This window comes from Macaca fascicularis, chromosome 12 (genome assembly GCF_037993035.2).
Source record: "Macaca fascicularis isolate 582-1 chromosome 12, T2T-MFA8v1.1".
NCBI classification, from domain to species: Eukaryota; Metazoa; Chordata; class Mammalia; order Primates; family Cercopithecidae; genus Macaca; species Macaca fascicularis.
In genome coordinates this window covers 70,599,804-70,888,161 of record NC_088386.1, presented here as the reverse complement: position 1 = coordinate 70,888,161, position 288,358 = coordinate 70,599,804, and the positions used below count along the sequence as shown (strand labels likewise).

The 288,358-nt window shown below is 38.1% G+C and overlaps 2 protein-coding genes, 2 long non-coding RNA genes, 1 other non-coding gene and 1 pseudogene across 18 annotated transcripts; 2 read left to right on the top strand and 4 right to left on the bottom strand.

Annotated features, from left to right (window-relative positions):
• Positions 1-137,483: 137,483 nt before the first annotated feature.
• Positions 137,484-137,590, bottom strand: LOC123568104 (U6 spliceosomal RNA). Its single transcript, XR_006691332.1, has one exon. It is a non-coding gene; the product is annotated as a U6 spliceosomal RNA (small nuclear RNA).
• Positions 137,591-140,216: 2,626 nt separating this feature from the next.
• Positions 140,217-147,257, bottom strand: LOC107126913 (uncharacterized). Its single transcript, XR_006691076.2, has 3 exons — positions 147,140-147,257; positions 146,298-146,501; positions 140,217-141,304 (listed from the first exon to the last, which is right to left on the bottom strand). It is a non-coding gene; the product is annotated as an uncharacterized lncRNA (long non-coding RNA).
• On the bottom strand, positions 143,731-144,374 carry LOC141408191 (small ribosomal subunit protein uS8-like; annotated as a pseudogene).
• Positions 147,254-152,588, top strand: ATP5MC3 (ATP synthase membrane subunit c locus 3). 3 transcript variants are annotated; one of them, XM_045367290.3, is made up of 5 exons: positions 147,254-147,363; positions 147,553-147,664; positions 148,860-148,937; positions 149,620-149,813; positions 150,467-152,588. In XM_045367290.3, the coding sequence occupies exons 2-5, from the start codon at positions 147,626-147,628 to the stop codon at positions 150,579-150,581; spliced, it is 426 nt and encodes a 141-aa protein (XP_045223225.1). In that variant the 5' UTR covers positions 147,254-147,363; positions 147,553-147,625; the 3' UTR covers positions 150,582-152,588. The 3 variants fall into 3 exon arrangements, with proteins under 3 accessions (XP_045223225.1, XP_065381744.1, XP_065381745.1); XM_065525672.2 differs by having other exon boundaries at positions 147,536-147,664; XM_065525673.2 differs by lacking the exon at positions 148,860-148,937.
• Positions 152,589-159,461: 6,873 nt separating this feature from the next.
• ATF2 (activating transcription factor 2) lies at positions 159,462-251,106 on the top strand. Of its 12 annotated transcripts, none has more exons than XR_010579929.2 (15): positions 159,462-159,612; positions 174,913-175,023; positions 188,898-188,972; positions 195,684-195,753; positions 204,390-204,486; positions 207,556-207,674; positions 207,805-207,933; positions 211,005-211,183; positions 211,761-211,875; positions 214,243-214,329; positions 227,417-227,566; positions 231,742-231,948; positions 232,394-232,467; positions 243,145-243,250; positions 248,510-251,106. XR_010579929.2 is itself a non-coding variant. In XM_045367289.3 (15 exons), exons 3-15 carry the CDS (start codon positions 188,941-188,943, stop codon positions 248,514-248,516), a joined length of 1,386 nt encoding a protein of 461 aa, XP_045223224.1. In that variant the 5' UTR covers positions 159,462-159,612; positions 174,913-175,023; positions 188,898-188,940; the 3' UTR covers positions 248,517-251,106. The 12 variants fall into 12 exon arrangements, 10 of the variants coding, with proteins under 10 accessions (XP_045223224.1, XP_073865592.1, XP_045223223.1 ...); XM_045367289.3 differs by lacking the exon at positions 232,394-232,467 and adding an exon at positions 248,258-248,345; XM_074009488.1 differs by lacking the exons at positions 159,462-159,612; positions 232,394-232,467 and adding exons at positions 159,752-159,841; positions 248,258-248,345.
• Positions 251,107-255,127: 4,021 nt separating this feature from the next.
• Positions 255,128-258,245, bottom strand: LOC135966555 (uncharacterized). Its single transcript, XR_010579931.2, has 2 exons — positions 258,124-258,245; positions 255,128-255,157 (listed from the first exon to the last, which is right to left on the bottom strand). It is a non-coding gene; the product is annotated as an uncharacterized lncRNA (long non-coding RNA).
• Positions 258,246-288,358: the final 30,113 nt, after the last annotated feature.

Genomic DNA, 288,358 nt, shown 5'->3' with positions numbered 1-288,358 from the left:
TCTGACAAGAATGGATATAGAAAAGAAAATGACAATAAAATACTATCTCATTTCACAACTGCAAAGAAAAGTACACAAAGGTCTTGGCATTACCATGTAAATACCATAATATAGAAAAGGTGTCACAAAAGATGATTGCAGAGTTCATCCTAATGTGAATTCAAGAATATACTACTGTCATAAACTGACCCAATCCTTCTCTGACCATGTCTAAATGTATTCACCAATATCTGTAACAGACTTGTCAAGAATATGGCTTGCATTGCGTAAGTGAGAGAGAAGCCAAATTTATGGCTGGAGGTCAGATGAAGATTTGGGAGATAAGTCTCAAGAGATTTGTGTGTATATGTGTGTGTGTGCATGTGTGTGTGTGAGAGAGAGAGAGAGAGAGATACAGATGCTTCTCAACCTACGATAGGGTTATGTCCCAGTAAACCCATCGTAATTTGAAAATGTCCTAAGTTGAAAATATATTTAATACATCTAACCTACCAAACACCCTAGCTTAGTGTAGCTCACCTTAAACGCACTCAGAACACTTGTATCAGACTACGGTTGGGCAAAATCATCTGGCAACGCAGTCCTCTATAGAGTATCAGTTCTTTACTCTCAGGATCACGTAGCTGACTGGGAGCTGTGGCTTGCTGTCACTGTCCAGCATCTTGAGTGTTGTACCTCTTATCACCAGCCTAGGAAAAGATCAAAATTCAAAGTACACTTTCAATTGAATGTGTACCATTATAAGTTGAAGAATCATAAGTCTAGGAACATATATACTTGTTTGTACAATGTAAATCCTGTCTTCACTCTTTCCTATGAAACCCTCAGTAAAATCTACATTGTTCACAAATGCTTTTGTGCAAATAGATTTTTTATGATAAATTTAAAGGAGTGGCAGGAGGAGGTCATCATGGAGGTTGCCCTTGGGGTCAGCTAACATATGGGTCACTTTACTTTGGATGAGTTGAAGGTCCTGCTTAGTGCCAGTCAAACCAGTGTTGACAAAGCCCCACTGTTGCTATGTGATGCAAACACTTTCATCACCGACTTTCACCATTGATGTAGCCAGCCACGGTAACATGTTCAGTGATGCTATGCAAGAACTATCAAACTTACCAACTCTCACTGCTAGCCACCTCTAGGGTACCCTCAGACTACTTTCCTTGAACCTGGGGCCTCCTGGGTTCCATTCTTGCCCTTCTGCACTCAAGAATAACTGACGCATTATTATCTCCAGAGCACAGTCTTTCTGAGCAGCTCTGCAGGCATTTTGTTAAATAATACTGCTTAATCATTTGAAACTAATTCTCTCATCACCTTTTTTAGAAAATTTCAAGACCAAATATCACTTACTCTCCTATACAATGCTTCTGGGATTTCAACAAATTTCTACCTCTTTTCAGGTAAATTCTAAGAGTTCATGTCATTCATCTGAACTGAATTAAGTCCCTGCTGTTATAAGTGGACTGGTCTAGTGTAAAGGTCAGGATTTAATACAACAAACAGAAACTGCTCTAAGTTTTTCAACCTGTAAGAGATTTAACATAGGGAATTGGTTTCTCTTAAACAATGGAAAGTCTCAAGGGTGAAAGTCAGGAGGCCACCAATACACTGTGTTACAAAGTTCTAACATCATCATCATCACCTTACAGTACTCAAAATAATTTACAAATTAACTGGCAGCTTAAAATGTTTTTCCATGATAAGATTTCTCAATTATAAGGGAAGAGATATCGTATATATGATAAACATTTCAGGCAGAAGCGTGGAACACATTTGGAGTAGATAGGCTTGCAGAGCCTAGGACCGGTAAAGAGGAATGTCTAGATGTCTGGAGGTCTAGTCTTAAACAATGAAAGTCTATTCAATGTTAGAAAAAGAGAGAGCAAGCTCCTGGAGGACAGAGGTTTTGCCTTTTTCTTGATTCTGTCTCTAGTACTTGGTAGAGCACCTGACATAATAGGAATTCTACAAATAGGAATTCTATAAATTTTTAAGTGAAAAAATGAGTGAGTAAACATGGCAGGAAGCTGCTTGGCTCTTTGTCTCTCTGCCATCTCATCACATCCACACATTAGTTTGAGGGACATAATGTTTTCTTCATCAGTTAACACAAAACCCACATTTGGCCCTTAGATTAGTCTCTGTGATTTTGAGTGAGTATCTTCCCCACTAAGCGTTAGCACCCTCATTAGCAGACAGGCCAGGGTCAGAGACTCTCAACATCTATGACTAAAATGATATTAAAATTGTTTTTTCACAAGCAATGGTGAAAGGATATCCTAGTCAATAAGTGGTGCTGGGATAACTGGCTAGCCATATGCAGAAGATTAAAACTGGACCCCTTCCTTACATCATACACAAAAATTAACTCAAGATGGATTAAAGACTTAAATGTGAAACTCAAAACTACAAAAATCCTGGAAAACAACCTAGGCAATACCATTCAGGACACAGGCACTGTCCATAATGAAGATGAGAAAAGCAATTGCAACCAAAGCAAAAATTGACAAATAGGATCAAATTAAACTAAAGAGCTTCTGCACAGCAAAATAAACTATCATCAGAGTAAATAGACAACCTACAGAACGAAAGAACATTTCTGCAAATGATGCATCTGACAAAGGTCTAATATCCAGCATCTATAAGGAACTTAAACAAATTTACAATTAAAACAAAAAACAAACAACCCCATAAAAAAGTGGGAAAAGGACATGAACAGACACTTTTCAAAAGAAGACATACATGTGACCAACAAATATATGAAAAAAAGCTCAATATCACTGATCATGAGAGTAATGCAAATCAAAACCACAATGAGATATCATCTCACACCAGTCAGAATGGCTATTACTAAAAAGTCAAAAAATAGCAGACACTGGTGAGGTTGTGGGAAAAAAGGAACACTTATACACTGTTGGTAAGAGTGTAAATTAGTTCAACCATTGTGGAAGACAGTGTGGCTATTCCTCAAAGACCTAAGACAGAAATACTATTCAACCCAGAAATCCCATTACTGGGTATATACCCAAAGGCATATAAATCATTCTGTTATAAAGACAGATGTAGTGTACGTTCATTACATCATTATTCACAATAGCAAAGGCATGGAATCAACTTAAATGCCCATCAATGATAGACTGAATAAAGATAGTGTGGCACATATATTCCATGGAATGCTATGCAGCCAAAGAAAGCATGAGATCCTTTGAAGGGACTTGGATGGAGCTGCAGGCCATTATCCTTAACAAACTAAAACAGGAACAAAAAAACAAATACCACATGTTCTCACTTATAAGTGAGAGTTAAATGATGAAAACACATGGATACACAGAGGAGAGCAGCACACACTGGGGCCTATCTGAGGATGGAGGATGGGAGGAGGGAGAGTCTCAGGAAAAATAACTAATGGGTACTAGGCTTAATACCTGGGTGATGAAATAATCTGTACAACAAACCTCCGTGACACAACTTTACCTATGTAACAAACCTGCACGGATACCCCCGAACTTAAAAGGTTTTAAAAAAATTTTTTTTCACATTTTTTTATTTGGAGGATGTTCGTACTTTGTTTGGTTTTACCTAGTTGATTGCTCTAGTAAACCCTGTTTCTTTGAGGCACAAATATAGCGTTTTTGAGATAGCTTATGTTTCTAAGATATTTCTCACTTGTGTTAACATTAACCATGTTATAGGAATTGCCTGAGGCACCCTGCCCATGTACAAGTTATCTTTCAGGAAAATTTTGCCAAAATGGGCATCAGAGCAGACAAGGAAAGACAGCCTGAATTACAAGCAATTTTTTAAAAGTGGGGTATAAAGTGCCTCACAGACAAAGTACTGTAACTGGTATTATGGACCAGAAATAGCAATTATAAAAAAGTGAGAGGCAAAGTATATTCTGTGCTCATAAACATACTGCTGATACAGATGAAAAATCTAAAACCTGAGCTTTTCAGAGTAAATTGCAGTCTTTGAAAAGACAGATCAAATTTGGGAAACTATTAAAACCTAGATTGAAATATCTCTCTTCTATCATCAATTTTGTCACAAGTAATAAAAATCCTCAAGCATCTTTAACTAGAAGTAAATAATCCATTCTCGAGTAGTGGAAATACTGACACGCAAACCAATGCTATTAAAGATTGGACTAAAGAAAGTCCTTAGCTCAAAATATACAGGCATAGTAAAACCAAAAGAATAAAGGCTGTATCTTCATAATTACTTTCTTTCTGAGCCAGAAATAATTTGTGACTACTGGCTAATCTAATATATTGCATTTGGATAGTTGTGATATCATCTAAACTTTCAAATACTGCCCATTAAATTACACAACAAACATAAATATAACAGCTAAGCAGAGTTCTTACCTTCGTAATTTAAGATTTATCTCAGAAGTTATTGCTGAATTGTGGCAAAATTTAGTTGAGAATAGGAATGTTAAGTCAAAGAAGAAAATATCATTCTTTTAGTGGGAGGTATAAGAATTTTTTTCAGGGAGGGAGCCACTTTTGTTGTGAAAATTCCTAGTTGGGTATGAACCTGAAGCAGCAATGCTCACCAAATTTTCTATGGCTTCCCTGTATTTCCAAGCCCTTTAAGGTTAGTGGAGTTATGTCGGGCATCTTCTGGCCAATGAGCTATAAGAAGTGAAACCAGGTGTCACTTTGACATAGAAGCATAGAGGAACATTTGATGTGTTGAAATGGTGGAGCCCCTGTCAGCCTGGTTCCCTGAGTGGCTCTTTGGAGCAGAGACCCTTAATGACCCATACTGAACATCTATCAAGAGTAGGAAATAAAATTTTGTTGTGATAGCCTCTAGGATTTTAGAGTTAATTTGTTATGAAACATTCATCACACCTATTCTGACTAATACAGATTAGAAGATCAGATCCTGAAAAGTCTGGGTACTCAAAAAATTGATCTATGTGAAGAACGTGGTCTTAGTATAAAAAGGAAAAGAAATGTAAAGAGAAGAATAGGCACAAAATGAAGGGAGGCTGTGAGTTATACAAAGGTATCCTCATCCTATAACTTCCAGATCTTAAGTAAATGCTACAAAAACACAAATGCTTGGTGTCAGTGGATTATCAGTGAAGCAGCTAATCTTTGCATGAGGGTGATACAGGAAGAGATTGGAAACAGCATAGCTGCTCTCAGAAGTAGCACCAAAACAGCATTGGGAAGTAGCAGAAATCGTAGGCAAGCTTAAGAGATCTTCATCCCATAAAACAGAGGTTTGAAGTCCCCATGTGTCAATTTCAGGGTTAAGGAAGCCTAAGCTTTGTTGTTTTGTCTCAGCTATTGGACCACTTCTAACTACAGGAAGAAGTTTTTTATTCAAAAAAAATTTTTTTTCCTTGAATCAATAAAATCCAGTAGTTTATGATCATAGAATCTCAGGATCTCAGGGTTAGAAAGACCATTAAAAGTCACCTATTCTACCTCTTCCTACCCCCACTTTCTAGGATAATCCCAACAGGTAGCTTTTGATCTCTGCTTGGACATGTCCAGGGCAGGATATTCACTCTCTCTCAAAGGAGCATTTTCGATCTCTGCAGAGCTTTGATAGTCTGTAAATTCTCCCTCACATTGAACAGAAGTCTTTCTCCCTATAATTTTTAGTGGCCCACGTTCTACCTCTTGAGGCATATAAAACAAGTCTAATCCCTCTTCCACAAAATGGCCTTCAAATACTTGAAGGCAGCAACAATCATGTCCTCCTTTCTCTGTAAGTTATTTTTGGAAAAGCATTACTCATATTTTTATCACCACGACTGGGTGTGGTCTGTCCCCTTTTCTTCTACTAATTACTCTGCCCTTCGCAAATGAGTTAGATGGCGGGGAAGGGGAATAAGAGGGAATACAGATCATGTTAATATCAACCAAAGACCTAATTAAGCAAGATTTCTTGTCTGTTCATTACCTCTTCATGAATCTCACCTCAAGGGACCCATTAAGTGGGTGAGAACCAGAGTTGCCTTTTGAGTAGCTCAAGTAAGGGCTGCCCTCATGGTATCATTCGAGACTATACCAGACAGGGCCGTCTGCCTTAAAATGCCAAACTCAACACAAAACATTTGGCTATTATTTCTTTGGATAATTGGGGATTTTCTGATGCACCTCCACAATAACAGTTATGGGTTTTTGTTGTTGTTGTTGTTGTTGTTTTGGGTTTTTTTGAGACAGAGTCTCTCTCTTGTCTCCCAGGTGGGAGTGCAATGGCATCATCTTGGCTCACTGCAACCTCAGCCTCCTGGGTTTAAGTGATTCTTCTGCCTCAACCTCCTGAGTAGCTGGAATTACAGGTGCATGCCACCACATCTGGCAAATTTTTGTATTTTTATTAGAGACAGGGTTTCACCATGTTGGCCAGGCTGGTCTTGAACTCCTGACCTCAGGTGATCCACCTGCCTCGGCCTCCCAAAGTGCTGGGATTACAGGCATGAACCACTGCACTCAGCCATAATAAAAATTATGAGACAACAGTTCTCTGACTGCAGCCCATTCACCAAGATAAGACGATCCATTCTCATCTGCTAACAACACTGCAGAGTCAAAGTCAAAACTGGTATTACTGACCAGCTATCTTTGAACGACCGTGAAATTAGGAAACATTTCTCCTCCATACCGTTCTAGCCTCATTTTTAACACCAGCCCCCAATATGTTATGTTCCCCATGTCTTACCAAGATTGCAAACAATTTCCAGATTTATTTTCAGTCCCTGATTTCTACCACTCAGACTGAGCTGGAGGCAGTCTAAGAAACACACTTCCTGCTGACCCTCCTGCTCCGAATTCTAGGCGTGTCTTTGGTCCAAATTTGGGCTCCTCTTCCTCCCTCACGCAAACGAACTCTTAAAGATTAGTCCACTAAGTCTTCTAGAGATGCCTACACAAGTCTGAATTCTAGGGTAAAAGTGGCTGAGGTTTAAGTTGAGAGTCAGGATGGCAGATTCCTGGCTCTTAAAGGTTTTTAATTTGAAGAAGATGAAATGCATGAATCATACTAGGGTAGAAAGAGTTCACAATAGGTGTTTTGGTGACAAAACACTTGTCCTACATAGCCCAAGGATAAATGCCAATACATATTTAGAATGGAGCAGGGAAATTGAAAATAAATTTGAACCCCCCTAATGTAAGGCTTCTGTTTCATATCCTGGCTCTTACCAACCGAGTGACATTGAGCAAGTTATTTAACCTTTCTGAGCCTTCATTTTCTCACCCAAAAATGGAGATAATATCAATATTGTCTCTATCGCTCCCAACCCCCTTACTGTTTATTAAGAATTACATGAGATAAAATATACAACTAGCACAGTGCCTGGTACAAAATAAGGAGTCAGCTGTTACTATTAGCTCTTCTTCCCCCACCAGCTCAGCTCCTCTCCTCTTCCTTATTCAGGAAATACAGAAATATGTGGATTCACCGTAGAAGCTGGACCCACCTCCTCAGATGCAGCAGATGGACTGACCCACTCTGTAATGGCCCAGGATGGGGCAGGTGTTCTCCTGCAGGGTGACTGAGAATGTGAGCCTCAGAATGAAATGTAAGAACATCAGGCTCCATGAGGACTGCCTGCAGCCACAAACTGCAGGTCAGTTTTCACAGGTGCTCGTAGGAAGAGAGAGGGGTTTGCGATTTTTTTTTCACCCAGATGGAAACATGCACTCTTAAAAAAAAAAAAAAAAAAAAAAAGGGTGCCTGTGCACGTAGTGCATCTCTTTGTCTTTTTATTCAAGAAAGCCAGTACCTTTTACTAAATGATGACAAAATAATAAAAATATCCAACAGTGGAGGAAGATGCAGCATCAGCTTGGCGTGGTATAACACGAAACAATATATCCTTAGATAAGAAGCACTTGATCTAAATGTATATAGAAGCCAATAAATAAGTATCCAATATGGAAAAGAGACGAGGTAAAAGTTTTAAGCCATATCTTCCTTATTTGCCATTTTCCCCAGTGTACCTGAAAAAAGGGAAGAATTTTTTTTTTTTTTAGTAAGTAAAGCCAGGGTTCCGCCTAGCCCCTCCACCCCGAAGCATCTTGCTAGGGAACAGCAAGGCATTAATTCAGAGGGGAGGCTGCCACCTACTGGGCCACCAATAACATCCTTCAACATTTTTTGTTGGCCTTTCCCGGTCTCCCCTTAACAATCTCGATTCGACCTGAAGCTACTTTGTTAGTGACAGTGACAACAGCATAGCCCAAGGTACTACTATATAGAAACTTAAAAGCAGTGGCATAAATTAATCATACGACAACGTCTTACAAACTTTGCAGCAACAAATTTTTTCTTTCAGCCACAGAGACCCAAATTCAAATGGAAAAAGAAACCTTTCTCTGAATTTCTCTGTTGTTTTCTGAGGACAAAGTGCTTTAATAGTCGGTAAGTGCTGCTAATTGCTCCCCAGACAGCCCTAATCTAGCCATTTCCTCCCTGCCTTTTACTCCATAAATCCTTCAGAAAACTAATATATTGGTTAGCATTACCCAGAAGTACCCACTGGATTCGATTGGTTTACATGTTATAAATAGTTTCGCTACATCCACCCATTTGAAAGAGCCTATTTCTTTTTTTGATAAATCTTTTATTATTGATGCTCAAAATAACTTCAGGCTTATCGTTATACTGCCAAGATCAACCACCAAATGATCTTTCTTTTCTTTGTCTTTCATTTTTGTTTTTAGAACCAACTGCCTGTACTCAATGGCAACCATAAAATATGAAATCTCTACCTCCAACCAGTTGTATGCCTTTGGACAGTTCATTATGCCTTGGATTTTTTGTTTATGAAACAGGAATAAGAAACCTGCCTTATAGCAGACTTATAATAATAATAGTGGCTATACTTAATAAGTGTGCATGTCACTGCTCTATCATGATAAAGCACTTTCTCTTCTTCCAAATCCTCCAACAACCCTGTCTATGAGGCAGGCATCAATCACCCTATAGAAGAAATTAGAGATTAACCTAAGGTCAACCAAGGAGTTGGATTCACACTAGGAAACTCCATTCAGTGCCAGGGCTATTTCTACTGCCTCCTGCTGTTGCTTTTGAGCAATAGATGGAGTTATATATATAAATGCATTCAATAAAGATACAACTACATGCAAATTCACATTTCATAAAGAATAAATACTACCGTTTGAAATGATAACTTGGAATAACTGGCCTCCAATGAATACTCAGTACTGTGAGATTTGGAAATATTTGCCTGTACAAGCAGGCAAGCAAGACTGACAAATAGGTAGGTAGGTAGATGGATAGATAGATAGACAGATAGAGAGGTGATAGATAGATGGATGGATGGATGGATAGATAGATAGATAGATAGATAGATAGATAGATAGATAGATAAAAGAGCTCTTCTTTTCTGGTTCTTTTTCATTTCAGGCTTTTTCCCCCTGCCTGTTTGCAGATTGCTTAATTACTTCATTGGGCTTTGGAACTCATACATTACAGATACATGATCATCCAAGTCATTACCTGCATACTTTCCCATTAAGAATAATGATAGCTCTTATCATCACTGCCCACGTACTTATGTCCTGCAGGCCTGGGCACACTGAAGTAATCATCTTTCGAAAATGATCTTGATGGGCAAGTGTTGTGTGTACAATCAGCAATAAGCAAGATGAGGTGGGAAGATTTCCATCTCTTCCATTATTGAGCGGCTCAAAAATCACATTCCCATTATTTCATCACAGTGCCATGCAGGACACTAAGATGGTTTATGTTCTCCTGGAAAGCGGGTTAGTGCTCAGTGTGGAGATGAGACCCATGGGATGCTGGATTGTATCAGTCTCTCCATGGATTATCTTTCCAAGCACGCACACATCACCCATTTCCCGGCTCAATTTCATTGTCTACAAAATGGGATTTATAAGATACTTTAAAAATGTCTGATCATCAAATATGAGGTGGAACAGTCTTACAGATGGCAGCATAGCGTTTTGTTTGTTTGTTTGTTTGTTTGTTTTTGTTTTTGTTTTTTTGAGATGGAGTCTCACCGTGTTGTCTAGACTGGAGTGCAGTGGCGTGATCTTGGCTTACTGCAGCCTCTGCCTCCTGGGTTCAAGTGATTCTCCTGCCTCAGTCTCCCAAGTAGCTGGGATTACAGGCATCTGCCACCACATACAGCTAATTTTTTGTAGTTTTAGTAGAAATGGGGTTTCACCATGTTGACCAGGCTGGTCTTGAACTCCTGACCTCAGGTGATCCACCCGCCTTGGTCTCCCAAAGTGCTGGGATTACAAGCTTGACCCACTGCGCCTGGCCAGGATAGCTTTTTATACTGATGAAGAGTCCACACTCTGGGATTCTGGCTTCTCCACTTCACCAACTCTATAACCTTGGGCATGTTACTTGACCTCTTGAAGCCTCAGTTTCCACATCTGTAAAGAAGAGGTAGTTAATAGTCCATTCCCATAAGAGATTCAGTGAGATCTTCCTTGTAAGGCACTTTGTCTAGTGCCTGGTACAGATGATTGTCCAGCCAACATTAGCTAATATTATTATTATCAAGATGAAACTGAAAGACTCTAGGGCTGTTCAACAGAGCTCAGGCAACACATCTAAATTAAAAACATTAACTGTCTGCCCGATAATCATTGAAAGCCATTGTGAAGGGGTCACATGTTCTTTTAATCAGTGAATCATGAATGAGTTCAATTTCAAAGGTAAAAGACAAGCTAGCAGATGTTTGAAAAAATATTAGAGTATACCCAAGAAAAAAGTATTTCAATAACTGGTTAGTGAATAATCTCCAACTGGTTATAATTAATTATTCTTAAGTTTAAAAAAGTTTTTGTTTTATTTCCACACAGACAAAAAGCATTCACTGTTAAATTTTTTAGCTTTTAAATAAGCAGTTAAGAGTTTCCAAAAAGCCATTAAAATTGCCCATTTCCAACTAGAAAGAAGGCTTAATATTTGTTGTGAGTCATTCTGCTAGCTTTCATCCAGGTTCTCTCTTACAACAACTTCCATATATAACAAATAATGATTTTGTATACACATTCTTCCCTTATACTGCTTTTCGCTAAGCCATATCTAGTAAATACCTTTCTATATCAGTTGATATTCCTTGTCATCTTCTTAATGGCTACATATAGCCATTAATATATAATGTAATTTAACCAAGTTTTTATTGTTGATTATTTAGGTTTGTTCCCAAATGGTTGTCATGAATATCCATGTAGCTCTTTGGATAAATTTCTAAAAGTGAGTTTCCTAGATCAATAAGAGTACACTTTTTCCCCACAATTGATTTTTAAACCCCATATTTTTAATTGGTTTGTACACGTAGACACGTCCTCATCTTAACTAGAATTTGGTGTCCCCACTGGAATAACGTGTGTGCTTCTTCTGTGACAGACTGTCTTTGAAGCAGGTTCTACTGGTGCTACTTGGCCAAGCTGCAAGTAGCAAATGGCCAAGGGCTCTGAACACAGTGTCTACCTGGGCCTCAGTAGACTAAACATGTCACATTTGTAACCTTCTTGGCTGTGCTCCCCATAGCTGGGGGCAGCATAAGCTAGCCACTCTACCCAACTGAATATAATTATTTAAGGGTCTGAGTTGCTTGACTTTCCGGGATACATTTAGTGTCATTGATTTGACAGACTGTGTTCAAAATGGTTTAGAAAATTCAACCATTCTTTTTTCTTTTTTTTTACATGGAGTTTCGCTCTTATTGCCCAGGTTGGAGCAACACCGCAATCTTAGCTCACAGCAACCTCTGCTTCCCGGGTTCAAGAGATTCTCCTGCCTCGGCCTCCCGAGAAGCTGGGATTACAGGCACGCGCCACCATGCCCAGCTAATTTTGTATTTTTAGTAGAGACAGGGTTTCTCCATGTTGTTCAGGCTGGTCTCGAACTCCCAACCTCAGGTAATCCGCCTGCCTCAGCCTCCCAAAGTGCTGGGATTACAGGCGTGAGCCACAGCGCCCAGCCTCAACCATTCTTTTAGAAAGTTATTTGAAATATAAGCTTGTTTATACTCTGTAGAATATCTCCAGAAGGATATGCAAGCAACTGGGGACAGGATTTGCCTCTGACTAGGGGAAGAGAGAATAACAGAAGTGGGTGAAAGACTTACTTTTCACTGTATTCTTTTGCACTGTTTTAATTTCTTACATGTACAGGTTTAATTTCTTACCTTATTCAAAAGGGAAATTATTAAGCAAGAAAGATTAAGCCCAAAAGAAACAATGCATGCATGTAGATGTTTTCTCATTGTCAACTACTGGATTAGTAAAACATAAGCAATAGTAAAGCAATTGAACAACTTTACCAAAAGGGTATGGTCTGGTAGTGAAGAATGAAAGCTCTGGAAGTCAGACAGTCTGCCAGGGTCCATAATGCAGGTCTGTTACTTACCAGTTATGTGATCTTGGATAATTACTAAACCACTCTGTATATCAGTTTCCTCATGGGACTAATAATGGTACCTACTTCATAGTTAATTGTATTAAATGAGTGAATAGTGGTGATTCTAAATTTGCAAATTGCTGCAAGTCTTTGTGAGAATATGTGACTCAAACTACTTCACATCAATATGGCCTATGAATAGATTTTTAAAGTCATTATATTTGGGGGGTTTAGTTTTATGTTTTGTGTGTGTGTGTGTGTGACTCTGTTTCTTTTTTGAGCATACAGGTACAGTGGTTAAACACATGGCAAAAGAAAACCTGCAGTATCCATTCAATTTGATTATGTCTTAAAGAACTATATTTTTGAGAAAGGTGTTTTGAAATCAGTATTTGCCTAAGGAAACCATTCACAAGATAAGAGGGCATTAAATATTCTGGAAAACATTCTAATCCCATTCACTCTGAATAATGTGCTCAGTCACTGGAAATGTATTGCTGGCAAAGCAGGTGATACGGTGACAGGGACAAGTAGACTCTGCTGTCACACAAGCCTAGATACATTCTTTTGCCCAACACTTTACTGAACATGATAAACAGAGTGCTGTTATGCCTGTTTTATGGGTGACCCCTGCTTCCCTATTTCAATATGGCTCTTCCCAAGCTGCCAAATCATCAGAATGGCATCTTCACTACAAGGTTTTAGGTTCAAGCCATCTCAAACTCAGGTAAACAAATTTAAAGGATGAAAATACAGAAGACTTCTAACATTCATGAGGACTCTATTCTGGAGCCTTCATAGATTCAGCACTGTGTCTCTCCCACAATAGGTATCCAGTAAGCGTTGATTGAGTGAGTCCTCAAATTCATCATGTGGATATTACATAGTATTTCCCCACAAATGCAGGCCGATCTCAAATGCCCTGGATATGCCACACCTTCAGGCATCACAAGGCTGTTTTGTTTGGTGCAGAGTCCTTCCCCCACTGCTTATTTGGTTGCCATAGATGATTCAGACAGAGCAAAGGGTAAGACTTATGTCCAAACAATAAAGTCTACTTAGAAAACATTTTCCTTTTATAAACATAGTTTATGTTAAGCTTAGAATTCTGACTCTCAGGACACCCTATAATAACAGCTTTAAAAACAAAATGAATATTTGTTTGCTTCATATTACTAAATTATTCAAAATCCAAAAAGTTTGAAAAAGTGGGCTCCATGATGAATGATCTGATAGACGATCTAAAACCAGAGACAAATGTCTGTCCTGCCTTCCTTGGATGACATGAACAGTGTCCAGTTTGTCTGGGCAGGACAGAAGGAAGCGATGATCAACATTGTCCTGTGCACCACAGTGTTCGGTAGTCCTCTGTGGAATACACATTTTCTTTGAACAGTGATATAACTGCATGACATAACTTTGAAGAAAGAAAATTTAGAATGTGTGTTTTTCTGTGGGTTTGTGTTTTTTTTGTTTGTTTGTTGTTTTTTTGTTTTTTTTAGAAGGAGTCTCACTGTCACCAGGCTGGAGTGCAGCAGTACAATCTCGGCTCACTGCAAACTCCGCCTCCCGGGTTCAAGCAATTCTCCTGCCTCATCCTCCCGAGTAGCTGGGATTACAGGCACACGCCACCACACCTGGCTAAATTTTGCATTTTTTAGTAGAGACGGGATTTCACCATGTTGGCCAGGATACTCTCAATCTCTTGACCTCGTGATCCGCCCGCCTCAGCCTCCCAAAGTGCTGGGATTACAAATGTAAGCCACCATGCCTGGCCTAGAATGTTTTATAAATGTTTTGAGCAAAGATTGAAATAACTATATTTAAACCACCTAAATTAGAATTTACCAAGACACCAGATCCAGATATTTTAAGAGCAATGTTGTGGTGAAACACTTAGACACTGAGGGATGGGATAATGTGATTTTCTTGTCAGTGGTCACAAGCTATATGGCATTACATTGTTAAATTTCCCCCAGAGACAGGGAACAGCTAAGTTCCTGGAATACAATCTGTCTTGTTAATATTAAAACTGATGGTCATGGCTCTTTGGGGCTTGTAGATATTTTAATTATAGTATATTTGCTTTATAATTTTAACTGAGGTTATTTTATAAACATTTTTAACATATTATTAATAGGTCGAAGAAAGAAATTTATTTAAGTGAGCAGATGGGAAATAAATCTTCATTGTCTCCTTGGTCTGCTAGTTTACATTTAAAACATCACGTGTTTTCTGAAAAGCTTTTGGAGGCATATACTCTCGTTATTGTCCTGCAGTAAGTCATCACTTAGTCCGAAACACACAATATATCTGTCTTACCCACTAACTGGTGTCCTATTCCAATTCCCACAAATTAACTCAAAATATGTTACTTTTACACAAACAAAGCATTATTTTAACATTCTTATGCTTTAAATCTCCAACTAATATTTTTCTTTCACCAATATTTATTAAAAAGCTGTTATATACCCAATGCTGTGTTACTCAATGATATTTTTTAGTTTCCCAAATATATCTGAAACTTCTAATATAAAAATTCTCAAAACTGAGAATTTGTAAGAAGAGCCTCAGGGTCAGAGGGTAAAAATATGAGACTGTGGACTTTCATCCCAGCTATGCCAACAATCCATAGTATGGGACAGAAGCCATTGCATATCTCTGTGCCTCTGTTTCTCCACCTGCAAGAGAGTAGTAAGTAATTTTATTTGACCTGATTTCAACTGTTAGAAGAAACAGCTAATAAAAATTTTGCAAAGCATCATGAATATTGAAAAGTGCATGATCATCATGATTAATAATAATGCATATAGCTCAAATATTGAAATGACTGTCTGGCATCATTCCAAATCAAGAAATACAAGCTCTGGTCTTGCATAGTAATGAAGAGAAGCAGTGTGAGATACTCTTATTGTACTCATTTGAATGAACATAGTGATGAATATCTTTAATTATGGACTGTATTCTGTAACATTGCGTGTGTGTGTGTGTGTGTGTGTGTGTGTGTGTGTGTGTGTGTTTTAAACTAAACGTATTGCAGTCTTCTCAATAATACTTCAGGAGTTCAAACGGAACCATTCCCAAACCAGGCAGACATGTATACGTCTGTACCTAACCTTGGAATGAACGTTCATTTTGATAGAGAATGTGAACAGGTAGGAGTCCTCAGTTAAAGAAAGCAGGCTCTGATTTCACAGATCTCCAAGTCTGTCATCTTCACGTTACCCGACTGTCTGGCACCTAATGAGAAAAACAAATTGCTTTTACTTTCTACATAAGACATTTGCATTTATAATTTTGGGGGTCTCGTAAAAGGTATATAAAGCATCCACTCAAACCATTCTACCTGCATTTTTCACCTAAAAAGGTCTTTATGAAACCTTACAGTAAATTTAGTAACCTTCTTCAATAAACATGAGCTTTTATGAGTGTGACATACCTAAATAGACTCAATGGTCTGGGAATAAAATCTGCATCAGTAATATTTTCAGTGCCGTAATATCCCACATATTTTTAAAAAGCCACTTACAGAGCAGACCACTGCACAAGGAAAAAACATCAGTCTCCAAGTTTAAGAAAGCAACTGTTCAGTGAACACCTGGGTGACTCATTAAGTTAAATGTGAAATGTCCTGATGTATACAACATCGAGCTTCATAATATTCAAACATTAGCATCTGTCATTTTCTTCCACTTTCAGCAAATGCACATTAGAGAAATAACTTTAGAAATGGCCTTCAGTAATCATTCACACTGGGTTTTTTCAGGAAAGGGACCTTCACATGAGACAGTTCCCCACTTCAATCACCTCCACAGGGAACTTCTGCTTGGGTGAACCTGCTGACATGAGTCCTGCTGCTCTGGGTATCTCATAGCTTCCTTCACCAGTTAAGCTACCAAATTAGCCATGAGACTGGGACCCTCATTTCTCCCATTGCTGGTATGTATCAGTGAGGAAGACAGGAAAATGCTAGTGACTTTTTTATAGCTGCTATATAACAAGAGAATGAAATGTCAAAAGCCTGGAAACTCCATATTTCTTAGTCCCATCAAAGCTCATCTAGCTCCTGCTGGTCCTGGGACTTGCATTCACCTTCAACTTTGCCTTGCTAGCAAGTGGCAATTTAAAATTCAACAACTCAAAGCAGCCCAATAAGTGAAAACATCCTGATTATGGACTCAGTACTTATCAAACATCTACTTGTGCTAAAGGCTTGAGCAAGCATTCAGAGTGGCCAACCCTTACACCGTGAGGTAGCTCACTTCCCACAATTAGACATACCCTTGAGAAGTTGCAAGTAAATTGCTTCCTTGATACCTAGTTCATATTTATAACACACCAAGGGAGTGTGTTTTAGAACATGCTGAATTTTTTATACATTTTTAGAATTCTTAAAATTATTACCTTTTAAATCAAGCTTTGCTTGCTTAAGGTAGACTAGATAGGGGGACAGAGATAAATTAAACACAAACAAAACCACAAATTCTCATTTAAGGTTTTATTTCTATCCTCTCTCATCCCCTCGTAATTTTTTAGCAGAATTTCTAGCCAGAACCAAGTGGAGGAAAGTTGTCCAACAGTGAAAAGAGTTCTGTTTCCTCTTTTAGTTCAAACTTTATTTTTCAAATCATTACATTATAAAGACCAGAAGCAGCAAGATTGTAAGGAAAACAGCTGGGGATAAACATGAGACCTCAGAAGGAGATGGCCCACCTATGCCTTGGGTCTTCTACTACCCTTATCTAGATCCTCTCATTGTCTTCAATTCTCTGCAGCTTGGGACACAAGACCACACAGAAGCTGAAGAGGAGCCTCTGCTTCCATACTCATTTCTTCTCTAGACAACCTCAGCCTAGAAGCAGCAGAATTGCCCAGTCAATCTGTCCTTCCAGCTTAGGCTCCCCATTCTCATACCCAACCTCTTCCTCTGCTCTTTTCTGCCATCTGGGTGGACCTAAGGGGCTCTGAGGCAGGAAGGCCTTCTGCATTTTGGAGAACCCTGCGGTCAGATGCTCAGACAAAGCAGAGTTAGGTGCTTCTAGAATGCCCAGCCCTCGCCTTAAAATCTTCCTGCCTGCCTGCCCTTGGGACTGTTGCCAAAGAGCAGTAAGTGGTCCAAAGGCTGACAAAGAAAACAGAATAGATGGAAAAGTACTCTTCTTAATCAGCAAAATAGATCATTGTCCCTAAATAGACAAGAATTGGCAAGTCAGTATTTAAACTTGGTTTTAAAACTTGTTTATAGAGCTTTCAGACATGCCTGCTGCCTACAGGGAAGTGGGAGCGCATTTGTCAGAATCCTTGCCAACAAGACCAGGGGCCTATCTTAGTGCCAAAGAGCCCCTTATGACCATAAAACGTTTTCCCAAGGCCTACATAGCTGTGCCTACTGAATGTTCTATTCCCAAGAATCAATGAAGCCTACTGCTCCAAATTAGTGCATTTTAAAATGACCAAATAAAATGAATAAGGTGATGATACAGAGAAAAGAAAACATTTAAAGATAATGAGCACAGAGCACAGAGCTTCATTCTATACAGGAGGGGAAAAGGTCAGTAAATTTAGCACACACATAATGGTCCTCGCAAATCATCTCCTAATTAAACCTCATCCAGCCAAAATGTACTGGTTTAACCTTTTCATTCTGTGCTTCTCACCATATTTATGAACCACTGCCTCTCAGCAGAAATGGAAAATGTGCCCATTCTGGAAGCCTTGGAGCTAGGTGTGCTTCTAGATTCGTTCCCGCAGGACAGGAAGAGACGGTGCCTGGAGCTGTGCTGGCAAAAATTCGGAGTCTGACGGTAAACTCAGAAACCATAATTTAAACACTTCAGGCTGATGTCTACATTTTCAGTGCCAGAGTTACACGTACTTAGAGGCAAAAGGTTTTGGGGGGTTAGTTTGGTTTGGTTTTGAAATAACAGTAATATAATTGATCCCTTCTAAAACAGTAGAGCTGACCTCAATAAGAAACAGGTCTCACTTGGATCCTGTCCAAGAGAGTGTGATTGGTGATTTATGAAAAAACCTTGTCCAAAGGCAATTTAATTATAAGATAATCCCTAGGCATGGGGATACTGAGTATAAAGAACACTTGAGAAGGTGCTAGGGCAGAAATTCCAAAAGAATATTTCCAAATACATAGTTTCTCAGGAACCGTATGTTGATAACCAACTTAGGGCTTTGATTTGGAAAAACCACAGGGAAGTGCATTACGTGCACTTCTTAAACCTACTGAATACTGTCGTTTTGAACCCCTATGACACTGTACCAGCCCTACTCTGAACAAAGAGCACAGAAAATGCATTAGTAGTCTGAGCTTTCACGTAACCTCCTCCATAATTTCAGGTCCACTCCAGCCACTGTGCAGCCTTCTACCCAGAAGTGTCAGTCACTTTGATCACCATCACATGAAGAGTCAGAGAACTTTGGCAGAGCTAGGATGAGGTGTGCGGGGAGTGAGAAGGATGGGTAAGACGGCAACCAGTTTTAATTACTCTAGTGTCTGCCTGAGTAAATACAATAGATAACATCTACTAAATGCTTTCTGTGTGCCAGACACACTTTTATATACTTTATAGTTATTAAACCATTTAGCCTTCATGACACTCCTATGAGGTAGGTATTATTGCTATACTTCTCTGTACCGACAGAGAGATTAAATTATTTCCCTAAGGTCACATAGCTAGGAAGAGGGGGAGCCACCAGATTGTGAATATCTCAAGGACACAGTGATATTTTATTCAACTCTATATTCTTTTTTTAATTTAATTTTATTTTATTTTAAGTTCCGGGATACATGTGCAGGATGTGCAAGTTTGTTACATAGGTAAATGTGTGCCATGGTGGTTTGCGCACCTATCAACCCATCACCTAGGTATTAAGCCCCGCATGCATTAGCTATTTATCCTAATGCTCTCCCTCTCCTCACTCCACTGACAAGATCCAGTGTGTGTGTTGTTCTCCTACCATGTGTCCTTGTGTTCTCATCATTCAGCTCCCACTTATAAGAACATGCAGTGTTTGGTTTTCTGTTCTGTGTTAGTTTGCTGAGGATAATGGCTTTGAGCTCCATCCATGTCCCTACAAAGGACATGATCTAATTCCTTTTAATGGCTGCATAGTGTGCTGTGGGGAACATGTACCAGATTTTCTTTATCCAGTCTATCATTGATGGGCATTTGGGTTGATTCCATGCCTTTGCTATAGTGAATAGTGCTGCAATGAACATATGCATCCATGTATCTTTATAACAGAGTGATTTATATTCCTTTGCGTATATACCCAATAATGGGATTGCTGGGTCAAATAGTATTTCTCGTTCTAGGTCTTTGAGGAATCACCACACTTTCTTCCAAAATGGTTGAACTAATTTACACTCCCATCAACAGTGTAAAAGTGTTCCTATTTCTTCACTGCCTCACCAGCATCTGTTGTTTCTTGACTTTATAATAATTGCCATTCTGATTGATGTGAGATGGTATCTGATTGTCATTTTGTTTTGCATTTCTCTAATGATCAGTGATGTTGAACTTTTTTTCATATGTTTCTTGGCCACATTAATGTCTTCTTTTGAGAAGTGTCTGTTCATGTCCTTTACCCACTTTCAAATGGGTTTGTTTGTTTTTTGTAAATTTGTTCAAATTCCTTGTAGATTCTGGATATTAGACCTTTGTCAGATGGATAGATTATAAACATTTTCTCCCATTCTGTAGGCTGTCTGTTCGCTCTGGTGATAGTTTATTTTGCTGTGCAGAAGCTCTTTAGTTTAATTAGATCCCATTTGTCAATTTTTGCTTTTGTTGCAATTGCTTTTGACATTTTCATCATGAAATCTTTGCCCATGCCTATGTTCTGAATGGTATTGCCTAGATTTTCTTCTAGGGTTTTTATAGTTTTAATCTATCTTGAATTAATTTTTGCGTAAGGTGTAAGGAAAGGGTCCAGTTTTAATTTTCTGCATATGGCTAGCCAGTTTTCCCAATACCATTTATTAAATAGGGAATCCTTTCCTCATTGCTTGTTTTTGTCAAGTTTGTTGATCAGATGATTATAGATGTGCAGTCTTATTTCTGAGTTCTCTATTCTGTTCCATTGGTCTACGTGTCTGTTTTGGTATCTGTGCCATGCTGTTTTGGTTACTGTAGCCTTGTACTGTAGTCAGGTAGCGTTATGCCTCCAGCTTTGTTTTTATTGCTTAGGATTGTCTTGGCAATATGGGCTCTTTTTTGGTTCCATATTAATTTTAAAGTACTTTTTTCTAATTCTGTGAAGAATGTCAATAGCAGTTTAATGGGAAAAGCATTGAATCTTTAAATTACTTTGGGCAATATGGCCATTTTCACAATATTGATTCTTCCTATCCATGAGCATGGAATGTTTTTCCATTTGTCTGTGTTTTTGTCCATTTGTCTGTGTCTTCTCTGATTGTCTTGAGCATGGTTTCTAGTTCTCCTCGAAGTTCTCCTCGAAGAGGTCCTTCACTTCCCTTGTTAGCTATATTCCTAGGTATTTTTATTCTCTTTGTAGCAATTGTGAATGGGATTGTAGCAATTGTGAATTCATGATTTGGCTCTCTGCTTGTCTCTTGTTGGTGTATAGGAATGCTTGTGATTTTTGCAAATTGATTTTGTATCCTGAGAATTTGCTGAAGTTGCTAATCAGCTTAAGAAGCTTTTGGGCTGAAACAATGGGGTTTTCTGGATACAGGATCATGTCATCTGCAAACAGAGACAGTTTGACTTCCTCTCTTCCTTTTTGAATACACTTTATTTACTTCTCTTGCCTAATTGCCCTGGCCAGAACTTGCAATACTGTGGTGAATAGGAGTGGTGAGAGAAGGCATCCTTGTCTTGTACCAGTTTTCAACGGAAATGCTTTCAGCGTTTGCCCATTCAGTATGATATTGGCTGTGAGTTTGCCATAAATGGCTCTTATTATTTTGAGGTGCATTCCATAAATACCTAGTTTATTGAGAGTTTTTAACATGAAGCGATATTGAATTTTATTGAAGGCTTTTTCTGCATCTATTGAGATAATCATGTGGTTTTTGTCTTTAGTTCTGTTTATGTGATGAATTACATTTATTGATTTGTGTATGTTGAACCAGCCTTGCATCCCTAGAGTAAAGCCAACTTGATCATAGTAGATAAGCTTTTGGATATGCTGCTGGATTCGGTTTGCCAGTATTTTGTTGGGAATTTTTCCATTGATGTTCATCAGGGATATTGGTCTGAAGTTTTCTAATTTTCTTTTTTTTCTTTTCTTTTTTTTTTTTTTTTTTTTGTTTTTGAGACAAAGTCTTGCCCTGTCACTCAAGCTAGAATACAGTGGTGCAATCTTGGCTCACTCCAACCTCTGCCCTGTGGGTTCAAGTGATTCTTCTGTCTCAGCCTCCCAAGTAGCTGGGACTACAGGCATGCACCACCATGCCCAGCTAATTTTTGTATTTTTAGTAAGGACATCTGTTGGCCAGGCTGGTCTCAAACTCCTGACGTCAAGTGATCCACCCACCTTGACCTCCCAAAGTGCTGGGATTATAGGCGTGAGCCACCAAGCCCCACCTAAGTTTTCATTTTTTGTTGTATCTCTGCCAGATTTTGGTATCAGGATGATGCTGGCCTCATAAAATGCTCAACTCTATATTCTTACACCTAATACAGTGGTTCTCACCTGGGTAGCTTTTCAACTGGTTTCTTGAAAAGAATGAGGTTGAATTGCAGTTTAAGGAAGGTAGAGGAGAGTGCCTGAGACTGCAGAGGGAAAGGGGCACACTTGCACAGCGCTTTGTAAACAAGAATCATGGTTTCCTAATCCTGGTCAATAGCTAAGGTTTGTACCTTCATTGGACAGCCCTCTTCTGAGATATATAGCACATTGGGAGTGCACATAAGCCTCCATCTCCCCTTGATATTGTCCTTTCTCAAATGGTGACTGCTGATTACAAATAGTAAGCAGTGTTTCCTACTACTATGGATTACTTGAATTTAATTTCACAAACAATAGCACCTTGCCCTAAGGTGCTATTGTTTCTCCCTAGCCAGAGTTTGAAATACAAAGGAGGAATAATGGAGAGCTCCCACATCCCAGATGCTGATACTTGCCCAAGTGGGACCCTGAACTTGTTCAAACTGCACTGTCTACATCATTCTCCTGAAAAGGAATGAAAGGTTACACGTGGCAAACCTTGACAGTAGAGTAGTCATGCAGATTAACAAAAAGTTGGTAAAACAAAAAAAACAAGGGGGCCGGGCGCGGTGGCTCAAGCCTGTAATCCCAGCACTTTGGGAGGCCGAGACGGGCGGATCACGAGGTCAGGAGATCGAGACCATCCTGGCTAACCTGGTGAAACCCCGTTTTTACTAAAAAAAAAAATACAAAAAACTAGCCGGACAAGGTGGCGGGCGCCTGTAGTCCCAGCTACTCGGGAGGCTGAGGCAGGGGAATGGCGTGAACCCGGGAGGCGGAGCTTGCAGTGAGCTGAGATCCGGCCACTGCACTCCAGCCTGGGCGACAAAGCGAGACTCCGTCTCAAAAAAAAAAACAAAAAACAAAAAACAAAAAAAACAAAAAAAAAAAAACAAAAAAAAACAGGGTAAGAATTCAGAAGTGATCACAACCACCAATGTACCTGTTACTAGGGCTGAAGACTTGCCATGTGAACTCAACTTTCTATAATGTGAGAGGTGTTGGGACTTACATATTAACTTTCTGATCATACCAGTGGAAAAGAGAAGGAAAGCCTTTTATATCAGCACAAGGCTGTGGTCACAATTTGGAGAATTAGACCCAGTTATAGCAAATTGCTACAGGAGCAATACTGGGAACCATTACTGGGGAAGCACAGACTGCTGAATTCAAGAGGCCACTGAATTCTCACTTATTGGGAAGCTAATTTGGAAGGAGGAAGAGCAGCAAGGTTATAGCCTGTCCTCAGAGAACAAATCAGAGCATCAAAACTGAAATTAGAGACCCAGGTTCTGATTTGCAGGAGTTTCAGCCTCCTAGTGGTCAAACTGTCAAAAAGCAGGGTCCCAAGAGAAAGAGGTAACCACATTACACATATCTGGTTAAGACTACACCATAGAACACAACAGGGGCCGGCTGTGGAGACAAAACCCAAGGATGTGCCTTCAGTATAGGGTCAGCCCACACCTAGATGCGATGCTATGGTACCTAGCAGGGGCAGGCATACAGTAGAAGCAGAAGCACACAGGACTTCCCAGGACTGTGTGATGTGAAAACCTTAATTTGTGTTGAAGGCAAAGCATGTATGGTAGAACTTCTAGTACCCAATACCACTGTACAGCAACCAGGGACACTGCCCCAGCCCTCTGTGGACCACCAAGGATTTCTGCTGTTGAAGGAAACCCACTGCCTGCATGTAGGGATGGAGGAGGCCCAGTACATGGCACTAAGTCAGTGAAAAGAAGGTGACACCCTCTCCAAATACCTAGGTGATGAGCAGAACCAGGAAGGAACACCTCCCAAAAGACCTCAGACTAAAAAGTCCTGCCAAGTCCCTTAGAATAAAAAAAAATGCATGAGACACAGACGCCACAAATAAATCTCGAGTTCTGTGGTACAATGGGAAATAGATATTTGGTCTTTGTTGCTAGTTCCTAACACACAGGAAATGCTAAAATGCTTGGACTCGCCAAAGTGATGAGTGTCTTTTGTATCCTGGCCAAAGTGGTGAGTGTCATTTGTACCCTCCTAAAATGCTTGGACTCTCTTAAGTGATAAGTGTCTTTTGTATGCTCTCCAAAGTGATGACTGGTGGCTCAGGCCCCTAGGTGGCTTCAGGATGAGGGCTAGTCACTAGAAAGACCTAGGCATGATTCGAAGATTGGAACTTTCAGCCCACCACCTGATGTCTAGGGAGGGAAGAGGGGCTGAAGATTGAGTTAATCATCAACCATCAGTGATTTAATCAATAATGACAATATAATGATACCTTTATTTAAATATATATATATGGGGTTCAGAGAGTTTTCAGGTTGGCAAGCACATCAAGGTACTGGGAGAGCTGTATACCTGGAGGGGGCATGGAAGGTCCGACTTCCCACCCTCATCCCCCCGACCTTGCCCTATGCATCTCTTCCATTTCACTGTTCCTGAGTTGTATCCATTATAATAACTGGTAATAGGAAGTAAAGTGTTTTCCTGAGTTCTGTTGGTTGTTGAAGCTGAAGAGGGAGTCATGGGAACCCCCAGTTTATAACCAGCTGGCAAGAAGTACAGGAATCCCTAGACTTGAGATTGGCATCTGAAGTGAGGGGAAGTCTTGTGGGACTGAGTCCTTAAACTTGCACAGGCTGCTCTAATTCCATGTAGTTCGTTCAGAATTGAAATAAATGATGACACCTCATTGATGTCATCAGAGAATTAGAGAATAGCTGGGTGTGGAAACCCCCACACATTTGGTGTCAGAGGTGTTGTGGGTAAAAACAGCTCAGGTTCTGTTTTCTTCCATGTGCCTTAGACAGTTTGCACAGTAAATCAGCAAGAATGGAAGTATTTTTTTTCTCATGGGATAATGTAAAAGGTGGTGAAAATGTTCTCAATCACCCTGAGAACTCCTCTTCTGGGAGAGAGGCGCCTATTTCGTAAACTCCCTGATAAGGTTTCTTGGGGCAGAAGCTGCTGAGCTTCCCTTCCCCTGCCCTCCAGGCCTGTTCTGGAAACAGAGGAAGCATGGGTTGCTCAAGAGAGAAGGATGAGCCAGGAAGAAGGAAGAGTAGAGGCAATAGCAAGGTGGACAGCAGGAGGTAAACTTGCTGAAGTCACAAAATGCTTTGTGCATGTGGATTAATTGTCAACACACTGGGCTTCGTGTTTACATTGATGTGACAGTGGGACTGGAGCCCCAGATGCACACATATGCAAGAGCCAGAGACAGAAGGATAGAGCCAATAAGGGATGCCAGGAAAGTGCAATTTCTGAAACTCACAGAAATCCAGGGAGCATTTGTGAAGGGAAGATGGTGAAGCTGAGGATACATGAAGCTCCCTCAACCAGGGAGGCTTCATGTGTCCTGGGTGATCCAGGCCTTTGCTCCCCTCCTTCCTCCCTTGGATGATCTATGTGCCTCCTCTGCCTTCCCCCAGCCCTAGTGCTTGCCTTTCTTCACACTCCATCCTCCCATTGTCCATCTCTTTCCTTTGCCCTATTAATGCTAGTTCACAGACCTCATTTCCAAAGATTCCCCCTTTTCGTATGAAACCATTCATAGGCTCGTTCAGATTTCCTGCTCTCACTAGAGAGTTTCTTCATAGGCATTCAAACTGTGCATGAATAAAGTCACTTTTTCCTATTTCAGCCAGCTGACAAGATCACACACCACACAAATAACCTGATCTGCAATTCACAAACCTACACACATGGGATGTTTCTGCTTTACAGTTAGTACACATACTAAACAGAGTAATTTAAAATAAAGAATTGGATGGCTACATATTATAATTTGTCATTGTTAAAGAATGGAGGTGATTGGATAAGTAGACAGGACAAATGCATGCCAGATAATATCGACAGCATGTTGACTAATCAAACACCCAATCATCTTACCTGCCACAAGTGAGAATTTGGTTAAACATTTTGATGATGTTCAGAATAGCTTGTGGAGGGATTTGTTCCCAGGTAATTGGCAGGAACTGCAGCTCATTAAATCAGCTCTCATCTGACATGCCAAATGATACTCGCAGTTGATCCGTTAGATCATCAGCAAGCAATTGTTTATCTCTTCCATGAGCCAGGATGACAAACAAGCAATTTTAGCCAAAAGGGTTAAGGCCAGTGCCAATCATTATTCATACTGCAATTTAACTGATTCTCTGGCAATCAATACCATGAGTTCAAAATGCAATACAGCAGTTTCTTCCACATTGTGGGGCCCTTTATGTGAATATTCTGCCAGAATATAAACAAACAAAATACTAAATAAAGACAGGTCTCAAATGTAGTATTTATCATCTTATTTTTAGGGAGTGGGGAAATCAGTAAACCTAGACGCATTCGCACCGGGTTGTTGCTTAACAGAGCAGGTGTACTAAGAGAGCTCCTACCCAGATTATTGGGCTAAACCAGTAAGAAATCAAGGAAAGTGGTAGAAGAGAAATGATAGAGACTGATTTAATGCCTACACCAAGCTTATAAGCCTCATCATGAAGTCTGAGATAATGATGGGTAAAGCAACTCTAAATGGCTGCATTTTGCACTTCATTCCCGTGCACTTGAAATCAATGTCTTCACATGAGATTAGCCAAGGGAAGGATTTGGCACCATGGCAATGTCTTATTCAATTTTCCCATTGACACAGCTGGCCCTTGTCCAATAATAGATGCTATTTCCTTTTCTGACTGACCTTTTCTCATCTTGCCTAAGGCTCCTGACATTATGACAAGGGTGTATGTTGTTGGGACAGCATTTCTCTTCATTGTACAAATGACCAAGATACAAACAGTCACAGGGAAAACCACTACAAATAAGTATTTTAAATCTTAGAACCATAGCCCAGAAACTCAGTCATCACTATGCCACTTAGTGGGATAAGTACTAAGTGAAACAAAAGCACAAAGACTGATCCGCCTCAAGCCTTGATTTCTCTTTCACTGGAACGTGCAGTCTTATCTAGTTTGTAAATTATTTGGGTTTCTTGCTTCTTTCTCTTACCTTGACTATGGGAATTATGGTCTCTTGTCTACTTCACTGCTCATTTGCTTTGAGGAATACAAGAGGCAGAAATTCAAGTCAGTAACAGCTTCCTCACATGATGCCTCTGCTGATGAAATATTCAGAGGGAATGAGGATTGAAGTTATTACCTAACATGAGACTTTGGGGTCATTTCATTATTCCCATTTCTTGTGCTCTTTTTTTTTTTTTTTTTTTTTTTTTTTTTTTTTTTTTGGCCTTCTAACCAAGATCATTAAAATTTGGTCACAAATCTCCTTGATTAAGGGTCCTTCTTGTGAGATGTTCCAGTAATCACAGTAGTAATCAAAAGCCTTGTGGAAAAACAGGTATCTTAGGTCTTTAAAGCAATATATGTAATTAACATGGTCATAATATTTCCAATTTTTATTCCTGAATAAAATAATAAATACCATGCACAAAGCTTTCTCTCTGGAAGCTTGTTAGACACTCAGTGATGAACAGTAGACACCGAACTATGTGGTTGTAATGGGGCATGCTGTATAAAAACCATGGTGACTGGTCAGGTTGTGATAGGAGGAGGAGGCAAACAGGGTGAGACAGGGAAAGTAAGAATCACTCCATGTTTCTAACTAGAAACTAAGTATATGCAGCATCAAGGTGGTTTGAGATGGGTGAGTGAGATATGCTTAGCACATATTGAGGTTAAGATGCCAGTGGGGCTTTTAGGTGAAGTAATCAGTTAGATATTTGAGCCAAGAGTTTGGGAGAAAGGTAGGAGCTGGAGACGCAGACTTGGAAGCTGATAGCACATAGTTAGTGCTGGGGCCATTAGAAGTGAGTGAGAGCTTCCTGGGGTGTGTGTAAAGAAAGAGCAAGGCATGAGTTTCTGGGGTGTGTGTAAAGGAGTTTCCAGGGTGTATGGAAAGAAACAGCAAGGCAAAGAGCAGAACTCTGGGGGCAGGTTTAAGGAGCTAGCCAGGGAAAAGCAGTCATCCAAGGAGGCTGAAAACAGGACAGGAGAGAGTAGTTGGGGAAGCCACCAGGGACATCCGGAGCGGGTTCATAACCTTCTGGAAACGTTCAGGCCTCCCACCATTGATAAATGTGTATCGCTATGCAACATAATTAGGGTCCCGGGCATAGGTTGGGCGTGAATACCCCTGAGCTCAGACACTGGAGTGAGATATCTTTTGTCCAAGGACTCTGTTCATGGAAATGGTTTGAGGAGGTGATAAGAGGAGATCTTAGGAACACAGCAAATGAAAATCCAGGGAAAATATCTAATGAATAGTCATCTATAGATGTTAGACAGAGAGAGAAAATCAGGTATGAAGTAAAGGAGGCAGAATACAGGGAGTCTGGACAGGACAAGAGGATAAGAGACTAAACCTAGAATATAGCCCCAAGCCAATGAGAAGATAGGTTCTGGACGTCTCCTTTCAGTAAGTTACGTGGAATTTGGGTCATGGGAAGGAAGAGCCACGTAAAGCAAAGATGTAACCTCGATTCCTGATGCTTTACTTGCAGATATTATCTCTAGGCTTTACAACAACCCTAAAAAGTAAACACTCTCACCTATTCCCATTGTGGAGATGATAAAGTTGAGGCTCAGATAGGCTAAGTATTTGTACAGTAAGTAGCAGAGCCAAGATTCATATTCACATCATCTGTCTACCTTCAATACTGATGCACTTACCAAGCCGCCTATGGCTTCCTTAGAATACATTAATTCCCCTCAGCAGGAAGAACTCTGGGTAGACTGACAAAATCAAGTCTGCAAACCTGAAAAGCAGAGAATCACACCCTGGACTGCAATGACTCCAGCCAAACACTCTCTACAGGGCACAGTTACATAGCTATTCAGGACATCCCTTGACATCAAGCAAACACCAGTGGCCTTCTAGGTAAATCACCATGTTTTTCCTGATTACCACAAAGTGCATAAGTCCTGAGATAGAGCAACATATAAGTGATGTCAAATTCAGGAGTCTAATCTCATTTAAACGATTAACTTTAATTTGAGTCATAACATAGACTGTGTCTTTACCTCTATATGTGGCCAAGAAAGTATAAATCAATCAATATTATCTATTATAAACACTAGAAAATAAATCAAAAGAAATGCCAAATTAGCAGTGGGTAAATAATAATTATATTTCTGTATAGCTCTAATAACTTAAGGTGGAAAAAATAATCAGAGCTCATTGTAAAGTATACCAGCAAAAAATAAAAACAAAACTTTTGTCTTTCTTTGATATTTACTAACAACTATTTTGGGTGAAGTTCCTGGCTCTTAAATTGAAAAAAAAATAGGTCTGTTAGTTATTATAATTTTAAAAATTATGACGTTTAGAAATAATTCTGTAATCTTAAACCGCCAATGTTATATGTAATTACGATACACTAGAGCATTTTTCTTGATAGCCAGTAGGGAATCATTTAAGGTTTTTAAGAGGTGTAATGTAGAGATCAAAACTGATGGCTTAAGAATTTGAATCTTACAGTGGCATAATGTATAAATGAAAATGGAGAAAGAACTAGAGGTAAGAATACCAACTAGGAATTTAAGTGTAGGGATTTCTGGTCAAGAGGGTGGAGTAGCTCACACCAAACACCCCTCAGCTCCACCTCACAACCACTATCACTATGACCTCGAAAGGTGTAGCAAGAAAGAGATAAAAATAAGGAGAGAAAGTATTTAAAAGGCAGAATTACACTCAAGATCAAGACAAATATCTTGACAATGAGAATAGAAAGGGAATTAAATTCATGAGGTGGAAGGAAGACAACATTTCCCACAAGGGGAAGGGCATCAGAGATTGGATGGGGCTGCCCATCCCAGGAACAGAAGTTGAGGTTCTGGGATGAATGGGCAACATCCCCTCAGGGTAACAGCTCTAGGTTGCTCACATAACATTAAGACCTGGTTATGGGCTGGAGTCTGCAGGAGACAGCTACAAAATCACTAAAAGAAAGGCTGAGCTCAGGAAGAGAACAAATACAAACAAAATCAAATTTCCACTCAAAATGAGTTTGCAAATGAGAGTTACAAAGCACATAAAGAAAAATTCACCCAGTGAAAGGCAGTCAACAAACTCAAGGCACAAAAGAATTTACTTTTATTTTGGAAATTGAAACAATAGAGTAATTTTAAAAGAACATTTGTGAGATCCTCAGATATGTTTTCATTTAAAACAACAGTAGATTATAAAATAAAGCAGGCAGCTATGAATCAAGTGCAGGGATATTTTAAAAAAGATTCAGAAATCCTGGAAATGAATGTAATTGTTGCAATTTTATAAAACCCTTAAACAGATGGGTACATTTTAACTAGTCATAGTCAAAAAGAAAACTGGCACATTTGTACAGGAAAACAATTACAAAAATTGAGGTAAAGGTAACAAGTGTCCGAAGTAAGGTAATGGCAGCAGAAATGTATAAGCTAAAAAACATTTTAGAAGCATAGAAATAAGTAGGCTCTGCCACTGTTAGGCGGCATTCATTGAGATTTAATTCTATCTAAACCTTGCCAAAAGCCAACTGTGGCTATGGCCATTTGAAATTCTTCTATTTGTGGAGCCTCGTTAATGCCAAAAGAGGAACGAAAAGATGAGAATTAGACCTTCAGTCTGCCCATCAGCAGCCAACAAAAATAAAATGAACTTACAATGAAAATTCTTCATTATTTGTGTCTGTAGCAATAAGAAACCTTTATTTGAGGATCAAGGAAGTTCATTAGAACTCTCCATTATCTCGCTGTTTTCTGCTTAAGTCCACAAATAAATAGTTTTAACGTGAAATATTTATTATGTATTTCTACATTTAGTATACATTATATATTTATTACATATTTCCATGTTACTATATTATTCCCTCATATAAAATGTTTTAGGCCGGGCATGGTGACTCACGCCTGTAATCCCAGCATTTTGTGAGGCAGAGGCGGGTGGATCACGAGATCAGGAGATTGAAACCATCCTGGCCAACATAGTAAAATCCTGTCTCTACTAAAAATATAAAAATTAACTAGGTGTGGTGGTGCATGCCTATAATCCCAGCTACTTGGGAGGTTGAGGCAGGAGAATCGCTTGAACCCAGGAGGCGGAGATTGCAGTGAGGCGAGATCATGCCACTGCACTCCAGCCTGGTGACAGAGTGAGACTCCATCTCAAAAAAACAAAAATTAAAAAAAAGAAGTTTTAGAATATCCTCCTTTGTACCAGTAAAGTGATTATAAAATGATGAGTATTGGAGTATTGAGACTGTAAGAATTTTTTTTGAAAAGACAGAATTAAAATTTAGTTGAAAGGTTAACATGTGAAGTAAGAATGTGTAGAGAAAATGAAATTATTTATATTAAAACAAAGTTAAGAAATAAGTTAGAATTCCTTTAAAAAGAAATATTTTTCCAGCTCTACTACTAAAGATGTCCTGAGAGAAGCAGCAGCACCTTTGCTCAACTCTCAAGTTTTGAGGCAGGGAAAAATCAGAACAGATTTGCAACATCCCAGAGTACTCAGACTTTAGTCTCTAATACTGTTCTTTATTAGGAAGAATGAGAACTACTTGGAGGATAGATGATTCCATGTTTTGAGGCAGGGAAAAATCAAAACAGGCTTGGAACATCTCGAAGCTGCCAGTCAGTAATTCCGGATGTTCTCAAGGACATCGGATGTCCTGCTGAAAGGATAAAGGAGGACCATCCACTGAGGGGACAGTCTGGGACAAGGGCTGAGGGAGAAAGCAAGAGACCAAGCCTAAGGGGGCTCTCAGACTCTTACAGGGGACTATTCAGGTGAAGGCACCTTTCAACCCTCAGAAGAACTCATCAAAGCACCCCGTAACACCCACACAAGAGACCACCATTTGGACAGTTGGTCCGTCACAGAGAAGGAGCAACAGTGATAAGAAAGGGGTCAAATGTGGGATGTGATTCAATGGAAACAGCAAGTACATGTGACAAAGACACTTTGAACACCGGAGTTACAAGGACATGATTTTGTTCTCTTGTTCCTCCTTGCCCCTACACCAGAGGAATAAGAGCAAGAAAGAGACAAAGTGGTGTGTGACATAGCTAACCATGCAACACACACACACACACACACGTCACTCCAAGCTGTTTGAGTCCCAAGGCCAGTCTGTATGGACAGAAGAGGAATGTTTTAGATCAAATGAGATATTAAAGTTTTTAAATAAAAAGGACTAAGTTTTAACAACAAAAATGAGACTACTTTACCAATGATAATAAAGGTGACTGAAAAGGTTGAGAAACAGAGGCAGCCGTTATCAAGGCAGTTCCTATGCAGGAAATAGCAAGAGCCCATGACAGCAGTGGTTGCAGTACAGAGCTCTGTGATGGCAGTTTATAGCTGAATGAGTTCAAATTCCTCAATCACACCGCATAAATAAGATGTGTGATTCAAACACTAAGAAAGATAGTAGAGAGACTGCCCTCTCTACACACACACATAGAAGAAAAAAAAACCTTTGGGCCACACATAGAATACAATCTTTTAAAATATAGCCACTTCAGGCAGCTTTTTCTCTAATATGGCTATTCATGTCCTGTACTATTAGAGGCTGGCTTTTTATTGTGGCAACTGCAACTTACTATTAAAACATATCGTAGTATCTTCATCTTTACTTAAGATAATAAGCAGAAATTAAAGTGTAGACATATATATTTGGCTTGTGGAATATATTCTTAAAACTTCCAGCCATTTTCCTATATATGTGTGTCAGTATATTCCAACCTCCTACTCCTAACTCTGAAATTGTTAGGACCAATAAATTATCTTAGGATGTTGTCTTAGACATGTTCATTTCTACCCAGTGTTGTGCTGGGCCACTTTTCTTTTACGAAAACATAATCTGCAGTTCAATAACACACTTAGTCCAAACTATTAGAGTCCCAAGGCTAGTCTGTATGGAGGGAAGAGGAATGTTTTAGATCAAATGGGATGTTAAAGTTTTTAAATAAAAAGGACTAAGCTTTTTTTATTTAAAAACTCCTTCACATGTGCTCCTTAATAATAGAAGAATATGGATCACAGCATTCTAGCTCTGTTTTTAAAATGACATAATACATAACCATATAATATTACAAATAACACAATTTTTCACGTGTCACTTCCTTCCAAGACAGTTTGAGCTTTGACAAATTTTAATTGATGTAAGTTAATCTCATATGATTAATGTAGATTTGCTGTAAGAATTAAATGAATAATTAGAATTTCTCTACTAAATGCAGATTCACTTTGCAAGCTCTTTTGAAATATATTTTGAAATGCATACTGGCAGCAGGATAGATTTTTGAATCTTATAAATGCATTCTTTTAATTACAAGAAATTACCATGATTTTATATAGTCAATATATAATTAATAAATACACTTAAATTACTTTATTTCGGAAAAGTTTAATGCCTTGAGAGAAAAGGAGATAAGTGATTAGGCTGTGAGTTAGCAAGAAAATCTGAAAAAGAATGAAACCTCCTGAACCATGTGGCTCCCTCTACTTTTAACAGAATTTCTAGCAATCAAGTGCTTAGAGACTCTGGTTTGAGTTCTAAGTCCCCCATTTCCAACATGTGAACCTGAGTGAGCCAGGTTCTCATCTACCCCAGGCCTCAGTTTCCTCATCAGTCAAGTAGCCTATTTCATGACAATCCTGTAAGGATCAATAGACATCTGCAAGCCAGAATTATAAGAAATTATCATCACAATTATTGTATGTAATACGCTTCTACTCATTTTGTAGCTACCAGTTGCTGTATCAAGATATAGAAAGTTAAATTTGGATAATGATAGCCACTATTTATTAAACACTATGCATCAGATATTGTGCTAAATGCTTCACATATGCCATCTCATTCATTTTTTACAACAACACTAGTATTATCCCCATTCTGTAATTGAGGAATCCAAAATTCCATAAAGGAGTAACTTGTCCATAGTCACACAGCTGGTAACTGATGGAGCCGGGATTGAACTGGTATCTAGCTCCAGAGCTGATGCGCTAAACCACCTGGGTAGACTTTCTCCCCACTAACATTGATAAAATTATACAAGCCCTACTCATCACATGCAAACTCCCTAGTCATTATGAAGAACAAAATAGCCAGTGAATTCTAAACCTAGGAAGAAAACAATCTTTTCAGGTATGACCAATCCCCTTGCTCTGCTACCCTTCCTAGCAATGAGTGTAGTGTGTGGGAAGCAGTTACTATCCTACTAGCTAGACTCTAAGCTTCAAGAGGGCAGGATCTCACTGCCTACTTCACCACAGAGTCCTCCTGCAAGAATGCACTGCTTATTTGGTAAATAGTTCATGTTATCACCAAATTCCTAAAAAAAAATGTACTATTGAAGGAAAATTCTTGTCTGTCTAGTCTTTTGCATTACTAATAGAGGAAGTAAAATTTGGAAGAGGACAGAGACAGAACAACATTTACTGGGTCACTTGCTGGCTTAGGAGCTTTAGAATAGAGGCATCCCTGCAGCTCCTTAGTCCCAGAGGCCTGCATCTTACATGTGAAGACAACAGGGGTGAGAAATCAATGAAGGGCCTGTACCCCTGGGAGGCAGGGATATGAGCAAGAGAAGGAGGAATTGGAGAAACCATTTTTCTCCTTCATCCTATGTGACCGGCGCAGCAATAGACCCCGTGCCACTGGGCACACTGGGGAACAATCTTCATTGTAGAACCCAGATGCCAAAATGAAGAAGAAATAGAGCGTTTTCAGCAGCTGCATCTGGCTTTTTGGCAAGCTCTCCACACTTTGGTACTGATTCTCCCTGCATCTGCTCCTTAATCGTTTACTAGTTACCTGTGAACTGTTTTACTCACTTTGACCACACATTGCTTAGAACATGGAAAAAGGTGCCACTGTTATATCTATTTTCAAGCTGCTGCGAACCTTTCCAAAATTTTTGCAATCTACTCATCTGACAAAGGGCTAATATCCAGAACCTACAAAGAACTCAAACAAATTTACAAGAAAAAAACAAACAACCCCATCAAAAAGTGGGCAAAGGATATGAACAGACATTTCTCAAAAGAAGACATTCATACAGCCAACAGACACATGAAAAAATGCTCATCATCACTGGCCATCAGAGAAATGCAAATCAAAACCACAATGAGATACCATCTCACACCAGTTAGAATGGCAATCATTAAAAAGTCAGGAAACAACAGGTGCTGGAGAGGATGTGGAGAAATAGGAACACTTTTACACTGTTGGTGGGATTGTAAACTAGTTCAACCATTATGGAAAATAGTATGGCGATTCCTCAAGGATCTAGAACTAGATGTACCATATGACCCAGCCATCCCATTACTGGGTATATACCCAAAGGATTATAAATTATGCTGCTATAAAGACACATGCACACATATGTTTATTGCAGCACTATTCACAATAGCAAAGACTTGGAATCAACCCAAATGTCCATCAGTGACAGATTGGATTAAGAAAATGTGGCACATATACACCATGGAATACTATGCAGCCATAAAAAAGGATGAGTTTGAGTCCTTTGTAGGGACTTGGATGCAGCTGGAATCCATCATTCTTAGCAAACTATCACAAGAACAGAAAACCACACACCGCATGTTCTCACTCATAGGTGGGAACTGAACAATGAGATCACTTGGACTCAGGAAGGGGAACATCACACACCGGGGCCTATCACGGGGAGGGGGGAGGGGGGAGGGATTGCATTGGGAGTTATACCTGATGTAAATGACGAGTTGATGGGTGCAGCACAGCAACATGGCACAAGTATACATATGTAACAAACCTGCACGTTATGCACATGTACCCTACAACTTAAAGTATAATAATAATAAATACATTTAAAAAAAAAAAAAAGAAATCAGTATCAAAAAACTTTCAGCTATAGGGGTAAAAAGAAAGAAAGAAAAAGAAATTCTCTATTCCGGACTCCCAGCAGCTAAGCACCCTGATCACATACACATATAATGATTTCGAAAATTGAGAGAAAACTCTGCCTTATCCTAAAGTAAGTGCTCTCTTTCTGTAAATGAGAATAGGGTTCAAAGGGTTAATCCAGTGGCCGTACAGTTAGGTAGGCCCTTAGGAAATTTAATCTACAAGGAGGATTTGTTAAAACTCTCACCTTTAGCAGGGCTTTTCTGCACATCAGAAAAGTGAGATACATTTCATGGCTTTCCCTCTACACATTTTTATGCTACACCTTTCAGCAAAAGCTTTTACAATGATATTAAACATTAACTCTGTATGGGTTAATCCCAAGACACAGCAGCAGCCTTAAGGTTAATAGTCCTTTTAATTAAAAGATAAGTCAGTTATTGAACACAGAAGCTAATCACAAAAGGATTACCACTGAAAATGAACATAGTCTGTGCAATTAGTCTGATAATTAAGACTTAAGTACTGGACAGAGATCAAAGTGCTTGTAATATGCAATAAAGTTCCCAGAGTTGTAAGGATATTCAAAATGTTAGCTTGTGCTTTATTGCACCTTCCATTTATCGTGTACCCATGATAGCAGCAAACACATTTCCCCGATGGATGTCAGCATGGATAACTGCAACAGCTGTTACTACATAAGCCTGGTGTTTCTCACAATATGATTACTCTGTCAACGACGGCTGTAAAAGGTGGCATCTGCATTCATCAAACAGAGTTATCAATAAATGTAAAACCATGCAACAATTAGAGATCTCAAAGGAAGAACAAATCTAACTGGAAAAAAAATGTCAACCACACTCTTTAATTACTAAAATTGTTAATCAATAAAATGCCTTCATAACTTTTAATTAAAATTTTATTTGAACTGGATGTTTGGAGAATCTGATTCTTTGTTTTCATTACCTTTAACAGTTGCATTACAAAATTCCTAGTGGCATCTGTGAGCAGCCATCCCCTGGGGGACACTTTCTATCTGTAATTGCATATTGTTACCTACAGAGGGTGTTAAGAATCCTTGTTAAAAATAAAGGAAATAGGAGACATCTCACAGTAGCCATTATTATGGAGCAAATTACTAGGTAGAGCAATCCAGAAGCTGTCAAGAAAGGTTAGCAAAAAGGAGTGTGAGGAAATCAACCATTCAGCAATTCATCATGGGCCAAAACTAGCTCTAAAATAAAACCAAGGAAAAAAGGTATTGGTTTTATGAACTCAAGGCATTGCCTTTGTTTATAGCAATGAATAAAGATTATAAGAGGATACTGATGAAGGATAAAAAGATGAAATGATAAAGGAAAAATCAATTGCTTTAATCACACTGATGCTCAGACAAGATATAATGAGAACAACTAGTTAGAATTCCAAAAGCTCAATGCTATATACATTATCTTTATCTTTAATTTGTGTTCATAGGGTCTGCGTAATTTATGCATCACCAGCCCCAGGAGTTGACTGGTAAATTCTCATACCTTCATCTCAGTCTCTTCAAGCTGAATACATGTATCACTGTTACTTTTTTTTTCTTTTTTAAGACAGACTCTTACTCTGTTGTCCAAGCTGGCATGCAATGGCATAATCTCAGCTCACTGCAATCTCCACCTCCCAGGTTTAAGTGATTCTCCTGCCTCAGCCTCCCGAGTAGTTGGGATTACAGATACACACCGCCATGCCTGGCTAATTTTTTTTTTTTAGTAGAGAAGAGGTGTTGCCATGTTAACCAGGCTGGTCTCAAACTCCTGACCTCAGGTGATCTGCCCACCTCAGCCTCCCAAAGTGCAGGCATTACAGGCATAAGCCACCATGCCTGACCACTGTTACATTTTTAAATGGTATCTTTTTGATTTGTAGAAAAACAAAATTGATCTCAAATTTCTTTCCTGAGTTTTCACTGGGATTTCATTTGACTATCAATTCCAACCGACATGAATAAACCAGGTTGACTGTTGCTTATTTCACTGCAGAAATAATTAGCAAGCTCTCCTTTCACATTTTTGAATGCTGATACATGTAGAATTTACTACTCAAAGATTCACTCTTAAGGGCTTTTCTTTCCTTAATCTCAGGTTGGTTTCCTGGATTCCCATATGCATAAGAACAATTGAGAACTATAGCCAACCAATCTATCCAGTTTCGTAGCAAAGGCCACCGATGGGGTGCAGAACACACAATCTCAAAATATGGTACCTTGTTATTTGAGAAAACAGTAGAAGCAGGATGGTCACTCTCGTCTTCTTCCCTAAAGTAGGCCCTCAATAAATTATCTCACCTTCTGAAGTAGGTCATAAGACAGTCATTTCAGAGACAACCTCCCTATACCTTAGGGAGGAAAAGAATGTCCCTTTGAAGAACTATGAAGACACAGGGAAACAGAAAAGAATCTGAGCAATCAGGCCTTGCTAAGTTCCCCAGTTTATTACCATTAGATCACACACCCTTTATCTTATCATACTTCTGCACAACTATCCACTTCTTCATCAAAATTAGCATAAAAATACACAGGTTTCCCTGTTTCTTTGGGTCTTCATTTCTGAAGGCTTTCATGTCACATGAAACTTATATTAATTACATTTATGTGCTTCTCTCTTGTTAATCTGTCTTTTGTTATAGAGGTCTCAGCCCTGAACCTTATAAGTGAGAGAAAGATAGCTCTTTTTCTCCCCTACACTATAATTCATAGCTCATAACAGATAGAATGTGCCCTCTATGCTTTCTTTTTTTTTTTTTTTTTTTTTCTTTTTTTTTGAGATGTAGTCTGGCTCTGTCGCCCAGGCTGGAGTGCAGTGGCGGGATCTCGGCTCACTGCAAGCTCCGCCTCCCAGGTTCACGCCATTCTCCTGCCTCAGCCTCCGAAGTAGCTGGGACTACAGGGCACCCACCACCACTCCCAGCTAATTTTTTGTGTGTTTTTAGTAGAAACGGGGTTTCACTGTGTTAGCCAGGATGGTCTCAATCTCTTGACCTCGTGATCCGCCCGCCTCGACCTCCCAAACTGCTGGGATTACAGTCGTGAGCCACCGCGCCCGGCTGCTTTCTTTCTCTCAAGAAAAGTTAAAGTACTCTCATCAGAGCATTACTTGGAAAATCAGCTAAAGAAGGCTATATTTCACCAAGTTTGCAGCTCAACTTTGCTTCAAGTCATTGGGAAACAATGGTTACACTTAACCTTGTTCATGAGATCAGGGTCATATCTTGGAGAAAGAAGAGGAAAATAATGGTACGTCATACCAAAATAATGCTTACCAGATGCCAAGCCCTATTCTAAGTGTTTTACAGATATTAACTAATTTAATCCTCACAAAAACCCCCAGGAAATAAATTGTTATCACACCAAGAAGTTAGGTAGCTTGCTCACATCACACAGCTGGTGGAGTTGGAACTATGAACCCAGGCCGTCTAGCTTCAGCGTCTATGCCACTAACCTCTTCTATACTGCTTTTGAGAAGATAGTATTTACTGAACATACTATTTTGTGTCAGGCTTGTGCTGAATGTTTTATTTCTGTTTGCATAACTCTGAAAGGTAGGTTTGACAGATGGGGAAACTGAGATGCAATGAAGGGATATGAACCTCCCCAAAGTCACACAGTAATGTAGTACCCAGAGTCAAATCTATGTCTAACGGACCCTACAATCCCCTATTACTTCACATATCATCAATGTAAGAAATAATTGTTGGATTTTTTTTCTCTCTCCTTTTTTTTTTTTTTTTTTTTTGGTTTTTGGTAGAGATGGGATTTTGCCATGTTGCCCAAGCTGGTGGTGAACTCCTGGGCTCAAATGATCCACTTACCTCAGCCTCCCAAAGTGCTGGGATTACGGGTGTCAGCCACCATGCCTGGCCAGAAATTATCACTGGATTTTGATTCCACTAGCATTCAATGATGAATGAAAAAGAAAAAACAAAAGATGAAAAAGGCAAAAGAGGAAGAGACCATGTCTATGTGCTACATAATTTCTCTCCTGGCAGGTTGAAGAGTAAATTGGGTTCAAGACAAAGAGAAGATTGGGCAAAGTTTTAAAAATTTCCCTAAGGGTAAGGGTGGTTATTAAATGGAGTTTGAATATTATAGAGTGAGTTTTCTAAGAGAAGGAGAAGACACTCTAAGAATGAGAGTTTTTGTCTGAAAGAGGATCTAAGATCTAAGAGGGCAGAAGGCAGGTAAATAACGAAAAATTTTACGTGGAGATGTTCCCAAGAACTCTGAGAGACGGTTGTGTTCTTATTCTCCTTCTCAGGCATGAATATTAGAGTTGTGATGTTCATGGTGAAACATTCTCCACTCTGCCAGGTTAGGGAAGCAAAATATACTCCAAGGAAGAAACAGGTTTGCAAATAAATGATTAAGCAATCTGGGATGGGAAATAATTCAGCAGGGGTAAGTAGAGGGGAGCTGCTAAAGTGGGGAAAATTGAGGTCTAATTTATCTTTGTAAAACCCAATACCATGCAAAATAGTTCACAGGCTCTAGTCGACATGTCTGGACTAATGGTGGACCTCTTTTCCTTCTATTTACTATCCTAGGAGATGGTAACTCCAACCTCTCAAAAACCAAGACTCAGTAACCACTGTCAACCTACCAATGATTGCACTTGCCAATCTTTGGCATTTAACATTTGTTTTTTTCCTGTTTTTCACCCCTGTTATTCTTAGAAGTCATTAGCTTTCTCCCATCATATAATCAACAGTGTAGAATGCTCAACAACTCTATTTACTTTATCAAAATGTAAATGTTTAATATCATAATAGGACCCATGATTTCTTCCCCATTACTTAACATGGCCTAGTGTGTCACAGACAGCAGTCAAAAACGTCAGTGGAAATGGTGCATATTTGTGAAAAATGCTTAGTATTTTGTTCATACCTATAAACAAAGCAGGGGTATGGCCAGTACAAGTAATTTTAACCACTTAATCTCATCCATTGAATATAAACGGCAGTCATATTTGAACATCAAAGAGATGTTTTAAACCTTAAATGATATGTAAAAAGCACTGTGGACCCCCGGGTGTTATTCAGTTTCTACATTTTGGGATGATTGAAAATGAACATGATTGAAATATGAAAGTCGTATTTTTTAAAACTTTCATTTTGCAAAGGTTAATTGACAAGCAGTTTCAGCAGAGGGAATGAGCTGAACGTAAGTTTCCAATTACCAGAACTGGGCCATAGACTTGGGAGAATGTATGAAATATATAAATCTTGAAATGCTAACAGAACTTCCATTTACTAGGTTGAGGAGTGAGCAGCATAGATTTGAAGACATTATGACTCTCTCTATAAAGCTATCTATATGAAGATAAAACATAATAAGTATCTTATATTTAATTTCAGAAAAAAATTCTTTAAAAATTTTCTTTAGGAACCATTAATGACCAATAAAATGAGACTGCATTTTTCATTAACAAAGTAGAAAAATTGCATGACTACAGCTGCATGGTTGTATGACTCTCTCTATATTCATATATAGACACACATATGTAAATTCACTCCCAAATAGATTAGCAAAATGCAAGTAGTATGGCAATCTGGAGGAGAGTCTATCTTGTTGCAATTTTTAAATTTCTCAATCTATCAGTTAAATGTGGATTCAGGGCACAGACTCATATTTCCTTGTCAAATAAATTATGTCTTACATCAAAGACCACACAGATTTCTACTTAACAAAACAGGAGAATGTCTGAATAGACCATAAATGTGAAATATGCAAGACAGCAAAATGAGACAGCCAATAAAATAAAAGATTTGTTAGTCAGCTAAAAACTATCTACTAAATGGTACTACTGACAATCAGAACTGTTGATTAAAGAAATATTCTTTTAAACTGATGCTAATTTTTTCCATGAGAAATGAGCTCTGGTGATAATGCAAAATGGTAACAAATTGCTATGCATAAAAAGTTTTAATTAGACAACAAAGACTAAGATAGTGCATATATCTTTTTTGCTTGACTATTGAAGCATCATGTACACATAATATAGTAGAAGAAAAGAGCAAGAAATGTGCTAGGTCTCTAAGAAATAAACCAGGTACCAAATTATTATATAGCTATAAATCCATGGGTCAATAATATTTTTTATATGAACTTGACATTTTTCCCTTCCCAGGTAATTTGTAGCAATTAATTCTTATTTGTAGATATGTTTTCTACTCTGCTATTTTCTTCCTCCAAATATGGCATTAAAATATACAGTTACCCCTGTCTAGCAGCCACTATTAAAGAAGTTATTTGGTTTAATGATTCTGGCAAATTAAATTGTTATCAGTCCTTAGATCAGTATTATCTTAACATGTAACACAATATAACAGATTATAAGATTTTAAAAAATACCTTCAATTCTTCTTTAAAACAGTTTCACTACGATACTGAGTTTCTTAAATAAGTCTGATTTCCAAAGGGTTTTGGAGGATTCAGCTTAATGGTTAAATGAGATAACACAGGGAAAGTGTTTAACACCGTGTCTAGCACTCAGAGTAGGAACTCTATATAATTGGGATGAGTTCTACAAATAGGCGGAGAAATGAGAGTCCTTTGTTGTCCAGGGCTTCATCATACACATACTGGTTTATTAGGGCTGCCATAACAAAATATCACAGGCTGGATAGTTTAAACAACAGAAACTTATTTTCTCACAATTCTGGAGGCTGGAAGTCTAAGATCAAGGGGCTGGCAGGGCTGGTTTCTCCTGGGCCTCTCTCCTAGGCTTGCAGGTGGCCACTATTATGCTGTGTCCTCACGTGGTCATTCCTCTGTGTGCACTGATGTCTAGTGCCTGTCTCCTCCTTAAAAGGATACCGGTCGTACTGGATTAGGACCCACCCTAATGGTCTCATTTTAACTTAATCACCCCTTTAAAGACTATCTCCAAATACAGTCACATTCTGAGGTCGTGAGGGTTAGAGCTCCAACACCGGAATTTGCGGAAAACACACAATTTAGCCCCTAACAACATAAGATCACAACAGGATACCTCCCAACATTTAAGGAGGATGTTGGGATCCCAAGTGTGCAGAAGTGGGAGTTACAGCCAGTCTGGAGTAGAAAACCTGATGTGGGTGGAGTCCCAGCACTCTCTCATGCTTTCTTCCTGTCCTAGTCCTGCTGGCCTTCTCTTCTGCACCAGCATCTTCACATCTTTGAGGTTTGTTTTGTTTTGTTTTGTTTCGTTTTGTTTTTGTACCAGCATCAAAGCATATTTGCCCTGAGTCAGCTGTTGATTTTCTTGAATTAATATTAGGTGAAAGTGAGTAAACAGCTTAGCACTCCAAAGAGGTGCTCGGTATCCCCACAGAGAACCTAGTTATCCAGAAAGAACCTCTGCTTAATGAAATGGGCAGGGAGAGGTGTAGCAGGTGGGTAGAGACATTTCCCAGTCATAGCTTAAACTGCCCACTCAGGACCCCTCACTGAGTAACAGCTTTGATCTTCCACACCCTCTTCCTCACTTTTGTTAGTGGCTCCGTGCCCTTGCAGAGTGGAGTGAAACCAAGTCATGGAGTGGGCTGGGGGTGACTATTCCAAAGAAGAATGGGGGCAACGGAGGAGGGGTGAGGAAGAGAAAGGGGCAAGGGGAGGGCAGACAATGCTCTATATTTAAAGAGACCTAAAGAGACTTAGAAAACCTGTCTCAGCATCAACAAAAGTGTTATTTTATCCACGTTTCATCCTGTGTTATAACTGTCATTTATGAAACTGTATTAATGTTCTCTTCAGGAAACAGTCATCTTTCCTTAACAGGATATTAGTGTTGGGAAAGACTGTCATCATGTGAAATCATCTCATTGGAATATGTAATTCACTATAGTACAAACCCTAAGGAAAGGGAGGAAGCAAACATCTCTTCCCTGTTTCCCTTCTCTGCAGGTTACAGGAAGAAAGGGGGTGTGAGTCTCAGAGTGTCTGTGTAATTTAAGCCCTGGCATAATGCCTAGTACAGTGCTCTGTGCTGTGTTCAATAAATAGATGTTGTCAACTGACAACACCGTTGTTGAGTAACATTTGTTTCTTCAGCAGCCAAATTCACCGTATCTGCGTAGTTCCATTATTCTTTGGGGCTCTCTCCTCCTTAAAATGATGGATTGCCAAGTAATAAAAATGCTTTCACCTTTATGTCCACCTATCTCACCCCCTTCAGTTCTTCTTTTATTGCCAGGCCCTGTGTTAGGTGACCCATCCACCCATCTCTCCTCGGCTTCCTGGTACCCAGCAGCTAATGGCCATTCTGGATTTTAAATATCGGAAGGTCTTTCATTATAATCATTGAGGTTTGTCGATTAAAGGAGGTGTGGATTGTGTTTTAATTGTTCAGAAACAACAGCATTCTGACTGGAAATAACCAAGAAAGTCTCCCCTGAGCCAAGGTGACCCAGCTGGGGAAAATTTAGAGGCCAAGTCCGCAATGAAATCAGGAAGCTAAGCAGTTGCACAGCTCAGCTGAGGGGCATCATCTTCTTTGCTTAACCCTGAGATAAGTCTCCAAAAGCAGAGACCTCAGATTGAAAAGGGTTATTCATTCTTTTAAAACACCTAGAAAATTAATGGTTTTGTCAAATAACATTTTTATCAAAAAAGGAGATGAAGGACTTTTCTAATCTCTGTATGTACCATCTCTTACTGTGGGGCTTTCTGTGGCCCACATTCGCCTTCATTTACAAATCAGAACCAAAAACACACGCAGCCACCTGGAGGAAAAGACACTCAAAGAATAATAAGTTAATGTTTTTCATCTCTGCATAATCGCAAAGTAGTGTGAATATTCTTCAGGATAGAACCAGAAAGATATTATGCATAAAGTTCATTGAAGGACTTTGTGGCTCAGGATGAAATCTAATCAATGAGATGTGACCTGTGCAAATTCAGTTTTCAAAGGGCAGCTGTGAAGTTTGGAACTATTAAATTAGAAATCTGAGTTCATAATTTTGTATTTTTCTCCTGCATTTTATAAATTTACTTTTTTTTTTTTTTTTTTTGAGATGGAGTTTCGCGCTTGTCACCCAGGTTGCAGTGCAATGGCACAATCTCTGCTCACTGCAACCTTCGCTTTCCGGGTTCAAGCGATTCTCCTGCCTCAGCCTCCTGAGTAGCTGGGATTACAGGCACCTGCCACCACACTCAGCTAATTTTTGTATTTTTAATAGAGATGGGGTTTCACCATGTTGACCAGACTGGTCTCAAAATCCTGGCCTCAGGAGATCCACCCGCCTTGGCCTCCCAAAGTGCTGGGATTTAAGGTGTGAGTCACTGCGCCTGACTGTGTCATTTACTTTTAAAGTCAGTTAACGTCAACTTTGTTCTTTAGGCTTTCTAGCTAAATATACCTGGTGCTTGAGTTCCTAGCAGACATTTTGAGTAAATAATAAAACCATTACCTTCATTATTCTTTTTTGAACTAAAGATCTAAGTAAAGTTCATTTGGGCCTATTCCCCAGCCCGCCCCAAAAAAAATCACTAGCCCTTACAAGGTGGTATAATAGAAGGAGCACTAGAGCAAGACCTAAGAGTCATCTTATTTATCAAAGTATTCTCAAGCTGATGCTTGGAAAGTCTTAGGATGTAAAATGTCTCAAAGTCAATAGGTTTTGAATATTTAGCAGTATTTAGTAACTCAATGTGCAAATCATTTCCAACACCAATGAGAAGAGTTCACAATTTAATTTAACTAAAAAGCAAAGTTATGTATGATCTCTTTATAGAAGGAAGTAGCATGTAAGTAAAATAATTGAATATGAATATTCTCCTTAGAAAATGCATTTTAATCTACTATAACAAAATAAGATTTGAATTGTTTCCCTTTACAAATATTTTACTAAGAAATATGAAATTTAAGCTTTCTATTTCCAATAATTTGTCTAAATACTTTTCAACACTACTTACAAAGAAAAAACACAAATATCCATCTTTTGTATGTGGTGAGTCCAATCGTTATATAGTACTTTGCCTTTATTTTTCAATGGAATAAAAAGAAATGATAAATGTCTAAATTCTGTAAAGTCCAAATCATTTCTTAATTTAAAATACACTGACTCAGAAACATAATCAAAGCTTTTATTCTACCCCCAAAAAGAAGCTAAATGGCTAATATTATGTTGTCATCGCAATTTTCTCTGATGAAGTGTTGAAGTGAGCTAAGCTACTATTCATGTGGCTTTATGTTAAAGTCCTCAGTAAACACGTATTTTTCACCTTGAAATGAATTACATTCCAAAGGATGGAGAAGAGATATATCTGTGTAAAGGCCGGGCATTTTTAGAGTCATGCGTTTCAGAGCTGGAGGTGCTGGGAGGAGGCGTCTCTCCTTCCTCAGAGCTTCATCAGCACCATGCTCACTCTTCTGTCAAAGCACACAGCACTCTGAAGCCTAGTGGTCTTTATTCTACTGCAAGGGGAGCTCCTTAAGGAGAGGGATTATGTCTTATTTCTTTTGTTATCCCAGGGTATAACTTGTCTTTTCAAATGTGTCTGATAGATTGTAGGTGAATAAATAGCTCACGGCCCAATCCAAAAGGGATGTTACAGTCAAGAAAAGAAAAGTCAGTAGAAGCCCAATGACTTTTGTTAAGTCATACAATTAGTTAGAAGCAGGATGAAAACCCAGATCTTTTGATTTTCATGCTGTGGAAATCTCAGTCGGCAAGTTAAACCTAGGTATTGAAAATGGGTTGAATATAGTGTATGGTTCATGATGACTGATTTATACACCTTTTTATGAAGGTGTGGTCCTAAAAATGGTAAATGTAATAAATTAACCATCCCAGTTCACAGAGGTATCTAGCATGAATGCCCAGTGATTCAGAGCACAGTGGATTCAAATTCCAGTTCAGACACCGGCTGCATGGCCTTGATAAGTTCTTCAGTGTAATCCTCAGACACTCCTCTGTAAAGCAGACACAATAATAGCTACCTCATAGGAGTTAAAAGAACAAGACAAAACAACACATGTAGAACACAAGCTCAGGGCCAGCCACATGGTCATCAGCACGACAGTTTAAACTGCTTTGTAGGGATTTGTTGAGTGAATGAAAAAAATAGATACAACTAAAAAGCATATTTAAAATACATATACATATGTATGTATATTTTAAAATATAATTTAATATGCACTCACATTCTTTTTTTAGCATTTACATATATACAGTATATATACACAGAAGGAAAAATTTTTGGATAAAAGGACAACAAAATATTAAAACATTAAGATGATTAAGTAGTGGAAGTTTGCTTTAATCTATGTTTGTATATAGTTTCTACAATAAGCATGAATAAGAATTTGTGTAAAATAGGTTTACATATTTATTTTTTAAAATAAATTTTGACTTTTATCCAAAATGAGATTTGGTTTAAATCTCATTTATTTGGGGGTAAAGTCTAAAATTACTTTCACGTGTGAGCTACTGACAATGCCAAAGTTATCAGAATTTTTCCCCAAAATGTTGCTGGGATTTTATTTTTAATTAATTTAGTTAATTTTTGCATTTATTTACTGGTTTTATTTAATATTTCCCATGCAACAGGAAGTGTTCCAAGTGCTTTATGAATATTAACTAAGAAAGAGTAATATCTTATTTTAGAGCAAAATAACTAAATATAGGAGTAAGACATACCTAGAGTTAAAAGAAGAAAGCATAGTCTAACTTTTGTCTTTTAAAACCAGACTAATGAAAAATACAGGGCAAATATAAAATTCCTGTGAATTATTTTATTCACATATACATCATAGCCAGCAAAATATTCTAGCTTACATACATTCTGCTAAGAAATGAGTCACTATTTTCTAAATAATTTAGACATGGTTTCATAAGGCATGATTTTACAAGGAAATCATCAAAAACTCTGTAAACTATATAACAGGCTCTTAACATACCATATTGTTTTCTCTCTAACCAAAACTGCCAATTGCTGTTGTCTCAGTGAAATTCAAGTACACAATTACAAATGTAATAATAAGATTGAGAAATCTTTCTCATTATCTCCCCATCATGTTCTTTTCTGCACACACAAGATCCCCACGAAGCCAGCAGGCAAGACTCCGTAGCTGTGGAGGTCACAAAGGGGGCACAGGAGTGGGTAAGACTCGAGCTGGTAGTCAATATGATATACTTCTGGAATCAGTATAATCACCTCGAATAACATGGGAACATCACCGTAATATATGATGGACTATCATTTTTCCTTGCTGTTCCTTGTGTGGCTGTGATGACCATAACTCAACAACAAATTTGTCATAGAACCTTCAAATAAGGGGGGGAATATCAGTGGGCTTGCATATGTCTGTTCTGGGAACATATGATTTTTTTCTAATATAAATCCAAAGATATTCACAACCATATTTGCTTCAGGTGTGGAAGTGGCTGCTCTTAAATATCAATGTTCCAAAGGGTAACCGCAACAAATTTGCCACTTCTGTCACTCAAACGTTGAACAATATAAAAAGAGCTGCAAGCTCTTAGAAAGAGGAAGAGTCACTACTAGTGTTCCTGAGCTGGGTGCTTCGGGAAAACCACCCTTACAAAGATCAGCGGCTACAGCTTAACCTGGGAGAAAGCAGTTGTTTTCCAACCTGCCCTAAAGTTCCTTCAGCACCAGAAGATGAGCTCATGTTCGAAGTCTGCAATCTAAGCATTTAGATCAATGAAACACTAGAGTCAGCTTCAGATGCCCTGATTCTCCCTTCTGACACACCTGTACTGACTTGTGCAATAGCTAATGGCTATTAGCTAAGTCAGACCTGTGCAATAGCTAATGGCCGCCCTGGTAATTATTTTCACACCAAGAAAGAAGAGAGCAGAGGATTATTAAATCTTCTTTCTCCTTCTAGGGATAAATCAAGGGGCTTTTCCAACTTCACGGCAAAAAGCAGAAGTTCTTAGGAAAATGTTATTCAATTTCTTTATAAATCTCCTATGCTGTATTAGTCTGTTTTCACACTGCTATAAAGAACTTCCCTGACTGGGTAGTTTATAAAGGAAAGAAGTTTAATTGACTCACCCTTCTGCATGGCTGGGGAAGCCTCAGGAAACTTACAATCGTGGCAGAAGGGGAAGCAGGCACCTTCTTTGCAAGGGGGCAGGAAAGAGAGAGAAAAGCCCTGGCAAAACTGCCATTTATAAAACCATCAGATCTCGTGAGAACTCACTCACTATCCCCAGAACAGCATAGGGGAAACCTCCCCCATGATTCAATCACTCCCTACCAGGTCCTTCCCTCGACCCATGGGGATATGGGGATTACAATTTGAGATGAGATTTGGGTGGGAACACAGCCAAACCGTATCATATGCACATGTTAGAAGATATATCAAAGTTTGAAGCCCCCTAAATCCAAAGAGGGGTAGGGCTCTATAAATAGAACAATAGCAATAAATAGGAAATGAAGCAGAAGTGATGTTAGGATTCACCACACCCAGTCCTCCAGCCCCCATCCCTTTACTGATAAAGAAACAAAGATCAGAAACTTATCCCAAGTCAGACAGTGCATTTCAGGCAGAGCCAGGTTTGGAACCCACAGCCGACTGCAGACTCTTGGCACAGTATTTTCCCAACTATAACAGGCTGCTTCACAGTAGAAAATGGGGAGCCATTGCAGGTTTTTGAGCAAAAGAATGGCATGATCGTCTTTGTGTTTCAGGAAGATCAATCTGGCAATCCCATATGTAAAATGGAATTTAAAAGATCAGCATTAGCACAACACATCATCAGTCCAGGGCCATGGAAACAGGAACTAAGGGGATAGAATGGAAGGGGCAAGATGCAAAAGATATTTCAAACCTGCTTGTTTGCAGGCTTTATGAAGGCAAAGCCAGTTGTATCCCCAGATCATAATATGGTGCCCAGTGCATAAAAGGCAGGCAGTCACCACTCACTAAATGGACATTTTAAAGAAGTAGAAAAAACAAGAATCAGTGACAGATTGGATAATAGGAAGGGAAAGTGTCAAAAATTACCTCAAAGTTTGTGAGTTACATGGATGACAGAATGTTGAAGAAATTGGTGGTTTGAGCACAAGGAAAAAAATGAAATATAGGAGGCCATCTAGAGTGGACCTGAAGAGGGCTTTCTGTAATGACCAATATAGAAGTGATCAGTGAAGCCACAGAACAAGTGAGAATGCCACCAAATTACAAAAATAGAAACAGGGCTGGAGACATCTGTGGAGTTAACATGTGCACCTGTAGAGTGTACCTGGGGGTCGTTTTAGACTCATAGTTCTCCGCACCTGAATGACTGAAGGAACCACGGAGTTGGCATTTGACAAAAATAAGGGGCAAAATTTCAAAACCAAGCTCAAAGTCAATGTGAAATTTTTAAGCAGAAAGACCCAAATGTATGCATACAGTAGCAGTCAGAAAATTTTCGCTTCCATGAACTTGTCCAGAATTTTACAACAGGAAACCTTAATAATAAGACAAAACAAAACATAAACCCTCATGATTTTCATTTTAACATCTGTATAAATTTTGAGTTTTGTGACAGAGAAATATTCTAATTTCAAAATACATACCAGGTATGGGGAGCATCGTAATCTTTTCAGGGACTAGGCCAGGTAGCAGACAAGCCCTGACATCCCAACCCCTGGAAGAGACAGCATTTGCATGCACCCTTTCTGCAGGATCCCTGGGGAGCAATCACCTGCCCACATCTGCTGCTGGCCACAGCAACCTCCTCAGGGGTATCCTGCTGCTTTTTGGCTCCTTCCATCCACCTGGTCAATCACATATGGGCCAGCACTTTGAAATGGAAATATAAAAGTATATTCTGTGGTTATTACTTAATGTTGTAGAATCCTAGAACCATAAAAATCAAGACTCATAGTCTATTAGAGTTAAATATGACCTTAGAGATGAGCTAGTTAAATCCCCTTGAGGGAACTGGGGGAAAAAATCTGACCTTACCTCCAAAGATAGAAGAAGGGCTAGGTTTTTAACTGAGGTTGTTGTTTTAGGATCTGTGGCTGGAAAGTGAGATTGAGAGTGGGTTTGCCCTCCTGCCATAGAATGTGCACTTGTGAAGAGAGCACAGGGTGGAGGGACTTGAGAACCACAGATACAAGAGCAAAGAGGATTGCAGACAGGAAGTGGGATCTGAAGAAGTGACAGAAGGTGACTGGACAATCAGCGGAGGTGTGTGAGGGTGGGGACGGTTCTTACAGACTGTTGGGGTTAGGAGTTTTTCTCCACAGTAACCTGGCCCTGCTGTGAATGAAGGCTATCCACTTCCCCTGAAGAGAGATTTCTCCAACATTCATGGCATTATGGTTCACTGTCATCGCTGGTGGAAATAAGAGTTTTTTAAATAAAGGGAAAAATACAATAAGATCACAAGTATTAGCTAAGCATGATGGAACTATGTTTTATTATAAAGAAGAATAACATTAATTTGCCAAAAGAAATTTAAACCCGTCAACTTGTATCGAGTATGTACAAAGACTTCTAGTTATCTTTCAATATTTTTTTTCTCTTTTCTCACTGGCCTCTCTACCTACCTTCATTGAAAAAAAAATTCATGCATTCATTTGTTCACGATTTACTCAGTAAATATGTATTGTTTGCCTAACATGTGTTGGACACTAGGTATACAATAGCTCACAAAATTGCGTGGAACTTTCAAAGAATAATTTTTATTTCCTGTAACAGATATTCAGCTAATTTCATCTTTTATTCTTTATTTTCCTGAAAACAATTCTGTTTTCATAGAACTCAGTTCCGTTAAGCTGAGACTATCTTTTTTTGGGAAAAGGAAAGTAAATAAAAGTCTCTCCATTGCAGTAAAACTGGCACTTCATGTGTATTTATCCTCAAAATAGGGAAGAATTTATCATCTGTTCCTTAGGAATATTCAGAAATAATTGGAAAATCACCTTCACTTATCTTTGCTTTTGACAGGAGTTTGTTTGTGATATCCTCATTTGCCCTGTTCAGTTTGTCTCAGATTTCAAAATCAAGTGCCTACGCTCTTAAGAGTAACTCTTCCCAACCTCTATCCGTGCCAACTTCTTTCAACACTTAACTAACCCGTGGATAGTGAGGTTGCATTAAATTATTCTCAACTTTATCTTTAATATGGTCAGCAGGCAGTATTTTCTGCAAAAGGCATTTACTCCTAACTGAAAGGAGAAGAAAGCTAACTCTAGCTTCCTGTGGGCCCTGTCCCTTGCGAATTCCAAGAGGGAGAAAAAGGCTAATTGCTAACAGTCCCGTGCATGTGTCACTTACAACTTACCACTGGATTCCTTCAGTCTAACACCCTTTCAGCAGTAGCATTTAGCACATTGAGACCAGACCGAGTTTTTTATTGCCTACTTCAATAAGATACAGGGTGAGTTTTAAAAAGGCGATCTTTAAGATTTATCTGTGTACTCTAGAAGAAGAGTTCAATAATTCCTTTAATCCATGTTGTCATCTCCCTTGGCCTTTTGCTCTACTTTAGTCTTTTAACATTACACCTTATTTTAATAGTAGTTATCAGAATCCATATACTGATTCAAACTAGCAAGACCTCTAGTATGAGCCTAGTATGAGTAAGGTATTGAACCAGGTACTCATATTATACTTAGTAATTATACCATATTTCACAGGCAAATAAACTGTTTTCACAACCATACTTTATCTACAATTTATCTTTAAAAGATCTCTGACAACAAATCAAAGGGGTTAATTGGATAAATTTTTCTTAAGAGGAAAGTTTAGTCTTATAACCTCCCTTAACACTTAGTTGAAGCAGTGGACATAAAAACTTGCAAACGTACCACAGAAATAATTTAAATTTAGTGAACAGGATCAGTAGAAGTAAAAGCCAGGCTTTAAATAGAATTTGTGCATCCAAAGTTTCTTCTGGAAACTTTACAACTATATTTATATTTATTGATTGATCAATGAATTGATCTGTCTGCCTATCTCATATCTATCTGTAAATGTCTGTAGATATATTCTTAAACACATTTAGTTCTTAATGTATTTAATTTTCCACTTCAAGGACCACTACATACAGACTCCATTTCTAGGATGTTTTGGATTAGAGCAACAGCATCCCCTTGAAATGTCACAAAATCTTCCATACCTATGATATCTCTAGATCACCACCAAAAGAGAGCTGAGCACTTCAACACTTGAAAACAGTAGAAATCATTCCCATCCTAGAAGTAAATAAACAGAATCATTTGTTCTTATTTCACAAACATATCCAAAAAAGGAACCTCTATGTATCATGTGGTTCATCCTGTATCTGAAATAATTGCCGTCTTTAGCATCAACCACTTCGTATAATTTTGCAGCTCAAAGGTTTCTTAGAAATCCACTCATCCATTGTTTCTGCAACTGCCTTCCAGAAAATATTCATGTAATTAAACATGTTAATAGGTGTTTAAGAGAACAATGTCTATGTTCAGATAAAAGTTGAAATTTTTTTCTGGGAACTTGTGGTGCACATTTTATCATGTAATAAGGCTGAGAAGATCTGCTGTTGAAAAAAAAAAACAAAGGGGCGTTTATATGTTACTCTCCAAATGTATTTGTACTTTTTATTATTTTATATAAAAATATTGTTTTGTACAAAAATATTGCATACTACTTGTATAATAAATGATGAAACAGACCTCAGAGAAAGTGAAGAAAGAGAAGAGACATGGGGAAAGATGTGATCAGTCCCAATGAGGAATGTAAATTTAAAAATTAAGAGATATGTCTGATGAGCATTTCTACCAAGTTTTATAATGTAAGGAGCTATGTATCTCTTCTTTGATGTCCTTAAGAATTACATTTCTTGTCAGGGCAAGAGAATGAAGAAAGGAAAGAAGGAGGAAAGGAGGGGTGAAGGGAGAGAGGAGCTAAGTTTGTCTAACCCCGTGCTTCCAAAATTTATTTGGCAGTAGAACGCTTTTTTTCAAAGAATATTTGTAAATACTAGAGATATGCTGGCAAATGCTTAACAACCAGCTCTTGGGAAAGGGAGGGGGCCTGGTTTGTAGCACTTGTCCATTTCCATGGTGTAAATAATCCCAACCATGGCCAGTAACAAACTGCCAATATGACATCACTGGCTCCCAAGCTTCTGGCTCCAGGCCACCACTGGCAGTGTTCCTTGGAGCAGAGTTTTAGAAATGTTGAGCTTGTGTATCTTACCCTTCTTCTCAGTCCTCACTCCTGTATACATATGTGCTTTAAAGATGAAAAAAACTAAGGCCCAAAGAGGTTATGTGACTGTTCAAACTACACAGCTACTCATCTTTACTGGTATCTAAGCTAATTTCTAAATTAAAAGGTGATCCCATACTATCTAAAGTAAAAATTCAGCTATATGAAAAAGCAGTATAGTACTGTAGAGTCAGTGATAAGGAAGGCCCTTACCTCATAAATATAAAATGCATATTGATGTCTTTAGCTGCTCTATTCCTCTGCCTGGAGTTAGCATAACTTGGATAATATATATGTATTACCAATATCTTTTAAGAGTAATAAGAAATTTGAGTCTATTTGTTCATAAATATTTTCAAATCCTTAATCAAAAGAGGTTACATAAGAATTTAAAATATTGTTATAAAGTCATTCAAGTCTTAAGATCTCTTGGATCTTTGTCTCACTCTCTCAGATTAGAGAGCACAACTTACTTAGAAAAAAGGGAAAGTTCACTCTTACTTATTTTACTATTTTCTTTGTTCGGACTTTTCCTTCTAGCCCATAATTTATCTTGTATGTTTTACTTGCCTTATCATATTTTCAAAAGATAAGGATTTGTCGAGGTCCATGCTTTTAAAACAGAATTGTTTTTTATGTGAATCTATACATATATATCAACAAATTTGTTTTTGTTTGTTCAATGTGATGCTACTTCCTTAGGTTCAAAGATGATAATATAAATTTGTTTATTGTTATCCTTTGTGGCAGAGAAGTGTCTGTGAGCACTTCCCTAAAAGGAATTGTCATATAAATCCCAGGCTCTTCCCTGTGGATTTTACTAATCTCAGACAAGTCCTTTAGTCTCTTATATCCTTGAATTTCTTATTCATAAAAAAGAATAGAATAATAGTAATCTATGTTTCATGGGGAAGTTGGTCTCGAATACATAGATTTTGAGAACTGATCATTAAGTTTGTGAATTTCACCCTAACTTTTGGCCATTTTACAACATGTTGACTCTTTCACCAAGAGTTTGGTGGGAAAAAGAGCGAGGGTTAAAATTTGTTTTCTTTAAATTATCTCTAGATTGAAATCATTCAGATTCTCCTGGCTTCTTGTTAAGAATGGAAGCCAAGAATTAGCAACAGTGGATAGTCAATAGACTTGTCTTTCCACTATAGTTATTTAATGAGCAGCATCAACAAAAGGACAGTTTTAAAAATAAGGACCTTACAAACTCAGTAAGTCACAGATACAAGATGAAAAGAAAGAAAGAAGCTTAAGAAAAGTAGGAAGACTTAAGATAAATGGAGCTCCCTGCTTGGCTGGGGCAGTTTCCTGGGCTGAACCACAGTTTCCATCTCAGGTATACAATAACTAACATTCATTCTGTAATGATGCCTATCTGATTTTTTAGATTCTAATGAAATTCTGCAAACTTCTGGCTTTTTAACTTGAAATTTACCTCTACCTCCAAGTTTCTCTGTGGTTACAAAGTGATTGGTTCCTTTGACAATGCATATGCATCATTCAAGAAGACAATTTCCTCATAGGTATCCTAAGCTCTGCTGGTAAATTCTAAACAAACAGGTAACTACAGGTCAAATGAGTGCTCCTACGATTGGAACCAGTGATCCTTATTCATTGCTCCATCCAAGTCTACTAAAGTCAGTTCATCAAGCAGTTTATGAGTGCAACTACTTTATAAAAGAGATTTTGCTAAAACTCCTGAAAATGGTGTTATATGAAAAAGAAGAAAATTGTAACTAATATTTAAATAGGACTTTGCTGTTTACCCAGTGTTTTCCCCATGTTATCTCACTTAATCCTCACAATAATGCCCATAAGGTGTATTATCCCAATTTTATGGATTACTAAGCTGAAGTTTTAAGAAGTTGACTTATTTAAATCAATAGAATACTGTCAGGGAAGACTTCGAGATTCAAATATCAAATTCTGTGCACCTTCCATACTGCATTAACTCTTAGAAATGGACTTGACTGGCCAGGCGCGGTGGCTCAAGCCTGTAATCCCAGCACTTTGGGAGGCCGAGACGGGCGGATCACGAGGTCAGGAGATCGAGACCATCCTGGCTAACACGGTGAAACCCCGTCTCTACTAAAAAAATACAAAAAAAAAAAAAAAAAAAAAAAACTAGCCGGGCGAGGTGGCGGGCGCCTGTAGTTCCAGCTACTCGGGAGGCTGAGGCAGGAGAATGGTCTAAACCCGGGAGGTGGAGCTTGCAGTGAGCTGAGATCCGGCCACTGCACCCCAGCCTGGGCGACAGAGCAAGACTCTGTCTCAAAAAAAAAAAAAAAGAAATGGACTTGACTTTTGCTCCTAATACTCAACTAATTACTGATACCAGCTAGTCCCCCAATCCTGAGGAACCAGCAAAGGTCAAGGAAATAGTTGCCTTTACATATTTGCAATAGGCCTTTGACATATAAATGCAATGGTAATAAGGCCCTATACCAAAGAGCCCTTCCTCTGTAATTGGACAATACAGGTGCAAATCCTGGCTGCAATGCTTACTTGGGCAAGCTACCTAACATCTTAGAATCTCGGTTTTCTTATCTGTACAATAGGAATAATGATAGCACTTGCCTTATAGCATTGTTGTGAGGATTAAATGGGGCTAAACACAAGAAGCACTTCGCACATAGCAAGCATTCAATAAATATTAGCTTTAAAAATATATAGATTTAGGTGGCTATATGGTCTCCTTTAGACTATATAGCCTATTCTTGACTAGGAGAATCAATCAGACTTAAAACTGTGTCCCTCCAGCTGAGGTAACCAATTAGATACATATGAAAATTCCATAGTCACTACCACCTCTGATACCAAAAATACGATTGGTAAATAGTATTAAACTATTTAAAAGTATACAGTAAAGATTGTATAGAAATAAAAATTAAAATATATATCGCATTCAGTACAAGAGATTTGAATTTAAACATGATCTCTAAGACTCCAGTCCAAAAATTTGATGACTCCATGATAACTTGGTACTTGTTATTGGTGTAATTAGTTTACCAAAGGCAGTTACTCAGTTTCATTATCTTGCCTTTTAATCTCTTAACAAAAATCTAGTCTAAAATTAAAATTAAAGGTATTCAACTCAAGACACACACAGAATGTTTACATAAGGCCCATCACTTGGGCCTTAACTGTTCACTCCTGTCTGCAGAAATCTAAAAGCCACCCAGGCCACCAACTTAATTATATCCAGGATGCGCACCAGAGGTGAAAAGCCTCCTAGAACTGTTTTTCAATCATCATCTCTCCAACTGAGCTGGACTAGTGACACTAAAACCAGCAATTAAAAGCCTCAAGTTTAGAAATACATTCAGTTTCCCAAGTCTCCAAACGGCAAAGGTTAAGTGAATTATGTGGAGATAATTCGCCAAAGTCCCAAGGGAGGGTCCTGCTAACTTCACATTGCTGGCTGTTTCAGTCTTATTTTTTTCTTCTCAACTGATATGCTTCTTGTCATGGTGCTGCCAATGCAACGGCAGGAAAATAAGAAAAGTTGCAGATGTGGAAAATAAAATCCCTTCAATGTGTTTTGCAAGGGGAAGTCATGCGATTAGCACATTCGGTGTTTCTGTAACACAGAAAGCTGTCTCCTCTAGCTATTTTCAAGAATAATTGTGAGTAAATTTACACTCACCTCATATTAAAAATATTTGAAATCTTTACTGTGTTGCTTTGCTACTTAAATTGGATGGCGACGCTGGGCATCTTACTGTGTGAGACTATAATGGGAGCCGCAACTCTCCTCCAGGCTGAATTAGAACCACCCATTACACCTCGAGTTGTGTGGTAACACCTCCACAGTGTTTCCAATTAACTTTGTAAGTTTTTAATCAGTGACAAATGCATCTTTGTAAATTCAATTTACCTTTTATTGCAGCGCTATAAACCGTCTTGCAGCATTCCGATACGTTGTGAACATTTTACTTGCTACTGACATAAGACAGCTGTTGGACCTACAACAAAGGCTAAGCTTTATGAGTTACCTGAATTAGGATGTAGGTGAAGTAATTAAACCCCAAAGAGAAAGAGGGGGAAAATAGATAGCCCTCCATGATCCACATACACCGATAGGTAGGCAAGGACTCCTGAAGCAACTCTGAAGCTGAAACATTCAAGATTAAAATCCCAGAAACTCCCTTCTGGTTTAAACTCACAATATGTTGAAAGAGGTAGATAAGTGAAAAGGCCAGGCACATTTTATTAATAAATCCATAGAGCTATTTGTTTTTCTTTTTAATCAGATTCAAATGCATCCTGTTAAAGACCATGGATGATTAGATCATAAATCTGCATGAGCTTGAAGATGATGAAGGAAATGCTTCTCTGTAAAGTGATCATCATGCTGCCAGTCCCATCATTTACACATGTTTACAGGTGCAAGGAAAAGGTTTAATTTCAAATTGCTTGCAAAAATCACTCAAAATAAAATATTACTTTATACGATCTCCAGAGAATACAGTAAATGAGCTAAATGTGCTACTTGAAAATGTATTTTTATTTTTGTTTCTGTCTTGGCTCCTAACATCTACAAAAAGAAAAATCTAAGTGGAAGGAGTAGTATAGGTGTTTGCCTCACTGGACTTACTCTAGGAGTCTAGCTTAGGTTTTGTTTTGTTTGCATGTTATTAATGATACTTTATTAACTCATTGCCCCTTATGGCATATTACTTACAATTATTAACTAATTATTAACTAATTGTAAGTAATATGGTCATAAGACATATCTTTTGTTACATATTTAATCAAAAGTCTGCATTTTATATAGGCAGCAAATTTATGGATGACATTTATGGTTTCTTCCTAAAATACTAAAGAATTCTTTTTGTCTTACTTTCAGATTTATCACCCAACCGTAAGACATTTGACATTCAAGTTGTAGATGTGAGTCTTGCTATTTTCACATGAAAAATATTGTAAATGTTATAATTTGTCAAGAGTTTTTAGACCCCAACATTAGCTAATTCATTTATTCATCAAGCATATTAAGTGTCTAATATCTGCCAGGGATAAATAGTGAATAAAAATGTAGCCCCTCTCCTGAAGATCAAAGATTATAAATACAAGAAAAAATTCCAGCCTGTATTTATATATTGCTTACTTCACACCTCTCTTTAGACTTTATATGGCTTTAAAAATCAGCCATAACCTAAAACTTTTTATTAAATCTATACATTGTTACCATTTCTAAACCATGGGATTGGCTTTCTTTGACCTTTTCTGAAGGGCCTACTCTTTGAATGCTGTTTTGATTCTTCTGTGTGTATCACAGATCCTTTTGATAGCTTATGAATTCTTTATAATACATACACAAACTAGTCAAAATACAGCTTTGATTTTCATAACCCTATTTTTCTCCATTCTTTATTACATGTATTAAAGAAATAAGAAAATGCTTGACAGGTTACTAGATAGCTACTTTAGGATGTAGGAATTAGAAATGAAAAGTACCCTTTTAAATTCCTATAAACTGGTCATCAGTTTCTCACCATTTCCTCTGGATGCTCAGAAAAATATGACCGGATGAAGGAGTGGAGTTTCAGCAGACGATATTGAGTTTATGTTCTTTATTCCACATTGTGCTGTTCAACCAGTGGAAGGAATACTCTGATGGCAGTCTTGTGACTTCCAGGACAAAGGGAATCAGTGCCCTGCCACAGCACAGAAATTAGATAGAGAGGCCTTTGAGAGGCTACTAAGCCTTCCCCACCTCTGTTCTCTGCATAACACTCACAAAAACAACGCAAGCACCTTGCCAAATGGATGGAGAGAGAGGTGGCCTCCCAGAACTCAGGCTTTCATAATTATTTCCCAGGATCTCATCTGACACCTCACCTCAATGTGACAGCAGAACATGCCTTAAAGATGGAGCAAATCAGAAGTGAGAATCAAAAGCTTTAGAGAAGTGCCTGCATATAGTGGCTAAGCTGTACACAGACACCACTTATTAAGAGCTTGAAATTTGCAGGCACTGAGTTCGTCACAAAAACCCCACGTGATGGATGAGAAAGCTGAGTCTCAGGGGTTTTCCTGGAGTTAACTTTGGAACTGGAATCCAAACCCATGTTGCCCAGCTCCAAAGCCTACCCTCTTAATCACTGCACAACTTTGCCTCTCAGATGCCAACAGGTCATGCTGTCTCTGAAGCCTAAATCCTTATTCTTTAAAACATAAAGCTTAAAATATATGGCTTGCCTCTTTAGTAACCAAGTTTACACCCCCAGAAACTCATCCTTATGTGAAAACTGAATCACTATTGTTATATTTCAATTCTATTTATTTTACTTTATGCTGCCCAGCTATGTTTGATAGAGACTATTCCCACCATTGTAACTATACATTGGAATTGAAGATCCTCTCTGAAATAGAAAAATCTGCCCTATCTTGATTGCAAAATGTATCTCTATTTTAGAAAAGTAGATGAATCCCTCCCCTCCCCTGATTGTTTCAATTTTAACCATCTTACAGCCAAAGCCACTTTACCACAATTTATGTTTAGCTTTTTTAATAAAAGTCTTCTAATAATGTCTCTTGCATAAGAAGGATTTTATAGTATTGTATGTGATATGTAAATTGTTTCCACTAAAACAAATCTAAAAGAAGGTTTGTACATATTCTGCATTATTTAGTGATATAGGACTCTAGCTCTTGAAGTAATTAATTAGGGATCATTGGGAATTATTATTTTGTATCCTGGTCAGGGAACATTTTAAAAATCAATGAATATTGGAGACTTCACTTTCTTCACACCCAAAAGGAAAAAAAAGATTAAAAACGAATTCCTTGGGTATTGTCCGGCATTCTCAGCACACTCACATCTGGTACTGTCTGCAAGAGCTCAATCAATAGAGAAGAGTAATGTAATAATTGCTACAACATTTTTTGCAATTCCTTGTTGTGGTGGCAACAGCATTTCAATAATATTCAGAGAGACTATTTATGGTGCTTAAGGTAAGAGGTTTCTACCATGTGCAGAATAACAAAATTCAGCAGATATTTAACCCTTAGTGTGAAGAACCTTCAGTGAAAGTAAAGAAGCAATTAAGCTTAAACTGAAGTCATCACATATTCTCTGTGTCAGGCAATGGTTACAGCAGGTTGAACCACAGGACATTTGAATAGGCAAAATAGTTTTTGATGACTATTAATTAATAGGGAGCCAGTTGAATAAAACATGGTGTATCCACACAGTTGAAGATTATGCAATTGTTAAAATGAACAAAAACTGAAGAAGCTCTCTGTGATATTAAAAATTCCAAGCTATTTTGTTGAGTAAACAAAGCAAAACACAGAATACTGTGTCTAAGAGGCTATCTTTTCTGTAAAAAGAGAAGAAAATTACAAATTTACATTTGTATTTACTTCTATATGCATAAGGAAACTCTGGAGACTATCCCATTCTCCATGACATGCTCATTTCACATTGTATTCCCGTATCAAAACATTTCATGTACCCTACAAATATATACACTTATTATGTACCCCAAGAAATTAAAGCTTAAAATAATAATAATAACTATATACAACTACAAAGTTTTTATCTGAGTGTATATGTGGTGGTTGGGGGCCCTGGAGTGGATGGATGACATGAACGAGCATAAGATGTTTTTATATATATATATATATATATAGTACACTTGTATATAATTGTTGAAACATATTAGTGTATTACTTATTTAATGAATTAAATTAAAAGTTGTTTAAGTAATGTATCTACTATCAGCAGGAACTAGTGAAACAAATACAGTAAATTCAGAGTGGAATACTACATGGCCGTTAAACAATAAGAAAGCTTTTTATGTATGGATACAGAAAGATATCTCAGATGTGTTATTGTGTTTAAAACAAAATCATAATAATGTCCTTCATGTGCTACCATCTTAGTGGAAGGAAGAGGACCATCACCGTTTGCTCGCACAGGACTCTCTCCGAAGGGCGGCTGCTTGTGCAGAGGGGAGCCGCTTTGTGGTCTGGCTTGGGAGTGGAAGGGAGACTTTTCACTGCCTCTTCTGCTTTATTCTTATCCACTTCGACATATTATCTTTTCATAAAAATAAAACTCAAGCACTTTTAGATCATTTTTAAAACAGTATTATAATTACTGGGGTTTTTTTCCTAGGGAAAGAAAAGAATGAATCAATAAATCGAACTCAGAATTAGAGAAAGGAAGAAAATCAAGCCCTCTTGAAGTTCAAGCTGTGTAAGTCAACCCTTAAATGAGCTCTAATTTATCAAACTATCTCATTTATCAAACTACTACTCCAACTGCAACTGCTAATATTTTTTATTTTTACTTCGCTCATTTGACTGCAATGTATTGCCATTAATTCAAACTTAGCTTAATAAAATTAACAGGATTTATTTCTTCCCAGATACCTAAACAACTGTCATGTTATCTTTCACCAGCTCCACCCTCCACTCCAGAAAGGAAAACTAAATGGATTGAGATTGAGTAATTTAAGTTTTACTTGATTCATTATTGGTTTCAAATAATTTATGCATTTTAAGCAGCTGCTTTTCTTCTCCTTATGTGTCACTCATGCAAATTAGCAAGACCTCAAAGAAACTAGCCTATAATAAACCAATTTTTAAACTAAGTATTTCACAGGGTTATCTTTCCCTGTGAAAGATTTTAACAGAGTAAAGCACCCACATTTCTACATTGTAATGGAAAGATTATGAGCTTAAACACATCTAGCACCTAATCTTGACTCTGCCACTTAGAAGCCACATGTCCTTGGACAAATCATTTAACCTCTTTGAGCCTCAGTTTTCCTTACCTGTAAAATGGGAATGGGAATATCTCTTCACAGGGCTGTCATGTGAATCATATAAAATATATTAAAGTGCTTAGTAGCATGCCTGATACTAGGATGACCAAAAATCCTGGTTTGTCTGAGACTCTCAGGTTTCATTTAGCGATACAAGTCCTAGGAAAACTCTCAGTCCCACACAAACCAAAACAGCTAGTCAATGTATCTGGTACACATGAAATATTCAATGGAATATTCAATGAAGTGATTTTCAAAGGGAAATTCTGAGTGCACAGACCAGGGAGAGCAGTAGTGTCCACAGAAAATTGCTTTTATTGCTTTTAGGGTGAAAGATACAAAAGGACACAAAAAATTCTGCACCTTTTAGGCAATGGAAGCACAAGATAAGCAGGGAAGAGTAACTTGTCTTTGGAGCCAGATGGCCCAAATTTTAGTTCTGGTTCTCTTGAACTGGAATGACCAACTCTCTGACTGGCCTCAGTGCCACTGGGCCTTGGTTTCATCATGGATAAATGAGAAGTTTAAACCTGCTCTTTCCTACTCTAAAATTCTATTTCAGGAATAAGATTCTCAAATAATGTGAGAAATTCTTCAACACCCCCAAAAGCAGATGAAAAAGATCAACATCCCTTTGTCTTGTCAGCCCCTCCAATACTGTGGGCATTGGGACATTATCTACTCTTTAAAAAACATGCCACTAAGTAGGAACAAGGTGAAGAAGACCCACCCGTGCCCTTTACTCACATAGCGCGGAGTCAGAGCATTTTTGCCAGCCAGAATCTGAAAAAGCTCTAGCAAGAAGTGGTTACCAGTTGGGCCTGAAGGTTGAGTAAAAAGTTAGCAGGCAACTGAGTAACTGAGGGTAGAGGCAACTGCCTGAAGGAAGGAGAACGCTAGTCATCTCGAATCCTACTGCACCAGGTTTGGCGAAAGCACATAAGAAGAAATATTCTGGAATGCTATTTTACAAGGGTCCATAGCAATATCATCAGGATTTCCAAGGGGGCAAGAACGTGGAGGTCTTGGAAAATGAGAAGAAAACAGATGAGAACCTGAAGTGGCAACAGAGTAGCAGGGGCGAGGAAAGTTTTCTATAGTGAAGAGGGGAGGTTTGAACGTGTTTGTAAATATATGAAAAATAGCAGCAGAAAGCAGAGTTAGAAAGGTACATTTCGAAGAGTAAGGAACTTTCTTCTTTCTAGACTTTAGTTACAGGAAGAAAAGAAAATTTCAGAGAAGCTGAAAATGGTGGAATTTGGGCTTGATGGTCTCAACAGAGTAAAATAACATGCAGTGCCTTCCTTTTAGCTAATTTCATTATCACCTCAGTTTGTTGAATTGTCTTCATGTTCATGTACTAAGGACAGCGGTGCTTAATTAACAGGATGGAATACTAACAATGTTTTGGTTGAGTGAAGGTTTGTTGGAGATTTCAAACAAATTCTACCTTGTTCCAACTCTGATTTTGAATTTTATAAAAAGTATATTAGTCTACTCTCCCTTCTTGGCAATGAAAGTGTAAACATAGACTTTTTTAAAAAAATAGCATGTATATGGATTTTTAAACAAAATGTATTTTAGGAAAAAAGCTTAATTATAGAAGACATGGAAAATAAAGACACATGTAAAGAGGAAATTTTTTCACATAGCCCACAACACAAACACTATTATTTTGGGGTCGATATTTCCTTCTAGTTTTTTTCTAGGCATTTTTTTTTTACAGTTATGGTAGTATGCAAATAATAAATGTCACAGTTGGCTTTTTTGTTTCACTTACTCATAGAAAACAGAAATTTTCTCAAATTAATATAACTTTTTATAAGACTTTGCCTACATGAAGCATTTTAATATCTGCATTCCATGATGAGGCAATACCATACATTATTTAGCCACATACCTATTTGGTCATTTGAGTTGTTTTTAATTTTTCACTATTATACATAATGCAGCAATGTGCAACACTGTGCACAAAAGGAGCTTTCTAGTTTATTTTGGGTCATTTTCTCAATTTTGATTTCCCATAAATGTAACTATTTTTAAAGAGATTTATTGAGTATTTTTCACTTACCACATAATTCACCCATTTTTAGGGTATAATTCGGTGTGTTTTTTGTATATTCACAGATACATGAAACCATCACCAAAGTCAATTTTGAAACATTTTATTATCCCCAAAGAAACCCAGTACTCTTTAGCTATCACTTCCCTACCCTTTTCTCAACATCCCCTTCCCACCATCCTTACCAATAGTCTGCATTCTGTCTCCATAGATTTCCCTGTTGTGGATGTTTTGTATTAATAGAATCATGTAATGTGTGGTCTTATGTAACTGACTTCTTTCACTTAGTATAATGTTTCCAAGGCTCATCCATGTTGTAGCCTTCAGTACTTCATTCCCTTTTATAGCCAAATAATATCCCACTGTAGGGATATATACTACATTTTGTTTACCCATTTGTCAGTTGATGGACATTTGGGTTGTTTCCACACATTACTATTATGAATAATGCTACTAGAAACATTTTGGAAGAAGTTTCTATGTGGACATACATTTTCATTTTTCTTGGGTATATATCTAGAAATGGAATTTCTAGGACATAGGACTAGAAATGGAATTTCTAGGACATAGGACTAGAAATGGAATTTTTACTTCAAAGAGTTCTTAGACACTGTAGTCTCCTGATATGTATCTCCAAATGCTCTTCAAAAGTGTTTTGAATTGAGTTTTAATTCTGATTGAAGACCTTGTTGTAAAAGCCTAGGATATTGCTGTACAAGGGAAACAAAATATGAGTCATATGTGTAATTTTTAATTTTCTAATAGCCTCATTTTTAAAAGTAACAAGAAACAGGTAAATTGATTTTAATAATATATTTTATTGAACCCAACATATCCAAAATGTTATCTTTTCAACCTGCAATTAATGTAACACTTTGTTTGTTTGTTTGTTTTGAGACAGAGTTTCGCTCTTGTTGCCCAGGCTGGAGTGCAGTGGCGCGATCTTGGCTCACTGCAACCTCTGCCTCCTGGTTCAAGCAATTCTCCTGCCTCAGCCTCCAAAGTAGCTGGGATTACAGTCATGTGCTACCATGCCCAGCTAATTTTTGTATTTTCAGTAGAGATGGGGTTTCACCATGTTGGCCAGGCTGGTCTCGAATTCCTGACCTCAGGTAATCCACCCACCTTGGCCTCCCAAAGTGCTGGGATTACAGGAGTGAGCCACCATGCCCGGCCAATATAATACTTTTTAATGAAATATTTTATATTCTATTTTATTCACATTCCATTTCTGAAATCTACTATGTATTTTACACCTAAGCATATCTCAATTTGAACTAATCACATTTCAAATGCTTTGTAGCCACATGTGGCTGATGGCTACTCTATTGGAGAGTGCAGATTTAGGAGTTTGGCTGACTATATTTGCTTTGGAAGATAGTGGAAAGTTACTTTTTAAAACATAGCCTCACAATTATTTCCCCTTATGTTTCTCTATTTAATAAAAAAATAAAGCATGAACAAAATTTAGCTAACTGAAGATTCCTCCTAAATAAAGAATGGTTAACTAAGTGCTTAGTGCTTTCATGCACTACTTTATATTTTTACCTGATGAACAACAATGTATAATGTGTCAAAAAAGAAAAAGTCAATTTTAAAATACCCACTCTTTTATTCGAGTTAACTTGGACAGACCCTGGAGCTGTTTTTGTTTCTTGAATCTACATAATTGTGCTGATGCTAAACACTAATGCTAACTTTCCCCAAATTGGTGAATAATTTTCTTTATTGGGTCTTTAATGGTAAAATAAACAGGAAAGAAGAAAAGGCAAGAAATAAATTTTACTGTGCTATGCTGGTGAAAACCATGTTTTCCAATTTATTCTTCACACAACAAAACCTATTTGATCTGATATCCCATATAATCCCAGGACACAACAATCCTTCTCTGTTGTATGGCAACTTCCTGCCATGCATAATTATTTTGCAAAAGCATATCAGGTCAGATATAGCAAAGAATGGGGGAAAGAGTCCATGGTGACCTCAGGCAGATTTTTTTACTACTACAAATCAGTTGGATAGTTATTACCACCTGGCGCTGCTAATGAGTCTAGTCGGGAAAACAAAGCTGCTAAGCATTCCACAGCAGACTGCACTGCAGTCCAGGACTGGGGGAGTCTTTTGGGGTCTGCTGAGCATCTGAAAATACCTTTTAAGGTGTTTTGGCTATCACAGAAATCAAAATTCTTAGTTTCTTATTTTTAAAATAAATATGTTGCTAAAAAGCATTATCTGTTGTTGATTCTTTTGTACTTCTGTAAACTAAATATTTTCCTGTGTTCATAAAATAATCCTAAAACCTTAAGTGTATCTTATGCATTAAAAATTTTTATCCTGGCTAACACGGTGAAACCCCGTCTCTACTAAAAAAATACAAAAAACTAGCCGGGCGAGGTGGCGGGCGCCTGTAGCCCCGGCTACTCGGGAGGCTGAGGCAGGAGAATGGCGTAAACCCGGGAGGTGGAGCTTGCAATGAGCTGAGATCCGGCCGCTGCACTCCAGTCTGGGTGACAGAGCGAGACTCCGTCTCGGAAAAAAAAAAAAAAAAAAAAAAAAAAAAAAAAAAAAATTATTCATAGTATTTTCAGATGAAGTAGACCATCTCTTCCAGGAAAATGTTTCCCTACTAATTCAAATTGCCTCTAAGCAACCTAAATAAAGAGACCATATAGTGCAGTCATTCAGAACGGGAAGTCAGATGTCAAGAGTTCTGGATTCAAATTTGAGCTCTACTACTTACCAGCCCTGTGACCTGAAGCAAGTTACTTTTCTGTGCAAGATCTCTCTACTGAAAATAGAAATAATGAGAGTTATTTTAAGGATCAAATTAGATAATGAATGTATAGTGCTTAGCAGAATGCCTGTCACTACTATTTTGTTGTGTCTTTTTGTTGTTTTATTACTTCCATCTCATGAATTTCAAGCCTTAACAGCATAGAGAATAGCTGTTCTATCCAAGGAATAGAAAATCATCAAGCACCAATTATTATGTTGCTCAGTTGCTATGTTGTATAAAAGGAAAGCACGGCTATCCCACAAGTTGTGAGAACTAGGGAAAAGAGAACTGGAGTGATGGGAAGAGCAAGTAGTAGGAAACATGAAAGTCACTTAATTATCAAGAAGATGTTTTACTAATATATCTGACATGTTGCTAATTAATTCAGTATATACTTATGCACACTATATGCAAAACACTGTGCTAGGTGCTAGAGTGTTCTGGAGTTACAAAGATCAGACGTGTTACCTGCCTTCAATAATCTTAAAGTCCAGCAGAGTGGTTGCCTTCACTATATCTGTACTACCTTGCCTCGTAGTCACTGACTTATCAGCCTTAGTCTATTGATTATGAGAAGGTATACTGTCATTCATATTTGTACCTCCGCACTTAACACAATACCTTGCTCCTAGTAAGTACCCAATAAATGTTTGTGGAAGTAAATTCCTTATCATGAAGGAGAGAATCAATCATTGTTGGATTTCTAACTATACTATGTAAGCTCCTAGAAGGCAAAGACATGTGCTTGTAAATTTCTTGATGCCAAGATAAAGCTGTTTTTGATATTAGATTAGCAGTTATGCCAATATTAAAATACTGCATCATTTGTTCTCACTGATAGGTGGGAACTGAATACTGAGATCGCTTGGACATAGGGCAGGGAATATCACACACTGGGGCCTTTCGGGGGGTGAGGAGCTGGGGGAGGGATAGCATTAGGAGAAATACCTAACATAAATGATGAAGTTGATGGGTGCAGCAAACCAACATGGCACATGTATACCTACGTATCAAACCAGCACGTCGTGTGCTTGTACCCTAGAACTTAAAGTGTGTGTGTGTGTGTGTGTGTATATAAAACCTGCATCGTTGTTAAAATGAGAGTTGCTACGCAATATCAAAATGCAGTTATTGCAGTCTCCATTTTCAATAGGCCTCTTTAGTCACAGGTGCGTAAAATATACATTTCATTGCACTGTGGTATCTAATTAAAGGAAATAAAGCAATGAAAATGTGCTCTCTGTAAACAGGCTCTTTCCTTGAGGTTTGGAAAACCCATTTTTTAATAAGATACTATAAAGAAGCTTTACATTGAGTCATAAATGCTGGAACTTCATGATTTATTTTTCATTCATATCATTTTAGTTTATTTCTTTATTAAAATACATTCTAAAATATAGACAATTATGTTTAAATTAGGAAAAACTGATTATACAATGTGTATGTTTTCCAATTCTCATGTGGATGTAATAGACAATTCATAATACTGTTGTAGTTTATTTGATAAAATTATGGTTTGAGGAGTGTATTCTTTCTGACGTTCTATGAAGTAGATTGTGTGTTGTTATATTACTGAACTTTGTTGGCTGTGGAAGTTTGCAGCTGAGGCTTTAATGGCAGAGTGGAGGCAGGCTATAGATACTCCTCCTCTACTGAAGCTGATTATAATTGGTAGGCTGGACTCAAATTATCTACAGCCTAATCCAAGCATGATGACTTTCCATTAATCTGTGATGGGGTTTTATTTCTTTATTATGAGCTAACTGTGTAAACACAAAAGAATTAGCAAAGCCATTTTGGCACGATTTAATTCTCAGGGCTCCCTCTGCTGGTAGTGAAAAATGACAAATTTACAGAGAGCTTAAGAATGAGGGCAATATCATTACCACAGTTTTGCCATTTATATTAGAGCTAAATTTATTGTTGGACACTTATGCAATAAAACCAATGTTTGGGTTTACAGCGAGCCAGTTTTCCCCTTAAAGATTAAGTGATATTTTTGTGGTTGAATTAATTAGTCTTTTCATCACGGAAAATTGAGCTATTTTGTATTTAAAATAAATATTTGCCAGAGTTACACACAGTAATTTATAACATCACTTATACAAATTATTACCAACAGCTTACATAAATAAAAATGGAACACTTAATAGAGACATAGTGAAGATTTAGTAGCTACCCAAACTACTTCATTCTCCTCTATAATTCCTATACAACAAATACCCCCACAGACCATCTGATAAAAAATTACTTTCTGAGACATAATTCTCATCTCAATGTAATATATATACTACATGAAAAATTGGGGCTGGGTGAGGTGGCTCACGACTGTAATCCTAGCAGGATTTGGGAGGCCAAGGTGGGCGGATCACTTGAGGTCAGGAGTTCGAGACCAGCCTGACGAACATAGCGAAACCCAGTCTCTACTAAAAACACAAAAATTAGCTGGGTGTGGTGGTAGGCACCTGTAATCCCAGTTACACAGGAAGCTGAGGCAGGAGAATCACTTGAACCTGGGAGGTGGAGGCTGCAGTGCCACTGCACTTTAGCCTGGGCAACAGAGCAAGACTCCACCTCAAAAAAAAAAGAAGAAGGAAAAGAAAAAAAATTGGAAAAATATTCAAAGCGGAATCTCTGATACTGCGTACTCACGTATATAAGTGCTCTTTTAACTTTGAAACATACTTTCACATTTATTATCATATTGTATCCTAACAACCCTAGAAATAGAGCAGAGACTATCAACCTAATTCGACAAATACAGAAACAGATCAGAGAGTTTCAGTGATTGTCCCCAAGTTATACATTAGTTAGTGGAAAAGAGCATTTCCTCCAACAAGGCTCATTAATTGACAACCATTTAACAAAAAGGCATCAAGAAAAATATTTAAATAAGCTTGTTTTTTATTGATGATGTTGTCTTGGATGGCTTCTCCATATTTATACTTCACAATACCCTGTTCTGACCAGCTCTCAATGAATCAAAATCGTCTGAGAGTTGTCGACAAATTTCAACAAAGGGTTCTGTCAATGAATGAGAGAAGGCATGAGGGAACTAGCCAGGTAGAGTTCTAGTCAGAATCTTGAGAGACCTCCATCTAGTATTCAGCTAAAATTGTGCAAATGTAGGCATTGTCCTCTTCTGAGACTTTTTGATCCAAACGGGACCACTCTATCATTGATTCACTAGGTAGGTGCTTAAAAGATGGGCTATTTTCTCAAAACTCCAAGTTTCAGGATCATTCAGGAAGTGATGAGAGTTCTGTTAGTGTATAGAACTATAACCTGGGTTCTAATTAGGTCAGCCTCAAGATAAAAACAAATGAATAATACAGTTCCCAGGAGTCACCCAGACTATAAGCAGAGAATCTTTTGAAACCAAATCACGAACTTAGTTTTTTTCCATGCATAAGCGCACAACCTTTTAGCAAAATTTAATGACAGAGTTGAGACCAAAGATTCTGGTCTAACAATCCTCAATGAAATCAGTTTGATGTTTTCAGTTCAGTGCATATCATGAAAGCACTCTGGCCAATTGATAGGATGTTCATGAGGAGGTAATATACAGATCCGCAGATTAAATTACTTTTCACCCCAAGAGATATTTATAGGGGCGATCTATCAAGGTTACAGGGAAGAGCAGTGACATGACGGTAAGAATGTTCAACCTAAGCTTATATGCTAGAACACAAAGACACCTGCAATTTTATCTTTGTTAACTATTACAATTGACAACTTTTCATTAAAAAATGTTTTGGTACAGAAATTAGTTCTAAAGATTTATATTTGTTTTTCAAATTGAATAAAAATGTAAAAATGCATCAATTTATTTTATTATAGGAAAGACACTACCTATATTTTAAAATATGATATATGAAATTACTGTTTCCATAGTTAAAAAGCCAATTTATTTTATTATAGAATATATGCTACCTACATCTTAGAGAATAAAGACCAGAAATATGAAATTATTATGTTTTTACAACTATAAAACCCATTCAATGACAAAAAAATTATTTTTCTGAATAGAAGCTTTGGCAAACATTTTGCCTCTATAAAGCCTTCCATGAGATCAACTCAATTTCGACTGCATTTCAGTGTTAGGTAGCACAGGTGGATGAAATTGTCATGTTCTACTCCACAAATTCTACTGCAATAACTCTTAATTGGAATGGAATCTGGCCCACCTGACCTTTAGACTTCACATTAATAAGCTGTGGTTATTTTCTAGATTTTTGTCAACAATTGAGCAAATAGACTTAACTATGTTTTCAAAAGCATAGTAATATTTTATTTGACTATATCTCATATTTCTGATTACTTCATTCTACAGACTACAACAACCAAGGAACCAGAAGAAAACTAAAAAGGCATCTAAAAAATAAGAATAAATCAGGTCAAAGCTCAACCACTTTATTTGTGAGAAAGTTCCTTGGTATCTCATTTATAGTCTATTTACTCTTATTTTTATATACGTTCCAACAAGCTTGGTTAACTGGAGAAAGGTATTGTAACAAGTGAGCATACTGGCATTAAGAACAGCATTTTATGTCTACCAGATGCAAATCAAATTACCACTCAGGTCCAGAGAAAGGGAGAATTGTAAAATTCTAAAACACACACATAAAAATCTACTCTTGTCTAGTCATAATATCAGAAAGCAAGATTAAAATGTATGCTTTATAATCTTTAGTGCTGAATAAACTGAAGAGTCCATATTGCATACTAACTCCACTAAGGAATATTTACTCAACCACTTGGCTCAGACCAGGCTGTCACAGATCCAGAGAGAGACCACCGAGGTTTACACTAGGAAGGGGAGAACACATCTCTTCCTCCTTGCCTGAATGCAAATGTAGCTTCAGAGGCCCAGAAGGGGCTCAGCAGAGAAAGAGAGAAGCCAGAGTTGGCAGCGAATGTAACTTGTATTCACTTATCCGAAGAGGCACACCTCTACAGGATCTCCATGGCAGGTTCCTCTGCTCTACTTGTACAGAGGCACAGGAAAGCGGTGTTTGCCACCCTTCTTGAGCAGCATTCAGCAAGGGTGGGAGTAAAGGAAGCATTCTCCTTTCGGTGTTGAAGTAGAGTCAAACAGGAGCAAGAAATGGACACTCAGGGGATATGCACTTTGTATTCTCCCAAAGAAATAAATCATGGTTTAAACAGAAAGCCAAATAAAATACATCCTGCTGATTGACCTTTCAATACTGAATTAAAGTCCCATTTTTCTCTCCATAAATATCTTCGTTTGATAAAGTCATAGTGCCTATCATACTTCCTGTGTTTCTTTGATTCTCTTCCAAAATGTTGAACACAGCAAAAATGGAAATATTTTACAAAGACAGTATCATGAGAGAAACTTCTAACTTTGAGTGGATGTCTTTGAGAATATTTAAGAAAACACTTGAAAATCTCTAGAAATTATTTAAAGAATCTCAAAGTGATCATTTGTAACAGGGTTCTCAACCTTCTTAATCACAAGGGGATTTTTCAAAGTTTGTAGAAAATGGAATTAAAATATAAAATTTAAAGACATAAACTTCATCTCTCAAAAAAACTCCATCAAGGTCAAGACACTTTTGTAAGTGACGATATTCGGCATTTTAGTCCACACCTAAAGAACTGACAGTTCTGAGAATTTAACCAAGTAGTATTTCTTTATTTCTTTACATTATTAAGTGAAGGAAATAAGTGCCCTTTACAGACTTTTTAAGATTAGAAAACAAAAAGTAATCAGAAATAGCCAAATCAGGACTGGAACATGGATATCTAATGATTTCCCCCTCAAAACTCTTGCTTGATGAGAGGAATTAGCAGGAGCATTGTCATGCTGGAGAAGGACTCTTTGGTGAAGATTTTTCTGGGCATTTTTCTGCTAAAGCTTTGGCTGCTTTTCTCAAAACACTCTTTAATACACAGATCTTATTGTTCTTTGGCCCTCTAGAAAGTCAACAAGCAAAATGCCCCAAAAAAACCGTTGCCATGACCTTTGCTCTTGACCAATTTGCTTTTGCTTTGACTGGACCACTTCCACCTCTTGGCAGCCATTCCTCTGATTGTGCTTTGTCTTCAGGATTGTGCTGGTAAAGCCATGTTCCATCTCCTGTTACAATTCTTCAAAGAAATGCTTTGGGATCTTGACCTCACTTATTTAAAATTTTCATTGAAAACTCTGCTCTTGCCCTTATCTGCACCTCTTATCTGGATGCAATGGCTTTGGCACCCATCAAGTGGAAAGTTTGCACAACTTAATTTTTCATTCAGAATTGTGTAAACTGAACCAATTAAGATGTCTATGATATTGGCTATTGTTCCTGCTGTTAATCATCAGTACTTTTTAATTAGGGCATGAACAAGCTTATTTTTTTCCTCAAAAATTGATGTGGATGGTCTGCCACTGTGGGACTCATCTTCAACATCATCATGTTCCCTTCTTAGAACTAGTTTTTCATTTGTAAATTGCTGATTTATTTGGGGAATTGTCCCCATACACTTTTCATAAAGCCTCAATGATTTCACCATTCTTCCACTAAAGCTTCACAATAAATTTGGCGTTAGTTCTTGCTTCAATTTTAGCAGAAGTCATGTTGCTCTGATAGAGGCTATTTTCAAACTGGTATCTTATCCTTCTTAATGCCTCAAACTAAATCCTGTTCAGGCATATTATAACAAGTCACTATGAGTTTATTTTGGTGCAAAAATTTTTTGAAATTCATGTATATTTCTTTCATAATATGCATTTTCTATGAACTTTTTAAAGTCCCCTTGTATGAGGATTCCTTGCTAGAGGTCTTTAAACTTTTAGTGTCTGTTGATTAGGAAGCAATATAATGATGAAAAGCTAGTACCAAGTTAATGATTAACTTAATTTTAGATTAACTTGCAGTTAATTAATCACAACATCTACATATATTTGGAAAACAGCAATATATGTATGTGGAAGACGGTATTTAAAACCTATTTTAAATCTATTCACAGATTAACCACAATAACTTCAAAGACTCCTAGAAACTAAGATCCATAGGTTGGAAACTACTTTAGAATAACTAAACTCATAAAAATAATAAGTAATTAAATCATCCGGCCATTTTGAATGTGTGCCAAATTAATGGCAGGAATCTGAAAACAGACCAAATTAAGTGTTCCCCTGCTTTTTTAAGATCAAGTATATTTTGAATACAAATAGTGTAAAGAACTGAAAACTAAATACTTGACTGGAATTGAGACAAAAGAGACTTCACATTTAACACAGGAAAGGATGTCATTAAAAATTAATCCTTGCCTAAAAAAATGGGGTTCCCCCCTCCCTTTTCTCTTTTATTCTGGACAAAAAGGAAAAGATAGGAACATATAGATGATAAGGTAGCAGAATCATGTGGTGACTAAGAGCCCAGTTTCCAGAGCCAGACAAAGTTGGGTTGGGTTTAAAACCAGGCCTCAACTAAACCAATATATAGGAAGGATCTTGACAAGTTTCTTCACACCTGAGTCTTTTTCAAATGTAAAACAAAAATATCTATATCCCTATTGTATTATTTTGTTCTCATGCTGCTGATAAAGGCCTACCAGAGACTGGGTAATTTATAAAGAAAATAGGTTTAATTGATTCACAGTTCCACATGGCTGTGGAGGCCTCACAATCATGGTGGAAGAGCAAGGGACATCTTACATGGTGGCAAGCAAGAAGAACTTGTTCAGGGGAACTCCCGTTTATAAAACCATCAGATATCATGAGACTTATTCACTATCATGAGAACAGCACAGGAAGGACCCACCCCTATGATTCAGTTATCTTCCACTGGGTCCCTCCCACAACACATGGGAATTCTGGGAGCTACAATTCAGTATGAGATTTGGGTGGGGACACAGCCAAACCATATCACTTATTTTATACACTTACTAATAGGAATATTTCTATTTCCGTTATAGACACTTGAAATAGTGAAATAATTTACAATTACTTCACTCAGAGACTACTTCAGAGAATGGTGATATAACCATCTACTTCAGAGAATGACGATAAGCACAGAGTGAAGTAATCGTAAATTGTAAATTGGTGTATAATAAGAGCTCAAAAAGTGGTGATCATTATTATTGTTAGGGAATTTTGTATGTAAATGGATACTCTAATGAGGTTTATGTTTAAAAAGCTAATATTTTTTGGTAAACATAGAGAAAGAACAAATTGCAGACAGACCTAAATGCCAGATCTTCAAAATGCAAAGTGTAGATAGGTAGGTATCCTTATCCTGTTTAAGTCAACTTCAAAAGATGAAAACAAAAGACAGAATTTTTGTCATTATTTATTTTATGCTTAGACTCTTTGCTGAGGCTGTAAGCACCAAATGGTCTCTGTACTCCCAGTAATATATATGACACTTATAGAAGCTAATGTAAGTCAAAAAAAATGCCTATAAACTTAACAGAGTGTCTGAGACAAGCATGGATTATGACAAAGACATAGTCTGGGGACCTTCCTATTGTTTTAGTGAAATGTATAGTCTTCATTTGTGAAAGAAAATCCCATTTCTACATTTAAATAGGCATTATGTATTCCACTACTAGGTTTAGAGATTGTATATTGTCAAAAAGGATCATATATGAACTCATATGCTGACATTGCACTTTTTCTTTAATAGAACATTAATTCCCTTCTACCTCCACTTAAAAAGAACAGTTGAAAAAACAGAAATCAAAAAATATGTTGTGCCTTTAAGTTAGAAAACCAAATTTCCACTTCTCACTCTTGTATAATGCTGAATATTACGCATTTCTTTTTCCTTGAAGATAAATAGGTATAAAGATCTATTTCTCCACTTTTGTATGGGGTGGGGAAGAAGGAATTGCAACTCAGAATTTCCTTTTTCTTGAAACATATTAAAATACTCAGGAGCCAAACATTTAGCTTCACTTGAAATAAGGATTGTAACACCAAGAAAGTGTCTTTGGCCCTTCAGGGATTTTTTTGAAGTCTGCAGAAAATCATGCTGATAGCACCTGAAGGATCAGGAGAGGATAGTTCAATTACAGTCGGGAAGGGCTGCAAAGAAGATCCGCACATAATTCTCACAGTGCTCATTACCTCTGGCTTTCTGCCTTAGCAACTGCCATGTACTATATCAAGCGTGTAAATGTTCTATGCAGAATGCTTTTTTGTCACAGCCTTTGGGCCCCTGGGGCACAGACAGGGCTAAGAGAAAGTTAGCATAAGACATTCGGGACCCAGTTTCCTAACTTTTCAAAGTGTTGAGGTTTTAATCATGAAACTTATGATGAATAAAAATATCAAGAAGTACAACATAACAAGTATTTAATAGTTGGTTAAATCAGATAACAGTCCTATGAGGGATGTAAACACTGTGGCCATCTTCATCTGGATTTGTTTGGTTGGTTCATTTTCAATATAAGGTGTAAGAACTCATCCTGAGTCATCCATCAAGTTTGGTCCAAATGTCCTAATCTCTCTCATTTGTTATACTGTCCTGAAGTCATATAAGGTCTGGGCTTTCTTCTTTCAAATTTTCAGTTTCTTGTTCAGTCTCTGATCATTCATAAGCCCATTCATCCATTCCACGTGTGTTTATTGAGCTCCTACTGTGTGTGAGGCACTAAGTATACATAAGTATGTACTCCCCGTGTGTAGGTTACAGTCTGTGGGAGATACCAATGATATACAAATAAATATGCAACTACAAGTGATTATACATGATCTGAAGGGAATGAGTAGGGAACACTGATGGTTAAATAGAGAAGGCCTCTCTGGGGTGACATTTAAGCCACAGTCTGCAAAATGAGAAACACTCAGAGCTTTCCAAGAAGGGGGAACAGAAATAAAGTGCTCTGGGATTCCTGGATATTCCCAGGACCCAGGGAAGCCAATGTGACTGCAGCAGAGCAGGTGACAGGCAGTGTGACTACAACGGCATTAGAGATGGGCTGGGGCCAGATCATACAGGCCCTTGTAAGATCGCATTAACTTGAGTTTTCTAAAGTGCAACGAGACGCCTTTGAAAGGTTTTAAGCAGGAAAGTGACATGGCTTTAAAAGACCTCTCTCTAACTGCTGTGTACTAAATGGACTGAAGTTGGTAACACTGAAATAGGGAAGGTGAAAAAGGAGGCATTTGCACTTAGCTGTGCTATTGAAGTAGTTCTCTTCAATTGACTTCAAGAAAATCTATAAATGCAGTGGGAAGGTAAATTCCAAGGCAAGGAGGCGCTGTGCTGCTAACCAAACTTTGTGTGGTATTTATAAGCTATATCCTACTACTTCATTTCTTTGAGCATCGATTTCTCTGAATAAACTTACCAATCTTGAAAAATTATATTGAGGATTATATGACAAAATTAATTAACATGAAACATCTAACACCATGGCTGGCACATAATAGGTGCTCAATAAACAATATTGTTATTATTTTCCATAAAGGTACTACTTTATGGAAAAGGTACTTCTCATGGCCTTAGAAATCTCCATTTTTTAGTGGTCAATATCTCTATTGAGAAACTTGTTAAAACAGAAATTACCCCCATCTAAGTGAGTTCCTATCTTCTTGCTTGCTTTTTCTTTTACATCTTGAAGTAGAGGCTGAGTTTTTAAAATAATCAATAGCCTACCAAATGTATGAAAATCAATCAAAGCCTTAAAAATTCAAAGTATGTTCAATATAATTCTATAGTAGTTTGTTTTATTTCTGGTTAACATGTAGGACACATTTTACATACCCATTTCTGTTTATATACAAATAAAGAAAAATATTTCAAATATGAATTATTATCACATTTAAATTGTTTCCAGTTTTAATCCATTGTTCACTAAATCTGAATTACATTGTATGAGTCAGTATTATCATGTAATAATAGCACATTTTATATTTTATATCATGAAATCATAAACTAAATATTAGGGACCAAGTTCAATTAATATTTTTACTTGCTAATGTTTATAAATAAGATATTGGTGTGCCCATATCAGTAAATGAGTATTTTTTTCAATAAAGAAAGGTAAACAATATTCTGACTAATATTCTCCAATTATTTTTCTTTATCTCATGTTTAGTTTTTAGCTACACAAACAAAAAGGAGTTTGGCCTGACTTCGGGGCGGGGGGAAAAGTAAAATTCTGGATTTGGGAATACTGGATTAGTAATAGTTTGCCGGGCATCCAAAGAGTGCTCCCAAAAGTACCGATGGCCCAATCATAAAAGAGTTTGAGGAGACTGCGGTTATGCAGGACCCTAACCTGACAGCATCCAACCTTTAGAGTTTTTCTCTGCATCTCTTACCCTCCACTGACCCACATGCAAAGACAAAGGCCAATTCATCATTGGGCAGATATATTTGAATCTAGGGCCAATTTTAGAACACTCTGTAAAGCTAAATGTTATTAGATTGATAGAATGCAACTCAGATCAAATAAAGATCCCACAAATATAGCTATATCCAGAAAAATCTGGATAAAATATTGTTAGTGACCAGCATACCTTTTTAGTAAAAAGCTGTGTTTCTAATATCTTGTGAATTAGTGTGTATCAGGTCAGCCACAGAATTTCCATTAAAAATGAACGCAAACAAAGTATGGAATCTACAAACACTGCAGAAAATAAACACAGCTTGGCTCAATCTTTCTTGGAAAATGAATTCAGAAAATGGGGCAAAGATACCAGTGATGCAAGTCTTCTGGCTGTCACCCTGGAAGAACACAGGGACTCTACCTTTTCCCTTCTCCATTGTCATATAGAGGCAGTTGGGGTTTCCAAGCTCTAAAATACAAGCCATAGGTACCACCTTCGTGAGCAGCAATGGGACTCTGTGAACTACAAGGAACAGAGGTCTAAGAAGTAAGGGTGGAGTCTGGGAGCAGTAGCTCACTCCTGTAATCCTAGCACGTTGGGAGGCCAAGGCAGGAGGAACATTTGAGCCCGAGGGTTCCAAGACCAGCCTGAGCAATATGGCAAGACCCAATCTTTACAAAAAATATAAAAATTAGCCATGTGTGGCTATACACATCTATAGTCCCAGCAACTTGGGAGGCTGGGGTAGGAGGGTAGCTTGAACCTGGGAGGTCAAGACTGCAGTGAGCCATGATCATAACACTGCATTCAAGCCTGGGCAACAGTGTGAGACCCTGTCTAAAAACAAAGAAACAAAAAAAAGAAGTAGAAGTCGGGGAAGGGAGCTGAGAAGCCCGGGAGGAGTTCTGGAATGTAGAGAGGTGAACTGTTGGATATTCAGGCCAGCCCTGGAGAAGCCAGAGAATGACGATGAATGTCCCGGTTGTGTCCCAGGCAGAGGCAAGAAAAGAATGAGGGCAGGAGTGGAATTTATCATTAATCAGAGAAAGGGAAGGGGGAAAGAGGAAAGAGTAAATACTTCAAGCCAACAACCCAGTGAGATGTGTCCACAGGTCCTGGGAGATGGGGAAGAGCTGATAACATATATAATACAATACTCAACACAACACAAACAGAAAAACTGGTGGCTTATCACAGTATTCACATTGGCTTTTAAAGAGATGTTCAATGCCCAGTTTTTATATCTCTCTGAGGCTGGAAGTGACATGAATTGGTTATCACTGTTAAATGTGATTTTCCAGATTAAAGTATGCTCATGAAGAAAATGAGGAAAAGTTTATATTTCTGCCACAGTTATATAAATTATTTTATGTGTGTTTAAGTTCTTTTTCTTTTTACACATTTAGGATGCAAACTATATGACAGAGTATCCAATACTGAAGATTGGGAGTTATCCCACGCCCCTTTCCTATCTTGACCTGCAGTATGTGTCTTAGCCTCTGGTAAAGTTTTGTTATGTGGGAAGCTCTCAATAAATAGCCATTGAGAAGACATAATAGTTCTTAAAATTAATACCTCCAGAAGAGTTCACAAGTGTAATAATCTTCCTATAATTGTCACCAACACATTCAAAGAACCAGAAACTTTGAATAATTAAGCTGGTCATGCCCATAACCACAGGGCCACTGATCCAGACCATGAAAGCAAGTGTATCATGAAAGAAAACCATTTTGCAAGGGAAAAATCTTCTTTTTTAAAGTTTTTAATGTACTTTTTATTTAGAACAGCTTTAGGTTCTGATAAGGTTTGGCTGTGTCCCCACCCAAATCTCATCTGGAATTCCCACAGGTTGTGGGAGGGACCCGGTGGGAGGTAACTGAATCATGGGGGTAGGTCTTTCTCATGTTCTTCTTGTAATAGTGAGTAAGTGTCACAAGATCTGATGGTTCTCTCTTTGCTTGCTGCCATCCATGTAGGACATGACTTGCTTCTCCTTGCCTTCCGCCATGATCGTGAGGCTTCCCTAGCCACGTGGAACTGTAAGTCCAATTAAACCTCTTTCTTTTGTAAATTGCCCAGTCTTGGATATGTCTTTATCAGCAGCATGAAAATGGGCTAGTACAGTAAATTGGTACCAATAGAGTGGGGTGCTGTGGAAAATGTACCCAAAAATGTGGAAGTGACTTTGGAACTGGGTAACAAGCAGAGGTTGGAGCAGTTTGGAGGGCTCAGAAGAAGATAGCAAAATGTGGGAAAGTTTGGAACTCCCTAGAGACTTGTTGAATGTCTTTGCCCAAAATGCTGATAATGATATGGACAATGAAATGCAGGCTGAGGTGATCTCAGATGGAGATAAGGAACTTGGGAACTGGAGCAAAGGTGACTCCTGTTACGTTTTAGCAAAGACACTGGTGGCATTTTGGCCCTGCCATAGGGATTTGTGAAACTTTGAACTTGAGAGAGATGATTTAGGGTATCTGGCAGAAGAAATTCCTAAGCAGCAAAGCATTCAATAAGTTAATTGGGTGCTGTTAAAGGCATTCAGTTTTATAAGGGAATCAGAGCATAAAAGTTTGAAAAATTTACAGCCTGACAATATGATAGAAAAGAAAATCCCATTTTCTGAGGAGAAATTCAAGCTGGCTGCAGAAATTTGCATAAGTAACGAGGAGCTGAATGTTAATCCCCAAGACAATGGAAAATGTCTCCAGGGCATGTCAGAGGTCTTCATGGCAGTCCCTCCCATCATAGGCCCAGAGGCCTAGGAGGAAAACCAGGCCCAGGTTCCCCATGCTGTGTGCAGCCGAGGGACTTGATGTCCTGCATCCCAGTCACTCCAGCCGTGGCTGAGCTCAAGCCATGGCTTCAGAGGATGCAATCCTCAAGACTTTGCAGCTTCCACATGGTATGGAGCCTGCAGGTACACAGAAGTCAAGAAGTGAGGTTTGGAAACCTCTGCCTACATTTCAGAATATGGATGGAAATGCCTAAATGCCCAGGCAGAAGTTTGCTATAGGAGCAGGGCCCTCACAGAGAACCTCTGCTAGGGCAGTGAAGAAGGGAAATGTGGGGTTGGAGCCCCGCCACAGAGTCCCTACTGAGGCACTGCCTAGTGGAGCTGTGAGAAGTGGGCCATCATCCTCCAGACCCCACAGTGGTAGATCCACCTACAGTTTGCACTGTTTGCCTGGAAAAGACAAAGACACTCAACGCCAGCCCATGAAAGCAGCCTGAAGGGGGGCTATACCCTGCAAAGCCATAGGGGCAGAGCTGCCCGAGACCCTGGGAACCTACCTCTTGCATCAGCGTAACCTGAATGTGAGACATGGAGTCAAAGGAGATCATTCTGGACCTTTAAGATTTGACTGCCCTGCTGGATTTGGGACTTGCATGGGGCCTGTAGCCCCTTGGTTTTGGCCAATGGCTCCCATTTGAAATAGCTATATTTATCCAATTCCTGTACCCCCATTGTATCTAGGAAGTAACTATCTTGCTTTAGATTTCACAGGCTCATAGCTGGAAGGGACTTGCCTTGTCTCAGATGAGACTTTTGACTGTGGACTTTTGAGTTAATGCTGAAATGAGTTAAGACTTTGGGGGACTGCTGGGCAGGCATGATTGGTTTTGAAATGTGAGGACATACGATTTGGAGGGGCCAGGGGTGGAATGATATGGTTTGGCTCTGTCCCCACCAGAATCTCATCTTGAATTCCCACATGTCATGGGAGGGACCCAGTGGGAGGTAATTGAATCATGGGGGCAGATCTTTCCCATGCTGTTCTCTTGATAGTGAGTAAGTCTCACAAGATCTGATAGTTAATATAAGGGGGAGTTTTCCTGCACAAGCTGTCTCTTTGCTTGCTACCATCCATGTAAGATGTGACTTGCTCCTCCTTGCCTTCCACCATGATTGTGAGCCTTCCCAGCCATGTGGAACTGTAAGTCCAATTAAACCTCTTTCTTCTGTAAATTGCCTAGTCTTTATCAGCAGCATGAAAATGGACTAATTCAGGCGCATAGCAAAATTGAGCAGAACTCTCAGTCATTGCTGGTGGGAAGGCAAAATGGCACAGCCACTTTGGAAGACAGCTTACAAAATTAAACATACTCTTGCCATACAATCCTTGATATTTACCCAAATGAATTGAAAACTTGTATCCACACAAAAACCTGCACATGGATGTTTACAGCAGATTTATTCATAATTGCCAAAACGTGGAAGCAACCAAGACATCCTTCTCTCAGTGTATGGATAATAAACTGTGATATGTCCAAACAATGGAATGAATATTAGTCAATGCTAAAAAGAAATGAACTATCAAGCCATGAAAAAACAGGCAGTAATTTTAAATGCATATTACTAAGTGAAACAAGCCAATCTGAAAGGCTACATACCATATGATTCCAACCATATGACATTCTGGAAAAGGCAAAACCATGGAGACAGTAAAAAGATCAGTGGTTCCCAGGGGTAAGAGGGATAGGAGGGATGAATAGGTAGAGCACAGAGGATTTTGAGGACAGTGAAACTACTCTGTATGAAGCTATAAAAGTGGATACACATCATTATACATTTGTCCAAACCTATAGAATATATCCCACCAAGAGTGAACCTTCATGTAAACTATGGACTTTGGGTGATAATGATGTGTCAGTGTAGGTCCGTTGATTGTAACAAATGCACCACTTTGGGCGGAGGGGGGATTTAATACCCTGCATGTGTCAGGGTAGGGATATATGGAAAATCTCTGCATCTTCCTTTCAATTTTGCTGAGAAAAGCTTTTCATAAGCAGTTTGCTCCGAGTGACTGTTTAATAATAGCTAACTTTGCTGCCTTCTTACTATATGTCAGGTAGTTATACACCTTGTCACATTTAATCCTGAACACAATCCTATAAAGTAGGTACTATCATTACCAGCCTCTCTGTTTCACAGAGGAGGAAATGAGGTTTGGAGAGATTGAGTAACTTACCAAAGGTCACTGTCATAATGGACAGAGCCCAGAATGTCATCATTATGCCATGCTCTCTCAGGCCACCAACTCAACTGAAGTCAGTGCTTTGTCACAGGGACGATGAAACTTATGGGCATGACTAGTAACTATGATGGGATAGGAAAGACTTAGACTGAAATTTTGTATGAAACTGTTTGTAAATAAGTTGTAAGATCACATAGACTGCCACCAAATGAGACATCTAGGGAATACCTTTGCCCAATTGATTCACTTAGCATCCACTGTCAGCGCATCGGGGAATCATTTTTTGTGTTGAGGTAATGTTTATCATGCTTTTCCTGTCAAAGAAAAAAAAACAGTTAAAAGTCATTTGGTGGCAAAATTTTAAATAGAATCTAATGGTTTATGCTCTGATTTAAAAAAAAAAAAAGTGTTCTTCATTATGCCTAAAATGAAGTGAAATATGACTTCTTCACTTTCTAGTGATTTATAGGTTGTACCCCACACTGTGGCCTCACAGGGCACGTACAAAGGGAAGGCTGAAATCATTAATAATGTAAAGGACGCCTGCATCTGGTTGATCCTCCCAGGTGAATCAAGCCAAAGCCTGATTTAACAGATGGACACTGCACTGTTTCCTGATGGTAAAATCACCAGATGTTCAGAGATTCCAGAAGTACAAAGGCAGAAGGAAATGCGTTAATGATGAGGTTTCTGGCATACCTTTGAATTATCTTAGTTTTTAACACTGCATTTTCTTGCACATTGGGTATATGTGCATGAATTTTGCCATTCCTTGAATTTTAATTAAAATAGAATTTTGCTCTAGAATGTTTTATTCTAAAAATAAGAAATAAGGGAAATGTTTTTATCTGCCATCATCAAACTATACTAAATATTATTCAAAGCTCGAAAACATTAGTTGTTTTATTTTCCATTGATTTTCATCTGAAAAAGCCCTTGAAGTAGTCTGGGCGAGGTATTCTTCCTTTTGTAGAGATGACTTGCCAGGTCCTGCGTGGTTCTGTTTCCCTGGTTGCACAGGGGAGACTTTGCCTCTGCTGCAGAGGGATCACAGCGAGTTTGCTCCGGCACTTTCCTAGGTGGTATATCTTATCTTTTTTTATTATTATACTTTAAGTTCTGGGATTCATGTACAGAACATGCAGGTTTGTTACATAGGTGTACACGTGCCATGGTGATCATCTGCACCCATCAACCCGTCATCTAGGTTTTAAGCCCTGCATGCATTAGGTATTTGTCCTAATGCTATCCCTCTCCTTGCCCCCCACCCCCCGACAGGCCCGGGTATGTGATGTTCCCCTCCCTGTGTCCATGTTTTTCATTGTTCAATTCCCACTTATGAGTGAGAACATGCGGTGTTTGGTTTTCTGTTCCTGTGTTAATTTGCTGAGAATGATGGTTTGCAGCTTCATCTGTGTCCCTGTAAAGGACATGAACTCATTCTTTTTTATGGCTGCATAGTATTCCAGATATATATTATCTTAACCCTCTGACCCTAAAGGGAAATTAGGTCCAGTCTCCTTCAAAAAGGGAAAAGTGTGGAGGTCATTATGTTGGGGACTCTGAATTAGGACTGTGGTCCCCGTAGAGCCACAGGAGGGAAGTTTTTCAATGGTGGGTGAGAGCTATAACTAAGACCTAGATTTGAATCTTGACACCAGCATTAGTAAACCATGTGACATTAGCCTCAGACAAATTACCTAACCTCTCTATATCTTGGTTCTTAGATTTCCTCTCTGTACAACAGGGATTATAATATATACCTCATAAGATAGCATTGATGATTAAATGAGACAATACATAGACACACACTTTGCATCTGGTTGAGAATAAATCCTTAAATAAGAAGAAATCACAGTGATAGAGAAACCACACATTGTTAATACTACGTGAATGAGTTCAGGTAATATATACTTCCTTCCTTCCTGACATTTCCATTTTGATACTCGGAATGGACTAGACTTAGTTTGATTGTTCCAAACTTGTCTTGATCACCTTAGTAATTAAAGTTTAGGGCCCTGGACTTTTTCAGGGTGGGAATCCTTATTTCAGAACCCAGAACAGGCTAAGTGGCCCACCCAACACAGCTATCCTGTCATGGTTCCTCTTTAGAAGTTCTGAAGGATGGCTTCTGAGTCCACCTGAATACAGAAATAAGCTACATTTTAAAAAATGAAAATAGCTTTCTCCAAGAATCTTTCATGTGTGCTTTTAACAGGGTGAAGCTGCCCTAAGGTTAAGCATTGTGCTATCAACTGATGGAAGACAGAGACGCACCCCTGCAAGAGTAAGGCCGCACTTCCCTTTTTCATATCCTCTCTCAAACTACCTGCTGGGTGACTGTTTAATTAGTGGGCAAACAGTGATTCCTAGAAATTATGGAGTCTTTAGTGTTCACAAGGATATAGTTCCTAATGTTTTTCCCAGCAGTATATACAACCACTTCCTACTTTTAAATAGTAGGCTAATCTGAATATTAACTACCTGCCAATTTCAACACACCTCTCCTATAAACATTTCCTTCCTGGGTAGGGAGGAAGCCCAAACGATGTGGTCCTGTGTAGTTCTTTAACTTTCTTTTTTATGATTGGTGCAGAGCATCTGATTATTTCCAGGTGTTTCAGATTTTCTCCTGGCCTCCTTGTTATTTTCCCCCTTTAAGCTCCTTTGGCAATGAATGTGACCATGAGGTCCAAAGCTATAAAGGATGTGTTCACCACTTCCCTCTTATGTCTGTCTCTTTATTTAACCACAAGTTCACTGTCTTTATCCATGTTAATTCCCTGAGGTATTCACACAGCATTTGTGTTGACTGCCTTAATTTTGATCTTCTCTAATCATTCCCTGCCAGATGGTAGTTAAAGTTTAATGGCCTCTGTAAAAATAGTTCCCTTTCTTCTTTCATCAGTCATGTGTCTTTACTTAGCTAACTGCTGGATGTTCAGAATGAACACAAAGTGACCACCAACAAAACAAATTCAACAAACACATTGGCTTAATACTTTTCATGGTAGTTAAAGATGTCTCCTGCCGTTATCCACTCAACCATTATCCTTACCTTTTATTGTCTTTCTTTTTCTGCTTTGTTAGTTTTCTTTTGTTTTTATCTTCCTTCTCAGGTTGTCTGATGGAAAGCCACAAGACTGAGGCCCGGCAGTATGCAACAATTAAAGTGTACGGACCAATCCATTTTTCCAACGGCATTTAAGTGCTAGATGACATTTGGCAAATCCCTAGAGATTTTCATACCACACCCATAAGATGGAGGTAAGCATCATTCTTTATCATTCAGATAAAGGAGCAGAGATAACTCACAGGAGGCCACACAAGAGGCTGGCATAGAAACTTGGCATTCTCAAAGTACAAAATAAAGAAGCAGATACATATGACAAACTCGTTGCTAAATGAATAGCATGCCCTCTGTGTCTTTAGTGCATCCTACTATCATCCCCGAGCTCACTAGTTCAGAAATAGCAATTAAATAATGATTATGTTGTATGCCATGTTACAGATGAGGTAATTGAGATGAGTCATATTATATGAACTCTTGCCAGGCCACATACATATCTCTAGAACTACCCTGTCACTTACATTTACATTCAGTTTAATTAAATATGTAAGGGCTATTTAAAAGAAAAATAAAACTAACCAAACAAAAGATTATCTGTATTTTTAAACTAAGCATTTTTAAAGCAAGCATCACTTTATATATACAAACATTACTTAAAATCTATAAAATACAGGACCCTTAACCAGGGTCAGAGAACTACAGCCTGAAGGCCAAATTCAGCCCACTGCCTTGTTTTGTAAATAAAGTTTTATTGGAACATATTCATGCTCATCCTTTTGCATATCATGTATGGCTGCCTTTACTTTATAATGGCATCATTGAGTAGTTTCAACACAGACTGTATGATCTACAAAACCTAAAACATTTACTATCTGTAAACTTTTTACAGAAAACGTTTGCCAACCTCTGCTCTAGGCCTTTGACTTATGGCATCACATGTTATTTCTATTTAAATAATTAATTTTTCTTTTCCTTTTTTTTTCTTGAGATGGAGTCTTGTTCTTGTCGCCCAGGCTGGAGTACAATGGGGCAATCTCTGCTCACTGCAACCTCCGCCTCCCGGCTTCAAGCGATTCTCCTGCCTCAGCCTCCCAAATAGCTAGGACTACAGGTGCCCGCCACCATGCCTGGCTAATTTTTGTATTTTTGGTAGTGATAGAGTTTCACCATGTTGGCCAGGCTGGTCTCAAACTCCTGACCTCAGGTTATCTGCCCGCCTCAGCCTCCCAAAGTGCTGGGATTACAGGTGCGAGCCACTGCACCCAGCCAATTTTTCTTATAATTCAGGAATGCTGTTTAGGTGTTGTTGGATATTGCTTTAAATGACATTGATTTGAAATAGCATTTCAAGTACAAAAGGATGATAAAATCATCTACAAAAATGCCATCCCAATTGTAATGACCATCTTGAAGAGTGAAGAAACTATAAATGTTCAAAAACTTCTTGATAATTTTGGAAGCAGCTGATGGTCACTGTACAGTCTATAGCTTGTAGTAATATAGAATGTGGGCAAGAGATATCCTAAATAACTATTAATCAAGGAATAAATATTAATATTTGGTCAGTTTTGTAGTTTGGGACAAGAACTATGATCTATCTGGGCTTTAGTTTCTTTATCTATAAATCAATACTATGTATTAAATAATTTCTCCCAGCTCTTCTAGTACTAATGTTCTATGGTCCATATTCTTCTACCCAGCCAAACTGCAAGCAGCCAGCCTCCTCCCCTACAAAAAAAAAAAAAAATTCTAGACTCTTATGGGCATATAGTTAGTCCCAATTTTTAAACAACCCCTGCAGAAAGTTTTTAATTCTGGACAATTTTGACCTGAATCTCAGGAGGGTGAGGGAGAGATAATACTCTGGAATGAAGATCATCAAGCAGTCTCATGCCAAATATCTCAGTTTAATGACTATAAAAATTGAAAACTTGTGCCTTTAAGAACATGAGGAAGTGTATTTGGACACAGGACAAATGAGGTATCAACTTTCCACAAAGATTTTGAGGGAGTAATTAAGAAATTTAACTGATGATTTAAATTATCTTTCTATATTAAAGCAATTACAGCCATATTGTGGAGGAGCATGCAAAAATCAGCATGAATTTTTAAAGTAAAATACAATCCTTCAAATTAATTTTGTCTATGAGCAAGGACATTTAGAGTTTACACCTGGAACCCTCTCTCACCTTGGCCTCTATGCAAAGGGCTGGTCACTGTTCTTGGTCACTAGGAAACTTCAAGGGAAAAGTTGGAGAGTCATTGCCTTAGAATATCAGTGAATTCTCAAATTCTACTACGAAAAATACCACTTCAACTTCAAGTCAGTACACTAGAATTTATAGTCAGACTTATTACTGTGTCCCAAAACTTCTTACTAGCTCTGAGTTTTTTCCTCTAATATGTGTGTAAGTGAACATTCAGAGTGATCCAAATTTATGATTTATCAGGGGTGTGTGTATCTTGTCCTTATGTTTCAATAAATTACTGTGGCTAGAATGTAAGCATCATATATCAACCAAATTATCTCGAAGTTCCTTTCCAAGCAAGGGAGGCAGTATGAGGAGCTGAGAGATGGGATAAGAAATAAACCAGGAGGTTCTGCCACTAACTCACAGTGTGAACCTAGTCAAGGACAACAACTTTGGGCCATGGTTTCTTTATCTATGGATGAAAGGTTTGAACTAGAGGCAGGCCCACATGTGTCACATGTGAAATGCTTACAAATTATAACTGCTATGAAAATGTTACCAGTATTGTCTTCCACTCACTATCCTATGATTATCCTCACTATCCTATTTACTGCTATGAAAATGTTACGAGTATTATCTTTTCTATTCACTCTCCCTCCACCCTATGTCTGGCAGTTGTGAAAATGTATCATACCTTATATTCTATAATAGGAGTGAAAAATACTATTGTTTTATACCTATTTCTTATCTCTTATTTTAGAAGAAGAATAATAAACACTGTGAACAAGGAAAGTATCAGAAGCTAATTTTGAACACAAAGTGAAAACAAAAAAAGAGAGATGTTTACATATCCAAAGGAGCTGCCATTAGACTGAACAATAATAAGGCTTGAGAAAAACAGGAGTTGATTTCTCTCTCAGATAGCAGTCACAGGTAGGGAGGCAGCTTCTGTTCCATGTAGCCATTCAGACTAAGGCTGGTGACAGCCCTCCCTCTTCCAGGTGTGATTGCCAAAATTACTTTAGTTGTTGCCATTCCAGCCTTAAGAGGGCAGAAGCCTGGAAGTCCAGGGCCAGGAAGTTGTGAGAGGCAAGTTGCTTACATCATTTCCACCTACCTTCCATTGACAAAAGTTTAGCCACACACACACATCTAGCTGCAATGAGGGCTGGGAAATGGGATGTTTTATCCCAACCAAATCTCCATTATTATGAAAGAAGAGAAGATAGATTTGGGTGGACAGATGATCCTTATAATCAATAGAATGAAAGGAGGCTGAAGAGGCAGGCTAGTCTGTTCCTCAATGTACAAGAGGATATATACATATGTATACATTTTTAATATTTCATATAAATTTTCATATATTATATATACATAAATTTCAATAATAATAAAACAAATTAGTGTGCACTCACCCCAACTTTAACAAATCTTAGACTTTATACAGTTGGAGACCTTCAATTCTCTCCCCTCCCTTAACAGAGGGAAACTCTCTCCTTTAGTGTGAGTCTTTCAATTCTATGTCATTTCAAATGTTACTACATTTTAAAATCAATAAACAACATAACGAATAACAATGTGTTTTCTTCGACTTTATGTAAAGTGATGTCACATCATATCATAACATAGATTGCTTTGTCCCCCGACCCATAATTTTCCCTCCATAAAAGCAGCTTGCTTTTTCCCTCCAAATGGTATTCATTAGATTTACCCACGTCAATAATACAAACTCAATTTCTTCATTTTGACTGCTTTCTCATATTTGTGTGTGAATATGACTTTTTCTGATTTTGTTTGTTTGTTTGTTTTTGTTTTTGTTTTTGAGACGGAGTCTCGCTCTGTCGCCCAGACTGGAGTGCAATGTCGCAATCTCGGCTCACCACAAGCTCCCCCTCCTGGGTTCACGCCATTCTGTTGCCTCAGCCTCCTGAGTAGCTGGGACTACAGGCGCCCGCCACCACGCTCAGCTAATTTTTTGTATTTTTAATAGAGACGGGGTTTCACCATGTTAGCCAGGATGGTCTCGATTTCCTGACCTCGTGATCCGTCTGCCTCGGCCTCCCAAAGTGCTGGGATTGCAGGCATGAGCCACTGTGCCCGGCCTGATTTTTTATGATTACAGATATTGCTACGATGAGCATCTTAGTGAATGTGGGCAAGCATTTTGCTAGGGTTGTGTTGTTCAGTAAAGTAGCCACTAACCACATGAGGCTACTTAAATTTAAATTCATTAAAATCAACTAAACTAATTAATTGAAATTAATTTAATAAAATTAAATTTTCAATTCCTCAATTACACTAGCTACATTTCTTTTCTTTCTTTTTTTTTTTTCTTTTTTTTTTTTTTTTTTTTTTGGTGAGACAGTGTTTCACTCTTGTCGCCAGGCAATGTGGTGCATGCCTGTAGTCCCAGTTACTCAGAAAGCTGAAGTGGGAGGATCGCTTTAGCCCAGAAGTTAGAGTCCAGCCTGGGCAATGTGATACCCCATCTCTCTCTCTCTCTCTTTCTTTCTTTTTTTTTTTTTTTTTTTTGCGACAGAGTTTCACTCTTGTCACCCCAGGCCAGAGTGTAATGGCACAGTCTCAGCTCACTGCAAACTCTGCCTCCCAGGTTCAAGTGATTCTCCTGCCTCGGCCTCCCAAGTAGCTCGGATTACAGGTGCCTGCCACCATGCCCAGCTAATTTTTTGTTTTTGTAGAGATGGGATTTTACTATTGTTGGCCAGACTGGTCTCGACCTCCTGACCTCAGGTGATCCACCCACCTCGGCCTCCCAAAGTGCTGGGATTATACGCGTGAGCCACCATGCTCAGCCCACTAGCCACATTTCAAGTGTTCGGTAGCCACATGTGGCTAGTGGCTAGCATAATGGATGGCAAAGCCATTATTATAGAAACTTCAACTGGGCAATGCTGCATAAAGTGTACATGCAGCTATGGAAATGCTGAGTTGTAGGGTATGCATATCCTCAAGTTTAATAGATACTGCCAAATTGCTTTTCATATCATCAAAATTCGTAAATATAAGCAAGAGAACACCATTATGGATCATTCAAACGAGAAAAATTCGTTTTTAAAGGATGTTGGATAGCTTACAGAATCTCAGGAAGTGCTTGAGAACCACCCAATATGACACCATGGAATTGACTAATGTGGATGCTGCACTCCTTATGGGTACAGTTCCTGCAACTTATATTTGAAATGACACATGCTGGGTGGTGGTATTGTTTCCTGTACTGTCATCATTGCTGCCTCCAGAAACTGTACCTAGGTGCCATCACTGCTGCCCCCTTCACTACAGGGGTTCTGCTGGGTTCCTACTTTTTAATACTATCTTCACACTTCATACAGTTTGGAGTTGGTGTATCTGTTTGGCAGACTGAGTAAAACACCTGCATCCCCTCTTTACGGAAGGCTTAGGAAGGCATGTGCCTGGCAATTTTTCATTGCTGGGAAATATGCAAATTTTCAGACTTACTACATATTACCCAGTCGGTTTCTAAAATAGACATAAAAATTTTAATTCCTACCACAACAAGGGACAGTTCCCATTTTTCTGCAGTTTCCAACATGTAGTACCATCTAGCATTTTAATGCTTGCCAAACTAATAGTTGTGTAAAGACGCCTCAATGCGGTTTTAATTTGTATTCTCCTGATTAACGTAAAGCTCAGCATCTTTTAATATTTTTATGATTACTAGAGCTTCTTCTTTTGTAAACTACCTATTCATATTCTTTGCCAAATTTTTAAATTGGGGTTTTGGCCTTTTTCTTATTGATATAAAAAAATTTAAAAAAATATACCTGATATTAATGTTTTAATTCTAGGCATTAAATATATCTCTTCCCAGGTGGTAGATTGTCTCTTCACTTTTAAAAAGTCTTATTATGCAAATCTTCAATCATATACAAAATAGAATAATATAATGAATCCCAACGTACCCATCACCCAGCTCATAGTCAATCTTGTTTCCTCTATATCACCACCCACATCCCCCCAAACTAGGTTACTTAGAGGAAAATTCTCTGACATCATGTCACTTCCTATGAATCTCTGAGGATAAGAACTCTGTAAAACCAAAACCATAATAGCATCATCAACCTAGTAATATGTAAAAAGACAGTGCCTTAGTATAATCAAATTATTCAACGTTCAATTTTTCGCAATTGCTTTATAAATGTTTTTATAATTTGTTTGAGTCCATATTCAAACTACCAATTACCATCAATGATCAACAATCAATATCCAATAAACACTACAACTGGTTGATATGTCTTTTAAGTACATTTTAATCTATAGGTTACCTCTTTATCTCTCTCTCTCTCTTCTTTATTTTTATTTTTATTTTTATTTTTATTTTTATTTTTATTTTTTTGAGATAGAGTTTCACTCTGTTTCCCAGGCTGGAGTGCAGTGGCATGATCTCGCTCACTGCAACCTCTGCCTCCCAGGTTGAAGCGGTTCTCCTGCCTCAGGCTCCTGAGTAGCTGGGATTACAGGTGCACACAACCACACCTGGCTAATTTTTGTATTTTTAGTAGAGACAGGGTTTCATCATGTTGGTCAGGCTGGTCTCAAATTCCTGACCTTGTGATCCGCCCGCCTTGGCCTCCCAAAGTGCTGGAATTACAGGTATGAGCCACCGCGTCCAGTCTTTATTTTTCATTTTTTGCAATGTTTTGTTATTGTTGATAAAGCCAGGTTTTTGTCCTGTGCCGTTTCTGAGGTTGGAATTTTGTTATTTGAATCTATGTGGTTGTTGTGTAGCATGTGGCTCTGTCCCCTGTATTTTCCATAAATTGGTACTTAAATTGAGATCCCTAAATAGATTGAACTTCAACTATTTTGGCAACATTACTTCATTGATAGTTTTGAGCCAGGCATGGTGGGCTTATACCTGTAAGCTCAACACTTCAAGATGCCGAGGCAGGAGGACCATTGACCCCAGGAGTTCAAGACTAGCCTAGGCAACACAGTGAGACCCCCATCTCTATAAAAAATAAAATAAAGTACTTCATTGATTATATAGTGTAAGGTCTATCAAGAGATACATAACTTCTACCTGGCTCTCCTTGTGAGATGCTAGCAGCTATTGATGATCATTGCCCAGTTCCATTCATTCATTAAGGCTTGCAGAATGGTGATATCCTAATGCTATCAGTCCATCTTCATTTGTTAGCTGGAATACTTCTATTAAAAAAAAAAAAAAAAAAAAAAACTTCTTCTATTGAGCTATTGGTACCCCAATGTACAAGTACCTCATATATTGGTACAAGTACAAGCACCAATATATGAATAAGAAACACAAAACAAATGCTCTTTTTCTTTTAACCATTTTCAATATCATAAATTGATTCCCTACAAGGGAGAACAGGTTGTGTGAGCTCTAAATATTGTTTCCTACTGAACAAACTAAGGATACTTAAATAAACAGCTATCTCCTAATCGGGAACAAGAAATATATGGAATAAGTCTACAACATCATAATTGAAAGTGACAAAGCTATAAAGACTGCTAGTGTTGCATCAACAGTGCGCAGGAGTCAGCTTGATTTTCCACTGACCAAAAAGGGTAGTTTGAACATTCGGAAGAATAATAATTAAAGGATTAAAATACAATTTATGTGTTTAAATTCACAAGTTCATAATGACATCAAACAAAAAATGTTTTATATTTCAAATGGTGTGTTCTTTTGTGTCCAGATGATTTTTTAACCTTAATATAGTCAGATTCACTAATATTTTCCTTTAAGTCTGTGCTTTATGTCTTGTTCAAGAAATTCTTCCTTACCCTGACGTCATAAAAATATTTTCCTAAAAAAGTTTTTAAATTGCCTTTCATACTTAATTCAAACTATTTTTATATATTATGTAACGTAGTTCTCAGTGTTTAATTGTAGTCCCAGAAAGAAAGATTAGAGAGAATCAAATAATAAATTTTTAGAAATAGTGGCTGGAAGTTTTCTGGAATTAAAGTGTAAATAAAAAGAAATTCATGCTTGGACGCATCATGTAAAAATGCAAAACAGCAAAGACAATGATCTTTAAACCAGTCAGAGAAAAAAGAGAGATTAAAAAGGAGTGGTAATTCAACTGATGGTAGATTTCTTAATATCAATAATAAAAGCCAGGAGCTAGTATTTATCTCAAATACAGAGAGAAGGAAAAAAACCTTCAATCTAGAATTGTGTACCTTTCAAAATTATCTTTCAAGAATGAAAGTGGAATATAAAAAGAGGTACTTTGGGAACAATAAAAATGACTCTATAAAATGCTAATCTGAGATAGGAGAAAGAATAGTGAGAAAATAAAATGGTAATGATGTATCCAATTACTATCGGTTTAAATAATAACGACAACAATAATAATGTCTAATTTATGAGTTTAGAAAAAGAAAAGGACAAAATTAAGATACGGGATAACAAGTCACGAAGGGAGGCGGTGTGATCCAAATTAAATCGTTAGAAAGACTTGTATTATTCAACACAAGATTAAGTTATTAGGAAACTGTAGACTTTGTTCAGTTAAATATGTATAATTAAACTTCTATAATAACCAATAAAAATAAATGGTATCATTCCAAAACAGCACAGGGGAAAACAGTGAACAAAAAAAGAAATATACATAAGGATAGACATACGAATTAAATAGAATAGAATTGAGAGTCCAGAGATACACTATTACATTTAAGGTCAATTGATTTTTGACAAGGTTGCCTAGACAATTCAATGGGGAAGAATAGTCTTTTCAAAAAATAGCTCTGGGACAACTGGATAGCCACAGGCAAAAGAATGTCGCTTCTCTTATACTGCATAAAAAATTAACTCCAAATGGATCATAGAGCTAAATGTAAGAGGTAAAACTATAAGACTCCTAGAAGAAAATATAAGATTCAATCTTTGTGACCTGGGGCTATATAAAGGCACAAACAACAAAAGACAAAAATAGATAAACTTCCTCAAAATTTACCGCTATAATGCTTCAAGGAAGAATACCAAGAAAGTGAAAAGACAACCTACGAAATGGGAAAAAATATTTACAAATCATTTATCTGATGTGTGACTTGTATTTAAAATCTATTTTAAAAAACTCTTATAATTAAAATCTATTTTAACAAACTCTTATAACCAGTAATAAAAAGATGTAAAGCCCACTCAATTTTTCTGTATATCTAAAACTCTTCAAAAAATAAAGTCTATTCATTTTTAAAAGACAAATAACTAAATTTTAAAATGGGCAAATGATCTGCATAGAAGTCTTTCCAAAGAAGATATACAAATGGCCAATAAGCAGCTGAAAGGATGTTCAACATCATTAGCCATTAGAGAACTGCAAATCAAAACCATAATAAGAAAGCCCTTTACACTCACTAGGATGACTATAATAAAAAGATAGATAATAATAAGTGTTTGCAGAGTTGTGTAGAAAAGCCTTCCAGCTTCCTCAAGCTGGAAGCCTCATACATTGCTGATAGAAATGCAAACTGGTACAGCCACTTTGGAAACAGCTTGGCAGTTCCTTAAAGACTAAACTGACTTGCTATATGAGCCTGCAATTCTGCTGCTAGGTATATATCCACAATAAATGAAAACATAAGTCTATGTAAAAACTTGTACACAGATGTTCACAGCAGCATATTCAGAATAGCCAGAAAGCGATACAAATCCAATTGTCTTTCATACAGTGAAATATTCAGCCATAAAAAGGAATGTAGTACAGTTACATGATTCATGATAGATGAATTCTGAAAACAGCATGCTAAATGAAAGATGCCAGTCATGGTAGACCACACGGTAATATGACTATATTTATATGCCATGTCAAGGATACAAAAATTGATGGAGCACAGTGGCTCACTCCTGTAATCCCAGAACTTTGGGATGCTGAGGCAGCTGCATCACTTCAGCCCAGGGGTTTGAAATCAGCCTGGGCAACATCGTGGAGCCCCATCTCTACAAAAAACTACAAAAATTAGCTGGGTGTGGTCTACTTGAGAGGCTGAGGTGGGAGGATCACTTGATCCTGGGAGGTAGAGGTTATAGGGCAACAGAGTGAGACAGGAAAGAAAGAGAGAGAGAGAGAGAGAAAGAAAGGAAAGAAAGAAAGAAAGAAAGAAAGAAAGAAAGAAAGAAAGAAAGAAAGAAAGAAAGAAAGAAAGAAAGAAAGAAAGAAAGAAAGAAAGAAAGAAAGAAAGAAAGAAAGAGAAAGAAAGAGAAAAGAAAAGAAAGAAGGAAGGAAGGAAGGAAGAAAGGAAGGAAGGAAGGAAGGAAAGGAAGGAAGGGAGAGAGAAGAGAAAGGAAGGAAAGAAAGAAGGAAAGAAAGGAAAAAAGAGAGGAAGGAAGGATGGATGGAAGGAAAGAAGGAAGGAAGGAAGGAAAGGGAAAAAAGAAAAAAAGCATAAATAAAAGTAAATTAGTGGCTTCCTAGGGCTGGGGTGGTTAGGGAGAAATAAAGAGTGACTACTAATAGATACAGCAGCTTTTTGGCAGGGTAGCGGGTGAAAATATTATAAGGTCGACTGTGGTTAATGACTTTGTTAATGTAGTAAAAATCATTGAACTGTACACTTTGAATCAGTGAATTGTATGGTATGCAAATGATATCCCAATAAAGCTGTTAAAAAATAAACAAAGAAAAAAGTAATAATATCAAAGAATGGTTGGAGCCAATGCTATCAGAGCTCTTTCTCAGCCTCTTTTCTCTGTTTTCCTCACACGTTCGATGCAGATCTTTCCCAACAAGTAAGTGATATACGGCTAGTCATGGCTTCCAGATTCCTATTCATCTAACTCCATGGCTAGAGAGCAAGGTGGCCTCTCTTTCCAGAATCAGTTTGAAATATCCCAGCAAAAAGCTCTGATTGGCCCTGCTAAAGTATTGTTCCTACCTTCAAGCCAATCACAGTGGCCAAAGACACGAAGAATTATGTTTGGTCAAGTTTTGACAGGTGGGGTAAGACAGGGAAAAGGCTTACCAGAAAATTGAGAAGCAAAGGAGGAGGAAGGGCGTGGGAGGGAAGAATTTTTCCACTTTAGGTATACAGTTTACCTATAGACTCATCCTTAAATAATAATTTGTTTCTAAATCGCAGCCAAGAATCTTATTCACTAGCCTGGCCAACGTGGCGAAACCCTATCTCTACTAAAAATACAAAAAATAGTTAGGCATGGTGGTGCGTGCCTGTAATCCCAGCTACTAGAGAGGCTGAGGCAGGAGAATCTCTTGAACCCGGGATGCAGAGGTTGCAGTGAGTGGAGATCATGCTACTTGCACTCCAGCCTGGGCGATGGAGAAAGACTCCATCTCAAAAAAAAAGAATCTCATTCAAAGGTTCCTATGCAAAAATTATTGAACCTGAATGATAGCAGCTTTCAGTTCATCAATCAATCTGCTGATGCCCAGCTTTAAATGAATCTGGCCAGCTACCTCTTGCACGAACTTATTATAACCCTTGTCTCCAAATGGGGACTATTCCTATGGAGTATTATAAGATACAAAAAGGTTACACAATTGCATGATTTTGTCTAATTTTATGATGACATGTGATTACTTCTTGGCAATGATCAAGTCCAGATTTCCTCTGATAAATTAATTTCCTTTTATATCATCCCTAATCACACTCTTCAGAGGCTCATGTGCTTCAGAATTTACCTGCATTAATTCACTTCAATTAAAAAATTGTTTTTTCTTCTTTAGCTTCACATTTATTGTGCTTCTTAAAGTCAGTTTTATCAAAAGAACTTCTAAAATTGCCAAAGTACAAGGATGAATGTCAGAATGTCAAGGGTTTTTAAATGAATTCTGACAAGACAGAAAAGGTCAAGGAGGATTTCTTCAACATGTTCAAATGCGGTCCTGATTATAAAGATTTTTACAAGGAGTATTTAGATTATTCCTTAAAATGACTGCAGTATTCTGCTATACTTGATGGATTAAATTTTGCCTGGACCAGCTTTCTCTCTAGGGCCCCCACCTTCTGTCTGGGTCACCATTCCTCATGCTTCTGTTCTTAGTTTAGATGTCATCTCTTTCAAGAAGTCTTTCCAGGTCCCCCAAGGTATAACTAGTTGCCCCTTCTGATGTCCTCTCCATACTCAGTGTTTACCCTTATTATAGCATTTACTACACTGCCTTGTAATTATCTGTTAATTTGTGCATCTCAGCTTCTCTCCACAATAAGATCAACTTCCTGGAAGCAAAGACTGAACCTAAACTAAAGCACTTCAGAGCCTAGTATAATGCCTACAAGTGTCTCACTGGCCTTTGTTAAATTGTGGGACATTCTTCAAGTAATTGCCCAGTGCTCCACAAAAGTGTCAGGGTTATGAAAGACTGAAAAACTGCCCGGTGCTCCACAAAAGTGTCAAGGTTATGAAAGACTGGAAAACTGCCTCTTCTTGGAGGAGATCAAGAAGTCATGACTCTGATCTTGTATAGGATCCTGGACCAGAAAAACAACATTAATGGAACAATTGGCAAGATTTGAATTAGGTCAGTAAGTTAGTTAATAGTATTGCATAAATATTAATTTCCTAGTGTTGTTCATTGTCCTGTGGTTTTATAAGATGTTAACATTTGGTGAGTTCGGTGAAGGGAATATGAGAACTATTTGATTTTTGTGATATTTTTATGAGCCAAAAATTACTTCAAAATGGAAAGTCAGAAAAATTTTAAATAGGAATAATTATGCGTATGTTGGCTTATAAATCAAAAGAAAGAGAGAGAGGAGGAGGGGAAGCAAGGTAGGAGGGAAGAAGGAATGAAACCAAAAAGCTAGCTGGTTTTGGAAGTATAGCTAGGGTGATAGAAGGGTAGATCTGAGAGCTTTTACAACTGCAGGTGCCTTGAATGCCATGTTATTACCACATTCGTAGCGGTCTAATTAGAAAATGCTGTTCATGACCACAACCTTGGGTACCACTTTCTCTGCTGTTTACTCTTGAGCTTTATTCCAATACTCTCAAATTATTCTGTTCAATTTTAACAAGTACTTACTGAGTGCTTGATAGGTGCAGGCAGAATGATGGACACCCAGGATAGATGCAAATGTGGTAAGACACATTCCTTGTTCACAGGGAGGAACACCATCCACAGAAGAAAGTCAAGCACAAAGAAAACAAAGAGTGTCCATACAGTGAAAAACATGCAACTGTTTTTACACAAGTACCAAATAAAGAGGCAATGCAGAAAAGTGCTGCTCTTCTGGGAGCACGAAAGCTTCACAGGAGGGTTAATGTGGAAGCTGAGTGTTGAGTAAGTGGGAATTTGCCAGGTAGACAAAATTGGGAGGAGCATTCCCAGCACAGCATGTATAAAGATCTGAGTTGGGAAACAGCAGAGTGAGATCAACACAGCTAAAATAATAAGTAACCACAGAAAAAAATGGACTCTTATTTGTAGTAGCTTTACTGTGATACAATTTACCTATCATAAAATTCAGTCATTTAGAGTGTACACTTCAGTGGGTTTTAGTATATTCACAGAGTTATACCACCATCATTCCTATCTAATTTTATAACAGTTTCATCACCCTCCCCACCCCCAAATGAAATCCCATACTGGTTAGCAGTCACTCTCCATCCCCCACCCCCAGCCTTAGGCAATCACGAATCTACTTCCTGCCTTCACGGATTTACCTATTCTGGACGTTTCATATTAAAGGAATCATACAGTCTATGATATTTTGTGACTGCATTCTTTCACTTAGTATAATATTTTCAAGGCTCATCCATGTAGTAGCATGAGTTAGTACTTCATTTCTTTTTATTGCTAAATTATATTCCATTGTATGGCTAAACCACATTTTGTTTGTCTACAACACATAGACTAATGAACATTTGGGTTGTTCTCACATTTTGCCTATTAACATTGTTATAAACAGACAGATACAATTTTTTATGTAGACATACATTTTCCTCTCCCTTGGATGTATACTTAGAATTGCTGGGTCATATGGTAATTCTATTATTGTTTTGTTTTGTTTTGTTTTGTTTTGTTTTTAAGAGATGGGGTATCATGTTGGGCACAGTGGCTCATGCCTATAGTCCCAGCACTTTGGCAGACTGAGAAAAGCGGATCACCTGAGGCCAGGAGTTAGAGACTAGCCTGGCCAACATGGAGAGACCCCGTTTCTAATAAAAATACAAAAATTAGCTGGTCATGGTGGTGGGTGCCTGTAATTCCAGCTACTCAGGAGGCTGAGGTAGGAGAATGGCTTGAACCCAGGAGGCGGAGGTTGCAGTGAGCCGAGATGGCGCAACTGCACTCCAACCTGGGTGACAGAGTGAAACTCTGTCTAAAAAAAAAAAAAAAAGAGAGAGAGAGAGAGAGATTGATGGGGTATCATGTTGTCCAGGCTGGACTCTAACTTCTGGGCTAAAGCGATCCTCCCACCTCAGCCTTCTGAGTAACTGGAACTACAGGCATGCACCACATCGTATGGTTATATTTACTTTTTGAGGAACTGTCAAACTGTTTTCCAAAGTGGCTGTACACTTTGGAATAACACTTGCTATTGTCTAGCTTTTTAATATTATAGCCACCATAGTGGGTATAAAGTGATGTATTCATTTGCTAGGGCTACTGTAACAAATTACCACAAACTAGGTGGCTTAAAGCAACATAAATTTATTCTCTCACAGTTCTGGGGCTAGAAGCCTGAAATCAAGGCACCATCAGGGTTATGCTTTCTCTGGAGACCCTAGGGGAAAAAGCTGTTCCATGGCTTTCCCTTATTTCTTGCGTTCCTAGTAATCCTAAGCATTTCTTTGCTTATTGATGCATGTCACTCCAATCTCTGACTCATCACATGACATTCTCCCCTGTGTGTCTTCTGCAGTCATATTGGATTAGGGCCCACCCTCATCCAGTATGACCTCATCTTGACTTGATTACCTCTGCAAAGACCCTATTTCTAAATAATGTCATATTCACAAGTACCAGGGGTGAGAAGGTCAACATATCTATTTGGGGGACACAATTCAACTCACAGCAAGAGGTGGTATCTCTTTGTGGTTTTGATTTCTATTTCCCTAATGGCTAATGACGTTGAGCATCTTTTCATGTGCTCATTCGTATATCTTCTTTGGAGAAATGTTTATTCAAATTTTTGTCCATTTTGTAATTAAGCTATTGTCTTTTTATTCTTCAGCTGTGAGTTCTTTACATATTCTGGGCTCTTATCAGATATATGACTTGCAAATATGTTCTTCCATTCTGTGGGCTGTCTTCGCTTTTTGATAGTGCCCTTTGAAACACAAGAGTTTTTCATCTTAATGAAGTTTGATTTACCTATTTTTTTCTTTTGTTACTTACACTTTTGTTGCTAAGTCTAAGAAACTGTTGACTAATTCAAGGCAATGATGATTTATGCCTATGTTTTCTTCTAAGAATTGTATAGTTTTATCTCTTATATTTGGGTCTTTGATCCTTTTTTAGTTAAATTTTGGCTATAATGTGAGGTATGGATCCAAATTCACTCTTTTGCGTATGAATATTCGGTTGTCCTAGCACCATTTGTTGAAATTAATGCCCATCTCCCATTGAATTGTCTTGTCACTCTTGCAAAAAAAAAAAAATTACCAAAAATGTAAGGATTTGTTTCTGGACTCTCAATTCTATTTCATTGATCTCTATGTCTATCCTGATGTTGGTACTACACTGTCTTGATTACTGTAGCTTGGAAATCAGGAAATGTGAAAAATCTGACTTTATTCCTTTTTCTTAAAATTACTTTGGCTATTCTATGTCCCTTCAATTTTCATATGAATTTTAGAATCAGATTGTCAATTTCTGCAAAAAGCCAGCGGGGATGTTTGTAGGAATTATATTGCATCTGTAGATGAATTTGGGGAGTACTGCCATCTCAACAATAGGAAGTGTTCCAATCCATGTGCATGGATGTCGTTCTATTTATTTAAACGTCTTTAATTACTTTCAACAATGTTTTGTGGTTTCAATTCACAAGTCTGATACTTCTTTTATTAAATTTAAGTATGTTATAGTATTATAGAGGAAATTATATCTTTAATTTCATTTCATACTGTTCATTGCTAGTGTATAAAAATAAAGTAATTTTTGTATATGATCTTGTATCCTGCAACTTTCTAAATTCATTTATTAGTTCTAATAGCTTTTTAGTGAATCCCCTAGGATTTTCTATACACAAGATCATGTTACCTGCAAATGGAAATACATCTACTTTTTTCCTTTCCAATCAGGATGGCTTTCATTTCTTTGTCTTGCTAATTGCCTTAGCTACAGCCTCTAGTACAATGTTAACTAGAAATGATGAGAGTAGACATTTTTGCCTTGCTCTTGATTGTGAGGGGAAAGCTTTCAGTCTTTCACTAAGTGTGGCATGAGTTTTAGGTTTTACATAGATGCCTTTTTGGTTAGAAAAACTTCCCATCTATTCCCAGTTTGTTGAGTGTTTTTGTCATGACAGGCTGTTGGATTTTATCAAATGTTTTTTTCTGTGTATTGAGATGATTATGTGGTTTTTGTCCTTTATTCTATTAATATAATATATTATTTATTGATTTTCATATGTTCAACCTTGCCTTCCTGGGGTGATTATCATGTGGTCATGGAGTACAATTGTTTGTATATGTTAATGGATTCAGTTTGCTAGTATTTTGTTGAAGATTTTCATATCCATATCCATAAAGTATCTTGGTCAGTAGTTTTCTTGTGATGTCTTTGTGTGGTTTTGGTATGTGAATAATGTTGGCCTCGTAGAATGAGTTGGGAAGTGTTTCCTCCTCTTCTGTTTTTTTGAAGGTTTGTGAATGATTAGCAACTCTCCTTTAAATGTTTGACAGAATTCACCAGTGAAGCCATCTGGTCCTGAGCTATTCTTTGTGGGAAGTTTCTTTGATTACTAATTTAGCCTCATTACTTGTTATAGGCTTATTCAGATTGCTACTTCTTCTTGGGTCCATTTTGATAGTTTGTATTTTTCTAGGAATTTGTCAATTTCATCTATGTTATATAATTTGTTGGCATATAATCATTCATAGTATTTCTTTATAATCCTTTCAATTTTTTAAAATCAATAGTGATGCTCCCTCTTTCATTTCTGATTTTAATAATCTGAGTCTTATCTCTCTTTCTTTTTTCTTGGCTAATTTAGCTAAAGAATTGTCAATTTTGTTCATCATTTCAAATAACAAACTTTTTCATTCATTGATTTTTTTCAATTGTTTTTCAATTGTCTATTTCATTTATTTCTACTCTAATCTTTTCTTCTACTTGCTTTGGTTTTAGTTTCCTCTTCAGTGCCATAAAGATCTTTTTTGTTTTTTATTATAGACATTTACAACTATAAATTTCCCACCAAACACTCTGTACCTCATGCATTTTTGGTATTCATGCTTTCATTTTCATTCATCTCAAAGTATTTTGTAATTTCTCTTAAAGTTTTTCTTTAACCCATTGGTTATTTAGAAGGAGTATGTAGTCTAATTTCCATGTATTTGTGAATTTCCCAAGTTTCCTTTTGTTGGTTTTGTTTGTGTTTGTGTTTGTGTTGTTTGTTTGAGACAGGGTTTCACTCTGTTGCCTAGCTTGGAGTATAATGGCACAATCACAGCTCACTGTAGCCTCAACCTCCTAGGCTCAAGTGATCCTCCTGCCTCATCATCCCAAGTAGCTGTGACTATAGGCACATGCCACCATGCCTGGCTAATTTGTGGAGATGGGGGTCTCCCTATGTTGCCTAGGCTGGTCTCAAACTCATGGCCTCAAGCAATCCTCCCACCTCAGCCTCCCAAAGTGCTGGGATTACTGGCTGGTGGTTGGTTTTTAATTCAATTCCATTGGATTCTAAGAATCTATTTTATATGAAATCTATTTCAATTCTTTCAAATTATTGAGGCAGAAGAATAGATCTCTCAATCTCAAAGATCACAATGAACTTTTGAGGGATTTTAAGAAGAGGATGACATATAAATTATAGAAACATCACTCTGGGAGAAGTACAAAGAGTATATCAGAGAGCATAACATGCAAGAAGAAAGGCCAATTAAGAGCCTATTGAAAATTATTCAGACAAGAGATGACAGGTTACTGGACTAAGGTAATGACATGGAAAAAATAAACAAACCAAAAACATATTCAGAAATGAGTATCACCAAAGATGAGAATTAATTCTATATAGCGAGAAAGTCTAAAATGACATATTTTAGACTTGAGTCACTGGATACATGCTGGGACCATGGATTGAGACAAGGGAAAAAATAAGAAACAAGTTTATATATGAATTGGGTGATGATTGTGGCTCAGTTTTCTATTGAGCATATGTGTCATAAGCTCAGGAAAGAGGCTTGGGCCAAATTATCTTATTAGTATATTTGCATACAAAGAATGGGGAAGCCAGAGCAATGAATGGGACTCTCCAGAGCAATGAGTAGAATGAAAAGAGAACAGGGTCAATGAAAGTGGGTAGCAGGTGCATTTAAGGAGAGGGCAGAAGATAAAGAGCCAGAAAAAGGCACTGAGAAAGGGAAGTCATAAAAGGAGAACCCCAGAGACCTGGTTTGCAGAAAGCCTGTTTCTAGGAGGAAAGAAAGGTCAACATGTGAATGCCAAAAGGAAGTCGAATTACCATGCTACTTAAGGATAACTCACACGTGACTTTCCTCAATCATTTTCTGATAGCTTTCTAACAAAGATTTGATTTTGATCAGTAAGTTACAGCTGAATACCTTTTTTGTTTTTCTTTTCTGGAATCTGTAATTGAAATCTGCTGTTTCTATTTGTCAGGCATCTCATCCACTTTCTTTTGAAAACAACAGTTCTAGGGAAACTGTCAAGCAAGGTGACCCACTCTCATCTGCCAATGAGAAAGGGGCATCAGCGTCTTGCCTCCTGGAATTTGAAACTTGAGCAGTGAAATTCAATGCAGTGGGAACTGATTTGAGGTTCTGCTATATCCTGAAGAGAATATACATTGTTTGCCACTACTTAGAATCCAGAGTTTCCCCAATTTTTATCCAGCAGAGGTAGGGCCAGGATTAGGATGAGGGGATGAGACACGTGAGGCATTCACCTGGAGCAGAAAATTTAAGAGGGCTCCAAAAAACTCCATAATCAAGTTAGTAATATTTGAATGCAATATTTTAAAAAATAAAAATTAAAGCAAAAATCTATGATGAACAAAATGTCATTAAAGACAGGATCAGTGTTACTGACCTTTTCTTTTGCCTCAGATTCAAATATGGTTTAAAATTGGACTACAGAGCCCTGGTTGTTCACAATTTCTTTTGTTCCCACGAGTATAAAAGAAACATGAATGAGCATTAATGAGCAACACTAAAATCTTTTTTACTCAACTTCATAATAAAACAATATTTCTCAAGTAGAATCATACAAATATTGGGTTCTATCATGTATACATACATACATTTATGAAATAACATAACATGTAAAGTACATGTTTTGCTACTTGTTAAATTCTAACTCTTAAAAAATTTAGAATTGCATTTCTAAATTGTAAAGGAAAATAAATACCTGTTTGACCTTCAGTTATGTTAATATTATTATTCATAACTATTCATTTTAATCAGAGGAGTTTCAATGGGATTGTTCTCAACTTTTAGAAAGATTGTCTTCCCAAGCTCCTTGCCTATTTCTAAACTGTGTGCTCTGCTCCTGGATAATATTTTCTCAAAGGAATGATGTTGTACATGCTAGATAAATCCATAGACTAATTCCCCAAATTTTGTTTTAGCATAGTTACAAATCCAACCTTGAAACTAAAAAGGAATGAAAAATCTTTCTTGAAAAATAATTATTACTAATTGTGATCGTTTGTAATACCTCAGGCTGGGTAATTTACAAAGAAAGGTTTATTTGGCTCACAGTTCTGCAGGCTGTACAAGCATGGCATAGCATCTGCCTGGTTTCTGGTGAGGCCTTGGGAAGTTTTAATTCATGTTGAAAGGCATGGGGAAACAAGCATGTCACATGATGAGAGAGGCAATAAGAGAGAAGGGAGGTCCCAGACTCTTTTTAACAATCAGATTTCATGGTAACTCTTTACCATAGGAAGGGCACAAAACTATTCATAGGGGATCTGCCCCCATGGCCCAAATGCCTCCTACCTGGCCCCACCTCCAACATTGGGGATCACATTTCAACATGAGATATGGAGGGAACAAAAACATCCAAACTATATCACTAATTTTAAAAAAATAAATTCTAAAAAGTGAGTTTTTTAAATTTAACTTCAAAACTTACCTTCAATAAAGTACTTATATACAGAAGTTGGAGAGATGGTCAATGGAGATATCTTTGGAAATTCTGAAGGAGACTTCTAGACTTTCAAGGACTTTATAGGATAATAAAGAATCTCAATGATATTCTATCATTTCTAAATCCACTTTAAGTATTCCTTTTCTCATCCAGCCAAGTGAGGATAATTAATAAAAAATGATTTCTTTTCTATAGTCACAATTTATATTCAGCCAAGTGAGGATAATTAATAAAAAAAAAGATTTCTTTTCTATAGTCACAATTTATGTTCAGTTTTGCTTTAGGTCTTAACAGCCAGGGCTCCTTGCCTGGAATTTGGGGTACATAATGCTTCAGACCTCCATTGCCACTTTGAATGCCACTTATACAAGTATAAAATCAAGCCATAGTTAAGGAAGAAGGCTGGCTCTGGCTCCAGTTTCTCCTTGCTCATCCATTGTTCCAGCCCTAGCTTACCATGCACAATCCCAGAGTAATCGGTATGCTTTCTTAAAAGAAAGTAATTTTTTGCAACCCTTATAAATCAATGGATTTTTATTACAAATCAATGGATTTCTTGTTTTGTATGTTTTATATTTATTTATTTGTTTTAAAGAGCTCAAAGAATTTGTAATCTAAAAATTAATATATTAATCTTAAAAAATCCAAAGATTTTCTCATTATTCCAAATTTTATTATAAGACAAAATAAAATACACATTGATTTATAATGTAATTGGAATTCTGTAGTAGAACCCCTCTTACCCCAGTCTAAATTTATAATAGGACTTTTCTGGATTTTAAAAGTCAAATCAGACTACTGGTTTTCAGTCCAGCATGTAAAAAGCTTGAAAGTTGCCACTCTGTCCTAAGAACAAGTAAAAATCTGAACAAACTGAGAAATCAATAACTGTTCTAGATCTGTAAGAAAAGTAAGGCCACAGGACAAACCACTGCTTCCAAAATTGGAGAGAGCAACAGGCAAATACAGAGAATCATAACTTGCCAGAAGTAGAAACTCACGAGTAGCAACCTCTGTAGGGACTAGTAGTAGGTTACTGTTACTCAGCACATCATGTGCAGCTAACAACAAAAACTTGTAAGGTATACTAAAAGGAAAAAATACAGTTTGAAGAAACAAAGCAAGCACCAAAACCAGGCTCCAATATGACAGGTATATTAAAATTATTAGACCAGAAATTTAAAACAATTATGATTAATATGCTAAAGGTTCTTATGGAAAAGGTAGGCAGTATGCAAGAATAGTTGGGCAATGTAAGCAGAGAGGTGGAAATTCTAAGAACCAAAAAGAAATGCTAGAAATAAACACATTTTAACAGAAATGAAAAATACCTTAAATGGGTTTATTAGTAGACTGGACACTGCTGAAGAAAGAATCTCTGAGCTTGAGGCTATCTTAATAGGAACATCCAAAACTGAAAAGCAAGCAAAAAGAGACTGGAAATTTAAAAAACAGAACACAATATCTTTAAGAACTGTGGACAATTACAAAAGGCATAACATATGTATGATGAAAATACCAGAGTATAAATAGTAAGAAACAAAATATTTAAGATAATAATGACAGATAATTTTCCTAAATTAATGTTAGACAACTACAGATTAAAGAAGCTCAGAAAATGCCAACCAGAATAAATGCTGAAAAAACTACACCTAGACTATCATTTAAAAACTACAGAAAATCAAAGTTGAAGTTCTGAAAAAAAAACAGAGGGAAGAAAACATCTTATCTTTAGAGGAGCAAAGATAAGAATTATACCTAACTTCTCAGAAACCATACAAGCAAGAAAAGAGTGGAATGAAATATTTAAACTGTTGAGAAAAAAACCCACCAACCCAGAATTATATACCATGTGAAATTATCCTTTAAAAGTAAAGGAGAAATGAAGACTTTCTCAGACAAACAAAAATTGAGGGACTTTATCGTCAGTAGACCTGCCTTGCAAGAAATGTTAAAAGAAGTTCTTTAGAGAGAAGGAAAATTATATGTTGCGAGAAGTCAGAGACCCCTAATGGAGGGACCTGCTGAAGCCATGACAGAAGAACATAAATTGTGAAGATTTTATGGATATTTATCACTTCCCCAATCAAGACTCTTATAATTTCCTATGCCGGTCTTTACTTTAATCTCTTAATCCCATCATCTTCATAAGCTGAGGATGTATGTCACCTCAGGACACTGTGATGGTTGCGTTAACTGCACAAATTGTTTGTAAAGTATGTGTGTTTAAACAATGTGAAATCTGGGCACCCTGAAAAAAGAACAGCGAACAAGGGAGATACCATTAGGTCTGACTGCCTGGGAGCTGAGGAGAAAAGAGCCATATTTCTCTTATTACCGAAAATGGGTAAGAGAAATATCGCTGAATTCTTTCTCCAGTAAGGAATATTAATAATTAACAGCCCTGGGAAAAGAATGCTTTCCCGGGGAGGACCTCTAAAATGGCCAACCTGGGACTGTCTGCCTTATGCAGATGTAGATAGGGATGAAACACTCCCTAGTCTCCTGCAGCGCCCCCAGGCTTGCTAGGATTAGGAAATTCCAGCCTGGCAAATTCTAGACAGCCTGGTTCTCTGCATGTGAACCCTGTTAAGATGCTTATCAATGACAATGTGTGCACAGTGGGACATGGAAGTTCACTAGTGATTCTAGTTTTGCCCTGACTTTGTGATCTCGCCCTGACCTTCTGCCTTGTGATCTTTTGCTGCCCTTGAAGCATGTGATCTCTGCAACCCACACCCTATTCGTACACTCCCTCCCGTTTGAAAATTGCTAATAAAAACTTGCTGGTTTTCCAGCTCAGGGGGCATCACAGAACCTGCCAACATGTGATGTCTCCCCTGGACACCCAGCTTTAAAATTTCTCTCTTTTGTACTCTTTTCCTTTATTTCTCAGACTGGCCAACACTTAGGGAAAATAGAAAAGAACGTACATTGAATTATCAGGGGTGGGTTTCCCCCAATAATGATATAAGTTAGAAATGTGAGTCTACATAAGGAAAGGAAGAGTATCAGAGAAGGAATAGGTGAAGATTAAATAGAAACTGTTATTTTTCTTATTCTTAGTTGGTTTTCAGATAACAGTTTGTTTCAAATAACTAACATATGTAGTTTGTTGTCTAACATTAATTTAGGAAAATTATCAGTCATTATTATTTTAAATATTTTGTTTCTCACTCTATTTATACTCTGATATTTTCATCATACACATGTTATGCCTTTCGTTGGTTCCAAATAACACCAACAATATTTTCAATTATGTATATGAATACATATGGTTAAATATGCTTGTGTACACCTATGCTTATATATACTTATATATAGGTAAAATAAATGGACAGCAGTGATACAGGGGAGATGAATTAGGATTATTTTGCTATTATAAGGTACCTATGCTGCCTGTGAAATGGTAGAATGTGACTTGAAAGTGGACTTGGATTACTTGTAAAGGTATAGTGCTAACTCTATGGCAAGCACTTTAAAGAGTAAAAAAAAAGTACAACTGATATGCTAAGACATAAAATAATTGAATTATATGTAGTTCTTACTTAAAACTACAAAAGGCAGATAAAGAGTGGAAAGCAAAAATAGGAACAAAGAACAAGGGCAACAAAAAAAAATAGTTTTAAAAGAAATCATATACATATATATGACTTTTAAAATTATTTTGTATATATAGTGAAAGTATACACAATACATGTAAAAGTATATATATGTAAAAGTATATATATCTCTCTCTCCAGGCAAAGTGGCTCACGCTTGTAATCCCAGCACTCCCAGCACTTTGGAAGGCCAAGGCAGGAGGATCACTTGAGCCCAGTAGTTTGAGACCAGTCTGAGCAACAAAGCAAGATCCCCATCTCTATAAAAATTAATAATAACAAATAAAAATATGATAGATAATAATCAAACTATATCAGTAAGCATTTTGAATGTAAATGGTCTAATGAACCAATTAAAAGACAGAGATTATCAGAGTGGATCAAAAAACAAGACCCAAATAAACACTGTCCTTAAGGAACCCACCTTTAATATAAAGGCACATGTCAATTAAAAGTAAATGGATAAAGATATACCATCTGAACACTAATCAAAAGAAGGTAGGAGAAGCTATATTAATTTCAGATAGAGCAGACTTCACAGCAAGGAAAGTTATCAGAGACAAAGAAGAACATTACACAATAATAAAGGGGTCAATCCTCTAACACATAGCAATCCTTAACATGTATGTGCCAAACAACAGAGTATCAAAATATATAAGACAAAAATTGATAGGCCTTCAAGGAAAAATAGATGAATTCACTATTATAGCTCAAGTCTTCAATACCCCTCTATCAGAAATAGACAATTCCAGCAGGCAAAAAATCAGTAAGTACATAGTTGAACTCAACAACACCATCAATCAATTGGATATAATGGACACCTATAGACTACTTCATGCAACAACAGCAGAATACATATTTTTCTCAAGCTACATGGAACATTTTACCAACATAGATCATGTTCTAGGCCAAAAAGCCTGCCTTAACAAATGTAAAAGAATAGAAATTGTTCAATGTCTGCTCTTAGATCACAATGAAATTAAAGTAAAAATCAATAACAGAAAGATAGCTGGAAATTTTCAAAATACTTGGTGATTAAACAACACACTTCTATAATACATGAGTCAAAGAAGACATCTCAAGAGAAATGTAAAAATAATCTGAACTAAATGAAAATTAAAACTCATATCAAAATCTGTAGGATATAGCAAAAGCAGCATTTAGAGGAAAATGTGGACATTTATGCATTGAATGCATAAATTAGAAAAAAGAAAGCTCTGAAATCAATAATCTAAGCTTCCACCTTTGGGATTACCTGTGGTTGGGAGTTCAAAACCAGCCTGGCCAACATGGTGCAACCCCATCTCTACCAAAAAGATAAAAAATTAGCCAGGCGAGGTGGCATGCACCTGTAGTCCCAGCTATTCAGGAGGCTGAGGCAGGAGAATCACTTGAACCCAGGAAGTGGAGGGTGCAGCGAGCCAATATCATGCCACTGCACTCCAGCCTGAACAACAGAGCCAGACTCCATCTCTAAATAAATAAATAAATAAGCTTCCACCTTAGGACACTAGAAAGAGAAAAGCAAATATTAAGCTCAGAGTAAGCAGGAAAAAAGAAATAACAAAATTTAGGGCAGAAATTAATGAAATTGAAAACAAAAACTCAATAGAGAAAAATCAATGAACCCAAAAGGTGATTCTTTGAAAAGATCAATAAAATCAATAAGACTCTATCTAGGCTAAGAAGAAAAAGAGAGAGTGTACAAATTAACAATATCAGAAATGAAAGAGGGGCCATCACTACAGATCCCATGACATTAAAAGGATAATAAAGGAATGCTATGAACAACTCTATACCCTCAAATTTGATAACACAGATGAAATTAAACAATTCCTTGAAAAATTCAATTTGCCAAAACACACAAGAAAAAATAGCCAATCTGAATAAGCCTATATCTTTTAAAGAAATTGAAACAATATTTAACAACTTTCTAAAAGAGAAAGCAGAAGGCCTAGTTTCACTGCTGATATTACCAAACAATTCAGAAGGAAATTATAACAATTCTCCATAATCTCTTTTAGAAAATAGTAAAGAGAGGTTGGGCGCGGTGGCTCACGCCTGTAATCCCAGCACTTTGGGAGGCCAAGGCGGGCAGATCACCTGAGGTCAGGAGTTCAAGATCAGCCTGGCCAACATGATGAAACCCCATCTCTACTAAAAATACAAAAATTAGCCAGGTGTGGTTGTAGGTGCCTGTAATCCCAGCTACTTGGGAGGCTGAGGCATGAGAATTGCCTGCACCCAGGAGGCAGAGGTTGCAGTGAGCCAAGATCGCACCATTGCACTGCAGCCTGATGAGAGAATGAAATTCCACCTCAAAAAAAAAAAATAGTAAAGAGAATAGTTTCTAACTCATTTTATGAAGTTAATATTATCCTAATACCAAAAACAAAGACATTACAAGAAAAAAAACTACAGACTAATATCTCTCATAAGCATAGATGCAAAAACCCTCAACAAACTATTAGCAAATTAAATCCAACAATGTATAAAAAGAATTATACACCGTGATCAAGTGAAGTTTGTCCCAGGTATGCAAGGCTGGTTCAATATTTGAAAATTGTAATATATCGCATCAACAGGCTAAAGAAGAAATACTATATGATCATATTGATAGATACAGAAAAAGCATTTGACAAAATCCAATACCATTTATGATTTTAAGAACTCTCAGTAAACTAGAAATATAAGTGAACTTCCTCCACTTGGTAAATAATTACCTGCAAAAAAAACACCTTCCACAACTAGCAGCATAATTGATAGTAAGAAACTCAAAGCTTTTCCACTAAGATCAAGAACAATGCAAAGATGTCTCCTGCCCCACTGCTTTTCAACCTTATACTGAAAGTCCTATTTAATACAATAAAACAAGAAAAGGAAATAAAGGTATACTGATTGTGAAGAAAAAATAAAACTGTCTTTCACAGATGAAATGATTGTCTATATAGAAAATCTTAAAGAATCAACAGAAAACTCCAGGAACTAATAAGTGGTGATCACATGGCTGCAGCACACAAGGTTAATACACAAAAGTCAATCATTTTCCTTATAATAGCAATGAACAAGTGGAATTTGAAATTAAAAACATAATATGGTTTATATTCCACACCAAAAACAAAATGCTTTGGTAAAAATCTAACAAAATATGTACAACATCTTTACAAGGAAAACTACAAAACTCTGATGAAAGAAATAAAAGAAGAACTAAATAAATTAAGAGATATTCCGTGTTCACGCATAGAAGGACTCAATATTGTCAGGATGTCAGTTTTTCCCATCTTTGGGATTTAATGCAAGCAGATTATTTTCTGGATATTCACAAACAGATTCTGAGGTTTATATGGAGAAGCAAGCAAACAAACGGACAAAAACAGAATAGGCAGCACAATATTGAAGAAGAACAACAAAATTAGATAACTGACACCACTTGATTTTGACTTACTATAAAGCTACAGTAATCAAGACGGTGTAGTATTGGCAAAAGAATAAACAAATAGATAAATGAAATAGAGAGCCCAGGAATAGACGCACATAAATACAATCAGCTTATCTTTGAGAAAGGAACAAAAGTGATACAATGAAGAAAAGATAATCTTTTCAACAAATTGTGCTGCTACAACTGGATATCCACATACATTATAAAATGAATGTAGACCTTATGCCATTCACAAAAATTATCTCAAAATACATCACAATGCAAAACTATAAAACCATAATACAAGAGGAAATCTAGATGACCTTGGGTTTGGTGATGACTTTCAGGATAGAACACTAAAGGCATGATCTGTGAAAGAAAGAATTTTTAAGCGAGACTCCACTATAATTTAAAATTTCTGCTCTGTGAAAGACACTGTCAAGAGAATAAAAAGAGAATACACAGACTGGGAGAAAATATTTGCAAATGATATATCTGATTTTAAAAATTGTTTTCTAAAATATATAAAGCACTCTTAAAATCCAGCAATTAAAAGAAACTAATTGTGGACTAAAGACCTTAGCAGACACTTCCCCAAGGAAGATATACAGACATATATGTATCCAACAATACAGTATCATACAGAGTAGTTTCACTACCCTACAAATCCTCTATGCTCTACCTATTCATCCCTCTTTCCCCTCTAATTCCTGGCAACCATTAACTTTTTTACTGTCTCCAGGGTTTTGCTTTTTCCACAAGGTCATGTAGCTGAAATCATAGAGTATGTAGCCTTTCAGAATGACTTTCATTAAGTAATATGCACTTAAATTTCTTCCATGTATTTTCATGGCTTAATAGCTCATTTCTTTTTAGCACTGAATGATCTTCCATTGTCTTGATAAGCACATGAAAAGATGCTTCACATCCATATGTCATCAGAGCAACACAAATTACAATGGGATTCCACTACACATCTATCGTTGAAATCCAGAACACTGAAAACATCAAATCGTGGTGACGATGTGGAGCAACAGGAACTCTCATCCACGGCTGGCAGGAATGCAAAATAGTACAGCCACATTGAAAGACCGTTTGAGAGTTCTTACAAAACTAAACATACTCTCACCACACGATCCAGCAATTTCGTTCCTTGATGTTTACCCAAAAGAGTTGAGAACTTAGGGCCACACAAAAATGTGTACATGAATATTTATAGCAGCTTTATTAATAATTGCCAAAAGTTGGAAGCAACCAAGAAGTTCTTCAGTAGGTGAATGGACAATAAACTGTGATACATCTAGACATGGAATATTATTCAATTCTAAAATAAAATGAGCTATCAAAGCATAAAAAGATATGGAGAAACATTAAATGTACATTACTAAAGGCAAGCCATCTGAAAAGGCTACCTACTGTATGATTCCAACTATATGATATTCTGGAAAAGGCAAAACTGTGTAGACAGTAGAAAAATCAGTGGTTGCCAGGGGTTAGAGAGGAAAGATGGATGAGCAGGCAGAACATAGAGGATTTTTAGGACAGTGAAACTATTCTGTGTGATACTATAATGGTGGATACATGCCATTACACAATTGTCCAAACCCATAGAATGCATAAAACCAAGAGTGAACCCTCACGTAAACTATGGACTTTGCATGATAATGATGGGCCAATGTAAGTCTATCAGTTGTAACAAATGTAGCACTGTAAGGGGCAGGGACTATGATAACAATACAGGAAGTTATACATGTTGGGAGGGCAGGGAGTACATGGGAAATCTCTCTACCTTCCACTCAATTTTGCTATGAACCTAAAACTACCCTAAAAAATAAAATCTACTTTAAAATATGTATATATATAATCAAGTTTTTAAAAAATCAAATTAGGCTGAGCACAGTGGCTCAAGCCTGTAAGCCCAGCACTTTAGGAGGCAGAGGCAGGAGCATCACTTGAGTCTAGGAGTTTGGTAGAAACCCTGTTTCTACCAAAAAAAAAAATTTAATTAGCTAGGCATGGTGACTGATTTGGTCCTAGCTATTCAAGTGGCTGAAGTGGGAGGATTGCTTGGGCCCGGGAGGTAAAGGCTGCAGTGAGCCATGATTATGCCACTTCACTCCAGCCAGGGCAACAAAGAGCAACCCTGTCTCAAAATAATAATAATAATAAATTAGTGAAGACCTCAGAATACTGATGATAAATGGGGAATAAATCTGGCTCATGAACAGAGTAAAAGCCTAAATAAAAATAAAGCAAAAAATGATAATGATATCTTCAAAGGAACAAATGTAGCTGATCCAAATCTAGCAGTTTTAAAGCATTACATTTGTACTCTATGGTCCTTTAGAATGGCTTCCAGCTTACTGAAGAGAGAGTGCCTCTCTACATGCCAAATTACAACACTAAGGCAGATTGAGGGAGAAATATAATCAACCATTTGTTGATTATTTATTTTTTAATCATGTCCTCAAGCATGTACAGATGTAAGAAAGCATGTGGCCTCAGACTGGAGCTGTTTGCAAACAGCAGGACTGCCTGGCCCAAGAAATGGCACTTGCTGTGTGATGAAAGCTGCCCTTCTAAAACTGTGTTTGGTTAGCACCTATGCCCTGCTGAAATTGGCATAGCACACTCTCTGTGGGCACACTGCCAGCCTAACAGATGGGCCTGAATGTAACCCTGCCAGAGAATCAGTGTGTGCAATGAGTTCACAACTGTGGTTAGACTCCTTTCCAAAGATGTTGCACCTACTTAGGCTGCCCAGCAAAAATGTATGACTTTCATGTTTTCAAATGGCATTAATGAATAAGTAAATAATTCTCTAAATCAGTGGTTCTCAAACTGTGGTTCCCTGCAGCACCAGCACCATGTAGGAAATCACTAGAAATGCAAATTCTCAGGCCCTACCTTTAACCTACTGAATCAGAAACTCTTGGGGTGGGGCCCAGCAACACGTGGTTTAACAAGCCCACCAGGTGATTCTAATGCAGCTAAAGTTTGAGAGCCACTGCGCTAAACAACTGGTTCCCAAACGTTTGCATTATTTGAGAAATTTTTTAAAACACTGATGCTTATGCGTCAATTCCAGAGATTTCAATTTAATTGGTATATGGTGCAGCCTACACGTCAAGAATTGTTACATTTCCACAGGTGACTCTAATGTGCAGCAGTGTTTGAGAAGCACCATTCTAGCTCATCAGAATACCTAGCACAAGCTTTGGGGAGAAATGCTTCAGACCTTCCTAAATGCAGATAAGTCTATATTGAAAGAGCATATGTATAGATCTTTGCTTAAATAATTCTTTGACTGATGAATCACTTTATTTTAAGCCCTGAGATATAATAAAGTTTATGTAAAATCTGGCTTTCAGCAAAGCTTTGTGCACTCTGTGGGTCACTTACCTTCAAGCTTACGTCTTCTCACAGTACTATATTGAACTTTGCTTCTGTTTTCAGTATGCTTTTTTCATCTCATTGAACTGGATACCTTCTGATGTAATATCCTAAACCCCTATTCTACTGGTATCCTGCTCTATCTTCTTCCCAGCCAGGGAGAGACCTGATATCAAAATATTTAAACTTCAAACAATTTCAATTGAGACAATTAAAAGAGAAAAAAAAAAGACTCCTTAAGCCACAAGGTTACACACCATATTTGGTATTTATAAGTATTTTAATAAGAACACAAGAGGAGGAAAACTTGATATATCAACTAATTTGCTAGGCTTTCCCAACCCATTTCATATCAAAACACACATAGAAATGATAATAGTTGCATAATCCACTGGAGTGAATGGGAGAGGTGGCTGACCACCTGGCTGCTTTGAGGGCAAGAGATTGAAAACTCACACACCAAATCCACTGTTAGGAAGGTCTGAACTGATGAAAATTCAGATACACAAATGAAATGTTAATATAGTTTTATGAAAAATGAAATGTAACAAATAAATATCTGTTTCCTTTCAGTTTTTCATCAACAAATCTATTTTAACATGACAATGATGGTCTTTATAGTACTATTGACACTGCTAAGGTTCAGCTTGATGCTGATAAGAAACAATGAAGTGAGAAGTTAAGTGACTGGAATTAGCTTCCTACAGTAGAAGTCACTTAGTTATGTCACTTACCAGCTATGTGACCTTCAGCAAGTAATTTAATCACATTGTACTTTAATTTACCTAACTACAAAATGCAGAAATCATAGTACCTGTCTCACAAGATTAAGAAATTTTTTGTTGACCAGGCATGGTGACTGTGCATGCCCGTAATCCCAGCACTTTGGGAGGCTAAGGCAGGTGAATTGCTTGAGCTCAGGAGTTCAAGACCATACTGGGCAACATGGCAAAACCCAGTCTCTACAAAAAAAAAAAAAGTAAAATTTTTTTAAAAAGAAAATTTTTGTAATTTATATTTTATTAATATGTAATAGTCATATGTGATATTTTGATACATGTATACAGCATGTAATGATCAAATCAGAGTAATTGTGGTATCCATCACCCCATCATTTATCATTTATCTGTGTTGGGAACATTTCAAATCTTCTTTTCCAGCTATTTTGAAATGTACAATAAATTTTTAACTATAGTTGCCCTACTGCACTATCAAACACTAAAACTTACTCCTTCCAGTTCCATCTATGTTGCTGCAAATGACAGGACTTTACTCTTTTTTTTTTTTTTTTTTTTTGAGACGGAGTCTTGCTCTGTCGCCCAGGTTGGAGTGCAGTGGCGCGATCTCGGCTCACTGCAAGCTCCGCCTCCCGGGTTCACGCTGTTCTCCTGCCTCAGCCTCCTGAGTAGCTGGGATTACAGGCGCCCGCCACCACGCCCGGCTAAGTTTTGTTGTTGTTGTTTTTGTATTTTTAGTAGAGACGGGGTTTCACTGTGTTAGCCAGGATGGTCTTGATCTCCTGACCTCGTGATGCGCCTGCCTGGGCCTCCCAAAGTGCTGGGATTACGGGCTTGAGCCACCGCGCCCGGCCAGGACTTTATTCTTTTTATGGCTTTATAATATTCCATCGTACATACAATATTTTCTTCATTAATCCATTGATGGACACTTGGATTGATTCCATATCTTGGCTACTATGAATAGTGCTGCAGTAAACGTGGGAGTGCAGATATCTTTTTGATATACTGATTTCCTTTCTTTTATATATATATCCAGCAGTGAGATTGCTGGATCATATGGTGGTTCTATTTTCAGTTCTTTGAGGATGTTATGAAAATTAAATAAGTTAATATACAAAAGCACATGGTAAGTCATGATTAAGTAGTCACTGTTCTTATTAACACTGATTACATTTAATTATTGCATTGGTGGACCTATTGCTAGCCCATAACCTCATTTCCCTTATCTCCATCTCCCCTGACTCTCTGATGATGGATCTATTGAAGGAATGGACATTCAACCTTTTTTTTTTTTCATTATTGTTGTAAGACGAATCGTTCAACCATTCTAACAGATGGACAGAACAGGGTACCAGCAAAGTCCAAGGAAGTTGCGAAGCAGGCTTCTGCATTTGCCTGACTACACACTATAAATAGCCTACACTTTCCAGGCTATTTGGGATAACTCTAGCTCCCCAAAACCTCTGGGCAGTGGCTTTGTCACTTACAGGCTTGCTGCATAAATAAATCTTAGCTATTCTATATATATATTATTCATTCAGAAAGGACTCTGAACAATTTCATAAAGATCAAAAGTAGAATAATGGTAACCAGGAACTGTAAGGAGTGAAGACTTACTGTTTAATGGATACAGAATTTCAGTTTTGGATGATGAAAAAGTTTAATGCCACTGAACTGTATACTTAAAAATGGTTAAAATGGAAAATTTTATGATATACATATACTTTACCACAATTTTTTAAAAGGACTTCAAAAACAGGAAACAGGAATATTATTCTCTCATATTCTTCTAGGCTAGTTAGTTACTTTTGTTGGGAAGGGACAGATATTCACGCACGTTTTCACAAGTAATGGCTGTTTATTGCAAGACTTAAGATGGAAGCCAGGATCTCATTGTGATCAATGAGCAGGGACCAGAACTGGAACAGAAACTGGGACTGTACCCAAGAACCCTCAGGGGCAAGAACTGTGAACCTTCCCTCAAGAGCTCCACCAGAAACACAGCTCAGCCTCCTCCTGTCCCTGCTTCTCTTCACGTATTTTCTAGCTAAAGACTGAATCCCTCTTCATCTTTTCTTTTTCTAGTAGCTTCAGTTTAATTGTTGTCTCACTTTCTTCAAGGCTTAGTTTCCACATAATCTAGCTGTGCTCTTGGTCTCTATTCTACATTATACCCCCAGTATACATTCTTTCATATCAGTTTCTACTATGAGTCACCTCATATTCTGTATCCCAAATCAGATTCTCATAGGTAAGCATATAATTGGTCCAACTTTTTCCTCTTTGAACAGTTTTTTGAGCCAAATCACCCCATGAGCTGTTCTCCCATCTATACTTTGGCTCCCTCTGGTCTAAGCAGCCATATTAAAGGTGGATTTATATGGTTTAAAATACGGCCACCTTCAACTGCCTCTTAAGCAGCAGTGGTGGATATGAAAGACTGTGATAGACACATCCAGTACAATCGTGTTTGCTGTATCTTCTCTCCTCATGCTCTGGAATAATAACCCCTCTCTAGGCAAAGCCACAGAAACTACATCTGAGTCAGTGGCATCTTAGACATTTGTATATATCAGGAGGATCTTTCCTATCAAGTAGAGCTAAAGACCAAATGGCTGGCCTGGAGATTACATCAGCAGCAGCACTGGAGATCGCCAACACATATCCTTATCAAAGAGTATGTTTCAGGTGAGACTACAGTGCACAACTATTAAAAAACACTTAGCTTGATTTTACAGCACATTTTTTACCCCTACTGGTTAATCATTATGTTCCTGATTTTGGCATAGCATAAATCCAAAAAAAATCCTCTGGACAAATATATCATTTTAAGTCAGCAAATTATTTTTAGTTCTTGGTCATTAAATCCTAACATATATCTAGCACATTTGGCTGGTAGCAATTGTATTACTTATTGACGTTTTAAACCGCAGAAAATAGTTTATCATGTGGGCAACAAACTAAGTAAAATATCCCCTAACCTTAGAGATATAGGGCACTATTTCCTGAGATATCAGGTCGGGCTGTCTGAGTCCTGTAGAGCAGACTGAACATCAGCTGGCTCAATCCAGTTCTGCAGGGCTCGAAGCTTCTAGGCAGAACAGACAGAAAAGCTGCATTGTGGGTGCCCCCTAGTGGGTACAATTTGATGTGCATGCTGAGGATTTTCTCACCAGCTCCTCTAGCATTTGATCATGTCTGTGAAGTGATTTTAACGACGGAGAAAAGCTGAAACGCGTGTATGTTTTACAATATACATCTCTCATAATATCAACTGAAGCAATATTTAATGTTTCAGCCTACCACAGATCCTTTATTTTCTAGCAAATGTCTTTCAGAAAAGTTTTCAAGTTATGCTGCCATTAAAATGTGGAGTGGAAAAAGAATGGAGTTTAGTGTCAGAAAAAACTTGACTTTGAACACTGGCTCAGCACCTTACTTAGCTGTGTGGCCTTGGGAAATTCATTTTGCTTTCCTAGTCTATAGTTGTCTCATTTTTAGAATAAATTCAGGAGTATTGGAAAGGAAATTTACCTCATAGGGTTGTTTATTGGGTAAGGCAATAACATAATACAATCAGTGTGCAGCACATTGTAAGTGCTCAATAAATATAATTTATTATTGTTTGTAAATAATGTTTTTTATATATATTTTATATATTCAAAATAAAAATATTTATTGAGATATACTGATACATTAAAATTCTAGGAGCTCCTCAATACCTTTTCAATAAATCCCTTTCCTACTTAAATCAACCACAGGCAATTTCTGTTATTTACAACTAATAACTGGGAAATATATATGATCATCGCAGGGAAAAAGTATGCAGTTGACCTGGATTCTTCAAAAATGTCAATGCGGCTGGGCCAACATTAGAGGGAAAAAATGCTATAAAGAACCTTATTGGAACGATGGATGAAATTGGACTATGAACTGCACACTAGGTAAAAGTTTTATATCAATGTTAAATGTCCTGAATTTGATAACTATACTGTGGCTATGTAAGAGAATCTTCTTGTTTTGAGAAAATATGCACAGAAATATTAAGGCGCATAATGCAGGCAACCTACTTTCAAATGGCTTAGAAAAGTAATTAAAATACCTATAAAATGTCTTTGTGCAAATGTATATAGATGATAGACACATAGATGTTTATGTATACAGTTAATGCTATATGTGTGTGTGAGCACATGCAAATGGTCAGAGTATTAAAAATTATGGAAAATGGCAAAATTTATTGAATCTGCATAAAAAATAAATAGGAATTCTCAGCATACTTGCAACTTTTCATTGTTTAAAATTTTAAGTTTAAAATCTAAGTTTAAAATTCACATAAAGAAATGTAAAAGATAGTGAAGTAGCCCCTGAAAAAAATTAGCTAACTATCCAGAACTTTGAGAAAACACACAAAATTTTTGCAAATTCTTTAGCAAATAATATCTATGAAATGTTAAAGGAATGTCTACTCTGCAAATAACATTGAAATATATCAACTAATTCTTTTTGAAAATTGATGATTAAAACATAGATGGTTTTTATAAGCAAGAAAAATTATGAGCTCCAAGAGCTCAAAGGAACCATAGAGATTACCTAGTCCAGGTTTCTTTCAAAGACAGAAAATCATCCAAATTCCCTTAAGGACACATCATCTACTCTTACTCTATGAGATAATCTCTCTACACTAATTACTTGATGGTTTAAAATTATATGACACATTATTCTGAAACTAGTAAATAAAAGGAAAAGCTCAACAATTTAATTCTGGCTTTTTGGTTCTAATTGTGTTATAGAGAAACAAAAACTGTTGATAAAGGAAAGTTCTTCTTTGTAAAATAATTGCAGCTAATAGATGAAGAAGAAATGATAGGAAAAGAATATTGTCATTTTTCAATTCTGAAGAAATAATGGATCTAGGCAGTAATCATTAATGGCCACTAAAATCACTAAGTGACAAGTTGACAGGGAATTATAATAAATCAGACTGACCTCACTGATCAGTTGCAATGTCACAAAAAAGACAATCAGATGTTATGTGTCTCCTAAATGGTGCACATAGTAAGTACACAACATCACCTGTGAATGCTATTTGAAGAAAGCAAAAATCCAAATCAGACCAAGCCTGTAGCTCTAACTCCTAATTTACAGAATATATAGGGTTCAGATGAACATGTTTAGTAATACCATGAGGATAAAATTAGCAAAATCCAGAACGCGGGAAACTGCATCACTAAAAGTCTAGTTTGTTCAACTAATCAACTTGAAAGAGGAGGAAGTGAGAATCTATAAAGAAACTTAAATTAAAAGAGACTTAAATGACATATGACTAATTATAATTTAAAGACTTGTTCAGATCTTTAATTTCAACAAACCAACTATTAAAAAACATTATCAGGCAATCAGAGATGTCTTAACACTAGCTGGATATTTGATAATGTTAACAAATTGTTAAATATTTTAGATGTGATAGTGGTTTGTGGCTATGTTTTTCAGAAAAGAGTCCTTATGGAAATCATACTTAAACATTTATAATTTAAATATTATGATTTCTGGAGTGGGTTTCAAAAAAACATGAGGTAATGAGGAAATGACATGGATGAGGAGAATAGAAGACACAAGACTGACCATGTGTTGATAAGTGCTAACCCTGGAAGACAGGTGGGAATTTATTATACTATTTCCTTTTATAATATGTTTTAAATTTCCACTATAAAATTGTAAACATTATTTTTAAAAGATTGAGGTAACTTTGTTTACTGAAATTGAAATACTAATACATATGAGTTGAAAAATCAAGGTCAATTGAGGTAACTCTGTGCTGTGTTCACTGAAATTAAAATACTTATACGCATTAGTTTTAAAATACTTTTTATTATGGTAAAATATACATAACATAAAAGTTAGCATTTTAATCATTTTTAAGTGTACAGTTCAGTTGCGTTAAATGCATTCACATGTTGTGCAAACATCACCACTATCCATTTCATGAAAGATGAACTTTTCATCTTCCCAAACGGAAGCTCTGTGTCCATTAAGCAATAACTCCCAATTTCCCCTGGCCCCAAGCCCTGGGAACCTCTATTTTACTTTGCATCCTTATGAATTTGCCAGACCTAAGCATTCCACATAAGTAGAATCATATACTATTTATCCTTTTGAATCTTATTTCACTTAGCATGTTTCCAAAGTTCATCCATGTTGTAACATACATCAGAATTTTACTCCTTTTTAAGGCTGCATAATATTCTATTGCATGTATATTTTGTTTATTCATTTATTTGTTTATTCATTTATTTGTTGATGGACATGTGGGTTCTTTCCACCTTTTGGTTACTCTAAATAATGTTACATGAACATTGATGTACGAGTATCTGTTTGGGTCACTGCTTTCAATTCTTTTGAGTATATGCCTAGAAGTGGAATTGCTGAATCATATGGTAATTCTGTGTTTAACTTTCTGAGGGACTACTACGCTGTTTTCAACAATTACTGCCATTTTATACTCCCAACAGCAACAAACAAGGGTACCAGTTTCTCCATGTCCTCACCAACCTTTGTTATTTTTCTTTTGTTTTTATACCAGTCATCCTAAAGGGTGTGAAGTGGTATTTCATTGTGACTTTGATTTGCATTTTCCTAACGACTAGTGATGTGGATCTTTTCATGTGCTTAATGCCCATTTGTATATCTTGTTTGGAGAGGCATCTATTCAAGACCTTTGTCCATTTTATTTATTTATTTATTTATTTATTTATTTGAGAGTGTCACTCTGTCGCCCAGGCTGGAGTGCAGTGGCACTATCTCGGCTCACTGCAACTTCTGCCTCCTGGATTCAAGCAATTCTCTTACCTCAGCCTCTAGAGTAGCTGGGACTACAGGCACACACTGTCAGGCCTCTGAGCCCAAGCTAAGCCATCAGGCCTCTGAGCCCAAGCTAAGCCATCATAAGCCCTGTGACCTGCACATATACATCCAGATGGCCTGAAGCAACTGAAGAACCACAAAAGAAGTGAAATAGTCAGTTCTTGCCTTAACTGATGACATTCCACCATTGTGATTTGTTCCTGCCCCACCCTAACTGATCAATTGACCTTGTGACATTCCTTCTCCTGGACTCCCCACTAAGCACCTTGTGACCCCCACCCCTGCTCACAAGAGAAAACCCCCTTTAACTGTGATTTTCCACTACCTACCCAAATCCTATAAAATTGCCCCACCCTAGCTCCCTTTGCTGACTCCTTTTTTGGACTCAGTTCACCTGCACCCAGGTGATTAAAAAGCTTTATTACTCACACAAAGCCTGTCTGGTGGTCTCTTCACACGAATGTGGATAACACATGCTACCATGCCCAGCTAATTTTTGTATTTTTAGTAGAGATAGGGTTTCACCACATTGGTCAGGCTGGTCTCAAACTCCTGACCTCAAGTGATCCACCCACCCTGGCCTCCCAAAGTGCTGGGATTATAGGCATGAGCTACCACACCCGGCCTCTCAATTTTTAAATTGGATTGTTTTGGTTCTTGTTGAGTTGTCAGAATTCTTTACATATTCTGGGTGTTCTAACTTTATCAGATATATAAATATTTTTCACCATTCTGTGTGTTGTCTTTTCACTCTCTTAAGAGTATCCTTTGATGTATAGAAATTTTAATACTGTTAAAGTCCAATCTATCTATTTGTTGTTGTCATCTGTGATTTTGGTGTTATATCCAAGAAATTATCACCAAATCTAATGTCTTCTGAGAGTTTTGTAGTTTTGGATCTTACATTTAGATCTTTGATGCATTTTGAGTTATTTTTGCATTGGTATAAGATAAGGGTCCAACTTCATAATTTTGCATATAGATATTCAGTTTTCCTAGAACCATTTATTGAAAAGAAGGTATATTTTTATTTAAGAAAATTAAAACCATATTCATATATTTCTGCATAAAAACATAGTAAAATATCTGGAAAGATACACATTAAACTGTTAATAATGATTACTTCTGGGAAGGAAAACAACACTGGGGAGTAAGCTGTACAAGAGCTATGGTTTTTGCTCTACATAATTCATATTGTTTAGATTACTTATGAGCTCATATTCATGTATTTCTTATATAATTATTAAAGGATTGTTTTGCTCTTGGTTTTAAGAGAAAGTTGGTCAGAAGTGAAAGCACAGGACAAGTAGGCCAAGAGTCAATATTTCGGCAGGACAGAGATCCAAATTAAATAAAATCTCTGAGGCAGAAGAGTTGAGCGTGAGATGGAATTAGCAGATCTCAAGGGTAATGCTCTTTGTCCAGATAATTTGGCAGCAGCAATAGCAAATAGGGACAGTAAAGAAGATTTGGTCTTAGTTCTCAACCTTCCCCTACCATTTCCCACATGTATTATATTTTTAATCTTCAGCTGTATTTGGGTAGGTTATATTTTGCTAATATATGAAAGAGATAACTGAAGACTCAGAGGTCTCTGAACTTTACTACAGTAAAAGCAGCCAGAGTTACAAAGAAGTTTTTATGTAATGAATGTCTGGAGGAAGGGAACTGGGCCATTTTGGCCAAATCAGAGGGTTTCAATAATGGGCAAGGTAGGAGAAGAACAGGAAAAAAAAAAGAAGGCTTTTAAGTTTACATTAATTAGTATACATTTTATTCTAGGTTTTTCATCAAATAAATATCTTAAGAAAGCCTAGCAATTGTATGTAATAAATAAATAAAATGCTTGTTGAATGAATGAATGAGACACAAGAATCTAAAGAGAGGAGATGAAGACAAGTGGATTAAATAAGAGTAGACTAACACTAGTAAGATATTAGTGTAAATAGAATGGTTTCAGTGGGGGAAGAAAATAAAGGAATGTGTCTAGACTTGTTCCCCAGTAACACTGGACAGGACCCTTATATGATCAAAAGTGCGAATCCTGGCTAGGCGCGGTGGTTCTTGCCTGTAATCCCAGCATTTTGGGAAGCCGAGGTGGGCAGATCACATGACGTCAGGAGTTTAAGACCAGCCTGGCCAACATGGTGAAACCCCATCTCTACTCAAAATATAAAAATTAGCCAGACATGACAGCAGGTGCCTGTAATCCCAGCTACTCGGGAGGCTAAGATGGAAGAATCGCTTGAACTCAGGAGGTGGAGGTTGCAGTGAGCCAAGATTGCACCATTGCACTCCAGCCTGGGTGACAGAGTGAGACTCCATCTGAAAAAACACAAACAACAACAACAACAACAAAAAAGTGTGAATCCAGAAACCCATTACTTTTACCCTCCAGTAAGCTACCAGTGAAACTGAACCATCATTGAACTGACACTGTCTCACATTTCCTGGCCTTCTTTCTATTACCTTTCTGGCCAACACTGTCACTGATGACTCTTCTCTAGCTGCCCTGTTCCTGCAGCGTTTTCTAATCAAACAGCCACTTGAAACCACTGGAGCCCAACCTGGAAATATATTTCCAGCTCTTCTTCCTTTTTTTTTTTTTTTTTGAGACCTTGTCTCACTCTACCGCCAGGCTGGAGTGTAGTGGCATAATCTCAGTTCACTGCAACCTCCACCTCCCGGGTTCAAGCGATTCTCCTGTCTCAGCCTCCTGAGTAGCTGAGACTACAGGCACACGCCACCACACCCACCAGCTCTTCTTTTAACTAACGTAGCTCATAAAGTGTTGTGTAGCTTTATGCTCAAGAGCATTTCAGCAGCACTATTACGTATCAGCTTCCTGTTTCTACCTGCCTAGAAGTATCAACCTTCTCTTCTTGTACACGTCTGTCCATTTCTTGAGTATGTGGGGGTTTTTTCCTATTTTCCCAAATTTTGGGTGCCCAGAATAAGCTTGGTCCTATGACCCAACCCACTGGCTAGTATACCTACTATGCTTTTGTAGATCATATCACCATTTTGTCAGGGCATGGCCCTGCTGCTCATATCCCTGACCTTGCACTAAAATGACCTATCCCATATAATAAAGTCCACCTCAGCTGCCTGAATTCCAAAATCACTCTTCTTGGTTTGTCCTCCCAGATTAATGACCCATGCCTAGAATCAGACAAAAGTTTGACTACCGTATTACTTTCCTTCTACTGTTGTAATAAATAACTACAGATTTGTTGGCTTAAAACAACGCAAATTTATTACCTTACAGTTCTGGAGGTCAGAAGTCTAAAAAGGGTCCTAGAAGGCTAAAATCAAGGTGTTGCCAGCACTGCATTCCTTCTAGAGGCTCCACAGAACCCACTGCCCTGCCTTTCCAGATTCTGGAGGTTGCCCACATTCCTTGGTGGGTGGCCTCCTTCCAATATCTTCAAAGCCAGTGACAGCTAGTAGAGTCTTCCTCATGCGGCACCACTCTAATTCTGCCATCATCACAGCTCCTTCTCTGATTCTGGACCTCCCTCTTTAACTTTATAAGGGCTCTTGTGATTACATCGTGCCCGTCCAGATAATCCAGGCAAATCGCCTCGCCTCAAAATCCTTAATTGAGTCACAACTGCAAAGTGTCTTTGGCCATGTAAGGTAACACATTCACGGGTTCTGGGGATTAGGACATGGACATTTTTTGTGGTAGTGGGGAACTATTTTGCCTACCAAAAGTGTGCTCCAAAGTATTTATCTATATCTAAAGAAGCCACAGTCTTTCTATGGGGGAAGCACTTATCACTTTAGCCCCTGAATTTACCCTGAACTCCTTATACCTGGTTTCTTTTCCCAGTTCATTCTTCAGAGCTCTCAGCATGCTGTGTGATCGGATGTTAGCTGATACTGACCAAAAATAAGAATGTGGTACAAACAGCATGAATTGGATGTTCTGAGCCAAGAGGTTAAAAAAATAGTGAGGAAATAGGGTGGGGGGTGGAATTTGACTAAGGTTAACTCTTGAGAAGTTAAAATTGCTAGGATCTTAAGAAAAGAATTTGTACACAGTTTGCTATAGTCTAGTAAAGTTTCCAGAAAGATGGACTATTTACCTGCTGTCTGTATTGTTGTAGATTATGTACCCTCTATTAGCCAGAGACCATAGAATGAGCAGATAGAAAGAGGAAAGTCTGACAACAAATCCCTCCACCTAAATTTGAGATTCTTGCACTCTTGAGGTAGGCAATGGTGGGATAGGATGTGAGCAAAACCATACGAAAGCATGACCTATCTCCTAGTACATCAGTTTCACTCGAGAATAATAGGGCGGAGAATTCAGTCATTTAATTGGTAAAGTATTTTAAATTATCTCAGTCAGATACACAATAGAATGTAATATAAGCATTGCATATTTTTTTAAGATTGAAGTTTTTCTAAGCTAAAATAGAACAGAAGTCTTAAAAAAAAGTTTACTGGTTCTTTAAGGCTATACTCTCATAGGGGATCTGTTTATCTCCACTGATGGTAGAACAAGTTCAGAGGATTTCCTTAAACGGTCAAGAAGGGCAGATGGAGGCCAGGCACAGTGGCTTGTGCCTGTAATCCCTGCACTTTGGGAGGCCGAGGCGCGTAGATAGCTTGAGTTTAGGAGTTCCAGACTAGACTAGACAATATGGGGGATAGGACCCTCTAAATTAAAAATTAAAGCTTTTAACTACCGTGTTCTCTGCTTTGTTTTTCTGTAGTTATTGATCATGTGTGTTTGTTGGACCATGTTTTCTACTTCAAGTTCAAATACAAGTTTTTAATTTAAAACATGCATCTTTTGCTTAGCTATGCTCTAGTTCAAATCGATGAAAGCAATTTTAACAAGCACTCTAATTCAATCCATAAACAAATCCTGATGCTTCCACTTGCAGACCCCATTTTGTAGGATGTGTCTCCTTGATGTTTTGCCTCTGAACATCATACTCCACTTAAAATTATTATATAGTGATCACTACTTTAAGCCAAGTTCCCTGGCTTGGGGACCTGACATAGGAAACTAACCTAATTTTCAAAGTCCAGAGAGCAGGAATTTTTAGAAGGGCAAGATGGGTAAGGAAAAGTCTGAGACTAATCATCTAATGGAATAATTGATTGAAATCAGTAATGGGAAAAGGTGACCAAGAAAAGTATGACTAGTTCTGTGTAACCATGTTATTCCTCCATAGGACCACGATAATCCAAAAATGGAGAGAAAACGAAGCATACTCAGCATGGTGCACTTGTACCACATGCAAACCCTAGAATTCTGTAATTGATATAAAGAATTGACTGGGAATACGACCCTTACAGACCTCACTGGGACTACAGGAGCAGAAAATTTTGATAAGTAAAAGTGCTTTGAAACATTTTGTTACTGTTGTGAAATTTCCTATCTCTTAACCAAAATTTGAATATCTGGGTCCATTAAATATAGATGAATTTAACTTCTTGAAGGAGAATGAGGACTTACACTTACAATTGATTTTATTTAAAAATAGCCAAAATTCACATAACATCTTCCTATCACATATAAGAAACTATAGCCAATATATAGATAGAAAGGTACACACATACACACACTATACACACACATACACACACACACACACAATGCTTTAAAACAACAATAGCCTAGCCATAGATAGATTAGAGTGAGAATATAATTTGAAGAGTATTGGGTAGGGCTATAGACTAAAAGTACACCCAAGCCTATCACCAAGAACTGAAATTCAACATTTAGCCAGGATTCCCTTTGGTTTAATTAATGCAAACACACAGAGGGAATAATATATTTTCTCAATTATTGTGAATTATTACAACATTCCTAACACATTTTTTAAATTTTTAAAGTAATTCATGCTTATTGTAACATATCAAATAATACAGAGATGTATAAAGAAAAAGTTAACAGTTTATCCTTTTCTTCTCAACCCCATTTCTCAAAAATTCCTTGAGTGCCTCTTAATGGGCTAAGCATGGTCTAGACTCTGTGAATACAGCAATGGAAAAAACAAAGTTGGCCAGGCGCAGTGGCTCATGCCTGTAATCCCAGCACTTGGGGGACCGAGGTGAGCGGATCACCTGAGACAGCCTGGACAACATGGTGAAACCGCATCTCTACTAAAAAAAAAAAAAAAAAAAAAGAAAAACTATGAAAAGTAGCCGGATGTGGTGGCACACATCTGTAATCCCAGCTACTTGGGAGGCTGAGACACAAGAATCGCTTGAATCCAGGAGGCAGAGGTTGCAGTGAGCTGAGATTATGCCACTGCACTCCAGCCTGGGTGACAGAGCAAGACTCCATCTCAAAAAAGAAGAAAAAAACAAAGTCCCTGTCCTCATAGATTTATAGTCTAACACAAGAGCCAAACAAACTAATGATGAATACATGACACCACATAGCAAGAAGAACTCTGAAGAAATATAAAGATAGGTAAAGGATTTGGGAAGGCCTCTCTTAAGAGGTGACTTTTGAGCAAAGACTTGAAGGAAGTGAAAGTGAGAGCCAAGTGACTATCCAGGGGAAACGTATTACAAGCTGAAGGAACAAAACATACAGCTCTGTGAGGTGGAGTGTAGTTCACACGTTTCAGGAACAGCAAGGAGGCCAGTATGTGTGAAGCAGAATGAGCAAGGACTTGCTTTTTTGTCCCTTAATAGAAACTCTTTGTATTTACTCCGTGTAATTATGCTACCGGCTACGCGGAGTTAAATTCATTTGTTCCATTAACTTTTAATTTTTAGAAATTTTTAAAAATTTTACTTCTCATATGGTTTGCATGGTTCCAAATTCAAATCTACAAAACAGTGTACACTCAAAGAAGTCCAGCTTCTATTCCTTTTTTTTTACATAATTTATTTTATATTTAGGATAATTGAAGGAACAATTTTTTTTTATTATACTTTAAGTTCTAGGGTACATGAGCTCAACATGCAGGTTTGTTACATATGTATACATGTGCCATGTTGGTGTACCGCACCCATTAACTCGTCATTTACATTAGGTATATCTCCTAATGCTATCCCTCCCCCCTCCCCCCACCCCACAACAAGCCCTGGTGTGTGATGTTCCAAACCCTGTGTCCAAGTGTTCTCATTGTTCAGTTCCCACCTATGAGTGAGAACACGTGGTGTTTGGTTTTCTGTCCTTGCGATAGTTTGCTCAGAATGATGGCTTCCAGACTCATCCATGTCCCTACAAAGGACATGAACTCATCCTTTTTTATGCATGCATAGTATTCCATGGTGTATGTGCCACAGTTTCTTAATCCAGTCTATCATTGATGGACATTTGGGTTGGTTCCAAGTCTTTGCTATTGTGAATAGTGCCACAATAAACATACATGTGCATGTGTCTTTATAGCAGCATGATTTATAATCCTTTGGGTATATACCCAGTAATGGGATGGCTAGGTCAAATGGTATTTCTAGTTCTAGACCCTTGAGGAATTGCTGCACTGTCTTCCACAATGGTTGAACTAGTTTACAGTCCCACCAACAGTGTAAAAGTGTTCCTATTTCTCCACATCCTCTCCAGCACCTATTGTTTCCTGACTTTTTAATGATCACCATTCTAACTGGTGTGAGATGGTATCTCATTGTGTTTTGATTTGCATTTCTCTGATGGCCAGTGATGATGAGCATTTTTTCATGTATCTGTTGGCTGCACAAATGTCTTCTTTTGAGAAGTGTCTGTTCATATTTTTTGCCCACTTTTTGATGGGATCGTTTGATTTTTTCTTGTAAATTTGAGGGTTTTTGCATCGATGTTCATCAGGGATATTGGTCTAAAATTCTCTTTTTTTGTTGTGTCTCTGCCAAGCTTTGGTATCAGGATGATGCTGGCCTCATAAAATGAGTTAGGGAGGATTCCCTGTTTTTCTATTGATTGGAATAGTTTCAGAAGGAATGGTACCAGCCCCTCTTTGTACCTCTGGTAGAATTCAGCTGTGAATCCGTCTGGTCCTGGACTTTTTTTGGTTGGTAGCTATTAATTATTGCCTCAATTTCAGAGTCTATTACTGGTCTATTCAGAGATTTAATTTCTTCCTGGTTTAGTCTTGGGAGGGTGTATGTGTCCAGGAATTTATCCATTTCTTCTAGATTTTCTAGTTTATTTGCATAGAGGTGTTTGTAGTATTCTCTGATGGTAATTTGTATTTCTGTGAGATCAGTGGTGATATCCCCTTTATTATTTTTTATTGCGTCTATTTGATTTGTCTCTCTTTTCTTCTTTATTAGTCTTGCTAGTGGTCTGTCAATTTTGTTGATCTTTTCAAAAAATCAGCTCCTGGATTCATTGATTTTTTTGAAGGGTTTTTTGTGTCTCTATCTCCTTCAGTTCTGCTCTGATCTTAGTTATTTCTTGCCTTCTGCTAGCTTTTGAATGTGTTTGCTCTTGCTTCTCTAGTTCTTTTAATAGCGATGTTAGGGTGTCAATTTTAGATCTTTGCTGCTTTCTCTTGTGGGCATTTAGTGCTGTAAATTTCCCTCCACACACTGCTTTAAATGTGTCCCAGAGATTCTGGTATGCTGTGTCTTTGTTCTCATTGGTTTCAAAGAACATCTTTATTTCTGCCTTCTTTTCTTTATGTACCCAGTAGTCATTCAGGAGCAGGTAGTTCAGTTTCCATGTAGGTGAGTGGTTTTGCTTGAGTTTCTTAGTCCTGAGTTCTAGTTTGATTGCACTGTGGTCTGAGAGACAATTTGTTATAATTTCTGTTCTTTTACATTTGCTGAGGAGTGCTTTACTTCCAACTATGTGGTCAACTTTGGAATAAGTGCGACACATTGCTGAGAAGAATGTATATTCTGTTGATTCGGGGTAGAGAGTTCTGTAGATGTCTATTAGGTCTGCTTGGTGCAGAGCTGAGTTCAATTCCTGGATATCCTTGTTAACTTTCTGTCTTGTTGATCTGTCTAATGTTGACAGTGGGGTGTTAAAGTCTCCCCTTATTATTGTGTGGGAGTCTAAGTCTCTTTGTAGGTCTCTAAGGACTTGCTTTATGAATCTGGGTGCTCCTGTATTGTGTGCATATATATTTAGGATAGTTAGCTCTTCTTGTTGAATTGATCCCTTTACCATTATGTAATGGCCTTCTTTGTCTCTTTTGATCTTTGTTGGTTTAAAGCTTGTTTTATCAGAGACTAGGATTGCAACCCTAGCTTTTTTTGTTTGGTTTTCCATTTGCTTGGTAGATCTTCCTCCATCCCATTATTTTGAGCCTATGTGTGTCTCTGCATGTGAGATGGGTCTCTTGAATACAGCATATTGATGGGTCTTGATTCTTTATCCAATTTGCCAGTCTGTGTCTTTTAATTGGAGCATTTAGCCCATTTACATTTAAGGTTAATATTGTTATGTGTGAATTTGATCCTGTCATTATGATGTTAGCTGGTTATTTTGCTCGTTAGTTGAGGCAGTTTCTTCCTAGCATTGGTGGTCTTTACAATTTGGCATGTTTTTGCAGTGGTTGGTACCGGTTGTTCCTTTCCATGTTTAGGGCTTCCTTCAGGAGCTCTTGTAAGGCAGGCCTGCTGGTGACAAAATCTCTCAGCATTTGCTTGTCTGTGAAGGATTTTATTTCTCCTTCACTTGTGAAGCTTAGTTTGGCTGGATATGACATTCTGTGTTGAAAATTATTTTCTTTAAGAATGTTGAATATTGGCCCCCACTCTCTTCTGACTTGTAGAGTTTCTGCTAAGAGATCTGCTGTTAGTCTGATGAGCTTCCCTTTGTGGGTAACCCGACCTTTCTCTCTGGCTGCCCTTAATATTTTTTCCTTCATTTCAACTTTGGTGAATCTGACAATTATGTGTCTTGGAGTTGCTCTTCTCGAGGAGTATCTTTGTGGCGTTCTCTGTATTTCCTGAATTTGAATGTTGGCCTGCCTTGCTAGGTTGGGGAAGTTCTCCTGGATAATATCTTGAAGAGTATTTTCCAACTTGGTTCCATTCTCCCCATCACTTTCAGGTATACCAATCAGACGTAGAGTTGGTCTTTTCACATAGTCCCATATTTCTTGGAGGCTTTGTTCATTTCTTTTTACTCTTTTTTCTTTAAACTTCTCTTCTTGCTTCATTTCATTCATTTAATCTTCAATCACTGATACCCTTTTTCCACTTGATTGAATTGGCTACTGAAGCTTGTGCATGTGTCACGTTGTTCTCTTGCCATGGTTTTCAGCTCCATTGTGTCATTGAAGGTCTTCTCTACACTGTTTATTCTAGTTAGCCATTCATCTAATCTTTTTTCAAGGTTTTTAGCTTCTTTGCCATGGGTTCGAACATCCTCCTTTAGCTCAGAGAAGTTTGTTATTACCCATCGTCTGAAGCCTTCTCTCAACTCGTCAAAGTCATTCTCCACCCAGCTTTGTTTCATTGCTGGCAAGGAGCTGCGCTCCTTTGAAGGAGAAGAGGCGCTCTGATTTTTAGAATTTCTAGCTTTTCTGCTCTTGTTTATCCCCATCTTTGTGGTTTTATGGTCTTTGAGCATGGTGACAAACAGATGGGGTTTTGGTGTGGATGTCCTTTCTGTTTGTTAGTTTTCTTTCTAACAGTCAGGACCCCCAGCTGCAAGTCTGCTGGAGTTTGTTGGAGGCCCACTCCTGACCCTGTTTGCCTGGGTATCACCAGCAGAGGCTGCAGAACAGCAAATATTGCAGAACAGCAAATGTTGCTGCCTGATCCTTCCTGTGGAAGCTTCATCTAAGAGGGGCACCTGGCCGTATGAGGTGTCAGTCAGCCCCTACTGGGAGGTGCCTCCTAGTTAGGCTAATCAGGGGTCAGGGACCCACTTGAGGAGGCAGTCTGTCCGTTCTCATATCTCAAACTCCATGCTGGGAGAACCACTACTCTCTTCAAAGCTGTCAGACAGGGATGTTTAAGTCTGCAGAAGTTTCTGCTGCCTTTTGTTCAGCTATCCCTGCCCCCAGAGGTGGAGTCTACAGAGGCAGGCAGGCCTCCTTGAGCTGCAGTGGGCTCCACCCAGTTTGAGCTTCCTGGCCACTTTGTTTACCTCAAGCCTCAGCAATGGTGCGTACCCCTCCCCCAGCCTCACTGCTGCCTTGCAGTTGGATCTCAGACTGCTGTGCTAGCAGTGAGCAAGGCTCCATGGGTGTGGGACCCTCCGAGCTAGGCGTGGGATATAATCTCCTGGTGTGCTATTTGCTAAGACCATTGGAAAAGTGCAGTATTAGGGTGGGAATGTCCCAATTTTCCAGGTACCGTCTGTCACAGCTTCCCTTGGCTAGAAAATGGAATTCCCCAACCCCTTGTGCTTTTTGGGTGAGGTGATGCCCTGCCTTGCTTTGGCTCACGCCTGTGGGCTGCACCCACTGTACAACAAGCCCCAGTGAGATGAACCTGATACCTCAGTTGGAAATGCAGAAATCACCAGTCTTTTGCATTGCTCACACTAGGAGCTGTAGACTGGAGCTGTTTCTATTTGGCCATTTTGGAACTTCTTTTTTTTTTTTTTTTTTTTTGAGATAGAGTCTCGCTCTGTCACCAGGCTGGAGTGCAGTGGCACATCTTGGCTCACTGCTACCTCCACCTCCCAAGTTCAAGCAATTCTCCTGCCTCAGCCTCCCAAGTAGCTGGGACTACAGGTGCGCACCACCATGCCCAGCTAATTTTTGTATTTTTTGTAGAGAGGGGGTTTCACCATGTTGGACAGGATGGTCTCGATCTCTTGACCTTGTTATCCACCTACCAGATCCTCCCAAAGTGCTGGGATTACAGGTGTGAGCCACTGCACCCAGCCCAGCTTCTAGTTTTATTCCCTCTGACCTATTCCTTCCCCTACAGGTGACTATGAACCTTCTATTTTTTAAATATAAGAAATAAATTTGTAATTCTCTTCATGTCTTAGATAAAATCACATATCTCTCTTCACTTCTGAGATAAATGATAGCATACTATAAAAATATGGAATACTTGATGGATTTATGTGTTGTCCTTGCATAGGAGCCATGCTAATCTTCTCTATATCATTAAAATGTTGCTATATGTGCTGCTGAAACAAGCACTTAGGAGATCAAGATTTTACATGGGTAAAAATTCTGGAGCTAGACATGGTCTAGAGAGAGATGGCTTTAGTAGGTGCTACCATAAAGAATCTTATATAGTCAGGAGACACCATAAAGATGCCAAGTGTCCAAAGAGAGAGTAAGTGGCCTGGGAATGGACCAAAAATATCAAAAGAAGAAGTGAAAAGATGACCACAAACAAACATTCTTACCTGACAACTCAATGTAGGGCCTAGTTCTTCCTCAACCTATGTTCCATTCCTGCCAATATTTATTATATCATGCAATGGATACATAAAGGGCTTTAATGTTTTGGGTTTTTTGATGAATTCTTTAGGCACATGAGAGTATAAACACAGAATCCTTCATAGACATACAAAAATGTCCAAGTATTTTAAACTCACACCACCAATTTTAAAATATTCCTTGGGTTCTTTGTTTGAATTTTGCAATATTCAAAAGAAATACTGGAGGCAATCCTAATTTTTCTCAAGAGACACACATCTTAGCTAAAAGAGAAGAATAATTATGGTGCTGGGAAAACTGGATATCCATATGAAGAAGACTGAAATTGATCCCTATCTCTTGCCTTACATAAAAATCAAATCAAAATGGATTAAAGACGACTTAAATCTAAGACGTCAAACTATGAAACTACTGCAAGAAAATATTGAGAAAACTCTCCAGGGCATTGGTCTGGGCAAAAATTTCTTGAGTAATACCCCACAAGCACAGGCAACCAAAGCAAAGATGGACAAATGGAATCACATCAAGTTAAAAAGCTTCTGCACAGCAAAGGAAACGATCAAAGTGAAGAGACAACCCACAGAATGGGAGAAAATATGTGCAAACTACCCATCTGACAAGAGATTAATGACCAGAATATATAAGGAAGTCAAACAACTTTACAGGAAAAAATATATAATAATCTGATTTTAAAATGGACCAAAGATTTGAAGATATCAAAAGAAGATATACAAATGACAAACAGGTATATGAAAAGGTGCTAAACATCACTGGTCATCAGAGAAATGCAAATCAAAACTACAATGAGATATCATCTTACCCCAGTTAAAATGGCTTTTATCCAAAAAACAGGCCATAAAAAATGCTCGCAAGGATGTGAAGGAAAGGGAACCTTCGTACACTGTTGGTAGGAATGTAAATTAGTACAACCACTATGGAGAACAGTTTAGAGGTTCCTCAAAAAACTAAAAATAGAGCCCCCATATGATCCAGCAAACTACTGGATATATACCCACGAGAAAGGAAATCAGTATGTCAAAGATATATATACACTCCCATGTTTACTGCAGCACTGTTCACACAACAGCCAAAATTTGGAAGCGGCCTCTAAGTGTCCATCAGCAGATGAATGGATGAAGAAAATGTGGTAATTATACACAATGAAGTACTATTCAGCCATAACAAAAAAATCAGATTCTGACATTTGCAACAACATGGATGGAACTGGAGGACATTATGTCAAATGAAATAAGCCAGGAACAAAGGGATAAACATCGCTTGTTCTCACTTACCTGTGGAATAAAAACATTAAGACAATTGCACTCATGGAGATAGAAAATGAAAGGATGGTTACCAGAGGACAGGAAGGGTAGTGGAGGGTGGGGGTAGGAGAAAAGGGGGGATGGTTAATGGGTACAAAAAGTAAAAAATAAAAAGAATGAGGCCGGACGCGGTGGCTCAAGCCTGTAATCCCAGCACTTTGGGAGGCCGAGACGGGCGGATCATGAGGTTAAGAGATCGAGACCATCCTGGCTAACCCAGTGAAACCCCGTCTCTACTAAAAAATACAAAAAACTAGCCAGGCGAGGTGGCGGGCGCCTGTAGTCCCAGCTACTCAGGAGGCTGAGGCAGGAGAATGGCGTAAACCCGGGAGGCGGAGCTTGCAGTGAGCTGAGATCCGGCCGCTGCACTCCAGCCTGGACGACAGAGCTAGACTCCGTCTCAAAAAAATAAATAAATAAATAAATAAATAAATAAAATAAAAATAAAAATAAAAAGAATGAATAAGACTTAGTATTTAATAGCACAACATGGTGACTACAGTCAATAATAATTTAATCGTACATTTTAAAATAGGTAAATGGGCTGGGCACAGTGGCTCACGCCTGTAATCCCAGCACTTTGGGAGGCTGAAGTGGGCTCACCTGAGGTCAGGAGATCAAGACCATCTTGGCTAACATGATGAAAGCCCATCTCTACTAAAAATACAAAAAATTAGCCAGGCATGGTGGCACGTGCCTATAGTCCCACCTACTCAGGAGGCTGAGGCAGGAGAATTGCTTGCACCCTGGAGGTGGAGGGTGCAGTGAGCCGAGATTGTGCCACTGCACTCCAGCCTGGTGACAGAGCGAGACTCTGTCTCAAAAAAAATAAAAAATAAATAAAATAAAATAAAATAAAATAGGTAAACAGGTGTAATAGGATTGTTTGTAACACAAAGGATAAATGCTTGAGGGGATGGGTAGCCAATACCCTATGTGTGATTATTACACATTGCATGCCTGTCCCAAAATATCTCATGTACCCCATAAATATATACACCTACTGTGTATCCACATAAATTACAAATAAAAAAGGATAATAAAATTATTGCCAATCATTTCATACATACTATTTATTATCAAGAAAACATTTATTGAGTGACTACTATGTTTAACACTCTGTTAGGTGCTATGAGAGACATAGCATGCATTAGACATAATGCCTGCCGTTGAGAATCTTACTATCTGTGCTAGTTATTAACTTATGACTTCTTAAGTTATTGACTTATAACTTATGACTTCTCAGCTACAAATCCATCTTTTTTTCCCTTGCTTTGTTATTCTGGAGCTGGACCCTGTAAGCTGGACCCTGCCAAATTTCTGCTTTGGCAATGGTAAAATGATAGGTTCTGCCAATAGAAGATGATGGAGAGACACTGGGAGGCCAGAGCAGAGGAAAGGACTTGACATTCTTCTTCCGGTAGACTTTTTTGTGTGGAGCCAGTGGATTGGTTTGCAGGCAGGGCCTAGTAGTATTCACCTCTACAGTCCTCACAATTCAGTTACGGCCCATGCTTCCAGCAAGTTTCTTCAGCACAGGTGGACTACACATTCTTGTGGCAGTCACACATTCTCCTCTAAATTTCTCAGGTTCCTTCTTCTTGTACGTTCTTCTTCAGCCAAGGTTAGTAGCCATGCCTACAGGAGTACCACTGGACCCCTTAGAGTCCACTCTGCTCCTTTTAGACATCTTTCACTGGTTAATGGTTTTTTTTTATGTTAAATTTTCCCTGTTCAAATCACAGGTATGTTTTTGATCTACTGATTGGTCCCTAGCAGACATACCATACCATCAAATAAGGAAGAAAAGGCAGATGTAAATTAATGTAAATTTGGGGGGAGAAGGGGCACTTCAGCTGTAATCACAGCCCAAAGGCCAAAGATCTTCAGAGATGTAAGTCTACAAAATTATCTATTAGTTTGGGTTGTGTTTAGCTGCATATAACAGAAACTGGCTTCAGTGACTTAGCCAAATAGAGATTTATTTTTTTCATGTGACATGAACTCCATAAATAGGCAATTAAGGGCTGCTTACTCCAAAAAAAAGTGAAAAATTCCGGTTCCTACTTTCCAGATTCTCCATCCTCAACGTGTGACTTTTGTTCTTGTAGTTGTAATATTGCTGCCTCCCATCCAGACATTAGATCTGTATTCCAGAAAGAAAAAAAAAAAAAAAGGTAATGGAAAAGAAAGAATGATCCCTTTGAATCTATCCCTTTTCTGCACATTCTTAGGGGCATCACCAAGTAACTTCAACTCACATGTCATTGACCATTCCTAATCATAAGGGAATCTGAGAAGCTCAGCATTTTTTAAACTGGGGACAGATCTCTGTAAGTAAGAAAAAAAGGAGAGAATGGATGTTGGATAGGCAACTAGCTGTGTCTGCCACAAATTGAAAAATTAGAAAATTACTTACATTTGAGATGGGCAAGAATTAGCAGAGGGATTTTATTTCATTTCCATATACTTGTTCATTTTCTTTTCATGTAAGTAGTCTTTTTATATTAATTATACACTATGACATACAATTGTTTTTTCCTCAATAACTAGCATATCTTACCAGAAAAGAAGGACGGAATAACATTTATTTTATTAGGACATTGTTTTCATGTAACTCGTTTATAAAGTTTAGCCCAGGGCCGGGCGCGGTGGCTCAAGCCTGTAATCCCAGCACTTTGGGAGGCCGAGACGGGCGGATCACAAGGTCAGGAGATCGAGACCATCCTGGCTAACACGGCGAAACCCCGTCTCTACTAAAAACACAAAAAATTAGCCGGGCGAGGTGGCGGCGCCTGTGGTCCCAGCTACTCGGGAGGCTGAGGCAGGAGAATGGCGGGAACCCGGGAGGCGGAGCTTGCAGTGAGCTGAGATCTGGCCACTGCACTCCAGCCTAGGCGACAGAGCGAGACTCCGTCTCAAAAAAAAAAAAAAAAAAAAAGTTTAGCCTAGACCTAAGGAGGACATGGAGACATACATTTACTCTTAGTTTCTTACTAAATTATTTGTGGCCCGTTTAGTAAATATTCTAGTCCAGTATACTAGATGTCATTAAAGTGGTTAAATAATTTGTAGAATAGTAAAAAATGAAGTTTAAGGACAAAATTTTCTACACTAGAAATTGATTAGCTGAGTAGGTAGTTAGTTGGTAGATCTGGGAGTGTTAGGATCTATTTAAGAGATACCTAGAAATCTTTTCTATCCGAATCATGCCATCTTTCAAGTCCTAGCTCAAGTTTCTCTTCAGTAAGTTACTTTCTGACCAGGACAGTCTCTTTTCTAATGCAATTTCCCTTAGTGTATCACACAACTTTGTCCTGGAATGTGTAGTAATTTGTATTTTTCTCTAATTTTTATATATATATCAGTCCAATTTCTCATATGCCCAATTATATTGCAAACTCTTACCTTTTCCCTGTGTCCTCACAATGTTCAAAGAAAGGGCATAGTATTGATTTGAGCTAACCTCAATTGAATGTCCTATAAAACTAGTGCAGGTTCAGAGGCTTTTTTTTTTTTTTCAAAGAGAAATTGATAACAAATTAAAGCCAATAATAAGACACAAAAGCTTTTATAAGAAAAACTAAATATAATAACAGCCTGGAATATTTTAAACTTATATTTCTGATTTTCATTTCAACAATTTTTTTTTTATAACACCAGCACAAGAAGGCTGGTGAAACTTTTGCAGGCTATTAATGTTTTTTAAAAAAACTTTTAAGACAGGGTGTCATTTCCATCACCCAGTCTGGAGTACAGTGGTGTAATTTTGTCTCACTGCAACCTCCACCTCCCAGGCTCAAGGGATCCTCCTGCCTCAGCCTCCCAGGTGTACACCATCATGCCCAGCTAATTTTTGTATTTTTTGTAGATGGGGTTTTGCTATGTTGCCAGGCTGGTCTCAAACTCCTAAACTCAAGTGATCCACCCACCTTGACCTCCCAAAGTGCTCGTATTACAGGCCTGAGCCAGCATGCCTGGCCTAAAATGTTCAAAAGTAGATAATTTAAATATCTTTCCATGTGGTCACTTGGAATTACCTCACTAAAGTTAATGATAACAATCCTACTATACCTCAATACTTCAAGGAAAGGGAGTTAGTAACCAAGACCTGGGCTTCTTTCTATCTGGTTTGCTATGAGCTACACTTGGAATTTTAAACTGAAATTCCCCATTTTAAGATGCTGCTACTGACGGATGCGGTGGCTCATTCCTGTAACCCCAGCTCTTTGGGTCGGCTGAGATGGATAGTTTAAGCCTAGGAGTTGGAGATCAGCCTGGGCAACAGAGGGAGATCCTGGCTCAATAAAAAATTTAAAAATTAGCAGGTGTGGTGGTGCATGCCTGTAGTCCCAGCTACTCAGAAGACTGAGGTGGGAGGATTGTTTGAGCCTGGGAGATCGAAGCTGCAGTGAGCTATGGTCGAACCACTGCACTCCAGCTTGGATGATAGAGCAAGACCTTGTCTCAAAAAAAAAGAGATGCTGCTACCTCCACATGGATCTCAAAGAAGTAGTGAATATTTAGCAGACAGTGTTTCCTGTTTTAGTTATCTATTACTAAATAGATATTAGCACTTCATTATAAACAACCTTAAAACGTAATAGCTTCAAATGACAACGTTTCTTTTTTTTTCTTTTAGTACCAGAGTCCATGAAGCATTTTATTTGTGAATATGTATTACATCGCTAAAAAAAAGAATCCCAGGATTTCCCCTCCTGTGTGTTTTCTTCTGGCTTCTTCATGGTCCATGATACCAGCTGAGGTTGTCAGTACAATGAAACCAAACTAGAGGGATAGAAGCAGATTATTCTGACATTTTTCCAGATGTTTGAGTTGCACATCAAATCTGGGACTGATAACTCAACACTTGTTTAGCCTGCCTGTGATCACAACAATTTTTCCCAGTTCTGTGATCATCAATGATCTCAAATTCGCCAATGTAACCATACTTCCCCATCACAATGAGAAACCGGATGATGATGTTGGAGCACAGCTTAGTAAGAACCTGGCGTTTGCCTCTCCTTTCGGCATTGTTGATGCCCTTGAGAGCATCAGGCAGGACATTCATGTGCACCATTGTGGCAGCACGAAAAGATAGCGAAGAGACCCAAACGACAACCCTTTCATTGCTCTTGACACTGTGGATCAGGAATTTGGGTAAAGCTCATTTGGATGGCTCATTTCTGTTCCTCGTGGTGTTGGGAAGGCTTGACGAGAGCTAGAGATCCAAGAAGGCCTCACTCATATGTGTTGGACACCTCAATTCTCTTTCTCCGGCCTTTTTTCTGTCCAGGTGGTTTCTGGACAGGGCTATATTTGGGAGTGATCTGTCATACTTCTCTTTACTATCAGATTCCTATCTTCATCCTGCCATCATCACTCAGACTATCATCATCACCCAGTCTTATCAGATATTGCCAAATTATGATGTCATAACTTACTATGATTTTCCCCACTGTCCATGAAAAAACAAAGAAAGGATTAGATACTTCTCAGGGAGTTCCCTGTTCATCTTTAGGGCCTCACTTTAGTCCTCTCATAAGGTACTTTTTTTTCTTCAAACTTCCTCAGTGCAAATATCCACCCTCAATCAACACGGGTTGGTGTTACTCCAATTCACTCCCCTTTCTTTTTTTTTTTCTTTTTTTTTTTTTTTTTTTTTTGAGATAGAGAGTCTCGCTCTGTTGCCCAGGCTGGAGTGCAGTAGCGTGATCTCCTCTCACTGCAACCTCCGACTCCCAGGTTCACACCATTCTCCTGCCTCAGCCTCCTGAGTACTGGGACTACAGGCACCTGTCACCATGCTTGGCTAATTTTTTGTATTTTTAGTAGAGACGGGGTTTCACTGTGTTAACCAGTATGGTCTCCATCTCCTGACCTCGTGATCCGCCCGCCCCGGCCTCCCAAAGTGCTGGGATTACAGGCGTGAACTACCGCGCCCGGCCTTCACTCGCCTCTTTCTTTTTTTGAGATGGAGTCTCGCTCTGTCGCCCAGGCTGGAGTGCAATGGCGCGATCTCGGCTCACTGCAAGCTCCGCCTCCCGGGTTCACGCTATTCTCCTGCCGCAGCTTCCAGAGTAGCTGGGACCACAGGCGCGGGCCACCACGCCCAGCTAATTTTTTTTTTTTTTTTTTTTTTTTTTTTTTTTGGTAGAGACGGGGTTTCACCGTGTTATCCAGGATGGTCTCTATCTCCTGACCTCGTGATCCCTCCGCCTTGGCCTCCCAAAGTGCTGGGATTGCGGGCGTGAGCCACCGCGCCCAGCCACTCCCCTCTTTTTATAATGCAAATCTTAGGATGCGGAAAGCAAGCAAAGTCTAAGTTAATCTATCTAGAATAGCACCGTGGAGTCACAGCCATGTTCAGGCCTCTCCACAGAACAGACTAGCCTGGATTTCGGAACCTATGTCTTTCCCTGCCATAGCAAGTACTCCATATGCAACTTGGAAGCAGCCACTATGGATCTTGGCTTCTTTCTTGCTTTCTCCTCAATAGTTACTGCCACTGATTTAGTGCTAAAGAAATAGGAACATCACTTAAAACCATCTCTACGGGCCGGGCGCGTATGGCTAACATGGTGAAACCCTGTCTCTACTAAAAAAAATACCAAAAAAACTAGCCGGGCGCGGTGGCAGGCGCCTGTAGTCCCAGCTACTCGGGAGGCTGAGGCAGGAGAATGGCGTAAACGCGGGAGGTGGAGCTTGCAGTGAGCTGAGGTCCGACCACTGCACTCCAGCCTGGGCGACAGAGCGAGACTCCATCTCAAAAAAAAAAAAAAAAAAAAAAAAAAAAAAAAAAATCTCTACGCATAAATCCACTTAGAATAATTTTCCCCCCTAGAGGATATATTATTGAAGTACAGGGCTTTATTGTTTATTCTACTGCAGACACCACAGGACACCATGTTCTTCAGGTTAGAATTGAGTACTTGAGAAACTATATGAATAATTGCTTGTTGAACTGTACATGTGAATTATCTCTATTTTCCAGCTAACGATTGAGCCTAAAATTATTAGTATTTTTGTAATTTTGAACCATGTGCATTTGAAGTTGGATTAGTGACAAAGTCTTATTCATTTTTCAAGTGTTAGTTCTGAGGGCTTCTCCCCAGCGTTGCTGCTAGATAATACTACACCTTTGCGCTAACAAGTAAAAAGCTGATCCTCCGGATTGATGTTGTCTCATGCCAGGGCTCTAGGCAGAATGGGCTGGAGTTCAGTCCCCAGCCATCTTCTTAGCAGGGCATTCTAGATGTTTAATCTTTTATGTTGACGTGTTGATATCACTTCCATTAGCCATTTGTTAGAATTACTAAATTAAATGTACATAATTCAAGGATCTAAAAAGACCAGAAGTTCAGTCAGAATCATTTTTCTGAGATATTTCTGCATTCCTCTGAAGAAGATAATTTGTTCAAACTTAACAAAAACAGGTGTTAAAATTGAGTAGGTTTTGAGAATACTCAGACTTTTTTTAGTCTCAAGCCCTACATGAAATACATTACAATCCCTTAAATCTTCCAATCTTAGAGCTAGAAGACAAGTTGAGCACCCTCACTTTACCCAGGGGCAATTTTGTGTCCCAGATGACAAAGCTCTTAGATCTACTCATTTGCTTACGGCTCCACCAGTACTTCTAGGTCAGGTCCTCTTTCACCTGAAGGATTAGCCATACTTCTGGAACCATTTTCCAGGTTCCTTGAAATAAATATCTTCGCTTTGCTGGGGACCCTAGTTTCCTGTTAAGTAGTGAATGCCCCTTCTTTCCTCCCGCCAGCCACAGTCCTATTTCACAGAGGAAGAGAATGACCAGCAAAGTCAACTTCTACTACAGAGAAGTAGCAACTGATAAAAGGCCAAATCTTACAACGTGAAGAAAAAGACCCACTATCCTGCAGCCAACTCGTATCAAAAGTTAATATATTTAGTCCTCTCTGCCGGGGCTAGTCTACAGTTTTTCTTTTTGTCTCCCTCTTACCACTCACTGCCTGCCCAATCACCAGGTGGTTGTCGTTGTCCTTCCCGGCTAGTTGCCAATAAAGTTGTTACAAAGTGACCTTGAGTATCTCCCTTGGTGCACCCGAAACCCCGCCTTCTTCATCCGGGTGCTGCGGCGCGAATAAGGGCTGGACCGCGCTTGCGCGCTCAGTCCCATTACTTCGACCTCTGCCGCCGCCGGTGCCGCAGCTACCTCTCGGGAAGGTAAGTGGAGGGCACAGGGAGCCCGGCCTGGTCGGGGCGGAGCGGCGCCCAATAGGGACCCATTCATTGTGCCGGCGCCTCACTGGGCACGGGGCCCAAACTGACGGCGTGCACGGGAGCCTGCGGGGCCTGGGTGGGAAGGACAGGCCCCTGGAGGGCACTTGACCTTAAGCCTCTTTGCCTCCGCAGAGAGGAAGAGGGAGAGGAGCCCACGTCACCTGTCACCCAGTATCTCCAGCCGCGCGGTCCCGAAGAGTGTAAGATGTTCGCCTGCGCCAAGCTCGCCTGCACGCCCGCTCTGGTGCGTAGCCCAGGCAGGGCCGGGGGGAATGAGGGCTGGGCCGCTTGTCCTGGAGCGTCCACGTTGTTGAATGGGGCAACCCTCGGGCGGGGCACACCGCCCTCCGGGAACGACTGTGCCCTCACCCATTAACCTATTGCCGTTTTCTTCCTTTCTTCCTAATCTTAGGGCATCTCAGCTTTCTCCTCGCCACTAGGGCGAGGCAGAGCAGCCGAGGCCTAGCTGTCAGGCCTCACTCGGTGTAGGTCAAACTCTCCTGTCCTTAGACCCGAGCGGCCCTTTCCCCCACCTCCTCTCAGCTTCTCTGTTGGATTGGGGTCGACCGCGAAGCCTGGAGTACTGCAGAGGATGTAGGGGGCCGCTGAGGCCTAGTTCACCTCAGCAGCGCTGTCCAGTGCCTGTCTGTAGGTCAAACTCGTTGCTGCAGAGGGAGGGACTTTGCCTTTCCGTGTGGGGGCGGAAGAAGGTGGTGGGGGAACGAGCCCAGAGTCTTTCTTCCTGCCTCTGGAGTATTATTTTCATAACAATTTTGCAGGCTTTAAGTGAGTCTAAATCTGGAGGATTTGTCTTAGAGAATCAGATCTTGGTTCTAAAGGGTTTTTCTGTGACCTTAGTTTAGTAGACACTCAAGGGCAGAGAAGTTGGACTGGAATATGTCCTTATGGTCAGATATTTCACAGATTATTCTTAAACTGATGTAGAATTGCTTAAGTTCCTTTTTTAGACACCTTTTTTTTATGATTAATGGTCATATAGAAATATCTTTGAAATGGTCAGCTTATATTAACTGCTGGGCTATTTTGAGTGATGAATGTTTACAGTGACACTACTAATATACTTGTTGGTCCACTTAAAATTGCCAAGGAATGTGTGGTATTTATTGCTTTTTTCTGACTTGACTTATGGCGCTACAATAATGGAAATGTCAAAAGCATTTCTTACTCTCTTTGTAATTAATTGTTATTAGAAATTTTATTTAAGGTAGCAAGCTTTACAATTTCATTAGCATGAAACGTTATTAAAATTGCTTCATGTATTAAAAATGACCAAACAGCGAAGAGTCAATTCAGAAGTCTCTGATTCATTTTACTGCTTGCTTTTTTAGAATTCATGGTACCAGAAAAGTCATTGAAATCTTACCTGTATTCTTTCTTAATACTGGAATTTTTTTTTTTTTTTTTTTTATCATTAATAGATCCGAGCTGGATCCAGAGTTGCATACAGACCAATTTCTGCATCAGTGTTATCTCGACCAGAGGCTAGGACTGGAGAGGTAATAGTAGCAATAATTGAAATTAGGTAACACTACCAAGTAAGGGTAGGGTTTTGATTAGAGTGAAGGAAAAAAACTTCATTAATAAGAGTTTGAGGGCAATTCTTTTCCACCCTTTTATCCAAAAAACTAGATGAGCCAAGTAGAGAAATTTCTCTATCCAAAACTTGACCAAGAAATACTGTGGTACTTATATTCAAGTCTATCGATTTAAGTTGCCTATATTTAAAATTATAATAGCTACAGTTATTGAAAAATCTGCTCTATTGGGCTGGATGCGATGGCTCACACCTGTGTTCCTAGCACTGTGGGAGGCCAAGGCGGGAGGATTGCTTGACCCCAGGAGTTGGAGCCTATAGTGAGCTATGATCACACCACACTGTACTGCACTCCAGCCTGGGTGACAAACCAGGTGAGACCCTCTCTTTAAAAAAAACAAAACAAAAAACCCTACTCTAAAAGCATATTTATATATGTTGTTTCTTAATTTTCAACACACTTTTAAGATGTAGACATTGTTATCCCTATTCTCCAAGAGTGAGATTATTCTAAGCTCTTGATTTGCCTCTTTACACTCAGCTACAAAGTAAAAAAGTAGTTATCATTTTGACAGTATGGTACTTAATTAAAATAGCTACCTGTGATTACTGATAGACCTTTACCTTTATTTTCTGTTTTCTAGGGCTCTACGGTATTTAATGGGGCCCAGAATGGTGTGTCTCAGCTAATCCAAAGGGAGTTTCAGACCAGTGCAATCAGCAGAGACATTGATACTGCTGCCAAATTTATTGGTGCAGGTGCTGCAACAGTAGGAGTGGCTGGTTCTGGTGCTGGTATTGGAACAGTCTTTGGCAGCCTTATCATTGGTTATGCCAGGTAATCATTTCTATCCCTAAATAAGTAAGTTTAAGAGCATGCTTGCAATAGTTGGAAACTTAGCTACTGAAATAATAGCTACTTTGCATTAAGTGCTTACTCTGTGTCTTGCATTACATTTAAACGGCTTTGTATGCATTATCTCACTTAATTCTCATAACAGCATTTGGGGTATTATGAGAATAACACCTATGAAGGTCTAGAGACACAGGTCACATTACTTGCCCAGGTCATAGCTAGTAAATGTCAGAAAATGAATTTTAACTACATCTGACTTAAGAGTCTGCATTCCTAATTGTTAAACTATTTGGGGAATAAAGTTATTAGAGCACATTCCTTAAAAGAATCAATTTATTTTATTTAAGACCTAAACTGTCAGATCTTAAAAGGTATAGACCATATTTTCAGAGGGATAAGAATGTCAGAACCCATCAAAATGAATGAAAAGTAACCATTTATGTTGAGAGACAGCCCCCTACCTTTACACCATATCAGAATTGAGGAGACTAGTATAAGAGAGATCTAGGCAAATACTCTTCCAGCAGACTTTTCAGTTTACAGAAATCCCCACACTAGTAATCTGATTCTTTAACGTTTACCAAACATGTCGAAACTAATATTTCAAAGTAACAGTCATATGTGGTCTCTTTTAGAAACCCTTCGCTGAAGCAGCAGCTGTTCTCATATGCTATCCTGGGATTTGCCTTGTCTGAAGCTATGGGTCTCTTTTGTTTGATGGTTGCTTTCTTGATTTTGTTTGCCATGTAACAAATTACTGCTTGACATGTTGGCATTCTTATTAATTACGGATGTAATTCTGTGTATCTTACTGTGACTCCGAAAACTGTAGTATTGGTGTCATGGAAATGTACGTTATTTCCAAAGTCATTTCATTAAAGATGAAAACTTTAATTTCTTCTGTGATTTGTACTTACACTAAGGTTAGATTATCACAAAGAAGAATGTGCATTCAGACAGATGCTGTCCAATTCAGAGGAAGCTACAGCTGAAAATATCCCAATGTAATTTTTATCGGAATTCTTTTATATAGTGTTCTGCATATGGGAATTCATAGGGCTTTTGTTTATTCATATAAAGGATAAATATTCGGGTGTTTTGAGCTTCTATAAAATATGATTAATTAAAGATAGTTAATACTCAAGATGGTCTTGTGTTTTTAAGGTCTAACATCAGTTAGAATACTTCAAATCAGAATCACCTTCCAGGCGGTTGGTTCTAAAAATAAATCACGTCAGCTTTTTAGGAAATGAAGCCTTAAGCTGGGAGGTAATGTGATTTTTGTTTTTCAGTAAGTCTCACATTAAGCAATTGTGTGCTTATAATGAATCTTCCATGTCTTTTCAGAACAGGTTCAGTCCAACTAGCAGCTAGTTTCTTACTTGAACAAGACTATTAAAAACCAAATATAAAAAAGTAGACTGAATTGGTTAGATTTTTACAGCCAAAAGTTGCCGTAAGGCAGCGTTTATCACTGTTGCTAACATGTTTATAGTGGGAGTCTTGGGGATGATAGCTGGTTCAAGAGTATTTTGCTGCTAATACTTTATGTTCCTTCTTGGTCAAACTTTTCCCATTCAAAGGAAGAAGGTGGTGCTACTATAGACAGTTTTTCCCCTAGCAAATGTATTGTACCATAATATCTATCATCCAAGTTTCAGGGTTTTTTGAAAGTTGATAATTAGGAAAGCGACATTTTACTTTTTTTAGTGCCCTTTGCCTGTTTGATTTCCATTGAGAATGAGCAGTCAGTTACCAAAGTTCCTCAAGTGTGGGAAGACTGCCTCCATCAGAATCAGTGCTCGTTGAAAAAATAAAAATCCCTAGGTTCCAGACCTACTGAATTGGACTCTTTGGACACGAGATTCAGCAATCTGCATCTTTAAAAAGACTTCCCAGGTGATTTTGTGCATACTGTTTGAGAATCACTAAGTTATACATACGCTACCTTCTATAAAGTGAAATGAGGCCCAAAAAAGCTAAAAAGGTAGAGCTGCTGCCATGTTTTTAGTTGATTCATCATCTAGTCTATATCACCCAAAAGAATTAGAAATAGGCATTCAAACAAAAACCTGTATACAAATATTCATAGAAGCACTACTTACAAAAGCCAAAAGGTAGAAACAACCAAATGTCTATCAGCTGATGAATGGATAAGTAAAATACATCCATATAATGGGATATTCCGCCATGAAAATAAATGAGGCACTGATACATACTGAATAAATATAAGTGAACCCTAAAAACATGCTAAGTGGAAGAAGCCAGCCACATGATTCCATTTATACCCCAAACAGGCAAATCCATAGTGACAAAGCCAATTAGTAGTTATCAGGAACTAGGGAGACAGGTGAAGAGGGAGTGACCGCTTAATGCGCATGGGGATTCCTTTTAGGATTATGAAAATTGGATGAATTACGGCTGATCTGATGGCAGTGGGTTATCAGAACTTATTAACATGAGTGTCATTAAAGTTGGTATATAGCCCCTCACTGCTAAATCTGGCTTAAAAATTTTTTTAATTTTGATGAATTAGTGGTGATGGTTGCACAACATTGTAAATATACTATAATAAATGTCACTGAATTGTACACTTTAAGGTGGTTAAAATGGCAAATTTTCCATGTCTTACTGAAACTAAGTACTGTACTATGTAATACAAAGTACATAGTATAAAATTTTAAAAGTGATAGGAAAATGCTGAGATTAATAGTCATCTATTCCAAGTGTATTTTAAATAAAAACAGTCTTGGTAAAGACCTGTTCTTGGTGCTGGTTTTGGTGGTTGAAAAGGCTTGAAACATTCATTCAGAAACAGGTTTCTTGTAAGAGATGTCCCAGCTGAGGGAATCTCCCAGAATGAAAATGGACTGAGCTGTGGCTGCATAGTCTTAAGGCTACTGAGAAAACAATAACAACAAAAAACCACACACAATGACTCAAACTTTATAGAGGGGAAAGGACATAGTGCATCAGAAGTTTTAACATCGTTGAGTATACATCCTTTTATTTAATTTTTATTTCTAGTAACAAAGTTATGACATTGAAAGTACATCACTGGAATGCATCTACTCCTAGCAGAAATGTTTATTGTGCACCATTTTTATAGGAAGTACTGCCTCAGCTTATGAGCTTTGCAAACAAATATTAACGCTAAATGCTTTTTCCTGACTTCTTTGTTTCTGAACAGACGCTGATAAAGATACTATTTTTCTGTCAAACATGAAATGGATTTTCTATGTTGATAAGATGATGTTGGTAAAATGGTGAATTAAATGAGTGGCAGTTAAGTGTTCAGATGTTCAGAGGGAGTAGAAATAATTTTATAGTTAAAGAATCACATGAAAAAGTACTATTTGTAATTTAAGACAAACCTTAACCATGTCACAAGGACAGACTAGAAGAAGAGGGCATCTTGGCTAGTGCAAAGCACGAGAAAAAGTAAATGAGCACAGCATTGGTACGTGAGAAACAAGGAGTTCCCTGAGTATGAAACAAATGGTGTGAGATAAGGCTGTAAAGGAAGACTGGGGCCATTTTATGTAAACAGGCAGGTATAAGAATGTGAGTTGTATTCATGTGCTACTGTCAGTCATTCAAAGTTTAGAGGTGTATTTTAGAAAGGTTGATAGGAGACTAGTGTGTGGGATGGACCGGAGCCAGCAATGAACAGCAGTCATACTATAGTAGCTTTGCTGAGATGTAATGAAGGCCTAGTCTAGGATGGTGGCAGTGAAGACAGTTGACCCCTGAACAACATGGGTTTGAACTGTGCAGGTCCACTGATACATAAGACTTTTTTCAATATCTTGGAAAATTGTTTGAGGTTTGAAACAAATTGAAAAAACTCAGGCAAACCATGTAGCCTAGAAATAATCGAGAAAATTAACAAAATGATATGAATGCATAAAATATGTAGATACTGGTCTACTCCATTAACTGCCATAAAATATATAAAAATCTATTATAAAAATTTAAATTTATCAAAACATGCACATAGCCTGTACATTGTACCATTTACAGTTGAGAGAAATGTAAATGTAGAGATGGAGTAAACCATAACTGCATAAAATTAACTGAAGAACATACTGTACTACTGTAATAATTCAGCAGCCACCTCCTGTTGCTATTGTAGTGAGCTTAAGTGTTATGAGTATCCACTTAAAATGCTGTGATGCTCATCATCTCCATGGGGCAGTTCATCTCCAATAAATTGTGTATCACAAAAAAAAAGGTGATCTTTCGCACTTTTTGCCTTTTTTTTTTTTTTTTTTTTTTTGAGATGAAGTCTCGCTTTTGTCTCCCAGGGCTGGAATGCAATGGCAGCTCACTGCCAACCTCCGCCTCCCAAATTCAAGCAATTCTTCTGCCTCAGCCTCCCGAGTAGCTGGGATTACAGGCACCTGCCACTACACCCAGCTAATTTTTGTATTTTTAGTAGAGATGGGGTTTCACCATGTTGGTCAGGCTGGTCTCGAACTCCTTACCTCAGGTGATCTGCCTGCCTCAGCCTCCCAAAGTGCTGGGATTACAGGCGTGAGCCACCGCACTCGGCCAGTTCTTGCATATTTTTCACTGGGTTAGTGCAATATTATAAACCTTGAATAACACCATGGAACCTATACAGAGTACTACTAGTGATGCTAGAAGCAGTCCCACGACGCGAAGTCATGACATTGCAAGACGTTGAATGGCTTGATATGCACAATAGATAGAAGAGGTCCGCAGCTGCAATTGTCACCATTTCAGACAATTCATCTTGTAAACAGATGGTGTAAACTTGTAAACTTAATGATATCGATAATAGTACTAGAAATGTATTTTATCTTACGATTTTCTTAACATTTTCTTTTCTCCACCTTTATTGTAAGAATACAGTATGTAATGTATATAAAGTACAAAATTTGTTTATCAACTGTAATCTGTAAGGCTTCTGGTCAACAGTAGGCTGTTAGTAAAGTTTGGAGGAACTCAAAAGCTATATGCAAATTTTTTATTGCATGGGAGACTGGTGGGGCGAATCAATGCCCCGAACCCCCAGCCTTATTCAAGGATCAACTATATTTTAAAAACAATGCAAAGGTAGTATCAGTAGGATTTAATGCCTAGATCTCAGGAACCAGTTAGGAGATGAGAGGGTGTGTGCATCTAGTAAGTGCTAGCTATACTGTTATTTAACCCTTATAACAACCTGTAAACTTGGGAATAATTTCCAAGATGCAAAGGAAAATAGGCTCAGAGGTTAAACAGTTCCCAAAATCACACAGCCATTAAGTGGCAAAGTCAGGATCCAAATTCAGATCTTCCTTAAAGCCCATGTTCTGTTTTTTGTTTTTGTTTTTTTTGTTTTTGTTTTTGTTTTTGTTTTTTTTATGTGACTGTTAGTGACGACAAGGAAAAAGCTGATTTGGGGAAATGATGAACTTTGTTTTTTATATACTTTTAAATACAAGAGGTATAATTTTACAGATCTGGGCTTGAAAAGAAAAGAAAGGTATATACAGCACAGACTAGATGTGCATAAAAGAAATGCAGAGCAGCAGTAGGGACGCAGCTCCAGACAGGTAACAAATTGGTAGTGAACATCATTCACCTAGTTTTGTGACTCTCCAGCAATTTTGGGAAGCTTGTTAATACAAACTGATGTAAAGAGCAGTGAGGGTTATCAGGGTTGTGCACTGGGAAGAAGAGATGATGGAAGGTCAAAGTGGCTCTAGGCAGACAGCAAACAAGCACACTGTTCAACAAGATGACCTATGCATTTCAGACCGAGTAAGGAACAAGGGAAGACACAATAAAGGTGATAAATTGAAATAACACAGAGGGGTCATTTATGGGAAGCCATGAAAGGTAGGAGTGGTACTATTTTTATTAACAACAATATTGTATAAAGAGCAGAATAGCCGGGCGCGGTGGCTCACGCCTGTAATCCCAGCACTTTGGGAGGCCGAGGCTGGCGGATCACGAGGTCAGGAGATCGAGACCATTCTGGCTAACACGGTGAAACCCCGTCTCTACTAAAAATACAAAAAACTAGCCGGGCGTGGTGGCAGCGCCTGTAGTCCCAGCTACTCGGGAGGCTGAGGCAGGAGAATGGCGTGAACCCGGGAGGCGGAGCTTGCAGTGAGCTGAGATCTGGCCACTGCACTCCAGCCTGGGCGACAGAGCGAGACTCCGTCTCAAAAAAAAAAAAAAAAAAAAGAGCAGAATATAATGATGGCAATCCCTCTTTCTGGTGAGTCAGATGAGAGAGGTGGCATTAGCATCAAGAAAAAAAACAAGGCCCTTAAATTCCATTCTCCCTCTCTCTGGACTGGTTTTGTTGAAGCTAGTATAAGCCAACTGGTATGATGTGAAGATAAACGACTTTTTTCCCCATAATTCCACACCCCAATAATTATAAATTATTTTGGGAAACCCAAGATTTGGGTTGGAGGGTAGACATCCCTGCACTTAGAATTTCCATGATGAGGACAAGTGCTGAGAGGTAACTTTAATATAGGCTGTTTCAGCAATGTGCAGGAAGACCCTGAACTGGCAGAGGAAAAGATCTGCCATGAGATAGAAGCTACCAAAATGTCTGTACAATGTCTGGGCCCACATTATCCTATTTCATCTCAGGTATCAGTGGGGTAATCATGTCCTGTGTCCCCCACCCCTTTCACATCACACACACACACCCCCCCCCACCTTGATTCCACTGATAAAATCCCAGCTAATCCACTGTACTAGGCTGTATCCTGAGAATATCATGAAAATGTACAGGCTCTTTCCCTAAGCCTAGGATTAGTTGTACCAAGCAGACATAAGGGGTGCCCTGTAGTCTTCTATGTTTTGGTTAGCTGCAGACAAACAGAAACTGTGTTCTGTAAATTATTAGCAAGAGAGAGAAGGAGGGGAAGCTGAAAGGGAAGATGGAGAGAGAGATGGTTTGGCTGGGTCCCCACCCCAAATCTCATCTTGAATTGTAGTTCCCATAATCCCCACGTCATGGGAGGGACCAGGTGGAGACAACTGAATCATGGGGGTGGTTTCCCCATCCTATTCTCATGATAGTGAGTTAGTTCTCAGAGATCTGATGGTTTTATAAGGTACTTCTCCGTTTGCTGGGCACTCATTCTTTTTGCTGCCGCCATGTGAAGGATATGTTTGCTTCCCCTTCCGCCATGATTGTGAGTTTCCTGAAGCCTCCCCAGCCATGCTGAACTGTGAATCAATTAAACCTCCTTCCTTTATAAATTACCCAGTTTCGGGTATATCTTTATTTGCAGCATGAGAACATATATATATATATATACACACACACACACACACACACACACACACACACACACACACACTAGTTTTAGAATTTTCGTGAGCAGTTTTAACAGATTATGGATCAACAGCCCTATCATACTAAGGTGGAAATACCACATTTATGTGGCATTTGGAAGATTTTGAGGGTGTTTAGAGACCATCATTGATTCTTATGATATTTAGTTATTAACACTTTCATAACAGAAATGCATTTTCTTCAAATAGCCTCATTTTGTATCTAAGGAATATTAGTTTTATTTAGCAGTCATGCTGGGTTCTTAAAGGGGATTCACTAGACTCTCACTAATTCTCTTAGAACTAAGTTTTGGGTAGGTGCATTATGGAACAAGACAGGTAAAGAAGAGGTCTACAGTAAGTTTCCTGCATTTGTAAAGAGAAGACTAAAGAATTTTAGGACCCTTGGGGATACTGAGGAATGCAGAAGTGAGAACAAAAATGGAAAATGATGGCATTTTATGAGGATATGAATAAGTAGTGAGACAAGTTCACGGAATCAGACCTGAATATGGTAACTACATTCATTTTGACAATGCTGAATGTCTTCCCCACTTGTAGAAAAACTATAGTAAACAAACTGCTGTGGAACTAGAAATATGTGGATAAAGTGAGACCCTTTGTTAAACGCCAGGCTGCCAAAATGCATATATAATAGACTGGCATAGTTTCCACCTGTTTCCCGCCCCCTATCTTGTTTATTTTTTTTTCCTCACTTTAGGTATACCTTCTCTTTAGAAAATTAGCTGAAACTGAATGATCAAAACAGATCAGAGTACTGTTCATATCACTAGTTCTTTTGTCTAAAAAGAACTGAAAGACTTTCTTCAAAATGTGTTCCTCGAATGCATCATGTAGATAATTTAACTGCTTGACAACAGACCAGAGAAGTAGAAATGAGAAATTTAAAACCAAAGCTACTGCCCAATTGAATACTGAAAAAAATAATTTCAAATTTTAATACACATGAATGGAAAAATAATTTTTTAAAAAATCTATTCTAATTGACCCAAACTTCTTTTGAAATGTCGTAACATTTCTAATTCTTTTTCTCACATTAGTTGTTTTGGGAGATGGAGAGAGAAGCATCATTTTAATCAATGTTTTCTAGACCTAACAACTGTGATGTCAATCAAACATTTTGTCCACCATTTCCATCATCAGTAATCTGAACTGTGAGGTTTTGCTGACATAGTGTTACACTACAATGACACTACTACAACATTACTGTTACTATATGGGGACAACACTTTCATTTTAAGTAGGAAAGTGTTAATAATTTGGCTTAATGTTTTTTAACTAAAATTAGTTTTAAAAGAGGACTGAGTTGGCTTATATACATGTATGCAGTCCAGAGACCTACCTGTGAAAATGTCAATGCCATTACAATTTCACTTTATGCCAGATATCATTCTTGAACTTCAGGCTCATTATCTCTTATAATATCCCCTAAAACCTTTCAACAACTTTGAGAGTGTATTTTATGTTAATATATAAACTAGTTCATAATTTTGTTACAGACTAGAAATCAGTATTTAATAAATGGAAAAATAAAAGACTGAAAATCTTTTATTGAGTAAATTTTCAGAGGCCTCTGATCATACTTTTCAACTTGTGCCTATTTATTGAATAACCAACATCCCTACAGTTAATATTAAAATCTTTAAGTTGTGTGAGGTTTATTGGAGGGTAGGGATGGGGAATTACCAGCAAACTCTGCCTCCCGCAAACCTCACCTAACCCGAAGCTCCCCGTCTCAGACTCCCGGGGAGCCAGGGGTAGGCTGAGGAACGCAGCCTACCTTTACCCACCTCCCTACCTAGTGCTGGGAAGCGACGGCAACGGAGACACCCGGCTCCTGGGGCTGGGCTCGGAGGACCCATCCTGCTTCCCCCTACCAGCCTTTCTGGAGCTCACCATCCTCGCTTCACACCGCCAACACCCTGCCTACCCCTCCTCCGCCGCCTGCACCCGCCCCCTCCTCCAGCCGACAGCCAATCACAGCCTTCCACAGCCTTGGGTTTACAGAGGTAACGCTCCTTGGGCCCTCTGGTCCCGCCCCCTCCAGAATTGCTTCCCGCCCTTCGGGCTCCTTGCCCAATCACGAGCGCCCGAGTGCTCTTTGGTGCCCGTCCCCTCTACCCGCCCTGCCGAAGACCCGCCTTCTTCTCCTTAAGCCTGACGGAATCACCTGACTCGGAGGCTCTCCCTCAGAAGGAAGGCAAGACGGGGCGTGAGCATGGAGGGGAGGGGCGCGAGAAGGAAGGGGGGGATGCCGGGAGCGGGGCGGGTCGGGGGGGGGGGAGGAGAGTTGTCAGTCCGATCTCGCGAGAGAGGACGGAAGCCTGTGGGAGCCCGTGGCCTTTAAAGTGCCGTTCAGCCTTTTCGTCCAGGGGTGGTTTGTAAACACGGCTGTGCTCGGGGCTCGCGAGTGACCGAAAGGATCATGAACTAGTGACCTGGAAAGGTGAGTAATGATGGGCAGAGGTCAGCAGGGCTGGAGACTGTAGGGATACGGAGAAAGAAGGTGCTAACATGGCGACGTCGCTCAGCACAGTCCCCACCCCCCGTTTCCCATCACCTCGGGTGCTCCTGACGTGCTTCTTAGCCCTTGGGGCGATTGTGGCTGTGATGCCACCTTAGCGGCCCGCGCGGTTTGGGCTTTGGGAGACTGACTGGCTGGGCCGGACCGTTAGGTAACCAGGGTTCGTTGTTCCGGCCCCTCCCTCTCGCGCGCTTTCCTAAGGCAGAGGAAAAAGGAATAACGGCTCCTCTTAGACCCCTCCCTCCGATTTATCTTCCCCCTGCTTGGGTCAGTTCAGAGGTCCTCGGGGCGCGCGTCGAGTCAGCCGTGTGCGCAGGGAGACCTCTCCCACCCACAGTCCTTGGGTTGGGCGGGGAGAGGGCCCACTCTAGTCTCCCCACCCAGTGTTCAAGCGATTGAGGACCGTGTATTTGTGATGGTGGCGGGGAGGAGGATCGGGAGGCGCGGCTGAAAATAGAATCAGGGTCCCTGGCTGCGGTGCAGCCTGAAGGAAAGAATGGTGTGAAGAACCTGGGAGCTGCAAGTCTCGGCCTTTTCCGTCCTTTCCGCCACCCTCACAGTCCCGCTACCCCCCACTTTTTCCCGGTGGGGCGGGGCTTAGGTGTGGGTGCAGAGTGATTCTGGTATTTTCCCCTATTTTTTTTTTAATCTCTTTGGGTGGACAGCAGACCTTATGTAAAGAAATAATTTGCTTTTCATCATGCCCTAGGAACCAGGGCCGAAAGGGAGTGTGTGTACGTGTTTTCCATGTTCGCTCGTTTAACCGAACCTAGGAGGAAAAAGAGAGGAGGAGCTGGGGACTATTTTTGTGCCCCTAGGTAGTATAAAATTGGCTTTCCTTAATGGAGAGTCTTAAAACTGGTGAGGCCAAGAGCAAAACTACTGTGAATATCATGTAGTAAAAGAGATTATTCCTGATGGACCTCAGGCATCAGAAATTTTACTGAAAGAAATGTTTCTCTTAAAATTCAACACCTATTTTAAATAGTGATGTAAAGCATTTCTTTACATGTACCTTCAGGTTTTCTAATGCTTTCCTGGCTATTATTTAACTGGTACTAAGGGATTGACTAATCCCTAAATTATAATGTGAAAGTTTAAATTTCTTAGAGGTTTTAAATTATGGAGACGTCACAATGCATGCATTTACGATATACATTTAAAATCAGAACAAAAACTGACTTCCTTTGAGCACACTTTTTGTCCTATTTGAAGAAACATGACCACTGGCGTTATCATTGTCAGTAACAGCCGTTCTAATCTTTAAATAGCCATATAGCTTTGGTCTCATGAATCAAAATTATGAAGGTAAAGCTTTATAAAAGCTTTTTAAAAAGTAACACCTACAGGTTTAAGTGCCCTGAAGTGCAAACACAGAAACAGTTTTATCATGTATTCATTTTTTTTCTTACTCGAGGAATCCACCGTAAAAACTTTGTTTCAAAATGATAGGAACATCCTTGTAAAATACGTTTTAAAAATAGATACCCTCTGCAGATTAAGAAAGTTCATGGATCTTTAAGGCCGTCAGTAGTTGCGTAATAGTTAAGAATCCTCGTCTTTGTAAAATAATTTCTAGGAATCTTCCAGATTTACCGTGATGTGTAAAAGAATTTCTGAGAATCTTCCAAATTTGCCGTGATGTGTATGTTGCCTTTCCAAGACGTTTAATCTTGCTTTGAGAGAATGCTACTGCCATTAAGTTTTAAGAAATGATTTAAAATGTAATATCGTGGAAATTTAGAACTTAGATGTTATGTATTTTAATTGTCAGTAAGGAAGGAGCTTTCAGGGACCTTTTGTGTGTGTGTGTGTAGGGTATATAATACCTTCTGTAGCTCCGGGTGCATTTCCTGAAAATCCTTTTTAAAATACCTTATCCGAATGTTTATTTCGTATTTGGGGCACTATATTATTATTAGTTAAATATGTAACCCAGGAATTCCTGCACTTTTTTCTTTGGCGTTGTTTTTTATTTTTAAGCTGAGATAATAGAGGCTGGGCGCGCGCGGTGGCTCATTCCTGTAATCCCAGCACTTTGGGAGGCCGAGGCGGGGGGATCACGAGGTGAGGAGACCTTCCTAGCTAACACTGTGAAACCCCGTCTCTACTAAAAGTGCAAAAAACTAGCCGGGCCTGGTGGCGCCTGTAGTCCCAGCTACTCAGGAGGCTGAGGCGGGAGAATCCCTTGAACCCGGGAGGCGGAGGTTGCAGTGAGCCGGAGGTTGCAGTGAGCCGGAGGTTGCAGTGAGCCGAGATCGCTCCACTGCACTCCAGCCTGGGTGACAGCGAGATTCCGTCTCAAATAAATAAATAGTAGAAATGGTTGTCAGCATTTTAACAAATAATGGGGGTGGAGGTACTCTTTATTGGTATTCAGGATCTGAAAGCTCTGTGAGTATGGTTGAAAAATATTCCATACATCAAACATCTATCTATAGGTAGCGTTAACTCTTCAAAGAATAATGTACATTTTTTCTACCCAACTTTTTGTATTTTGGAAAACTTGAGTTTTAATGATACATACATTCTTGTCTGGTAAATTGTTAGATCATGTTAGATCAGGTAGTCTCACCAATGTGTGCTGTTTCTACTTATTTTGTCTTCAAGCTCTTCCTTCCAATATGAAATATGTCTATAGGTAGGCATTTCTTTATCGTTTTTATTCTTACTAAAATGTCGTTGGAGAAGATAAAGTAGTTGAAGTCTCCCTTATTAAAACCAGATTTTCACCAGAACCTCTTGTTTAAAATTCAGTGAATAACAATAATTAATATTCAACTGATTTTTATAAAAGTCAATGCATATAGCACTTGTTGGGTTATTTTGTATAATTAAAATGTACCCTAAAAAAATCCCACCTTAGGCAGTATGTGGTGGCTTACGCCTGTAATCCCAGCACTTTGGGAAGCTGAGGTAGGCAGATCAACTGAGGTCAGGAGTTCAAGACCAGCCTAGCCAACACGGTGAAACCACGTTGGTGGGTGCCTCCAATCCCAGCTACTGGGGAGGCTGAGGCACGAGAATCTCTTGAACCCAGGAGCAGGAGGTTGCAGTGAGCCGAGATCGTGCCACTGCATTCTAGCCTGGGCAACAGAGTGCAACTGCATCTCAAAACAAAACAAAAACAAAAAACTCTCTTGGTATTGTTGTAATCTGGACTTTAGTATTTGTGTTTATCTTATACTCACACCAATTCCTCAAGGCTAAGAACTTGTCTAAAATGCTGCATGTTCTCTTTATGTAAGTTTTAATGTTGAAGTAGTAGGATAGTAATCACCTGTTTGTGTTTGAAGGAAAACCCCACGGAACATTTTATTTCCTTTGTTATGTTTCTCAAGGTTAAAAGGTTATATAGTAAGGTGTAAGATCGTTTCATAAAAAATCAAGGAAATTTGTGGATCTTTAAGGCCATCAGTAAGTGTATTTTATTTTATTTTATTTTTGAGACAGAGTCTCCCTCTGTCTCCCACACTGGAGTGCAGTGGTGCAATCTTGGCTCACTGCAATCTCCACCTCCCAGATTCAAGAAGTTCTCCTGTCTGAGCCTCCAGAATAGCTAGGGGTGCTATTCCTAGGGGTACACCACCATGCCCTGCTAATTTTTGTATTTTTAGTAGAGATGGGGTTTCACCATGTTGGCCAGGCTGATCTTGAATTCCTGGCCTCTGGTGATCCACCCACCTTGGCCTCTCAAAGTGTTGGGATTACAGGCGTGAGCCACCACACCAGGCCTGTTTTTACACACTATTTTTATCTTATAAATATATTTAATGTTACATATTATAAAATTATAAATAAATATGTATTCCTTATATATGTCTTTTCAATTTGTTGAGACTTTTTGACAACCTTGCTGACAACCTTGAAACTGGTGTATTCATTTTCACTTTTGAGGGATTACAGGCATGAGCCACTGCATCTGGCCTATTTTTATACATTATTTTATGCTACAGGTGTATTTAATGTTACATATTATATGATTATAAATAAATATGTATTCATTATATATATGTTTTCAATTATTGTTGGCAACCTTGAAACTAGTGTATTCATTTTCACTTTTTTTTTTTTTTTGAGATGGAGTCGCTATGTCACCTAGGCTGGAGTGCAGTGCTGCTCTCAGCTCATTGTAACCTCCGCCTCCTGGGTTCAAGTGATTCTCCTGCCTCTGCCTCCTGAGTAGCTGGGATTACAGGTGCCCGCCACCACGCCTGGCTAATTTTGTATTTTTAGTAGAAATGGGGTTTCACCATGTTGGCGAGGTTGGTCTCGAACCCGCCTCGGCCTCCCAAAGTATTGGAATTACTACAGGCATGAGCCACCACACCCATCTTCATTTTCACTTTGAAGTATGTTTATTGATGGTTTTTTCCCTTGGCATTTTGACATTGACAGTAAAGAAGAGATGTAAATAAAATGTTTTGGGGGCTTTGCCTGTTCACCCATATTTGCATTCTGTATCTTAACAAAGATAGTGGTTCTCAGCCACTTTTTTGCCTTTCTACCCAAGGAATAGAAAATACTTCCAACAGTAGTAGTGGCTTATTACCGTAGAGATTCTCAACAAGATTGGTAGGGAAAGACAGGGAGAAAGAATTGTAATTGGCAAAATAACCATATGGACTTTGGTTACTTTTGTAATATATAGTATTTTTATCTATAATATTGACCATAAATTTATAAATATATTCCCTAAATATTCTTTAGTTTGCTAGCAGAACTGAAACCTTTGTCATTCCAATTTTTTAGCTTTGTTCCAATTTTATAGCTTTGGTTTTTCTAATTTTACTGTTTGGGCTAGTATGTTTGCTTTTATTTATTAAACGTGTGTCGGAACAATTTTTTTTATGTATCAACTTGTTTTGCGATACTAACATAATTGTGTTCATTATTTTTGTTTTCTTCTAGTTTGTGCATATATATTACAGTTTTTACAGAATTATATCAAATAAGTTTTTATTTTACTTTTATTTTTATTTTACTTTTATAGCATTATATTTTTCCATGTTGTATAACCTTTATGATATTTGTTACTTGATAGTTGAAAAATAAGTATTAAATTTGTACTAAATGTCTGACAGGAAAATAATAGTTTTCAGTTTATGCCTATTTTGACATTGAATTGAACATCTCTGTGCATTTATCTTTTTCTTTTATGAATTGTTTCTGTAGGATACTAATCTCAAATGAATTACTAGTCAAAAGATACAAATGTTTCTGCAGTTGCCAAATTTTTGCCTCCCCAAAGACTTGAGCAAGTTTACACTGTCAGCAGAGCATGAATGTGTTTGCTTTGCCATAATTTTGTGAACTTTGGAGTTATGATTAATAAAGTATGATTACCTAATTGGGAATTATTGCTGGGAATAAGTTGTATTATTTAGCAGTTTTAAAATTATTTAGTAGGCCATATCGTACTATAGTTATTTATCTACCAGTGATCTATGTGATGCGACAAATATTGTGTATTTCATATTTTCTGACATTTTACTCTTTGTTTCTCTTAAAGTTTATCAAAACTTTTGACAGCCTAGTAACAATAATTCTTAGTTTTCATGCAGTTTTATGTGGTTTGTACATTGAATATTTTAATGCTAGTTTATAAGAGTTAATTTCTGGGCTGGGCGTGGTGGCTCACGCCTATAATCCCAGCATTTTGGGAGGCTGAGGTGGGTGGATAACCTGAGGTCAGGAGTTCAAGACCAGCCTGGCAAATATGAGAAAACCCTATCTCTACTAAAAATACAAAAATTAGGTGGGAGTGATGGCGGGTGCCTGTAATCTCAGCTACTCGGGAGACTGAGGCAGGAGAATTGCTTGAACCTGGGAGGCAGAGGTTGCAGTCAGCCAAGATCGCGCCAGTGCACTCTAGCCTGGGCAACAGAGGGAGACTCTGTCTCAAAAAACAAAAAAAAGAAAGAGTTACTTTCTGAGCTATACATTTCATAGGAGTTCTGTCTTATGAATGTGTCATTATGATTAAGATTTATAATGACAAATTCATTACCATATAGGAAACACTTGGAATAAAAGTATATATGAGTATATGATAGGCAAATTGACTTGAGTTTTGTCTCTGGCACATAGTAAGTATGTACTCAGTATTTTAGGATAGTTATTAAAAGCCAGATTGTCATGGGTCTGCCACTTACTAACTGTTACCGTGGGTGAATTATATAACCTCTCTCTGCCTCAGTTTCCATCTCTTTAAGGAGAATAATTTAACTCATAGTCTTGCCATGAGCATTCTTGTAATATATATGCAATACTTAATACAGTGTCAAGAACTTAATGAGACTCAGGATATGTTGTGGGAATTATTATTGAAGTTCATTCAGAAATAATCTAGCCTAGCCCTCCAGGCATGCTTGTGCTGTAGCTTGAAAGCAGTACAGCAGCCATCTATTTGGTAGATTTGGCAACAAAGTTGTTTTTCCCTAGGAATTTATAATTTGTGAAGGAACATACCACCTTAGAATTTTCATAAATTCATTTGAGAGAATGTCTCATTTTTTTTGTTCCGTGTGTACCCTGTCTCAGACTTTTCCTGTATCAAATTCGTGCAGTATAGCGTATCCTTCTTTTGAGATGATAAAATTATGATACTATGATTTTCATAAAATCCAATTATCTTTGTATTTTTGAGACAGTCTTACTCCGTCATCCAGGTTGGAGTACAGTGATGCGAATAAGTCTCACTGCGGCCTCCACCTCTTGGGTTCGAGAGATCTTCCTACCTCAGCCTCCCAAATAGCTGGTACCGCACTTGCATGCCACCACACTCAGCTAGTTTTTAAATTTTTGTAGAAATGGGGTCTTGCTGTTGCCCAGGCTAGTCTCAAACTCTCAGGCTCAAGCAATCTTCCCATCTCAGTGTGGCAAAGTGCTGGGATTACAGGCTGCTCCCCGCCCCAGCTCTCCTTTTCTTCTACTCCACCAATCCCATTATAAACATTCCAGTGAAACCTTTCATTTCGGCCGGGCGCGGTGGCTCAAGCCTGTAATCCCAGCACTTTGGGAGGCCGAGGCGGGTGGATCACGAGGTCAGGAGATCGAGACTATCCTGGCTAACACGGTGAAACCCCGTCTCTACTAAAAATACAAAAAAATTAGCCGGGTGTGGTAGCGGGCGCCTGTAGTCCCAGCTACTTGGGAGGCTGAGTCGGGAGAATGGCGTGAACCCAGGGGACGGAGCTTGCAGTGAGCCGAGATCGCGCCACTGCACTCCAGCCTGGGAGACACAGCGAGACTCCGTCTCAAAAAAAAAAAAAAAAAAAAAAGAAACCTTTCATTTCTCCTTCCCCATAGTGGAATTGAGATTATGATTAATATACTACAGTCCTAAAGTTGTTTTGAAGTCTCTGCCAATTATACAATTATAACTGCACTATCAGTTTTTGGCCACAAAGTTGAATATCACTTAACTTACTTGAATTTTGACATACTTTGAAAACAGAAGAAAGAGGTGAACTTGTCATTGTTTTCATGGGTATAGTACGTAACCCATAGTCTTATTTTATTTCATTTTTAGAGACAGGGTCTCTGTTGCCCAGGCTGGAGTGCCGTGGCGCCATCTCGACTCACTACAAGCTCCGCCTCCCGGGTTCAGGCCATTCTCCTGCCTCAGCCTCCCCAGTAGCTGGGACTACAGACGCCCACCACCACGCCCAGCTAATTTTTTTGTGTGTGTGTTTTTAGTAGAGACGGGGTTTCACCATGTTAGCCAGGATGGTCTCAATCTCCTGACCTCGTGATCCGCCCATCTCGGCCTCCCAAAGTGCTGGGATTACAGGCGTGAGCCACTGCACCCGGCCAGGTACTCTTATTTTAAATTACCCATTTAAAATATCCACTTGGGTTCCTGTAAAGATGGCCTCAGTTTCCAATGTTCCCACCAGACGTTTGCTTCTTGCCCTAGGATCTGGAAGCTTTAAGGCACTCTTATTTAAATTATCCATTTAAAATATCCATTTAAAAATTATCCATGGATAATTTAAAATAAGAGTTTGAGCTCCAGGAATTCAAGACCAGCCTGGGCAACATTGTGAGACCTGGTCTTTCAAAAAAAAAAAAAAATTAGCTGGGCATGGTGGCATGTGCACCTGTGGTCCCACCTACTCAGGAGGTTGAGGTGGGAGGATCACTTCAGCCTAGGAGATCAAGGTTGCAGTGAGCCATGTTTGTGCCACTGCACTTCAGCCTGGGTGACAGCAAAACCCTGTCTCAAAAAAAAAAAAAAAATTCCTGAATTCATAATACTTTAGTCTTGAGAGGCAAATGAAGTCCTACTAGGTCATGGCTACAGGTTTTCAAACCTCTTGATATAAGTTTGTTATCATGACCACATTGCTATTCCCAAGGTGATCTCTAGGATCATTTAAAAAATGTATGAAGATAGTCATGAATGTACCGAGTGTTCGTATCCTGCTTCAGTTCACCTTGGCTGTGCCTACGTGATGACAATTTTTTTTTTTTTTTTTTTTTTTTTTTTTTGAGACGGAGTCTCGCTCTGTCGCCCAGGCTGGAGTGCAGTGGTGTGATCTCGGCTCACTGCCACCTCGGCCTCCTGGATTCAAGAAGTTGTCTGCCTCAGCCTTTGAGTAGGTGGGATTACAGGCACTTGCCACCACGCTCAGCTAATTTTTCTATTTTTATTAGAGAAGGGGTTTTACCATCTTGGCCAGTCTGGTCTTAAACTCCTGATCTCGTGATCCACCCACCTTGGCCTCCCAAAGTGCTGGGATTACAGGCGTGAGCCACCGTGCCCGCCCCATGATAACAGATGTCTGACAGGGAATAAAGTCATGTCTACTGTCATTTGTGCCAGCATGCCCCTCCCCCTGCAGTGTTGGCCCCAAATCTTCCCTTTGTTTTTTTATGTTTGTGGGAAGGGGCCTCATCAGCAGCAATCATCAACCAATAAATAGGATCTACTTAGTGGTAAACTCATTGGCTGTTTAATTGGTAAGAGTCACTGGCCTGACCACACCACAGCGTGGCCACTTGGGTTCCTGTAGAGATGGCCTCAGTTTCCAGTGTTCCCCCCAGACATTTGCTTCCCAATCGAGAGGGGATCTCAAGACTCCTGACTGGTCGTTGTGAGCTCTCACCCTGCCTGGCTCTGTAGATAGACTGCATAGATACATGAAGTGGGAATGGGGGCCAAGGGCCTATTACTACTGTTCGGAAATATTTGCCTCTTATAGATCCAGCCTTAATGTTTTTCTGACATCCTAGTAATAGCAGATCCAGCACAAAGTGGATATCAGTTAATACTGTGAGGAGACAAAATAATGAGAATAGTTTTACCAAAGACAATGAAATATTGCATAATGTCTGCATTTTAATCATTGATTTGAGTGCATCTTTAGAAAACTGAATTTAACAGAAACCCAGGACATTGCTGGAAATTGTATGCCCTTTAGAAATTTCGTGTGAATTTTTATACAAATGCTGTTTTATGAAAATGTTTTATATAAAATTTTGCAAAAGTAGAAAAAAAAATACCCTGTGTCTATAAGGTAGTGCTGCTTTTGAAGTCGTGGGGCACAAGTCCATCTTCCTGGTACCTTAGAACTCTTCTTACTGTATTTTCTGTTCCTGCCTCATACATTACCACCAAAGATTGATTGTCTCACAATTTTTGTAGGTCAGAAGTCCAGGAGAACTCAACTGAATCCTCAGCTTAGGGTCTTACAAAGCCAAGATCAGTGTGTTGGCAGAACTGCATTCCTTTTTGGAGTCTCTAGGGAAGAATCCACTTCCAAGTTACTTTGGGTGGTTTGCTGAATTCAGTAGGTCTTTCCTTTCTTTTCGTCCATCTTTCTTTCCTGGCTATGAGCCAAGGCCTGGTCTTTTCTCCCGGGAGCTGAAGTGCTTTCCATGTGGCCTCCTCTAGTAATGGCAGGTCAAATCCTTCTCATGCTTCTAACCTGTCTGACTTCTTTTTCTGGCTGAATCTCTGACTCCAGGTGGAGAAAGTTCTCTGCTCTTGAGGTCTCTTGATTAGATTCCGGGTAACCCAGGAATCTGTCTTATTTGGATCTGTAATCTTTTTTTTTTCTTTTTTTTTTGAGACAGAGTCTTGCTCTGTCACCCAGGCTGGAGTGCAATGGCGTGATCTCGGCTCACTGCAACCTCCGCCTCCCTGGTTAAAGTGATTTTCCTGCCTCAGCCTCCCGAGTTGCTGGGATTACAGGCACCCGCCACCATGCCCGGCTGATTTTTGTATTTTTAGTAGAGACAGGATTTCACTGTGTTGGCCAGGCTGGTCTCGAACTCCTGACCTCAGGTGATCCTCCTTCCTCGGCCTTCCAAAGTGCTGGGATTACAAGTGTGAGCCACCACGCCCAGCAAGGATGTGTGTAGTCTTTTTACATCTGCAGAATTCCTTTTGTGGTGGAAAGTAACCTATTAACAGGTTCCAGGGATTAGGGTATGGATGTCTTTGGAGGGCCATTCTGCCTAGTATGCTTATATACTCCTGTAAAGGAACTTGATAAATTCTGTACCCTTGCACATTTCGAAGTTGATTCCTACAATTTTTCATCATTGAAATTGTTGAAAAAATATAATTTCTGTTTTTTCCAGATACACCACTTTTATAAGTACCTAAATACCATGGTGATTTGATGCTGTCATTGGTTTTAAAAAACCAGCTTGAATTAACTCATCTAACAGAAGTTTTCAGTGTCCCTTTTTCTTATTAAATTGTTTATTTTCTTTCAACTTCTCCAACATAATTTTATTTGAATCCAATGTATTTTAACGTTTTAAAATACTTTATTAATGACTCTATCACTTGTTTGTAGCAAATATACATTTAATTTTTCAAAATTTTTTACTGATTTCTTCATTCGGAACTCCCTCTCTGGACAGTGCATTTTTGTATGGTATTTCCACAATGGAAGAGGTAATCATTAAATGAAAATTGTTATTCTTTCTGTCATTACACTATACAGTAAAGTATATCTGGATTCCTAAACACAAGGCAGAACACCGATTCTTAAAGCCATGCTTTGCCTTTAATAGAAATATTTGTAAGACAGGGAAAGCCAGAAGCTTGAGGGTTAATGGTGCCTTGATTAATGGAGGTTTTAAGGCACACTTATTTTAAATTGTCCATTTGTTTTGTTCCATGGAAGCTTCTACGACCTAGGGCAACTCATTCTAATAAGATTTGGGATGGGGATAGGTATGGATTTCTTGTGAAAAGTGGGAGAATGAGGACTCTGGGAAAGCAGACAGATCATCTTTGGGAAAGCAAACAAAGGGAAGATGAAGATACAGAAGTTGATTTTCTTAAAACTTGTCTTGCTCACATATCCCTTGGAAAGCCTTAGTGTATACCTTTAGTAAAACATTCCCCACTTTGTCTGTATCCCATAATGCCTCCTTGAAAGACTGTCCCCCTCCTGCCTACCTCCTGTCCTCCCACAAGGACGGAAGCCAACTTCTCTCCACCACCCAGGATTGCCATTGCATCTGTTACACTCTTTTGAGTCCATGCCCAAGAGAGGATTAATTTTTTTCTCATACTAATGCCTACCTTTTGGGCCCTGTTTCTTGGCACAATATTTGGCTCTTACCAGGAAATTTGCCATTAGCAGTGTTTGCACCTTTCAGCAGAGATTCTGCCCGCAGGTTAGTGATATCTAAATACAGCCATAACAACATTTTGCTGCATAACAACATTTTGAGTCAGCAGACCACATATAAGATGTGGTAGCCATCATGATATAGTATAACACATTACTCATATTTATAGTGGTGATGGCGTAAACAAACCTATTGTGCTACCAGTTGTATGAAAGTATAGCATTTGTCTTAAGGAAAAAAATAGCACAATTACGTACAGTATATAATACTTGATCAACAATGATGTTATTTAAATATACTTTTTAATCATGATTTTGGAGTGTACGTTTACTTTTTAAAAAAAAAAAAAAAGTTTATTTTAAAACAGCCTCAGGCAGGTCCTTCAGGATGTATTCCTCAAGAAGGCATTGTTATCATTGGTGATCACAGCTCCATGTTTGTTACTGCCCCTGAAGACCTTCTAGTGGGACAAGATGTGGAGGTGGAAGACAGTGACACTGATGATCCTCACCCTGTATAGGCCTAGGCTAATGTGTGTGTCTGTGTTTTAGTTCTTAACAAAATAATTTTAAAGTGAAAGTAATTTTGTTTTGTTTTGTATTTTGAGATAGAGTTTCGCTCTTGTTGCCTAGGCTGGAGTGTAATGGTGCAGTCTCGGCTCACTGCAACCATCGCCTCCCAGATTCAAGCGATTCTCCTGCCTCAGCCTGCTGAGTAACTGGGATTACAGGCATGCGCCACCATGCCCGCCTAATTTTGTATTTTTAGTAGAAATGAGGTTTCTCCCTGTTGGTCAGGCTGGTCTTGAACTCCTGACCTCATGTGATCCTCCCACCTCGGCTTCCCAAAGTGGTAGGATTACACATGTGAGTCACCACGCCCAGCCTAAAGATTTTTAAGATAGAAAAAAGCTTATTAGAATAAGGATGAAAATATTTTTGTATAGCTGTACTGTGGGTTTTTTTTTTTTTTTTTTTTTTGAGACGGAGTCTTGCTCTGTTGCCCAGGCTGGAATGCAATGGTGTGATCTCGACTCACTGCAACCTCTGCCTCCTGGGTTCAAGTGATTCTCCTCTGCCTCAGCCTCCTGAGTAACTGGGACTACAGGCGTCCGCCACCACACCCGGCTAATTTTTTGTGTTTTTAGTAGAGATGGGATTTCACCATATTAGCCAGGCTGGTCTCAAACTCCTGACCTTGTGATCCACCATCCTCGGCCTCCTAAAGTGTTGGGATTACGGGTTTGAGCCACAGCACCCGGCCTAAAATCTTTTATACTATATTTTTACTGTACTGTTTCTGTGTTTAGATACACAAATACCATTCTGTTACAAATGGTAACAGTATTCATTACCGTAACATCCTGTACAGGTTTGTAGCCTAGGAGCAAAAGGCTATATCATCAAGGTTTGTGTGAGTATAGTCTGAAGTTTGCACAATGATGTTTTGGCTTACCTTCACATTTCTCAGAATGTATCCCTGTTCTTAAGTGATGCATGATTATATAAGAAATACTTGTACAATAAGTCGGGTAGTGGGGGTAAAGGAGAGGCTCCTTACATCTGTGCCTTTCAAGTTACAAAAAAGGATGTTATTTTTAATGTTCAAAGTCTGGGTGATTATCTTAACATTGCATGTGTTAAGATATAAGCTATACAGGCCAGTTACAACTGGCTGTCTTATTTCCTTTTGCTTGAAATGACAATACCAGTTTGTCTTCCAGTTTTTTAGGGTATTATTAATGGCAAAAACCGCAACTACTTTTGCAACTGATCTTTTGTGAGCAGCTGCTGAAATAAGAACACAAATATCTCTATACAAATAGGAAAACCTAAAGCCATACCTTAAAAAATAAACATTTCTCTGAAAGAAACAATTTGCAGAAATTTATCTTTACCAAGAAGATGTGGTCCTTTACAGTATCCCACAGAGCCATTTATCCTTTGAATTGCTGCTCCATTTTTGCAGTCCCTATTTTACATTTGTATGGCTAAATATCCTATTTGGGTCCTTTTTCCCTTAAGGAACAGCCTGTATATAAAACAATTTTGTTGCCGGCGTTGAAATGAGTTTCTAGTTTCTGATACAACAGTGTTTTAAACATATTAAACATTTAAACATGTTTCAAGCAATCTTGAAAGTGTCAGTAAATTCAAAGTTAAGTGCAACCCTTCTTTGTAACATTCTGCATAATAGGGAAATCTCCCAATACTTATATGACCTGGTAATGGAAACTCAGCACTGAGATAACGTAGAGCAAAGTGTCTTTCTCTTTGAATATTGTGCCTTTTCTTAATGCGGTTGGTAACTGAGCTTTGTGCCAGGTTCTTACTCATTCTCACCTTGACCACACCATTACTTACATAATGATTCTGAGCAGTCGTTTCTGAGTTTTGTAGACTGAGTATGTGAGTTTACCTTTCCAAACGACAACAATTTAGGTAGTTTCTTTGCTCTTACATTGTCATTCTAGTCTTCATATTCTTCCTTTCTTCTTTTGTCACCTATAGATTGGCCTTACATATTAAAGAAGTCTTTATGAATGTTAGTTTTGGCTCCTGACAGGACTTCTGCTTTCGAAAACTCTCTTTAGTAGATTGCCAAGCCATCTCCCTGAGATATCCGGACATCTTACATTTTAGAATGAAATAAGTATGAGGACAGAAACAACTAATTGTCTGCCAATATTCCTTCTCTTCTTTTTTCTTATTGGTAGATGATCCAGTTCTTAAGCATATGGTGAAATAAAAGACATACTTCGTAGCCCCCTGATAGCTATGGTCATATGACTAAGTTCTAAACCATGAAATGTAAATAAAAGTTTCCTGTGAGATTTCTGAAAATTTTCCTTAAAGGGAGGCTATTGCTTATCTCCTTTTTCTCATCTTGCTGTCGGTTCAGCAGATGTGATGGCTAGAACTTGAACAGTATTTTTAAAACCATGAAGGAGAAGCCACATGTTGAGGATGTCAGACCAACAAAATATAAGGACCCTTGGTTCCAAGTGATCATGGTTCTGGATTGCCTATGTTTTTTTGTGAAAGAAGTAAACTTCTGAATCATTTAAGCCATTGTTATTTTGAGTTTTCTGTCATTAACGGCTGAATCTAATCCTAACTGATACACATATTTTTAAAAGTCAAGCTTTTTCCAAATAAGCGCATAGACTGGGTCCCCTGGATTTTATTGTGCAGCAGTGACACAAGAAAAACTGTTAATCTCTACTCTAAAAATTTTGATGCTCAAATGCAGCACTGACATTTCACCTGTTATCTATGATTCCTCCTCTTTCATTTTTCTACTTTCACCAAGGTTTCATTACCCTACTTCCATCCTCGAAACTTGATACCTCTAATAGGTGGTAATACCTCTAATAAGTGGTAATATACCAGGAGTTACGGGAGGCTACAGGATAAACATCTTCTGGAGCATTGACAATTTGGAGAGAGAACCTTAAGTTTTATATTGAAGAACATGTAATGGAAGGCAAAATTTATATGCATTTTTGAAATATTAAGAAAACATTTTTTAAAATTTTATGGAATTGAAATACAAGAGGCTATTAATTTAGATCCCACATGGTAATAAGTTGACTCTTTTCTGCCTCTCTTTTTCCCTAAGGATACTAGATGAAAACTTGAGAAAGGACTGCTTACTTGATTAGAGCTGCTTACTTGATAAGGCATTCCTGGAAGCAGAGTAAATAAAGCTCATGGCCCACCAGCTAGAAAGGTAAGAGATTTAAGCTTTTTAACATAAAAGTATTCTTTTCATTTTGTGATTATCTTTCAAATATTACCGAATTTAGTAGATGTTTCCAGACAGTTGTCTTCAGAATGCTAATGTCCTACCATATTGATAGTGTTTAGTAAAAAAAGATTTTGAGATTTAGCAAATTTGGAAATGTCTTTTTGGAGATAGAATGAATGTCAGCATATAAAAGCACAATGAAGACTTAGGTCAAATATTTAATTTTGTTTAACATATAGAGGTTCCTAAATTTATCTGACTAGGGACCCCTCTTTAGTAAAGGGTTCCAGTATGAAGGTCTCAGTTCTCCTAAGAATAATAATAGAAATTAATCTGAGGTATTTTGTATCTTTCAAAAATATTTTGGGCAAAAAGTTTACCCGCTCTAAGGCTGTACAAGCTAACTAAAATGTCAAATTTATTTGCTTTCTAATTGAATTATATCAACTAAGTTTGTTACCACAGTTGTCTCATGCTGATCAGAAACATTAATTGGAAGTTATACAATCCCTCCTACCTACCTTTATTGAGTATCTACTATGTGCCAGCTACAGAATGGTGATATTAGAGTGTAAAGTAGAATTTTTTTTTTAATCTCAAGCCATTTACAGTTTGGAGATGTAGCTTCTACATATGGAAGGAAAATGCCAATTTAATAAATGTGGTCTGGTGTACAAAATCTTTCTAAACATGGTAATAGACTTTGTTAGATATATCAGAATACACAAGCAGATTGGCTTTTTTGTCACACCTGTATCTGGAGGTTCACATCAAAAGAAAAACTATGCATAAAAGTATAGTTATTCTAATTTTGACAAAAATTCGGAAAATAATTTAAATCTATTAATACATTTGTATATTTGAAAAGCAAAAAATTTTAAAGCAAGTATAAAGTGGAATGGGTGATAACACTTGATAATTTTTTCTTACTCTCTGATACCTGCATTAAATAATTTTAAGCTGCTTGACTAACTTAAATTATCAAGTTTACTAGAAGCAGTCATCATAAAATATAAGCTCCATGAGGTCAGGAACTGTGTCTGTGTCATCGTACCCTGAAGTCTAGCACATTCCTACTAGACTATTTGTGCTCAATAATGTTTATTGCATGTGCTTAATAATGTTTATTGACTGAACGATGGGGTAAATGAGAGATCCAAATTTGAGGGTAGCAGAGTAGTGGATGGAAGGAGCTCAGAAGTTAGTGGTGTTGACTAAGAAAGGGATGGATGAATGGGAAATGGATGATATAAGGGAGGAGACTGGTTAGAAGCCTACATAGCTAGAGCCAGAGATTAAGGGGAAGCCTAGGACTGGTTAGGAGGCAGTGGTCAGTCCATGCAAGGGTCTGGAAACAATGTTAAGCATTTGAGACTATCCTGTGAGCTATTTTTTTTTCCATAACTGATCCTTTACTGTCATTTTGATAGTACTGCTTTAGTTCAAACCATTATTCTCCCTTGAACTTAGCAGTAGCTTGTGCCAGTTTTCTTTCTGTTTTTTCTTCTTATTGTTGTTTAGATTTACCTCTTATTTTTGTTATTTTTTGCCAGTATTTTATGCATAGTGTGCTGCCCTCTTTAATCCATCCTCTACACTTTTATTAGTGATCTTGCAAAAATCCTCCTCTTGATTTAGTTCACCTACTTAAAATGTTTCAATTTCTTACAACACAGTTGGACAAACTTTTTCTTTAACGGGGGTGTGGGTGACTGATTGTACATATTTTAGGCCTTGTGGGAACCACATATGATCTCTATTGCATAGTCTTCTTTGTCCCCACCCCCACCTTTAACAATTTTAAAGTGTGAAAAACTCAGCAGTTTGATCCAAGGCCATAGTTTATATAACCTTGGGGCAATGGGAAGGGAAAGAAGGATGGTGGAAGGGCAAGTAAGGGTGGAATCCAAACATTTTACCATGATATTAAAGGCGTTTCAAGATTTCGATGTCTCTTTGGTCTTACTCTCTTAATCTTCTATCCTGTTGATGAGAAGAGTGAAACTCTAAAATATTTGAAGAGATTTATTTGGAGCCAAATATGAGTGGCAAGTGGCTGATGACACAGCCCAGGAGACCCTGAGAATATGTGCCCAGGATGGTTGGGCTACAGCTTGGTTTTATACATTTCAGGGAGACGTAAGACATCAATCAATACATTTAAAATGTGCATTGGTTGGGTCCAGAAAGGTAAGACAACTGGAAGTTTGCGGGGTGGGGTGCTGTGCTCCAGTTCATAGGATTCAAAGATTTTCTGATTAGCAGTTGGTTGAAAGAGTTACTATCTAAAGACCTGGAATCAATAGAAAGGAATGTCTGGGTTAAGATAAGGGGTTGTAGAGAGTAAGGTTTTATCATGCAAGAGAATAGATTGTAAATGCGTCTTATCAGACTTAAAGAGTCCATTCTATCAATCTTAAGGTCTCCCTGTTGATATTAATGTTGGATGCCTGAATTTCAAAGGGAGGAGGGTATAGTGAGTCATCTAGGACCTCCACTTCCCATCATGGCCTTAACTAGTTTTTTGGGTTAACTCTGGAATGCCCTGGGCCAAGGGAAGGGTCTATTGGTTGGGGGGCGTAGAATTTTATTTTTGATTTACAATCCCACGCTTCAGCTATCAGAGGGTCTCAGAGACTCCTCAGTGGACTCTGCTTTATTGTGCCTCAAGATGCTGTCTCCTCTTTATGAAATATCCCAGAATGGCTGATGCCTCTTGCTTTGAGAAAACTCAACTCAGGCATTACTTCCTTTGGTAGCATTTCAGGGCCCTCTCCAGGATAGACTAGGTATTTAGGGAATAGAAACTCAATCAGATAAATTCAAGTAAAAAGAGGGTGAGACTCATACTAATGGTACTGAAGACTCTCAGATCCAGTCACAAAACATAGTTGGGTGTCACAGAAACTATTTTCCTTCCTCTTGGCTGCGTGATTTCTCACCTCTGTTTTTCTGTGCCTGCTCCATTCTGGCTTTTATTAGTTTTTTTGTCAGTAAGAACATGACAGAAAATGTCTACCGGTCCTAAAATATGATCTTGAATCTCTCATGCTCACCTCTGTGTCACTGATTGTTTGCTTTCTGCAGATTTCCTGAAGAGGTAGTCTGATTGGCTTAACTTGATCAGTATCTCCCCTAGTTTACCTGAGGCAGATATGTCAGGATCATGGATATATAGGATTACCTGTTACTGCACTGTTGGCAAATCAAGCTCTCTAAGAGGGGAATATGAATGCTTTGGAGAGATGACCAGCTCCAGTTTATTCTTTATGTTCCCATAGCATGTCTTTATTATTATATGTATCACTGAATTACTATTTTCACTTTTTTTCTTCCTTACTAGTCTGATTTTAAGGGCAGGGACTATATCTTATTCTTTTTTAAAAAATGTGTATGTATTTTCATAAAAACCATGGTAACATCAAGCAACTGTTATTCTTAATATGATATTAGATACAAAATAGGCAGTGAATTGTTTTCCAAATAAATTTTATGAAGTAAATGATTTGTGTTGGAAATGTTCGGAGTGCTATATATTATCTATAACATTTAGTATTACCTGTATTTTAGAAACTTGTTTGGAAACTTGAGTACATGCTTAACAGGTTAAGAGTTTGCAACATTTATAGTTCTATAACCAACTAAATAGAAGATCAGTCAAATTCACATTTTAGAATCCGGATATTTCTAAAGTCAGTCACCAGAAATATGCTTGCTCCCTCCCGTTTCTGTAGATTGATTTAATAATAGCACTATTTTCTATGAAGTGAATTGCTTTCCTCATTTGTTTTTGATAGGGATGTAGGAAAATAAAATATTTTATCGTGTGAATCACTTCAGTGATATAATTAAAAATGATGTGGGAATATTGATACTACAGCCTAAAGCATCTTCCTCTTCCTTAGACTTAACCTACATGTCATATTTTAAAAAGGGAACAAGACGCTAACAGAATAAATGATTATATAATATTACCCTTTGAGTCTTCAGATTTGTAAATTGTTCTACTGTAGTATGATTTTACTTGCTCTTAACCTTGCATTATGGAATGTAGTTTTTCTATTCTTTGATATATGTCATAGCATGAAAATTATAAACAAAAAGCAAGCAGAGAGTTCTTAGAGAATAAATATATCTTGTAGTGTTTTTTTCATGACTACTGCTACAAACTGCATGATGTTAATTATAAAATAGTTATACAGTACTCCCCCCTTATCTGTGGAGGATAAGTTCCAAGAGCCCCAGTGGATGCCTGAGACTGTTGATAGTACTGAGCCCTATATATGCTATATTTTTTCCTATGAAGTAATGAGCAGGTAGCATATATAGCCTGGATGTGCTTGACAAAGCGACGATTCACATCTTGGGTGGGATGGAGCAAGAAGATGCGATTTCATCACTCTATTTAAAACAGCACACAGTTTAAAACCTATGAATTGTTTATTTCTGGAGTTTTCCATTTAATATTTTTGGACTGCTGTTGACTGTGGGTAACTGTAACCATGGAAAGGGAAGCTGCAGGTAAGTGGAGGACTGCTATATAATGAATTATTACAGTGCATATTATTTACATACAACTTAAACTCCTTCTGTAAGTTTTTTCCTTTTTCATTTTTTACTTCAAAACTCTTTAAGAGTTCTACAATAAGACATTCTCTTACAAAATCACAATATGTCCACGAAAGTCAGGAAGTTAACATTGGTATATTGCTACTATCTAATCTGCAGATCACATTTAAGTTCTTCCAGTTGTTCTGGCCTAATTGTACTTTATAGGAAAAGGATTCAGTCTAGAATCTCAGGTTGCAATTACTTGTTATGTTGCATTGGTCTTTTAAAATCAGAAACAGTTCCTTAATGTTTCCTTGAATATAATGACTTTGGTGCTTTTGGAGATTATTATGCCAGTTATTTTATAGAGTTTACCTCAATTTGGGGTTATGTAGTACTTCTTCATTATTAGATACAGGTTCTATATCTTTGGCATGACTATTATAGAAGTGATGCCGTGTCTTACTACATTCTATCAGTGGGACATAATTTTATTTTCCTTATTTCTAATGGGGTTAAGTCACATCACTTGATTAAGGTGATGTTTGCCAGGCTTTTGTGCTGTAAATTACTTTTGCCCTTAGTAATTAAGCTGTATAGGGAGATATAATACTTTGAGATGATATAAATATCCTGTTTCTTATCAGACGTTCAGTTTATTCCTTTATATCAGTATGGGTTCATAGAACCCTCTTTATTCACGATGTGATCCAGTACTATCATTATTTATTTTGATCATCAAATTATCCCAGATTTAAGTCCTTTCTTACCTTCTGGCCAAATCTGGCAGCAGTACAGGATGGCTCTTGAATATCTTGTGCCAGAAAGTAAGGAAGGACCTTCTTCTCTATTTCCACTACAAGACCCATCCTGTGCCGCTGAATTAGAAGCAGGTAATTCTACAAGGAGCTGAGCTCCCTTTTGGTGGAGAATGGTATTTATACACTGTATTAGGCTATTCTTGCATTGCTCTAAACAAACACCTGAGACTGGGTAATTTATAAAGAAAAGAGGTTTAATTGGCTCCTGGTTCCACAGGCTGTAGCGCTGGCATCTGCTTGGCTTCTTGGGAAGCCTCAGGGAGCATTTACTCATGGCAGAAGGCAAAGCAGGAGCAGGCGCATAACATGGTGAGAGCAGAAGCAAGAAGAGAGTTGCAGGGGGCACACACTTTTAAAAAATCAGATCCCCCGGGTACTCATTCACTATCGCGAGGACAGCACTGAGCCATGAGGGATCTGCCCCAACACCTCCCACCAGGCCCTACCTCCAACATTGAAGATTACAATTCAACATGAGATTTGGCGGGAACATATTCAACCTGTATCACACACCAAAGTCTGGATGCTAAGTGTGCTTATTGCTTATTGGGGTTTCAGCGTTCCCAGGCCCTCTCAGTGGACACAGCTGGGGACATACATGAACATATATGCATGCATATACACATTAACATCTACATTTCTGTATCTTTATGTTGAGAACCATAAGTTACCACCAATATCTTCAAATGTCATCCAATACCAAGGCTCATTCTATATTTATAATTCCCTTCAACTGGAGTATGAATTCACTCTTACATAGGACATCCTTGATATATTTACTTATTTGATCAATATCCATCTATTTACATAATTAATTGTCTGGTGCCATCAGGCACTCTCTTTTCCTCTCCATCAAGTAGATGTCTTCCTGTTTGGGTCCTGACACCCTATGCTGGACTAGTGCCACTCCTATCCTTTACTTTATGTGCATGCCTCCTTAGCCCACTTGGGCACTGACAGCTCACATCAGGCTGCCTTCCCTTTTTTTGTTACCCATCTGAGACTCCAACATTAAATGCAGGGCTGACCACCTCCTTCCCAGCGCAACCCTCAACTCATCTATCCTCCAGTGGACATCTTTCTCACTCTGCTTAGACTCAGACACTGCAGTAGGCTGCCCTCAGGTAGCCTGTCTGAGCTGCCTCCTGTGCAGATGCTCTATATTTGTTTTCTCTGGTGGCTTAACTTTTATGTGAATTTTAAGTTGGGAGATGCGTTTTGCTTGTTAATTTCTCCCATTTTCTTCTATTCATCTTTTCTTAAAATGTTTTTCTTTATTATTCTGTTTTCTTATTGGCATTTTTTAATACGTGATTCCATTTGATAATGAGCCTAATAACTCTAGAAATTCTAAAAACCTCTCTGTACTATTAAAAGTGGTTTACATAAAATTTCTGTATAGTTGTTCGTTGTAAAATAGCAGGAGAAATATTTTTTTCTCATTTTTGACCTTGAATAAGGTCAGACCTCAGTCTCCTTATTTACAAAATGAATAGTTAGGGCTATGTTAGGAAAACGACAAGGTGTCTGATCAGAAATTCATGTCATAAGAAAAAGCCTATACCCTATATTCAAGTGAAAGAATTTTAACATTTTATTTTTTTAAAATGGGTAAAGAGTCAGGTGCAGTGCCTCATGCCTGTAATCCTAGCACTTTGGGAGGCTGAGGCAGGAGGATGGCTTGAGCCTAGAAGTTCAAGATCAGCCTGGGAAACATAGGGAGATCCTGTCTCTACAAAAAATATAAAAAGTAGCTGGAGATGGTGATGTACACCTGTAGTTCCAGGTATTCACAAGGCTGAGGTGGAAGGATTGCTCGAGCCTGAGAAGTGGAGCCTGTAGTGAACCATGATCATGCCACTGCACTCCAGCCTGGGTGACAGAGCAAGACCTCATCTTGAAAAAAAAAAACGGGGACTGGGCAGAGGAGGCATTTTACATAGAAGTATAAATGACTGTTATATATATGAAAAAGTTCAACCTCATTAGTGTGTCAAGATATGCAACTTTAAAATTAGTTTTTTTACTAATATGACAAAAATGTTAATGGTATCCACTGTTGGTGTTGGTATTGAGAAATGAGGTCTTTTTCTGCTGGTAAAGTAGAAATCAATACTGTATATTTGGAGGGCAGTTTAGTAATATAAATCAAAAGCCTTAAAATATGCCTTTGCTTTGATATAGCAGTTTCACTTCTAGAAGTTCATCGTCTGGAAATTATTACAGATATTGCACAAAGATTTGTCCCAAAGATATTCATTGATGATAAAAGCCCATTAATAATTATATGGTGGAGTACTATATAGCCATTAAAAATTACATCTACTATTTAATGACATTACTATTTAATTATATGGCAGAATTTAGATAACTGCATTTTAGAGGAAGTTATAATACTATTTATATATTTTTTCTTCTTTCATTTTCATAGTGTCATGTTTTTATAATTTATAAAGTTATATATCACCATACATTGACAAGACTAGACTTTGTACTCTGGAATGTTAACAGTAGTTATCTCTGAATGGTAGTATTCAAGGTAACTTTTATTTTCTTCTTTTTGCTCTTCTATATTATTCTTGGAGCAGATTTAAAGTTCCTTACAATGCCTTAGTTCATTAGGTGTAGTTTAGTTTATATTATCAGGACATAACAAGTGACCTCCTTCTGAACGCCAGTGAAAATTTCAGCTTTTAGCCAGGCATGGTAGCATTGCCTGTAATCCCAGCTACTTACTTAGGAAGCTGAGGCGGGAAAATCACTTGAGCCCAGGATTTCAAGGCTGCAGTGAGCTATGATCATGCCACTGCACTCCAGCCTGTGTGACAGAGCAAAACTCTGTCTCTTAAAACACTCTCTCTCTCTCTCTCTCTCACTCGCTCTGTCTCTCGCTCTCGCTCGCTCCCTCTCGCTCTCTTTTTCTGTTTCTGTCTCTCTGCAGCTTTAGGGTTTTTTAGAATTATGTAAGATTGATCTCTCTCTCTCTCTCTCTCTCTCTCTCTCTCTCTCTGCAGCTTTAGGGTTTTTTAGAATTATGTAAGATTGATCATTTATACAGGATACCTAATAGTAGAAATTGCTATATGTTGTAACAAACAAAATTGAAAGTAGAATTTAAACAAGTATGGAGTTCTAAAATAGCATGCTTTATAGCAATAAAATAGAGAAAATATGAGGAGCATATACGTGTTTGTATGTGGAACTGTCTTAGAAAACTGGAAAGAGGGCCAGGCACAATGGCTCAGGCCTGTAATCCCAGTGCTTTGGGAGGCCAAGGTGTGGATCACTTGAGTTCAGGAGTTCAAGACCAACCTGGCCAACATGGTGAAATCCCTTCTCTACTAAAAATACAAAAAGATTAGCCGGGCGTGGTGGCGGGCTTCTGTAGTCCCAGCTACTTGGGAGACTGAGGCAGGAGAATGGCGTGAACCTGGGAGGCGGAGCTTGCAGTGAGCCGAGATTGCGCCACTGCACTCCAGCCTGGGTGCCAGAGCAAGACTCCATCTCAAAAAAAAAAAGAAAAGAAAAATATGTTGATAGTTCTGTATTGGTTCTACAAGAACCACATACCTAGGTGAAATTTTTAAGTGTTGAAAATAAAGCTTCATGTTGTATTTAATTTGGATAAAATGCCCGGGGCACTTTATTAAGCCCCTGCACAGTAGGAGTCAGAAAGTTGCCATTTCAAAGCTGGAAATTATGCTGCGTTTTTATAGGATGTGAAATGAAGAATCCAGCCCATGGTGGGATGGGAGGAGGGAAAAAAGCTAGAGTGAGTTTCACTGACTTAAGTAATTAACAGATGTCATTTATGAATGGTCAAATGGTCATTAGCCCTGGTCTTTGACTTCATGCAGCTGTGGCAGGAAGGTTATTTCATAAGCCTTGAAGTTCATATTTTAAGGATATTTGTGTATGTGTGTGTGTGTGTTTTGTTTTGTTTTTCCTGAGATAGGGTCTTGCTCTATCCCTCAGGCTGGAGTGTAGTGGCAAGAGCATACTTCACTGCAGTCTCAAAATCCTAGGCTCAAGGGATTCTCCTGCCTCAGCCTCCTGAGTAGCTAGGACTACAGGCACATACTACCATGCCTGGCTAATTTTCAAGTTGCTTTTTTTCTTTCTTTTTTTTTTTTTTATAGAGACAGAGCCTTATGTTCCCCAGGGTGGTCTTGAACTCCTGGTCTCTGATCCTTCTGCCTCAGCACCCCAGAGTGCTATCATTACAGGTGTGAGCCATTGCGCCTTGGGGAGGATTTATATATTTTTAAAACAGCTCAAGATATCCTTTTAAAAATAGTTTTTTGAGGTATAATTGACTTATAATAAATTATACATATTCAAAGTATACAACTTGATACATTTTGATTTATACGCATACACCCAAAAAACCATCATCACAATCAAGATGATAAATTTGTCACCCTCAGAAGTTCTCTCATGCCCCTTTGTGATCCTTCCCTCCCACTCCTTCTACTCCTGTCCCTCGGCAACCAGTGATCTGTTTTCTGTCGCTGTGGTTTTCATTTCCTAGAATTTTATATAAATGGAATCGTACAGTATGATTTATTTGACTGTCTCCTTTCACTTGGCATAATTATTTTGAGATTCATCCATTGTTGTTGTATCAGTAGTTTTCAAGAAAATCTCTTTATTCGCTTAAGAATGCCATTGTCACTTTGAACCAAGTTATTAGGAAAAGAAGAGTGTATCTAAGATGCAGTCTGATTTGGGACTTCTAATCTTTGGCATTTTCGCCTAGCTGATTTTTTTTTAACCCACAAGGTATTTTAAACATTCCAGAATGAAGACACTTTTTCTTAGGTGTATCTGTGCAGTGTGACTGCTTCATAGTTACCTCTATGAAATTAAAAATTATTTGTTACTTAAATTTATTTCTGATGTATTTTGTTATTTTTTTCTTAAAGAGGGAGTTATATTATTTTGCTTTTTACACACATTGGTATGGCACTTTAATTTTAGCTTAACTTTTTGGGCATTTTGCTTTAACCTTCATTTTACTTTATGTTCACGAGTGAGTATATTTCAGCAATTTACTTAAGATGTCTTCACCAGTATTGAAGAATTGGAATGGAAGTATTTACAATTTGCTGAGAAACAGGAAAGTCATGTTTTAGATTCTTCATAATATTTGAACTTTAGTTTACCCAAATTTACTGGTCTCTTTAATAAAAATCATCTGTTTACACTTTTCCTGATTAAAAGGGTGGTGGTATTTAATGTAATCTATTTCTTTTTTCTTTTTTCTTTTTTTTTTTTTTTTTTTTTTTTTTTTTTTTTTTTTTTTTTTTTTTTGAGATGGAGTCTCACTCTGTTGCCCAGGCTGCAGTGCAGTGGCCGCCTCCCGGGTTCAAGCAGTTCTCCTGCCTTAGCCTCCCGAGTAGCTGGGATTTACAGGCGTAAACCACCACACCCGACTAATTTTTGTGTTTTTAGTAGAGAAGGGGTTTCACCACGTCAGCCAGGCTGGTCTCGAACTCCTGACCTCAGGTGATTCTCCTGCCTCGGCCACCCAGGGTGCTGGCATTACAGGCGTGAGCCACTGCGCCTGACCATGTATTTCTTTAAAACCTTGGAGCATAGAAGTTGGTAGCCTCTCCAAGATGCAGAGTTATTATTTCCATGTGAAGTAAATGTGGACTTACGCATTTTACAAATTACAGTTTCTTTTTTAAAATTTTTTAGAATGTACCCAACTGATATAATTTCTTCTAACAATTTAACAATCACTCTGTGCCTGCTGTTAGCAAGTAAGATACTGTGCAGATATAATGATGAATAGAGACAGCCTTATAATTTTAATAACAGTAGAAATAATAGAACTGCAACTGCCATTTTATCCAGTACTCATGTGCCGAGCATTGTGCTGTATACTTTGCATATACTATTTTAAAATGCTTACAACAACTGTGAGGTAGGTGATACTACCCTTGTATTATAGTTGGGGAAACTGAAGCACGAAATTATTTAGAACCTTGCACAATATTTTATAACTTACGAGTGGCAAAACCAGGTTTTGGAGCCAATTCTGACTCAAAAGCTCATATTCCTTTGGCTATGTTATGTTTCTTCAAGAAGTAGTAGGCAGTAGAATGGGGTGGGAGAAGCACAGATTATATAATAGATGACATTACAGAACATAATGTGGATGCTATAAGCAAAGCATAAACAACATTGTTCATGGGAGAAATTTTTAATCTGGATTATGGGGAAGGTATCACAAAGGAAGTGTTATTTGAAGTGGGCCTTGACAGTATAATATCAAAGAAGGCAAACATTCATTTGGGAGGGTATATTTTAGGGAGAGCTAAAATAATATGCAAACTGAGGGTGATTTTCAGAGAATGGCAGGCAGTCTGATACTGTTAAATGGGCCATGGTGTATTGGAAGTAGCACTTAGAAGGAAGTCAGATTAGATATAAATGATAGCTAAATTTGTATCTCTCAAAGTATACCTAAAAGGTTGAGTCTGTAGGATTTACTAAGTGGATAATCAGATTTGTATTATGGCATTCAGTGATAGTTTTGAATCTTAATTTGAGGTTGTAAGAAAAGGAGCTCTGAGTTGGATGCTTGATTAGTTAATGTAAGCCCCATCACTATCTTGGAAACTCCATGAAGACAGGTAACTACCTTGATTTACCAGTACATCCCCAGCATCTAGCAGGAAGTACTCATACCAAGTACCAAATGGAAACTCAGGAGCAAGGAAGATAAATGTTAGAAGAAGAGTTAGGAGAAATCAAAGAAGCCGATTTCTAAAAAATTTTGCCTAGAACTTTCCTGGGTGCTTTTCATGACAGTTGATTGTCCTACCAGTATAGATTGTAGATACTTGCCAGAGAGTAATATGATATATTAACAATTCTCTATGTGCAGTCATTGACTTCTCCAACAATCTATAGCTCAACAAAACCTCCCTTCCAGGCTTCTGTTATGAGCATATTTGCAACACTGCAGTAAAAGGGAGATAAGCCTGGATTTATAGACTTTAGATTCAGTTAGATTAACAAAGAGATAGCATTTAAGCCTCCCAGAATTGTTATCGTTTCTGTCTCAGGGTGCTTGAACTGTTAATATTTATAGCTCTCTTAGCTAAGTATTAGAAAATGGTAATAAGGGAATGGAGTTTTTATTTGTTGGCTAAGAAATAGGCTGCTGTGTAGGTAAGAAACTTGTTTTGTAGAGGAGGGGAATAGTATAGTGGAGAGTAGAAAAGATTAAGGAGAAGGGTACCAAGGGCTAACTCCCTCTGAAAGTTTTTCTACAACTATCAGATTGATCCTTCCACTTCCTCTCTACTGTCATAGTATTTTTAACCCTTATTCCTACCAAATTAATTGGCATTGTACTTCCATATTCCTTTTTCTTCTAGACTGAAAGTTTATCAAATGCAAGGAGAATTTTCTTCATCTTTGTGTCTGTGTATAGTTGATGTTTAAATATTCCTTGTACTAAACTGAGCTAGGCGCTGTTGTAGGTGTTACCCCAAAGATAAGTTCCTTGCCCTCATGAAGCTCATATTCTACTTGTAATGACAGAAGCATGGCTACTATAAATTTCCTTGGATTTTTCTAGTGTTCTTTTTCCTCTCCTCGCAGACAGCGTGGTAAAGTTGAATGTGAATGAAGAAATGGAACCCTCTTAGATAAAAAATTTTGCATAGGACAAGGGAAGAAACTTGCTCTCTTCTTCTTATTTCCTATACCAGATCGACCTTTACTCCAGGACACTGAACTTTGGCTAGTTACACATTTCCCCACAAGAATTACCAAATTTTTCTGAGCATGACATTTTTGAAACTTCATTTATGAACAGAATTATGAAAAATGCAAATTTCCTCTATGCACCATTAGCTTATTTGAATAACCACATAGTTACTCTTATTTACCACTGGATGAGGTTTCAGTGACTATAAGGTGAAGCCATTGGTGGAGTTTTAAAAATGGGTCATTAACCTGAGTAGTTTCAGTATACTGTACTTGTCCTTAAGCTGATACAAATGGGAGCTGTTTATATAGATCAACTACATTGTAGGACAGATATATTTTGATGAATTAGGCTGAGAAGCTGAATACCAGTAAGTACATTTTTTAAAATTAAAAGCTTTCTGAAGAGAAATATGGAATTACTAGGTTGCATCATTCTCATCAGTGTTCAAAGTAAGGATTTTTTTACTCTCTTAATGGCTGCCCTTCAACCACAGCCCTAAGGACTGAATTAAATGTTTCTTCCTCTTTTACTCCCTTTGGTGGAGTTGGATATATTAATACCTATGTTTAGGATATTTGTGTAGGTGTGTTGATATTTCAAGAGCACTACTCTATTATAAAAATTCTTAATAGTGACTAGTTTTGGGGTGACAGTAGTGTTACAGAGAGTAATTTGAGCACTTTATTTTCTACTGTGTTTCAAGAAGTGTTTCGGAACTATTTTTAACAGTGTGAAACCACTTTGTTTTTCAGTATTCTTGCCATGAGAAAAAGAATGTGATAAGTTATTCAACTTATGAAATTCAAGTTACATGTGAATTCTGCCAGGTATGTGTGCAATGTTTGGTATTTTTAGCCATTTTTTACATTTTGGGTTATAAAAATCTTTATAGGTTGTTTCTGTTAGATAAGTATTTGTGGTGGGTTTTTTTTCCATAGAAAACAAGTCACTTATTTAGTATGTAGTTTAGCTGATACTCCTATTGTGTTTTTAAATAATCAGATTAAAAGCATCTAAATACACTTAGCTGTGACAGACATAAACATATTTTAAGGTTTTGATTTCCTCTAAAATGAGTTCTATCAGTCCCATGGAATGTTCTGTGAAAAAGTGTTCAAATAGCTATGGCAAAAATGCCATACTCTGGGTGCTCCCCTAGTCATTTTACATTAGCATATTAAAGACTCTGAAGAGTCCTCCAAAAAAAAAAAAAGAAGGAAAGAAAGAAAGAAAAAGTATATTTCAGCATTTCCCAGATTTGTTTGGCCACACCTTTTTTTCTGTGGTGTTTATTGACATCCCCGTTGAAATGTTTTGGGGAGCACTGCTATGAAGGGTTAACTATTTGAAAAAGCTACTATTTGAAAAAGAAACAGTGTTACAGAATTATTAGTTGAGTCAAATATGTTTGCTATATATAATTTCTAGAAAGAAAACAAGTTGATGGAAGGGATAATTAATTGAGAACTTTTAAATTGAAATTTAAAAGTAGGAAAGTAATCCTGACTCAGAGATGTCTTTTTGCAGTTGTTTTGTTCAAATCAGGATCCTTAATTTGGTTGTATGTTTATTAAATTTCTTCTAATGGAAAACAGTAACCCTCTTCCTTTGCTCTTCTTTTTATCTCCATGACATTTACTTGTTGAAGAGACCAGGTCATTTGTTCTAACTTATAGTGATTCATCTTAGGGTTTTTTGACTTTACCATGGTGGGAAAGTAATACAGTCACTATACTGCTCAATTCGTGATGGGGTTATGTCCCAATAAACCCATCGTAAGTTGAAAATATCTGTATTGGATTTGGATGATTACCTCGTGGTGGTAGTGTTTAACTTCTTTTTCTGTCTCCTGAATTTCCTTGTAATTGGAGCTAGGGAGGCTTGATTAGATTCACTTTTGACTTTTGACATTCCCTGCCCCCACCCTTAACAACCTTTGGTGTTAATTTAAGACTAATCTGAATTCAGATGCTGTCAGCCTGGTCAACCATTGTGAAGTTCCTATCACCTTTTCTCCTAATGGTTTTAAAAATCAGACATTGATGATAGTTGCCCAGGTCCATTATTTCATTAGGGGTTAAAGTGGTGGTGGTCTTCCTCTTCCACTTCTTCCTCCTCCTCCCCTTCTTCTCCCTCCCTTCTTCCTTATTCCCTCTCCTTCCTCCCTTCTTCTTCCCTCCCTTCTTCTTTCCTCCCTCTTCTCCCTCCCTCCCTCTTCTTTCCTCCCTCTCTCCTCTCTCCCGCCTTCCTTCCTCTCTTCTCTCTCCCTTCCTCTTTCTTCCTTCCCCCTCCCTCCTCCTAGCCTCCTCCTCTTCCTGTTGCTTCTCTTCCTCCTCCCTCTCCTTATTCATTCTTTCTTCTTTCGAGTTTGTTTTTGTTTTTGTTTTTGTTTTGGAGACAGGATCTCTCTCTTGCCACTGATTACTGCAATCTTGACCTCTTGGGTTCAAGGGATCCTCCTTCCTCAGTAACTGGGACCACAGGCAGGTGCCACCATGCCGTGCTATTTTTTTTTGTTGTTGTTGAGAAGGGGGTCACAGGGATTTGGACTGAGATTTGATTATGAGAACATGACAGCTCTGCCTTTGCAACCAAATGGGCAGTGCTTTTGTTTTCGTTTTGACTGGAGTGCAGTGACGCGCTCTCGGCTCACTGCAAGCTCCGCCTTCCGGGTTCACGCCATTCTGCCTCAGCCTCCCTAGTAGCTGGGACTACAGGTGCCTGCCACCATGCCCGGCTAATTTTTTGTATTTTTAGTAGAGACGGGGTTTTGAAAGTGTTAGCCAGGATGGTCTCTTTTTTAAAAAAAAAAAAAAGACGGGGTCTTGTTCTGTCACCCAGGCTGGACTGCAGTGGCACAATCACAGGTTACTGCAGCCTGGACTTCCTGGGCTCAAGAGATCCTCCTGCCTCAGCCTCCAGAGTAGTTGGGACTACAGACATGCACCGCCATGATGCTGCCATGAGTGACTGTTTCAAATTATTTGTAGAGATGGGGTCACGCCGTCTTTCCCAAGCTAGTCTTGAACTCCTGGGCTCAAGCCATCCTCCCACCTCAGCCTCCCAAAGTGCTGGGATTATAGTCATGAGCCACTGCACCCAGCTAAAGTGGCAATTTTCTAATTGTTTTATTCTTCTGCACTTGTTGAAATTCTATAAAGGACTTTTCCTTCATCAACTCTTTGGTTACTGGAAATACATTTTATGCACAAAAGACAGATTAAACACGCTGATCTTTTTTTTTTTTTTTTTTTTTTTACCAGTTTTCAGATAAGGGCATTTTCTTAGTTGTTGGGTTGCGTGACAAGTCCTTACTGGTTTGCTGTGTGCCAGGCTTTCTTTCAATCTCTTATTCCACCTCTACTTAGAGTCCTGTGATAATCACTCATTTTTTTAGGTATACAGTTGTTCCTCAATATCTGTGGGTGATTGAATCCAGGACCTCCTGAAGATACCAAAACCTGAGGATGCTCCAGTTTCTTATATAAAATGGTGTAGTATTTGCATATCACCTATGCACCTCCTCCTGTATACTTTAAATCATCTCTAGGTTACTTTATACCTAATACAATGCATATGCTATGTGAATAGTTGTTATACTATATTGTTTAGGTAATAACGACAGGAAAAAAAGTCTGTACATGTTTAGTACAGATGCAGTTTTTTCCCACATATTTTTGGTCCAAGATTGATTGAATCGATGGATGCAGAACTCATGGATACAGAGGGGTGACTGTACATATTCTTTGATTTTTAATTATTTTTTATACTATGTGTCCTTCTCAAAGCTTCTGTAAGGTTTCCTGGAACACACTGTATCCGGATGTAGTTACCTGTATAATTTTTGTCTTTTTCCTAGTATTAGGTTAGATACACTATTTGCTTCTTTTTTGCCTTTTATTGAGGTATAATTTAAATACAATGAAATGCACTATGTAGAGTAAAATCTGTTTGATCAATCTTTTCTTTTGTGGACCTTTTGTGTCCTGTTTAACCTTTGCCTACTCCAAAGATTCTTTCCTATTTTTCTTCTAGAAACTTATGCTTTGCCTTTCACTTTTAGGCCTATGATCTGCTGTGACTTAATTTTTAGTATAATGTGAGATAGAATTCATGGGGCATTTTTTAGTTTTGAATCCTTAATTGACATAACATTAAGGCTCTGAAAAGTCCTGTAAAATGAAGCCTACACATTCAACATTTCCCAAATTTATTTGGCTAAATATCTTTTTTCTATAATAGCTACCATGCTTTGGGAAACATTGATCTAAAGCACTGATAAACTGCTGTTGTCAGGGGAATATTACATAATTATTATTGGTTGAGTCAAGTACTCTTGCTATATAAAATTTCTAGAACCAATTATTGAAAAGACCATCTTTTTCCCACTTAACTGCAGTTGAGCATTTGTACAAATCATGTAACCTTATGTGTGGTTCCATTTCTGTACTCCTTTCTTTTCCATTTCTTTATATGTTTATCATTGGACTGATATCACAGTATCTTAATTACTGTAATTTTATAATGGGTCATGATATCTGATAATAAAAGTCCTCTAGCTTAGTTACGATTCTTCATGACTGCCTTGTTTATTCATTGTCTTTTGCATTTTGTTAAATTTTTTAATTTCCACACATACATAAAAGCTACCGGGAATTTTTGTTTGTTTGTTTTTAAGATAGAGTCTCACTCTTGCCCAAGCTGGAGTGCAGTGGTGCACTCTCAGCTCACTGCAACTTCCACCTCCCCAAGTTCAAGTGATTCTCATGCCTCAGCCTATCCCAAGTAGCTGGGACTACAGGTGCGTGCCACCACACCCAGCTAATTTTTGAATTTTTAGTAGAGACAGGGTTTTGCCATGTTGGCTAGGCTTGCCTCAAACTTCTGACCTTAAGTAATCCACCTGCCTCAGCCTGTCAGAGTGCTGGGATTACAGGCATGAGCCACTGCGCCTGGCTGACGAACAAAACTGATACAATAATTTTGGTTTATATCTATTTAAAGATACTGAATTCATTATTTAAAACCACCCAGAAGAGAACGCTCCAGGCTCAGATAGCTTCACTGGTGAATTATTCCAACATTTAAGGAAGAATTAGTACCTATCTTACGCAGATTTTTCTAGAGAGTAGAAAAGAATTAACATGACCCAACTCTTCTTATAAAGCCACTGCAACCTAGATACCTGGCAAGGTTATTTTTCACGCCATAGATGTAAACATCTTAAAATACTAGCAAAAGGGAGGATTTATTTAAGAAATTCTGGTTGGTTTGTCAATTAAACATTCAGTGTGATATACCACATTAAAACAATAAGAGGAAAAAAATAGTATCTGAATAGATGCAGAAAAAGCATTTGATAAAACTCAATGTCTACTCATCATTAAAACTCTCAGGAAACTAGAAATTGGAGGAAGCTTTCTTAATCTGATAAGGAGTATCTGAAAAAATCTGCAGCATCTGCTTTCTCCCTGAGATTTAAGTGTATTTTTAAGACTAGCATCTGCACAGTGCAGTAAAGCTAAGCACAATAAAATGAGGTATGCCTGTACCAGGAATTCTCATAATGTGAGAGGGGTCTGTGAAGTTAAAAACATTTTTATAATAATACTAAAATATTTACCTTTTTAAAATTCTCATTATCTCACAAGGATTTGATGCCATTTTCTAGAGGATACATGGTGATATCACAACAGGTGGAATACCAGAAGCACATATGAGAATTCAGCTGTATTACTGTGTTGAGCCAGATGTTAAAGATTTGCAAAAAATGGGAAATAATGCCTTTCTCACTGAATTTTTTGTTTTGAAAATATATTGTTTTTAAAAATGTGTTAACATACAATGAGTTGTTATTTTTTAATAGATTCATAAATTAATATTTTTAGAATTTCTCGGTTGTAATTTCTGATGTGGTCAGTGTTGATAGTACATAAACAAAAATGTTCTTTGGGAACCTAAATTTTTAAGAGCGTAGAGTATCCTGTTTGAGAACTTCAGGGCCATACTGTGCCCACTTATTATTTAGTAAGTTTTACTAGTGGTCAATTACAACCAATCTTGTTAGAATACTTTGCTCTTACTTAAAAATTTATATACCAGTATTCCTTAGTTTGTAAACATTTAAGAAGCATTAGAAGGATAATATGTTTTTTAGATATATCACAGATATCATGAGGAGATGTTCCAAATTTAGTTGTAAAATAGCTTATAATGCTCACAGATTGTGTAGGTCAAAAATTTTACAGGATACAAGAAAATGGCTTGTCTCTGCTTTTTGTCTCTGCCTGGTACTGGCACCAGCAGCAGGCATTTGCTACTAGTAAACTGTGATTCTCAGTATCTGCCTCAGTCTCAACTTTTCAGGGCAGCAGTTTGCCCTTTGACCTCATTTCTCTGATGGATATAAGAAGAGTTGATGATTTTCTGTTGGTTTAGCTTATTTCTCGTTATGAGGGTAGGAATGATGACTTTCAAGTTCTTTATGTGTTAGACTAGAAGCCAGAAGTCTAGACAGTGTTTCCCCAAGTGTCATCCTTGCACCCACCAGTGTGGTATCACGTTGTCCATAGGCTATTTGACAATTATAGCAATAAACATTTTGGATAAAGCAATAAAAATTTTGTTCACACATTTCACAAATTTTGTGTATGAGATTAATAATGGTGACTTCCTGGAAACCATTTCTATTCTCAGTGATCATTGCGTACATGCTTTAAACATGAAGCAGCGACTACTGTGAACCAGTATGGGTTTCCTAAAAATGAGGTATATCAAATCCTTGACAAAATTTTTGATATATTACAAGGAAACAGCATAAAATATTGACAAGACTTTTGAACTTGGACTCAGTATACCACTAATAAAAGGTTGGAAATCTAGGATTTAGAAAGAGATCAGAGTTAGAGATACAGATTTTGTTATATTAATTACTACCTTATCTCCTTTACTGGAAGGAGAGATTCCCTGAGGCTGGGATCTATTTCTCTTCTATTTTTGAATTTCTCTGAGTCTTCTATAGTGCTTCCAATATAGGAAAAGGTGTAAATTTAAGAAGGGATTTAAGAGTTTGGTTTTAGACATATTGATGTTTTGGTGGCATATTTAGGTAGAAATGTTTAGCCAATAGATAAAAATATTCCACTGGAATTTAGGACTGGATATAGAAATTTTGCCACATTATTTTCATAACAGTACAGTATGATCCTTGGAAGAATGCATAGTATTTGCTCATTTAATTTTGTTGAATAAATGAAATTTGTTCGTTTCACCGTAAGTGCTTTTACATTGCTGAGCAGAAAAGAGTTAGCCTGACAGAGCAGTGTTCCTACCCTTTTTCCTATAGTGCAGAATCTACATGTTACATATATTTTATCTACTCTCATAATAAGCAAGCGAAATAGAATTAAAATGTCAGAAAAGTGTTTTATTTTGCATTAAAATCGAAAATAAGCTTAATGAAAAATCTTGAGATTTATATTTTAAATTATTCTTTATTTTAAAATATGTACTCTAAAGTGTTTTCTGATTGATTATAGGCAATACAAGGACCTGTGGAATATGAGTGATGACAAACCCTTTCTATGCACTGCGCCTGGATGTGGCCAGGTAATACATAAATTACTTTAAATTATTTTGTATATTTCCACTTACTAAAACATCGATGATATGATATGTTATCACTAAAAGCATTTTCTTACAGTATTCTGTAAAATTTTGGAGTTAGGATGAAAAAAACCCAGAAAACTTTTGGGAAGAAATTCTTCTTTTTCTTCAATAGTGCAACTGAGTTTTAGAAAGTATAATCTAATATGGAGTGGGGGGGAACATTGTATCTTGTAATGGAAAAGTGGAAACCCTACCCAAAAGTCCAAGATATAAAAGTATAATTTGACCATTATTGGTTGAAAATTATTGATAAACTGCCTAATTAGAAATCGGATCTATATTATATGAGAATTATTTTACTTACTAAACTTTTATGAAATTAACTGATATTTACTTCTTAGAGTATCACTAATGTATTAATGTTGTTAAGCCTAACATCTTTAATATTGGGCATATGGCAGCAGTTTCAGAAAGTAATATTTTTTTAACAACCCACTAAATTATTAATCTATTCCTATTATACTTATCTTAAAATAACTATAGACACTAAGGAAGAATTAAAAAATAAATGTAATGTGTAGCGAAGTTACAAAGTACTTAAATATACAGACCATAAATTGTAAGTAAGCATTATTTCTTCTCATTTGTTTTCTTAGTTGATATTTTAAATTGAAATATAATGACCTACAATAAACTGTATATACTTAAAAATGTACCATTTGATAAATTTTAACACATATATACTCATAAAACCATCAGCACAATCAGGATAGTGAACATATACATCACCCCAAAAGTTTCCTCATGCCTATTTATAAATCCTCTTATCCCACCTAACTTTATCAATTACTGGTCTACCTTCTGGTACTGTAGATTTGTTTGCATTTTCCAGAATTTTATATAAATGGAATCATACAGTACATTTTTTCACTCCACATAATTTAATATTTCTCCATGTTATGTTACCAGTAGTTAATTCCTTTTCATTGAGATATAATATTTCATTATCTCACAACTTATCTGTTCATCTACTGATGGATATTGGGTTTTTTAGTTATTAATAAAGCTGATGTGAATACTTGTGTACAAGTCTTTTTATGGACACATGCTTTCGTTTCTCTTGGAAGAATACATGGGAGTATAATGATGGGATTATCTGATAGATATATGTTTGACTTTTTAGGAAATTGCCAGGCTGCTTTTTTCATGTGTTTGTTGACCATTTCTATCCCTTACATTTTGTGAAGTATCTTTTTAAATCTTTTGCTAATTTTAAAAAATTGGGTTGTCTTTTTATTATTGAGTTGCAGGAGTTCTTTATATATCCTGGATACCAGTCCTGTGTCAGAGGTTGCTTTTTCTGTGGTTTGCATCTTAATTTTCATAATAATATCTTTTGATGAACAGATGTTTCTAATTTTAATGAATCCTAATGTGTTAATATTTTTCCTCTTATGGTTGTTGCTTTCTGTGACTTGTCTGATAAATTTTTGCTTGCCTTTAGGTTATGAAGGTATTCTCCTTTGTTTTCCTCTAAAAGCTTTCTGTTTCATTTAGATTTCTCTTTAATCTTGAATTAATTTTTGTGTATGGTGTGAGATAGGGGTTGAAGCTAACTTCTTTTTTTTTTTTTGAGATGGAATTTCGCTCTTGTTGCCCAGGCTGGAGTGCAGTGGCATGATCTTAGCTCACCACAACCTCCGCCTCCTGGGTTCAAGCGATTCTTCTGCCTCAGCCTCCCAAGTAGCTTGGTTTACAGGCATGTGCCACCACGCCTGGCTAATTTTGTATTTTTAGTAGAGATGGAGTTTCTACATGTTGGTCAGGCTGGTCTCGAACTCCTGATCTTGGGTGATGCCCCTGCCTCGGCCTCCCAAAGTGCTAGGATTACAGGCGTGAGCCACCGTGCCCAGCCAGTTGAAGCTAACTTTTTAAAAACATGAGTTTAGATATCCCAGCATGATTTCCTGAAAAGATTTTTCTTTCCTCATTAAACTGCTTTGACTCCTTTAATGAAAATCAAATGATTGTGTAAGTATGGGTCTTTCTGGGATTTATATTCTGTTCCATTCATCATTCTGTCAACTTTTATGCCAGTACCACACCATTTTGATTACTGTAGCTTTACAGTTAGTGTTCCAGTCAGTTAGGGTAAATTCTCTAATTTAGTCTTCCTTTTTCAAGATTGTTTTGGTTAGTCTCTTAAGTTTTAGTCATTCTGGTGAAGGTGTTGTGGTATCTCATTGTAATTTTGATTTACATGATATTTAATGATGTATAGCCAGGTAAACATAGGAGTTAATCAAGATTAATGCTATTTTAGATAGGTTAACCAGGGAATGTGCCTCTGCTAAGGTGACATTTGAACAAAGACCCAAAGAAAATGCAGGAGCACACAGCTTGGATGTTTCTAGACTAAAGGAGCAGCAAATGTAAAGGCCCTAGGGAAGGAATGTGTATGGTGTGTTTAAGAACAAAAACACAACTACTGTGGCTGGAGCATATAATGATCAACAGAGAGAAGGTTAAGAGATGAGGTCAGAGGACATAGAAAAAAAGACATATCCTATGATAAGGTGTTTGGGTTTTATTCACTGAGCAGTGAAAAGCCACTGCTGAGTGGTCACAGGGAGACAAGAGGCTGACAGCAGTCCAGGTGAGAGATGATGGTGGTTTGGATTAGGTGGTAACAGTGGACACAGAGAGAAATAGACTAATTTGACATTTATTTTGGAGATATATTTGATATATTTTTTTTTCTGTAAAGTTAAGAGAGATAAAAACTACAATTCTCTTTGCACCTAGAATTCTGCATATGATTTTAGGTTTCACCGACGAAATTTACTCTTTGTGGTAAATCAGATTTACTTAAATTTTTTTTTTTTTTTTTTTCCTCGAGACAGGATCTCACTCTGTTACCTGGGCTGGAGTGCGGTAGCATGATCATAATACACTGAAGCCTCAACCTCTCGGGCTCAGGTGATCCTCCCACCTCAGCCTCCAGAGTAGCCGGGACCACAGGTGCTCGCCACCACACCTGACTAATTTTTTGCTTGTTTTTTTTGTTGTTGTTTTTTTTTGTTGTTGTTTTTATACAGGGTCTCCCAGTGTTGTCCAGGCTGTTCTCAAACTCCTGGGCTCAAGCCACGTGCCCACCTTGGCCTCCCAGTATGCTGGGATTATAGGTGTGAGCCACTGCGCCTGACCCACTTTACTTTTTGGATTTGGTACCAAGTTAAATGGAATGAGAGATGGTATTACTCAAATCATCCGTTTTGCTGGCTTGGAGTGAACAGACAACTTGATTCTGTAATCCCTGAATTACAGCTAATGCAGTGTGTTTCTAGGGCCAGCCTTTGGATGAAGACTAGTTTTGACATATTCTAGGTATCATTCTTAGAGACCCAAAAAAGGCCTTTCCTGATTCTCTTCTGCTTAAAATAGTTAGAACGGTTTTTGTGATTGACTTCTTACTAATACACATGCCATTTTAAATAAAAGCATTACAGTTAAACAGAAGAAAAACTGATTGCTGAACATTAGAATTTGTGTGTGTATGTGTATCATAAGAAATTGTTGTTAAAAGACCTCTCTAACATTAACTATGTGTGTGAAAAACAGTAAGAAGTTAGGTAATTATTTTTTTAGGTTTCCTACTATTAAAGGAGTTAACATTTCATACTTTCTGCCTCCACTTTCCCATCTCCTAATGTCTGATAATTACTATTTTTTCCATTGTCGAGGTTTGTAATTCATTTTGTCTTATCCATAATTCCCATATTTGCTTAGTTTTACTTCTGTATCAAAATAGTATAGATAGAAGGGTGAGAGCTAAGCTTTAGGGCACCTCCAGTGTTTAAAAGTCAGGAAAAGGAGGAGAATGTAGCACAGAAGATTAAGAAGCAGCAACCAATGAGGAAAATTGAATCCTGAAAGTTAGAAAAAATATTTCAAAGTAAGAGAAACAATGTAGTCATATCTTAAGTAGGATAAGATGAGAATTCAGTATTTACTATTGAATTTAGAGACTGTGATAAAAGTAGCTTTCAATGAAGGGGCAGTAACAACAGTGTAATTGGAGTAGGTCAAAGAGAGAATGGGAAGAACCAGAAATGGAGACATTATAGGACAGCTCTTTCTTGGAGGTATAGCTAAAGGGAAAGTGAGAATATGTAGCTTCAATGTAGGATTGAAGATGGTGGATCTTCTTTGTTTTGCATTTTAGGGTGGGAATATCACAGCATATTTGGCAATGCAGAAAATGGGACCATTGCAGGAGTGGGGTCCTTAAGTAGCTAGGAGAGGATGGGATCTATATATTTTTAAAACAAAATTGGGACCATACTGCACAGTTTTGTATTCTGTTAGTATTTGGATGACATTACACATATCATGAGCATTTTGTCTATTAATTGAAAGCATGGCTTTAAGTCACTGTTAGAGCAGGTCCCATGATTTACTGATTCCACTATTATGAACTTTTAATTTTGGTATTATAAGCAACATTGTATGAATATCCTTCTACATAACCCTTTGTATATGTCTCCACTTAGTTTCTTAAAATACATTTTGGAACTAGTGTTACTGGATTTAAATGTATACACACATTTCTAAGTTTCTTCATATATTTTGCCAAATTGTTTTTTAAAAGCTAAATCAATTTTTTATTCTCACTAATTGAATTCTCGCTAATAGTGATTCTTTTAAACATTAGCCATTTGATCCTGAGTATTATATTGGGGGGGCTGTGTTTGTACCCTAAGATACTTAAAATAATCTCTTTGTAAGTATTACTGATCAAAATATAACCTGCCTACTCATCCATTCATTAAATCTTGCTGAGAACAGAAATGGTGTGGTCTCTCTTTAGATTGAAATACTATTTCCTAGAAACTACTTAATAAGAATTGGTTTTAGAAGCATCATTTTGATGGTGACTGCCTTTTCACAAGATTGCCTTTTCACACTGTCTTTTTAAGTTTCTTGTTATTTTTTGTCACCAGTAGGCAATGACATTATTCTGAATTTGAGTTTCAGCTTTAACACAATGGTCCTAGTTAAATTTAAGGTTTCAAATAGATTTTTACACATTAAAATCTATTTTGGTGATAATACAGTATCAGAGAGAGACCTCTATAAATGATTACAAAGAGTTTTTAACTGTAGACTCTTGCTATTAAATCTTCTTGTATGCCTAAGTTACTCTTAGGTATTCCACATGCCTGTTCATTTCACTTGTTTTAAAGTGATGCTCCATGGAATTTAGTAAAAGAGACAGTGAGGTAATTTAGTGAAAGATTCATTTGTCTTTGTTAGTCTTCCATATAATTGGTAGTGTCTTTGCTTTTGGTGTCCCTGTCATTGAAAAGTATTTCTTTGGTAGAATGTTTACACATTATAAGCTGTTTTATAAAGGAGATAAAGATTCATTTTATATTTAGTCTAAAGCGTCAATGGAGATGTATGCGTGAGAGTGTGTGTGTGTGCATGAGAGAGACAGTGAATATGTCAGTGTAACTTCTTGCTGTTGTTGAATAGTCCTTAAACTAGTGAAAAAAGTAGTGAAACAAGCTATTGGCCCAATGGCTTGAAAACTTATTTGTGTCTATCTAATATATTTAAAAGGAATAATAATATATCATGGATATGAGTGTATGTATTAACTATAGAATGTCTGATTTTTTAGGAAGTTAATTCTGGTGAGAGTGGTCAAGCCTTAGTAACACAGATTTCCCAGATATCAAAACTTAAATTATTGTAGAAGCAACTGATTTACCTTCTTCCCATCTGACAGGTTACCCTTTCTTTTTAACCTTTTAAGAGAGATTGCTATCTGCTAGGGACCTATCAAAGAAAAAAAAATTTTTTTTCACTTTTTACATTGTTTATTGAGCTGTATACTCAAAGTCTTAGTCTTGTTTAACAAAATACTTGTGTTTTTGTGTATATCTACAGCGTTTTGCATGGGGGTTGTGCTTTGAAATGCCTGGAGGAATACAATTTATGAATTCAGTATGTTGGTGTTGCTAGTAATATATATATTTTTACAAAGCTTATTTTTAGAATAAACTTTAATTTGACTGGGAAGGCAATTCATATAGATTCTGTAAAAAAAAAATTTATCTTAGCTTGTAGCTACCTTATAAATAAATAAATAATGCATTTCTTTTATATTAAACTTCTGGTGAGTGCCTTTTCACAAGATTGCTTTTTCACACTGTCTTTTTAAGTTTCTTGTTAAAAATAATAAATTTTCTCAGATAACCAAGGTCAAATTCATCTGTATCAAGTGCCAGTGTATTTTGTCCTTTGCAGTGTTTTTGTATTTTGACAAATACCTTTGCGGTGTTGCTGTCACTGTATATAATTAATACTGTTATAGGATCAGTAATCCCTTTGTAAATTGCAGTTAGACAAATTTGATCTGTGGATCTTATATGAGAGTTTATAAATACATATTGGTTGCATTCTCCCTTTTAATATTCATATGATCCTAAATATTTGTTAGGTTCCTTCTGGCCACTTCCTTTCACTTAGGATTGAACTTAGAATTTCATATGTTTTGTACGAACACAGTGTTATTTATTCTACATGTAGTTCTTTGATTTGAATATTTGTGGTCAAACTAATCCAAGCAAAGAAAATTGGTAGAATAAAATTCCTTGGCAACAACATTCCAACTTCTTATCTATTAATTTGTTGACTTTGCAGTTTTAAAATCTGGGACCTGCACCAAAATGCATTCATTCACAAATGTTTAATGATTGCCTTTAGTGGAAAAGCCACATTATGAGGTTCTTTGGAACATAAAGTAAATCTTACTTTCAGATGCTTTTAATGTAGGATGTAAGACACATACATATAAAACAGCAATACAAAGAAAAAGTGTAAAATATTAATGTCAATACACTCTGCAGATATGTTCATTCTCTGAGAACTGTGTTATTCAGCAGTCTGTCAAAAGTACCACTGTTTCTTATTTCCCCAAAATTGGGAGAGATTCTTATAATGATAAAGTAATAGGAAGATAGTACCTGGGTGGGGAAAAGTTCGATTGTGGTCCTAGTGCCTATGGTTGGTGCCCAGTAAATGTCTGAAGAGTGAATGAGTAAGTCAAGTAATGGAAGTGTTGCATCTGAACACTCTCCTTCAGTGGTAATACAGGCAGGTTCTGAAGAGAGGTTATAAAATAGTAGTTTTCTGTTGGTGTGTGAAGTAATCCAAAGACTAAGTGATAAAATGTAGCCAGATTAAACTGAAGTTGAATTCACCTTAATGAACAGTGGTTTACGGTCTTTTTTAACCCCCTCAGACTGATCTTTAAGATTCGCCTGTTTTATTGTAATGAATTCGTTCTTTCAATTAGCATTTATTGAGCACTTACTGTATGTTAAGTTTGGGGGACCACAGTAGGAGCTCAGCCTACTTAAAAGGACAGACATAGGAAAATATGATAGGTGCTATAACCAAGGCATTGTGCAACACATAACTGGGGCACATATGAGATGGTTTTTATCTCTACAGGCAGAGGGATAGTAGGCTGGGCCAAAGATGTTAAAATGTTAAAAATGTTTCATTCTTTTACATTGTGTTTAAGGTAACCCTAAAGCTACTATTATTAGTTGCATGAAAGGATGTAGTGAATTGGGTAGAGGAAGGAGACCACAAGAAATGGAATTCATTTTGATGGTTTGGGCAAACCAAGTTCAAGTATATATATTTTAACATCCTCACTTGTAAGGTTATAAAGAATGAATTGAGATCTGTTAACTTAGCGTTTTAAAATTACTGCTTTGAAATAACAAAAAGCTCCCTATTTTCAGTTATAAATATTGCTTAATGAGCATCTTCAAAAAGGTTGATGTTCAGACATCAGAGAGAAACAGTGTATTTATTGTGTTATAATCATAAATGTTACCTTTGGCATGCAAAACTTATCCAAGTTAGAGGTAGGAAAATATATGATGGATAACTTTAAAAATAAAATGTTTTAAAAATAATTTTGCTCCATTTTTATGTAAGAACTCTCATGAAAAAATTATTTTGGATACTTTAAAAATTCTTATTTTAAAATGAGCTGCTTTGCTATTGTACTGGTTGCTATTTCTTTGCTGGATTAAAACAAAGGCATTCTTTTTTATGTGGTAACATGAAAATGAGATTTATTTCTTAATTTTGTCCAGGCGTAATACTTTTATAAGAAAATTCTCTTTTAAAAAGTGGTAAGTAACCTTAAGTCTAGGTAAATATTAATACTACAGTACTTGCTTGAAAAGTCATTGTACCATGGAGTATAGTTTCTACTATCATAGGACAGATTAATGGTGGTCTATTTTTAGTATCCAAATGAAATTTATGTAAAGTTTCTTTGCCTCCGATTTTAGTTTTAAATGCTCTCAAATGAGTTATGTGACCTAGCAGTGTGTCAGTATTGCTTATTCTTGAGTAATGGGTTTCTCTGTGATTGTTTGCAATCTAGTATGCTTATCTACTAACAACGGATTCTTTTATAGTTTAAAAACTGCTATTTCACTGTTAATGGTGGTTTTACATGTTGTGGAAATGAATTTCCTAATCATTTTACTTATTTGATCAAATTGAAAATCTTAACTATATTTTAAAACTTTTTGCCACAGCGTTTTACCAACGAGGATCATTTGGCTGTCCATAAACATAAACATGAGATGACACTGAAATTTGGTCCAGCACGTAATGACAGTGTCATTGTGGCTGGTTAGTATATGCTTTTATTAATAGCTTATATACATATTTCACCTGGAATGTGCACAATTTTTGTGTATTCTCTGTAAATAATATAGTCTGGTGATATTCCAATGACTTCATTATAGTAAATGTTGGCAACATGTATTTTACCCATTACATTTTCATGTTTCCTTCTGACCATTCATTTCACTTTTTCGTGTAGTTTTCAAATTTAGATTCCAATGTCGATTTTGTGAAAGTTCATTAGAATTCTGGGAACATTCATACCATCTACAAATTTTACATTTAACTAATAATTGAACTAACATGGTATTTAGTCAGCATTTCTTTTAGCTATCTTGTACAACTGACTTACAAGGCTGTGTGAAGATAGAAAATGACCAAGCTTCTCCTGTTGGAGAAAGAACAGTGAGCAGACTTGTTCATTAGAGTTGTTTATATTTCTTTTCAGACTAAACATTTGTATTAGTAAAATATTCTCAGTAAAGAGGCTCTAAATTCAGTCATTGCAGTTTTTGTGTGTTGATACTATGAAACATACAGTATCACCTAAGCAGATGATTATTTTTCACTGTATGTGAAAAGAGAAACCCAGTTCATACATTGGTTGATTGTCATTCTATGCTGTATTAGCTGCTCTTTTTTGGTATTGAAATATATACACACACACATCTATGTATATATACATACATGTCATGTATAATTTTGCTAATTTTTTGGTATATTTTATAAGTATTGTGATAAAACAAAACTGTATACATTTCAGATCTTTTATGTCATCACAGATTTACATATAAATATTCAAATTAACTCTAGATTTTTCTTTTCTCTTGTAAAGCTTGTTATATATCATGTAAGTCTGGAATTATACCCAAATACTATAATACTTTTAAATTATTCATCATTATAGAGCCCAAATTGTTCTATGCAATGTTTTGGATAGATAATAAAGCAAATATTTGGTGGTTTTCCCTCTACTTTCAGTATTGAAATTTTTGTAATGAAGAAATTAAAGGTAACAGAAAGTTAATTTATCAAAAACATATATGTAGGAAAAATGTAGGGGAACTTCCAACATATCCTAAGTTCCATAAGTAAAAAACAGAGAAGAGTGAGATATGCTCTTTTTTTTTTTTTTTTTTTTTTTTTTTTGGAGTATTTTACATTAGATACTAAGATCTAGAACAAAACGAACCAAACAAGCAAAATAGTAACAACCTGGAAAGATCACTGTCCTAGGCATGAAGCTCTTTGTTTCTCTGAAACTTTCTGCCTTAGCACAATCTCTCTCTGTGTGTAACTTTTTAGCTCAAATATGTTTTGAAATTGGTTTCTAGAAATTACTTTCCTGTCTGATCACGTTTAATGCAGTAGAAAAGTAGAGCACATTCAAACACAGTACTTGACCTTTTTTGTTTTCACTAACATATGTTGAGATGAATAGGTTAACATTACCATGTAAATAAAATGCATGATATGTGTGGTATAGTTTTGGTGATCGGTAGCCATATGCAATGTGCATGTTCAATGATTGTGCCTATGTTGACTTTTCTCAAGTCTGATAGTTCCAGTGATCATTGATAAAAGTGACTTATGCTTATGTATTTTATTTTTTTAAGATTTTTTTCCCTCCCTTTAATGTAATTTCAGAGCCTTCTAATGAACTTAGATAGACAAACCCTTGGGTATGAACAGGAGTCAAATTTAGATTTGACCTACTAATTTAGTCATGATGGACTTAAGCTAATATATGTACTTTACTTACTATAATGTGATTTTTGAGATCTTTTGGGAGGTGGGAATTAAAGGATAGGCTAGAAACTAGTAAAATTATGATATAATAGAGTCCTTCTAGTAATTCTGATATTACTAACAGTGCCTGAGACAGGCCTGCATTTTGTCTAGTTACGTATTACAAGTGGGTCATTTTAGTGTTAAATATATTTGTACATAGTAAAAATACTAGTACTCTAGGTATACATGTTGGGGGCAAAGATAAAATAGTAAGTAATGCCCTCTGTGGGGATATAATGGTTAACAAATATGTAAATTTTAATCTTACAAAAGAAATTATGAGTATTTTCTCTTAAACGAAGAGTCTTCCTTAGAAGAGTACTTTTATTTCACTTAGGCTAGATCCCTGCTATAGCCTGTAAAATTGGTGCTCTAAAATATATTAAATGTGAATAGAATTTGAATGTGCTACCAACTCTAATCAATATGAATAGACACCCTTGAAAATAATAACACTAAATAGGCAGAATTTATAAGTTTCTTTTCATTCAGTGTAAATCTTACCTGGCATTTTTTGTAGCCTATACATGAACACTGAGTACATATGTTAATGTACATGGTTAGGAGTACATATTCGAGTAAAGTTGAAATGTTTCATGTTGTAAGAAAATAGAGTGAACTATTTCTTTACTCCCTAGGAATTAAGCTAGAACATTCTGGAGGCATGTGACTCACACATACCCCTTGTATCTAGCTTGTAAAATGCATTTAATTAGAAAATTAGTTTCAGTAGATAGTGGCAAAAAGAGGGTTTGTTGTTTTAGGGCTGTTTTAACTTTTTTTTTTCTTTCTTACAATATTTTTATCTGCCTAATAAAGATTCTCTTTTATCTTAGTTTGCTTTCATATAGCGTATGAACAACTAGTGGAAGAACCAAGTTAAAGCAGATATATATGCTCTTATCCTAGTTTTCCCCAAATTTCATTTATTTAAATAATTGTAGTTTTTAATAATGTAAATTTTGTAAAATTCTTTATACTGTGTTAGATAATAGTAGTTTATGTCTTGAGTAGAGGATGTTTATGCCATTCTACTCAAAGAGAAGCAGTGGACTAAGGAGCAAAAAGGACTTCTTTCCTACTTTCATAGTTCTTAAAATTGGAGGAAATATGAAGTACAGCAAAAATTTAACCAAATTTTGTTTGCTTTAAAGGAAGAGGTCTTTCCAAAGAGAGAATTAACAACTGACTGAACCAGTCCTGCTAATTTGTTAACTTAGTAGCTATATTTTAGAGTCTTAACATATTTAAATATGCATGATTACTTCTTGACATTTATTTCAGATCAGACCCCAACACCAACAAGATTCTTGAAAAACTGTGAAGAAGTGGGTTTGTTTAATGAGTTGGCAAGTCCATTTGAGAATGAATTCAAGAAAGCTTCAGAAGACGACATTAAAAAAGTATGTTGTAACCATGAAATTTAAAGAGTACTTCTGACAGAAAAGTAATCATAGTTTATACTTCCTGCTTTTTAAATTTAGACATACTGTTTTTGAACTTGTAACCTTTTCCTTATTATTTGAATTATAGATGCCTCTAGATTTATCCCCTCTTGCAACACCTATCATAAGAAGCAAAATTGAGGAACCTTCTGTTGTAGAAACAACTCACCAGGATAGTCCTTTACCTCACCCAGAGTCTACTACCAGTGATGAAAAGGTTAGAAATTTTTAGAAATACAAACTAAGGGGGAAGAACAGTACCCAAATAAAGTTTACTATTTAATCTCCACAAAATGTTAATGTATTAAATTCTATGTCAGCTTGCAATAGTTTTATATGTGAAAGCCTGTCAATACTCAGATATTTCAGGGTAAGAAGACTGCAGTTTTATTGTACACAGAAAAATTATAGGGGAGAACAGTCATGTTAGATGAAACTTATTTTTAAAAGATTTATGAATGTATAAATTTAACTTAATTTTTCTGGGTTTTGCTATTTTATATTTAGCTACTTTCATACAGTAACAGCTTAATTAAGAATCTATTCAAAAAATTATTTGAACAATGGTTTTATAGACTTTTACAGGATTAAGGGACTAGTTACTCAATCTTAGCAGTGGATCTTTGTAAGTGCAATTAGGAGGATGATGATACTAGCTTGAATACCAAGATAATCTGGGACCACCTGGGCTACAGTTGTGTTTTGAGTAACATTATTATGGGAACTTCTTGATCACTCTTTTGTTCACAAGCACATAGAATAAGCACATATTTATTTGGGAGTACCATGCAGGACACAGCGAAGAGGCAATATTCTTTTTTAGATTGTTATTCTAAAACTATACTTATTAATGGACTTCTGTCATGGCGGAGGAGCTAGAAATAAGGAAATACAGAAAAAATAACTTTTTGGCTAAGAATAAATGCTTTTTTTTTTTTTTTTTTTTGCAGTTTCTTTTTCTGATTTTAAAAGTACATTCTCCTTCTTCTCTAGGAATACAGAAAAATGAAAAGAAAACCAAAATCACCTATTAGCACATAATTGAATAAGATTACTATCTTGAAACATTTTTCCTAGATATATACATTTATAGGTACAAATATATAAGTGAATAAATAGAAGGATAGATGGATACAAAGATCCTAGCTTTGTTTTATATTGTGCTTTAGACGCTCAGTATTGATGAATATTTTCCCATGTCATTAGAGATTTCCCCAAAATGGTTGTACTTTATTTTATTATATGATATGTATTATGTTACCTTGTTCTTTTTGGACATAAAGGTTGTTTTCACATTATCACAGTTATTAGAAATGCTTTTTAAATCTCTGATATAAATCTTTTTTCCTAAAGAGCATTTCATTCTTTTCACACTTAACAGTTTTTCATTGTTCATGGCTGCTCCAGCATCTTTTAGGAGTATTCCTTCTTTCTGCATTCCCCAGTTGTTAGGCCCTCCTTGAGCAAGGTATACCATATGAAATTGATTAAAAAAAAAAAAAATCTGGAGCTCTTCTTCTTTCTTGATTTTCTTCCTAGGTGATCTCATCCAGACCCATAACTCTAATAAACATCTACATACTGATGACTCCCAAATTTCTATAGGCGTAGGTATCTCACCAGATTGCCATATTTATATCCAACTCCACCTTGACATCACCTTTTCTATGTCTAATAGACATCTTAAACTTAATAGGTCAAAATCAGAGTCCTTGATTCTTCCCCCAGTTTTCCCCATCTCAGTAAATTTTCTCCACCCATTTAGTTGTTCTAGCTGAGAATTTAGGGGTCATCCTTTATTTATTCTTTTCTTTTACACTGAAACTAATAGCATATTTTATCAGACCTGAATCTCATCCTCTATGTCTGTGTTCAGTGACACCACTTAAGCCCAAACCATCAATATCTTTTGTTTGGATTATTAACAGTTACCTTCTAACTGGTCTTCCTGCTTCTACCTCCAATCCATTTTCTATAAGATGACTTTTAATACATTAAACATGTCACCTGCTTAAAATCTTTCAGTGGTCTACCATTGTATTTAAAATACTTCACACTCCTTGGCATAAGTCCTCTTTTATCTGGGCTTGTCTACGCATCTGTCCTCACCTCATGCCTCTCTCTTGTGTTCATCAAATATTTGAAGCTTTTTCTTACCTCAGGACATGACATGTGGTATTGCTTCCTTGTCCCTACAATGAAATGCTTTCCTCCTTACCCTTTCATCGTCAGTTCAAATGCTGTTTTTGCAAAGAAGCTCACCTATTCTTACTATGCTATCTAAATTAACTGACTCTTCCTTACCCTCAGCTAATCTTTCACCCTTTGTTACGTTGCACATATTATTCTGTAACACTTAAGATTTACTACAATCTGAAATTTTGTTGTTTGTTTTACTTATTTATTGTCTCTTCCCACTAGTCTTTGAGAGCTTAAGTTCTCAACTTATTGAATAAATGAAGTTACAATAGTACTAGTTTATCCTTCCTATGTAGCTTAATAAGATTTTGATGATAAGTGGCACCATACAGGCCAATTCATAAAACACAATAGACCCAATGTATACACTGACTTATTTAAGGAATTCTGGGTAAAATCTTTTAAAACTTTTTGTTCTCTAATCTGTAAAGCCAGAGGAAATGCCGTCTTTAAGGTCTTGGCTGACAAATTCTGTTTTCCTAACTTGAAAGAGTTCACTCCAGTAATTATTTATTTTATATTCAAGATATCAGTATTACATGGCCTTTTGATATTGAGAAATTATTGATATAGATGAGGTAGCTAACTGAAATTAATTAAATTTGTATTGTATTGTATCTAAAAATTCTTATTTCTGTTACTTAATTTGTATCAGCCATAACACAGCCTCACTGGACCTGTTTCCTCTTTATACAGTATAATGAGGGAGGGGAAACTAAACAATCCCTTCTGGATTTTAAGTTCTGTGATTCTCTGAGAATGGATTATATTTTTATTTTTTATTAAAATTCTCTTGGTATCATAGCCAAGTTGCCTAGTCTAACTTATTTCTGGATTGACAGGAAAACAAGTTGTACTGAAAAAAAAAAAAAAAACCGTCTTTTTAAAAGTAAAATATTAATTGAACATTGCATTTGAATCTTTACAGCTCTTCTAAAATGTTCTTTTAATTAATTTAAATATTAATTTGCTTTGAGCAGTTGTTATTCTGTAGATGCTTTTAGAAGTGTGTTATATTCTGTTCACTAAGGTATGTGAATTGATTTGTATTTTTAAATGCCACCCTTTCTTGATCTCATTGTTAAATAGGAAGTACCATTGGCACAAACGGCACAGCCCACATCAGCTATTGTTCGTCCAGCATCATTACAGGTTCCCAATGTGCTGCTTACAAGTTCTGACTCAAGTGTAATTATTCAGCAGGCAGTACCTTCACCAACCTCAAGTACCGTAATCACCCAGGCACCATCCTCTAACAGGCCAATTGTGTAAGTGATTCAGGCCAATCATTGAACATGTACATGAACTAAGTTTGTTTTGTTACGATTTTTCCTAAGACATTTGATTATTCAAACCAAGATCTTAGTTTTGTATGTGTGTGCATGCTTCGAATTTTGGAAAAAGTACTTGCGTAGTCTTCTTTAATATAAATATTAACTAATAGAGTGGAAGATAAATACAACTAAAAATAAATATAGAATGCGAATTTAAGATAGTCTTGTTTTCATGCTGTTTCACTCAAAATATAAAATTACTCCATCACCAGATTCCATTTCTTTCAGTTCTTACTGGTAGCTCCCAAGAACTATCTGATGAGAATTTTTCTCATTTTACAAATTAGAGATTGTCCCAAGTAAATCCATAACTTTTCTCTTCTTTTTAATACTGCTACACAGGTTATGCATTTAAGATGCAATTAAAAATAAATTTTGCCATTTGCTTTGCTGTGGTTAGAAATTGTATTTTTAAATGATATGATTATAGGAGTAAAAATACTGTTGTATTTTTAAGAGACAGTTGGTATGAATCTCTTTTTTAAAATTTATCTTCTTTTGTTTCTCTTAGCCCTGTACCAGGCCCATTTCCTCTTCTGTTACATCTTCCTAATGGACAAACCATGCCTGTTGCTATTCCTGCATCAATTACAAGTTCTAATGTGCATGTTCCAGCTGCAGTCCCAGTAAGAAAGTTAGACTATTTAAATCTCTATCGCAAAACTGATCTTTGTAGTCAGAAAATAAACTTGACTGCTTGACTGGCTTATGAAATTGAATTTAACATAATATTGATTAGCAGTTGATAGTATTTATTTGTTATCATTGTAATAGCATATACCATTCAAAGTATTGCTATATTTTCTTCTACCCAAAATCTTATTTTTTTTTTATACTGAGATCTTCTTCAACCCATTTCAATTTGACTGGGCTTGTAGCATTCAAATATTAACACAGATTTCAAATTTTAGAAAGATATTTATTCTAGAATACTTGTCAGATAACTCTGTGGTATTTCTATTAGTATGGAAATTGTTTATAAAGACACACTCTGAATTTTTGTGGTCAAGTAGGGTTTGCAGAATCTTTGATAGCCCAATCATGTTAAAATCGAAATGTTCTAGCAAAATAATCTTTCACTTTCCCTGTGAAAAGATCCCCCAAAAAAGTTTTTTGTGGGGTGTGTTAAATATATAAATTTTGAAAGACATAGACAAAATAGTTAACTGTCTACTTATAATATGTAATAGTTTGGCCAGGCATAGCGACTCATACCTGTTGTAATCCTAGCATATTGGGCCGCCGAGGTAGGAGGATTGCATGACCCCAGGCTTTTGAGACTGCAGTGAGCTATGGATCCTGCCTGGATGACAGGGCAAGACCCCAAGTCAAAAAAAAAAAAAAAAAGTAATAGTTTAATGAACATTTAAAAACACATTGTTTGGAATGTGTGTTAGAAAATTGCTTTTTTCTTAATTGTATTTCATAAAACAGTTTTATTCAAACAAACTCTTCATTTATGTCTTTGACATTCAAGTTTTCATCCTGAGAACCACTTTTTGAGACATCTAGCACAGTTTCCAGAACACATTATTTTCATTTTCATCTAAAAATGAAAATCCCATGGCAAAACCCCATCTCTACAAGAAATAAACACAAATTAGCCAGTTGTGGTGGAAGCAACTGTAGAAGACTGAGGTGGGAGGATCACTTGAGCCTGGAGGTTGAGACTGTAGTTAGCCGAGGTTGCACTGCTGCATTCCAGGCGCGGCAACAAAGTAAGACCCTGTCTGAAAAACAATAAAAATAAAAATTATTTTAAAAAGCTTATAGTAAACATTCCAACACTCTTGTTGAGATTACCCCTAAGAATATTACTAGAATTAATGTTTGATTTTTTTTTTTTTTTTTTTTTTGAGACAGAGTCTTGCTCTGTCGCCCAGGCTGGGGTGCAGTGGCCAGATCTCAGTTCACTGCAAGCTCTGCCTCCCGGGTTTAGACCATTCTCCTGCCTCAGCCTCCCGAGTAGCTGGGACTACAGGCGCCCGCCACCTCGCCCGGCTAGTTTTTTTTTTTTTGTATTTTTTAGTAGAGACGGGGTTTCACCGTGTTAGCCAGGATGGTCTCGATCTCCTGACCTCGTGATCTGCCCGTCTCGGCCTCCCAAAGTGCTGGGATTACAGGCTTGAGCCACCGCGCCCGGCCTAATGTTTGATATTTATATCTTTTTTAATTAACTGATTCTTACAGGTGATCTTTTGAACTATCCAAAATTGCATTGATTGAGGTAATTTCAAGATAATGTGCCTTCTTTAAAAAGAACTTTGTTGTTCAAAATGCATTATTTGAGAGACTGTGAGGACTCAGATATAAGGTATCTTCTTCCTCTTTACTGAGGATATTTTTTTGAGGAGGGAAACATTCTTGCCTTGTATTTGAGATTCTTATTATCCTGTTACGTGTACTTAGTGATGAAAGCAACCTGAAATGAAAGAAAAGATAAGCTTTATTTATACAGTAACTGTGTTCACTCAGTGTTAGGTTTAAGAAAAAAAAAAAAGGAAAAAACCAAAATGGTAAAACCTGCTACATATTATTTGAGAAATTATTACAGTGTGTTATTTGTTATTACGTGGTATGTATAAGAAAATTCATTTTTTAGAAAATCTAAGTTCTTTGCTGAAATTATTTTTTATGCCTAAGTGTCACAAGTTTTGACATTCTTCCTTTCAGATTCAAAATGGACGTTTGACATATCTTTGAGAATTTTTGCATTAATCACTTTGACTATTACGAATTTCTAACAGGGACCATTAAGAAAGAAATTGTAAAAACTGAAGATTAGGAAAGCACATGTCTCAGAAATTGACAACTTTTGAAGGATAAGTCAGGATATAAGACCAAATAAGGATTTGGTATAGAGATAAAATCAGCTAGTGATAAATTTACAATGTTCTGATTCTTAAAGTCTCAAATTATTGTAACAGCAGTAAAGTACAAATCTCATTTTGAATATATTGTCTAGCAATTATTTTTCCTTATCTTATGCTTAGCTCGTTCGACCAGTCACCATGGTGCCTAGTGTTCCAGGAATTCCGGGTCCTTCCTCTCCCCAACCAGTACAGTCGGAAGCAAAAATGGTAAGCCAGATTTTGTACATTGCTTGAAGCTGTTTTGAATTAATGTTTTCACTAAAACCTGCTTCAAATATACAATTTAGATCACATTTTTATTAAGATATGGACTGTTTTATACTATAGGCGAACCACAAAATTTGAAAAAAATCTTCCTTTAGCGTAGTGAGTAGTTAGTGATACTTTAAAAAATAAGTGGGTAGATTAGAAGCTCTGTTTCTCATCACTTGTGGTTTGTCTGGCTTTTGCCTGTGGCTTTTTCTCCTCCTAGTGGAAAATAGGAGTATTACATCTGAAACTAGATGTGATCATCTGAAGGCAGTGCTGCTAATAATGATGAGTGGTTTTAACAGTATTAAAAAGAATTCTGAAATAGTGTACAAGTGAGCAAACATGATACATATAAAGAAAACCATTTTTTTCTGTTGTGCTGTTTAGATGCTATTAAATTAATGTTTAGATGTGTATTTTAATTTTAATCCTAATTCCACTATCCACTACCTTTAATTAAGCAACTTTAACTTTCCTGACATTACATTTCCTCATCTGTAAAATAAAAGGATTAAGCTTTGGTTTCTGGGGTACTTCTTAACCCTAAATCCTATAAACTTTCTAATTTTCTTAGTAGAAGATTTGACGCTTCTATTTTTTAAAATCAGGCCCGGGTGCGGTGGCTCACACCTGTAATCCCAAGCACTTTGGGAGGCTGAGGTGGGCAGATCATCTGAGGTAAGGAGTTCAAGACCAGCCTGGCCAACATGGTGAAACCCCGTCTCTACTAAAAATACAAAAATTAGCCAAGCATGTGGCACACACCCTGTAATCTCAGCTATTCGGGTGACTGAGGCACAAGAATTTGCTTGAACACTGGAGGCTGAAGTTGCAGTGGGCCAGGATCGCACTATTGCGCTCCAGCCTAGGTGACAGAGTGAGGCTCTGTCTCAAAAATAAAATAAAATAAAAATCAGCATCATTCTCCTTGCTGTGTTATAATACAATAATGTCAGTTAATTAATAACATCAATTGGGTAGATGTTAATGTTCTATATCATAATAGGGCTAATAACAGCAATTAATGTATCTTTAGGTAATCAGTAGATTAGTAGTTATTAGACACCCTCTGTTTGCTTCAGTTATTTGCTAGGCACTATACTAAATACAAATTTTTACATGCTAAAACATATTGCAAAGCTGAATTTTTTTTTTTTTTTTTTTTTTTGAGATGGAGTCACTCTGTCGCCCAGTCTGGTGTACAGTGGTGCAATCTCAGCTCACTGCAACCTCCACCTCCCGGATTCAAGCAATTCTCCTGCCTCAGCCTCTTGAGTAGCTGGGATTACAGGTGTTGCACCATCATGCCTGGCTGATTTTTGTATTTTTAGTAGAGACGGGGTTTCACCATGTTGGTCAGACTGGTCTCTAAATCCTGACCTCGTGATCCCGCCGCCTCAGCCTCCCAAAGTGTTGGGATTACAGGCATGAGCCACCGCACCCGGCCTGAAAAATTTTTACTACTATTCTCCATTAGTGCAGACAATCAGTCAGAAATTTGCACAGGACACCTGTTTTAGCAATAAAACTTACATATTATCTGAATGAACAACAGTTGGTTCATTCAAGAGTATAAAAATTAGATGGTTATTAATTGTCAGAGAAGACCCTAAAAACCCAAGGAGGAAATTTTTCACATCGTAGTATGTTCAGGTCAGAGCTTTGGAAATACTAAGATGAATCTTCTTCACTTGATAGCATAGGAGCTTCACCAGGGGCATTTTTTGCACTTCCCATTTTAGTATACTGTATTGATGAAAAATTCAATTTAATTTACCCTGCAGTGGGAACTGAGTAGAGCAGATATAGATGTTAAAAGGAGATCCTGTTATTGTGTACTGCATCTAAAAATACTTTTACATATTAATTGGACTTTTTTCTATAAATTAATTCAAAAGGAACAAATCCAATTTTAAGAAATACCTTTGCCTGCAAGAGTAGGCCATATTTTTAGAAACTCTTGAACTTTATACTTAACCTAAATAACTGTTTCTTTTAGGTCATCAGGAAATTAAATTAAAAAGAATAAAAGTTTCTCTGTTTCCCATCAGTCCACTCCATCTATTCTGATGTTTGTAACCAAAAGTTTCTCTCTTTCCCATCAGTCCACTCCGTCTATTCTGATGTTTGTAACCATAGATGAATTATAGAATTTCATATAGTCACTTTATACTCTTATGTCCAGCTCAGCATGTCTCAGATTTATCCATGTTGTTGAGTGATCATAGTTTGCTTCTTTTTATTGCTGAGTGGTATGTGAATATACCACAATTTCTTTGTCCATTCTCCTGTTCATGGACACTTCAGTGGTTTCTAGTGTTTAGCTATTGTGAATAAAGCTACTATACACATTCTTATATAACTCTTTTCGTGGCCATATATTTTCATTTTATTGATTAAACAGCTAAAAGTAGAATTGCTGAGTCAGAGAGTAGGTATGCATTTAACTTTATAAGAAATTGCTAAACCTTTACCCAAAGGTTTACATTCCTAGCAGCAGTGTATGGGAATTCCAGTTGTTACCACATTCTTGCCAACATTTAGTTTTCCCTGTCTTTTTTTTTTTTTTTTTTTTTTTTTAATTTATTTATTTATTTTATTTTTTTTTTTAAAATTTATTTATTATTATTATACTTTAAGTTGTAGGGTACATGTGCATAACGTGCAGTTTTGTTACATATGTATACTTGTGCCATGTTGCTGTGCTGCACCCATCAACTCGTCATTTACATCAGGTATAACTCCCATTCCCTGTCTTTTTAATCATAGACATTCTAGAGCTGTTTAGCAGTGTCTCATAGTTTTAATTTCCGTTTCCTTTTTGGCCAGACATTAGTTGTGGGTCTTTTGCCCATTTAAAAAATTGTGTTGCTTTTCTTTTATTGATTGATTGATTGAGACGGAGTTTGGCTCTGTTACTCAGGCTGGAGTGTTGTGGCATGATCTTGGCACACTGCAGCCTGGATCTCTCAGCCTCCAGCGATCCTCCTGCCTTAGCCCCTCAAGTAGCTGGGACTACTTGTATTTTTTTGTAAAGATTGCTGTGTTGCCCAGGCTGGTCTTGAACTCCTGAGCTCAGGCAATCCGCCCTCCTCGGCCTCCCAAAGTACTGGGATTACAGGCACGAGAGCCACCGTGCCCGGCCAATTGCTTTTATGATTGCATTGTTATTTTTATTTATTTATTTATTTTTGAGACAGAGTCTCGCTCTGTCTCCCAGGCTGGAGTGCAGTGGCACAATCTCAGCTCACTGCAACCTCTGCCTCCAGGGTTCACACAGTTTTCCTGCCTCAGCCTCCCGAGTAGCTGAGATTACAGGCTCCCGCCACCACATGCAGCTAATTTTTGTATTTTTAGTAGAGATGATGTTTCACCATGTTGGCCAGGCTGGTCTCGAACTTCTGACCTTAAGTAATCTGCCTACCCCAGCTTCCCAAAGTGTTGGGATTACAGGCGTGAGCCACTGCACCTGGCTGGAATTCCTTTTTTTTTTTTTTTTTTTTGGACAGTCTTTCTCTGTCACTCAGGCTAGAGTGCAGTAGCACGATCTTGGCTCACTGTAGCCTCCCTGTCCTATGTGTAAGTGATTCTCCCGCCTCAGCCTCCTAGTACCTGGTGTTACAGTCCACCCACCACCACACACAGCTAATTTTTGTATTTTTAGGGATGGGTTTCACTATGTTGGCCAAGCAGGTCTCAAACTCCTGACCTAAGGTGATCCACCCGCCTCAGCTTCCCAAAGTGCTGGGATTACAGGCGTGAGCCTCTGTACTCGCCTGGAATTCTTTATTTATACTGGACATAAGGTTTTTTTGTTAGAGAGAAAGATACATATATTTCTACTGTCTGTTTTGTGTTAGTCTGTAGCTTGCCTTTATTTTTCTTAATGGCATGTTTATACTCCCATTGACTATTACTTTTGTCTTTAATATTTGTTTTCTCCTGGTTAATTAAACTTAATTTGCTTATCTTTTTTGGGTTTCTTAAAGTAGAAGCTTAGATTATCAATTTAAATCCTTTTTTCTAATATAGACATTTAAAGCTATAAAATTTCCTCTGTGTACAAATTTTGATATGCTATGCTTTTATTGTCATTACTTCTTTAATTCCCCTGTGATTTCTTCTTTGACCTGTGAGTTATTTAGAAGTGCACTGTATAATTTCCAAGTATTTCAAGGCTTTTCTATTTATCTTTTTCATATTGATTTATATTTTAATTACATTGTGGTTTGGGAACTTACCATCTTTGGTATATTTTATTTTCCTTTATTTCATTTTCTAATAGATCATAGCTATTTATTTCAGCTCATTTGTGAAACAGTAGATATTGTTATGCTGGTATAGTAACATGAACTGGTAACTTAAAATGTGAGTGTACTGGATAAGGGAATTCTGGTTACTTGAGGTTTTTTTGTTGTGTAGAAATTATTTCACACTTCAATATTCTTTTCATATTAACAACATCATTTAACAACTATTTCTATCAGTTGTTACATGGCAAACATTTCTTGGGTTCTAAGAAATTCAATAGACATGATCTTAAATTTTGAGATTTTTTCTTGCAAATGTGTTCAGTGACCATCAGGAGAGTCAAAAAAGAATGTTCTCCTAAGAAGACTGTTACGATTTTTTTTTTTTTTCTCCAGCATGTGTAGCAATTAGGATTATATTTTATCAATGAGGTATTTTGTTTTGGGTTTTGATTTTACATATTTTTTGGGGGGAGGGGGAAGATTTTAATGCCCTTGATGGTGAGTGGTACACCTAATGATTATTCAGGTACTACTTTTAAAACATAATATAAGATTTATTAAGATTATAAGTTTAGAAACCTAGTTCTTTCCTAAGTTCTCAAGGCAATTTACATGTATAGTTATGTAATGATTGCTTGTCAAAGAGCTTAAAGTATAATCTTAAACACGCTAAGCTGGGCCGGGCGCGGTGGCTCAAGCCTGTAATCCCAGCACTTTGGGAGGCCGAGGCGGGCGGATCACAAGGTCAGGAGATCGAGACCACGGTGAAACCCCGTCTCTACTAAAAATACAAAAAATTAGCCGGGCGCAGTGGCAGGCGCCTGTAGTTCCTAGCTACTCAGGAGGCTGAGGCAGGAGAATGGCATGAACCGAGGAGGCGGAGCTTGCAGTGAGCCGAGATCGCGCCACTGCACTCCAGCCTGGGCAACAGCGTGAGACTCCGTCTCAAAAAAAAAAAAAAAAAACACGCTAAGCTGTGTACTCAATAATTCTCAATTATCTGACTTTCTCAAGTACTTTAATAATTCTTAAATTTAAGTAAACTTACAGTGTTTTGTTACATAGTTTTTGATACATAGTTTTCTTATATATTCATTATTTAGAAGCTTGCTTAAGATTATCTCAGCACTTACAACTAAAATCACAAGCCCAAGTCAATCTCTTAATTAAACATTTTCACTTAAAGTCCAAGGGAAATACATTACTCCGCTTGGCAAATTAGACACTTTTAGAATGTAAAATACCAAATAGTTATAGTTTATTTGAAATTAAAGTTTGAAATTAAAATGTCAGTGGTATTGGTTTACTTTTTTAAGCTTCAGTGGGCTTAAGAAGACTCACCAAATAAACAATTCTGTCATCCCAACTGAAGAATATTGAAGATGGGTTCATATCCCAGTGCACAGAGCTTTCTTAATGACCAAATAAATAGTCACAGAACTTGATTCTTTCGTGCCTTAAATATAGAACTCCAAGTCCACGTTCTCCAAATAAGTGGTTCCCAGCTCACATTCCCTAGATTCATGTTACACCTTAAATGATTTTTCTGACCCTACACCTGTTTGCACACCGCCCCCCCTAACCCACCACCACCTTAAAACTTGTAATTTCTTCTTTTACTGCTTTTGTTGGATTGTACTTTGTTGTTTTCAGGTCTTTGAAAGTATTTTAAACATCATCCTTTCAGGATTCTGCATGGACCTTTGTGATGACAATCTGTTAATAACATGCTGTATATTGTAGCAGTAGTTCTGCTAAAATGACCTGTGGTTAAAAATAACTTAAGAGAATAATGGGATTGGAACATGGAAGAATGAGTAGCACACTACAGCTGAAGAGAAATTTACTTTGTATGCTAACATAGCCAAGGATGCTTTTGTAATTCCCTGATTTTCAGATGTTCAGTGCCTTTCCAGGAAGATATTATGTATGCATTGTGTTTGTGTGTGTTGTGAATACTGAAATAAGATCTTTCTTTTCTACTAACAACAACAACAAAAAATTCACAGTAAGCTTGTGTTTTTTAATTTTTAAGAACTTTAAGCCTTTGGAAAAGTAAGAATGTGTTAAAGAAATGTCGATAGGGCCCGAAAAATGAAAGACTGTCTAGTACTTTTTAATACAACAGAAAAATTCCCAGGATATAATTTTCTACAGAATTAGACTATTTGTCACCAAATTTTGGTTTAGGGGTTTTGTCACTAAGCACGTAAATCATATTACTCTTCTAATAAAACAGTTTTCTTTTGTAATATTTGTAATCAAAAAGCAACCGTTCTGAATAAGAAAATGTTAATCATCTGGGGATTTTAAGATTTAGGAAAGTATTTAAATAGTATCCTCCAGAATCTTTTTTTTTTTTTTTAAGACGTGTGACAAACTGAGAAATATCTTTGCACACAGTGGGTAGCCAGTAGGTTTTCTGCAGGGGTTTCTACTGAAAGCTGACAGAGGGCATCTTGGCAAATGTTCAGAAACCTACATTAACTTGGTTGGGCCCTGCATGGAACCTCATGTTCAGCAGAATTCTTCTGACCTGCCTCTTCATGCCGAGCTAATCAGCAAACACCTAATGAGCCCACTCCAAGGAAACAGACCCTCTCTCAACCTACTTGATTTTCATATGTTCTCTGGGGGTGGGGAGACAAGATTTCATGAGGACTGATGATGCTGCATAGACCACAATAATGATAATTAACTTGCTGAATTTAGAAGATTATGCTGTTAATTAGTTGCAAAATAAAGATAAGTAATAGAGCAGCAGATGGTAGGATAACACCCAGGAGAAGGAGGGTTATTACTCTGATGAGCTTTTGTGGCACATATGAAATATGGATCTGACTTTTTCATAAATTGTTTCTAGAGAAGATTATCTTTTTTCTTTGAACTATGATGGAGTACTTTGTTCCTACCAAGTTCTGACAGATGTGATAAAATTTATTTTCAAGGGTGCAACATAGAACTTGAATGACAAATTATTTCTAGGAGATCACCTCTTAAAGCAAATGTATCAGATTGGTCAGCACAGCAAATTATTCATCCCTTAATTAATTGAAACAATCTGTATCTCTCTAAGAAAAAAAATTTTCAATATGGTAGTTGAACTTTACATCACTGAAAATTAAACATTAAAATATTGATCTGTTTCATAGAAATAAAGACATTTTTGTTTATCAAAGTCTACCTTTAAATTAAAATTATGCCTAAGTTTTCTTGTACATGTTGGATAATGTAGACCTTGTAAAGTCCTCCTTTTGTTTTTTGGGGGTTTTGTTTGTTTGTTTTTTGAGTCAGGGTCTTACTCTGTTGCCCAGGCCAGAGCTCACTGCAGCATCAAACTCCTGGGCTCAAGCAAACCTCCTGCCTCAGCCTCCTGAGTAGTTGGTACTACAGGCATGCACCACCACACCTGGCTAATTTTTAAGTTTTTTGTAGAAATGGAGTTTTACCATATTGCCCAGGCTAGTGTGGAACTCCTGGACTCAAGCAGTCCTCTTGGCTTCCCAAAGTGCTGAGATTACAGGCATAAGCCATCACACCCCACCTTAAATCTTTAATTTTTGTGAGTGCTCAATCTTTATTTCTCAGAGTACTTAATCCTTATTTACATATATTAAATTTGTCCATTGAGAGAGATTTTGATCTTAGTAATGGACTGACCAATATCAGATGCTTGACTTAATTGATCACTAATAGATTTAGAAAATTTAACATTAGACTAGAGCTCCAGTTTGGCAAAGCTTTTGTTTAAAATATGTTCAGTTAACTGTGAGTCAAGAAGTAGAATTTCTGGTTTTATCTCTGCTAACTGTGATTCTGGGAAGTAACTTCAGTTTTTTGGAGTTTCTATATCTGTAAGATAGTGATTGGACTACTTGACTTTCATTATCTCTGCTAGCTCCAAAATTCTATTGTAAAATAGATGTTCATTACATTTATATGTATTTTCATTTATTTTTCTTTAAACCAAAGTATTTGGCCTTCTTCAAATGCTCCTAACAAATATGTATGGCTGGATTGTAGATATCCTTACATTAATTGTAAAATTTATATGAATGATACTTAGTGACTGCTTTTTTGACCTAATTCTAATTTTTTTAGCATATGTGCATTTTTGTTGTAGTTTTAGAAAAATTAATGGACAGTTTAGAACAGTGTTAATTAACCCTTTAAATCTTTTTCTTCTGTTGTATACCCACTGGCATACTTTTCAACTCAGACCCATTGTAATCAATGTAACAGCATGGAGCAAACATTAGAGCTTCCTCACTGGATGAGTACTGTATACCCTAGGGCAGTCAAGGAAGGATAATGAATGGATACTGATGCTGCTTTTAAGTGCTCTATAAGGTAGTAACTTGCCCTACTAAAGATTATTCAAGAGAGTGATGTTTATGTATTTCAGGCTCCCCTATGTGCAGTTACTGTATTTCATTAATTCTGAGAGTTAAGCTCTTCACTGTAAAACTTTAAATGCTCTTCAATTCTATGATGATTTCTACCTAAGGACTTAAAAATGTTTTCCCAACACATAATTTACTAAGCCTCACATTTCTACCTCTAGTTATGTCTGTGCACATTTTAAAACTAGAAATGAAAGCCCCAATGTATCACTATAGACTAGTTACTAGTCATTGTATTTTGATGTCTAACATTCTATTTATAAAATATGTAAATATGCAGACTTATGACCTCCCAAGACTGTCTCCCTTTGTTCTGACCCACACTTTTCCAACTCAGGTCTTTCTACTTTAAATACTTCTTCATCATTTTCCTGAGTATTCCTATCTGATTCTAGCCAGCTACTACTTTAGTCCCTCATTTAATTTCAGTTTTAATCCATCCACTTCCACATTATCCCATCAATTATTAGGGTCCTAATTGCCTATGTTTTAGCTACTAATATAGTTGTTTCTGATTGTTTATAAAAGGAACTAGGAATCTTGTCTTGATTCTGAAAAATTCAGTTTTTGGTATGGTCTTGAGCATGTCTCTGTCAGGAATGCTTGCTTGTTCCCCGGTGCCGTAAAGAAATAGCACGTGAACATGAATTTAATTTCCTCAGCAAGGCCAGTTTTTTTACTTTCTGCAGAAAGGGTACACTCGCCAGCAGTTTTCCCACAAGAGTACACCAAACAAAGGAGACAGGGTCATTTATAACCTGACGCGTCCACCCTACAGCTGTGTGTGTTTTCTGTTGACTGGAACGGGACCTCACATTCTGTATTTGTCCCGATTGGCTAGCAACTTAGAACTTTTTATTTTTTTTTTTTTTTTTTTTTTTTTTTTTTTTTTTTTTTTTGAGACAGAGTCTCGCTATGTCGCCCAGGGTGGAGTGCAGTGGCCAGATCTCAGCTCACTGCAAGCTCCGCCTCCCGGGTTTTTACGGCATTCTCCTGCCTCAGCCTCCCGAGTAGCCGGGACTACAGGCGCCCACCACCTCGCCCGGCTAGTTTTTTGTATTTTTTAGTAGAAACGGGGTTTCACCGTGTTAGCCAGGATGGTCTCAAACTCCTGACCTCATGATCCGCCCGTCTCGGCCTCCCAAAGTGCTGGGATTACAGGCTTGAGCCACCGCGCCCGGCCACAACTTAGAACTTTTTAAAGCAACAAAGGCAGAGGATAATAAAGGAAGGAGAAAGTAACTTGTGGGATCCTGAGAAAGGTAAAAACACCTTCAAATAAGGAAGAGGAACAGGCTATGACCTAATGCTTGCTTGGACCAGTATAAGCATGCCAGGGCATATATTTAGGCTAAATTGTGGGAGCTAAGAACATAAAGTACATTGATTTCTTTATTACAGCTAGCAGATATTTAAGAATATTAGCACAGGTCTTTGAATAAATTTTGCTTCTAAGAGAAGTTACTATTTATTCCTAATTAGATGGGAGGAAAGTCTTTGAAGAAGAACCTCTAGTTTTTACATCTCACATATAAAATATGTCTGGGATCAAAGTAATGCTTAAGATGACCCTTAAGGACATTTTGAAAATTCAGAAACATAGAAACTCTCCTGATTCTTTGGACCTCCGTACTAAGAAAATAGAGGCCTCAATAGTATTCTTAAAGAAGTAAGGAAACATCTGAAAAATTCTTTTACAAGTCAGATAGTTTTACATGTTACATTTGTTTTTCAACTCAACTCTGCAAGGAAGTTATTATTCCAAGTTTTATAGGTAAAGAAATTGAGACTCAAAGATCAATGTTAAGTTCAAAGTCACAGATAGTTTGAGGTGGAGTTAGGTGCTGAACCTAAAGTGTATTCTCAGCTGTATAAGACCATAGTACATTGCATGTTCTAATCAGTGAAAGCACCAAGATACTACATAAGTGGTAATTGTTATAATTCATGAAGAAGTAGTCTGTCAGAAAAGAGGGAGAAAACATGACTGATCCTGGCTTAGCAGTTGCAGTTAACAGGTTTGGCACTCTCAATCCTTATGATTGTCTTTTGAATCATTAAGCCACAAAGCTTCAGACTCTCTTTCTTGATCTTTCCCTGTGTTTTCTGGTAGCACCAAGGATAAAGTATGCAGCATGGTGCCATGGAAATATTTTGAACTTGAAATTGAAGAGATCTAGGTTTATATCCAGAATTTGAACTAGCTTAACAGCTCTGCATCCTTGAGCAAATGATACCTAGTTTCCTAAAGTGTAAAATGGGGATACTATACAATTAAAAACTCATTAAAAAACTACAGATAATATAGATAATACAGATAATAGATAACACAGATAATACACAGGTGAATCTCAACTGCATTGTGCTAAGGGAAAGAAGCCAGATTCAAAAGGCCATACAATGTATGTTTCCATTTATATGATCTTCTGGAAGAGACAGAACTCTTGGGATCAGAAAATAGATCAGTGGTTTCCAGGGCCAGGGAGGAGAGTATGACAGGAAAGAGCATGAGGATTTTGTTATGGTAAAACTGTTATGTATCCTGATTGTAGGGTAGGTTGCATGAGTGTATTTGTTTGTTAAAATTCAATAGAGGCCGGGCGCGGTGGCTCACTCCTGTTATCCCAGAACTTTAGAAGGCGGAGGAGGGTGGATCACCTGAGGTCAGGAGTTGCAGACCAGCCTGGCCAACATGAAAACCCCGTCTCTACTAAAAATACAAAAGTCAGCCGGGCGTGGTAGCATGGGCCTGTAATCCCAGCTCCTCAGGAGGCTGAGGCAGGAGAATTGCTTGAACCATGGAGGTGGAGGTTGCAGTTAGCTGAGATCATGCCACTGCCCTCCAGCCTGGGTGCAGGAAGAGACTCCCTCTCAAAAAAAAAAAAAATTAATGGGATTGTACACTAAACAGAGTTAACTTGCTATGCGTAACTTATATCTCAAGAAAACTTTTCTTTTTACAAATTGACTTTATTTTAAAAATCACACCCAGAATATACAGTGATTCGCAAGAGAGAGAAAAAATGTCCAGTAACATTTGTTCATGCATAATTACTGCCTCAGTTAAAATTCTGGTGATCTTTTCATATATGCTTCAGATTTTATGGGATCTGGATCACATAGTAAGAAGATAGGCCTAGATGAAAAGAAAGAAATTACAAGTCTTGAAATAGTTATAAAAATTTCTGAATTTTTCTTAGTTGAAGTGAATGGAAATACTTGTACTAGTATTATTTGGGGATCTTTTTCAAAAGCTCTTCTCTCACTCACCCCTTTCTGCTATACTCAGGGAAGGAAGAAAGGAAAAGATTGCCAAGAATATGTGTTCTTAACACTTAACACCCCAGACAGTTATTTACTTCTGAGAAGTTTGGGAAACACTGGGTAGGCTGCAACATAGTTCTCACGTCTCTGTCTCTCTCTTTTGTCTCTAACTCGCACTCGCTCTCACTCTCTTATTAGCCTCCATCCCCCTCAAAGATGCACCTTTATAAGAATCGTAGGAAAGTGTAGTATATATAACTCTGACTCCAATTTCTATAATAATGTATATTTGGGGCCCAAGAACTACATCTTAGTTATTAAGAACAGTATCAGCAATAATAGTCTCAGGTCTGTGGGATCCCCGAAGTCCCTTTCATTGCTAAGGTACTGTGGTATGATTTATCTTTGCAAATTATTTCATATTTACAGATCGTAACAATAAAACCACCTTAAAGATCACATATGACCATTTTCACTAAAGAAATCAATTTCTATCAGTTAACAAGTGTTTATTTTATACCTATGTATCAAATAATTATACCATTTGCTAAAAGGAATACCCAAAAGTATAAGATAATCTCTGCTCTTAAAGAGCTTACTAACTGGTTGGGAGATAAAATAGTCATATATGACAAATTTTTATTGATAGCATAATAAGCTTCACTGAAATTGTATCTTGAGAAAGTGGTAGACATAAATATCTGGGGCCTCATTCTAATACTAGATCTATCATGCTCTGAATGTGAGTCCAATACAATCCAATAATTAACTGGCAAACTGCAACATCAAAAGAGAACTAGATCTGCTTACTGGGGACAGGAAAAACCTAAGAGAGAGAAACTCAGCTGTAGGTTCTAGGAGGAGGCTCAGTTTGTCCCCATTTGATCTCTGTTTGCAGATTTGGTGCCAGTGCTTACTTGGCCAATGACACGATGTTACATTTTTAAGGCCTTTATTATTATTTTCTCAAAATTCACTAGAAACAGCAAAATACATAATCCTCTAGTAGTACTAGGCAAAAAGACTCAAGGAAACTACCTAAGATCTCACTGTTTGTCTTACCGATATTCATGATGATCTTTAAGGACTTAAAAAAAAATTTTAATGGTGTTTGCATTTCAGAGATTAAAAGCTGCTTTGACCCAGCAACATCCTCCAGTTACCAATGGTGATACTGTCAAAGGTCATGGTAGTGGATTGGTTAGGACTCAGTCAGAGGAATCTCGACCACAGTCATTACAACAGCCAGCCACATCCACTACAGAGACTCCGGTATGTGTGTTGTTTTTATTATTCAGCACTCTGTCATCTTTAAACAGACAAGTACAGTATAACTTATGACTTATTTAAAAAATATTATTCTGGTCATGTTGTTATTCCAAAGGGGTATCAAAAGCCTTAGGAAAAGGTAGCTCAGTGTACAAGAATTGATACAAAAATAAACATAATAGAGCGGTTGTTCTGTTTAGGACACCTGTAACTATTTCTGTGGGTGTCCATATATGTTGGTCTGACGTGGCACGATTCTTTTTAAAGAAAATATCTTTTTCTGTTGATTTTAGGACAGTGAAACTAAATACTGCTTTGAGAAATTTCCTTTACTCTCTGTTTCCTGATTGAGGAAGTTTATAGAGTTATGACTTTGGAAAATAGTTATATAACTAGAAAAATAATATTAGAACCTTATAGTGAGAAGAATGAAATTGTATCTTGTTTTCTTATTGTCCAAAACTACAAATTTGACATAAACCATAACTAATAACACTAGATATTTTTTCTTGCTGTGGCATAAACAGGTTTGATTTGACCTATTCTCCTATGTAACCAAGGTATTGAGGTTATAGGAAAATTTAATAGGTTAAGTTCTGTAAATTTTATAGACAATAACTTCTTTGTTAAGGGATGCTGTGTTCTTCAGAAATGTATATAACTAAATCTTATGTTCTTTTTCAAGTAGCAAAACTAAGATTTCTAAAGAATCTTTTTGGATCTCGTCTTAAAAAATTATTGATTTTGCTTTTTCCTAAAATGCCATATGTTTGTGATTACAATGCATATCATATTTTAGTATTGTGTTGCCATGTACAACCATTAAAGTGTGTATGTCCCAAAGAGGCAGATGTTTTTTTCTGTTTCCGATACTAGCAGAACAAATAATTCTTGTTTCTGCTTTTAATATTTGCTCACTCATTGTAAAACATTACTCTTTGTTATTTATTTGTATAAGTAACCTTATCTCACTTGTAGGTAATCAGAAGTCTTTTAGAGAAATATGTAGATAAATATTCACACACATACACACATATGTAGGTATTACATTACTAACATAAATCAAATGGTTGCTGAATTAAAACTTGTGAAACATCACCAAAGGAGCAAATACGCTTTATGGCAGCTGTTTATACTGGAGACCCCTTTCACTTACCTCTAGTCTGTGACTGCCTGTGAGATGATTGATATTGTTATATGCCTGCAGTGCCTTTCTAATTCTTTCTAGTAAAGGATTATTGTACTCCTGTTAAGTGTTTCAGAATTCTATTTAGACCTTTTATCTTTACTTGAAGAATATTAGCATTGGCATTAAAAAGCAAAAGTTTTCAATCAAAGAAACACACATAAACAAGTTTTAGATTGCCACCTAAGCATAAGTATTTACATAACTGCATCTTGTCTTTTAAAAACTTAACATAATGAAATGTAGTTGTGGTTGTCATCCACTAAACAGCTTAGGGACCAAAAGGGAAAATGAGAGGCTGAGTGATTGTGTATGTGTGTTAATGTTATACCTCAGGGTTTAACAATGTTTCACAGGCCATATGCAACCCATGGGTGTTTTTTTGTGGTCTGCAAGTTAAGTATGACTTTTTACATTTTTAAAGGGTTATTTTTAAAAAATGAATATAATTTATTTTTATTGTCCTTTCTTGTACTAACTATAGTTTTCCTGGATCTAATTTTTATTTGTATATTTATATGTTGTTGTATTGGATGGAAGCCCCATGAGGGCAGGACTTTATCTGTTTGTTCACTGCTATACTTAGTTTCTAGAATAGTTCCTATAAGTATTTTCTGAATGAAATGGAATGAATTAATCAATAGACATGGGACGAGAAGGAGCAGTATACACTTCTAAGAAGCCTCCAATCCTTGATAGGCATAAAGATATACAACTATAACTCTGAGTAGCAGAAATTAAGCTTCTGCTATTCTTCTAGTACTTATGATTAGTCTTTGCTGTAATGAGTTAAATCAATTAAAACCAAAAATAAACTGTTCTCTCTTATTCAGCCAGCTGAGTAAAAGAAAAAACCTACTATTCTCAGTAAGAAAAATAGGAGGATGTGGCTCACGCCTACAATCTCAGCACTTTGGGAGCCCTAGGTGGGTGGATCACCTGAGGTCAGGAGTTTGAGACCAGCCTGGCCAACCTGGTGAAACACCATCTCTACTAAAAATACAAAAGTTAAGCTGGGTGTGATGGCGGGCGCCTGTAATCTGAGCTACTTGGGAGGCTGAGGCAGGAGAATCACTTGAACCCGGGAGACAGAAGTTGCAGTGAGCCAAGATCACGTCATTGCACTCCAGCCTCGGCCACAGAGCGAGACTCTGTCTCAAAAAAAAAAAAAGGAAAATAGGAGAATGAAGAAAAAATTTCAATATTGCAAATCTTGAAGCCAACCATAGAAATATTTTTCTAAAACATTAAGTTACAATTACGTAGGTAAAAGAAACACTCTAATTTAAATGCTTAATCTTTATTACAATTAAAATACTACTTTTTTGAGACGGGATCTTCCTCTGTTGCCCATGCTGGAGTGCAGTGGCACAGTCATGGCTCACTGCAGCCTCGACTTCCCAGGCTCAAGCAGTCCTCTCCCACCTCAGCCTCCTGAGTAACTAGGACCACAAGCACATGCCGCCACACTTGGCTAATTTTTTAAATTATTTGTAGAGATGAGGTTTTGCTATGTTGCCCAGGTGTGAAATACTTTATAAATGAAATAACTCTCTCTGTAATGCTAGTTGTTTGGACAAAGAAATGATAACTTTATTTTTTGGAATTTTTTAGAGTGAAAAATAGTTTGGTAATTTACCTGCAGAATTTAACTTGAGCCTTATGTAAGATTTGTATTACATAGATTAGGAGAAAACAAATTTTCTTTGTGCATACCATTTTTAAATATAATAAATCATAGGTAAAAGATTGTTTTCAGGCTTCTCCTTTGGATTATGTGCCTATAGCCACAAAGTGTTCTTTTCTCTGCACCATTTCCAAGAGCTCATTTTCTTCTTTCTTTTTTTTTTGTATTTTTTGATGCTGAGTCTTGCTGTATTGCCCAGGCTGGCATGCAGTGGTGTTAATCTTGGCTTACTGCAACCTCTGCCTCCCGGGTTCAAGCGATTCTTGTGCCTCAGCCTCCCGAGTAGCTGGGATTACAGGCATGCACCACCACGCCCAGCTAAATTTTTTGTATTTTTAGTAGAGACAGGTTTTCACCATGTTGTCCTGGCTGGTCTTGAACTCCTGACCTCAGGTGATCCGCCCTCCTTGGCCTCCCAAAGTTCTGGAATTACAGGCATGAGCTACCACGCCCAGCCAAGAGTTCATTTTTTGACACCCATATTCATTTGTTCTGTGGCACAGTTTTGGGGTTCATGAAAGGCTTGAAGGTACCCATTGTTTTATAGTCTTAAACACTAGACAGTATTACTAGTGACTGAAGGTCTCCTTTTTTCTCTGGCTAATATGAGATAACCAAGCTGATTCACTGGGGAGCAGAGGGAATAATTAAAATGAAAATTAAGGTTCCTGTGGGATTCTCCCTATCAGAAAAATGAGCATTAATAAATACAAGAACTTGACCCTTAGAAAAAGACTGACCGTAAATTTCACGAACTGAAGAAAATCGGAATATACCAAAGAATATACATATTTTCACTTCATAACTTTAGAGAAACCAATTTTCTTTAAGAAAATTGACATTTAATATGAGATATTTTAACTTAAAAATAGCATAGAAATCTTGGTTTTCTATCATGAATTTAAATAGGAAGTTATTAAACATTTTGAGAAATTTATAATCAGCAGTTTTCCAGGGATTGAATAATACAATAAAATCTGTTAAAATACACTTGGAAAAATATTTCTATATATCATTTGTATCATATTTTAAATTTTTTCATATTTGTATGTAAATGAAAATATTATATATAAAGAATACATTTGCTGTGACATTGCATTAGTGAGAATTGTGTTATAGATAGCTCCTAACATAAGTATATTCAAGAAAGACGTTAAACCACATTTTCATATTGTCCCAACATACTGATGTATTCAACAAAACTTAGAAAATAAAATTGCTGTCCCCCTTTGACACCGTTTACTGCCTATGTTAATTCACTCACTAGATACAAATATAACAAGCTTTCATCTCTGTTTATAATAGGCTTCTCCAGCTCACACAACTCCACAGACCCAAAGTACAAGTGGTCGTCGGAGAAGAGCAGCTAACGAAGATCCTGATGAAAAAAGGAGAAAGTTTTTAGAGCGAAATAGAGCAGCTGCTTCAAGATGCCGACAAAAAAGGAAAGTCTGGGTTCAGTCTTTAGAGAAGAAAGCAGAAGACTTGAGTTCATTAAATGGTCAGCTGCAGGTAAGGTGCATATATGTGAATTTTGTTTTATTTCTTTTTTAATAATTGTGAACATAGCTTTTTTTTTTTTTTTTTCTAGTTGGGCCTCCATACATTTTAGGACATAATATTGGGTGTGTATGGAATCTATAGTAAATCATAGTTTTGTAAACCTGTTTGTTTGGATGCTGAGATTAAATAATATAAAGCTTTCAACACTGATACAATGAAGAAATTTAAAATATGTTTACCTGCGTACAGAAGTAGCTAAACTATCTGGTTTGAACTTTATAAAGTTGTGATATAAAGTGCAGAGAATTTTAAAATTTAAAAATATCACTGTTATTTCACTTTTCTTGTCTATTTTTTTGGTTTATAGCACAACTATAAAGTTGCTTCAGTAGCAGTTTTTGAATTCTTTCATTCTTTGAATTATAAATTTTGTTCTGTTTTGTTTTATTTAAAGTGAATATATTGCTCGTGAAAGGTGCCAGATTGACAGCTTTGGAAACTGAAGGACTCTAATTATCCACAGACCAGGTACACTATGGCCAGTGGCAGTACAGATCATTTCATACTGCCCTGCCAATGTGCCTCAGATACATTTCTTAAAACCTCATGGAGTATAAAGTTTTAAGGCAGCACCAAATCTGTTTCCTTTGTTTTTCTTCCTTCCTTTTGTTTTTGTTGTGTTTTTTCAACGTAAATATTCTCCCATATAATCTTAAACTACCAATTGATAAGTATCAACTAGAAAACTGATGTTAATAAATTGCACTTGTTATTAATCTAGCTAAATCTTCTGAATTATCCATACTCAGTTAAAAATGAATCTTTCTGTATAATCATAATTGATGGTAAGAGACCTGCTGTCTTCTTAAATCTGTCTTTAAGATATCACCAATATAATTGTCTGTTTAAATGGTTAGGAAACAGTTTTTAGCTAAATCAGACATAGCATTTAACCAAATGTAAGTTTTATAATTTAAATTTTTTTAATGCGAAGCAGACATCTTTCAAGTCTTTATTGTGCTTTGAATATTGACATGATAGAACAAATAGATTGTCTTGCAGAACTTATTTTTAATGATTTTAATGATTTAGAAGAAATTTTTAATACAATGTACCACATCACATAGACTTAAAATTTGTACTTATCTTCTAGGATTTATTAAGACATATATTTTATTATTTATCATCTGATAAATTGTTTTTTGTTTTTGAAACGGAGTCTCTCTCTGTCACCTGGGCTGAAGTGCAGTGGTGCAATCTTGGCTCACTGCAACCTGCAGCTCCCGGGTGCAAGTGATTCTCCTGCCTTAGCCTCCCAAGTAGCTGGGATTACAAGTGCACACCACCACGCCCGGCTAATTTTTAGTAGCGATGGGGTTTCACCATGTTGGCTAGGCTGGTCTTGAACACCTGACCTCAGGTGATCCACCCGCCTTCAGCCTCCCAAATTGCTGGGATTATAGGCTTGAGCCTCTGTTCCTGGCCCATCATCTGATAAATTTTTAATCAAGAACAAGTTTCAGAAATTTTTAGAAAACATTTCTAAATTTTCTTTTTTTTTAAATAATATAGACTGTAGGTGCTAATTTATGCTGCAAAAATGGCTATTTTATATCAACTCTGTTATATTTATTATTAAATTTTCAGATATTATTACATTAATGAAGTGATTTAGGTGTATTTTTTTCCGTTCTTGACTAACAAAATCTTCTGAATGACCTGCTCTCTTTTAGTTGTATGACATAAAACACAATCACTGTTACCTTCAGTTGTCTTACCTATATAATAGATGTGGTAATACCTGATGGTCTTACTTCTCTGTATTGTTACATAAATCAGTCAATTCAAGGGTTTCTTCCTACAGAAAAACTAGTAAGACAGATTTACCGTTATTTTCCTTTGTAATTTGGCTTATTGTGCCTTATTTAAGAAGTAAAAGCACCTGAAAACTATGAAGTAGTACATACATATATGTTATTATTTACAGGAATTTTAAGCTAGGCAAGTTTTCTGCTTTGAACCATTTTAGAGCAATCTTAATAGTTTTTAATGAGATATTGCTGTTCCTTAGTTATACTGCAGCACTGGTTACCACTATTAGCCCTTTATTATTGTAGAAAACCATGGAAAATTCAGTATTCAAAAGAAATATAATCTTGACCCCATTTATTTCATGTTTTTTCTATCACAATCTATGATTAAAATGTCATTATTTTAGCAGTGCTTTGTATATACTTCCTAATTTGGGTAGAAGTTTTTTGATTGGAGAAATAAAGATAAGATTTATCGGGCCGGGCGCGGTGGCTCAAGCCTGTAATCCCAGCACTTTGGGAGGCCGAGACGGGCGGATCACGAGGTCAGGAGATCGAGACCATCCTGGCTAACCCAGTGAAACCCCGTCTCTACTAAAAATACAAAAAACTAGCCGGGCGAGGTGGCGGGCGCCTGTAATCCCAGCTACTCGGGAGGCTGAGGCAGGAGAATGGCGTAAACCCGGGAGGCGGAGCTTGCAGTGAGCTGAGATCCGGCCACTGCATTCCAGCCTGGGCGACAGAGCGAGACTCCGTCTCAAAAAAATAAATAAATAAATAAATAAATAAATAAATAAATAAATAAAGATTTATCATTAGGTAGAAGTTTGCTGACATCATTTTTTGAAGCATGAGACTATTAAATGGAAGCTAAATTTAGGAAATCACTAAATTAAGCTCTACATTTGAACTTGAGTTTAATATCTCAAATTATGTACAGAACAAGTAAAACCAGTATTTTTAATCGTTAAAAACTGGGTGATGATGGCATCGTCTTAGATTTAGAAATGCATTTTAAAATAGGAGCCAAAATGATATATTATCGAGGATTTTATTTAAAATGCTTCTCCAAAAAAAAAAAAAGTATTATATCCATCTATTTATGTTAACCTGGGAAAATATCTATAGTATATATATTTGTATGGGCAAAAAGAAAGTTGTTGGAAACAGCCCAAATATCCATCCAAGCTGAATGGATAAACAAGTTATGGTTTATAAGTACAATGAAATATTATTCCGCCATAAAAAGGAATGAAGTATATACTATGGTGTAGATGAACCTCAAAACATTATGTTAAGTGAAAGAATACAGAACAAAACATCAGATGTTGTATGATTCCATTTATGTGAAATACCCAGAATAAATAAATCCATAGAGAGAGAAGGCATATTAATGGGGGAGGGAGAATAGGGAGAAACTGCTTAGCGAGTAAGGGGTTTTACCTTGGAGCGATGGAAATGTTTTGTTACTAGACAGAGGGTGGTAGTTGTACAACATTGTGAATGTACTAATGCCAGTTTAAACTGATTACCTTTATGTTATATGAATTTCACCTCAGTAAATTACCAAAAAAGGTCAGTTGCATCTTAATTAAGCATTATTATTATGCTTAATAAAGCATAATCCTTTCTTATTAATAAAAAGGTTTACAGTTAGATGGGTAAATGCATAGGTATAGGAACTGGTATAAAAATGACTCCCTAAGTATAGTTAGCATTTTAGGAATGACATGTACCAACGTGCAAACAATGGTGAGGAGGGAATTGAGAGTGTGGATGGTTTAGAAAGAAAGGGTACTTCAACTATGACTTTCTGTTATTGTTTCAAGTCGATATATTATTTTGACTTTTTGTTGTTTTCTACTTATTTGTCAAGTAAAGTAAGTTTTTTAAATGTGACAGATTTTAGCTTTCAGAGTGTGAAGAGTTAACATGCCTATAATAGATTCAGGGAGAAAAATTTCCTTCAGTCTGCCAACAGCAAAACCATTAACTGTGAAGAACAGAATGACTTGTAAGGAAAATTGAACGTCAAAGAAATAATTATACCCTACTTTATGTGAAAACTTTAATCAATTCTGTATTTTCTTGATGATCCTTCATGTGACATGCAAGCTTAGCTGATCAGTGTAGTGGGCAGTAATGACCCATAGTTTACTTATAAGTTTTATATGTGATACAAGGTTTAGCAAGTGTTGAGGTATGATTGTTCATATTTTTACCAAATACATATTAGGTCTTAAAGAAAATATATTCAGCCTTATTGCCGCATTCACTAAATTTAGTATTGTTTTAGTTTTCCCAAATCATTGCTAAAAGAGCAATTTCATCAAATTATATTAGAGACATTTATGGTAATCTAGACCAAAAATTGAATACTGTTGGTTATAAATTATTGGGGGGTTTTTTGTTTGTTTGTTTGTTTTTGAGACAGAGTTTTGCTCTTGTTCCCCAGGCTAGAGTACAGTGGTGCAATCTCAGCTCACCGCAACCTCCCCCTCCCGGTTTTAAGTGATTCTCCTGCCTCAGCCTCCTGAGTAGCTGGGATTACAGGCGTGCGCCACCACGCCCGACTAATTTTGTATTTTTAGTAGAGACGGGTTTCTCCACATTGGTCAGGCTAGTCTCGAACTCCCAACCTCAGGTGATCTGCCCGCCTCGGCCTCCCAAAGTGCTGGGATCACAGGCATGAGCCACTGCACCCAGCCAATTATTGTATTTTTAAAGTAATATCTGTTTATTAATTTTGTTATCTTTTACTTGAAATGGTTTTTACTGTTTATAAGCTTTGTCTTTCAAGTTATACTCATTGTGGGGGTTAATTTTCAGTTTATAAATGTAGCATGTTTCCTTATGAACAAAAAGCAGATTCCTTTTCTTTACTAACAGTAGCTGCTTAACATTTACTCTGTGGGTACAACTTGATAATTATTTTTGTGTGGATTTGGCTGTTATATTAGGTTGGTGCAAATGGAATCACAGTTTTTGCCATTAAAAGTATGTTTTGCCGTTACTTTTAATGGCAAAAGCCGTGATTCCATTTGCACCAACCTAATAACTTAGATACTGCAAAATGTGTGTGGAGTGGAAGCACGATAAATTAATAAAAGCACACTTTTATAGCTAGAATTTACTCATAAGTTAATGATGTGGAAAAGGTTTTGTTTATTGGTTCATTGACTTATAGAAAATGAGATTAAATCTTTTATTTCTGGTACCAGACAGTATCTTATTTCAGTATTTATCACTTGAAATAGGAAAAAATAGCAATAATTGGAAGATACTTTATAATACCTGTTTGTTATAATTTCTGAATTCTGTGATCTAACTGTCTTCCACTTTTTTCCACTGAGTTCTTAACTATATTCTAGATGAAAGAAAGGGGTATTAGTGTAGCTGCAGTCATCTCATGCATCTTATTCTGAGTTTGAGATCTAATACTTATATTTGAAGCCTTTACTAAGAATCTTCCTAAGCCTTTGTTTCTCCGTCACACTGATAGAGTAAGTACTGTTATGAAAAGCAACTGAAATAAGATATAGAAAAGTGTTGTAACTATACTGTGCAAATGCTAGTTATTTTTCATTCTGTCATTATGCATCTGTTGTGTGCAAGGCATATTATTAGATCTGGGTAACAGCGAAAAAGACATTGTCTTTGCACTTACAGAATTTGTGGTCTAGCAAAGGAGACAGACATGAAACAAGTAATTAAAGTGTGAGAATAGGAAAGGAGTCATTCCAATTCATTTTGCAAAGTGTTTCCAAAATATTTTATGGCTCTAGTGAGAACTCTGTCATCCTTTTTTCTGTTAAAAATATAAATTTTTTAAAAACTAGTTTGTTTTCATGTGTAAGGTTTTACATTCCACGATAACCCTTGGAACTGTGTGGAGGGAATCTTAATACTTAACTGCCTTTTGTGAGGACTAAACATTTTTTTTTTTTTTTTTTTGAGACTGAGTCTGGCTCTGTCGCCCAGGCTGGAGTGCAGTGGCCGGATCTCAGCTCACTGCAAGCTCCGCCTCCCGGGTTTACGCCATTCTCCTGCCTCAGCCTCCGGAGTAGCTGGGACCACAGGCGCCCGCCACCTCGCCCGGCTAGTTTTTTGTATTTTTTAGTAGAGACGGGGTTTCACCGTGTTAGCCAGGATGGTCTCGATCTCCTGACCTTGTGATCCGCCCGTCTTAGCCTCCCAAAGTGCTGGGATTACAGGCTTGAGCCACCGTGCCCGGCTAGGACTAAACATTTTAAAAATTCATAGCAGTGAGAATTTCGCAAAATAAGAAACTGTTCAATACTGTTTCCTTAATTTTGGGGGTAATGGCTGAAGTAGAAAGTCAAAGATCATGAATTTAGGGAATACCTGATATTAATGGCCAAATATCAATAAAAGTTTTGATTAGTCAGTTGGCAATCATGTGATTATTTCAGCAGGCTGATTTACATTACAAAGACAATGTAAGAAAAATTTGTTTGCTGCTATGTAAATAACCTTTGAGTAGCCACATTATTAGAGTGGAGCCGTGGTACAGGTAATGACAAAATAATTTACATTAGATTTTAGACTAGAATAATAATTTCTTTTAGCATCTGCTCCATCTTCCCAAATACGTTTTACTTTGACAAAGTGATGATTTCTCATGTTTGAATGGGACTTTTACATTTTCAAAATGCTTTTATATCCCTTATTTTACTTCATCTTCAGAATGACCCAGGAAGATAACTAACATATCCTGCAAGTATACTAACTCACAAATAGTAGCTAGCTAGTATAACCAGGAGGACTTTGGGGGCTGAATCCAATTAAAATCTAATCTAAAGTAATCCACAAAACAGTAAGAGGTGTACATTTTTTTTCATTTAATATTAAGTCTTTTTGTGGCTGAACATCCCCTTGATATTTATTTTGGCTTGAGCAAACTGGTTTTGTCTGTGAATGTAACTTCTCTTTTTTTACATTCTGAGGTCTCTGTGTATAGGAACTTAAGGAGTCTTCCCATTATATTTGTGTAGCAGCCCCGTCTCTCTCTGTCTTCTGATCTTTCTTAGTAGAAAGATTTCAGAATTAAAATCATGATTTATGCAGCCATCTTATCTGAATAGTAATAAATCATGCCTATATTTTTAAGAATACACTATTTTCTTTATGCGTGTGTACATGAGACTAAAATTCTTAAATGCTTGGAGTAGTTTGTTGAATGTACTATGTTTATCATAAATGAGGCCAAGAGCAGTGGCTCACTCCTGTAATTCCAGCACTTCGGGAGGCCGAGGCAGGTAGATCACTTGAGGTCGGGAGTTCCAATTCAAGACCAGCCTGGCCAACATGGTGAAACCCCATCTCTACTAAAATAAATGTGTGTGTGTGTGTGTGTGTGTGTGTGTGTGTGTGTGTGTGACTTAGGAACCACTTAGGTTTTGCCTCTTCTAACTAATTCAGTGTGTGTGTGTGTGTGTGTGTGTGAGACTTAGGAACCACTTAGGTTTTGCCTCTTCTAACTAATTCAGTTATAAAACCTTTACCTGCATGAGCATCCTATTTCCAACCCCTGCTTGACCTGGTCTTTACCACTAGCATATGCTTATACTTACTAGGGCTGTGCAGCTCAACTAATCTACTTCTTCAAGGTTTGACCCACCCTCATGCCTAACCTGCACCCCAGCTGTGTTTGCTTTGTAGTATTTCTCTCAGTCCCAATTCCTAGCCAGTAATTGTGTCTCATTTACTGGTTTTAGTCTAGAGGTGATACCATCTTTTAATGAAATCAACTATTAGAGTACAGTAATAATACAATATTTAATTTGTAACCTGTCATCCAAAAGTCACTTTTGAGCTTCAGAATCATCATTAGGAAAATGTTACTGTAAAACATTTTAGATCAGGACAATGTAAAAAATTGGACTGAATTTCTGTTATGCACACCTTGAATTTGTTGGTTTATTTCTTAACCATTTCTGCTATTTAAAAGGTGTAGTGGAAAAATTGGTTATTTGAATTTTGGATAAATATAATTACAGCATGCTTGTATGTTATACTTTTTAGATACATGCAAATTTATATATAAGAATGTGCAGAGTTTTTTAAAAGAAATAAGAGTAACAGAAATTAAAAAACAAAAGAATGTGCAAAAGGTTTAATTTTTAATTTCTTCTTCTTGGCCTTTTCCATTGTTTCCCCAAGTTAATGCCAATTAGAATTCAGTTAGCACAAATGTACGTTGTAACAAGAATCAAGTACTGTACCTCTTCAGTCCTCGATGTTCATTAACCTTTCCTAGCTAGTGGCATCTTTACATCTATATGTTAGTAAACCAGGTAGTCTAATTAGATCAACAGCCAGAACACCACCAACAGTTAAGTTTGAAATATAGAAACTGATGTCTTGTTCATCAGTTTCAGACCTGCCTATTTAAAGAGATAATTTGTGTGTGTGTATTTATTTATTTTTTTGAGACTGAGTCTCACTCTGTAGCCCAGGCTGGAATGCAGTGGTGCAACCTCCACCTCTTGGTTCAAGCATTTCTCCTGCCTCAGCCTTCCAAGTAGCTGGGATTACAAGCATGCGCCACCACACCCAGCTAATTCTTATATTTAGAGACAGGGTTTCACCACATTGGCCAGGCTGGTCTTAAACTCCTGACCTCAAGTTATCTGCCCGCCTCAGTCTCCCAAAGTGCTGGGATTACAGGCATGAGCCACCACACGCAGTCTATTTTTAAATCAATTATTTTATATCAATTAGCCAACGCATAACACTTTCAATACTTTTATCACATACAGCATTTTGTTTCATAATATGGTTTATTATGAGTGTATAGAGTGTTTAAGAGAGAAGGCATTTGTGATTTTTAAAGTTCTGTAATTGAGGTGATACTATATAATATGCCAATTTTCATAACTGAGAAAATTAACAATGTAACTGTATCAGGGAGATTATTGGTATAAATTATGAAGTTAGGACCTCTGACCAGATTCATATTATTCAAGGTTTTTTATTTCACCTTCTTTGATATTTTTTACCTCCTAGACATAGAATTACATGGTCCTCTCTAAAATATGTCTGTCTACTCAGTCCATATCAGGCAATATGCTATGCTCTGGGGATACCAAGAAAAAGATATGTTCTGCCTTCAAGAAATTCTCAGTCTGGGAGAGGTAGCAAACGAGTACACCAAAAGTTACAATCCAGTGTGATAAGTACTATGGAAGAGATCTGTATATATACACACAAAAGTATGTGGCTGTGGGAACACAGAAATAGGCATCTAACTTATTTTCCTATGTAGTCTAAACTGTACTGAGTTGGCACTTAAAGATAAATAAAATATTTAGCAAGACAAAGAAGAGAAGATAAAGACAACAGTATGTATTTAGCTAGCAATTTCAAACTGTTATTTTTGTGTGTCAAGACAAATACTGGTTATTTCAAATTGTTCAGGCTAATGTGAAGGCAGCAAGTGTATGACAGGCTTGAAGCATTACTAGTGTTTGGTGTTAAAGGATAGAGTATATCGGAAGAGCAGTTAAGAGTTGAAAATCATGGTCACCATCACCAGATTGTTAAAGATTGTATATTCTTGACTAAAAATAAATATCCAGCCCATTTCCTGTTACGGGATTTAATGAGAGAAACTTGTAGATGTCAGTCTTAAAATCAAGCTGACAGGATGGGTGATATACATTGGGTAATATACATTGGATTATTCATAACATGGTTTCATCAATAGTGTCATTAATACTGAGCTATAATTAGCATTATTGACACCAGTTGCAGAAGGTGTTTTCTAAATGACAGCTTATCTTTTCAAGCAGAACTGTTTTAAATTTTACCTTTTGTACTTTGATTACAGTCTACCTATTCTTACCTGAAATATAGTATTCTAAATAATTTAATCTCTTAATTAATGGTTTAGAGTTATTATGAGCATCAGTTTTTGTTCTGTACTTAAATACAATGATGTAGTTCATTGTTATTGGGGTGTGAGAAACTGTTTGACCCAATAGACTTGCCTTTAGATTGCTTAACTTTTATTCTTTTGATTTTTATGTTTCTGTCATTTATCACTATGGAGGCCCAGGTCTGCTAAATTCTTATTTATTTTTTTTGAGACGGAGTCTCATTCTGTCACCAAGGCTGGAGTGCAGTGGCGCAACCTCACCCCACTGCAGCCTCTGCTTCCTGGATTCAAGCAATTCCCCTGCCTCAGCCTCCCAAGGTAGCTGGGATTACAGGTACCCGCCACCATGCCCAACTAATTTTTGTATTTTTTGTAGAGACAGCGTGTCAGCATGTTGGCCAGGCTGGTCTCGAACTCCTGACCTCAAGTGATCCAACTGCCTCAGCCTTCCAAAGTGCTGGGATCACAGGCGTGAGCCACCAGGCCGGCCTGCTAAATTATTTTATATTCAGCTTTCTGGTTAAGAAATAAGGTAGAAAATGTCATGCCTGAGCTTTTATGTATACCTGTTTGCTATATTTTCTAATTTACTTTTTGGTTCATGGATGAAATCTGAATGGTTTTAGTTATTTTAAGTCCAAGTAAGTAGAGGTATTTGTAAGTTAAGAATTTTTTATGATACCAGTTTATTAAATTCATATTATTTCTAACTCTTGAATATTGGTAATGATCACTGACTTACGTGTTTTTAATATTTGGGGTAACTCAAAGGAATTAGTCGGACTTGCTCAATTTGGAACTTTTTACCAGATTAATGTATCCCAAACAATGGCTGAAGTACTCATTCTGAAGATCAGGACAAATCTCCATTGATTTAGCAGATTTAAATTTAGATGTGCACAAATTGCCTGGGTCAAAGGCAACTAAGCCATTTAAATGTTATATCTAGTTTCATTGGTTTCAGTGTCCAGCAAGAGTGCCTTGCAGTGAATTTTAGGTATCCATGATTCTTTGGTTATTTTGGTTTCCCCTGTGGAGCTTCTCTTGGTTTCTAGGAAACTAGAAACCTGCTTAATTGAATATCTAGGATGAATTTTTCATTTTTAAGTGAATGGAATTGGTGAAAATTCATCCTGACTCCCTTGATGTTTCTTTTTAAGTAATCAGAAGAGCATGTAACATATATAAAATAAAAATACTTTCAACAGGTTACCTGTAATATATAGGAAGTCCCAAGGAAATGGAAACAATTTCAAAATACTATCCAGTTGTGGCATTATCTTACTTAAATTTTTATTCAAGTTACAGCTTTTTAATAAATGCTAAAATATAAAAGCTGCCATGTACTGATTAGACATATTTAATCAGCATATTTTCTTTGTTTTTAATGTTCTGCCAGTGATGTCCAATTTTCATACCTTAATCCTCACTTGTTTTAAACAGTAAAATATATGTTTAGTTTGTGGTAAGGTACATAAGTTGTTTCTTCTCCAGAGTGAAGTCACCCTGCTGAGAAATGAAGTGGCACAGCTGAAACAGCTTCTTCTGGCTCATAAAGATTGCCCTGTAACCGCCATGCAGAAGAAATCTGGCTATCATAGTGAGTAATGTTCCATTACCTATAGCCTTAGGCTACGTCAGTGAAATACCGCCAGAGTGAACTGAGCTGCTACTTTAAAAATGGATCTTAAAAATATTTAAGATTAAATATCAGAATTTCTGTAAGGTTATTATAGAATGCAGTAAAGAGGTATACTTTTTTAGAATCTAGAGAGTTTGAGTTTTCCTGTTTCTAGCTTTTTTCCTAAGCATTACTATAGATCAACAAAATGGATTAGCTGATAATTTAAAATATACTGTAAGTACTTGATGATATTTTGTTCATCTTCTCAGGGTAACACTTTGTCTTAGACTGACAGGGTGAAACACTACTTTTTTCCCAGCCTCCATTCAGTAATGATGATATTTTTCTTTTTAAAATCAGCTGACTGCCTTTAACAATATTTGATATCCCTTTATGGTATCAGATGTTGTTATTCTTTCTTAGATAATGTCAGCATTGTGTAATGTTTTTATTGTGGTAGACCTTTATATTGACATTATCTAGATAGTTATAAAAATGCTAAAACGGGAACAGTACTTAAATTATCTGCTTATATGTTTCCTCCTAAATGTTTTCCCAAAGAATGAGATTCTTTTGTTTTCAGCATTTTAGAGGTTAATTGTGCCTTTTCCCTTTTGTAAAGTCCTTTTTTGATAAGATCCACAGTGTTGGAACCAGCTGTTACTCTTGAATAAATGGCCAATTTTGTCCATAGTATACCAATTTGTAAGAAATAACAGAGTTGGGAATGCATTAGGCAACATTTATAATATATAACCCACAGCTTACGTCTTTATGATTTAGTGATATTTCAGGATATTTGTAAATGTGAAGATTGTTTCAACCATATGTATCCACTTCATTTCAATTTGCCAGTGTCAGTAATTCAAAAGAAAGAAACATTTTGTATTGGATGCAAACAGTTCCTCAGGTGCTCACGATAAAACTTAATGGCCACCATCTTTACTTGTAGTCATTGTAAGCAGTTTCATCAGAATGGGCAATATTTTTTAATTTAAAAGATTCCGTAGATTTAGCAACTCTCAACTGCCATATATATTTAGAACGCTGATTTTTGTCAGTTTTGAGCATATAAATCTTGGTTATTTGATATCTAGTAATTTTGACAGGATGGTGAAACACATTGTGGAGTAAATTGGAACCATATAGAAATATGTTTGGGATTTATATTAACAATGATTGCTTCAGGGATGAGGCCATTATGGTTCCCATTTGACTTAACATAATTTCCTATAGAAGCTACTGAGTTCAGCATTTATGCATACATGATTTTTTTAACAAGAAATCTCTCTTGAATTTTCATAGGTTAAAAGGAAATAAACAAATGATTTTATCAAATTAAAAGGAAGTTAACTGGCCTCTTAAATTGTATCCAATTCAAAATTACCTGTAATTTTTAAATCTTTGATAATTTATTAGATTATCCCAACAGTTTTGACTCTATTGTCCAGGCAGTGTATGCTCAGCAGATGCAAACCAGTTATTCATTTTGACAGTCGATTTACAGAGATATCTTAAGTGTATAGATGCGCGGGTTTATATGCTGTATACTTACATAAAATGACTGAAAATCTAGATTAATACATTTTTAGTACATAAAGTACTAAGTTATGAGAATATAAGAAATGAATAGGATATTTTTGTTGTTTGGAAATACTCCTATCTTTATTCCTGTCTAGTCATGTAAGTAATCAAATTAACTGAAATATAGTTCTACCATAAAATTAATTCTCTTCAGCTCTTGGGAGATAATTGGATTTTGTAGAAATTTTCAAGTAATTTATATTTTCAAATTTGAAATGTTTGAAATAAGTCTGACTTCTCTGTTGTGTAGTAGTAAAAACAGATACAGAGATTGACTAAGTGAATACCTTTGAAAAATTTACAGTCTTCATTATGTTGTAGTGCACAGCTCTTGCTAACAGTGGTGAGTTGTAATACTAGCTAAATCTTTAAAGACATTTGTGAATCAAAACTAAGATTTAGTAGAAATTAAGGAATGTTACAAAATCTTTCAAGTAAAGGTGAAAGTACTAAGTCACAGCCATAGGGTCTGTCCCACCCAGTTTTAGCACTGAAAGTCCAACTTCCTAAGAAGACCCCTCAGTCATGGGAAAACCATGACAGTCACCCCAACAGTTAAGTAATATAAAATCTGAATGAAAATAATAAAGAGTACGTTTTAAATATTTGGGTTCCATGAAGAATAAAGCACAAAAGTGATGTTATTGCCATGAATTCACATTCTTCAGACCTGGGCATAATTAAAGTTGTATTATAATTGTCTCTATAATTATAAATTGGAAGAAAACCTTCTTAGGGACTAATCAACCACAAATACTTTTATTACTGAAAAAATGTATGAGCCAGGCACTGTGGCTCATGCCTTGTAGTCCCAACACTTTGGGACCCCAAGGTGGGAAGATTGTTTGAGCCCATGACTTCAAGACCAGTCTGGGTGAAATAGCGGGACCCTATCTCCACAGAAAGTTTAAAAAAGCCAGACAATTTGGCACACACCTATGGTCCCAGCTACTTGGGAGGCTGAGGCAAGAGGATCACTTGAGCCCAAGAGTTCAAGGCTGCAGTGAGCTGTGATTGTGCCATAATACTCCAGCCTGGGTGACAGGGAGACCCTATCTCAAATAAGAAAAAGAAACTTGTGGACATAGGTAGAGAACTTTCAAGATTACGGAATTGCCAAACAGCTGGTTTCTTTTAGCTTAGGTAGAGCTAGAAGTGGCTCTTTGAGTACACCATGGCTTTCTGTATCTCTCTAGTGCTTGTGATTACACCAGTCATTTTCTCCCCTCACCTAGAACTGGACATAGGTGCAAATATATCACATTGCTTTTACTAATTCTGAAAGTCTGTAGGTAAGCATTCATCCTTTATAATTTACTGTTTTCATTTTGAGTTGTTGCCTCCAGTATGTATTTACATTTCCTTATACCACTCATCACAGATCAGCCTCTTTATTTTTAAAAGCTGGTGTATCCCTTGAACTCAACATTCAGGGAAACGTCAGCCTGTTGTTCTTTTAAAGAATAGTGGTGGGCCGGGCGTGGTGGCTCAAGCCTGTAATCCCAGCACTTTGGGAGGCCGAGATGGGTGGATCACGAGGTCAGGAGATGGAGACCATGCTGGCTAACACGGTGAAACCCCGTCTCTACTAAAAAATACAAAAAATTAGCCGGGCGAGGTGGCGGGCGCCTGTAGTCCCAGTTACTCGGGAGGCTGAGGCAGGAGAATGGCGTGAACCCGGGAGGCGGAGCTGGCAGTGAGCTGAGATCCGGCCACTGCACTCCAGCCTGGGTGACAGAGCGAGACTCCATCTCAAAAAAAAAAAAAAAAAAGAATAGTGGTGAAATAAACAAATAGAGCTTTTTAGTATTCCCTCCAGTTAAACTGTCATTGCCAGTGTTTTGTTTTCTTTGTACATGTAATGATTGGCTATTTTAATATCTGAATTATAAATATTTTATAACATTCATTATTGCTTGATCAGAAAAGTAGAGGGGAAGGGGGGCATTAGTTGAGAAACTACCCATTGGGTGCTATGTTCACTATTTCAGTGATAGGTTCAGTAGAAGCCCAAACTTCTATTGCACAATATACCCGTGTAACACACCTGCATATATACCATCTGAATCTATAATTTTTTAAGTATTCATTCCATTTTGTATGATTTTTAAAGGAATACTACTTCTGGTGGTTGGTTTTGTTGTTGTTGTTTTATTGTACCTTGAGGTCAAGTATCCAGGGGTATGGTTTTGATTTATAGCATGTTATAGAGAAGATGGGGTTCCATCTCATTAATGTATTTTAAAACCTGCTTTTCAAAAATGCATGGATTTGAGGCAGATGTTGAAAAATTCTGTAAAAACTTTATTTCAGAAAATGCACAAGATTAATAATTTTTTTTTAGCTAAAGTTGACACTCTCAGGTATCCCCCTCTGCATCTTCTACATTGCAAATCATAGGCTAAGTCCTGCTTCATAAGATATCCACAATATTTTTTACTAATTGACTTTCAGAATGGGCATCTGGCCATCAGTAAGCAGGCCAATACACATTCTCAGATTTGATTTTAAAAGCCTACTTATTGTCACTTCTGAACACTGAATAAAAAAAAGTTTTAATGCCAAGTGAAAAAAGCAAGGTTCCAAAGAGTACATCCAGTGTAATACTGTTTTTAAAATGTTTCAGAATAAACAGCTGAACTATGTTGCTTAGGGATACATACCTATGTGGTAAAACTACAAAGGAAAAACAAGAGAATGGTTAAAGAAATGTCAGAGTGGTGATTACCTTTGGTGAGGACAGGAACCTCCAGGAAGCAGAAGTGTTAATGGCAGTGTTCTCTCTTAGGTTGGCGGCACGGTTCCCAGGTGTTCATGTTATCATTGTTCCTCATAACTTACATATACTATAAATATTTGTGTGTTATCTATATCAAATTTTTACTAAATGAAATTACTGGATTCTGTTCTATTAAAATAAGGGTGTAAGACTTGTTCAGGTCTAAGTATTTGCAGATTTATTTTTGTAAATACTTAGAATGCCTTTTCCTGAGTATCTTTTCAGTTGCAATGTTTAGAGTTTTGTATGGATTTTTACTTGAATCCCAATTTATTCATGCAACTATAACAGCTGGTGGCATTTAGATTCTAAATATTGCTTATTCTCATATGTATGCATCATTAGAATCAGGTGTTATAATCATTCATGGCTGCAATAGATGGAAAATCAGCCAGAATAAATACAGTTCTGGAGAATGCAGAGGGAATAATTTGAAGATGTAATTTGTATGTAAGACTTCATTTTGTTTATGCATGTGGTTATAAATTTTTATCTTATAATAAGAATGACATGTAGGCCAACCAGACTGAGTTTGTTAAATGTGATACTTATGTTTGATTGTATCTGTAAGAGCCTGTCTTCCAAACTCTACCTCATTTTCTTTCTTTAACACTATTTAGCAAATATTTCTTCAACTCTATTCCATAAGGCAGTGGGCACCCAGATGTTTCCATATGCATGGTTGTGCCTTCTTTTGACCTATTGCAGGTAAAATTGCCTACTTCATGACCTATATCAATTCCTGTAATACCAACTTGTCTAATCAGTTTTGTAAGATGCTTTCTAACTTTTTACTCCGTATATTGCCTCAGCATAATGGTGCATTCTTACAGATTTTAGGAAAATGAATAATTTTTCTTTTTTTCACCCAGCTGCTGATAAAGATGATAGTTCAGAAGACATTTCAGTGCCGAGTAGTCCACATACAGAAGCTATACAGCATAGTTCGGTCAGCACATCCAATGGAGTCAGTTCAACCTCCAAGGCAGAAGCTGTAGCCACTTCAGTCCTCACCCAGATGGCGGACCAGAGTACAGAGCCTGCTCTTTCACAGATCGTTATGGCTCCTTCCTCCCAGTCACAGCCCTCAGGAAGTTGATTAAAAACCTGCAGTACAACAGTTTTAGATACTCATTAGTGACTTCAAAGGGAAATCAAGGAAAGACCAGTTTCCATTTATGCGAAATCTGTGGTTGTAAATTTTTTTTTTTTTACTTGAAATTAAATTTGGCTCTAAAGTTGGTGTAGCAGCAGTTGATCAGACTGAAAAACAGTTTTTAGTCTCTGGAAAAAGACTGATTTTGCTTTTTTTATAAATATTAGTAGATTTATTAATTTTTCTGTGCTCAATGTGTAAATTGTATTATAATTCATTGTGGTTTATTTCACTTTTAATTTGTTGGTGTTTTAATAAATGGGGGTGTTACTGAATCTTTCTTCCCACTTCCATTTCTTTTGACCACCCCTTAACCCTCAACTGTGATGGTAGTAGTATTATCATTTATACCAAAGTTTTGCATAGTCCCTGTTGACTTTGTAATGTTAACGGAGTCATAAAAGCACTAGGCAAGAGAAAGATAGAAATTTGCTTTTAATCTTTTTGCCTTTTATTTTGCACATTATGCAAAAGGAAAAACATTAAAGAACACTTTTTTTTAAGTGAGTGAAAACATGGTAAAGACATACAGTGCTTTTATGCACATTGTTAAGCTAAATCAAGGTCATTTATAATCATTTTCCTTTTTTATTTAAGGTTTTAAGTAAACAAATTTTAGAATTTTCAGCATTTCAAAAATGATTTTATTTTTCAAGTCTTAAATTCAATATTTTACACCTGTGTTTTGAGGCTAAGAAATATGAAATTATATAATGTATGATACAGGGTTATCAAATATCTAATAATTTTTGAAATTAGCTCTTGTTTTTCATTTTTTTATTGTTGTTTTTACAGATTTCAGGTTACAAACTGCAAAGTTTATGCATAATTAAGTATGGTATGGTTGCCAGAAAAGCCTAAAATTACTACTTAGAAAATTTAAAACTGTTTACCCCCATTGTCTTGTACTTGCGAGCTAACTTGTACTTATTCTTGTGAAAGCACTGTCATCTTTTAGTAGCAAATTTTGATAATGTTTCTCGTGGAAAAAAAATCAGTATCTATCTTTAGAACAATGTAATTATAATGTGGGAAGCGTGCATGAATGAGAGAGAGAGAGTGTGTGTGTCTGTGTATGTGTGTGTGTGTGTGTGTGTGTGTGTGTGTGTGTCTTTCAATAGTTTATGCCAGCAATCTTTGCTTGAATGTTTAACGATGCCTTCAGTGTGATGCTGGCCAATAGATGATTGCAGTTTAAAATGTCATTATTGTGCAGGCTTGGATAACTAACATTCCATGATGTAGCTTGTTTCTGATGAGATGATTGTAGGTACACTTTTCTCATTATCCAATCATCTGTGGGATACTTAGTTTTCTAATGTGCCATTATCTATTTTTATTCTGCAGTTATGTTCAAAATACAGTACATATTTTAAAATAGAATAAATTGTTAAACATAAAATTTTAAAAGTAGTAGATGTGCGTAAGAAAACTTTGTAAAATAGTTATGAGTCCTACCCAGTAGCAACTTCTGGCATTCAAGCAGGATTCCACTATGTAAATATCTGTAATGCATTTATAATAAGTTGTGTAGTTTGTCCTGCATCCATACTACACTATTTGCTAAAGTCTCAGTGCCATCTCCTAATGAGACTGACATTTTAAAAGTCTGTATGGAATATCCTTGATAATTCAAGGAAATATCCCACCTGCCTAAGTTCCAAACTGGGAAACATTCAGATTATATAAATGACATTTCAGGACTTTAAGTATGAAGATAATGGGAATTTTATTGTTTAGCTTATTATAATGAGAGCATTTTTATTTGATAATTCTTAAATTTTTAATTTTCAACGAATTTCATTATTTTAAAGGAATCAGTTTCAAATCATGATTTTGATATCATTATTCTAAGGAGTTATCTCAAAGGCACAAAATATGAATTCTGCAAGAAGGGTATTTTTTATTGTAGTTTGAATGGGTTAGGAAAAGCCTCAATTTTTCACTCTAAGTCCTTCAGTACATTTTTCTTTCATCTTATTACTTATGCAAGTTAAGGTTCTTTGGTAACAGAATTCTTGCAACTGTAAAATAAAACTACATAGATGTAAGAAGTCATGTAAACGGTTAACAAGCTTACCAAGGTTAGCAAAACTTTCATTGTAAATCAGTCTGTACTGAGCAAATATAAAAATCATTATTAGTTGTATAAACACAAATTCCATTTTGACTTTCAGGATGTCATACTAGTTCTGTACCTAGCATTTTCAGTCCTTATATTTGCAATGTTACACAAACTGTACTATTTTCTTTTATGTGCAGTTTGCATGAGTAAACCATCAGAGAATAAATTCTATCTTTAAATTATGTTCATAATTTGCTTGTTCTCTTACCTTTCCTTCATAAAGTAACATCACCTGATAATGATTTTTTTTTCCCCTTCAGGACATTTATTACCTGAGAAGAACCTGAGATTCTTTCTAGTTCTGTGATAAAATTCATTCATTCCTTTTAACTGCAGGGTACTTGGCCCTTGTTCCTCTCTGCACTCACTTTGCATCCCATTTTTATTTATATATATATAATATATATAATTATATAATTATTCAATTGAATTATATAATTATATAATTCATATGTAATTCCCCACACCCCTGAACATTAATCACAGATCCACCTGCCTTTGGCATCCCTTGGTGATGGTCTGACAAAACATCTGAAACATGGTATGTCCAACACTGAACTTCCAAACAGCTCACCCTACCCTGAAACATATTCCTCCCACAAACTTCCACAAGTCAATCGATGACAACATAATTCTTTCAGTTGCTTAAGCTAGAACAACCTTGTTGTCACCTTGATTTTGTTTCTCTCAGCCCACATCCAGTCCGTCAGGAAATACTATCTGCTTTCCCCTCAAAACAATCCAGAATTCAACCACATATCACCATTTATACCACTTTCATCCTAATCTGTGACTTTACGATTCCTCATCCAATTACTATACTTGCTTCATAAATGTCTTTTCACTTTCAGCCCTGTCCACCACAGCCCATCCTCAAAACAGTAGCCAGAGCAATGCTTTTAAAACCTTTGTCAGGTTACAGCACTGCTCTGCCTAGAATCCTGGAGTGCCTTCCGTGTTTCACTCAGAGCTTGAAGATGGCCCACAAAGCCCAAAAATGATCTATTCCCCATCCCATCCCATTGTGTCTCTGACCTCATCTGCCACATTGTTTTGTCAGTGAATGAGTGCTACTAGGTGCCAGAGGTTGCTCTAAGCACTTGAAGTAACACAATGGCCAAAAGCAAAAATCTCTGCCTTTGTGGAGGCTACATTCTAAAGATGGTGGGAGGATGTTGGGAAATGTAATCAACAAATAAGTCAATTATGTGTTATATTAGAAGTGGTACATGCTAAGTGAAGACGCAGACTTAATACCAGTTTTGCTGGAGAGTGTGTGGAGTGACCATTTTAGTCATATCTGTTAAATATGACCAATCTGAGGAGATGCATGGCTACTTTTTAACAGACATTCTACAAGTGTGCTTAAGGTAGATTATGTGATATAGTTAAAAAGTTTCATGAAGACAAGCTGATGTGTTTCTATAACAGGGTAACAAATGAGTGGTGTTTTAAAAGGTCAAACTCATGTTAGTCTTGACTTACATCAGAGGACAGGAAAGACAATTTCATCTATGGTGTGTGCTTACTATTAAATGTAGTTTTGCTAATTCTACATCTATGAGACTATATGATGGATGACCATATTTGAGATTATAGTCATGAGAGAATCCTATTTACTCCAAGGCTCACATCTTAGATAAATAGACATGAACAAACACACACACTCAAAATAACCTAGAGAACACAGTTATCAAAGCAATTTGTTCTAAATAGATATTTACAAGAACTAATTTTAAATCTGACATTTCTAGATTGGCCACAGAATAGTTACTTTAGAAGCAAAGTTATGCCATTTTATTTCTATCCAGTGTAGTTATGAAAAATCATTTCTCAAAACTTAATACAAATGAACTTTGCCTGTAATTGTCTCACATGGCTTAAAACAACAGTACAGGTCTTTCCAGATTATCAGTAACTATATATTGAAATATGGGTATTCATAGAGTTAATACTTTGGTATTAAGATCCTAGAGAGCTAGCATCCTTCTGTGTGGAAAAAAAAATCTCAAAGTTTAGAATATTTCTAAAGTCCTTTCTGAAGAAATAAATGGTTCTACCATTTAAATATAAATGATGAGTTGCAAGTTACATACATTGCCATAGAATAGGTGCCATCAGTGAAAATGTTTCCAAAATTAAAAGACTTAATCTGAAATAGCAAAGGCCATGTGGCATTGGAACCTACAATGGAAGAAAAAGCATGCATAGTTTTCTATTGTTGTCCAAAGCATCAAATCAAAGGTTAATAGTAAAAATATCAAATATGTCACAGCAATCAAACTGGAAGGGCTCTGTCAATAATGGGCAAGTGGCTTGCATCATTTTTCTTCAAATGTACATGCAAGTTCTTCCAGTGGCTCTCCAAGAAGAGAAGAATACCTCATTTTCATTAGTGTTGCTTAGTACACCCTTGTCATGGTCACAGTGCCTTCCCTTGTCTCTATGTTGCATTAGATTTTACGTGTGAGACAAAATTTTTCGAACAAAACAATTGTATTGGTTTTATCATGCATTATCTCAGTTATTTGTGAAAGTATTTCTTATTCTGAATCTCAAATTATAACTATGGTAGTTATGTCAAGAATGGGCTTCTGTCATTTTGTAGTAAATTTTGCTTTCTAGGAAAGCATTAATAGAAAAAAACAGAATATTCCCCCCAAAACAGCTTCTTTTAAAGTTATTTTTGCTTAATAATTTTTAAAAGCATGTAAATTAAGAAGACATGCTATTTTTCATAGCCTGGTCCCAAAATTAGGCAAATTTTTATAAATGTTTCATTTTTTGTGCATTTATAATAGGCATATATAATGGGGCACATAAGATGTTTTGATACAGGCATGCAATGTATAATCACATCATGGAAAAATGGGATGTTCATCCCCTCAAGTATTTACCTTTTGTGTGTCAAACCAATTATTTTAGTTATTTTTAAATGTACAGTTATTGACTATAGTTGCCATGTTGTATTATCAAATACTGGGTCTTCATTCATTGTATTTTTTTGTACCCATTAACCATCCCCACTTCCTACTCACCCTCCCGCTGCCCTTCCCAGCCTCTGGTAACCATTCTTCTGTTCTCTGCCCCATGAGTTAAATTGTTTTGATTTTTGGAACCCACAAATAAGTGAGGGGATGTGATATTTATCTTTCTGTGCCTGGCTTATTTCACTTAGCATAATGACCCCCCAGTTCCATCCATGTTGTTGGAAATAACAGGATCTCATTCTTCTTTATGACTCCATTATGTAGTTAGCACATTTTCTTTTTCCATTGATCTGTTGATGGACACATTGGTTGCTTCTAAATTTTGGCTATCGTGAACAGACCTGCAACAAATATGGGAGTGCAGATAGCTGTTCAATATACTGACTTCCTTTCTTTTAGGTATATACCTAGCAGTGAGATTACTGGATCATATGGTAGCTTTATTTTTAGGTTTTTGAGGAACCTCCAAACTGTTCTCCACAGTGGCTATACTTTTACACTCCCACAAACATTGTATGAGGATTCCCTTTTCTCTATGTCCTTGCCAGCATTTATTACTGCAGTCTTTTGAATAAAAGCGATTTTGCCTGGGGTGAGATGATATCTCGTTGTTTTGATTTGCATTTCTCTGTTGATCAGTGATGTCGAACACCTTTTCATATATGCCTGTTTGCCATTCGTATGTCTTCTTTTGAGAAATGTCTATTCAAATCTTTGGCCCATTTTAAAGTCAGATTATTAGATTTTTTTCCCTGTAGATCTAGTTGAGCTTTTTATATATTCAGGTTATTAATCCCTTTCAGACCGGTAGTTTGCAAATATTTTATCCCATTCTGTGGGTTGTCTCTTCACTTTGTTGATTGTTTTTTTGTTTGTTTTTTGGTTTTGGGGTTTTTTGTTTTTGCTTTTTGCTGTGCAAGCTTTTTAAGTCAATGTGATCCCATTTGTCCATTTTTGCATTAGTTACCTGTACTTGTGGGGACTCAAGACATTTTTGCCCAGACCAATGTCCTAGAGAATTTCCCCAATTTTTTTGTAGTAGTTTCATAGTTAGAGGTCTTAGATTTCAGTCTTTAATTCATTTTTATTTAATCTTTTTATATGACAAGAGATAGGGGTGTAGTTTCATACTTCTGCATATGGATATCCTCTTCTCCCAGCACCATTTGTTGAAGAGACTGTGTCATGTGCATCCGTGTGAAGAGACCACCAAACAGGCTTTGTGTGAGCAATACAGCTTTTTAATCACCTGGGTGCAAGCGGGAGTCCGAAAAGAGAGTCAGCGAAGGGAGATAGGGGTGGGGCTGTTTTATAGGATTTGAGTAAGTAAAGGAAAATTACAGTCAAAGGGGGTTGTTCTCTGGCAGACAGGGGTGGGGGGGTCACAAGGTGCTCAGTGGGGGAGCTTTTGAGACAGGATGAGCCAGGAAAAGGAATTTCACAAGGTCATGTCATCAGTTAAGGCAGGAACAGGCCATTTTCACTTCTTTTGTGGTGGGATGTCATCAGTTAAGGCAGGAACGGACCATCTGGATGTGTACATGCAGGTCACAGGGGATATGATGCTTAGCTTTGGCTCAGAGGCCTGACATTCCTGTCTTCTTATATTAATAAGAAAAACAAAATAGTGTTGAAGTGTTGGGGCAGCGAAAATTTTTGGGGGGTGGTAGGGAGAGATAATGAGCAGTGTTTCTCAGGGCTGCTTCAAGCGGGATTAGGGGCGGCATGGGAACCTAGAATGGGAGAGAGTAAGCTGAAGGAAGGTTTTGTGGTAAGAGGCGATATTGTGGGGTTGTTAGAAGGAGCATTTGTCATATAGAATGATTGGTGATGGCCTGTATGTGGTTTTGTATGAACTGAAAAACTAAACGGAAGACACAAGGTCTGAATAAGGGAAGGAGAAAAAAACCGGTATTAAAGGACTAAGAATTGGTAGGACCTAGGACATCTAAATAGAGCCTAAGGGGGTTCAACATAATTACTTGCTTGGTTGGTGAGTTTTCAGGCTCTATCCAAGTTTTTGGGGGGCAGTTCAAGTTGGTCTGGTGTCTGGAATGAGACTGGGACCTAATAAAAAGCAGTGTCCACACAGGAGCTCAAATGGGCTGGAACCTGTAGCATTCCGAGGACAGGCCTGAATTCTGAGAAGGGAAAGTGGTAAAAGTATTGTCTAGTCCTTTTTAAGTTGGTGACTGAGCTCAGTGAGGTGTATTTTTAAAAGACCTTTAGTCCTTTTACTTTTCCTGAAGATTGAGGATGGTAAAGGATATAAAGGTTTCACTGAATACCAAGAGCCTAAAAAATGGCTTGAGTGATTTGACTAATAAAGGCCGGTCTGCTATCGCACTGTATAGAGGTGGGAAGGCCAAACTGAGGAATTATGTGACAGAAGGGAAGAAATGACTGCGGTGGCCTTCTCAGACCCTGTAGGAAAGGCCTCTATCTATCCAGTGAAAGTGTCTACCCAGACCAAGAGGTATTTTAGTTTCCTGACTTGAGGCATGTGAGTAAAGTCAATTTGCCTGTCCTGGGCGGGGGCAAATCCCTGAGCTTGATGTGTAGGGAAGGGAGGGGGCCTGAGAAGTTCCTGAGGAGTAGTAGAATGGCAGATGGAACACTGAGAAGTGATTTCCTTGAGGACAGATTTCTAGGATGGAAAGGAAATGAGAGATTCTAAGAGACAGGCTAACGGCTTGTAACCTAGATGGAAGAGGTTATGAAATGACGACAGAATAGAATGGGCCTGTGAGGCTGGAAGGAGATATTTTCCTTGGTCTAAGAACCATTTGCCTTGTGTGGGAAGAGATTGATAGGTGGAAGTTTCAGCGGGGGAGTAGGTGGGAGTGACCGATGTGAAGGAGGAAAACTGCCGTGAGGGATAGAAGTTGGAAGCCAGCTGCTTTTTAAACTTATCAGCATAAGCATTGTCCTGAGCGATGGGATCTGAGGCCTTTTGATGGCTGCTTTTTTAGCTACCTTATCAGCATAAGCATTGTCTTGAGTGATGGTGGGGGTAGAAAATAGATTTTGGAAGTTATGAGAACTGTAGAGAGTGAGTCGAGCATAGCTGGTGATTTTTAGGGCCTCTAACAGTATTAAAGCAGTGGCAGCTGCTGCACGCAGACATGAGGGCTAGGCTAAAACAGTAATGTTAGGTTGTTTGGACAGAAAGGCTACAGGACGTGGTCCTGGCTCTTGTGTAAGAATTCTGACCGCACAAACCATGCCTAGGAAGGAAAGAGTTGTTGTTTTGTAGAAGGGATTGGGGTTTGGGAGATTAGCTGGACATGTTCAGCAGGGAGAGCACGTGTGTTTTTATGAGAATTACGCCGAAATGGGTAACAGATGAGGAAGAAATTTGGGCTTGACTGAAGTAATGGGGGCCGTCTGTGAAGCCTTGCGGCAGTACAGCCCAGGTAATTTACTGAGCCTGATGGGTGTCAGGGTCAGTCTAAGTGAAAGCAAAGAAAGGCTGGGATGAAGGGTGCAAAGGAATAGTAAAGAAAGCATGTTTGAGATCCAGAACAGAGTAATGGGTTGTGCAGGGAGGTATTGAGGATAGGAGAATATATGGGTTTGGCACCATGGGGTGGATAGGCAAAACAATTTGGTTGATAAGGCACAGATCCTGAACTAACTTGTAAGTCTTGTCTGGTTTTAGGATAGGTAAAATGGGGGAATTGTAAGGGGAGTTTACAGGCTTTAAAAGGCCATGCTGTAACAGGCGAGTGATAACAGGCTTTATTCCTTTTAAAGCATGCTGTGGGATGGGATATTGGCATTTAGCGGGGTAAGGGTGATTAAGTTTTAATGAGATGGTAAGGCGTGCATGATCAGTCGCCAAGGAGGGAGTAGAGGTATCCTATACTTGTGGATTAAGGTGGGGAGATACAAGGGGAGGATGCGAAGGAAGCTTTGAACTGAGGGAAAAGGTGGCAATGAGGTGTGGCTGTAGCCTAGGAATAATCAGGGAAGCAGATAATTTAGTTAAAATGTCTTGGCCTAATAAGGGAACTGGGCAGGTGGGGATAACTAAAAAGGAGTGCATTGAAGAATGTTATCCAAGTTGGCAGCACAGTTGGGGAGTTTTAAGAGGTTTAGAAACCTGGCCGTCAATACTCACAACAGTTATGGAGGCAAGGGAAACAAGCCTTTGAAAAGAAGGTAATGTGGAGTGCGTAGCCTCCGAATTGATTAAGAAGGGGACGGACTTACCTTCCACTGTGAGAGTTACCTAGAGCCTCTGTGATGGTCCTGTAGGCTTCCCAGGCGATCAGGCAGTGTCAGTCTTCAGCTGCTAAGCCGAGAAGATCTGGGAAGGAGTCAGTCAGAGAGCCTTGGGCCGGAGTTCCAGGGGCTCTGGAAGTGGCTGCCAGATGAGTTGAACAGTCCGATTTTCAGTGGGGTCCCGCACAGATGGGACACGGCTTAGGAGGAATCCTGGGCTGCAGGCATTCCTTGGCCTAGTGGCGAGATTTCCAGCACTTGTAGCAAACTCCTGGGGGAGGCGGTCCTGGAGGAACGCCTGGCTGCTGCAGTTCAGGCATTTGGAAGTTCTTGTGCGCTGGAGATGCGGCTGGGGTTTCTCTCACAGTGGAGGCAAGGAATTGCAACTCAGAAATACATTGCTACTTGGCTGCCTCTATTATTGTACACCTTGAAGGCAGGGTTAATTAAGTCCTGTTGTGGGGTTTGAGGGCTGGAATTTAATTTTTGGGGTTTTATTTAATGTGGGGAGTGGACTGGGTAATAAAATGTATATTGAGAATAAGACAACCTTTTGACCTTTTAGGGTCTAGGGCTGTAAAGCGTCTCAGGGTTGCTGCCAAACGAGCCATGAACTGGGCTGGGTTTTTCATATTTGATGAAAAAGAGCCTAAACATTAACTGATTTGGGAGAGGTCAGATAAAGAAAAAAGGAGCATTAACTTTGACTATGTCTTTAGCTCCAGTCACCTTTTTAAGAGGAAATTGCTGGGCTGGTTGGGGAGGGCTAGTCACGGAATGAAACTGTAAGCCAAATCGGGTGTGAGGAGGGGAGGTGATAAAAGGATTATAGGGTTGGGGAGCGGAGGCTGAGGAAAAACTGGGACCTAGCTTGGCCTTGGATGGAAAAATCGAAAGTACCGTTTTCTGGCTATTTGGAACTATTGTCAAGTTTGTATTGGGGTCAAGCGGCATTGTAGAAGAAAATAAGGCATTTAGGTTTTAGGTTAGGTGTGAGGTGAAGAGGTTTTAAGTTATTGAGAACACAGGCTAAGGGAGAAGAAGGAGGAATGTGCCTTTTTATGCCAGTACCATATGCCAGGAGGAAGAAGGTGAAAGGTTGCCCATAGTGAAGGAGGCAAGCCTAGAGAAGAGTGAGAGTAGAGACACGGAGAGAAGGGGTTGGGGGGTTCTTGCCCTCCAGAAAAGTGGGAAAGGGGTTGAGACGTGGAGATAAGGGGTCGGGGGGTTCTTGCCCTCCAGAAAAGCGGGAAAGGGGTCAGGACGCGGAGATAAGGGGTCGGGTAGTTCTTGCCCTCCAGAAAAGCGGGAAAGGGGTCAGGACGCGGAGATAAGGAGTCAAGGGGTTCTTGCCCTCCAGAAAAGTGGAAAAGGGGTCAGGATGTGGAGATAAGGAGTCAAGGGGTTCTGGCCCTCCAGAAAAGTGGGAAAGGCATAGAGACATGGAGATAAAGGGTCAGGGGGTTCTTGCCCCCCAGAAAAGCGGAGAGAAGGGGTTGGGGGATTCTTGCCCCCCAGAAAAGCAGAGAAGGGGTCAGGGGGTTCTTGTCCCCCAGAAAAGCAGAGAAGGGGTAGAAACAGGGAGAGAAGGGGTTGGGGGTGCTTGCCCCCCCACCAAGAAAAGCAGTACTTGCCGCTAAGGGTGAAGGACCAAGGCAGGCATCCCTGCGTGGTCAGACACCTCTGAAATGTGAGTGAATAATCAGGCAGGCGTCCCCGCATGATTAAACACCAAGGGAAGACTGTCTTCCCAAGTCCGTGACTGGCACCGGAGTTTTGGGTCCATGGATAAAACACGTCTCCTTTGTCTCTACCAGAAAAGGAAAGGAACTGACATTAAGAGAAGGGAGAGATTGAAGTGTGGTGCTAAGATTGAAAGAAGAAAGAGGTTGAGGGATAGTGAGAGAGGTTGGAGAAGAGAGTAAAAAGAGGCGGCTTACCGGATTTAAAATTGGTGAGATGTTCCTTGGGCTGGTCGGTCTGAGGACCCGAGGTCGTAGGTGGATCTTTCTCATGGAGCAAAGAGCAGGAGGACAGGGGATTAATCTCCCAAGGGAGGTCCCCTGATCCGAGTCACGGCACCAAAATGTCATGTGCGTCTATGTGAAGAGACCACCAAACAGGCTTTGTGTGAGCAATAAAGCTTTTTAATCACCTGAGTGCAGGCAGGCTGAGTCCAAAAAGAGTCAGCAAAGGGAGATAGGGGTGGGGCTGTTTTATAGGATTTGGGTAGGTAAAGGAAAATTACAAAGGGGGTTGTTCTCTGGCGGGCAGGGGTGGGGGGTCACAAGGTGCTCAGTGGGGGAGCTTTTGAGACAGGATGAGCCAGGAAAAGGAATTTCACAAGGTCATGTCATCAGTTAAGGCAGGAACAGGCCATTTTCACTTCTTTTGTGGTGGAATGTCATCAGTTAAGGCAGGAACCGACCATCTGGATGTGTACATGCAGGTCACAGGGGATATGATGGCTTAGCTTTGGCTCAGAGGCCTGACAGACTGTCTTTTCCCCAGTGTGTTTTTGTCACCTTTGTTGAAAATGAGTTCACTATAGGTGTCTGGATTTATTTCTAGGTTCACTATTCTATTCCATTGATCTATGTGCCTTTTTATGCCAGTACCATACTGTTTGGGCTACTATAGCTCTAAAGTATAATTTGAAGTCAGGTAATGTGATTCCTCAAGTTTTGTTCTTTTTGCTTAGGAAAGCTTTGGCTACTTTGGGTCTTTTGTGCTTCCATGTACGTTTAAGGATTGTTTTTCTATTTCTGTGAAGAATGTGATTGGTATTCTGATAGGGATTGTGTTGAATCTGTAGATTGCTTTGGGTAGTATGAACATTTTAACAATATTGGTTCTTCCAATCCATGAATATGGAATATCTTTCCATTTGTTGGTATCCTTTTCAATTTCTTGCATCAGCATGTGATAATTTTCAATATCGCAATCTTTCACTGAAATTAATTCCTAGGTACTTATTTGTGGCTCTTGTAAGTGATATTACATTTTTTAATTTCTTTTTCAGATTGTTCATCACTGTTGGCATATGGAAATGCTACTGATTTTTATATGTTGATATTGTATCCTGCAATTTTACTAAATTTGTCAGTTCTAATAATTTTCTGATGTAGTCTTTAGGTTTTGCTAAATATAAGATCATAGCATCTACAAACAAAGATAATTTGACTTCTGCCTTTCCAATTTGGATGCTCTTTATTTCTTTCACTTGTCTGATTACTCTAGCTAGGACTTCCAGTGCTGTGTTGAGTAACAGTGTTGACAGTGGGCATCCTTGTCATGTTGCAGATCTCAGAGAAAAGGCTTTCAGCTTTCTCCCGTTCTGTATGATACTGGCTGTGGGTCTTTCATATATGGCTTTTATTATGTTGAATTATGTTCCTTCTATACCCAGTTGTTTGAGGGTTATTATCATGAAGGGATGTTGAATTTTATCAAATGCTTTTTCAGCGTCAATTGAAATGATCATATGGTTTTTATCCTTCATTCTGTTGACGTGATGCATCACATTGATTTGCATATGTTGAATCATCCTTGCACCCCAGGAATAAATCCCACTTGGTCATGTTGAATGATCTTTTAATACATTACTGAATTTGATTTGCTATTATTTTGTTGAGGATTTTTGCATCAGTGTTCATCAGAGATATTGGCTGGTAGTTTTCTTTTTATGTGTGTCTGGTTTTGGTATCAGGGTAATACTGGCCTCATAGAATGAGTGTAGAAGTATTTCCTTCTCTATTTTTTGGAATAGTTTGAATAGGATTGGTATTAGTTCTTCTTTAAACATTTGGTAGAATTCAACAGTAAAGCCATCAGGCCCTGGGCATTTCTTTACTGGGAGACTTTATTAAAGCTTCAATCTTATTACTTGTATATTGATATCTTTATTCAGGTTTAGGAAATTTGCTTTTATCCCACTGAATAAACTTTCTACCCCTACCTCTTTCTCTACCTCCTCTATAACGACAATAACTTTTAGATTCGCCCTTTTGAGGCTGTTTTCTAGATCCTGTAGGCATTCCTCATTGGTTTTTTATCTTTCTTCTTTTTTCTCCTCTCTGTATTTTCAAATTAAGCTCACTAATTCTTTCTTCTGCTTGATCATTTCTGCTATTAAAAGACTCATGTGTTCTTCAGTATGCCAATTGCATTTTTCAGCTCCAGCATTTCTGCTTGTTTCTGTTTAATCATTTTAATCTCTTTGTTAAATGTATCTGATAGAATTCTGAATTCCTTTTCTGTGTTATCTTGAATTTCTTTGCATTTCCTCAAGCATGGCTATTTTGAATTCTCTGTCTGAAAGGTCAGAGAATATCTTTGTTTCTCTAGGATTTGTCTCCAGTGCCTTTTTTAGTTCATTTGGTGAGGTCTTGTTTTCCTGGATGGCATTGACGCTTGTAGATGTTCTTCAGTGTCTGGGCATTTTAGAGATAGGTATTTATTGTAGACACTCAGTCTGGGCTTGTTTGTCCTTTTTGGGAACACTTTCAAGATATTCGAAAGCACTTGAGTGTTGTGATCTAAACTTGTACCTGTTTTAGGGGGCACCCCAAGCCCAGTAATGCTGTGGTTCTTGCAGACTTGTAGAGGTACTGCCTTAATGCTCTTGGATGAGATCCAGAAGAACTCTCTGGATTACCAGGGGGAGATTGTTGTTTTCTTAATTTTTCCTAAGTGAACAGAGTCTTTCTCTCTGTTCTGAGCCAGATGGAACTGAGGGTGGTATGGCACAAGCACTCCTGTGGCCACCACCACTAGGACTGCACTGGGTGAGATCTGAATTTAGCACAGCACCAGGTCTCGCCCAAGCTTTCTATAACCTCCCATTGGCTATGACCTATGTTCGCTCAAGGCCCTGGAGCTCTAAAATCAGCAGGTGGCAAAGCTATTCAGGCCTCTGTCCTTCTCTTCAGGGTAGCAAGTTAGTTCACACAGGCCCTGGGCTTGTCCAGAGGTGCCATCCAGGAGCCAGGGACTGGAGTCAAAACTGTTGGAAGTCTACCTGCCAAGACTGGTGTTCTATTGTACTGTGGCTCAGCTGGCACTCAAGCCACAAGACACAGTTCTTCCCACTCTTCCCTACCCTTTCCAAAGGCAAAGGAGCCTCACCAAGTGGCCATTGTCACCACAGGCCCACAGGGACTACCTCAAGACTACCACCAATGTTACCTTAAGGGCCAAGGGCTCTTTGGTGAGATTGTGATGAATGCTACCTGCCCCGGCCTGCTCTGGCCGAGGCAGGTCCAGAAATGCCATCCAAGAGCCACATCCTGGAATTGGGAACCCCAAGACCCTACTTGGTGCTCTACCCTGCTATGGCTGAGCTGGTACCTAAGGTGGAAGTCAAGTCCCCCCTTTGCTTTTCCATCCGCTTTCTCAAGTGGAGGGAATCTCACCCATAGCCACCACAGCTGGGAATGTGCTATACTTGCCTGAAGCCAGCAAGTTTCAAGAGTCTCACTCTAGGCCCTCAACATAGTACCTGAGTATTGCTGCTGGTTATTCAGGGCCCAAAGGCTCTTCAGTTAATAGGTGATTAATTCTGCCAGGACTGGGTCCTTCCTTTCATGGAAGCAGGTTCCCTTCTGGCCCAGAGTATGTCTAGACGTGTGTCTGGGGACTATGGCCGGGAAAGGGGGCCTCATGATTCTGACCAATGCCCTATCCAGCTGTGGCTGAGCTAGGATCCAAGATGCAAGGCAAAGTCTTACCCACGCTTCCCTCTCCTCTCCTTAAGTGGAGGAAATGGGTCTATTATGGAGCTTTGAGCTTTGCAACCTGGAGTTAGGGGAAGGATGATGCCAGCACTCACATAGTCACTCTGGCTGTGTCTCAGTAGGTTATATGCCCTGCTGTTCTTTGTCTCTGGGCCCAGTTCAGCACTAAGATTTGCCTAGGAGTTGCATTCCTAGTGGCCTAGACTGCCTTTCAAGTGTATCTGGAGCCCCAGAGCACTTTAGTCCGTGGTGGTGAGGCTTGTGGGAACTTAAGTTCGGACCACTGGGATTGGCGATTCCCCTTTGGCTAGGGCTGCTTTCATTGCTCCCTTCGTGGGCAGGCGTCAGCTGAGTTTGGGCCAGTTTTGTTTCTAATTTTTGGTTTTTATGAAGGTGCTTTATTTTGTGTGTGTAGATAGCTGTTAAATTGCTGCCCTTGCTGTGGGAATAATCGGTGGAGATTTCTAGTCTGCCATCTTGCCCTGCCCCTACTCCCCAAATTTTTAATGTTATTTATTTAGCAGAATGTAAGATGGTAGCATTGTCTATTATGAGTTTCTCATGAAGCAAATACATTATGTGATGTTTATGAGGAAATGAGAAAATCTGTCAATGCCATTATCTTTTTTCTTTTGTGACAGAGTCTCCTTTACCCAGGCGGGAGTGCAGTGGCACGATCTCAACTCACTGCAACCTCTACCTCCCAGGTTCAAGCAATTCTCCTGCCTTAGCCTGCTGAGTAGCTGGGATTACAGGTGTGCACCACCACACCCAGCTAATTTTTATATTTTTAGTAGAGATCGTGTTTCACTATGTTGGCCAGGCTGGTCTCGAACTCCTGACCTCAAGTGATAAAATGCTGGGATTACAGGCTTGAACCACCATTCCCAGCCAATGCCATTATCTTAAACCAACTTTGCATTATCATTAATACTGCATTATCTATTTTACTGAATTACTTTTTCTACTAGTTTTTTATCTCTATGTAGTTTAAATATGTGGCTAGTTCCTCAGTCCATTTTTAGGAAGTGTGCTTATTAAAATTCATTTTCATAGGGTCTAATTAAATAACATCAATTTGAATAAAGTGAGTTAGATAATATAACTATTCTAATGTAATTAATTTGGACATTTAAAAAATAATCCAACAGATAAACATCGATTTCCTCCAATGGCTAAATTATTAGGAAAATACCTTCTACATTACATCTTAAATTATTCAGCTCAGGTGGTGAGAACCTGAGAACACTTACAACGCCATGAAGTAATATGCTGAATCATAAACAACCACATCAGCCGCCTACATTAACATCCTACAAACAAGAATCTTCAGATCTCTTTCATGGCACTGAAGTCCAATTCAAATAAAACTTCCATTCTTTGTGGACTAGAGTATATCCGTGACAAGGAAACATTGGGTAAGATTTTAAAAAGAATGTATGCTACCATTGTGATTGTTATTACTATCTGTAGAAACTTTATAAAGTACCCCAAAAGTAGTGAGCTATTTTTGAAAATGAGATTGATCAATAATTTAAACACTTGCACAAAATATATTGGTGTGCCTATTATAAGTGCATAGGCATGTATAACTTTAAATCGCTTATAATTGGGCCGGGCGCGGTGGCTCACGCCTGTAATCCCAGCACTTTGGGAGGCCGAGGCGGGCGGATCACAAGGTCAGGAGATCGAGACCACAGTGAAACCTCGTGTCTACTAAAAATACAAAAAATTAGCCGGGCGCGGTTGTGGGCGCCTGTAGTCCCAGCTACTCGGGAGGCTGAGGCAGGAGAATGGCGTGAACCCGGGAGGCGGAGCTTGCAGTGAGCCGAGATCGCGCCACTGCACTCCAGCCTGGGCGACAGAGCGAGACTCCGTCTCAAAAAAAAAAAAAAAAAAAAAAAAATCGCTTATAATTTAAAAGTTGTAGCCTCTTTTTTTCCTCTTGCCAGGTGTGGTGACTCACATATATAATCCTAGCACTGCCGGGCGCGGTGGCTCAAGCCTGTAATCCCAGCACTTTGGGAGGCCGAGACGGGCGGATCACGAGGTCAGGAGATCGAGACCATCCTGGCTAACACGGTGAAACCCCGTCTCTACTTAAAAACACAAAAAACTAGCCGGGCGCGGTGGCGGGCGCCTGTAGTCCCAGCTACTCGGGAGGCTGAGGTAGGAGAATGGCGTGAACCCGGGAGGCGGAGCTTGCAGTGAGCTGAGATCCGGCCATTGCACTCCAGCCTGGGCAGCAGAGCGAGACTCCGTCTCAAAAAAAAAAATAAAAATAAAAAATAATCCTAGCACTATGGCAGGCTAAGGTGGGAGGATGGCTTGAGCCTAGGAGTTCAAGACTAGCCTGGGCAACATAGAACCTCTCTCTGTAAAAAATAAAAAATAAAAAAATTAGCTGGGTATAGTAGAACATTCCTATGGTCCCAGCAACTCAGGAGGCTGAGGCAGGAGGATTGCTTGACCCTGGGAGTTCAAGGCTGCAGTAAGCTATGATCGTACCACTAGACTCCAGTCTGGGTGACAGAGTGAGACCGTGTATAAGCTAATGGATGTGCTTTGGTCAAGGACAGGCTGAGGTGAACATCCTGTATGACTTAGCGGGATTGGAACGCAGGCACACAATTCCATATATAATGTAAACACAGCTATGTACATAACATGGGAGGGCCATCACTGGGCTCTACGCCACTATTGTCTGCAAAAGGTATCATTGCCCTGCTGACACGGTTCAGGCGCTCGCACCCAGAGAAAGAGAGAGAAAGCCAGGGCTGTCTTACAGACTGGCAAGGCAAGGGGGAGCCAGGACACAGCTCGGCTTGAGAGTTAAGCTGGTGACCCTGAAGGCGGAGCGAGAGTGAGAGTGCAGCTGTGTGTGGGAGCAAGAACTGCAGAGTTAGAGCAAGCAACAGAGACAGAGACAGACCGTGTAAGAGAACTGCTGAATAAAGCTGTATTTCACCTACCTGTGGCTCCCCCGCCCCCCTGCCGCTGAATGTTCTCTCAGCTATCTCCCATTCATCCACCCACTCCCTTTGGACCTCAGCATGGGCTGGAACCTGGACTTGAACCTAACACCCTTTCTGTACAAAAAAATAAAATATAAAATTATAAGCAAAACAGGTTAAAAACAAAGGTATAAAAAGGGGATTAATTCAGCACAGACTTAAAAGACAGTAGAATAACAACTCTATAGCAATAATTTAATATTTGATAAAAGATAATTTCATGGTAAATATAATTTATCCAAGATGACTCTGTAAAAGTTGGAAAACCAAATAGATCTGTAAACAATCAAGAAATGTAACTGGTGGTTATGTATCAAAAAACAAAATGAGAGAGAGAGACAAAGAAGAATCTACTTCTAGAGGCTTTACAGAGAAGTTACTACAAAATCACTTAAAAATAACATAACTTTACAGAGGACAGAAAAAAACTCACCAACTCATTTTATGAGCTTAACACCTAAATCAGACTAAAACATTAACACCCAAACCAGACTATGACAGTTTGGTTCTTTTTATTGTTCAGTAGTATTCCACTGTATGGTTAAATCACAATGTGTATATCCATTCACCCTTGATGAGTATTTAGATAGTAACCAGGTTTTTGATAGCTATGAATAAAGCTCCTATGAACATTTGAGTAAAAGTTATTGTATGACCATGTGTTTTTCTATCTTTTGGGTAAATACCTAGGATTGGGAATCTTAGATCCTATGACAACTGTATATTCATAAGAAACTGCCAAACTGTTTTCCAAAGCGTGTGTACCATTTTACATGCCCACCAGCAGTGTGTGAAAAGTCTAGTTAAAATTTGACTAAAGGTTTTTGCATACATGAGCTCACGAGGGTTATTGCTATGTAGTTTTCTTATAAGGTTTGGGTATCAGAGTAATTCTGGCTTCATAAAATCAGTCAGGAAGTGTTTCCTCCTCTTTGGTTTTTGGGAAAGTTTGTGAAGATTTTGCATTATTTCCTCCTTAAATGAGATTCAGGAAGTATTTCTTCCTTAAATGAGATCTCAGAAAATTGTTCTGTCTAATTCTTTCTCCAGCCTTGGGTGGAGTGCTATAGTGTCTCTAATTTACTTTCTAATTGACTTACATGCACAAATCAGTACTCAGCCAAAGAGTCAAGGAGTCTCTCCTGCAGATCTGTGGAGATCTCTCATCTCTAGTGCTAATATACATCACTTTCTGTTTTAGTTTTCTATTTCTGCTGTAGCAAATCACCACAATTTAGTGGATTAAAACAACACAAATTTATTATCTTACAGCCCTGGGGGTCAGATCCAAAATGGGCCTCACTGGACTAAAATCAAGGTGGCAGCAAGTCTGTGTTCCTTCTGCAGGCTCTGGGGAAGAATCCATTTCCTTGGTTTCTCCAGTTTCTAGAGGCTGCCCACCCCCTTTGTTCATGGCACCATTTCTCCTTCTTCAAAGCCAGCAGTGTAGCATCTTCAAATCTCCCTGCCGCTCTGCCTCTCTCTTCCTTGTATAAAGACCGTGGTGGCTACATTGGGCCCACCTGGATAATCCAGGATACTCTTCCCTGTCCAGTAGCAAATTTAGGACAGCCAACAAGCAGACTTCATTCTACTTTCAACCTTATTTTTCACGTTGCCAGGTAATATCATACTTACAGATATGGGGGATAAGTATATGAACATCTTTAAGGGCCATTATTCTATCTACTTCCCCAAGCTCTGCTGTGTTTCCCTAGCTCAGGAAACGTGGCTCTGTGTTTCCCAGCCCAGTTGCTGCACCCTGGGAACACTGACCTTGGGGCTTGCTTTATGTGTTTCCCTTCTGTCAGGAACCACAGCCCAGCACTGCCTGTTGTCCAACATCTAAAACACCTGATTTTATATGTTTTGTCCAGTTTGCTAGTTGTTTAAGGTGGGAGTATCAATCATGTTCCTGTTACTCCATATTTTCCCAAAGTGGAAGTCAACATACCATGTATTGGGTTGTATAAAAGAATCTCCTTATTCTTAGGATATGCATGCTGAAGTGTTTGGGTTACAGTGTTATTATGTCTCTAAATTACTTTCAAATATTTGAGAAAAAAGAAAATAAATATTAGAAAATACTACTAATTATTGAATTTTGAAGGAATGTATATATGTCCGTGGTGCTATTTTCTCAGCTTTTCTGTATGTTTGAAATTTTTCAAGATAAAAAGTTTAAAAAGAAGACTAGGGATAAGTAAAATGTTATAGCTAAACATGGAGAGTTGAATTATGAGTATATAATTTATTGTTTTTCCTGTTTTAATTTCTAAAAATGAATTCTAATTTAAAATATAATATTTATAATAGAATCTAAAACTATAAGGGATCTAAAAATAAAATTAACAGAATTTGTATGAGAAAATTATAAAATGCCTTAAAATAAAGAGATATAACATATCTATGGATTAGAAGAGTTAAGTATTGTACAGATACCAGTTTTTCCCAAATTAATCTACAAATTCTTTATATTAATAATTTCTTCCAAAATATTAATAGAATTTTACGTGGAACTTGGCATGCTCATCCTAAAATTGACATGGAAAAGAAATGACTAAAACCAGCCGTGCGTGGTGGCTCACACCTATAATCCCAGCACTTTGGGAGGCCGAGGCAGGCAGATCACCTAAGGTCAGGAGTTTGAGACCAGCCTGGCCAAGATGGCAAAACCCCGTCTCTACTAAAAGTACAAAAATTAGCCAGGCGTGGTGGTGTGCATATGTAGTCCCAGCTTCTTGGGAGGCTGAGGCAGGATAATAGCTTGAACCTGGGAGGCGGAGCTTGCAGTGGGCTGAGATTGTGCCACTGCACTCCAGCCTGGGCGACAGAGTGAGACTCCATCTCAGAAAAAAAAAAAGAAATTATGAAAAACATCCAAGACAATTTAGAAGAATGGCAAGGTCAAAGCAACTTACCCCACCATATATCCAGACAGTTAGAGCATTGGAAGGGCAAACAAAACAGAATAGAGATCCCAGAAATAGACACACACACACACACACACACACACACACACGATAACTGGAAGCTCGATGTAAGAGAAGACTGGCATTAAAAATCACTGAGGAAAAGATGTATTAGTTCTATCTGTGTTTATCAGTTATCTATATATATGTATTAGTTTTCTATTTGTATAGCAAGTCACCACAAACTTAGCTTAAAACAACACTCATTCATTATGTTACAGGCTGGGCATGGCATAGCTGGCTTCTCTGTTCAGTGTCTCACAGGGCCAAAATCAAGGTGTTGGCTGGGCCTGTAGTCTCACTTCAGGCTCCAGATTCTCTTCCAAGTTCACTGGGTGTTGGCAGAATTCTGTTCCTTACAGTCGTAGAACAAAGATCACTGCTTTTCTGCTGGCTGTCAACTGGAGATTGTTTTTAGCTCCTAGTGGCCACCCATCAATATCCCACCATGTGCTCCTCTTCACAACATGGCGGTTTGCTCCCACAAAGCCAGTAAGAGAATCTCATTGACTTTGAATCTGACGTCATTTAAGGGCTCATCTGATTAGGTCAAGCTTACCCAGGTTAATCTCGATTTTGAGAAACTACAAGTAAGCTAATTAGGAACCATAATTATGTATGCAAAAATCCCCGCTGCTAATTAGGTAACATAATCACAAAGTAATATCTCATCATATTCTCAAATCTCCCACTCAAGAAGAGGAGATTCCAGCGTCTGGACACCAGGGGACAGAACTCTTGGGGGCCATTTTAGCATTTTGTTCATCACAGAACCTGGTTGCCTAGCTATACTGAAAAAGGTAAAATTACCTCCCATCTTCACATCAATCACAAAAATTAATTCTTTCAACATTTACTTTTAGAAAAATATTTAAGAGAGAGTATACATTGGGGTAGGAACCCATTAAAAAAAATAAGATGCAAAAAGTAAAAACAGTAAAGTTTTATTAATTTCACTGTATTAAAAATTTAAACTTCTGACCAATTAAAGATACCGTAAACACAGAGAAAATGGAAAATCACAAACTAAGAGACACTTTCAACTCATGTAATTAAAAATGCACTAATATCCAGAATACAGGGCCTTCAGGTAGGGTGGCAAAAGCTAGAAAGTGTGTTACCTTCACCCTAAGAAGAAAAAGCCAGATAATCTACAAAGTCAAAAATTTCCCTGAACCATCAGAGAGCTGCAATTGCAAAGCAAATAAGTAGCATGAAATCTAAGGAAGATAGGTAAACCAGCAGCACTGGCCTACCAAGAGGAGGGTATGGGAGCTGTGGGGTGGGGGGTGATGGGGTAGCCACACGAAAGGGTAGAAAGAACTCAGCTAACATTTCAAGCAAATTGCTATGGCCAAGGATGGGATCCTGCAACCCCTGGAAGCCACTGACATGACGAAATTTATATCCACTTGCAGGCTGTTCTCCACAGGCCTCCATCAGCCCCTCACAAGGAAGACGGGGGGCAGGTGGGAGACTTGAGGAAACCACTGTCAGTGGTGCAGGCCCTGAGAGGAAAACTGTAGGGAAAGCTCAAAGCTCCACCCAGACCCTCCCCCCTGTAGGAGAAAAAAAAAAAGTCTTAAGCTCCTCTGGAAAAGGGCAACAAGCCATGTTGTCCCAGGGCACAGGGGAAGGGGAAGGAAACAGGAAAAATCCGCTATGCCTAGAGGAGTAGCAAGAAATGATCCTGAGTCCAGATCATCCACACTTTCCTGCTACTGGAAAAGGGGCAGGATATTTGAGAAAGCCCCACCCCAACACAGTGCCTGCCCAAAACCGAGGCTAAACTGGGACAAGAATCAAAACCACCCAACCTCCACGGCCAGGTTAGCAATCACCCAGGAACGAAAACTGGTCTACATGTGGCTGAAGGCATGAGCCTGGAAAGAGACCCTTTCAGAGGCACAAAAGCACAGCAGCTTGAAGTTGAAGGTAGATTAGGAACATTGACAAAAACCCCTGTCCACTTAGCCCACAGCAGATTTGAACCTTGTAGTACACCGAAGCTTAACCACAGCAGCAAAACCAGCTGAACTCCTGGCTGGATGAACTCAAACCCCCACACTGATGGTCTAGCAGAATAAGAGGTATGCCCATTTCTAGGCATAAACATTTACCTGTCTGTACTATTGTTTTGTATTCTTTTATACTATGGCCAATCAAGTATGGCCACAAGAGACACACAAAAAGGATGGGGGTGGGTAGGACAAGACCAAAGTGAATTATATTCACAGGATCTGGAGACAGGAGGCACATCATTCCATGCAGGGTCACGGTAAAGACAGCAGGTAGTCAGGAGGCAAAAGACAGGAACAAGAGGAACACACTAGACCAGAGCCTTTAATTGGGGTTTCCATGGGAAAGGCAGGGCAGGGTGAACAGCTTAGAACTGGCTCATTTAAATAAATTCAGAGAGACTTAAACTATAGGAGCGGCCCCTAGTTGCCTGGTACCTGGCCCTGGGATGACGAAGGCAGAGGAATATTGCCTCCTGTGGTGTACAGGCCTGCTAGAGGCGGCATGGAGTCTCTGGATTGGTTAGTTTGCAGATCAAAGGCATGCTGCTGGCAGAGCCCTTGCTATGCGTAAGACTTGGCTAACCCCAGGAGGGGCAGTCATTCCCCAGCTAAAAATGTTCTTTTTCATTTAGTTTTGTTTTTAAGATGTCAAAGCATCATAATATATTGAACATTAAAAAGAACATTCACAGCTGGGTACGGTGACTCACATCTATAACTCCAGCACTTTGGGAAGCCAGGGCAGGCTGATCCCTTGAGCCCAGGAGTTCAACCCCATCTCTACAAAAATTAGCCAGGCACGGTGGTGTGTGCCTATAGTCCCAGCTACTTGGAAGGCTGAAGTGGGAGGATTGCTTGAGCTTGGGAGGTGGAAGTTGCAGTGAGCTGACATCACGCTATTGCACTCCATCCCGGGCAACAGACTCAGACCCTGTCTCAAAAAAAAAAAAAAAAAAAAAGTAGGCCGGGTACAGTGGCTCATGCCTGTAATCCCAGCACTTTGGGAGCCCGAGGTGGGTGGATCATGAGGTCAGGAGTTCGAAACCAGCCTGGCCAACATGGTGAAACCCCATCTCTACTAAAAATACAAAAATTAGCTAGGCGTGGTGGTGCACGCCTGTAATCCCAGCTGCTTGGGAGGCTGAGGCAGGCGAATCACTTGAACCTGGGAGGCAGAGGTTGCAGTGAGCCAAGATCATGCCACTGCACTCCAGCCTGGGTGACAGAGCAAGATTCCTTCTCAAAGAAAAAAGGAATATTCACAATACAGTTGCCCTACATATGTCTGGCATAGCTAGGTTATCTGCTCATGGAATCACAATTTCAATGAAAAGTATGAAATATATACCCAAAAAAATCCACCATCACAATACAAAGCTAACAACAATCAGACTCAAAGATGATCCAAACAGACAGAGAATTTAAAATCACTACAATTAACATGTTAAAGGCTCTGGTGGAAAAATTGGGCAATATATAGGAACTGACGGAATTTTAGCAAAAAAGTGAAAGGATAAGAACAAGTCCATGGGAAATCCTAGAAATAACACAGTAACGTAAATCAAGAATGCCTTCAACATGCTTATCAGTAGACTCAACACAGCCAAGGAAAGAATCAATGAACTTGAAGATAAGCACATGGAAATTATCCAAACTGAAATATGAAGTGAAAAAAGAATGAGAAAAAAAATGGAACATAGCATCCAAGAGCTATGGAACAATATCACATTGAGAACTTGATAAACGTATTATTCGAAGAGATAATGGCTAAGAATTTTTCAAAACTGAACAACATTGAATGACAAAATCTAAGAAGCTTAGGGAAATCCAAGAAGATAAAAGCCACACCTAGACTATCATATATAAACTGTTGAAAATTAAATATAGGGCCGGGCGCGGTGGCTCAAGCCTGTAATCCCAGCACTTTGGGAGGCTGAGACGGGTGGATCACAAGGTCAGGAGATCGAGACCATCCTGGCTAACACAGTGAAACCCCGTCTCTACTAAAAAAATACAAAAAACTAGCCGGGCGAGCTGGCGGGCGCCTGTGGTCCCAGCTACTCGGGAGGCTGAGGCAGGAGAATGGCATGAACCCGGGAGGCGGAGCTTGCAGTGAGCTGAGATCAGGCCACTGCACTCCAGCCTCGGAGACAGAGCGAGACTCCGTCTCAAAAAAAAAAAAAAAAAAAAAAAAAAAGAAAATTAAATATAAATCTTGAAAACAACCAGAAAAAAATTATATACAGAGGAAAATGATGATAATTACAGCAGACTTCTTGTCCAAAACTAAGCAAGCCAGAAGGCAACGGAGGCCAGGCATGGTGGCTCACGTCTGTAATCCTAGCACTTTGGGAGGCCAAGGCAGATGGATCACTTGAGATCAGGGGTTTGAGACCAGTCTGGCCAACATGGCGAGACTCCGTTTCTACCAAAAATACAAAACTTAGCCAGGCTTGGTGGCAGGCACCTGTAATCCTAGCTACTCAGGAGGCTGAGGCAGGAGAATGGCTTGAACACAAGAGGCAGAGGTTGCAGTGAGCCAAGATCACACCACTGCACTCCAGCCGGTTGACAGAGCGAGACTCTGTCTCAAAATAAATAAATAAATAAATAAATAAAGTACTGCAGGGAAATGATCAACCCAGATTTCTATATCAAAAGAAAAAACTTCCAAATGAAAGGAAAATAAATACTCTATTAGACGAGGTAATACTGAAAGAATTTGTTACCAGCAGAGCTGCACTACAAGAATGTCAAGAAGTTCTTCAGGAAGAAGAAATATGATAGCAGAAATGAACTTGGATTGACAAAAAGAAATAAAAATTTTCAGAAATGCTTAAAAATGAAGGTCAATGTAAAAGACATTTTGAAAATTTAAAGAGATATAAATAATATCCTTAAACAGCTCCTATAAATTAACATGAAATGGCAAATACTCCAATAAAACAAGATAGATAAAGGACCAAAAAGACACATGGAAAAGGAAACCCAAACAGCTGATGGAGTGTTTTCAAATGTTCAACCTCACTAATAACTGGAGAAATGTACATTAAAGCAACATGAGTTAAAAATGACTCACCACATTAGAAAAATAAATAAAGCAGATGTGACCAAGTAGGATGTGAGGAGGATGTGAGAAAACTGGAACTCCCACGCATTGCTGGAGGCAGCATAAGCTTGTGCAGTGACTTTGAAGAGTGACTTTGCAACACCTTGTGAAGCTGAATACATACACATCCTCCCACTCAGGACTTTCACTTCACCTAATTTTCTCTATATATGTTTCATAATTTAAAATAAAATTTTCCATCCTGGCTAACACAGTGAAACCCTGCCTCTACTAAAAATACAAAAAAAAAAAAAAAAAATTAGCCAGGCATGGTGGCACGTGCCTGTAGTCCCAGCTACTCAGGAGGCTGAGACAGGAGAATCACTTGAACCTGGGAGGAGGAGGTTGCAGTGAGCCAAGATCGTGCGACTGCACTCCAGCCTGGGTGACACAGTGAGACTCCATCTCAAAAAAAGTAAATAAATAAAAATAAAATAAAATTTTAAAAACAAAATATTCAGCAATGCTAGCTTTAAAAAACAAATAATTTTTACTAAAACTACACTGAATGTAGCTCATTGCCAGTTTTTCTTTATACCAAGAGCAGATTTCATTGACTAATGTTTGAAACAAGTGGCCAGTGCTTTTGTATCCTAAAATGATATTGCTGACCAGTTTTTCTCATACTCAATAAGCTTCTGAGATTCTTCATTTGAGTGAAATATAAACACTTCTTTGAACAAAGAAAAGATTATCAATCTGGCACCACATCATACTCCTGCAGATCAAACCAAAGTAACCAAAATGGACCCAATTTAAGCATCTCACCTTCAAAATATAGCAGAACTTCTTTCTAAAAGTGGAAGAATAAATGTTGTATCTTCTAAATGGAAAACCTATTAGAGAAATTATATTTAGAAGAAAAGAAATAAGTTTAAAAAACATTTTTTAAGAACTTAAGGTCAGAGCTATATAATGGTAAATTAGTAGATTATATTTATGTTCTAGTTGATGAATAATAAGCATTATATGATCCCAGCCACTAAGAAATTAACTACAAAAATACTACATGGGAACTCAATGAATATTATGCAAGCATTAACATTATGATTTATGTTCTAATTACAACTATGGCAAAAGGTACATAGGATAAAATGAAATAAATATAATTTAAAAGAAAAATAAATAAAACGAATGTCTCTACTTTCCCAACAATTTAATTCAACATTTATTTTTTGGAATTTTGGAATTCTCATTTTGCAAGTTTGCCATTGTTTAGAGCTTCAGGATGGCAGACAGAGCAAATGTGGAATACAACTCTACCTCCTCAAAATGTGAAAATGGTATATAGAATATTTAAAATATTTCATACGCATCTGTGTTATAAAGCAAGAAGGGTGTTATAAATAAAGAGGATGCCACAGCAGAATGTTGGATTTGCAGTTAGATGTCTTCTGGCGCTCACCTGACCTTATATACCAGACCTTTAATATACCTTAAAGTCAGGTGAGGAGAGAAGTCAAAGCTGCATGTGAGAGGCTGGTACTGGGCTTTCATTATAAAGCCGGAGACAGGAAAGAATGATCCCGGTAAGACTCTACTCACCGGCATGGGGACTGCAGGGCTCCCCGGCAATATCTCCACACTGTGGAGAGCGAGTGGTCTTGAATGGACATGTTTTCTTCCCTGGGATCCCTCAGCACTCCCCACTATATCACTGCATATCGAGGTCAAGATAACTACAACAGAAACTTTCCTTCGGAAAAAGGACAGGTGGAGGACACACAGCAATCATTGGTCAGTAGCAATTATGAAATCTGATAGGACAGGCATTGTGAGGCAGGTGGAGAATTTCCTAGATTAGAACTGATTCCACTTGTTAGTGAAATTCCTTTTCCTTTGTGGCCCCTGGGTCACCTCTCTGGTGGTTCTTCCATGTTCATTATCCTCCTTGGTCACATCTGTGGTGGGCATTGGAGATTATGCCCTACTTGGGAGCCTCAGGATTTCACAGCCTACTTCCTGCCTCTGCAAATCTGAGAGGCAGGGATTGTTTCAGTCTGCTAAAGGCTTTTTAGCACCGGCTCATGGTTTCTTCTGTAATATAACTTTCTCAAAAGCTCAATTGGCTTATAATTTATTTGCTTCAGGTCAGTTTCATGAGCCAGTAGGCACACCCACCATTTGTTGCTAGATATATCTTTCCAAACACATCAAGTATGGTTCACATTAGCCTCTTTCTCACTCCCAGGCCTCTTTCTCTTTTTCCAATTAGTGACAGCTTGAAGCTATTATTTTGTAAGAAGACTCGATTTTTTGCTGCAGGGTTCAGTCTTGATGGGCTTTTGGAATTCAAATTTTTTCTCAATGTGTCTTATTCTTTAGAGTTTAGGAGCAGGTAGCTTCTCCAACCCTGCCACTCAACTCCTCTCAGACCCGGACAAGAGGGGTGGCTCCTGAACCCCACACTTTAGAGGGTTCTTCTGTCACTCAAGATATGGTTCTCAGCACTAGCACAGCACAACCCATACCCCCAAACGTCTGCTCACATACCTCACACCATTCAGACCTCAGAGAAACATCGCTCTACATCTCTTTCATATGCCATCAAAAGTGACTGCATCAAACAGCTGTGAAGTTTTTTGTGGGATGTATCATTGCCAATGTCAGAGTTGAACACTAGTTTATAGTTCAGGGACAATCTGAGTGGTGGAAGTACTTAGGTAAGAAAAAAGAAAAATTAAGTTGTCATATATTTTCTCTCAATGTGAATGCAATGTATTCCTGCACAATGAAGTTTCATTTCCCAGTTATCTCAAATGCTTATTTTCTTCTTTTCCTGTTCCAGTTTGTATATTGTCAAAAGATGCACACGCTGTCTAAGAAACATTTTGCAACACTAACAATTCATATTACTCTTAAATTTGTAGTCTATCAGCTCTAAATGCATATGTGAAGTGACCAATTCCCTTTGTACTGGCAACTATATGGACATTAAACACTGGAATTGCAATAAGAATTATAAAATGTTAATAAGATTTAACTAACCACCCAGCCATAGACTCATGTATCATTCAGGTAGTATCCATACAAGAAAACAGAAAACAAACATGTTGAAGACTAAAAAATAAGAGAACACTGAAGTAAAACAGAAGTAATAACTGCAGGAAGCAGCTACAACCTCTATGGCTGGGGGACAAAGAGAAAAGATTGAAATTACAGAACTCAGAAGCTCAGAGGAAGGGTCCCACAGAGCAGGGACTCAGACCTCTGAGGAGAGGCTGGTTCTGGGACTGCCAAAAGAAGTTGGAGGGCCAGGCAGAGCGGCTCATGCTTGTAATCCCAGCACTTTGGGAGGCCAAGGTGGGTGGATCGCTTGAGTCCAGGAGTTTCAAACCAGCCTGGGCAACAAAAATACATAAAATTAGCCAGGCATGGGTGGCACATGCCTGTGGTCCCAGCTACTTTGGAGGCTGAAATGGGAGGATCCTTGAGCCCAGGATGCCAAGACTGCAGTGAGCCATGATTGCACCACTGCATTCCAGCCTGGGTGACAAAGCAATTGACTGTGGTTAAGAGTAAAACATTGTGGCCGGGCCGTGGCTCATGCCTGTAATCCCAGCACTCTGGGAGGCTGAGGTGGGTGGATCACGAGGTGGAGAGATCAAGACCATTCTGGCTAACACAGTGAAACCCTGTCTCTACTAAAAAATACAAAAAATTAGCTGGGTGTGGTGGAAGGCACCTGTAGTCCCAGCTACTCGGGAGGCTGAGGCAGGAGAATGGCGTGAACCCTGGGGGCGGAGCTTGCAGTGAGCCGAGATAGCGCCACTGTACTCCAGCCTGGGCGACAGAAAAAAAAAAAAAAAGGTAAACCATTGTATAATACAAATTAGATAGAAGAGAGGCTTTTGAATGCTTTCATCACAAATAAATGATAAATGCATGAGGTGATGGATATACTAACTACCCTTGTTAGATCATTATACTACATAGATATTACTGAAACATTAAATTGGGGAGCGGGGCCAAGATGGGTGACCAGGGCCAAGATGGGTGACCAGAAGCAGCGGCATTTGGAGGCTCCTATCGAAAAAAACCTAAGTGTGTGAATCTTTCACCAGCAACCAAGGTATCCAGGTTCTGTCATCAAAATTGACTGGAAGGCTGGCATGGCCCACAGAGAGCAGGAAGACCAGTGTAGTGTGGTGGCCCACCTGAGAGACATACGGGGCTCCCCCCAGCCAAGGGAGGCAGTGAGTGAACGTGCTACCCAGCTGAGGAAGCTGCTTTTTCCATGGAACTGTGGAACCCACGAATCAGAAGATCCCACTCACGAACCCACGCCACTGGGGCCTAGCCTCCTAACCCTGAAAGGTGCAGATTCTTACAGCCTCTCAGCTGGAATCTGCTTAAGCCAACTGATCTCCCAACTGATCAGCACTGGCTGCCGCTACCTGCTGTGTAAGCGGTTTGAGCTCCTTGGGGGAGGGGCAGCAGCCAGCACTGGGACTCGCTACTGCCTCACAAGCTAAGCTCCCTGGGCGGGGGTAGGGTGGCACCATCTCTATAGATTCCGGCTGCGCTTTGTCCCTGCTGGAGCCAGGGAGGCTGGACGGCTTGGTTCCAAGAATTGTCCCCACAGCCCAGCACATCAGCTGTGGTAGGCTGGCATGGCCCACACGTGCCTCTGTGGGCCAGAGTGTCTGTGGCCAGAGTGCCTCTTCCTCGCTGGGTGGGGATTCCCTGCAGGATCTCCAATAACCCTAGCCAGAGGCTTAGGGACACAATCCAGATCTCCCTGGGCCTGAGCCCCTAGCGGGAGGGGTGGCGGCAGTCTCTGTGGACCAGCAAACTTACCCTCTCCTAGCAGTTCTGAGAAATCCAGGCAGCCCAGACAAGTGGGTTCCCCCCAGCGAAGCACACTCTCTCCACCAAGGGACAAAGTGCTTCATTAAAGAGGTCCTGTGCCAACAGGGGTTGTCAGCGAGACCCTCCAACAGGGGTTGTCAGACACGCTATACAGGAGCGATCCTACTAGCATCAGGTTACTGCTCCTCAAGGTTAGAGGTCCTAGAAGAAGAAGCAGGCACTCATCTTTGCTGTTCTTCAGCCTCCTTGAGTGACATCTCCAGGCGTGGGAGCAAATCAGATGAATAGGGCCTGAAGTGAACCCCCAGCAAACTGCAGCTGCCCTACAGAAGAGGGAGCTGACTATTGAAAGAAAAACAAGCAAAAAGCAACAACAGCAGCATCAACAACAACTAACAGCCCCCACAAAAACCCCATCCAAGGGCCAGCAGCCTCAAAGACCAAAACTAGACAAACTCATGAAGATGAGAAATAATCAATGAAAAAATGCTGAAAATCGAAAAGACCAGAGTGCCTCTTCTCCTCCAAATGATCACAGCGTCTGTCCATCAAGGGCATAGAACTGAATGAAGGATCAGATGGTTGAATGGACAGAAGTAGGCTTCAGAAGATGGGTAATAAAAAACTATGCTGAGCTAAAGGAGCATATTCTAACCTCATGCAAAGAAGCTCAGAACCTTGATAAAAGGTTACAGGAATTGCTAACTAGAATAGCCAGTTTAGAGAGGGACATAAACGACCTGATGGAGCTGAAAAACAAAGCACAAGAACTTTGTGAAGCCTACACAAGTATCAACAGCTGAATCAACAAAGCAGAAGACAAAGTATCAGCGTTTGAAAGCCACCTTGCTGAAATAAAACATGCAGACAAGAATAGAGAAAAAAGTATGACAAAGAATAAACAAAGCCTCCAATAAATATGGGAGTTCATAAAAAGACCAAACCTATGATAGATTAAAGTACAAGAAGGAGACGGGGAGAATGGAAACAAGCTGGAAAACACACTTCAGGATATTATCCAGAAGAACATCCCCAACCTAGTAAGACAGGCCAACATGCAAATTCAGGAACTATAGAGAACACCATTAAGATACTCTATGAGAAGATCAACCCAAAGACACAATTGTCAGATTCTCCAAGGTTGAAATGAAAAAAAAAAACTGTTAAGAACAACCAGAGAGAAAGGCCAGGTCACCTACAAATGGAGGCCCATCAGACTAACAGCAGACCTCTCAGCAGAAATTCTATACAAGTCAGAAGAGATTGGGGGCCAATATTCAACATTGTTAAAGAAAAGAATTTTCAACTGGGTGTGGTGGCTCATGCCTGCAATCCCAGCACTTTGGGAGGCCAAGACGGGCAGATCACGAGGTCAGGAGTTCGAGACCAGCCTGGCCAACATGGTGAAACCCCGTCTCTACTAAAAATACAAAAATTAGCCAGGCATGGTGGTGGGCACCTGTAATCCCAGCTACTTGGGAGGCTGAGGCAGGAGAATCACTTGAAACTGGAAGGTGGAGGTTGCAGTGAGCCGAGACTGTGCTACTGTACTCTAGCCTGGGCAACAAGAGCGAAACTCCATCAAAAAGGAAGGAAAGAGGGAAGGGAAGGGAAGGGAAGGGAAGGGAAGGGAAGGGAAGGGAAGGGAAGGGAAGGGAAGGGAAGGGAAGGGAAGGGAAGGGAAGGGTAAGGGAAGGGGAGGGGAGGGGAGGGGAGGGGAGGGGAGGGGAGGGGAGGGGGAGAGAGAAAGAAAGAAGGGAGGGAGGGAGGGAAATAAAAATGAAAAAAGAAGAATTTTCAATCCAGAATGTCACATTCAGCCAAAGTAAGCTTCATAAGCGAAAGAGAAATAAAATCCTTTCCAGACGAGTGAATGCTGAGGGAATTCGTCACCACCAGGTCTGCCCTGCAAGATCTCCTGAAAGAAAAACTAAATATGGAAAGAAAAAATTGGTACCAGACACTGCAAAAACACACCAAAATATAAAGGCCAATGACACTATGAAGAAACTGCATCAACTAGTGTGCAAAATAAACAAATAGCATCATGATGACAGGATCAAATTCACACATAATAATATAAACCTTAAATGTAAATGGGCTAAATGCCCCAATTAAAAGATACAGACTGGCAAATTGGATAAGGAGTCAAGACCCATCAGTTTGTGGTATTCAGGAGACCCATCTTATGTGCAAAGACACACGTAGGCTCAAAATAAAGGGATGGAGGAAAATTTACCAAGCAAATGGAAAGAGAAAAAAAAAAAAGCAAGGGTTGCGATCCTGGACTCTGATGAAACAGACTTTAAACCAATAAAGATCAAAAAAAGACAAAGAAGGGCATCACAAAATGGTAAAAGGAACAATCCAACAAAAAGAGCTAACTATCCTAAATATATATGTACCCAATACAGGAGCTCCTAGATTAATAAAACAAGTTCTTAAAGACCTACAAAGAGACTTAGACTCCCACACAATAATAGTGGGAGACTTTAACACCCCACTGTCTATATTAGATCAATGAGACAGAAAATTAACAAGGATATTCAGGACTTGAACTCAGCTCTGGATCAAGTGAACCTAGTAGATGTCTACAGAATCCTCTACCCCAAATCAACAGAATATACATTCTTCTCAGTGCCATCAAGCCCAGCTAATTTTTGTTTTTTTAGTAGAGATGGGGTTTCTCCATGTTGACCAGGATGGTCTTGAACTCCTGACCTCAAATGATCCACCCACCTCAGCCTCCCAAAGTTTTGGGATTACAGGTGTGAGTCACTGTGGACCTGGCCTTTCAAACATACTCTTATATTAGACAGAAGAACCTAAATTTTGAGAAATGTATTAATAATTACTGGGTGATGGTAACACATGTTGGGATCTAAAAACACTAAAAGAAAAACAATTATTGGGTGAGTGTATTAGTCCGTTCTCACACTGCTATAAAAAACTACCCAGCCGGGCGCCGTGGCTCACGCCTGTAATCCCAGCACTTTGGGAGGCCGAGACGGGCGGATCAAGAGGTCAGGAGATCAAGACCATCCTGGCTAACCCGGTGAAACCCCGTCTCTACTAAAAAATACAAAAAACTAGCCGGGCGCGGTGGCGGCGCCTGTAGTCCCAGCTACTCGGGAGGCTGAGGCAGGAGAATGGCGTGAACCCGGAGGGCAGAGCTTGCAGTGAGCTGAGATCCGGGCACTGCACTCCAGCCTGGGCCACAGAGCCAGACTCAGTCTCAAAAAAAAAAAAAAAAAACGACCCAAACCTGGATAATTTATGAAGAAAAAAGGTTTAATTGAGTCACAGTTCCACAGGCTATACAGGCAGCATGGCTGGGAAGCCTCAGGAAACTTAAGAAACATGGCGGAAAGTAAATGGGAATCAAGCACATCTTACCATGGCAGAGCAGGAGAAAGAGAGAGAGTGAAAAAGGAAGTGTCACACACTTTTAAATCAGATCTTGTGAGAACTCACTCACTATCATGAGAACAAGGGGGAAATCTGCTCCATGATCCAATCACTTCCCACCAGGTCCCTCCCCCAACACTAGGAATTACAATTCAACATGAGATTTGGGTGGGGACACAGAGCCAAACCCTATCAGTGATTATCCATTTGAGTCTATCAAGCCTTTGTGAGGAGTATGGATTTTTTTTTTCTTGAAAGTGATGGGCCAGGCGCGGTGGCTCACGCCTGTAATCCCAGCACTTTGGGAGGCCGAGACGGGCGGATCACAAGGTCAGGAGATCGAGACCATCCTGGCCAACACGGTGAAACCCCGTCTCTACTAAAAGTACAAAAAACTAGCCGGGCGAGGTGGCGGGCGCCTATAGTCCCAGCTACTCGGGAGGCTGAGGCAAGAGAATGGCGTAAACCCAGGAGGTGGAGCTTGTAGTGAGCCGAGTTCGCGCCACTGCACTCCAGCCTGGGTGACAGAGCAAAGACTCCGTCTCAAAAAAAAAAAAAAAAAAAAAAAAAGAAAGAAAGAAGATGAATATTCCCACTCCCAGTCATCCTGGGAACAGCTCAGGGCTCATGAAAAGGTTTTGACTGGAGTGAGTGACAGCGTCCCAGGATACTGATTGGCTGGGATTTGAGGCATGTGGACAGCACACTACCCCTAACTCAGGAGGGCTGAGAGTGAGGAAGGGACCACCAGGTTAGGTGCCCCGGGAAGGTCCGAGCTGGTGTAGAAGTAATGCGTTTCTGGTTTTTTGTTTTTTTTGTTTTTTTTTTTCCTGTAACGTACTTTCTACCCATCATCCCAGGACTTTCAGGAATGTTTCGTTAAGTATTATTAAATGTGCCCACCTGGTCTCAGCTATTGCTGTGGGTAACTGAGGCAAAGTTGGTGTGGGGAGAACAGCCACAGCTGGAGAACATAGTCTGGCATCATCAGGCTGAGGTGACTGTGACAAGCAGAGAGCCCTCGTGGCTTCTTAGCCCCCACACCTCCTCAGGCAATCTTCGGACTCAGGAACCAGATGTGGTTGCCACTGAGAGTTGGCTGGGCCTTGCGCTCTGGGTCTGGAGTCACCTGTGGTCACCATGGCCAAAGAGGCTCCGGGCCCAGACCTTGCCACCTGTGTACCTTCTGCTCAAGAGGAAGAGGCCCAAGGCAAAGCTCCCATAGCCCCTGGGCTGGGACTCCTTTTATAGGCAGATTCTGTTCCTCGCTCATTTTCCTAGGGGTGCTATTGCCATTGGTATTTAATCATTGGTCCAGAAGAGTTATTGAAACTGTGCTAAGTGGCAGTGGAATCACAGAAGGAAAAGCCCCAAGTCCACAATGCCTGCAGTCTCATCAAGGAAGCCCTGGGGGTAAACATTTGGTGCTCAGAACATTCCTTTGGAATGTTTCTTGCCAACTTCTTCCAACAGTTCGCTAGATTCTGCTGGTGGGATCTTAGGGATATAATTATCCGTGGAATTAGCTGAGGAGTTAGCATGAATGTGGAGTGCCTTATGTAATTGATGACTTTGTGGAGCCTGTTTGTTTTCCCCAAAGGTCAAAGATAAGACCGTTTGTTTCGTGGAATTCCAGAAGAAGGGCCTGGGGAAGGTAGACTGAGTGGTCACCAGTGGTCCAATCAGAGAAACAGTGGGAGCTGGATGACATGAGATGACAAATACCAGGGGCTCATTTGGGAGGAGAACAGGTTTTGGAGACAGTGAAGATGGCTGTAGCTGGGTGGGATGCTGTGGGGTCTCTGCCCTGTTCCACCCTCACTCTTCAGCAAAGTCACAGAGCATCACAAAGTATGAAATGTGTTTGGAATTCTTGGGACAAAGGAGAAGGGATGGAACTTCACTTCTGGGCCTGATCCACAACTGAATCCAAAAGATCTAGGCTCGGGCCAGGCGTGGTGGCTCATGCCCGTAATCCCAGCACTTTAGGAGGCCAAGGCCAATTAATCACTTGAGGTCAGGCATTCAAGACCAGCCTGGCCAACATGGTGAAACCCCATCTCTACTAAAAATACAAAAATTAACTGGGCATGGTAGCGTGCACCTGTAGTCCCAGCTACTCAGGAGGCTGAGGCAGGAGAATCCCTTGAACCCGGGAGGCAGAGGTTGCAGTGAGCTGAAATCATGCCACTGTGCTCCAACCTGGGTAACAGAGTAAGACTTCAAAAAAAAAAAAAAAAGAAAGAAAGAAAGAAAGAAAGAAAGAAAGAAAGAAAGAAAGAAAGAAAGAAAGAAAGAAAGAAAGAAAGAAAGAAAGAAAGAAAGAAAGAAAGGAAGGAAGGAAAGAGAAAAAAGCTCTAGGCTCAGGAGCTCAGGAGCTGAAGAAAGCGAGAGAACACAGTAGTAGAAGTAGTAGGGGGGACTTTTGAACTCATCCAGGTTCCGGAATTGGTGTTCAGGCCAGGTTTCACCAAGATTTCTGGAGGAGCACAGAGGCCCCAAGCAACCAACAGCCTAAGGATCTTTCTAGTGGTGGCCTTCAAATTAGTTTACTGCCTGGATCATGGGGACCAGCAGGAAAAACATGGCATGCTTAGGCAATGTGACAGGAGTTTAATAAAGAAACTATATACGGAGGTGTGGGCAGGACATAGGGATTCTACAAGTTTAGTAACTGGAGCTAGTGGTGGTGAGGGCAGAGGAAGAGAGAAAACTGTGTAGGGAGCGCCGCATGGCAGATCCGGAGCTCAGCTGATGGTTGCAGCCAGCAAACAATGACCCCCCACCAAGGAAGGGAGCTGGACAGACAAATATCCCAAGCTCTTTTTTCTCCTTCCCTCAAACTCAGTCAAAAGCCAGAGAGCAAAGAAACCTGTTTGTGCAGTCTATACAAGTCAACCCCTCAGAGCATGAAACAAGATAGAAACAGGCAGACACTGGACCCGTGGTGGAGGAAGGAGAGCGAAGAGAAGAGAAGCCACACAACTCCCGTATGTTATTTAACTTTTTCAAGCAGAAATATCAGTGAATCTAAGATGCCCTTGTACTTAATACCTACTATCTATCATACTATCTATCAAGTGTTCCATATCAGCACTTTTTTTTTTTTTTTTTTTGAGACAGAGTCTCGCTCTGACCCTCAGGCTGGAGTGCAGTGGCGTGATCTCGGCTCTCTGCAACCTCCTCCTGGGTTCAAGTGATTCTCCTGCCTCAGCCTCCTGAGTAGCTGGGATTACAGGCACCCACCCCCATGCCCGGCTAATTTTTGTATTTTTAGTAGAGATGAGGTTTCCCCATGTTGGTCAGGCTGGTCTCAAACTCCGGATCTCAAGTGATCCACCCACCTCAGTCTCCTAATGTGCAGGGATTACAGGTGTGAGCCACCGCGCCCGGCCCCACATCAACACTTTAAAACATTTTTTAAAAAGTCTGTTCACCATAACAACCCTGGGAGGTGGATATTAGCATGCTCATTTACAGATGAGAAAGTCAAGGTTCAGAGAGATAGAGACTAGCCCAAGGCCAGAGAACAGCTGAGCAGCAGAGTTATGATGCAAACCTCAGTTCAACATAGAGGAAAAGGAAGTCTTTGGGTTAATACATAAAATCCTCTTTGCATCAGTGTGAGAGAAAACATATTTATTTTATTTAAATAGTTGTTTTTTTAATTGAAAATACTTTCTTACATGATCCATAATTAGGCAACTTTGGTTTTTAACAAAGGGTTTTTAGTAATAAACTTACAGAAGATTTAGTGTATCCATCACAGGAGTTGCAGGAACTGTTAATTAAGGAGACTAAAAGGTTAGTATGTATCTTTAGTGTTAAAAAAAAATGTTGATTTTTTAAAAACATGAAATGTTTATTGAAAAGAAGAGTACAAGAATTATAAATACACAATGGTTTCTCAAGCAGGCATAGATTCATACTTCTTATAGAAGGCTGCCTTCTGCATCGTTCCATTCCCCTGGTCTTTTTAAAGGGAAGAAAAAATGCACATTCTCATTTTCACCATATTTAAAGACAAATAAAACAGGGTGTAACACTTGAGAAAAGCAAAGTTTTCATTTATACCATAGTTGGTCTAGAAAATTGGAATTAGTCAGAAAGTAAAGATTAAAACCAAAATGCAGCAGGTAGCATGTCTACTTTTCACTGTGTGTCCTGAAACAGGAGTCAAAAGGAAGTTTTACTCTTGAATTAATTGAACAAAACACCACCTAGTGGTAGTGGAAAATAAATACTTCGGAAGTAAAGAGAACATTCAATGTTTGCAGAAATGTGGGGTTTGGGGCTGTAACTAGCCAGGCAGGTCCAATCCTGTTGCACAAAACATCACTGAATAATCTTCTTTATGCATGTGTTCCAATACAGTGTAGATAGCCAAGGGGATAGAGCCTCTACTTTGAAGCACAGAAAAATATCTTTCCCAAATTTCAGATTTTTCATTTTCAGAACCAGCATATGATGATAATTTGCTTTATTAGGCCTATCAATGAGTCCCATCATGTTCCCCTCTCTGCGAAGCCCTAGTAGTCACCTCCATTCTTCTCTAGCCTTTATCCATGTCCCCGTCTCTCTGAAAGAGATGGCTTTGCTTTTGCTTCACAGAGCAAAGGGGGAATCTTCAGATGAGACCTTGCTCAACTTCCTGCCCTGGATCTGTACGCTGACATCTAGACCCATCTTCTCTCCTTCCCTCCTCTTTGGAGAGAAGAGTTTTCCTGGCCGGGCGCGGTGGCTCAAGCCTGTAATCCCAGCACTTTGGGAGGCCGAGGCGGGCGGATCACAAGGTCAGGAGATCGAGACCACAGTGAAACCCCGTCTCTACTAAAAATACAAAAAATTAGCCGGGCGCGGTGGCGGGCGCCTGTAGTCCCAGCTACTCAGGAGGCTGAGGCAGGAGAATGGCGGGAACCCGGGAGGCGGAGCTTGCAGTGAGCCGAGATCGCGCCACTGCACTCCAGCCTGGGCAACAGCGTGAGACTCTGTCTCAAAAAAAAAAAAAAAAAAAAAAAAAAAAAAAAAAAAGAGTTTTCCTCTTCCTCTCTGATCTCAAACCTAATGCTTCCACCAGGACCTGGGTATCACTCCTCAGCCCCCTGATGATCTTCGGCCATCTACTCATCTCTACTGTCCAGTACCTTCCTTC

Bases quoted from the DNA above. Each gene is read 5' to 3' on its own strand.
- ATP5MC3 (XM_045367290.3), top strand. From the start codon at position 147,626: ATGTTCGCCTGCGCCAAGCTCGCCTGCACGCCCGCTCTG. The intron at 148,938-149,619 runs GTAATAGTAGCA...TCTGTTTTCTAG, and splicing joins CAGAGGCTAGGACTGGAGAG to GGCTCTACGGTATTTAATGG. The intron at 149,814-150,466 runs GTAATCATTTCT...GGTCTCTTTTAG, and splicing joins CTTATCATTGGTTATGCCAG to AAACCCTTCGCTGAAGCAGC.
- ATF2 (XM_045367288.3), top strand. From the start codon at position 188,941: ATGAAATTCAAGTTACATGTGAATTCTGCCAG. The intron at 195,754-204,389 runs GTAATACATAAA...TTTTTGCCACAG, and splicing joins CTGCGCCTGGATGTGGCCAG to CGTTTTACCAACGAGGATCA. The intron at 211,184-211,760 runs GTAAGTGATTCA...TGTTTCTCTTAG, and splicing joins TCCTCTAACAGGCCAATTGT to CCCTGTACCAGGCCCATTTC.